General features: G+C 38.4%; 11 protein-coding genes and 1 long non-coding RNA gene across 32 annotated transcripts in view; 7 read left to right on the top strand and 5 right to left on the bottom strand.

Moving 5' to 3' along the window:
• The window catches only part of KLF3 (Kruppel like factor 3), a 28,533-nt gene extending 13,345 nt beyond the window's left edge, over positions 1-15,188 (top strand). The window contains exons 4-7 of the mRNA XM_040556783.1: positions 4,181-4,676; positions 5,118-5,265; positions 9,848-10,008; positions 11,138-15,188. Of these exons, the coding sequence (XP_040412717.1) occupies positions 4,181-4,676; positions 5,118-5,265; positions 9,848-10,008; positions 11,138-11,319 (987 nt within the window). The 3' untranslated portion in view covers positions 11,320-15,188. The remainder of the gene's footprint in view (positions 1-4,180; positions 4,677-5,117; positions 5,266-9,847; positions 10,009-11,137) is intronic.
• A 6,522-nt stretch (positions 15,189-21,710) lies between these two features.
• On the bottom strand, positions 21,711-26,197 carry LOC121070122 (toll-like receptor 1). 2 transcript variants are annotated; one of them, XM_040556774.1, is made up of 3 exons: positions 26,048-26,170; positions 25,753-25,933; positions 21,711-24,339 (listed from the first exon to the last, which is right to left on the bottom strand). In XM_040556774.1, exon 3 carries the CDS (start codon positions 24,247-24,249, stop codon positions 21,793-21,795), a length of 2,457 nt encoding a protein of 818 aa, XP_040412708.1. In that variant the 5' UTR covers positions 24,250-24,339; positions 25,753-25,933; positions 26,048-26,170; the 3' UTR covers positions 21,711-21,792. The 2 variants fall into 2 exon arrangements, with proteins under 2 accessions (XP_040412708.1, XP_040412709.1); XM_040556775.1 differs by having other exon boundaries at positions 25,753-26,197.
• A 4,098-nt stretch (positions 26,198-30,295) lies between these two features.
• Positions 30,296-34,594, bottom strand: LOC121070123 (toll-like receptor 1). Its single transcript, XM_040556776.1, has 3 exons — positions 34,456-34,594; positions 33,844-33,944; positions 30,296-32,395 (listed from the first exon to the last, which is right to left on the bottom strand). Exon 3 carries the CDS (start codon positions 32,335-32,337, stop codon positions 30,376-30,378), a length of 1,962 nt encoding a protein of 653 aa, XP_040412710.1. The 5' UTR covers positions 32,338-32,395; positions 33,844-33,944; positions 34,456-34,594; the 3' UTR covers positions 30,296-30,375.
• Positions 34,595-35,159: 565 nt separating this feature from the next.
• Positions 35,160-72,190, top strand: FAM114A1 (family with sequence similarity 114 member A1). Of its 5 annotated transcripts, none has more exons than XM_040556780.1 (14): positions 35,160-35,267; positions 37,610-37,959; positions 39,919-40,006; positions 49,627-49,740; positions 49,891-49,997; positions 50,685-50,819; positions 53,352-53,504; positions 55,845-55,968; positions 60,593-60,675; positions 61,775-61,945; positions 63,191-63,330; positions 64,626-64,698; positions 67,498-67,551; positions 69,048-72,190. In XM_040556780.1, the coding sequence occupies exons 2-14, from the start codon at positions 37,618-37,620 to the stop codon at positions 69,147-69,149; spliced, it is 1,686 nt and encodes a 561-aa protein (XP_040412714.1). In that variant the 5' UTR covers positions 35,160-35,267; positions 37,610-37,617; the 3' UTR covers positions 69,150-72,190. The 5 variants fall into 5 exon arrangements, with proteins under 5 accessions (XP_040412714.1, XP_040412712.1, XP_040412713.1 ...); XM_040556778.1 differs by having other exon boundaries at positions 67,471-67,551; XM_040556779.1 differs by having other exon boundaries at positions 60,590-60,675.
• Positions 70,401-101,871, bottom strand: TMEM156 (transmembrane protein 156). 4 transcript variants are annotated; one of them, XR_005819910.1, is made up of 9 exons: positions 101,157-101,869; positions 96,896-97,177; positions 95,068-95,328; positions 93,874-93,981; positions 90,702-90,806; positions 84,449-84,553; positions 82,180-84,166; positions 78,638-78,693; positions 70,401-76,394 (listed from the first exon to the last, which is right to left on the bottom strand). XR_005819910.1 is itself a non-coding variant. In XM_040556782.1 (7 exons), the coding sequence occupies exons 1-7, from the start codon at positions 101,362-101,364 to the stop codon at positions 76,381-76,383; spliced, it is 1,083 nt and encodes a 360-aa protein (XP_040412716.1). In that variant the 5' UTR covers positions 101,365-101,868; the 3' UTR covers positions 70,401-76,380. The 4 variants fall into 4 exon arrangements, 1 of the variants encoding a protein (XP_040412716.1); XR_005819913.1 differs by lacking the exon at positions 96,896-97,177 and having other exon boundaries at positions 101,157-101,871; XR_005819911.1 differs by lacking the exon at positions 82,180-84,166 and having other exon boundaries at positions 101,157-101,867.
• LOC121070128 lies at positions 95,341-99,044 on the top strand. The gene is made up of 2 exons (XR_005819914.1): positions 95,341-96,152; positions 98,620-99,044. It is a non-coding gene; the product is annotated as an uncharacterized LOC121070128 (long non-coding RNA).
• Positions 101,872-103,805: 1,934 nt separating the features above from the next.
• On the top strand, positions 103,806-160,847 carry KLHL5 (kelch like family member 5). Of its 4 annotated transcripts, none has more exons than XM_040557037.1 (12): positions 103,806-103,966; positions 105,909-105,996; positions 129,835-130,017; positions 137,617-137,753; positions 138,196-138,392; positions 145,627-145,839; positions 149,554-149,740; positions 150,704-150,928; positions 151,208-151,370; positions 154,638-154,850; positions 157,015-157,186; positions 159,275-160,847. In XM_040557037.1, exons 3-12 carry the CDS (start codon positions 129,875-129,877, stop codon positions 159,329-159,331), a joined length of 1,707 nt encoding a protein of 568 aa, XP_040412971.1. In that variant the 5' UTR covers positions 103,806-103,966; positions 105,909-105,996; positions 129,835-129,874; the 3' UTR covers positions 159,332-160,847. The 4 variants fall into 4 exon arrangements, with proteins under 4 accessions (XP_040412971.1, XP_040412970.1, XP_040412972.1 ...); XM_040557036.1 differs by having other exon boundaries at positions 105,909-106,000; XM_040557038.1 differs by lacking the exons at positions 103,806-103,966; positions 105,909-105,996 and adding an exon at positions 108,839-108,856.
• A 253-nt stretch (positions 160,848-161,100) lies between these two features.
• Positions 161,101-202,345, top strand: WDR19 (WD repeat domain 19). 4 transcript variants are annotated; one of them, XM_040557025.1, is made up of 37 exons: positions 161,101-161,226; positions 162,244-162,335; positions 162,562-162,627; positions 163,557-163,682; positions 166,131-166,246; positions 166,807-166,922; positions 167,339-167,419; positions 169,848-169,960; positions 171,173-171,346; positions 171,700-171,770; positions 172,589-172,761; positions 172,852-172,966; positions 173,802-173,908; positions 174,258-174,380; positions 176,141-176,290; positions 176,890-177,037; positions 177,629-177,833; positions 178,370-178,529; positions 179,122-179,232; positions 179,537-179,646; positions 180,771-180,828; positions 181,752-181,898; positions 182,006-182,088; positions 183,052-183,135; positions 184,218-184,364; positions 185,184-185,308; positions 186,689-186,801; positions 187,452-187,520; positions 189,207-189,284; positions 194,268-194,364; positions 196,348-196,472; positions 196,592-196,673; positions 197,451-197,601; positions 198,698-198,821; positions 200,498-200,574; positions 201,117-201,237; positions 202,177-202,345. In XM_040557025.1, exons 1-36 carry the CDS (start codon positions 161,221-161,223, stop codon positions 201,229-201,231), a joined length of 4,038 nt encoding a protein of 1,345 aa, XP_040412959.1. In that variant the 5' UTR covers positions 161,101-161,220; the 3' UTR covers positions 201,232-201,237; positions 202,177-202,345. The 4 variants fall into 4 exon arrangements, with proteins under 4 accessions (XP_040412959.1, XP_040412958.1, XP_040412960.1 ...); XM_040557024.1 differs by having other exon boundaries at positions 202,172-202,345; XM_040557026.1 differs by lacking the exons at positions 161,101-161,226; positions 162,562-162,627; positions 202,177-202,345 and adding exons at positions 161,276-161,404; positions 162,678-162,830 and having other exon boundaries at positions 201,117-201,630.
• On the bottom strand, positions 199,597-242,781 carry RFC1 (replication factor C subunit 1). Of its 6 annotated transcripts, none has more exons than XM_040557034.1 (25): positions 242,550-242,781; positions 236,784-236,912; positions 234,956-235,031; positions 232,681-232,800; positions 220,650-220,882; positions 219,830-219,904; positions 218,078-218,155; positions 216,514-216,598; positions 216,143-216,423; positions 214,959-215,066; positions 214,230-214,409; positions 213,546-213,650; positions 211,960-212,356; positions 210,925-211,034; positions 209,186-209,300; positions 208,706-208,794; positions 207,697-207,834; positions 207,165-207,260; positions 206,886-206,984; positions 206,269-206,423; positions 206,039-206,156; positions 204,944-205,089; positions 204,190-204,403; positions 203,460-203,651; positions 199,597-203,272 (listed from the first exon to the last, which is right to left on the bottom strand). In XM_040557034.1, the coding sequence occupies exons 1-25, from the start codon at positions 242,550-242,552 to the stop codon at positions 203,177-203,179; spliced, it is 3,438 nt and encodes a 1,145-aa protein (XP_040412968.1). In that variant the 5' UTR covers positions 242,553-242,781; the 3' UTR covers positions 199,597-203,176. The 6 variants fall into 6 exon arrangements, with proteins under 6 accessions (XP_040412968.1, XP_040412965.1, XP_040412962.1 ...); XM_040557031.1 differs by having other exon boundaries at positions 232,726-232,800; positions 242,550-242,701; XM_040557028.1 differs by lacking the exon at positions 242,550-242,781 and adding an exon at positions 237,670-237,800.
• Positions 242,782-247,063: 4,282 nt separating this feature from the next.
• Positions 247,064-269,837, top strand: KLB (klotho beta). Its single transcript, XM_040556080.1, is given in 8 exon segments — positions 247,064-247,361; positions 248,312-248,691; positions 248,693-249,433; positions 257,424-257,636; positions 257,638-257,932; positions 261,754-262,022; positions 263,413-264,556; positions 266,236-269,837. Coding segments are annotated over 7 exon segments (3,123 nt in total). The 5' UTR covers positions 247,064-247,361; positions 248,312-248,592; the 3' UTR covers positions 266,598-269,837.
• Positions 269,838-269,981: 144 nt separating this feature from the next.
• Positions 269,982-275,263, bottom strand: RPL9 (ribosomal protein L9). Of its 2 annotated transcripts, XM_040556079.1 has the most exons (8): positions 275,176-275,263; positions 274,788-274,834; positions 274,597-274,712; positions 273,674-273,769; positions 273,223-273,355; positions 271,750-271,830; positions 271,219-271,336; positions 269,982-270,097 (listed from the first exon to the last, which is right to left on the bottom strand). In XM_040556079.1, exons 2-7 carry the CDS (start codon positions 274,831-274,833, stop codon positions 271,230-271,232), a joined length of 579 nt encoding a protein of 192 aa, XP_040412013.1. In that variant the 5' UTR covers position 274,834; positions 275,176-275,263; the 3' UTR covers positions 269,982-270,097; positions 271,219-271,229. The 2 variants fall into 2 exon arrangements, with proteins under 2 accessions (XP_040412013.1, XP_040412012.1); XM_040556078.1 differs by lacking the exon at positions 275,176-275,263 and having other exon boundaries at positions 274,788-274,933.
• Positions 275,264-275,272: 9 nt separating this feature from the next.
• On the top strand, positions 275,273-284,764 carry LIAS (lipoic acid synthetase). The gene is made up of 11 exons (XM_040556076.1): positions 275,273-275,441; positions 275,565-275,737; positions 276,425-276,518; positions 277,219-277,299; positions 277,542-277,698; positions 278,631-278,688; positions 279,361-279,489; positions 280,657-280,802; positions 281,994-282,064; positions 282,864-282,975; positions 283,881-284,764. Exons 1-11 carry the CDS (start codon positions 275,355-275,357, stop codon positions 283,931-283,933), a joined length of 1,161 nt encoding a protein of 386 aa, XP_040412010.1. The 5' UTR covers positions 275,273-275,354; the 3' UTR covers positions 283,934-284,764.
• Positions 284,765-288,358: the final 3,594 nt, after the last annotated feature.

Genomic DNA, 288,358 nt, shown 5'->3' with positions numbered 1-288,358 from the left:
CAGCACTTCTTGGTCATGTAGCTTCCCTGGTGCCCTCCTGCCAAGGCTGCCCAGCAGGAACAGCCTTTAAAGGCATGGCACGGAGAGAACATAGGAAAGGCTAGCAGCCATAGCCAAGTACGTTAGTGTTGTTGACCTTCTTTTGAGGAGGTAGAAGGAAAGACAAACTATTAGTGTCGTTTTTTGGAGGTGTTGAGCATAGGATTCAGTTTAACATGGGCCGACATAACTCAGTTTCAAAATCAGGATTTGGATTGTATCTGTCATTCCAATAGTATCATTAGAGGTCAGACTAAATGAAGCCCTTTCGGAATGATTGGTTATTTTACCCGAGCATACACTGTCTGTAGGTATAAAGTCTGTCTTTAAAAAAATCCCATTAGTTGGGGTGGGAGAGGGAAACAAATTATAGTCTTGACTCCACTGTATTTCAGGGCGTGTGGCTGAAAGGATTAACTATACTTCTCAGATGACTGCAGCTCGCACCCACGGCATTTCATCACTCTACCAATAACTCATGCTATTTATTGAATTGAATTATTGAATTATTAAACACATTTTACGATAATTCTTAGTGAACTAGTGTCAGAGTCATCTGAATCCTACCTAAATGTTTTCTGTGAGGACTTTTTAAACATTTGGACAAGCACCAGTGACCATTTAGTGAAAGAAGTTCCTTTTCTATGTGTAACCATCTTTCTTTGAATTGAAATAAACAGTTTTCTCTGCCCCTCCATCAGTAAAAAAGAAAAACAAAAAACTTGTTTCACCCCTTTTTAAGGCAAAGTGCAATGTGCTACATGAGGGATTGTGGTCTTAACTTGTCTACTAGCATGCTTTTTCATTTATTAGCTACTCTGGACTAAATCCTGTTCATTCTCTTCCGTGATACTGATTTGACAGCTTGTGTAAGTATGTAAGCAGGTTCTTCATCTGTTCCTAGTTTTGTAAAAGTCTGGCTAGACTACGGTTAAATTCATGGGGTCGTGTAGTTTGAAAAAGACTTGATGACTTTCTTCGAAATCTGTTATCCTGTACAACAAACAATATGTTTTACTGTGGCAGTTTGAGTTTAGCAACTTCTATCAGAGTAGTGCTTCGTAATGTCCCCTTGTGAAAGCAGCAGTCTTCTAGGGGCTGATAGGTGCTTTTGACATTCTTGGCTGGTCTTTTTTGATAGCTTGTCAAGAAGAAAGCATGGTGATTCTTCCTCATTTTGGAATTACCGATTTAATGTATCAACCATATGGTACTTTCAAATGATAACTCGAATATCAGAAGTTCCTTGCACTGCAAGAAAAGGGAAATGAGCTGCTTAGAAAGGTCCAAGAGGGATAGTATCATATCAAACAAAAAAGACCTGGATGGAGACTGTGAAGCAATATCAGTTGAAATACAGCCCTGCATCTTAGTAGTGAGCTACTGTGGGGTTACACTGTTCTGCACAGGGATGTTTCATCAAAGCAGAACTTAAAGGAAAGTGAGAATTTGTGGGTTCTTTCTGTGTGTTTTTTTTTTTTTCTTCTTTTAATCCAAGTCAGACTGAACTCCTGCAGGCACTCTTAATTCCCACAATGGAAATCCAAGTAAAGTGTATCAGCTTAAATATTTTGGGCAGACAGAGCAATAATATCCAGTTTTACGTTGTTCCAACAGCATACTTTGCATCAGTGCTGAGCATTTAGTATTTTCAACATAAGATACTTAGTACGGCTGCAGATTTGGTAGAGATCTGGTCAGGATGGAACAGGCCGCAGTCCCCAGGGGAAGGTCTAGGATTGGTGAGAAAAGACTGCTCTTGCGGGCTATGAAATACACTCCTGCTTACTGCAGTTGGTGGCATTCTGAAGGCCAAGCAGTGGCAGTCAGGCTTTTTTGTTTGCTATTCTGAATGCTCCCGATTTACAGAAGGGCACTGTGAAGTCTGTGAGGAATACATTTCAACAAAAATGTATTCCAAGTAGGCTTTGACTGATAGCAGATATCCTACTTTTGGTTGTTCAAGCATCCTTCTTGTCTTTTCCACCCTTCCTGTACCCAACACAGATTTGGAAAGCTTCACATACAGCGAAAAATTAGGTACACAAGTAAATTCAAGAAATTCACCCTTTTTTTTCTTCTATTTGTTGAAATGCGAGAGGCATAAGGAGGCATTTTTCTGCTGCTTTAGATGATGAAAATCTCTCTTGCCAAAAAGAAAATAATTTGTTGCACCACATTTTTCTTTCACAACTTTATCTGCTGTTCAGATAGAAACATGACAATTACAATCATGAAAGGAAGGGAAGTTTAGAAAAATGATCCAGCTTCCCCAAACTGCCGTAAGTAGCTGATGCCATCTGTGCCAGATTAATGACAACAATGAAAACCTTTTATGAAAAATAATGCAAGGCATGAGAGGTAATACCAAGTCCCTAAAATAAAGTCACTTTTTAAAAATAAAATTATTTGCTCCCCAATTCTTAGAAAGTATTTCTTGCTTGTGTAAATATATGTTACTTAACTTTTCCAGTTTACAAGTCTCAGTACAACATTTTAATAGTTTGGTAGTTTTTCAACACACACTTAGTGTTACTTGAAGAATTGGGTGCAGCTTGGAGATGCTTCATTCTTTGACTCAATGACCAAAACCATTCCCTAAGATTTAAACGGCACAGTCTTTTTGCTTTCTGGTATTCTTGCAGTCTTCCTAAGCTGTAGGGTTCAGACGAGTGCACTTGTGCAAGGTCCACAAGGCTCTGCTATGTGTGAATTCATGCGCGCTGTGGTACGCAGAGAACTAACTATACAGATCACAGGAGTTTGTTATTTTCATGTAACTGATACGAAGTATTAAACTCTATCAATATTCAGAGTCCTTCATCACTTGGAATTCAAATAAATTCATTATCAATTGGCTCAGCAATGGTGGCATACCCACAGAACTTGTTTTACCCCGCAATACATGCAATAATGGCATTTTTATAGAATTGTGGTGAACCAGTTATCACAAAAGATGAACATTTTTATAAACTGAATTTTAAAGTCATAAAAAGATTAATTAAATAAAGTTTCAGAGTTTTTAATGTGATATTTACTGTTTGAATATTAAACACAATTTTTATATGCAGCTATATTTGAAAATAACATTAGTTAAGAGTATTTTGTAGACTCAGATTTGTTGTTTCTCATCATGGTAGTATGAAGGCATCAGGAAAATACAATATTTTCTAAACTCACTGTTTCAAAAAAATGAGGAAAATTATGTTTGTGTCATTTTGCAGTAATACTTTTGGTTATCATCGACGTTTACAATCAAATGTCATTTACAGGGAAGACAAAGGTAAGAAACCAGGAAGACTCACTGCTAGAAGTTTTCCTCCAAGAAGAAACATTCTGAAATGTTACAGAAATGATTGTTAATACCTCATGGTTTACAAAAAATATTTGTACTGAAATGTGGACATCATCGTGTAGGTTAAGATTAACTTTGGGTTTTATACAATCCTGTAATGAGAACTGCTATCTACCACTGACAGGAATCTTCTTCCAACGCTCCAAATATTTATGCCTTGTACTAGTTCTCCAAAATCAGACTGGCTAGTTAGCTGCTTTTTTTTTTTTTTTACCCTGAAGAAAAAAAGAAAATAGAGGTTTAGAATTTACCTGTTGCACTCTTGAGTTTATCACCCATAACTTATATAGCTCAATTGTATATTTTTTTTATCACTCACAGGCTGCAAATACTTGATTCCTTGTTCTTGTGACAATTGTGAGGTATTGTTTTCCAGTTACTTAAGCAGTTGATTGGGATCCATCATATGACTTCGTGTTCCTCATTTTGTACTTAAGTAGTGGGCATAGCAGCACCATGTGTCTACTAGGTCAGTTAAGTAATGTGCAACTTAGTATATGCAAAGTAGTTTTTAAGGGAGAAAAAACATCGAATAAGCTTTGAGGATTTATTTTTCACCATCTGTCTTGCATTGCTTCTGAAACAGTTAATGAATCAGTACGTGAGTAACTTCCTCTGAGTGAAGTCTTAGGCTTTAATTCACTTTTGTTTAGAAAGTACATTAAAATGTTTTCTTGAATCTTTTTCATTTTGCCTCAGTTTTATTAGCTGTCATTCTTTTTCAGCTGTAGTTTTATGCACATCGATTCATGATTTGATCTTTATTTTTTCTGCTCTTTCTGACAGTCATACCCGTCCAATTACATGGACCAAATGAAGCCAAACAAGTACAGCGTCATTTATTCTACACCGAGCATGTTGCACAATAAATTCTACTCAAACGCTGACGGACTATCGAATGGAATCCAGATGGAGCCAGTAGACCTTACGGTGAACAAACGAAGCTCACCACCTTCCGCTGGAAGTTCTCCTTCCCCCTTGAAATTTCAGACTGTGCACAGGAGAACTTCACCTGGATTGACTCTGTCCTCACCCAGCTCACCTATCAGTAAATTCACGCCATCACCCCCAGGAGTACAGCCTTTATCTATGCCCATAACAATCCCACCTGTAATGGCTGCTGCTCTTTCACGCCATGGACTGAGAAGCCCTGGAATACTCCCAGTTATCCAGCCTGTTGTGGTCCAGCCCGTTCCTTTTATGTATGCTCCCCATCTCCAGCAACCCATCATGGTGTCCACAGTTCTTACAGATGAGATGGAAAGTCCAAGTAGCATGCAAGGTTTGTGTTGTCAGTTTGTTTTTTATATCCTCTCATCCTGGGAAAATATATCCAGGCACTTCTTCACGTGTTTTTCATGTTTGAGGAAATGGAGACATAATTTCTGTTCTTCTAAAATATGCAGGCAAAGAATTTACTATGTAAATATTTTACCAAACTTACCATTCTGTTCTATTTTATACCTGCATAAAGCTGTTTATCTTAGTAGGCCTACTGAGATTTGAATTGATGAAAATGTGAATTGAAAATTTTTTAATCATAGTTCATCATTAGATAGACTAAAACCAGAAGATTTTATATGTTTGTATAAATTGCTGCACTAAATATGAAGCTTGGGGAGGGGTTCTTTTGCTTTAACTGTAGATTTTTATGTATATCTATTTATGTAGCTGCCTATATTTTTGATATGTTGCCTTCCTCCTCTGACCCTTCCCCATACAGTGCCTGTCATTGAGTCTTTCGAGAAGCCTACACTGAAGAAAACAATTAAAGTAGAACCAGGAAGCGAGCCATCAAAGACTGACTTCTATCCTGAACGAATGTCACCTCCAATGACCTCATTGTCTCCCCAGCAAGTGATGCTGCAAGAGTAAGTAGCTAACTGTAGTCCCAAGATCAGCAGGGTAACAAAATGCAGTTCATTGCAGTAGTTACTGATTTGGAGGAGTGAGGGAGAGTCGCTGTGTTTGACATGTGGTAAAATACAGAAAAACATCCTTCCCCCCAGTTGCCACAGTGAGATGTGATTGCAACTTTTTTTTTCCTCTTTGACAACATAGGAGTGGATAACATATTTCTACATAGCAACCATGTAGATCTGTCATATTTATATAACACATTTCTGAAGTAATGCTGCTTCCAATCCTACAATTCGCTGACAGTAGGACTGCCAGTAAGTCAGTGATACATCTTTATGTAAAACCAGCATCAAGCTAGAAAAATACATTGAAGACATTCCATACTGATTTCTGTATTTATATGACCTAAAATACCTTTCTTTAAAAATGCTCTTTCGACTTTCTTTTCTTGGAGTACCTCTTTGTCTTTTAAAAAAATTTGGCTACCCAGTGGAAAGAAACCCCTCAGGCCTACAAGTTCTTTGTATACCCAGTGAAGTTCCATGTTTACCTGAGGCCATTGTTCCACAAATGTTTTTTTTGGCAGCTTAAGTAGTTCCAGAAGCTCTGTCTCCTCCCCTGCCACTTGTTTGCACCCAAGTACCAACTCATTTTGTGCTGTTACAGCTGTTACTGGGACCAGTCTGTGAACTGGATCACAGATCTGATCAGGTTTAAAGCAGTCCTATTTGCAGAAAGCAGAGCAAGGGCTAGAAAGAAGAAGCCGGTCTGGGGCAGAAATTTTTTGATTGGAAATGTTAAAAATTTCTCAGCTAGTACCTGAGCAACCATGGCCGCACTTCCTTTTACTATTTCCCTACAAAAAAAAAATTTTCCAACTTAACAAACCCATGGAATTGTCCAGAATTCAGCTTCAGCAGGCACTGCTCTGGGTGGACACACAGGCTGGTGGTGTGGCTCTGGCAGGACGTGAAGTTGGGAACTGAGCTAGTTTCATGGTACGTGACTTCGGAATCCATTTCTTCCCTTCCTTCCTCCTTGCCATCACCCTCTGAGCCATTGTACAAGGCCTCACCTCCTCGAGTGGGGAAGAAGGACTCCAAGCCAGACTCCCAAAAACAGTGTGTGAGTGCAGGAACACCGGGTGAATCAGGGAATGGTTTGGGTTGGAAGGGACCTTAAAGATCATATAATTCTAACCAGAGAAAGCATGGGACTGGCAGTCTTCTGCATGTCCTTCAGAGCAAAGGCATGCTGTTTTTCCAGAGCTGGCTGCACCCTACACAAGCTTCTTCCAGGCACCCCTCCTCATTTTCAGGTCTCTCAGCACCTTAGGTGTGGGTTTCAGGCTGCAGGTTCTTTGCAATTAACTCTGATTAGCATTTAATTTGGTACTTGCACCATTTCTGCCTTTTTGGGCGCAATGACAGTTAACTGGTTGCCAGATAGCTTTCCTAAGCAGGATGCTGTTTATTTAAAAGTAAGCTTGTGTGTTCTGTTACAATGGAATAGAAAACTTCCGTGGTTAGTAGGTGGTGACTTGTCTTCCACAGTGGACCCAACACACGTGGTAGTCAGGTCTGTATGTACTTGGAACTAACTTCTGCGGGGTCAGGGGTATCAAACGCTACACTTCTGTTCTGTCTTTGGTATCTTTAAGAAGAGCAGACCAGTAAGTGCTGTTCCTGGCTGATACCACACCCTTCCTTCAGGGCTGAGACTTCTGTAGGCTTGTCACCTGCATTAGTGATTTGCATTAACTATTTCCCAGTGAGTCCAGTTTCCACAGGAAACCCATCTGCCAAGCAAGGAACGTAAAATTTGCTGCAAGATACAAGCAGCATTGTTACATGGGAGCGGTCTGTTCCCAAAGCATCTCCTCCATTTGCCCATGCAGAGGCATTGTGTTTGTGGAGACCCAGTCCTCATATTCCTTCCTTAAATTGCTTCCTAGCTGACCTGTAGAGCTGTGGTTCATGCTCGTTCCTAAAGCCAGCCCTTCTGAGTTCAAATTCTGCTGTATCCGCAGCAAGCAGTTTGTATGTGGTAGTTTCTACCTTTCATCATTTTAAAAAATAGACAAATCACAAAAGTTACAAGACAAGAGAATTAAACCTTTACAAAATTCCCTGTTGTCTCACAGCTTCATCATCCTCTCTCTCAGCAATATGAGCTGTAGTTACACGTTAGGTTTTTTTCGTCATTTTTCATAGGTTCCAACTGCCCAAAGTTTTGACACACATTCAGACACACGGGGAAGTTCCATTAAAGGGGTGTAGGCTCAGTCTCACTTTTAAGTGACTGATTTTGAATTAGCATTAGTTTTTGGCAGATAATTATGTATATAATGTTGGTGGCATTTCTGTAGGGATTGTTGGACTTCCTAGAATGTCTGATAGTTGATGTAACTATGCAGTGATTTCTAAAATCAAACTTCAGGTAAAAATCTCTGACGAGTATAAGAAGCCTCGTTACTGTTATATTCTCTTGCGAGCAGAAGTGTCCAAGTCTAACTCAAGCTAGCAATATAGTGTGGTCTATTGGTAAAGAAGTAGAAAAAGATGCTGAAATTACAACATGCTTTTTGGAAGATACTCTTAACTATTACAGAACCATGCCTACATGGTTAGCCTTACATGAATTTGTATCTTGTGTAAGAAGGGACGGAAGAAGGCTGTGTGTTTATTATTGACAATTAATTCTTACCTCTGATTTTTGACACCATCTTAACCATTTTTTTTAGAACTGCCATCCCCTATCTGAATATTAATAACATTCTGTAGTCTTAACCAGCCTGCTTTCCTCCAAATGGAATATGAGACAAATATGCAGCATTTTACGTATGCACTCTTACATCATGAACAATCACAAATGGCATACAGTCAGTATCCTCTTTCTCCCTTTTTCCAGCTGTGACAGTATCCAAGAGCACCCTTCACACATAGATACTTAAACCAAGTTTGCTTGCTGGGCTAAGCCAGAGCTTCTCCAGAAAGAGTAGTATGCTACAGCAGTAAAACTGAACATTACCTTAAAGCATTTCTCCAGAAGCTAAAAGCCTGTCTCATATTTAAGAGTATGTACGTCTGTGTCTAAAATCATTGCCTTGGGTTTTCTGCCATTACGGTACTTTTAGCTGGATTTAATGTGTGCTTGAAGAGTGCATCACTCAACAGTCACAGAAACACCCAAGTTTCAAGCTGGTAACTGTGTAATAACAGAATGAATACTAGAATGAAACTTTTCTCACTTCAGTAATTTCCATCGTGCTGCTGTGGAGACTAATAGAAACTATTTTTCTTGTTAAACCATGCACAAACTTTTCTTTGCTGTGCCTGATGAGTGTTTTTTTCTTCTTCCCTTTTTTTTTTCACCAATGGACCTTTAGCACATGTCCATGATTTTGCTGTGAGTAGTCATTCAGCATTTCTGAATATTAGGCCCTAAAGGAACTTTGTTTAAGTAACTCTCCATATAAACCTAGTGATATTAAATGTAAATCAGCTTATAAAGAAACGTGAAATACAGTCACTGAGAAAGGGCTGGAGTTGTAGAAAGCTTATATCTCTCAGATGCAGGGGCTGGTCTTAGAACAAGGAATACTAGTATCTGCACATTATATACTAAGTTTCAGTTACAAGCTAAAAAATAAATTAAAAAGAACCAATACGGACCTGCTGATCGGCTGAAAAATACAGCTTTGTGAGGCTGCAAGATTCATAATGCCACTTACATTTCTGACAAACGTACTTCCTCTTTTAACACTGACATGGAAGAAAGAACCAAGGTTCTGCCCAGTGGTGCAGTCAGGTTGTTGTTCAAACATAAATACCTGTAGTGAATGACATCTTTTGAGAAGCTCGATATATTTCCAGAGATGCGAATGTTTATGTTTTTATTTGTTATGGAAGGCTGTATGCAGTTAGTACATGTCCTACCTGCACTGTACCTGTGGGCTTCAAAGCAAAAAAATGTTTATGAAGGTGGAGAGCCAGCTTTAGACATCCTGTGGGTGTGTTGCACAGGCTAAACTCTACTTTTAGGAATTGACGTCAGTGGTATAGGGAGGCCGCACCCTCCTGCCAGCACCAAACAGGAAATTCTTAATTACTCTCTAAAGGAGTGGCTGGAACAATAAAGATTGAGTTCTGCTTTGAAAGCCTAAAGATACAATTTCTTTAATAGTATGGAATAGCCATTTCTAATTACAAGCAAATTAGCAGCATTTTAAGGCAGAAGAAAAGCTGCAAATAAATACAACAAAAGTTCACTATGAAGTGATAGTTTGAAAAATCTGAGTTTGACTGAAAAGCAGGAATTTGAAGGGGTTCTTTTCTTTGTAAGTTTTAAAAAAGCTAGTTAGTAGTAAAAATGGCTACATCATGCTGCAAAGTGAGTAAACATTCAAAAACATTACTGCTAGAATACATGAAATTTGCTAAACCCTCTTGAATTTTTCGACATGCATGTAATGTTGTTCTTTCTGCCAAGAGACAGCGTGGTAGTGAATAAAGGACTCTGTTATGAATCATATTAACTGACGTTTGCTGTGCTAAATGTTCTTCATTTTTAACATTGAACTTAACTTCACAGGAATCACCCTTCGGTTATAGTTCAGCCTGGAAAGAGACCTTTACCTGTGGAATCACCAGACACGCAAAGAAAACGCAGAATACATCGGTGTGATTATGAAGGCTGCAACAAGGTCTACACTAAAAGCTCCCACCTGAAAGCTCACAGAAGAACCCATACAGGTTTGAGCATTGCTATGCTTTTCTTTCATCAAGCCTCTGGTAAAACAGTAGATTAAGCTTTTAGTTTGTACTAATTGCCAGATTACCACAGGTGTAAACAACAAAATAACATAGATTAGATCTGGCAGTGTTCTGAATATAATTACGGGCTGAGCGAAAGAGAGGATGTAGCAGGAAAAACCCGCGAGACTGTAAGCCAGAGCAGGATCATGCTGTATGCTTTACATTCACTGGCTCTTTGCTCATTTTCTGTCCAGTTGCTTGCAGATTACTCACTCTGCACACCCTGTAAACACCAAATCAGTTCAAATTGCCCTACCATACCTCTTACATCACTGCTAAATTTGACTGAGACTTCCATGGGAGTAGCCGGTTTACAAAAGTCTGGACTGTGTGCCAAAGACAAACAGGTCTGGTTCATGGGGACATGCTAACCACTGGTCCAATAGTGCTCTTTTTGAGCGTTCCAATATCCCCATCACTGTTCTCCACAGAAAGGTTCATCTTGACATGCTGAATGTACATCCAAGATCTTTGCAAACAAGACACTTTTAAGTGAAATGGAGCCCAGTTTGTGTCTGTCTTCTCTACACAAGTCAGCCCTTCCTTCACCTGTTTGGCTGCACAGTGGTGTGAAAGAGAGTGAGGATCACGTATTAGAAATAGTTATTGAGAAAGATTTTAAGTTGAGCTGCTCGTGACAGAGGTGCCTGTCATGCATACTATAGAAACTGTAAGAGGTCACAGCGAGATTTCTACCAGCTGTGTTGAAAGATAGCACCAATCCTTTCCCCAACTAATCTACCCTATGAGGTCCTGTTTTTGAAAATACTTGAACAAATGCTTAAACTTTCACACTTCTGGGCTTGATGAGACAAAACAAGTGCTGATATGGCAGAGGGAGGAACAGAGAGACAATAACAAAAATAAGTTGTGGCAGGAAACAATTTTTGATCTGTTAACTTTGCACGATTTCCAGTGCAGAATACTCTGCAGCCCAGTGCTGGTGGGAGGCTTTTTGAATAAGCTTGAAAGTTCTTGCTGAAATTTGACAAGGCGAGAGGATAAGTCTGTCAAATAACCGACGTGTTTGTATCTTAAATCCCCACTTCTGTGTTTCTTTTTCCAGGTGAAAAACCATACAAATGCACTTGGGAGGGATGCACGTGGAAGTTTGCTCGTTCTGATGAACTAACGCGGCATTTCCGCAAGCATACAGGAATCAAACCTTTTCAGTGCCCAGACTGTGACCGTAGCTTTTCACGTTCGGACCATCTTGCTCTTCACAGAAAACGTCACATGCTAGTCTGAGTGTCTTCTGTCCCTTGACTCCTGTCAACACTTTTTTTTTTTACACATGCATTTTAATTTGGGTTCAGCTGGTCTGAATCTCTGAGTTTATACCATTAAAGGCTTACATATGGTCAGTAATAGATGTTATCTAACCCTTCTATGTCCTTGCCACGGGTCAGACCTAAAGAATGTGAACACTTTTTTTTTTCTTTCTCCTGGGGATGCTAAGCAAACCCTTTCTGCAGAGAGTATGTTTAATGTATTCCATTGTGAATAAGGGAATTTGTAAGCAAACGGCTTTTGTTGGTTTCTTCGTATAATCAACCCAGCATATACTGATAAAGTAGTAAATGTTACTGAATATCCAAAATGCTAGTCCTTGCCAGAGACTTTATTTATGTGCCCTCTAAGGGATACACTCTCATTTTATGCTCAACAATGCAATGAATGGATTTCCCAACCTTATTGATTTTTGCAATGTGGTTAATACAGCAGTTTTAGAAAGACACCTGATTTAGAAATCCCCTCTGCCCAAACAGTGAATAACACCGTAGGAATAAATCTAAGCAATATACTTGACAGGAAGATTGAGTCATAGTACCACTCACCCCAGTTAAGAAGAAAAATTAGCAGGAATTGGGCTTCACATAATATTCTGTATCTAAACCAATGTCATCTGTCCTCTGTATTATAGTGTAGTATACAGTCCTGTTCTTACTGCATAAAGCCCTGGTGGATTTGTTAAATGAAGACCTTGCGTGACACTGTATGTCTGTTTTCTGTGCACCTGTATGGATGGAACACATACGGTACTCTCCTGTAACATGGCATTAAAAGATACTCATAGAAACCTACCACACCTCATTTCAGGGATGTAGACTATCCCTCTGTAATCACTCCCCTACATTTCCTTTACTTTAGATATTTTTTTTTTCTGCTGTACCTCAGAAAATAGAAATTGTCATGTCAAAAATGCTCTGAACTGTATTGTTGCGAGTTCCACTTTAATACGCTACAGTATTTTAAAATATTAATTCACAATATTTTTATGACAAGATGGCATCAAATACGAAGCACTTCTGATGATAAATTGAGTCATGTATCTGTTTTGGATAAAAATGTATACCAAACCATCCACTTGACAATTCTGGTCTGTGACTCCAGTAGTCTCTCAATGCTAGGTAGACAAAGCTTTCCTGTGGATATGTCTATTGCATTAAAATGTCATATCAGCAACTCCTCACTCCCAGGTCAGTTAGCAAACACACCTCCGTAGTAGAATACAAATAGAACAAGCTGAATTCAAACAACATATAGCTGACCCTAGAAACATTCTGGTATGTGGAATACCACTGAAAGGAAGGTTTACGTCTTTATTAGCTGGCAGATTGTGGCACTACAAGGAAACAGGATGTATTTGTCTAGACTCTAGCACACCATGGAGTTTTTGTTCTTTCCCCTATGTAAGGTAAACACCATTCCCTGCAATGTAAACATGATGAAGTCAGATTTTCCTTTCTCTTGGAAAGACCCAGTGGGAAATGGAGGGTTGTGGGGAGGAGGAAGTTGATAAAATCCTCCAGGAGGAGGCAGGTGGAGTGCCCATCTGCACTAAAGGTGGGTACTTTAGGACCAATGGAGAGGAACGCTGTGCTTCTACATCCTGTGGAGTCCAACACCAGGCTGAAATACTGCAGACACGTGAGACTTGAGTGTGAGGAGCCGTCCCTTGCTGACAGGGTTTACCAGGTGTTCAGCTGACACATGCCCATTACAGTAGAGAAAAAGGGGAGAAACATGCTCATGGTGATTGCTGTAAAATGCAAAGTATTGTTCAAATTGTGTAACAAATCTTACGTATGGGAATATGAAACCAGCAATTTTATTTAAGGAATAGAGTCCTTCATCTGTGCTCTGGAAAGGGCAGAATGGGAGTTTGCAGTGCTGGGCTGAGGCTGGTTCTGCACAGCTTTTATGAAGAAGATCCGTACGCTCTGTTACCTCACCCCAAATCCTCAGGACTTCACTAGGACTCACCCTGATCGGTTTATCTCCAGAACTGGAAAACCTGGAAAATCAATTGGTCCCTGTTTGCTTGACTGATTTGTTACTAACGCTGATAAGCTTGCTGCTGTTGAGCAGCTGTTTTAGAATGGTGGTTATCGTTGGATTTTCATTTCTTATTTTCAGTGGTAGCAACATTGTGAGGAGTCAGAAATTGCCTCCTTCGTTTGGCTCAAGATTTTGATGGTAATTGATAATTGTAGACCTGTTGCTGACTGAGGGGGCTGCCTGGAACTTTTGTAGCATCAAGCACAGGTCTACAGCCACTTGGTAGCTTTTATCCTGGGATAAAAACAATTCTCAATGATTTTAGGGGAAAAAAGTAGGTGAGATCCTATTAATCTGTAAGTGGGTTAATGGCAACTGATCCCATTTTTAGCTTAACAAATGCAAATGCCTAAGATTTGGGGTGCTTAAGCAACATTTCTTTCCAATGCTTGATCTCTCTTCTAAGGCTTTCAGAAGATTTTTAAGGCTTTTCGCAAGATGTTTTCTTTAATGTGTTGTGGGTTTATTTTATTATTTTAAACTAGAAATATAAAATCAGATACCTTAAAGGCTGAACTTCTTTTTACCTGAGAGTCACTTTGCAGAACTTAATCTATTTTATTTACTATGTTCATTCATTAGCCTATGTACCTTTTTTTCCAGAAAATATTTATGATAATGGTGGGGACAAATACAGTGGAGATGCAATAGAACTTTTAAATGTCTTTAGCTATGTGCCTTGTGATTTAGGACAACAAAAAATTAAATATTAAATAGAAATATTTGAGATTTTTTCATGTAAATGCATTGTTTGTATGATTTATCACTTGGGTCTGTGGTGTCTGTGTAATGTCAAAAAAGTCACATGTAAATAGGATTTCATCTTTTTGCTGAAAAACATGCGTTTACATCTTGAGTGGCTCGTTGACTCATTTTAGCAAATTTTGATTTGAGGGGTACCATGAAATTTTTTAATATATACAACTAAATACTTTTTAACAGCCAGTCTTTCCATCTATGACCTAAAGAGAAGCCAGTTTAGATAAAAAGATTAAAAAAAAAAAAAAAACTAATCCTGCAGACGATGTATATTTCAAAAAACATCTTTCACTAGCAGTGTTGCACTGTGCAGTAGGTAACAAATAATACTGTTCTACTAAAGTGTTCCTGTTGAAACCATTTGATTATAATGGGTTACTAGTTTCTATGACAATCTTATAAAGCTAAGCAGGTGTTACAGTGTGGTTTTATTTAAATATACACTGCCGTGCTGCAGTGGTATTTCTAATGCCACATCTTGTCCAAATATGTTGTTGTCTCTGTCAAGGTTAGCAAAATATAGGTGAATACAAATCCATTTTACGTATCTTCAGAGGGCTACACCAGTTTTCATTGTATTTTACAGATATTAGTACTTTTCTGCTATTTATGTACTTTAAATGTTAGAGGGTCAAAATAATCTTTCCGCTTAGCATCTCTTACCTGCAAATATAGCAGGGGTGTTATATTTACTTTAATATGTGTATAAACTATGCAGAATTTTTTTAATAAAATGTAATATATTTTATAAGCTAATAAGACTGAATGGGTAATTAAAGGTTTCTAGTGTACATTACTATAACTTGCAGATATGGAGACATTTTGGTAATCTTTCTTACTAAAGATGTGAATGTTTAATGTACTTTCACTGTTTCTACTCTGGTAGTCCGATGGGAATTCAGTAATGACATTTTGTCATGTCAAACTGTGAACATAAATTTGTACTGTACAGTCCTCATACTATATTTAGTATAAAATACATATGTATTATACTTGTTAATAAAGCCATCAGAATATTATTTCTGGTCATGTCATCATCTACTATACAACAACAGATAGTTACACATGCCCGACGTTCATAAAAGTGTCTAAGGAAGTGTGTAAAATCAGTACTGAATAAAAATAACAAGAACCTACCCTTCCCCCCAAGAAAATCCCACCCTATGAGAGTCTGTAAAATGCATTTAAACACATTAATTTCTAATCCAAAGAGCCTGCCATCAAGAAGTTAAGAGTTCAGGACGAGGCGATCACTGCACTGAGGTGGGTTGGACCCGCTCAATGTCGGTGCCTTGCAAGGGCCACCTGCAGCCCCTCTTCCCTGCAGACCCCTTTACGGGCCAAGGTGCTGGAGCTGGGCACACAGGGGATAGGTGTGTGCAAATAATGTGCAGACCGGACCAAAGCATGATGGTTTTCTTCTTCAGCACACATGAAAGGCCCCCACATTGTGAACCTAGGTATTAAATGTTAAAGCAGCCGTTTGGAGGGAGAGGGAGAAATTTTGGAAACTCTAGATGCAGATTTTATTTTTTTTTTCTCCATGGGCAGCACTGAGCAGTGCTCATTCCTTATGCACATGCCTTTAGGAAGAAGGACACAGCTCTTACTGTAGCAGACTGTCTTAGAGCATATTCCCAAGGGCCTCTCAGTGAGGTTATCTGCAGAGCGCGTTTGGTTTCAACACCACTGTCTACCTTGCGAGGTACATCCAGCATGACACCATGCTGAGGCACCATGAGAGGCTGCAGGAACAGCTTCAGGGCATGCATGCTCGGCCCATGAGTAGGAAGGTTTGTCATCAGCTGCTCTCTGTGGGGCTGCCCAGGCCCCCAGGGAACCCTCTGGCTCTCTGACATGTGTAGGGATCGGAGGGCAGCTGGGATCTGCAGCTCTGGACCAGCGCCACATCACAATCTCCAGCCTCAGGGGAGATTTAAGAATGCTTCTTAAGCTTGCTTTGAGGTTTACGCATCGCTGAAACACTGCAAAGGTGACAGGGAAGCCAGGAACTTGTCCAAGATATTAATGTGCGCCAAGCAATCTAAAAGCAGAAACAGATGCTTTCTTGTTCTAGTCGAAACTAACACAGCAGCTAATGATTTTACCAAGCATGCAAGTTACTTTCTTGGTTAAAATCTTTCAGGAACTACTTCCAGCCATCAGGTAGTCTTGGAGGGGGTAGAAAGGGAAATCAAGGCACACATACCCCAAGTTGGAGCCCTGCACTGGAAAAGAGGCTTCTAAATAAATATGTAAAAGAAGTATGGGTTTTCGTCAGACAAATTTACGATGAGCAGAATTGAACTTTCATCACTACGAAAGAGCCTGGCTCTGGAACGGCTTCCCAGGGCAGGAGGGGAGTGATGATTTGCATGCGCGTGCTCCAGAAGAGCGGGCTCCTATTTTCTGTGAAGAGAACCGGCTTCCTACCTCAGGAGTATGAGTGTATGATGGGCAACTGAGAAGTGGACCACTAAAACAGGCTTACGGGCCACCACAGCAGCTCCTAGATGAGAGAGGACAGCAAAATTAGGTATGTCTTTTTGTTTGTTTGTTGGCATTGGTTTGGTTTGGTTTTGGTTGCGGTATTTGTTTGTTTGTTTTTCCCAGTTAAATGGTGCACTTTATTTTCACATGACAAAAGGGAGTACTCAGAAAATGAAATATTCTCAGTGTTTCCTCAAGTAATAAAAGGAATTGACATTTTTGGTTTTGTGACAAACTTAAAAAATCATAATATAATGCTAATCAGCTTGAAAAACTTTTTTTTTCTTTAGGAAGAGTCAGTTTCTTTACAACAATCCCTCAGATCTCTGATATTTTCTTTGCATCACAAATTTTGTTGGTGTTGCTAAAACAGGACAAAACCAGAGGGCAGTAGGGTATGTTATTTTATATGGAGACCATGTGTCATTTGTTTTACTGGCTGGAGATAAAGAATTTCTGTCATACTACTGGAGAGCCTTTGACCCACCAATGCAATGGAAGTATATACAGTGGTATAGACCAGAACAACGACTGTGACTCTCAAGCAAGCTAATCAAGCCTTTACTCTGCACAGATGTGACTTTGTCTGACAAGTTTCTGTTACTTCTGTGACAGACGCTTTGGATTTTGTGCCATTTAGCTGACAGAATCACAAACACTAAATATAAAACATCCCAGAGCTTAAAGTCTCTGAAGATGTTCAAAAAGGAAAAACTGACTAAACTTAGGGGTTTCTGCTTCTGGTCCCATGTGTTTCACCTCAGCAAAAGCAGGCCCGGCCTAGGCCACCAGGCTTTTGTTTCCCAGGGGCGCTATGGGAGTACAGGCCGGAGGATGCCAGGAGTGGATTGTAACCTTCTTGTGAGCTGTGAGATCACTTCTGGCACAGAACTGAGGGCAGACTGTGTCTTTTTAGAAACTCCGTTGGATGTCAAACACCAGCTAGAAGTTTTGACTCATCCTCATAAAGATTCGGTAGGCCTTGAGACGCCAAGCTCACACCTTCTGGTGTACTTTGCTGTAGGAGCCTATCCCAGCTCCAGGTCTCTGGATGCTAAACAAATATATAGCTGAATCTGTCTCTGTAGGGATGTATTTTCCTAGCAACTAGAGATTTTTAAGATAACTGTTCCATTTTCTCTGAAGTTATTTAGATTTCCATCAAAACAGGTATTTGTCCTTCTCTAACTGTCATTGTGTCCCTTAACTTTCTCACCTCTGTTCTTTCGATAATTTATATTTTGCCACCAGAAAAAGAAATATTGAGACAATTAATGATGTTTGATTAGAGCAAATGGTTATCCAAAAGTACAGAAAGGATGGTATTTATTGCTCCCAAAAACTGCTTCAATTAGATCATGCAAAATAAGTCCTGGGCAAATAGGATCAGATATTCAAGGAGTGTGTTATCACAAAGAAGTATGAGGTAATCATGATTTGGGAGCTTTGACACCTCACCTGCATTTTGATCAGAGGGCTGGGCAGAGTTTGTGATCTGCTCTGAATAAACTCCATGAATATATGCTCTCTACACCCTACTTAGTAGGAGCGAGCTATGGAACAGGGGACTGAATCACCACCACTGACTCGTCAGGAGAGCTGCAACCAGGAAGGTCATCTCCTGACCTGGGGAAAATCCCTCTTGTCTGATGTATACCACACACACCTCAAGGGGCTCCTGACTTTGCTGAACCAATGTGATTATCTGTCTCAGTTTTGCTAGCGAAAAATGTTGTGTGTATTTTTAGCACGAAGTGGAAAAATGTGTTGTACGTATTCTAGTGTGAGCTTTCTTTTTCAGGAAATGGTGGATGATAATTTAACTGGCCACTGGGTGTCGCCCATTATCTGAGAAAAATAGCAAAATTTAAAATGAAGAGATTGTACTTTAAGAAAATATTTCTTCATGCACATTTAAGAAATGAAGCTGCTACATCTGTCTCACCTTCCATCACAGAGTCTGATCCTATCACACACAGAAACCTATTCAAAGATTCAAGATTGATTTTGTGTCTTTACAGTGATTTTTAGCCATGAAAACATATTTAACATATTCTCTGCAGTTAAAATTCTGGTCTGGCAAAACATGAACAAAGTCAATACATGATGTTGCTTTCATGTATGCTTTCAGGCTTGTGACTGCAGTGAGAGCAGTTCTTGAATTCATTTTTATGAATACAGACAGTGTGACAATATTTCAAGGGTTTAACCAACTATTCATATCCTGTAAGTTTTGAAAACTCTCCAAGAAACAACTCTATGAACACGTCTTGCTTAATGAAACCTATGAAGGTTTATGTAGAACCTAATTTTCTACATTTGGTCAAAACAAAAAAAAAATAAACACTTTATGAATTCACTGAACAGAAACAAGAGCTTTAGGGAAGGGGAAAAAAGTTCCAACAGAGAAGTGATGAGAAACTCCATCAAATGCTAAATTAAAGAAGAAAGGAACCCCAAAGTGTATTTTAAGTGGATACAGGATACGCTACAGTGTGCAAATAACTAAAAGTCTTGGTAAGGGCATGAAAGATCTCTGAGGTAGGAAGGACAGAGGATAAAGGGAACACACAGGGTTAATAACCTGAAACAATAAACTTAGCAAACCTGAGAAAAAATATTTCTTTCACTTCTACTTACAACTTCAGTTTCAGAACAGTCTTAAATATGAGGCAATCTTCAAAGGCCCAGAATACCACACACATTATTTAGCACATTAAAAAAACCCAGCTTGCTGATTGCATTACATTTATGGAGACCGGAAAGTCTGATTTGAGAAATCTTCCTTCCTCTTTTCTCATTGTGTGGACAGGGCAATGTGTGCTTGTTGCAAGATTTCCACTAAATACGAATGCTAATCATGTCCTTAGACTTTAAAGGTTTGGTAGGGGGGAGCAAGAAGCCTGATATTAGGGAGGAGAAGAGGTTTTCTTGTAGCGTTCTTGGCTGCAAAGCTCAGAGGAGCCCTGGAGAGGTAGAGGCTACAAAGCCCCTAACCATCGTAATGCATCAGCCTATATTCCTGAATGATTCCTAAAGTATCTGAGAGCTGTAGAGCATTTCAAACCTTAAATTATAGGCATACTCTGGCCATAGCTTTCATAAAGCAGACACTAAAGTTTAGCTAGGCAACTGCTTAATAGCAGACAGCAGTGTTATTGAGGAAGCGAATACTCTGCACCAAGAGTGATGTTGTACAGTCGGGGGAAACTTGCTAAGAAGGAAATGCAGCAACTCCAGCTGTGCCTTCTGGCTGCAGCCCCAGGTTGAACATCACGGCTTTTGTGGAAAATGCCCTGCAGCCTGCTGTCATAGGCTGACTGGCACATGAGCTCTGCCATCCATTTCCAGTGCCTGTTCCCCTGGCTGCTGAGTGAGGTTTCCATGAAGCACAAGTGACTCAGAGGGCAGGGCGCAGCCTTGCTGACATGACCTCCTGCAGAGCCCTAAGCTCCCATTTGAACATCTCCCCTGCTTGCAGATAACCTGCTTGTCAAGCACGCCACATCCACCAGCTCCCACCGAAGTTCTGGGTGGTTAGCAGCCCGTGTTAGGGATCACATCCTCCTACTGACTTACTCACTTCACATGCCACTCACGGTTGCGGTCAGAAGGCTTCTCATTTCCATCAGGTGGTAAGTATAATTACACAGCTCCTCGCCACCAGTGACATGACACCAGGAAGTTTAATAACAGATTAAAAAAAAAAAAGAGAGACATCTATTAGGTTATCAAATTAAATCCAAGTACAGCAAATAATTAGATGCCTCCTATCAACAAGTATCATTAGTTTAATTAGATTGATTTTAGCAGAGAGGTTATTTCCCAGTGAAGCACATGCTTTTTGTCCCGCAAGGTGACTCTCAGTGCCTGGTGATGAAAGGGCAGGATCACAGAGTTCAGTGAAATTCTAGAGATAAAAGAGGATTTACCTCAAAACATCAGCCTCCTGAGTTTAAATATTTAATAGATGACCTAATTAAGTGACTACTCTGCTAATGCAACTCTTGCACAATGGTCATGCAAGTTCTGCTTCCTATTTTCAGTAAGAGGGGCTTTCCTGCGATATTATCACGTGGCACACACTCTAGATACCTACAAAACCACACTATGAAGTAGGTTGGTTACTAGCTGATCCAGAGAGATAGTAATAAAATAAATTTTATAATTTAACAGAAGAATTACAGTGGTGCAACTGAGAGATTTTTTTTAATGAAATTGTAGTAGATTGAGACATCTTTTTTTTTTTACCCTTACAGTTGAAAGAGTTCATAATAAGAGAATATATTACTGAAGTACTTATATATAACTGTACTTCTGAAAACAAGCAGCTCAATACAGCTTGATATGAGCACAGCAGAAACAGTAATAATATAATACAATAAAAATCATAAATTCAGATATTAGCTATTATTTTGAAGATAACCAATAGCAAATTCTATGAAACGATTGCTTGATGGGTAAATCTATGCAAGCGGCAATGTATGGTACAGCAAAGTAAGAATGATATTAAACACGGATAAATGGCTCCAACTTCCAGCTTTTACCCAGGACAGTCTCTGTCTGTGATCAAGGGAAAGATTTCCCAGAAGTGAAAACAGGCTTGGAATAAGTTGCAGTGAGGTCTGAAGGTGTAGGGATACTGTACCCGCTGTTATACTAGTGTACAGAAAGTGATTTAAACAAGAGTTTTTTTCTTGTTTGTATTATATAATTAAACCTTAGGAAGCAGACCCCTACCATCTCAAATGCAAAACATTCTTGTCAGAACAAAGATACGTGTACGTGATACACGATACGTGTACGTGTACAGATACAAGTACGTGACTTTACAATCCCAATGGTATTGAACTAATCACTACCTTTGTTACTTTCAAATATATCTAGATTCAATGGGAAACATCCAAAAAAATGCAACTCAAGCCTACAAAAAGTGTAATAAGTAGGAAAATTCCTTTCTCATTCTCTAGTCAATGATGGGGAAATAACAGAAAATTTCTGACTACTTTCACAACTAAAATAAGCAGTAGCAATTTCCATATGCTTCACAACTACATTTTGCTACAAACTCAAAATATTTTTAAAAGATATTAAACATTCATTAACGCAACTTAATGCAGGACAGTCAAGTCACTTAATCAGAGGCTGAGTTATACTACCAGTAGAAATAACATCATTCTCCTCCTCATTTGCTTCAAATGACTTTGGCAGGTTAATATTAATAGCTGCCCTCAGGTTAGCCCAGAAAAGGGCACGCTTGCTCCTCTCCTTCGGCCACTCCAGGTACGTTCTCTTTGCCATGAGAGCCTTCAGCTTGTGGTACCTCGCGGGGATAATATACGGAGGAATTGGCTCCAGCAAAATCAGGATTAAGCTGTTGCAGTTCTCACTAAACAACTTGTGATGGGCAAAGTACAGCTCGTAGTGACACCACTCGCTCTGCACAAAGTTGGGAGACAACACGAAGATTGACTTGTAGCTCTTGTCTATGCAGTTTATGATATTCTCCACAATGCTCTTGCCGGGAACAAAGTTTCTCTCGTGCTGGCACAGCTGCACGCTGCCCTCCCCCTTCTCCAGGTTCGGGATCAGCTCGTTCTTCACCCACACGGAATCGCGCTCGCTGTAGGAAATGAAGGCGTGGAACTGCAGGACGGTTTCCCGCTCCTCGGGGCACTCGTGCCAAGCTCTGCGCTTCGTCTGCGTCCACTGCCACAGCATGCGCACGTACCACGGCACGTCCAGGTAGATGCACAGAAAGGCCACCACCCCCACCAGCACCAGCGTCAGCAGCAGAGCTGTCACCAGCAACAGGGCCGTGTTGCAAGCGAGCTCAGTCAAGTGGAAGTCCTTCAGCTGCGTTCCCCTCAGGTCCTCTGGGTACTCGCACACGTACGCCTCCGGCCAGCCGCACAGCTTCCCTCCAGACTGCCTCTCAAGACGCATGAAGGCCTGCAGTTCACAGGAGCACTTGAACGGATTGTGCCCGGCTTCCAGCTCCCGCACCCTCTGGCAGCTCTCAAAGAAGTCGGCAGAAGGGGTGAGGATCGAGTTCATCTCCATATTCAGGAACTCCAGGGCCGAAAAGCCACCGCACCCCGGCAGGTCAGCCAGCCTGTTCGACGCCAGGTTCAGCTCTTTCAAGGACTTCAGCTCAGCAATCCCCTGGGGGACGCTGGCGATCTGGTTGTTTTGTAGGTCCAGTTTGTTGACATTGACTGGCAAGCACCCAAACACCGACTCTGTCAACTGATTTGAGGACAGGTCCAGCTCCATCAGAGACTCGGTCCATTGGCAGTGCTCCTCGGCTCCATCGTTACGCAGCAAGTTGCTGCTCATGTCCAGATACCTCAGTGATTTCATATGCCTGGTCATGGAGCTCACCTTGGAAAGGCTCTCAAATTTATTCCTCTTCAAAATAAGTAACTTCAAATCTGCCAGAGTACTACAATTCTGGAACAATTCATCTGTCAGGGCATTGCGAGAAAAATTTAAATATTGAAATGAGCTTGCTCTCTCTGGACAAAGCATGTGTGGCATGTATGCATCATATATTGTCAAATTGGCAATATTCATCTCTGAAAAATCTCTGTATAGAATCTCCTGGTTGAAATAATAAACCTTATTACGAACTTGCTCCAAAGTTAGCGCTTTCATGGAGACATCCAAAGAGATTACTTGTTCCAGAGAGCTTAAGAAGGGTACAAATTTGTATGCAGTCAACACTCCTATTGGTCCCCGAAAAGTCAAATTTCTCACAGTCAGATTCTCCACGGGTGAATACCAAATAAGCAGGAAAATTTGCAAAATGATAGGCCATTCTAAGTCCACAGTGTCAAGCATCAGAGCTGTTGTCTTGATTTTCTTCAGAAGTTTTAAAGAAGGAGAGGGGAAATCTTTGTAGCTCAAGGTATATTTTATGTTAACAATTTTTAGGTTTTCTGAAGTGCTCATCCCATCATACAAGAGGGAAAAATTGAAGTTTTGGTTTGCTGAAAAAACAATGTGAAGGCTCTTTGTATTTAAGGCTGTCAGACTCTGAGGCTCATACAGAGAAAACTTTTCTAAGGTAAGGAAGAGAGTGTTCAGCTGTAAATGTGTGATGTGTCTGAAGTCTGACCTTCGTATCATCATGGCACTTAATCCTAGGTATTCTAAATGAAACATGGTCCCAAATTCCTGACAGATGGGCAAGACAGTAAAATTATTGAAAGAAAGATCTAAATGTCTAAGACATGCAAGCATTTGACAACAAACTTTCCAAATGTTATTATGAGATAAATCTAAGTATTCTAAATCTTGATTAAAAATGAAGACATTAAAGTCAAGCTCTGTAATTAGATTATGAGACAGATTTAATACTTGAAGGTCAGAAAGAGAAATAAATTCAGAGATACTAAGCTCAGAGATCCTATTATGTGATAAATCTAATACATGAGTATGGAGTGGAATGTTTTTTGGAACATCAGTTAGCAAAAGGCTTGAATAGTTTGCAATGAATTCATTTTCCACAGTTGGATGGATATTATTCCAAAGTGTGAGTGTAAAGACACAAGCAAAGACATAGATACTTGTAAGGGATCCCATTATGCCTTCTAGAATTATCTTGGTTCTTTAGAGAAACGCAGAAGCATATCTCTGTTTTCTGTTCAATATGTCTCAGTGAGAAGTCCAACCCTGTGAAAAGAAAACACATGGAATTTTCTGAATTTGATGAATAGGTTCTCCAGCATAACTGGAGAACCTATATGAAGTAGCAGTACCCAAATCTGAAAGAAAACACTTAACACTTTAAAAGACTCTAAGATATTCTAGGTGTCATAAGAAATTTCCTACATTTTCCAAATTATCCCGTAGTTGCCAACTTGACAAAGAACCTCCCTAGAAATGGTGAGGGATGATGAATCTGGTTCCAGAGATCAAAAAGCAGAATGACTAAATGGTTGAGCCTATCGACAGCCTACATAGATTCAGAACGGCACCGGCTCTACCATGAAAAAGCATGCTCTAGGCAGTACTATTGCATTATCAAGACAAGACAACATAGACACAACAGACTGGCAACCAGATGTATGAATGACTCACCAATTCTTTTAGAAGACAAAGAGCCCCATTTTTTTTCCTCTGCTGATTGTGGGGGTGGGGGAATTGGGCAGTGGGGGATATTCCTCTGTGTAATCCTTTGTTAATAAAAATAAAAGCCTATTTTTTGTCAGTTCTGGGTGATAACACGTGTTAGTCCCTAGTAATTTGATTGCCTGATATCAAAACTCTTTCCTTTCCCTTCTAAATCTTCTACCAAGCTTAATCAAGTTTTCTTCCAAATAAGTAAAGCAAAAATACGTGTAATTAACATCACTAAGAGCAATAAAGGAATGAACCATTAAAGTATAAACCTACTTCTGGAGAATCAAACTGAGAAGTCAAATTCTGTCTTTCAGAAAGTTGTACTAGGCAATCCGAGCACAAAACAGATCCTTAATGAAGCTGAGATGGTTGGTCAAAGTACAGTATCACTTGCAAGAAGAACCAAGATTACTTTAAAGAGTAGCTGACCCTGTTCTTCAGAGCTCAGGCTGACAAAAAAACTCTTGAATCAAATAAACTCTGGGGAGATGGGAAGTCAGGAACAAAGCAAGACTTTTTTTCCTGAAGGGCCAAAAAAAAAGAAAAAAAAAAAAAGGAGACAACACTCTCTGGTCCATGCTCTATTGCCAGATGAATTTTAGTTTACTATACACACTACACTGTACAGTGCAAGGGACAATCCACCCTGTAGAGCACTGAAGTGTGCCAAACTCAAAGAATAGAGCAGATCTGTATAGCGAAGCAATATTAAGGATCAGCAGTAACCCATCCAACACCATTGTACAATAGTATTAAATTCGAGTTGGTTGAGAATGAAAATTTCCATTTTTTTTCCTTTCTTCTGTGTTGAAATTCAACATACAAATAAGCATTTCCACTAAAATTTAAAAATGCCAGAATATCTTCCCCTGGTGAAGAAAGACAACACCTGAGATCTGATGGACTCCAAAACACCCATAACAAAAATTCTGAAATGTAAATAAAGCAGCAAATATTACCCACCTTTTGTGCATTGAATTCATCTCCAAGTGAAGGACCAGCATAAGACTTCTGCATACTCCGTTAACAACCTCAAGATGGATTTTCAAGCACATGTAATCTTCAAGCTGGAGAATCTCATACAAGATGTTAATTCCTTAACTACTGTGTCAGGAAGTAGGAAGAACAGTTTTTTACCTGTAGACTACAGAATTCCAATAAAGAATTACATTTCCCTGCAATGCAGATATTAACAACACAATGAAAGGAAATTTTTAACAGTCCAAACTCAAAGTACATTTACTTCTGCAATATTTACCTAACTGTATGGTTTAGGAAGAAATAAACCTATCTGCGGTACAAAATGTTCCCCAAAAGCAAGAACATTTAAATAACTCTGCATTTCTAATTTCATGTCTGTTTCTGATGGCTACACAGATGTTCTGGAAGTTCATCAACTGCATCTCCTCTTTTGCACGCACAGAAAACAGGAAGCAGAACTTTCACAGCCAACTTCTCTTCGTATCAAAACCTCTTGCAGAGATCTATCCTCCTGAGCTAGTTTCCCCAACAAGCAGATTAATTAATGTAGCACATTAACAGACTCGAAATCTAGTAGTGGGGCAAACTGATGCAATTCAAAACATTTACAGGTTGGTCATCTTTACACTAGATATGTCTTGGATGGTTAAATCAGGGAAATCCCACATTGTAATTTAATTTAAAAAAATGGAAAAAAAATAAATCTAGAGATAGTATTTTCTATGATATGAAAGCTGCAGAGCAGCCGTGAAGAATAAAGCCATAGAGGGCAATCTGGGAATGAAGGCATCCAATAAAGCAGTCATTCAATTAAAGTTTTTAACAGGAGCATAAGCCTAGTGAACAAATCAACAGAGCAGAGAGTCGGTGCACTTCAGAGGCAGATGTAAATAACCAAAACCAACATCTCACTCCCATGAGCCTCCAAACTAACACAACATGCTTCAGTAAGGTTAATCAGCAAGGAAGAAAGAAGCCGAGATAAATAAATGAACAAAGGTTCATTTTATCCTAATGAACTTTAAGATTAAATTCATGACATATATAATGAATCCTTCACGTATAAGCAGACTGGGGCATCTTGGATGACTCTGGACTCCATTTAAAGCTTACTCCCCACCGTGAAACAGCACCTTGGAGGAGACTTGAAGGCAAGAATGTATTCAGCTACAAAAAGCTGAGAAGTATGGCAATTTATTCTAACTAGTTGTGCCAGATACATTTGAAGCTTGCATGAGCTTCTTCTAAATCTTTTCTTTTGCCTTTCCAATTTTGCAAAGAATGTAAACTTTTTGCTTTTCTGGAAGAAAATTTCTGGGTTTCAATGTGAGACTGATGAGTGAGTTAGTGTTGCTGAAACCTGACAGCAAACCATTCTGCTTTCCTCAATGCAGTGGATCTCAGTAACTCATTACAGGTTGAGACACCTGTGACCCTAGACAAGTCTGGGGATCATGAATGCTTCTGTCTGATTGTCAGCTGATATTGTTTTTTCTTCATGTTAAAGGAGAAGTTCCCATTGGGGAGCATTAATCCATGAAAATGAATAGACTCAGGCACTTGTTGACAGAACAACGGCAGTTTTCCTTCCACTATAACTACTGAAAAATCTTTGCTGTCTTGACAAAATCAAATATACCATCGGCTTTCTTCAGAACTGACTCCAGTGCACACAGGGTTGTCAAAAGGAAAAGTACCCACACCTTTATTTATAATATGTTTAATTTCCCTACCACCCTTCTTTAGGAGACATTAAAGTACATTCAGAATACAGTTTTGTACTGCATAAAATACAGTTTTGTACAGTTGTACCATAAAGAAAATTTGGAACTAGTGAAAATGAAACTGACACTCCTAAATACCTCTGTTAATTCATTAGGGACGTTGCACAATGTTATTTTTACTAACCCATTCAGCAAAAGTTTGTTTGAGGGTGGTTTCAGTTTACTGATTAAGCCATTTTGCATGATAGCAAAAACTAAAAAGCAGTGTGTACGTGTTCAAGCATCCTGAATGTAGCAGGTAAATACCATCCCTTCTGTCCTGAACATATCTGTACTCATGCAAATACCTTGTTCCATTTTTTAAGCTTATACTGCTGTATTTTGGGGGGGTTCGGTTTTGGTTTTGGTTTTGGTTAAGTGGTTTTTTTGGGTTTTTTTTTTGGTTGGTTGTTTTTTGTAGCTTATTCTACCAATGAGCACTTACTTTCACAAACAGCCCTTCCTCCACGTATATCTCACACGTCTGCCTATATATTCTGTTTACTTACCTAGGGAGGAACTGCAGCTACACTCAGCTGAGTATCAGAAGTTATTTAGGACCAGCACTGTCCTGAAGGATCAAAGGATGTCCCCAGTAGGAACTGCTAAAGGGAACTTACATGTGCAAAACATTGAGTTAAAACAGCCACAGCAGTTAGACTCATCCAAGCACTTACAAGAAGTTAACAGTTATCAGAAGTTGCAAGTTGCTAGGTCAGTGTTTGGTCATATAGAGGACCTTAACTTCAATGGCAGCTCTTTCATTGTCACAACTTACTCCCATGGGTCAAGTAGGCAAAATGAATGCTAAATGCCACCACAAGTTAAACTGAGCAAAGATTTACCACATTTAATGCCTAAACCTATTTTGCTTGGGCAAAGACAGACACCAGGATCAAAGCATGGAAATCAAACTGTTCCCCGTGACACAGAGCCACCTTGCAGAGCACACAACTTTCTCAGTTACTGGCTTATCAATACCTCTTGACTGAGCAGTGAGTGCAAATGAGTGTTATAGTGTTATATAAATGAGCTTCAATGATGATGCTTTGTAGCATTTCTAAAGCTAAAAAAGAGCTGAGCTCTCAGCAAGGCAACCCCTGTGTGTGTTGTGACTTCCATTCTGTCATAGTTTGGTTTCCTTTATGCTACACACTACATAAATATATATATATATGTGTGTGTGTGCTTTCACTTCATCCTGCACATTTTCTAGGTTTTGGAGGGTGGTTAACTCCCACATTATCAGTTTTGTATGTTGATACTGTTCTGCATGTGAAATAGCATTCCTGCTAGTCACTGAGATGACTAGTCAAATGCCAGGAATATGCTGATATGGTATCTGACATCAGAATATATTTACATACACCCTTTTTTGATGCTTGGGAGCTACCTTCCAGAATGTGCCGATAAAAGTGCCAGAAAAGAGGCTGACACGGGATGTGAGGCTAACACATGGCCCCATGTCTGGGAAAAAATCCTTCTTGGACTAAAACTGGTTTAATATAAAGTGTTCAAAGTATGGCAGAGGCTAAAATAATTGTTTGGAATATCCTGATATATCTCTTGAGAAATCTCTGCTGGGGAATCTGAGAAACTGGATGCAGTAATTCACAGCATGTGTAGCTGTTTTGTCAATTATCTGGCACATAACGTAAATGTAGCTTGTCCTTCTGACTTCGTGAACAGAGGTCTTACCAGTTGTCCCAAGACTTGGCAAATCTTTTCAGCCTCTGACTGGTTATTGCCTTTCTGATCAGAAGCTCATAGCTGTGCTGCAAAATATACTATTTCAGCTGAAATTGACAGCTGCTTAGAATCATGAAATCGTAGAATCATCTAGGTTGGAAAAGACCTTCAAGATCACCAAGTCCAACCATCAACCTCACCACGGAGTTCCATCACTAAACCACGTCCCTAAATGCCATGTCCACATACCTCTTAAGTACCTCCAGGGATGGGGACTCAAGCAACTCCATGTTCTTCTTGTAGTGATGGGCCCAAAACCAAACACCCTGCTTGAGATGCAGTCTCACCGGTGCTACATACAAGAGGACAATCCTTTCCGCAGTCATGCAACTGGACGTGGCCCATGGGCCCAGCCTGTCCAGATCCCTTGTAGAACCCTCCTACCCTCAGGCAGATCAACGCTGCCGCCCAGCTTGGTGTTGTCTGGGAGCTCAGTGAGGGTGCGCTCGATCCACTCATCCAGAGCAGTGCCAAGCTACAAACACCAAAAGGCAAAGTAGCTCATCCTTTTTTTCTCTTTAAGAATAAAATCCCCCTTCCTTCCCCACTCAGTCCGGTTCTGTCACAGCCATGCCTGTTCCCTTGCACAAGATATTCACAGAGTTCTGTATCTGGGTCCTGTGCTTTATGTTCTTCAATCTGAAACTTAACCCACTAATACTCTCAAATTCTGGACTTCTAGACATCTCAGGATACATAATTTTCTTCCTTGCAACCTAATTTTAACAGAGGTCCTATGACCAAGATGTAATGTAGATCTCTGAAGGCACCAGCAATTCAGTCCCTCTTCCACAGGACTATACCAAGTGCGCCAGATTTTATTTCACTGAGAAATATTTACTACAATATTTCAAGCACAGTTTAAAAAAAATAAACATTCAGGTTATATCTTTGTGTCAATCTCAAGTGATTTCCAGTAAACTAGGCTAAATTTTTCCTCTAGTAAAGCAGCATAGACAATTCTGTAGAAATAGCGTTCTATAACAAAAAGTGAAATATATTGACAACAAATAGAAATCATAAAGTATTTATTGGTTCATCAAAAAAAAAAAGAAAAAGAAAAGAAAAGAAAAAAACTGCATTAGAAAGGTTCTTAATCTCTTTCTCCACAACTCTGCCCCTCAGCCACTGGCAGGTTAATATTAATAGCTGCCCTCAGGTTAGCCCAGAAAAGGGCACGCTTGCTCCTCTCCTTCGGCCACTCCAGGTACGTTCTCTTTGCCATGAGAGCCTTCAGCTTGTGGTACCTCGCGGGGATAATATACGGAGGAATTGGCTCCAGCAAAATCAGGATTAAGCTGTTGCAGTTCTCACTAAACAACTTGTGATGGGCAAAGTACAGCTCGTAGTGACACCACTCGCTCTGCACAAAGTTGGGAGACAACACGAAGATTGACTTGTAGCTCTTGTCTATGCAGTTTATGATATTCTCCACAATGCTCTTGCCGGGAACAAAGTTTCTCTCGTGCTGGCACAGCTGCACGCTGCCCTCCCCCTTCTCCAGGTTCGGGATCAGCTCGTTCTTCACCCACACGGAATCGCGCTCGCTGTAGGAAATGAAGGCGTGGAACTGCAGGACGGTTTCCCGCTCCTCGGGGCACTCGTGCCAAGCTCTGCGCTTCGTCTGCGTCCACTGCCACAGCATGCGCACGTACCACGGCACGTCCAGGTAGATGCACAGAAAGGCCACCACCCCCACCAGCACCAGCGTCAGCAGCAGAGCTGTCACCAGCAACAGGGTCGTGTTGCAAGCGAGCTCAGTCAAGTGGAAGTCCTTCAGCTGCGTTCCCCTCAGGTCCTCTGGGTACTCGCACACGTACGCCTCCGGCCAGCCGGACAGCTTCCCTCCAGACTGCCTCTCAAGACGCATGAAGGCCTGCAGTTCACAGGAGCACTTGAACGGATTGTGCCCAGCTTCCAGCTCCCGCACCCTCTGGCAGCTCTCAAAGAAGTCGGCAGAAGGGGTGAGGATCGAGTTCATCTCCATATTCAGGAACTCCAGGGCCGAAAAGCCACCGCACCCCGGCAGGTCAGCCAGCCTGTTCGACGCCAGGTTCAGCTCTTTCAAGGACTTCAGCTCAGCAATCCCCTGGGGGACGCTGGCGATCTGGTTGTTTTGTAGGTCCAGTTTGTTGACATTGACTGGCAAGCACCCAAACACCGACTCTGTCAACTGATTTGAGGACAGGTCCAGCTCCATCAGAGACTCGGTCCATTGGCAGTGCTCCTCGGCTCCATCGTTACGCAGCAAGTTGCTGCTCATGTCCAGATACCTCAGTGATTTCATATACCTTGTCATGGAGCTCACCTTGGAAAGGCTCTCAAATTTATTCTTCTGCAAGATAAATGTCTCCAGTTGAATTAATTTATCACAGTTTTGAAAAAGCAGATCTGTTAAATCATTGTTTATAAAATTTATGTATCTAAAGGGACTGTCAAGCGAAGGACATAGCATATGTATCATCTCTGATTCTGCTACTGTCAAGGCTTCAATGTTCATGTTTGCAAGTATCTGGTACAGGTCATCCTGTGAAAAGTATAGATCTGTGACTAGGATGTTCTTCAATGCCAGTGCTTTCATGGAAGTACCCGAATACCTGAAGTTATAATATTCAATGTCTGACAACTGCGTAAAGTTGTTGATATTGAAATATTCAATGGATGAGTGCCATACAGTCTGAAGAAGTTCAAGAAAAATATTCCAGTCCACTGACACATTTGTCAGTGTCAGATTTTGTAGCCTGGAGCCTTTTCTGAAATCAGACAATAAAGTTATTAATTTTTTTACATTGCCATTTGTGATTTGTGACAATGACAGGCTTTCGGTAGTATTTTCTATTATAACCCAATTGTAATCAACTTTGGACCGCTGACGATTTTTATACAACAGTGGAAGGCTCGTGATGCTTTTGTCAGAACCACCTTCTGGAAAATTATTAGAAACAGATGTAAAGAGTTCATTTTCCACAGACAGGCTGATATTGCTCCAAAAAGTTAATACAAACAGACACTCATAAACAAAAAAGTTTCCGAGATATCTCATATTCTTTGTCATATTGGTTTATGGCTCCTTGCAGATGTTCAATATTTATACACCCATCTTTATTCTAATCCTGTAACAACAAAAAAAAAAAACAACAAAAAACAGATCATATCATTAAGTGTATATCCAACAGCCATCATAGAACAACTTTTTTAAGGTTCAAATTTTCTGCTTCTCCCTTTGACTCAGAAAGCAATTATTATAAACCTATTATCATTCAGGAGAGGCATTCCTGAATTATTTATTTAATTTTATTATTTAAATAAGTGTATTTAATTTTATTAAATAATTTTATTATTTAATTAAGACATTCCTTCATTATTTAATTATTATTTGATGGTGCATTTTCATGCTTTATGATAGGATAATCAGGGGAAAAAAAACAGGAACCATATCTCTCTCCTGTTCCACAGCAGCGTTTTGATTAGGTTAAATAGTGGACATGATGAAAACACTGGGTAAGGTGTTTTATTTTATTTTATTTTTGAATTAAAACAGAGCAGCACCTTCAGTATTGAATGCCAAACACTTGGGTTATTGTCTTGGCAAAGACATAAACCAGTCTCTCTTTACTTCTGTACAACGCTGGTCAGAAATTCCATCTTAGCTGAGGTCTAAATATGGAACTAACTCCAGTGGAACTAATCTATCTTTCTGGTTTAGCATACTATCATGTATTAACATTTCAGTGATTCAGGAATCAGAGGAAATAATCTTAAAAATTACTTTTTCACTTTAAAGCTTATTCTGTACATCATACTTCATTTCTCAGCTGCATATGAAAACAAATTATCCAAAAAAGAAAGGGAAAGATAGGAGAGAGAGCACAAAACAGAACATGGGCAATTCATATTCTCCACTGTCATGCTGATAAGCCTTATGGTGGTGCTCTATGATTCTTTGTTTCTGTCACTATAGACAAGAGAATTCACATCTAGTTTGCAAGTGACACTTTGTACCGTTGTTGCGTACAAGCCATACTACTGTCTGTTCCTGACTGAAGAGGTAAAATCTTAAAGTAAGCCCTTGCTTCTATCAAATGTTCACTCTTGTTTTAGATTATAGCAGTTTAACCACCTGAATATAACACAGGCATAACTCTACTGAATACAGAATCAGATGCACATTTAATTAACGTGTAAAAACTGCCATAAATTAGAGCCTGTTATTGGTATCTCTTTAATTAAATGACAGTACACTGGCCACTGGCATAGTCTGAGTTCTCCTGTTCTGCCTACATACTATAAAGATTAGGCATATGTTAAAAAGCAAAAGAAGCATTTTACCATAGACTGCACGCCATTAGTCCTCACTTACCACTCTAGTGCAATCACTTACTTGAAGATGAATATATTCCCCAAATGTCTTGACAAAAGTAGCCAAATTAAGTCATATATTGAAGTTGTTTCCTTCCTTTTTTTTTTTTTTAATATATTTATCTATTTACTAAAAGGCGATCATTATTTTTTTCTGAAACCTATCAAGAACCCTTTAGGAAGATGATGGCACTCAACTTACAGTGGTAACAGACTTCAGTGAAATCCAAGGTGAGTAGAAGTGTTCATTTATTGCTCATCTTCTGTACTAATTTTTCTGTTCCAAAACCATTTGTAACATTTCTGCAGTGAGAAAATACAAGCAAAATTAATTACTGAAAAGTGAAAGTGAAAGAAAATAGTAAATACAAGTGCTAAATTCAGTGAAGCCATTTAGGAACTCAGGAAACTCATACAACCTCCTATCTCACAGACAGACATACACACACATTTACAATGTTCTTTCATCCTTGAGTAGCAACTTCCTATTACAATACTGATTAATTACTGTAAGATCTATTTTATAGTCAAAATTACCAGTCACAACAAGGAAAAATGAACCCCCAACTATTGAGCTCCATCTATTATGATTCCTACAAAGACAATGCCTTTACTCTTCCACAAGCTCTATTAAAAAGAACAGGTGAATCCTTAGGACTTCTTGAGAGTTCTCAATAAATACATCTACACATTAATAAATTAACTTAAAAGACACCAGAACTACCAGCATGCCCTGATACTTAAATTCTCATTGAAACGCCTAAAAATAAGCTTATTATTTAGCAATACAAACATTTGTTCTGCTATCACCTACCTTAATGGGAAACTTCAGAGCATTTTGCTCAGTAAGTGCTAAGTCACGTAGCTTTATCCTCGTTTGTGAGGCATGCTTCTGAGAACTGAGGTTTTACTTCATGACCTCCTATAAGCAGCTCTCCTCAGTGATTCGTAAGTTTTGTTATGCTTCCCGTGCCAACAGTAAATTTTTTTCTTCAGCAAAGGAAGTCTGGTGACAGAAATGATGCTGCAACAAATCTCGGAACTGCAAAAGGGTATGCTTTGCCTGAAAACGAAGCAGCAAAAAGAGGAAAAGGCGTGAGGGATCCGACTGTGACCAGAACCGCAAACTGTTTGCCAAGAGCCAAACCACGGCTCCTCACAGGGCTGCGGGCAGCACTGCAGGCACTTACTGGAAGTTTGCGTACGCACCTCCCAGTTACTCTCGGCTGCATTTCCTGGAAATGCAGCCAAGGTGCGAGGTGTCACCTGAGAGGCTAACTCCCTGCTGTGTAATCCTACAGCCGCATATTTCAGCCCCTTTCTGCCTCTTGAGGCGAGTGGGGCCGTGAGGGGCGGTAATGGCAGCCGGGGCGACTCTCCCCGCGGCGGGGCAGTGCTGCCGGCGCGGCCGGTTGCCCGCAGTCCCGGGCGCAACACGCAGCTGCCTCGATGGCACATGAGGGAGAAAGACTGAGGGAAGAGCCCTCCCTCCTCCCAGCGGCCCGGCCCGGCACAGCACGGCCGGCCCGCGGCCGCCCGGCCATCGCTTCCTCCTCCCCCCGCTGCTGTCGACGTGGCGGGGCGGGGAAGGAGCAGGGGGCGCGCCGGTAAGGGGACTGCTGAGCGGTAAGGAGCACGGCGATTTCTTGGCTTGTTTTGTTTTTCCCTGACACTTTTCTGCGGGCTCCTCACTAACAACTCAAGCCCGGAGGGGATTAGACCAGGAGAAGAAGAAAAAAAAAAAGAGGAAGAAGAAGGGGGAAGCTGCGGGTTTGAGGGAGCGGCTGCTCCTGCCTCGCCCTGCCCGCGGGGGCAGGTGGCAGCTGGGAGAAAAGCGACCCCGGGAGGGAGGGCGGTGTCGCCGGGGATTTTGCCCGGGGGACAAAAACAAACAAAAAAAAGTTATCAAGTTATCCCTGAGTGAGGCGGCGCCAGGCGCTTTCGGGGCGGGATGAAACTCCGTGGGCGGCCACCGCACCTCAGAGGTGCCGCGGAGCCTGAGGGGCTGGTGGTCGCCTCTGGCCTCGACGCCTTCTTCTGGATCCGTCAGGGGAGAGGGGCTCCCTCACGACAGAGCTGTCGCGGTCATGTCACGTCGATACAGCCCGCAGCGACGCCTTGCCCCAGGGTTAAGCACGAGTGGACGGCTTCTTGGTTTCTGACTGATTTGGGGAGTTTGCTGTTAGATGTTCGGGTCCCCAAAAGCAGGCTTAGCAAAGGACTTGCAGGGACCACAGCGGTCCCCAGAGATGAGCCAGCCCTGCCACTATCCGTGTGCACATGTGAGCCTTTAAAATTTGTACTGGTGTTGGGTATTTGATCGTTCAGATCCAATCCCAGTGCAAAACTGTGATACATGTATCTACAGGTTTTACTGGGTTTAGCAGAGGATCATTGTAACTGACATGAGTAGAAGCATTTTCTTTAGGTGATGCTACCCATCACACAGAGTACTGTAAAATTATAGCAATATTTGTCTACATTATTTTATGGTTTTTGCTGTATTCGTAATAGAAAACTTCAAATGTTTGTAGCAAATGTAAACATTCTGACTTGTAAATGCATATTTGCTAAAGATAATTAAGTTACAGCGTAAGCTAAAGTAATGTAAGTGGCATCAAGTGTTTATTTATTTATGCCTCTTGTTCACTGATCATAAATGCTATTCTCGGTACTGTTAAAACAGCTGCTCTAATTCAAATTAGATGAACAGGCTGCTAAGGCCACAGCTGTACATGATTCTACAGATTTTAATAAAAGGTACTAGTATAAGTACATGCTTGACAGGCAGGTGTCTTACTAATCCCAGTTATATTCTGCTTTTCATCCTCTTTTCTTGTTTGCCAGTCTCTTTTAGAACCTTAGTCATTCTAACAGGTACGAAGTTCTGGGCTGTTTTTAGTTCAAATGGGAGTCAGTGAAAAGACAGCATCAGCAGACATGGTTGCTTGAGTTTATTTTCTGCCACTCAGCTCTGCATGTAGACAAGACCTTGCAATGGCAGCTCTCTGTCAAGGTTTGTCTTTCAAGTACAGTGCCAGGCATACTGTTGTTGTCAACAAGTAAATAGTAGTAATCGCTACTAAAGTCCAGTGCTCTTGGCCTCTGCCAGTGCCGCTTCTTAATCAGCTGCAGAGCTTGCTCTGTGGCCATTTCTTTCTCTGTGTGGGTCCTTAGTGCAATGACTACAATGTTGTGGAGAATGCTTGGAAATATATCAATAACTGTACCTCATGCAAGCTTACCTTGGCTTCAGAATTGAAGTTTAATCACACAGCTTAATTCCAGAACTGATCCCTGACATTTTGGGAACAGGTGAGAAGTGTTACCCAAACAGTAAGCCTTTGAGATAAGCAGTACAGACTCTATGTGAGCAGCAAATGTTTCCTATCTATGAATTGGCTGCAGGGACCATGGCCTGTTGTGTTTTCAAATTACAACCCATCTCCAATACGTTAATATTACTGTAGCTTTTACTGGTGCTTTTTTCAGCTCCTTGGCATCTTTCTCTCTATCAGTCAGAAGATTATAGGAACATGTGTAAGTGGAGGTGATGAAAATAGGAGCAAGAACTGCTTGGCCATTATGTTCTAGAGCCATTGCAGCTCAGATTATCACATTTTCCAGTATCCCATCTATACACCTAATAAGGAACATAGGAATTAACCATGTGGAAGCTCTTATAGTTGACTTCTCCAGGCAAATGAATATCCTTTCTCACTCAACAAGCAATATTTTGGAAAACAGAAGAATAATGCCGCTCTTTGTACTTGAGTGCAGTCCTGCAAGGTGAATAGAGTATTCAAAGTATAATCGTGTCAGGGCCAGCATGCTGTATATACCACAGGGCTCCGTGCTTCAGGAGACCTTACATCAAGGCTATGGTTTTTTTCAGCAATAGCTTTTGGGAAACACTCCATATTATATGATTATTCATCTAAAAAGACTAATTTATTTTCCGTATTCAGAATTGAAAATGTCTGAAGACTTAGGTGATGGCATCCCACCCGAAGAAAAACCTGAAGTAGTGGAAATGCCCAGCAATGATGTATTGCCTCACGAGTCAGTACCAGACCTTGTGGAGGCTGAGATCTTGCCTGCATCTTCACATGAGGAACATGTACAGGCTGCTCAGAGTGCCAGTAATGGACAGAAAGGAGATGTATTTATTAATGAAAATCCTTTGACTGAAAACATAGCTGAAAATCTGCCTTCCAATGGAGAGCTGGCTGAAGACATGCCCACTGAGTGCAATGAGACTGTAAGCCTTGATGCAGAACCTGAGTCTGAAGAAACACCACCTGAACAAAGCAGTCCGGTGAGTAATATTTTCATTTCCATAAATGTTCTCCCCTCCCTGCTCTGTAAGAACAGAGTTTTGTAAAATTTGTATACTGCTTTTTACAAAAACCCAAGGAGTTACATACAGAGAACCTGCATGGGAATAAAGTCAGTCAGACTGCAGCACCAAGCCTTTGGAAACTAGGAACAGTTGAATTTCTCTTCACAGGGTGATATTAATTTGGTCTCTCTAGCTTGGTTGCAATTAAACTATGCCAGAGCTTGTCTTACTAAGAATCTAGTCCATTTTGAATACTCTTATAATTTATCTGGTTTTCTGTACAAGTGTGCTTCATTCAGTTCACAGAACAAACCTGGAAGAGGACCGAACTTAAGCTGCATATGCAGCACTGAGACTTGTGTTTTCCAATTTTCAAGACATTAGCCTCACAAAAATAATCCATCTTTCACAAGATTTACTGAAACTGGCAGTCTTCATTCTAGGCCAGTATTGTTTGATGTGTGATCCTCCAACCTCTGGGAGTCCTGAGCAATTGTAAGAAGTTAATTAAAAAAGAAAAGTGCTTTTTTTTACAGTCTACATGACATTCAATGCATATGATGACATAGCTAAAGATATTTATATCTCCGCTGGAACATTTTCAGGTATCCACAAATTGGAAAAGGTTCAAATGCATTTGTTTAGTCCCTCTACCAGTAACAGGGCCCTGCCTCCAAGACGTTACAGGGGATGTATACAGTGCACAGTGCAGAGCTGCTTGGGATACTTCAGCTTTTGTTCATGAGTTAATTGTGCAGAGGCAATAAGTTACATGCAATTGAGACAACAGTTCCTTAATATGATTTAAATATGGAGTAGTGATAGTTGCTCAATTCCACATGTTAATGGAAAAAGGTGGGCAGCGCCTCTTCTGGCTGTGTTTTGATTGAACATAGTTGTTAGGAATTCCCTGTGCACATCTACTGGGTTACACCTATGAGGAGACTCAGGCAGAGAAGCCTCTATCTCTGGTTCCCCATGGAACAAAGAAAGGAGATGGATGCCTGCCTATCCCAAAGAATAACCACAATACATTTGCATGGCTTTGTAAGATTAGGTGCCTGAAGAAATATTAGGACATCCATAAAGACGTCCCTAGAGTTTTATGCGCTTTCAGGAATAGGTGCTTTGAATTAAGCTTCCTGTTTTGCTTTCTTGTGCACAGAGATTTGAATTTCACATAATACCCAATCTAACACTGTCTGTAAGTGATTAGGATCCCATTAAGAATCTGTTGCTCTTTTAGGAATGAAAATAACTTTAAAAATCTGGCTTCTAGCGACCAAACTCTGAACATGGAGGCAATATAAATCAGTCATTGTAATAAAACTACAGAAGTGCATGTCTGCCCAGGGACGGTATATGTGAAATAAGCTAGAATGACACTTCACTGTGACACCTAGTTCTTAACTAATCCTCAGTACAGACACTCTTGTTTCTCATTGCAGTTGTAGACACATTCACTGAACAGTCAGTCCTTCCCAGTCAAATGTTGCAATTCCTTAGCTAGAAGTTACCATACAACAGCAGATCCTGCAGAACCCATTACGTGGCCTTTCAGCTCAAAGCCTGCGGGGTTGGTTTAACCCGCTACAGAAGACTGAATTAGCCTACCTGACTTTGTATTGAAATAGCCAAATGATTGGTGTCGCAGATTTTAGAGTGAGCTTGATGACCATAGTCTGTTCCTGGAGGGAAGAAAAGGTGAGGTGGGAATAGAAACAGTCTTGCACTGTAATAAAAATGATACCTTTATGCATGGACTACTTTGCACAAAAGCTTAAGCATCTCTTAGAGGAGCTAGCAGCAAAGTTTTTGTCAGTAGTCATTCAGGGCTATTTCTCTGTATGTTTTGACTCTAAAGAATCATTCTTCAGAAGGCATCACTGTGATACATGACTTCTAGACAGTAAAGTAATATATTTGTTCTTGTAGGCCACAGACTCCTCATCTAAAGCAAGTAGATGGGGAGCTTGGGGTACCTGGGGCAAGTCTCTCCTGTCATCAGCTTCTGCCACAGTGGGTAAGTGTTTAGTCAGTAAGCTATATGGAAATAAATAATAATTTTAATACGCTATTAGACATGTTAATATTGTATCTTAAAAATAACATCTAAAGGCAAACCTGCTTGTCTTGATTAATAAGATTTGTAGACAGTTTTCTCCTGATGGGCTTGGCAAGCTGATAGTGTGCCATGATTTTTTTTAAAAGGATGAAGGACATTCCTAAACTGTTAGGGCGTGTAAATACTTTTCCAGGTCAAATTATGGACAATGTAATAGGTTTGTTTGTAAAGTGGGTGACTTATCATTGTGTCTGCTTCACAGAAAGGATGCATAATATGATGCAATGACTATCAGTTGTGGGTTTTGAAGTCAAAGCCTTCCATCCCCAAATCACGCACATGTGTTTGTGGTTTATGCATTATGACTTCTAACTGTACAATGTGAATTCACTTCTCATAAATTATTCTGGCTTTCACTGACACACAAGGAAGCTGGTAATCTTATCACACCAGAGTTCAGGGAGTAGAGCAGCATATCAAAACACGGACCCTGTACTCCTTCTCCCTATATGCTCATTTCCAACAGTATGTCAGCCCAAAATATACTCACGAAGACTTCAGGTAAAACTTAATCATTATACCCATTAAAAACTCACACAGACAAGAAGTGAAGCATGCAATAGATAGTTAGCAGCAGGAAATTGTTTCTCACAAAACAGCTACTAAGCTGTTAGCTAATGAGTTCTCATCAAGGATCCACAAAATACCTTCAAAGGATGAACCTTGGAATTAAAATTAATCTCTAGTTACTAAAAATAATGGATTTAATGGAGTTATGGGGTTTGTGATCCCATAGAAGGTTAAATAATTCTCCTCCTAATCCTTTTTTGTTCAGTGGGCAATAAATTATTTCTGTCTATTCCTCAGAGAAGGAGGGAACTTCCCTATCATCTCTTCTTTCAGTAACACCCACACTCAGGAGTTCATAATTATCTTTTCTGTCAGACAGTCTGCCAGTTAACATGTCTAATAAACTTAGAATGGGTTTCTAAGATGTCTTCAAACTGATTTAAATAAAGGCTCCTGCTGAAAGGGGCAGGCCTGCCCTGCACTACCAATGTATTTCTCCTCATATGCTAACGATAGCTTTCGTGTAGCAATGTGGGGAGCTGGATTCCGGGACTGATTTTGCAAAGTACCAATGAAGTGCGAGCTGGTTCTTCGCCTGGATTGATTTGCAAATTCCTTAATCTGGTTCACCTTTTAATCACCTAAATGCTACTGCTAGTGTGAGTGAAATGACGAGAACAGACATACAGATTGGGATGAGGACAGCATAACTAGCTGTGGAACTGCACAAGAGTTTGTATTAAACAATAAAATTCGGTGCTTCTCTTTCAGACTTGTAGATGGGCCTTTGTGTTGAAAATTTTGCTTATTTTGTTCCCAGCACCATTGGTAGGTGTAATAAAAGGTGCTGCTTTCACAGATTTCTATGAGCCTTGCCTCTCGTACATTCTCAACATAACATTGCTACAACAGCATTCTGAAAATAATTTGTCTTAGTGTAAATGACAAAAGAGGGAAAGTTATCTGCGTGAAAGTAATTCTGCAGTTGATCAGTTGAAATTGTAATGGTGATGGATTAGTTCAGTTCATTTTTATAGCTGCAGCAATGGGTTTCTTGGAACACAGCTATTCCAGGTGATTCAGTTTCACCTATGAGATAGCCCCAGTTATAGTCTGTTCAGGTTTTGCAGTAAGTAGTATTATATCAGATGGAGATTCTAATGTTCCTCGTGAGTTCTAATATGATTTGTTACCAACAGACATTGTTTTTTGCAGGCTTGCAGTGGCAATCCCACTTAGAGTCTTCTATTTCTTAAAAGTCTTGGCTTCACAGAGCAATCAGTTTAATATCACAAAGCATATACTTTTTCTGTGGGGCAGCATAGCCTTGGATATTTTCGTGCAAAACTGACACAAGCTTGCCTGAAAGTGATGAATACTGTTGGAAAAGGTTTGGGAGACAAACAATAATGTGCATTGTATCCCCTCCATCCCTTCTTTTTGCCTAATAAGTAAACAAGACATACTATTTACAGCTGTTTGCTGCTTTTGTCTATGAAAGCTGCTGCCAGCACTGTATATCTGTGAATTTCCATGGGCTATTTTATGATATGACCTTTTACACCAAATAAAGTATTGGTTAAGATACATTAAAAAGTCATGCTTAATTGATATTAAATACCACCTGACTGTATCAGCATTGTTACTAATTTTCACTGAGTATAAATATGCAAACAAATTTGTTGTCTAGGCAGTCTGACTTGATAAGACTGTGTGATGTCTATTTAAAGTAGGTGTATGATCACCATATATATATTTGCAGCATTTATGTTATTTTAAAATGAGCATGGTTGGAACAGTTACAAGTTGCAAAGGAGCGTCCACAAGCAGAAAAGAAAACAAGAAAAAAATAAAATTATTTTTACCCGTCAATTACTGCAACTGGGAAGGAGTCTAAAAATCGATGGGTAGATACACACCAGCACTTCTGCTGTTTTCTCTTCCTATTTTCTGGAATTTACAACTTAGACTTCCTGACCCTGGGGTCAGGGTAGGATTGAGTTCCCATATTCCTATCTAATAACTGTGGATCTAACTTTTCTGTATGAATTTATTTAATAAAATAGGCATTGAATGAAGCAGAAAACAAATTGACATTCAACTATCCTATAGTCAGATATACTAGGTCTCTCTGGTTTTCCTTATAATAAATTCTGAGGCTGATATGGATACTAAGTCTTAATTAACAGCATTTGAATTTATTACTTGGGTTGCTAAATCGAACATTTTAATACAGTTCGCAGAACTCAAGATAACTTAAAATGCTACATACATAATCTTAGATTTGCTCTAGGAAATCAATACAGCAAGTAATAGTGTATATCCCTGATATGGAGGGCTTGTTTCCTAGTAGTATGTTATGGAAATTCATGCTTGATCCTGGTACGTATTTACTGCCTGCCACTATAATAGACAGGATGTTGGGCTGGGTATGCCACATATCTGATTCAGTGAGAAACAGAAGAAAAAAGCTACTGGGAATTTCTGTGAGCTTTCTTCTTTTTATTAAATATTTATTATTCCCCTCAAAGTTACTCTATTTAATATCTGAGCAATTCAACCAATATCAGAGCAGCTTCATCTCCTGTTCTACATCAGAAAATGGATTTGCCATGATCCAGTCCGTTTAATGTTGCTTATTGCTTTAGTGCATGGTATAATGGTATAAGTAAAGCTGCTCTTCTGGAATTAGACTTATCAGCAACACCTTCAGTATGTGATTTTTCTGTCTGTCATTGTTTCTGTATAGCACAGCTGTATGCCTTCTGAAACATGACAAATATTTACCGTTCATTTTTTTTCAGAATTGTACAATGTAAAAATAGCAGAAACAATTTGCGATGGACTAGATAACATATTAAAGGCCTAACCAAATACATTCAGCCTTTACCAAATACTTTTTTTCTCTTTAAGACTGAGCTGAAACAGTTGTTCAAGGATCCCAGTTGCATTATTCATCAAACCCTGATTTAGAGCCCCCAAACAGATTAGCATTTTTACCGCATGTATATATGTTTAGCATTGCTGATTTTAGTTTCCAGCAATAGTTTCCATATAATCTTATCTTATCTCTCTGTAACTACCTGCATGCGTAGCTATTGATTGTTTTGGTGATGGTTTTGTCTTCTGGACAAAATGTCTGTTGTCTTTAAAGTGACTGACGTTTTTTGGATCAAAACCCCTTCCCCTGGCATTTCTGCCTGTGAAAGGCTGATGTGATCCTCCTCCACACAACTGATAACACAATGCCTTTGGGAGTAGCAGCAGTCACTGCCTGAACCATGCTCAGTGTCTGACACTAGGTGTCACACTAAGAAAGTTATTGAATCTGCCTTGTTACTGAGGTGAACGGGGTTTGTTTTGTTTTTAAAGATGTAAGAAGTTTGGCTGTCCCCTCTGTGAAACCACAGTGGAGCGGATCCACTGAAATAGTTGCTGGGATGATAGAATGCAAGAAGTAAGCTCGCTGTGATCTGGAGACAGAACTTGTGGTTATTGTCATCTTTAAATTGTATTGCTTACTAAATCAGCAATTATACAGCCCAGTGTTTTAGTAACAGTGCTGATAAAACTCTACCACGGGGTAGAGTTACCCTGCTGCAAGCTAAGCCCATCTGATGGCTGGCAGCCACTGAATTGTGCAGTCCTGCACCTCTCTTCTCCTTGCATGTTTCTTCCTCGTCCGTGTGCCAGCACTCCTGCTTTTCTGAGCACCTGGTAGTCCAGTTCAGGAAGCTAAATCGGCATACAAATAACCCCAGAGGAAAGAAAAATCAATTTTCTGCCTCTTTAGTTCCTTGAACCAATTTGCTGTGGAATGAGGTAAGTGCCAGGGCAAGCAGAAGGGACAAACAGGAGCAGGAGCTCCCTCACCAGCACCAGGAAGCCGTTAGGTCAGCCTAGCAGTGACACCAAACCTTAAGCCCCAAGGCTTAACTGGGGCAAAATGTATTTTCAGCCTGTATTTGAAGCTTGTGACTTTTGTTTTTAAAAAACGGCTTGTATTCTTGAAAACTCGCCTGTTTTTTCTTTCCAACTAAGTGAATCTGCTGGTTTAATGAAAGCTGCTACCTTCCCACAAGCCTTGCCTTTCATATACTATATTCTTTTATATGGATGAATTATGCCTTTTGTATGTTTGCAGAAGTTACAGCACTCAACAGGCTGCCTTCCCAAGGAAAGCCTGTTGTATATCAGCCTGTTCTATGATTCTGTATCATGTTGTATGCATGTGCTTCACTCCACACAAGTTTGCGTGTTTTGTTTTTTGAAACTCCAGTGCCCTTGATTAGGCTGTCATGTGTCATTACCTCTAATACAACAGAAATAATAAAAATGGAACCCAGCTAGTTAATTCACACGGTCTGAAATTTGTACTATAAAGCTGCATAATGCATCTCTTTCATGCATTGCTTTAATTATATTCTGGTTTCTTGATAATTTTGTGTTTATGTACATTTCTCATCTAGCTCATCACCAAGTAGAACCACACACAGAAATACCCAACACCCATAGTTTTCCCCATATGCTGAAAACTTTGTTTTCCTGTCTCTCAGTATGAGGGAAGGAAATGTCACTTGTGATGTCACTTTTTTCATGAACTTGGGTATTATTACACATGGATATGTGTAATAATCAGCATTGCATAGCTTAAATTAAGTCTGTGCTGACCAGAAATGCAAATGCTTCAGATAATGTCAAACTGAAGCATTGGAATGATGTGAATATCATTTCCATTCTCTACAGATTCTATTCCCCTGTTATAAAATAAAGAGTTACATAAAAAATAGAGGCTGAATGTTATGCCTTTATTTTCTGTGGTCATAAAAAAGGACAGTTAATCTCTTCAGAAGATGTATTTTTTTCACTGCATAATTCAGTTTTTCAGTCGATTAAAGGAAGACTCTTTTTGTGCCTGAAATCACATGGTGGTCACTCAGCTATTTTGTAAATAGCACATTACAGCTGCAGTAGCAGCAAACCCCTTTTACAGATCTTCCTCTTTAAGAATCCTGAGCCCAAGTAACGGATGGGAGAGACTGTGGACATGCTTTTGGGGACTGCAGTCCCGTTTGCTTTCTTTATGTCTTTTAACGTGGGCTTATGATGTGCCAGAGGTTGAGAACCAATAAACTGCTGTAACAGCCTTTATGCCTATTGCTATTTTATTAAAGCCTTTTATCAGTTCTGGTAAGGAGATCTGAAACTAGTCTCATTTATGGGCTTAATTGGAATTATTTCTGATTTACAGACTGGATGGCATAAGTATCGTAAGACTCTAGCCAGTGTATTTGTTTTAACTGCAAGGAAGATAATCTTGCTAAAGCCCTGAAGTGACTGGAGTGCCAGTCGCGTAGTCTGAAAGTGAGCACAGTGTGGTCCCACTTCTTTAATGCATATGAGAGTTCAGCTGCCTTTTCCACACACCTATATGCATATAGTGGAGTGATTCCTTCCACCAGTGTTCAGGTTCCTCAGGTTCTCTGTCAGTTTCAGATGCTAACTGAAGGCCTTAATCTTCAGCTTGAACTGGGAGAAGCTTCGTTCATTTTAATAGGTTAAATTTCAATCAGTTATTCATTAGGGACACCCCCAGTGGTACAACACAGGTTACAGACTGGGGTAGCCAGAGACAAAATTGCAAACTCATCCTCCCTACCTGTACCACTGAAGCACGGAGTCCAGTTGCTTGGGAGTGTGAGATTGACAAGGCACGGAGTTTCTTGCAGGAGTGGCTGAGGTTTCAGATGTGCTGAACCACCCTCCAGAGGGGTTTGTCTGCCTCTTGTCTGCAGGGAAGCCAAAGCTGCTCAGCTGGGAGGTGGAAGATGAGAGTGCCTGAAGTGAAGTGGGATGTGTCTGACTAAAGCATTTGTGATCGCTGCGATTTGGCCTTGGGCAGATCAGGCAAGCTCAAAGGTAGGCCATGATTTTAGGCAGTGCTTGCAAAAGCTGCCTTCTCAAATGAAAGATTCCACCCAGCAAGCTAAACAACAATATTCTGCTGAAATTACCAGCCAATACAAAAAAAAAAAAAAAGTCATCATGTAGGCAAGAAAAACAAACCAACAGCACAGAAAAACAAACTTAAGAAAGCTTGTGGTTTTCTTCTTAAGCAAGCACCCGTAGCTCTTTCACCTCTGCTATTCAGATGAGTAAGTGGGGGCATCTGAGGTGCTCCTAAGTTGATGATACCAGTTCAGTTGTTACCACACCCAGTGTAAGAAAAAGTGCGACATTATCTCTAAAATGTGGGCTTATCTCCCATAACCCCTTTTATTTCTGTGCTTTCTGAAATCAAAAATTATTATTTTCATTTCCAACGCAGCATGTTGTTCTGCAGCATTTGTGCAAGTATGTGTCTCTAACAGTGCTGCGTTGTTTCACTTGCGGTATTCTGATCTTTTGTTGTTGCAGTCAAAGATACATGCCATGCAGCTTTGTTCAGCAAAAATGCTCCTAGCTGACCTGAAATACTTCCTTGTCGTTCTCGTGCATGTAACCACAGCCTTGAAAATGCTGCCTAAGTCTGTAAATTGTAGTACAGCAACTGTATGAATGCAAATCTTCTTGGAGGTATAAGCTCATCTGCAAATCCATGAGAGCCAAATCACAGAACGTTAAAAAAATAAAAATAAAACCAATGCATTTTTATAGAGAGAAAAAAACTAAGAATTAATCTGAAAATCATTAACTTTTTCACAAACACTTGAAATTTTAGCCTAATATATCTTATTTTTTATAGCATTAAGGGACAATAATATGTTATCAAGTCAAAATCTTTAAGCAGTTTATGTCAATGGAAAGAACGGAATGCTTTTGCTCATTTAAAAAAATGTGAGCAGGGGAAATGGAAAAGAATGTGGCACCAGGTATCTTTCACATCAGCTTTAAAGCACAATTAATAATTATTTAAGTGAGTCTCAGGAAACTGATGAGTAAAGAAGTGACTTAAGAATCTATTCATGCAAATATCTTCACTGAGCCAATTAAAATGTGCAGGAGGTTGGGATTAGACAAAGTAGTACTCCACTCTCCAGTGTCTGCATTGGAGCAGATTTTACAAGAGGCAAATTATCCAACAATGATTTATATTGCTGTGGCAGATAGCCTAGCATGTCCTATGCGGTTGTAAGACACAAGATGAAATAGGCAAAGGCTGTATTTTCTTTAGACAGGTCAGAGGATTTATGTGCCTTGTTTCTTTGTTTCAGTGTAAAACATCAGGGCTCCATGTAATTTATACTCTCATATGGAAAATCACTTGTTTCTGCTGGTCTGTTCCTTAGGGAACATCTGTTCTTTACTTTTTGTTTTCCTGCAGATACTCCAATTTTCTTGTATGTCATCTTTCAGTAGAGCTGCTTCACATATGGTTTCTGGAGTATATTTATTATTGAATCCATAGAGCACCTGATATGCAACCCATCTGGAAATCACAGAATCATAAATTTAGGCTTTCCTTCTTCCTACTCCATTCCAAATAGTTTTGACGTATCTTTTAAAATCAGATTTTCAAGAAGCATATTTGTATGACTGTATATATGCATACATCTATACGTATGTATGTACATATAGAATATTAAATAGTTCAGTTGGAAGGGACGTACAAAGATCCAGTCCAGCTGCCTGACCACTGGCAAATGATAGGCTGTTTTGCAGTAATTAACTCAAAAAGATGTTTTGAACTTTTCTAATAGGAATTACATGCAATTGTGAGAAAGTTTGGACAACATGTGATGAACTGTTATACTTGACTTCCTGCCTTAGATGTCTAATTGTCTGCCTAAGCATCTGTATTAATGGCTTTACTGAAATTATTAATGTAGTTGCAGTTCAGTTTAAGGTACAGAGACAAAGAAGTACTGGATCATCATTAATATTGCTAAGTAGTTAGGACAGGTAACTAAAGTACTCTGTGTTGCCCTACTGCTGGAAATGATCAATTTTACAAGCACTGCAGTGACAGTGTACTATGCGAGACCCAGGAAAATAGGGTCACTGAAGCCATTTCATTGTGTTATGGAATAAACAGGAGGGCTTGCCTGGCTCGTTGGTTACTGACTGCAGTCAGCTGATGTGCAGAAGCTTCCAGCTAAGGCATGTGTGCTAGCTGGATCATTTGTGGTGAGATAAGCACATCATGAGCATGACTGCTTAGGGTTATATCCAGAAGCAGAATAGGCAGACAATTTCAGGGTATTCTTTTATTAAGGGCAGCATTTTTCAACTACAGCTGATGCAGATGAAGAAGCTACTGCCTCCTTTTGCTGACCACCAGCCACTCACTCTATCCTGTAGTGGAATATTAGCAGTCCATGTAATCTGCTCCTGGAAATTATGTGTAAAAAAGCATGCCAAAATGGTTCAGATAAAAACACTAATGACGTATGTACATTATTTACATAAAATTGGACCATTTTAGTATACCAGAGTTAAAGAGTCACTACATGTGCATCTGCACAGAGGGCACAATCTCTATAGGAGATTGTCCACAAGTGGAAGAATAATTGGGTCAATGTTCCTAAAGTACTTAGTGAAGAATACTGAACAACAGATTTCTCACCTCAACCCTGCAGTCACTCACAGTTCATCAAAAGGCAGATAAGGGTAATTGTTTTGGACCTCTGAAAATGAAACAATGCTAAACCCTATGGCATTATGAGAATTATCAAGTTCTCTTTAAACTTTCTAATAGAATATTCAGCATTTTGAAAAGTAGGGAACTAAATTAAACTTATTTGTGTCATTGAAACAAGTTTTACAACATCTTTGATCCAGTGTCATTTGTATTATATTTTAACTTTATTGTTTCTAGTCAGTTAATGTACTGGACATAGTAGAACAAGTGAACTATTAACCTAGAAAATAAGTGAAACAAGTGAGGTAGGTTTAATACTTACTCTGATTATCAGGTTTTTTTTGGTGATCATTCATGGAACATAAGGATGCTACACACTGTTTGGAATAAGTGTTCAATCATAATCTAAAGTATGTTTTTAATGCAGGTCATGGGATAACAGCAGTAAAGGAAAAAGCAGGAACTACCCTGGGAATTCATAATGCAAGTTCAGCATCTTCAGAAGCAGCAGAGCATCCTGCAGCTGAAACATCAATTATACGTAAGTTCAAGTTCACTGAAATCTTTGACACTGCCAGATTAATACAATTCACAAATTTTAATATTTTGATCACAGGATCCAGTTTACTGTAATTTTTGACCCGTAGGGGTGAAAGAAAACTGTAGCTTGCTCTTTTTTTGTTGTTGTTAGAAGCAGAGGATTCTCTGGACCAAAGCTCTTCTGAGAATATTCCTTCTTCTCCTTCATCTGGATCCCGTGGGATGTTGTCAGCTATTACTAATGCTGTACAGAACACAGTGAGTCATTTTAGCAGGCCTCTCTCCTCTAGGTATTTTTGATCATTTTTAGGTGTAACTTCACTGCAGGTGACATTTAACAAGTGGAGTTTGTTGGGTTGTAGGTCTTTGTAAAAACAGTTCTGTTCTAAGTCTGTTTCTTCCACTGAAATTGAAATCGTTAGCCAATGAAAATCCTTCTTCAGTGTAGCCAAAAAATTTTGAATGAGGAATAATTCTAGTAAGAAGACACAGAAAAAACAACTGCATTTCTATAGACACTTCCAGAGTTATCACATGTCAAAATTTTAGAAATCAGTTAGATAAGGGCAGTCTCATCCTGTTCACGATAGACTTTGTCTCCATATTTTTCTTACCTAAAACATGTTTCCACAGACTAGCTGCCACTTAAGATAAAATAAAAGTGGTATTGCTCTTAAAATTTTCATTGGCAACAGGTGTTACATTTCTTCTCATGTGAGTCTTTCAATTAACTGCAAATATTTGTATGGTTGATTTTTTTCATTTTGAAAATGCATTCAGAACAAAGTAGCATAATTTTATGAGCATATAAATCCTAATGTTAGCTTTAGCAGAGAAAATCTAGGGAGCTGAATGTTCAAAGATGGTATCAGCAAAAGTAATACTTTACAGTTCATATTGGCATAAGCTAGAAAGGAAATAACCACATTTCATTATTTTATACAGGGGAAAAGTGTATTATCTGGAGGCTTAGATGCTTTGGAATTTATTGGAAAGACAACCATGAATGTCCTTGCAGAAAGTGATCCTGGATTTAAGAGAACAAAAACACTGATGTCAAGAACAGTTTCTCTCTCTCAGGTTGGATTTATTTTAATACAGCTCTGTCAGTGCGGTTTCAGATTCTTTTTGCAGAATTTCACGTGCCTCAGGGAGAGGCTTTATTTATTGCAGTAGATATTGGCTAGGCTTACAAAAATAAATAGTGCTTTGTGTTTGCTACAGTTTCTTTTTATTCACAGAACCACAAAAGATGATGTAAAATCATCCTTTCTGCTTAATTATGTGAGGAATAGCTGATTTTGATGAGGTAATATATGTGGTAAAAAATTATTATACTCTGGAGAAACAATCAAATTGTTAGTGGTTTTGTAACAGCCGTAGATAGATGTCCTCCGGCACAAACATCCCTATACTAATTTCCCTGGAAATGAGTAATACTGGAATATGACGTATGTTTCATTAGGAGTTAAAGCTGGGAAAAGTTATATCTTATGTCCTTTTAAACTAAATGTACCCTTAGAGAGGAGTCAAGTCATGACTTGTATCTTTAAACGTTCAGAGATATGGTGATAATAGAACAGACATGTAAGTGCTGCCAGTACAAAATTATTTTAGTTCTCCAGGCACTGACAGGAGGGAGGCTGTGGAAATCAATATACATGGGGGAAGAAAAAAAAAAAAAACAAACAACCTTTAATTTTACTGCACTTACCACCCAGTAGAAAGTAGTAAGGGATCTCTCCTTCGATGAGATGTTTCATCTTTAGTATCAGTCCTTGTAAATTGATACAGACTATTGCTGTTGTGGTAGGCCAAAAGCAAATAACTCTTTTACAGAATGTTATCGTAATTACACATATTACATGTGTCTGTTGCAGCAGCACTCTATTTTAAACAGTCACCATTAATAAAGTGGAAATGCACACAGGCATAGCACACTCCAATCTCAGTATCACAGCTGAAGTCTGCACCGCAGTGTGGTTCTGAGTGTGTGTGTCCAATTCGGTAACGTTAGCCGTTGTACTAAGGCTTAAGCTTGTAGAGCATGTTTCATGGAGGGCATCCCAAAGCACTTCACAGGGTAATAGCATTAGATCTGCAGTAATGAAAATGGCTCCTGCTTTTTATAGAGACTGAAAAATTTGATCTATCTGGGAAAATTAATCCAGACTGTAGGATTCATGAATTTAAACACAGGGCTGTTTATACAGGCATATTTGATACCATATATGAAATGCTGTCTGTACGTAAAACAATGAGATTTTGTTGTTGACTTAACCAGGGCATGTATTTGTCTTCTTTTTATAGTTTCAATGTTTAAAATGATTTTAAACACATCAAAATTAAAGAGACAAATGGGATTGTCAAATTACTCAAAATCAAATTTAAAGAATGCTTAAAATAAGCCTGATCCAATGTAGGATAGATCTTTCAGAAGCAATAAAAATTTAACATTATAAATGATCAAGTTCCAGTGCCCTAGCCATGCCCAATGCCTTGTAATATGTTGCTTTGCTGTACCTGTAGTGACTAAATTGGGTTTGGGCTTTGAAATGGCCTGTAAGCAGTCTGAGCCATTCTGCTGACTATACGCATAGTCAGGCACATAGGGTTAAAATGAGCCTCCGACAATACCTACCTAACAATATGTGTGAATCCACCCATAAAATTGGATGCAGAAAGTTGTATAAATCAGTTCTCATGGATGTCATAACATAGTGCTTCCTTTTAGGTGATTTGTACATAAAACTTTATGTGTGATTTTGAAGGTGGAGACTTTGAAAAATATCATCGTAAGAGTTATGTAACAAATGAATAACTGAAGACAATATCATAGAAATTTTGAATGATGGAACAGTGTAAGTGGTGTGAGATTACCTGTATTCAGAGGCTTATACGTGATTTAAAATGCGATTGAGGTGAATTTACCACCTTTACAGTGGCATATTCATACAAGTGGCCAGGCTTTCCTGGAAATTCTGCTGTATAAGAAAATCACTCCAAAATTTCCCAAGTCTATGAAGTATAGTTCTGCCTCACTCTTGGAAAAGACATACCTAATTAGTCAGATCTCTTTTGTCAGTCCTGCTGTCACATAAAACTGATTTCAGTATCTACTAAAAATATTTTATGTACGTAGGAAATATTTATATAGGTGCATTACTTATGCAGGTAGGTAGGTAGGTCCTGAAAATAATATTCTTCCCATTTTGTGGTCTGTGAAATGGATAGCATGAGTCTTTAGTGCTGTGTATGAAATAGTCCTTTTTATTTTTCTTCCACTGCAATTGGTGGCTAGATTTATGAGATGGTATTCATAGCTGATATTACTTCTGAAAACATAAGCAAGATTGTTTGTTTATTGTTTAAAAAAAAAAAGTTAGTGATCACCATTGGGAAAAACATGCTCAGAATACTACTTAAATATTTTATTAGAGAAGTTTATCAAAAAAAAAGTTAGGTATTTCAGCTCTAGAATTTCAGCTCTGTAGGTGTGATATAGTCCCAAATTTTATTACTATTTTCTAAACAAGCAGAAGCGGAAGGTAATAAAATGTCATACCTGCAGCACCACCAATAAAACAACAGGAATGATGTATATTTTTGCAGCTGTTACGAGAAGCTAAAGAAAAAGAGAAACAGAGACGGGCCCAGCAGGTTACAGTTGAAAGGACAGCACATTATGGACTGCTTTTTGATGAGTTCCAGGGTTTGTCTCATCTTGAAGCTCTGGAAATCTTGTCAAATGAAAGTGAAACCCAGGTACAGTATGCAGACTGGATAAGTCACAATGGCTGGTAAAAAAAAATAAATTGTTCTTTACATTAATTTTGCTATGAAGTTGCATGTGCAAATGAACAGTAAGTTTTCCATCAGATTCAGAGAAAGCTGGATTGGTCCCAGGGGCAAGTCTGTGGCTTCAGGAAATTCATCTCAATACACCTAGAATTTAACTCAAAGATTAGCTCAAAAGAAACAGCTTCACAACTGAAAGTTATTTTTGTTAAGATCATGCATAGTGTGTATCTTTCAGCTTGTAACACTGTGCAGATGACTTTTCAGAGTTTGTAAGGAGGTTCAAGTCTTTTCGTTTTGTATCAGGCACTGATAGTAATTATACTCAGGAATTTCACACCTACTACGCTTGGAAACTAGTGAATTAAAATTAATTCCAGATTAATTATTCAAATCCTGTCTTCTTTTTTGTTGGTTTCTAAACTTACAGAAGACTACCCCAGGAATAATTCCATTACTGGAAGTATACAAATGCTTTATGTCTCTCCAAAGAACATGCTAAAGCTACTGACACCTATATGATACATATATTTTTTATTTTCAGCTGTTGAATTACTGACACTGCTTCTAGATCAGTAGAACACTGACAGTGTATTACTAGAACTTTTGTAAATTTGCATCAGTGGTTTTTTACTGAAACATGTTTCTGAATAAATTTCTTAAAATACATTTTATTTCAGTTTATTTTAGTAATTAGCACTTCTTACCCTCTGGGTTATTTTTAATAAAAAATAACCAACTTATTTTTTAAGGTTTTATTTGCTCACACAAATAATAGGGGCTCGCTTTAATAGCAGATAGGTAGATACTCTCCATGTTGTTTCGTTTTCTGCAATTATGTCTAAAAGCAAAATTATAAATTCTAAGCCTACAGACAAGGTTCAATGGTTGCTTTTGCAAGAAAAATAGAAAAGTTTACAACACAGGAAAGAAATATAGAGAGAACAAGTTCAGGCTGTGTCTGTCAACACTATTTTTCTTTTACTGTGAAGTACTGCACGGTAAGACTTGTGCAAGTCGTAACCTTGAGGTTTCTGATGTGCTGCATGTTATGTCCTAGATAACCCCTAGATTACTTGTTGACAGTCCTACTTTCTCAGCTATCTAGAAGATAAAAACACATAGGACTGAATGCAACTGTCTGGGTCAATAAGTCCAATTACCTGATATATATTCCAAAAGGCTCAAAGAATATATTCAAATTACACAGTACACACCACACCATGCACACTCATACCACACACTCTCAGTACTTATAAGCTTGGGACTCTAATAACAGCCTAAAAGCTACGCTCTGATGGGCCCACAGGAATGCAACAGAAACTGAAGGCATTGCTGATGTCCTTGGTCCTTCTAATAGCAGGGGTTTAAAAAATATATATATTTTTAAACTTTTATTTTAAAAAATCACAGTTATCATATGAAATGGGCAAATCATATGAATGGGAAATCATATGAATGGGCAGTTATCATATGAAATGGACACAAAAACCCTAGGTAGTCCGTCATATCTTGAGTTGGGTCTCCCAGCTTTATTTTGTATTTACCCTGAGCATATGAACTGGACATGCCAAGGAGGAACACAAGAGAAGCATTTTGTGTCTCGCCAGTCTCTCACTGAGTCAGTCTGCACTTCTGTGAAGCAAGCTAAAAAAATAAACACCTTGAAACAAGCCTAAAGTAAAATTTTATAACAAGGAGAGAGAAGACATTTCTTTTGGCTTCCATAGGTAGAGAGTGGGATCGTGAGACTAACACAACATAACTGTAGTGCAAACAGTGATTCAAATAAGCTGTTTCCATCCGTCTTGGGCATGCCACCCTATTACATATGCAGGGACTTGCAGATAATCTGCAACTCGCAGTTAGCTGAAAAGATGTCTTGATACATTCTTCAGAACATGTAGATCAGTACTCCATCAATAAATTTTGGTGGGATTCTGAAGGAGGAATATCAGGCTCTCATGAATGTTAAGCTAAGCGTGAGTTGTGTCTGTGCTCTTCTTGCATGCTGTCTTCATCCAAACAACCCCAACTGTTTATTACAGTTTGCAGTTAAACCACTGGTATGTAATTCAAAATAAACATTCTTGGAGAAGGTAGAGACCCGATGATCTTACAAGGCTGGTGTAATTTTTGCGATACTTAATCAAATGCTGATGAGAACTAAAGACAAGTCTATGTAATTTGGAAATGGAATTAGTGGAAGTTTCCATTTCTTAGCCTGTTTTGGTATCAGGCTCAAAATTAGCAATTTAACAAAGTCTCTGCTTCATTTTTGACTGCTTTATGTCCCTTCTTTTACAGATTCAGTCATATTTGGAAACGCTTGATGGAGAGCAGTTGGAGACTGTGAAAAATGATTTAATTGCTATAAAAGAGATTTTCCTTCCAAAGGAATCAGATGATGAAGTCGTGCAGGCACAGAAAGGTAATCAGAAATACAGAGACTTGACTGTATGGACAATTGTTACTTCTGTATATAGTAATTTAAAAAATTAAAATCCAAACTGTAATTTCTGTTATCTTAATATTCTTTATAAGAAAATCACTCAAATGATTACACTGGAAGTTCTGTAACTTGAAAGAATGCTTAACTTTGGATTTATATTGTAATTGAAGTATGAGATAAAGAAAATACAAGGTAAAGACGTTATACTATTTTGCTATATCATCAGTGAAAACAAAACAAAAATGAAAAGGGAAAATTCTGGATGATTGAGGTTTTGCTACAGAGTCTGTTTCTAAAGTTGTGTAATTGGAAAGTTTAGGAGTATTTAACAATGCTTTTCTATTTAGCAATTTCATCCTAACTTTGCACCTTCCCTTGGTAGATAGGGAAAGGATTAGAGTGTAATTAAGGGACTTGAAAAATCTGAACTCTTTGAACAAAAGGCACTTTGAAACGTAGTGGCAGTGCTGCCTTCTAGGTGTTGCTTGGCAAGATGTTGCATATGGAGTGTTAGAAAGAATAGCAGAACATGCCTTAACTATCACAGTGCTCAACATTAAAGAGGGTGGGACCAGTGTGGTAGTCCATAAAATAGCTCACAAAATACATGGATCCTCTAGTTAGCAGGAAAATGGGTGTCTTAAACCGATTAGGACTTTTGGCATTCCCCTGAATGGGCTCGGGTCAGGAAAAGTTACCATAATTTATACCTCCAGGCATGTGAGATCCATGCCAAACCTCTTCTAGCAAATAAAAAGAATCCCCTTGACTGAACACTGTCTCAAACCATTAAACATTGTAGTCAGAACCTTACTTTGAAAGATCTTTCTTCGCATCCTTTTGATCTTCTCAGGAGTGCTATGCCTATAATCTGCAAGATGCTGAGGTATGATTTCTCTAACCTTCAGAAAAGTTAGAGAAATTGCGTTGACATCTACATATTCCAACTGGAAAGTATTTCCTCATCAGACTCTGTTCTTTCAAGCAGTGCTTGCTCAGTATGCCTGATGTCTCTCACAGGTAGCTTATTGCTTCTCAGGGGAACGAATAGCAAGTGTTCAGTGTAAAGTCTTAGTATGGTAGAGTTTTATGCTGTGTTTTCCCTTGTTACTCTTTAAAACTCCACTTCCTTCAGCGGGATTGTGAGAAATAAGTGGAGAAAGTGTTTTACCTGCTAAAGATTGAGGATTCATGAGATGTGTGTTGTACCTTAGTTTATATGGGAAATAGTTTCTTTCTTTGAAACCAGCCTCCAGAAAAAGCTCCGCTTCTTGCACAAACTGATGTTTCCTCTGGTAGTTAGAAGTTCTGTTTTTTTCAGTGAAGCACACCTGCTGAACACTTTCTTGAAACATTAACTGGCCTTCTAAATGTGCTGGAACCAAGACAATGAGCACCTTAAAAAAAAGGGACAAAGTCAGAGTTTGCTGCAGGTTTTCCCCTGCAAAAGTAAGTCAGTCAACAGTGAAACATATCCTCCTCTCTGTGACAACAGAAATAATAACCACACACAAGATCTCTCCATATTACAGTTAAATGGGTGTTACTTTAAATTGGGCTGCAATTCAAAATGACTCACATCCTTTAGTGCAGTCAAACTCAAGATTTATTAGTACTTGAGCTACAGATAAATTTCACATATTAATACTAAGTTGGATAAGTTTTAGTTCCACTAGAGGACACAAAAATAATAGAAAAGTGAATCGCCTTTCAAGTAGCTTTCTGTTAGGATGGAGTTGACAGAATGTGGTCAGACTACTAAGTGGGGACTTGTGGCCTTTCTTCAGCCACTCCCATAACCCGTAGTACATGCAACACTGCATGTACTGTAGAGAGAGTGCTCTTAACACCGTATAGTGCTTTGACACGTCTCTGCTAGGCAGTGTCCTAGTCCAAAAATATGTTGTCTTCATTAAGATCTGTCAGAGTGAATGAAGGCTTCTTAGGAGCTTCATAAAACCTCCTGAGTCATGAAAAACAGACCTTTTCCTAAATTGTTAATGCACAGGATCTTAAGTGTTTTTAGTAAGAGGAGCAGATGAATAAAACCTCGTAAAACTTAAAGACTTCCAGTAATAGGCCCTTACGTGACAGCAGTCTGCCACTTTCAGATAAAAGCAATACCCAGCACCTTTACATATAATGCTGCATGGGATTTGCATGTCTGTTTCCTCTGATGGAGCACAGTTTTATTAAACTGTTTCATATTTCATTCGGACTTTGGTTTGCCAGCCTTTACATAATTTGGGCGAGTGTATGAGCAACACTCTACTGACTGCACTCAGTGTTCTGGTCGTATTTTACAATTAAGTTTAGCTTTTTGGAGTGCGTCAATGTGTATCCTTCTGGGAGCACACTTGATCTTTTAATTTACACTAAGAAAATGAGTTTGATGTTAGGAGAAATTTTAAATATCACTTGGCATCCAGCACTGATGAAAGACAGTACAGTTTAACAACAGGTTGGCTGATCAGGGTTAAGTGCAGCTCATGTCTTGTTCTAAAGAGAAGGCTTCATTCTGGTTTATGTTCTTAGCCCAGGCTAACTAAGGTCCTGTTAAGCACATTCATAAGTTTTATACTTACAAAGTCAAGCCAGCAAGCCATATGTTCTTTTAATGGCTTATTTTTATTATAGGAGTGTATAATTTCACTTCAGCTGGCTCATCTTGCAAGAGGTAGCAGGCTATGTTAAAACCTATGGAAGAATTTTGCGTTTTAATCCTGCTTGCTAACTAGTTTGTAGCTATAATGAACCTTCCTTCCATAGGATTTTAATTTTTGCTTCTTAGGTTGATAAAACGTGCATGGTTTTTTCCCTTTGTATGATGAAGCCAACCCCTTACAGAAGCCAGAGATTATCTAATGGTGTTTGAAGATGTTAAATCCTATCTATCCACTGAACAATATTTACAAACAAGTTAATCACCACCTATTGTCTAATTTGGTGCCAATTTCTTTTGATCAAGGTCATGTTATTTGTGCGGTGACATGTGTCAATGCTGTGTATATTCAGCAGAACAAGAGACTAGCTGAGAGGAAAACCAATACTTTACATTCAAATATTTGAAAAGGGTGGCTGCTTGTTTTATGTAAACTTTCAGGTTCCATTCTTACCTTAGACTCCCAGGATGTCATTCAGAGGTGTTAGTGCTGCTTTCCGTTTCTATAGTAAACACTTTCAGTTCTACACAAGGAAAAATTACTGCAGTGGTCTTTGGAGGACTGCTTTGGGAAAGGTTTGGGGCTAGGCTTTGTTTTTGACAACTTTGAAACTGGGGTTGGAGGTTTTTGTGTCTCTTTTCTAGGCTCAGTCATATAGGTGGAAAATCCGTATGAACAGAACGGGAAAGTGTTTTCTGACGCAAGTAGGAGAAAGCCAAATGCATAGCCTTCTCTCTGGTGTTTTTCTCTCGCTTTGATTGTGCAATGCTTTCATGTAATTTTCACTGCAGCTTCTTTTCCTTCCAGTTGATTATGAAATATTGAGAGGCGGATACCAGAAAAAAAGTAGCTTTGCCTACATTTTAAAATCCATTAATATCAAAGATTTTGTGTGCAAGCATGTGAGGTTAAGGGAGAAAGTAACCAAACTGAGCATTGAATTGAATATGCCATTTATCAACAATTTTGCTAACACTGCAGTGATCCAATGAACTGCCTAACAGTTTTCAGTGTGCTGCAGTTTAAAAAACAATTTGGCATTGTCTTAAGAACAAGCAAATTCAGTGTGTCCAAGACACAAAGTGAGAACAAAGCAAGACATGAAATTCATTTTTGAAGACTTTTATTGGGCTCAGTGTGGGGACTTTAACCTTTTAGCATCAGCAAGCTAAAAAACAAACAAACAGATTTTGCATATTCCATCAGGAAATGTTAATGAAGATTCCAAACTCATTCAGTGCAGATGAACAGAACAACCAAATTAGCAACTTTTAGGAGCTTAGAGCATGTTAGAATATGGCATCTGCAGGTAGTCAAAGGGATGTGTACAATGATGATGAAGTTCAAATACTAGTGGTATTTACCTTGACCTGGTGTAATAAAAGTGCAGATTTAAGGCCCATTACTCCAAACAGAACAGAAAACATTCTTTGTTTAAGTAAAGTTCAATCTTCAAATCAAAAGAATATACACTTCTTAGATGTGGTTTGTAGACAGAACAATAGAGGACGTGTTTTCCAGTGTGTTTCCTCTGAAACTGTGTTAGGATCTGGCCCTTCTGCAGTTTTTATTCTTTGTCATGAAAGAAGAGGTTAGTATCTCTTCCTTGGTTATTTAGTAGGTCATGTATTTTTGTCAGATAACTAGGGATCATGCAACTTCTCTTCTTACCTTCTTGTCTCAGTGAAACTTAGTGGAGTTTAGAATGAAGTGGAAAGAATGGTCAAAGTGTCAAGCTAGGACATCTAGTTGTATAGTTATCTATATTGCTTTTACTCTTCTTTTCTTTGAGCATATATGTCCCCCTCTTTTACATCACCATCACTGGTTTTCAAGTGTTGGAGTGCTTAGGGAGGCTATTTGACTAGATGTGTTTGATTGTGTAGAATATTATAGCGCTAACACCCTAACAAAAAATGTTGTGTTTTCTCTTGCAGCAGACATGGGAGAAGAGTTTGTGAGCATGCTTACTGAGCTGCTATTTGAATTACACGTGGCTGCTACTCCTGACAAACTCAACAAGGTTAGTGCCTGTTCTGGTCTGACACAGAGCTGTAGCTAGCTCAGATCAGACAGTTCAGAAAACAAAGTACAGGAGGGTGGGACTAAAAGGATAAATATAGAAAAGTTTTCATAGAAGAGCTGAAATTAGGAAGGCAATGCGGTTGCAGTGCCTAGCTCCCACACTTGGCCATATTAGAAAGTCTTGGACCAGGGGTGTCTCAGCAGAACAGAGCTCAGCAGATCTGGTCTTACGTGTTAAGAACAGTGACAACATTCACGTTCAGAATTATTTTTTCTTGTGCATCATGTTTCTGAGGGACTTCTCCAGATCTTTTCAGCCAGAAGGGAGGTGTTGAATTTACCTCATCTAGCTTTAATCATCTAAAAGTTAGATGGCAAAAACTAATTACATTGCTAGTCACATTTTTACTATCAGGCACCCTTAAAGGTGATTAACCTGCTGGTCTTTGGCTCAGATGAATATTAATCTCCCTAGCATAGATAGACTACAGATAACCAGATCAGGCTTAGGTTTTAACGTGTTTTAATTCAACTTTACATTAAAAAAGAGAAATAATAAATTTCTTACTAACCATAAGCATTGTCTCTGAAGTTGTACACAACGTAAAGGTTTTTCCACTTTAATCTATTTTCATGCCTGGGAAGGCAGGTGAAAATACAGTAATTCTTCTAATTAGTTTTCCTTTAAGTGTTTAGGACAACTCTCTTACCTCTCTGATATTTTTAGCTTTTCTGTATATCACCCTTTTAATTTTTAATTTGGGAAATTTATTTCTGTGTAAATTACTTTGAGTGCTACCTCATAAAGCTGAAATCTTTGTAACTTTGGTATTAACACCAACTTGGTATATTAGTTGAGGAACGCCATACCTGGACAGGATTTATCCCTGGCTGATCCATCTTTATGCAGTCAGAAATACTTCTCCCTACAGTTTCTTTAATATACTTAACTAAATGCCACCCAAAGGCATGATATATTTAAAACTTCTGAATGAAAAAAAGCAAGTAATTAAATGTACTATTAATTAACATTTCGGAATATCATTTTATATTCCCCATTTGAACTGTACTTTGGGGTTGGGTTCTTTGTTTGGCAGGCTAGGAAGAAAGCTCATGAGTGGCTGGAAGAAGCCAGTTTTTCCACATCAGTAGAAATAGAAGAGAAGCTAAACGAAAAACCTGGAGAACCTAATGAAGAAAAGACTGAAAAAGGAGAAGATAAAATTGACAATGATAAAACAGAAGTAAATAAGAACAAAACTGTGGAGGTAAAATACCTTTTGGAGGATAAGTTTAATTAAGCGAATACATTGTTAGATAATATTACTTCTTTGTCTTCGTGTGTTGGTATTATGTGTTGTGCTTATTTGTTAAACTCATGGAAGTATTGAGAAAAATTAATATAAAACTACTCAATGTAGACCCAATAGGAAATTAACTTACATAAATATTTTTACTGTTAGTCTTTTCCCATGAGTAAATATCAAAATATCAGGACCTCTGCTTATCCCTTTTTTCCCCTGTCTATGTTTTCCTATGTACACATGTTTATACACAACATACAGTGAACTGAGGGATTCTGTGGTGTAATACCTATAGGACTTCGAAGGTCATATGTCAATATTCCTTAGCATCTCTTTCTCCCAGTGACAATACATGGAAAAATTTCTGCAACTTTATTTAAACTCTTGAATAGTTCAACTCACAAACAGACAAAACAAATATTTTTTAGGCAATTAACAAGTACTAATTCTCCTTATGAAAGATAGCACTGAAGGCTAAATGTATTTTGTCCATTTAGACAACCCCTCCTGTTGATATGGTTAGTTGTTATTGAATATTTTATGTGAAGTTATAGCAATATTACATGTGGTTTGGATCTTTGTCAAGTTTTTCTGAATTAATTTTAATTACCCGCCATGTTTCCTTACATGAAAAAAAGTCCAAATAAGGAAATGGAGTTACATTGTATATATTAAAGATTTTTATGTGATTGCAAATTTCCAACTGGCACCAGCTTGTGAAAGTTGTGTTGCCAGAGTGCTAGGTAGAATTTTTTATCATAGCTGATAAAAAACACTTTTTTTATTGGGAGACTTATCCACTTCTAATCTGGAAATTCATCTGAGGAATGACTCAATGCTTTTGGCTCCATATGGAAGCAATTATGACTTACTCTACAGTTAAGGGATCTTTGTATTTGTTAGGAATAGACTTAAAAGCTCTATTTTCAAAAATCTGAGGGTCCGACAAAGCTCCTATCCAAATAAATAGTAGATTTTTTCTTATTAATTTTCCAGGATTAGGATAACATCTGTGTTTTATTATCAGTGGGTATTTCATTTTCCAGTATCGTTTGTGAGGATGACTTTATGGTGCATGTAGTCCATATTTCCATTTGGGGGCGGTACGGGGAGTATTCTGTTTTACAAATTAGTTTATATATATATATGTATATTTATGCGTGTTGTTAATATTGATGATATTGTTCCCTGTTATTAACTTAATTTAAGGAAATCTACATGCTGTCCATTGAAAGTCTGGCCGAGGTAACCGCTCGTTGTATTGAACAGCTTCATAAACTAGCAGAATTAATTCTACATGGGCAGGAAGTAGAGAAAACAGCTCAAGATCAAGCAAAAGTACTGACAAAGTGAGTGTTATATATTTCATATATGAACATTTGACATTTGCTTGAAACTCGTGAAGTTCTGTTGAGCTTTTGGCACTTGAAGTCACGGTAATTTCATGAATTAACAAACAACATTGGCTTTAGGGGTCCTGGTGCTATATTTTCTCATGTAATCAAGTCAGGTAGGCTACCTATAATTTTTCGACGTGGCTAGCATGTTTACAAAAACCTGTTTTGACCTGTTCAAATGCTGAAAGTTGTTGCTGTCCCAGGAAGTGAATGTATATGCTCATGTGGGATGTGTTGCCTGTCACCTCTGGAAAATATATTGTATTAGCATATACAGAATTTGCCTTTAGAGTGCATAATGCAGCCTTATTATCTGCCAGTAGAGTTTCATTATCTGGTGCTTATCTGCCAAAAATAAACAAAAATCAGTCTGTGGTTCTAAACAGTAAGACCACTCTTGTCAGTAAGTTTGTAGTAATACACAACATAACATACATAAATTTAAGAAGCCAGCTTACCCAGTGAGACTCAGAATTCAGATCTAAAGCTCTCTGTAGTAATCAATTTTACTGGTTTCAGTGGGTTTTGCTTACCTCATAAAGATTTCACCATAAGATGTTGTAATAAGTTGAGTCCAAAGTAAGTAAAGCATGTAAGCAAATGATTATCTTTAAGAATGGCCATAACCCTAGCAAAGTCCATGGAAACACTTCAGTCTGAAACAAAGTACTCAAAAAAGTGTTTCACAGAATTAGAGCAAAAGTATGATGCACTTTGCAGGATGAGGTTCAATATGATGCACTTGTGAATATTTAGCAAAACAGTGAAAGATCTAGAAATAGGACTAGATCGCCTTGTTCTCTTGTGCTGTAACCACAAGGATACTTCCTCTTTTGGTACAGAATAGATGTTTTCTGTGCTCAGATAAGAAACTTCTCACTATTCGCATTTAAGTTTGATTTTTTTTTTCCAACAGCATTTCTAGGAACTGTGTTGCTGCAATCAGAAAATCAGTAATTAAACTAAAGGTTTAGAATTAAAAAAAATAATGTCATATCAAAAAAAAATACTAGTGTTTGAGCCAACATGACATTGTTTTGTCGCTGTAGTCAGGACTGGATTTTTCCATGGGGGAATATAAAACTTATACCATGAGTAAAATTTACCCTGAGATATTTTTAATATTACTAGAAGCAAAATTGCCTTAAGAATATTGTTGGCTTCCAAGATGAAGTTGGTGCCTGGCTTTTTATCCGCTACCAGGACAAGGATGTAATTTTATATTTGTCTCTCTTTTTTTAAACCAGTGTTACAAGTGCCATGTGCAATGAAGTTTCATCTTTATCAAAGAAGTTTTCTGATTCTTTAACAGCAGCTGGGGTAAGATAACAACATTTTCTGTACCATTTGGGCTTTTATTAACATAGTTCACTTCTTAAAACAGAAATTATTATCTAAATCGTGTGGCTTTACATGAGGTACCAGCGAAGAGGGCACTACTTTCTTCAGATCAAGAACACAAGAGCATTCTCACAGCAGATTCCCTGTTGTAGAGAAAGCCTATGAGCCTTGATAGACTGCAGTATGTCCCCAGCCTTCTAAAATCTGCCTTTCTAGACACTATTCTCCCGTTTTTCCTCATCACCTCTCAGCATTCGTTTACTCTCACTTAAAGGGCCCCACGTTTGAAGTCCCACTACTTGATGACATTTTATTCTACTTAGCCTATACCTTTTGAATGAATCTGTGAAAAAGTCATTAATGGATAATACTTCCAGCACCTTAAGATGGTTTCATGAGCTGTCTTCTTAGCCTTTGCTAAATCTCCTGTCCCAGGGCCGTTGTGTTTGAAAACGTTTAAGAGATTAGAAAATCTCTTTGGTCTTCCATTTTAAAAAACACTGTTTTATATCCCAAGATAGGCCATTTGGGAACATCCACTTATCTGTGAACATCTTTGCCAGAAATGTAATTTATTTCCCATTCCTGTTCCCTTTCCTTTTACTAGCCTGAGGACATTAATCTGAAGACAAATGGGGAGACACTGTGTAGGTGAGCAGTGAAGGCCTTTTCAGGGCCTGTAGTGCAGAAAGAGTTTCAAAAATGACTGACATCTGAACATTCTGGCAGGATCCAGAGGCAAAAAAATGTGCTGTTGCTGAAATTATTCATAAATGTCAGAAAAGAGTTCTGGCTCTCCTGATTACTCCAGTAGAGGGTGAATGTACATCAAAGGAAATTTCTTCAGTTCTCCCATGAGCTCTTCTAGCACATCTCTGAAGAATTTTTTAAGAGTTATTTGTAGAGAAGATGGCTTATTGGATTGCTTTTATTCTGAATAATTTACATTTCTTCACATTACTCTGGAAGAATCTGCTTATTTTGCAACTTGGGACTGTGTTTTAGCATATTTTTGTGTGACACTTGCAATAAATACATGCACAGACACAAAAGTAAATTGCACATGAAATATTAAGCTGGCACAACTCAGGAAAATGAAAACTAAAGCTTTCATAAGCATTGCACTAGGTTTTGGTCTTATAAACTCTGTACTCAGATTTTAGGACCAGACTGCTCTTGTGAACATTTGTGTGGGCACAGTAGAAATTGAGCATAAATACACTTCTCACTGCCAACATCCTCTCTAGAAGAAAGTTTGAGTTGGGCTGTCTGGTGGTCTTTTATGTGCTGTCCTATCCGTGTTAGCTTCTGGAAGAAGATGTGGGACTTCTGCTCGTCATGATCAGGCAGGTTAGCAAGGAGCACTAATCACGCACGAGTCTTCACAAATCTGCTTCTTCCTGCATGTCCCAGTGGTTCAGTTTTCTCCTTAAGCTGCCAGCAGCATTTGGTTTCACAAACATATTCCAGTATCTTGCAAAGTGTATTACTCGTGCGAAACAGAAATAGTGTAGAACAGAAAAGAGCGTTTTTTTAAACACATTGCTGCCCCTATTAGCTATATCTGTATAATTCAGATGTTAGTTACAGTGCTGGCTCTGCCCATAGTCTATAACGTTGGCAGTATTTCTAAGAGGAGTAATGCAGAAGTAAGAAATAACAGCTTTGCTCGCTATGCAAGATTTCTTTCAAACTTAAACTTACTGATGTATACAGTCCGTAGTATTTGATACTGCTCTCTGTCTGTTTCTGGACTTTATTGACAATGAACAGAACATTCTGTAATGGATTTTCTAGTAAGTGTCAGGAAAATTGCACTTCTTTTTTTCTAACCTTCTTCCCTTTGTTCTGCCATCTCTGAGCTAAGATTTGGATGTATCGTGTTTCTTTAAATCTGTAATGTGAAAGCCGCAAGGTTCTAAGGGGACATCCTTCAGTTACATTAATGGGTATCGTATTCCCTTTGTTCTAAAGAAGTCCACCATTCAGTATTAGAAGAAAGCAACTCTTGCTGGAGGTTAATATCGTTCTAAAAATCACAATACAAAGAATAGTGAGAAGAAAAAAAAGAACTGCCATTTTAAAAAGCAGAAGAGTTGATGAATCTGTTTTCTAGGGCTTTGATTTCTGTAGCCTCTAGTAACATCAGTACTCATTGTACCCATCTTTATTCCTGTCTGGTGGTTGAGAAAAATGCTGTGCTTGCTGAGCTAGTCTTACACAGATTCACTGGTCAGCCTGTGTTGTCTAGCTCAACATATGCTGCCTCCAGTTGAAGATCTGTTTCATGTGTTTTTCCTTCTGAAGGGGAACTAACTGGGGCCTTTTACATCTGCCTTTTCCTGAAACTTCTAAGAACATCGTTATCTTTCCAATGTGTATTTCTCCTTACTTCCTTGGAAATCAGCCAGGGGTTAAAAACTTTGAGGGGGATGAAAAGGGCACTGGCAGACAGATGAGCAGACAATGTAATCACATCAATTTCATATCCATAAGAAACCAAGCCGTTTGAAACTCCGTGGTACATGAATTAATGAAAAAGTAAAACCCTGGGTCTGCCTTAGTTCATTGTACTCAGTGATAGAAATACATGGGGTCTACTGAAGTGTGCATGAAATGTAGACGCAGTTGTAAGGAATACTGTGATAAACAGTCTGAATAAGAATCAAGGTGAAACAAGGCCTGTCTAGAATTCATAAAACCACTGCTCAGATGCCAATATATTTCTGTTAAATGTCTCTCTTGTCCTAGCATTTCATTCAATTTTCCGGTTTACAGAGCAGTATGAAGGCAGAAGTTCTCAACCCCCTCATCAACAGCGTGCTGTTAGAGGTAAGCCTTCACCTTTTCCACATTAGGAAATACCATAGGAAGATGATTTTGAAATGAAATGGCCACATTTATGTCTGAAGAAAGAACTGTATAAAAAGTAATGGCAATATCATTCTGGCTGTTCAGTGCCAGCTCATAAACGTCTTGGTTTTTTGTGTTCAGCCTCTCCCACAAATACTGTAGCAGTGATACAGCATTTACAGAGGATTCTTACCAACTGTGACTGAAGTGAGACTGGCCAGTTCTTAAGTGCTGCAGCGGCATTGGTCAGAGCACAACAGGCAATTAGTGATGTGCTGCTTAGCCCTTTTTTAACCTATGCACAAGTTGCCCGGGCTAAGTCTGTTCTTACTGTTCTGTTACCTATTTCAAATCCTACAAGTATTTCTTACTCACAGATAGTTTCAGCCTATGTTTTCCTTTAAAGTTTGGGTTGCAGGAATGCTACGATGTTTCCTGTCCACAGGCATTTAGATTTCAACAAAGATTCACAGTCTTGGTCAGCACATGGACAACCATGCATCAACATCAAAATGTTCATGAGGGATTTCTTCTATTAAACATCACGATCTATTTTTCATCAGAAAAGCACAGTAAGCAAAACGTGCCTCAGTTTTACTGAGGAGAGAAGAGGTCAAGAGGAAGTAATATATTCATAAAGTACTACATGTACTAAATGTGTACTATCTGCAGCATTAATTCATTTAACTCAGCTGATGAGATCACATCTTTAAACAGACATATACATACAGCAGTGACTACAAATTGTCATTCTGTATCTAGCAGCCATGATCCCTTAAAAATGAAGAAAAGGTTATTTTAAAATAAGCATTTTTTGCACTAGATTAACAGTAGCTTTAAGGAAAATAATGGAAAGTTGAATAGAGCTGTAGTAAAGATTGCTATACAGTTCCTTTTGTTATGGGGTAAATTTGCTATTGCAGCTGACACATCTTTGTATGGAATTGCAATATCTGGGAATGTCCAGAATTGTGGAATAAGCTGTTTTGTAATTCTTAAACCTCATGATTTGTAAACAAATATGTACAGCCGAGGTTCACGGAGCATTAGAAATTCCGTAAATAGTACAATGTTTTTAAACTCTTATAATAACTCAAACTGTTAATTTCAGTGACACTTCCTCCTACACCAGATTCAAAATTAGTTCTGTTGATGGGAAGACTAGCCGATTTGTATTACAAGAGTCAAACCTACTTCTGAACACAGTGGCATTTTATTCTACTCACATTACAAACAAAACTCTCCAAGAGTCCAAACTGAGGGGAAATCAGATTTTTATATAGGCCATGCTTATTCTCTGTAAACTCTTTGAATGCATTTTGTTATCTACAGATTGTAAAATCTTGTGCGAATACATATGCTAATATAGCATGGTGCAGATCTAAAAAAGGCAATGTTTGTTGAAAAAGTACAATGCAATTCCTGAAACGCATGACAGCTATACTGATAAACCATGTGTTTTCTCTCCCCATTAGGGTTGCAACAGTACTACTTATATTCAGGATGCTTTCCAGCTACTGCTTCCAGTTCTGCAAATTTCACATATCAAGACCAGTTGTCTGAAAGCACAAGAGTGACAGTTTCGCAGCAGTTGTGACCACTGGGCTTAACAGAAACCACAGACCTAATCCCTTTAATGTATGCAGATAGAAGAGATGGTATGAAAGACGTCTGGCCACTCAGAGTCCTTTGAAGACACTAAACGCGGTTTTGCACATACAATATTGAGCAACTTTTTAATACTCTTTCAGACTTTTTGACTTTAGAAGTATTTAGAAAAGTAATTTCTTTTCCGTTAGAGTATATCCTTTGCATTAATTTAAACTGAATCAATAGTTTATTGATGTTAGTATTGACATAAATACAGTTTCTAAATGTTTACCCTTTCAGTTGTAGACAGGGTGAAGCAAATTAGAATGTAAGGCTTTTTTTAAACATTTCAGCCCAAATGACCATTTTTATTCTTCGCTTCCTAACTGCCAGTTAAAAATGTAAATTTCAAAAGTTGGTTTCAGTATTTAATTTTAGCCAACAAGAACAAATTATCATGGTGTTGTGGTCGTTAAATATTATTTACAGCAGTAAATAATAACCTTGTAAAAATCGGTACCACTTACATAACACTTTGTGTTCAAGGAGTTGTACGGTAACAGGCATTAACTTTGCTGAATTAAAATTCTGGAGGCAATGCATACAGAGTTATCCTGAAAACAAATTGTCTGAGCCAGTTAGAGTACGGGTAAAGCTCTATATTTGCTGACCCATAATTTCATATTCATTTATGTCTATCTCTTAATTCCAACTGGCTGAACAACATTGCAGGCAAAGCAATTTGTCAAATATGCAAGGAATAGAAAACTTCTCTCCTTTTGTTTGTTCATGAAACACCCTCAAAATAATCTCATCTCAGATGTGTAACCAGAGTACCCCTTTAGGTTTTAACTTGGTATTGAAACATTTTGAACCCTTTTATCAAATTGAGTTAATGACACCATCAAGTCAGAAATACAGTTTTGGGCATAAAAAATGAAGTCGTGAAGAGACAATTGCTTTGGGTGGGGAGGTCATATGTCAGAACAATCACCTTTTCTCTGAAGTAGTGGCTAGACAAAATATAACTGAGCAGCAGGAACGACATTTCAGAATAACACTAACAACCGTGATAATTTGTCCATACCCTTAGCTTAAAATCCTGAGCTGTGAATCTCAGAGTCTGTTTAGCCTAGTTTATCCTGAAGACAGGAAGAACCTCCCAATATTTTATGTAGCCTGTTCTCCTCGATTTTCATTGTTTATTACATTTCTCACAGCTATTTTGTATTTTTTTCCTCTTGATACACTCACAAATCGCATTTAAATGTTTTTAATTGTAGCTAACATCTGAATATGTTTAATCATAGAAGCATAGTTCATACATTGTAAAAATAAGGGAATAGAACATGAGGAAATACTTTCCTGTCTGCTAGAAATGAAAAACCATGTATCTGCTTTGCATATGGTAACTTCTGTGGGTCCATAAGCAGTGACAGAAAGGTCTGTCTATATCACATGCTGTTATGATCCCTGTTGTGCAGTCACATGCACTGTTACTTTTCCATCTTTTGATATTAGAAGGTGAAATTTTCACTATTCCTGCAATACAGTTTGTTATTCAAAATGTATTTTCTGCCACCCTGTAATTTTAGGAATCAGAGATTTCTTTCTGGGCAAATAGAAAGGGTACAGTCCTCAAATCCACTTGCACAGAATGTTTAATAAAAGTACTGGGAACCAAAATAAGCAAGCCCCTTGGCAGCTGAAAAGGCAAAGAAAGCTTGGCATTCACTAGTATTTACGTCATACTGAACAGCTAACAGTACTACAACATGGTAAAAAAAAGAACACTAGGAATTGTAACTGGCAAGCAGACTCGCTAGCTGAAAGATAGGATACAGCCCCCACTAGGCATTATATCTGTGCCACTTCCATCTGAAATGGCTTTATTTCTGAAAGCACATTTTCAAATGAAAGATTTTTTCTTACCCAGTGCTTCTACACTTTGGGAATAAATGTACTCTTCTATAGTAGTCCTTTCTGGCTACTGGAAGAGATGTGCACATGCACGAGTCCTCCTTGACCAGGGGTTATTCCTCTATATACACTTGGCCCAGAAGAACAACTCCTTAGTGTGGATTTCTGAAGACCATGTGCTTTTTCCATGTGCTTGGCCATGAGCAGTTTTCAGTTGTGGATCTGGACCCCAGTTTAAACATTGAATGGCTTGTAAAAAGTCCTGTTTGTTTAAAGCTTTCTTTCTGTTGTTCTACACTGGCAAGCAGAATAATATATGTGGTTAAAACCTTGTTTATTTTTCGAACAAGGACTGATAAGAAAGTCTAGTGCTTACGACTATCAATCATTACATGTTGGAGTTTTTGCTTTAATTTGATCATAACTTTTTGTCAAGAAGCCTTTCTGCCCACGTTGGAATAGAGCTCTACATCAGGTACCTGTATGTGTGGTATTACTGCCCAGGGAATCATCCAAAGAACATAGCAATAGCTCTTTTATATTGCTCCTATGCCAAGTTCATGTTTTCTGACATAAATGATTTTAGTAACTTTTTCTTATGTTTTTTTTTTTTCTCTGAAATGCGGTGCAGACTATATAGTGTTAAACCTGTCAGAAAAATGTGATAACTAATAGTGGTGCTTTTTAGTAGAGGCTGAACAATACAGTATTAGAAGCCTCAGGGGATCGTGTTTGAAATCATTGAGGGACGTTCTTAAGACAAGGATTGCTTGTCTGACATATTCCTTAGGAGAGGTCTGTCTTCCTTAAATTATGTATGTATTGATTAAAGTACCTTCCTTAAAGTAAAAGAAGTTATAAAAAATAACACGTAGAATTGAGTATTCACATCCGTACAATGTAGGAAGAGAAACAGGGGCAAACAGGAGCATAGGGATACTCCATCTGATCAAAGATTTATCCCAGGAAAACTGAATGCACAATCTTTAAATCAATTTTAGGTAAGTAATATTTCAGTAGAAGAGTACTGTGTAGATGTAACCAGAATATTTTGTTTACACTGGTTTGTATTTTTCCATCAGTCAAATAAATCATTTGAGATGTTGAACTGGGGCAGTGTGCTAAAAAATAATGTTATGAATAATGTGATGGGTAGATGTACTCAGTGAAGTTTCTGATTTTGTGATTTACGTTTGGAATGAGTGATTTTATTGAGAGTCTGGCAAAGACAGATGCAAGCCTTAAACTTTTAAGGGAGACTGACTGTTCCTTCTTTCATCACCACCTTTTTCCAGGTCAGTACACTGAGTGTGCTCTGGCATTTGTCAAACTACTAGGTTTTAGGTACTTATTTAAAAAAAATAACTTCAATTGTGAAATTACCTGTTATCTTGAGCAGATGTGTTTTTCATAACAATTTTCTCACTTTTGAGTACCCTTTTGTATGCAGAGAAGAGAGCTTTGGCTGAGGCAGGCTTTTGAGCACGCAAAGTTGAGAAATGTGTCAAGGTGAAACTTAAAGCAGTGTCTGCACACCTACAGACTCACAAATAATCCACTGTCATACGTCATCAGTGAAGTAAACTATGAGACAGGTCACTTATTGTATTCATATATTAAAGGTATTTGCATTTTTTTTGGCAAACAAAGCAAGCTGTAATTTCTTTGCTGCTTTTCAGGGTGTAGTCTATTCATGTGTAAACATCTCTTCCCTATGATTTGCTCCAACACTCCTGCATCCACTGCCTCAGACAGCTAAACAAAAGAACTGTCTCTCCCGTTTCTTTCATGTTGCTTAGATCATCCATTGAAGCCATGAAGATCTTTCTCTACAATGTGCCCTAAGCAGACAATACAAAATTACAGCCATCACAAGATGAGGTGTTTTTTAATGATGTTTCCAGTGTCACCACCGGTCAGGATGCATAACAACATCAATGAGTCTGAAACCCCACAGCATTTTGAGTGACAAATACAGATTTTCACCTTTTTTTCTGAATCACAGGAGTGTTTTTTAGCATACAAGCAGTCACTCTGCTCATAGGATTATCTTTGAGACGTTCCACTTCTATCTCAAATGACAGCCCTGTCCTTTCAGTTTGACTCAAAAGAGTGTAAAGAGTGGAAAATGGCTTTCCCAAGTTCTTTTAAAAGCCATCTCAGAGCAAGGCTTAAAGTGACACCATCGGCCAGCCTGACCTACTTTTGAGATTCCTACAGTCTGACTGGAAAGCCCTCTGGACTTTAAACATTTTTTTTTTTCTGGCTCAGGTCAACCTTTGTTGCTGAGACTATGAGGACACAAACAGCTGCTTTTATTGTGCAACCTGTACGTTCTCCATGCTTGGACACCTACCCCAGCATTCACAACAGTCAGTATTTCTAGAAGTCTATTGATGATGGTGTGCAGCTTTGGAATTAAGAAAACAGAAAATAAAATGTCAAAAGTTGAGCTGTCTTAAACAGATAGGAGAGGGAAGATGATTTTTCAAAGGCACAAAAAAAACCAGCAATGACATACTCTCTGGAAATAGGAACAATTTTCAAGGTTGGATTAAAGAAAAGACTTTTTCAAAGAATTTTTCAGCATTGTTCAAAATAAACAAGAAATGACATCTGATTAGTTCCAGCAGAACTGGAATAACAGCACTTCTGAAGTAAAAGAAAAATCTGCATGAAGTTGAAGGAAGTGAGGCAAAGATAAGAACATTCAAAGAGGTAAAACTGAGAGGAAAGAAGACAGCAAAATTGATCACACTAGATCTGCAGAGCTCATTCTCCCTTTATTACCTGTACCCCAAAAGTCTCTGAGCACAGATCTGCTAAGAACTTACTACTCTCCCCACTTTGATCTCCTTTTCACGGCTTCTCTTACAGACTCTCGAGCAGCTGCTCTAGCAGACTCAGGAACAAGCACTAGCCATTTGCTCTGCCTTTCAAATATTTTACCCAGGGAGTGAAAGAGTATTTCTTCCGTGACAGTGCAATAATGCAGAAGTTAAAAAAAAAAAAAGTAAGACAGACCCTTGTAAAAAGGAGACTTAACAGCAGGACCTTGCCAACAGGGAGGGGAAATGAAGGGAACTTGTATACATACATCCCAGAATCACACTTCTTCATGAATGGTGTGAAAGAACGGTGTCACTGCTCTGACAGGCTGACCAGGGAGAGCTCTGCTACAAAGGACCTCGGGGCCATGGTGAGGAGTGAGTCGGGCGTGAGCCAGCAGCGTGCCCAGGCAGAAAGCAGGCCGACAGCCTCCTCAGCTGCAGTAAAAGGAGCACTGCCAGTCGGTCAAGAGAGTCAGTTATCCACCTGGGCATGCATGAGACCACGACTCCAGCACTGCATCTGGTTTGGGACTCCCCAGTACAAGAAATGCGTCAGTGAACTGGGGTGAGCTCAGCAGAGGGGCACCAGGCAGGGCAGCTGGTGCTGGAGGAGCTGCCCCCATTAGAGGCTGAGAGGCCGTGCTTTCCTGTGGCTTGGATCATGCTTGCAGGACACGGTAAGCTCTACTCAACAGATTAAAGGCTTGTAAGAGCCTCTTGGTTTTACTTGGTGGTGGTGTTTTGCAGAGGTAACTCGGGAGATGCAAACTTCCAAGGTAGTGAGACCAAACACCTGGGAAGCTGTGGGATAAGTGGGGGTAATAAAGGGACAGTTCAGCCATCCAAGGAAAAGAAAAGGGGGAGTTACAGGCAACAAGAAAAATAGAATTAAATTACAGGAGGAAGGAAATTAAATCGGGGTCACAAGGAGCAGGGCTGTCCCTACTATCAAGATCCCTGGATTACTGAAGGGGAAGACTGATAGATAGTGCCATCATTTGAAGGAAGCATTTACACACTGGCTGAAATGGCCTTAGCAATTCTGCAGTGGTTTGAGATAGATATTTCGCTTCCGTAATCTGTAAGGTGTCGTTCTACAGTAAGGTAAGGAAAAATAATAATAATAAAAAATGTGAGAAGTTTATAGGATGCATTAGAAAATGAATTTCTGAAAAGCCTTAAGTTATTACCATAGACAAGCAATAAAGCCTCAAAAGCCCCCCAATCAAGAAAGACAGTATTTTTCTTGTCTGTTTGTTTTTTTTATAAAAGATGGTAACGAACAATAGAAACAAATGCTTCCAATTTATCCAACTAAATTTTAAAAATTCCATATGGTCTCAAATCACTCAGAAGCTAATGTTCACAACTATTCCTATTAAATCTGAACTGCTTGGTGCAGTGTAATGACTGGATAAGCAATTTCAGAAAGCTTCAGGAGGGAAAAGCTATATAAATGTAAGGGATGGAGGTTATGAAGTATTAACATGATGCTAAATTGCTGCATATCATATTTGCAATGGGCAGTTTACAATCTGTTCATCCTGATGGATTTAGCACAAGGGAGTCTGAAGTCCTAGCTCTGCAATTTCTGTCTCTGCCTAGTAATTTATGGTCAGATTGTACCCACAAATAATGGGTTAGCACCGAATGAGTTTGGGACCCTGCTCAGCCCAAACAGCTCCACTACACTCAGAGGAGCAGCAATAAATGGAAAGTAAGGAAAAGTTCCAGGAGACAATAAGTCTGAATACTAATGACCTAAGCTAATACAAAAGATGGAAATGCAATTTATCAAAGAGTATAAAACCCATTTGGTGTCTTAATGAGTTATAAAAAAAATAATAACAATAACAATTTAGTGGATTGAAGCCAAATGTATATTTTTTTTCCACATTTTTCTTCTTTATCCACCAAGATGTTGCAGAATTTATGAATGTCTTCATGGTTTACTGCAGAAATTAAAATGTACTGCAGAACTCCCTCCTTCTCTGTTCCTTTGGCCACTCTCCTCATCAGCCAGAAATTCTCTCTTAAGCATCTTAGTCACCTAGAGCATTAAAAAGGTGAAAACTATGTTCATTTCATGAAAATATAGGTTCATTTCTACCTTCAATCAGGATTTTATCCTGTGGAGAAGATAAATTTCTTCCCAGCTGGAAAAATAAATTATTGCAAGGATTATCTCACAGCCTTATGATTAAGCATCAAATCCTGAATGAACAGAAAATAGATGGGAAATCTATAATTTCCTACTGAAGTTGATTCTACAGCAAAATGTGTTTGTCCATTATTCATATTTTCTTAATACCAGGTAGTCCTGATAGATAAAATGAAGCTTCTCAACTAAACTGCGCAGTTGGCATTCTCATGAGAAGACGGATAACAGAGCTCCCCAGACTGGAAATGGACATGCTTTCTTCTGTGGTGTATTATGTTTCTCCTTTCATGCAGTTGGAACTGTACTTCATGTGGCGCCACCTGAAACAAAAGAAAACATTGGTATCAGAAATAAGAGAAGGTTAGAAAGCCGTATTTTCTAATTTACTTTAAATGTCGTTGCAATGTAATTCACAAGTCTACGCTTCTTTTAACTTTTACAGTAACTAATTTTCCTCTCCCACAGAAGGAAAAAAAATAAAAAATGATTAAGTAGTAGAAAAAATAGAGGATATACCCCAGATTGGAGCTAAAGGCCTACAAATGATACCTGCCAATAGGACATTGCTATAGGTACCTGCCCCACAAGACTGTGGTACAGGAACCTGAGTGAGAAACACTGCACCTTGCTTTCAGGGAAGCTTGGCAGCACGTGCCCCTCTAAGCACTGGCCACGTACACCCAGCTGAAGTGAGCCAGGAAGGATGTCCCTGAAGTGTCCCAGACTGGTTTCTGCAGAGTGTCTCCATCTCCGCAGAGCTATCTGGAACTCTCCTTTAAAGGTACGTGGTGACTGATCTCTTTCTTTGAAATAACTGAGCAGGCTTCAGTCTCTTTTCTTCCCTCCCAGCAGCTGGATGAGGGGAGAGGAGTTTTGTGTGACACCTGCCTCCTTTCCACACTCTCTTACTCTGTTTCAGCTCCTGGATGTCTCTTTGTGAACTGATCCATCTGCAGCAGAGTGTTCAGAAGTAAATTTGGGGTATTAAAAGGTCTTATTGCAGCTCGACCAAAATAAGCTAAATTATCCTAATGAAAGTTTAAAAAAAAAAAAAAGAAAAGAAAAGAACAATCCAAACCACCAGCTGTGAGGAAGAATTTGCAAACCTGTGCCCAATTTCATTTCATGTAGTACACCCATTTACAGCAGGATAAATTTGGAAATAATGAACTATACAATGCTGGGGGGAAAAAAGTACAGCATTTCTTTAGTCCTTATTCTCCCACTGAGTGAAAAAGCAAATGCAGCTTGTCACCCATTCTGGTAGTTCGTGTAGCTGAGGGCCGAATAACAACATCTGTTTCCCTTTTCCTTTACATCGTAAGAACTGGGATAAGAAGTGTTTCTCTGGCTGTGAAATCATACTGGAGGCAGCAGCTGCTAAAGCAAGCTAGAAAATGACAAGTGTAGGCAGGATACAATGCATCAAATATTGATGCCAGCTAATGGAACAGAGGTTTTAAACAGCCTGTGCAGCACCCATTGCAGTCCAGTTCTGCAAGCAAGCGGGTGTGCTTCCCTTCAAAACCCTATGAATGTCTGGTTTGGAATGAAACGCATCCTGGTATGCATTTTAAGCAGAGACCAGTAATCGTGCCAAGTATCCTGGAATGTACTCAGCCATCTGATTCTGTGAGCTGTTTCCTAACTAAGGGGAGTTTTAGATTCAATGTGTGATTAAGACTTGAATCTATTATGGAAGCAGGAACAGTGGAGGAATTATCTTTTGTGATATTTTAAAAATAAATATATAATTGAGAGACTGCATGCAGTCCTCAAAAGAATTTAAAGCTGCATGCAAAAACCCTTTTTTCATAGTTATCTACAGTAATTCATGAAAGCATAAAAAATGACACCTTATAAAAATGGCCAACTGGCAAATCCAGATGTGGCTGGTTGGAACTTCTGCCTTCAGCATCATCACACCCAATTTTATTATGACGTTAGCCACAGCACATCTATCTATCACTTCTGAGAACTGAAATGATGTTTTCCAGAAAAAGCATCAAAAGGATAACTGGAAGGATCCCGCAAATCTGAAATCACAGCTACTGTTCTGTACAAATAGACATACTATTTACAAAATCAGCCTAACTAATCTTGCTCTCGCTCCCGAGCACACTTGCTATGTGCCTTTGCTAGAATGCTTTGAACTATCAGTGCCACTGTTTCCCCTGCATAATTACTATCTTCTGTTGTTTGTGTGGGTGTCTTGCTTGAAGACACACCACAGAGGCGTTCTTTGAAATAGGAAAACATTTTTGTAATGCCATGATCACGTAAGGAAAAGCAAAAATATTTTTAGTTGCCCTTTCTGTTGATGCTACTAAATTCTGTACTGATAGTATTTGGAGGCCTCTTCAGGACGGCAGGAGGGGTCTGAGCCCAAACCCAGGTAATTCCCTAGGTGGACCAGCACTGAATCGGGTATTAGCATGGTGTTAGACCAGACTCTACTACTACCTTTCTGCACTGCAAGGGGAGGGCATCCTTAGAAAATGACAGCAGTAATGAAACTCTGAACATATCTGGATGGGAGTCAGGCTCATACACGGTTACTTACTGAGCTCTTGTGCCGACCAGCCCACACGTGAGGTGGTGTGTCCGCCTGCTTTTAGACTGCAAGAGAGGAAAGGGATGCATCAATTCTTCTATTTTCTGCAAAAGAGGTTCTCATCTTTTCAGCCATACACGTTCTTCCCCAGTGCATCGTCCCTGTCAGTTGCCTGTCATCTACCTTATGCTCCAATTTTATAATCCATTTCACCTGAAGATAAGATTGTGCCTTAAATTATGCATTCACTGAGAGGCCAACTTGTCTTGTTTAACTGTACAGCTACACTGCCACTCAGGAAGAAATACAGAGACGTGAAGCACCTTACGTATTCAAGGATCTGAAAGCTCTTCACAAAGAGAGATGGAGGTGCTGATGGCAAAGGGAAGTGCACTAGAAATTGTTGGCAATTGCTGATGTGGAACTTTCATTAGCTTTTATGCAGCCTTTGACACCTCAACCACTTTTATTAAGAGAATTAATGGGAGGGAGGACGTTAAGGTTATTTCATCTTGTCCTTGGGGAACTGACTGTCAAAAAGACTGATGGAGTAAATAAAGTGTTTGAGGTAACAGTGACCAATTTGTGGGAATTTGATCTAACAGCAGCTCAGAGCATGACACTGGACAGTTTTTACTACCACAACAACAACAACAACAACAACAACAACAAGTCCACCACTGTTGGCTGTAAGACATGGAGTTTTCTCTCTCCCTTCTTTCTTTCCCTTTCTTCCTTTTTCTTTTTTTCTTTTTCTTTCCCTTTTTCTTTCTTTTTTCTTCTCCTTTTTTTCTTTCCTTCCTTCCTTCTTTCTATCTCTGTTCTTTCATTTTTCTTTCTCTTCCTTCCCTTTCTCTCTCTTCTTTCTTCTTTCCATTCTTTCTTCTTTCCTTATAACATGGCAGCACTTCATCCCAAAGCTGTCAGTGCTGTGTCTGTCTCTTAGGTCCCCCAGTAAGGCAGAACTCTGTTCTGCCCTTAGTCACCCATGAAATCCCTTAATGCTCCTTTTGATTTGGAGAACACAATGCTGCCTGAAAGGGCAGAGGACAGAAATACTGTAGGGGAGGGCTCACAGTTACTCTTCATACCATAACACATGCAATTATTACTCTGCCCTGATCACTGTAAGGCTGAAGTGTGTCTGTGGTACAGAAGAGTCCAGCAAGTCCTGCACCAGTCTGCCTGGAGTCCACATGGCCCCACCACTGGGGAAGGACAGACCACCACCAAGGGCAGGACTGGAGAGAAGTTGCTCCCTGGGACGTGCTTACTTCAGCCTCAAAGGACAAGTTTAACCAAAGGCTTCCCTACATAACAATGATTTCAGGGCTAACCATCAGCAAAATCGTCTTGCTGAATGCTCTTCGGATAGGCTGTTCACCATACATAGGGTTGTTTTAATGGCAACAGTGATTTGACACTTGCCCGCTTTTATTCCTTACTGCAATAATTCTTTGCCTCCACTGTTTTAGGGAAGTGCCATTGGACCCAGTGCATTCAGAAATGTTAGTCTTCCTGTGGTTTGCCATGCTAATTTCTTTAGGGAAAAGGAGCTAGTCGCCTAGGTTTCATACATAAATTCAGTATTTATTCTTCTGATCTGCTCTTCCAGATTTCTTGCTAGCAGTGCAGCTTCGAGTTTCTGTCTTTCCATTTATCAAAAGGAGGATATTCACTGCTGACGCTTCCGAAAAATAAATAAATAAATAAAGCAGCAGACCCAGATAAACATCTCACAGCATTTTAGAGCTGCTAAAAATAATAGTTGATGTAAGTAGTGCTCTTTAAGTTAAAAGCACCGGTTGATGCAAGTAGTGCTTCATAAGTTAAAAGCACAACACAATCTCTTTGTTTTAGCTGGGATAAACTGTGATTACCACGGTGCAATTAGTAATGAGGAGTCACGGGCAGAGACTGAAAAATAAGTTGGGTCTCCAGAGCTTTATTCTAGCAGACTGTCCCCTGAATAGCACTACCTCCTCACGCAAATATTTGCCCTGAATAAAATGTTCATGCTTTCTAACCAAATAAAAGCAGCCCTGAAATCTGCAATAATTCTTATGTCACCGTTTGACAGCACTAAGGAAAAACATCTACAGCTGTCATGCATAAACAGAGAACTGTCTTAAAGCAGCTGAGAGATTTGGCTCATTCATTTTTTCCAGGACAGTTGCTAATGTGGCTGTTTAATGAAAGATGGCAGAAACAGAGAGGGATTCTGAAGTTCAGCACTCACATGTAATAATAATATTTTCCCTGAAAATACACAGATATTCAAGTGACCTCTACTGAAAAGATTCTCCTTTGTCAAAGGTGTATGGGTACAGAAGATGGTGCATTTTTTATTAGCTGAATTTTTATTTGTGTGCCTTTTGGTATATGTGTGCACAGAAATGCACGCACCATTACTTACTATCACACTGCCAGTCTTCATTTTGTTTGTTAGCCATCCAGAAGGAGATCACCCTTATTTTTACTTACTTTATTTAATATATTTTTGTCATAAACAAAATTTGATGATGCTAACAGAGAGACCCACTCCTGCCTTCACTACATTTTGGATCAGGTCTTTTCCTACTAGGTTTAAAAGCAGCAAAGTCTAGTTTATGGCTAACTATAGGCTACTTCCAATTGAAAAATCAATCATATCAAACCTTCATTTGAGAACTCTCAGAGATGCTGAGATATAGGTAACTACACAAAGTCCTCTCATATTCTCACCTTAAAAACTTACAGAATGCAATGTTGTTTGTTAAAAATAAGTATTATTTATTTCTGAATCCTGAACAAACACAATGAAGACTATTTCCTGACATCAAAAGAAAAATTCAGCAGAAAGCAGCAATGTGTCATCAACTCTTTATCTGCCTCCATCTATTTGCAAGACAAATGCTTCTCTATAGCAGAAGGGCCAATGAGAGAGTAATGTGCCTTATACTTTGCTCTCCTGTCTAGTCTGGATTTTAACTTGCTAATTTTCTGTGGCTACAAACAGTGCTGTGGAGTCCTTCAGGCAATGTGTTGCCTATGAGCCCCAGGCTAAGGGACGTTGCTGAGGCCACCAGCAGGTTCTCCAGCTCACGGGGAGAAGAGCGAGCCTTCCTCTTCCTCCCTCTTGTAGCTGCTGTTACACCTACTGCATCTCTGCGTAGCTAACCTCAGAAGAATCAGATAAACATTTTGTGCTGGGCTGTGGTTAATGTTTTCTACGAGCACATATTCGGCTACCTGGAAATCAGGAAAAGCACGACTCAAAGACAAGCGGATTGCCTGAAGCCCACCTCAACAGCCGAAGCATTTTCAAATGTGCTCCTCTACAAAGAAGAGGAAGAAGATGCCTTGGTCAAGCAAAGAGAACTCAGCTGACAGCCTGGGCTGACTTAATAAAGATGACCCTAGCACTCATGGCAAAAGTAGATCGCAGCCTCCTTCCACAGACGAAGTAACCCAAAGTTTTCCAGCCAGCAAGCTGTCCTGTAGGCTGTCCCTGCAGCATTGTTATCTACTGAGCCTCCCGCAAACACAGGTAGCAAGGAGTTGAATCTGACCTTTTTGGAGGAAGGGGGAAGTGTTTCTTTGCAGGAAATGAAGCAAGACTAAACAGGAAGTGCGTTTGTTGGTTCTGCAGAGTATTTAGCTTCGAGACAGTATTCCTGTGAGAAATATTATTCAAAACCCAGTTGCAACAAAAGGCAAGATCTAGATCTAAGTTCTTGTCTCCCCAGGCACAAGTTAGTCCTTCTCCAGCCACACCCTTTAATAATCTTTCCACACAATGTCACGTAACATTAAAATACTATCAAGCATTAATCCCAAGCATCACATCCATTTCACCTCACTGCCAGCAGTGGTTCTTACAGGAAGATTGTGTTATGCCCAGGAAAACAAGCCTGCTTCAGTACAGCACAGCACTGGAACAAGATATTTGGGGTTTCTCAGGACAGCCAATCTTTCAGTGACAGGCCCAGAGTTAAGCAAATGGATTACTTCATCCCAGAATGTCCTGAATTTCATATATTACCTCACAGAGCAATCAAAAAATCTGCAAAGCTGCTCCATCTCTCCTTTTTACCCTTTAATACATAACATGCAATACAATAACAGCTTAAGGAGTACTAGCAGGTCAGTCTGAATGGTTACTCTTACTTCCAGGAACACAGAAGTTAAATTTGCATGGAAATGGAGCACACAAGCAAATGCACAGCATTTTGCTTCCTGCTTCTAAAAGATTTTTGGTGAAGCCAATATCCTGGACAGACATAGTTTGCTACTGCTCAACCACTATACAGGATAAATGAAGGCACTGAACACTACTGAGCACCCACCCCTTCAGTAATACATGCTATTGCAACCTCAGAAATATCTATTTCTAACCCAAGAGTAAATGCTGCCTCTCTTCACAGGGAACAATTAAGGTGGGCAGGTACATGGCAGACAGGGGCCCAGGAAGATATTACCCGCAAGATAGTTGACACCTATCAGAAAAAGAAGAGGGCTTGTACTGAAGTGGGTGGGAGAAGTCCCTGAAGAAAGGAAAGTGTCCTACGGAAAGGTTGATGGGGCTCTTAGAAAGCTCATGACATCCAAACGGCAAACAGATGAAGACAGGTGATCTGAGAACTGCTGTTGCCTATGTCACTGACTTCCCAAGTCAAGTTATCTTTCTCTGCCTCCTGATAGCCTCATTTTAGGATGGTAACAATGCCAACTTTCCATCTTTACAAGTCATCGTAAGATCTGTGGATGGGTGCCATTAAAAAGTTGTCAGCATTTTTAATTATGACATTATGCTGTCCCGTAACACAGCTAGTCTCTCTCAGAAGCCAAACAATAGCCTAGCTCAATTATTAATTTACTGTGAAAGTACCTCACCTTTTGCCAACAATGCTGTTCCAAATTGCTTCTTTAGGTCTGCTGTCAACATACAACCTCACTGTTTATGGGTCCATGTGAGGCACAAAACCACACCATACATCAACTTTTTTAACACATTAAAAAGATAGTATGATACAATACTGCATTTTCAATATAACTCCATCCAATTTAAATATATGTAGAGAATGACTTCTTATGCTTTTAACCTAAAAAACTCACCATGTGCAGTAATATAAATCTATGCAAATAGCCATAACCCCAAGTATGCAACTGATAAATTAGTCTGTATCACTCATTTGAGTAATTTGAGCTTCTAGGCATTGCAAGTATTGCCAGAAAAAGGAATCTCTTACTGTACATTTCTCTTCCAACTTGTTTAATTACATCTGGACTTCCTGAAACAATTATTGGAGTACAACGGCTGAAGAAAGTTAGAAGTGGCGTACTAGTTTTAGTTCCAAGCTAAAACCAACTTCTTATCACTTATGCTGGCTGGTGTAATAACAGAGCAATTATTTTCTTTTATTTTGTGAATTTTACCAGCTCACTATTTATTTCAAACACATGATTCTCTTCAGAGATCATCTGAAAAATGCTTCTTTCTTCTGCTCTTGTCAGAAACAAATGTCAGCACAACGCTGAAGTCTAGGACTTGATGTTCTGCACCAGAAAAATAGTGTCAGAATTAGCAGGGCTGCCTTCAGGGGCACACAGGGTTTAAAAGGCTGACAGATAAGTTTATAGATCACTCTCGGTACCAGAAGGAAAATTGATTTTGTTTTCTTGCCAGCTAGCTCTCGCAAAACACATTTTCCAGTTTGTCATCTCATATATTTGGCTAGAAGAAGTCGTAATTTATTTTGAGCAGATATTGCTTACCCCTAATTCTGAAAATATGAGGCTAAACAAAAAAAAACTGACAGTTGCAAGGTATTTACTTACCTTCTACAGCTGATGCACTCAGATGACAATGTTCTTGTTCAGGAATTATGGGCAGTACCTTCCTGGCCTGTGCAGTAAGTGGAACCTGTTGTTCGTTGGTCTTCACTAGGAAAAGGTAAAATATTTTTATCCATACTGCTAAACAACAAATACATCTGCAGAGTGTTACGCTTTGAATATTCAGGTTTGAAGATCACTGAGAGCTATCTGAATGCAAGACAGAGGTGCACAGCCAGTTTTTCAATGGGATTTCAGTGCCTATAAATGCAGATACACGTCTGGGAGTCCTGCAAGTACAAACCACATTCTGGTATTTTGCTTCTTCTTGGCACTACCCAGACTACAAGTTGATTCTAAGTCTTCATGGAAAACAGCTTGAGGGTAGGCCACTAAATTGTTCTTGAAAATTTACTAGTAGTGAAAATGCAAAAGCATGCAAATACGGGGTTAAATAAGGGTCTCCCAGAACACGAAAAGCTACAGGTGGCCAGTTAAGCAGAACCAAGTGAAATTTAGAGTGTGAACTTTCCGATTCATTCTCACAGAAGGACAGCCCAGACTGTGTGCCTCAGAGAACTTGCCATACACATAGGGAGAGTAACCAGGCGTCGTACAGTGCTTAACAGAGATGACAGCATGCACTTCAGAAACAGGCAGAGACATGGTGATGCCGCTATCACGCTGTAATGCAGACATGGTGTCTTGCTGGGATACATGTAAGGACGCACAGAAGCAGAGTTGCCAGGCTAATGATGCTTTGATGCAATGCATTTTTCGAAGAACTACAGTAGAAGACACAGCATTTTGACTCCAGGTCCACCCTGTCCCTGACCATCCATAACTTCTGTTAACCTACAAATAGATTTCTCCTGAGTTCATAACAAGAGGAAGAACCGTGCCATTTATATTTAGCCATATCCTTTCTCTACTTTCGATATCACCTGGGCTTCTCTCCTTTACAAATGCAATTAAAAAGTGGGGTTTGGATCTCGGTAATTAAGCAGCTGAGTATGAAACACAAAGTTAAAACAAAACTGGGGTAGGTTTAAAAATAGCAGTGGATCGTATTCCACCCTCAGGCTGAACCTGAAGAGAATGGGAACGTAGGCTGATATTCCCTTCGGAGCCCATGTGTAAGGCTGCTCTGCACGCATGCAAACGGAGCAGGGAAATGGCCCCTCACGTATCGGTGCTCTACTGAAAGAATACAGGGGCTATAAAAAGCTCCCTAAAATTACCTGTCTCCTATAGATTTTATTCTCCCTTCTGAAACAGCAAAAGACCCAAAGTGGTAATTAGGCTTCACATTTTTCTCTGGAAACATTGCAACTTAGAAACATGTACATCTGTGTTGAGTATTGAACACCATGACAAGCTTTGCTTTTCTTAGCATTATTCATCTACGTTGCAGAGGCAGACAACTACACAGCTATGTCAAGAACTAACTAGGAAGGATCGGAATAAAATATGTGATGGTTCACTCAGCCAAGATTAAACAAATTTCTCCTTTCTTGGCTTTGCACATATTTGGTGCTGTAGAGGATGCATCCTGCCTGTCCTCTTTGCTAAAAAGAGAAGGTGCCACAGAACACAAGGAGAACTGAGTCCAAATTCATTGAGATGCCAGCCCTGACACTGCTGAGCCAGGGATTGGGTCTATTTCCAGCCTGTCAACTAACCTGAAACTGTAGCAATACATCAAGATATGGCAGAATTTGGCCTACTTCTTCTAATCTTGTAGGCAAGGAACTATTATTTTAATAGGGTAGCACAGAAAACAATATAGGAACTCAAATGACCGAGGGGAAATTTGTCTTATTGTTTCTTATGTGCAAATTATAGTTGTCAAGCCCACTTATATCAGATGCTATGGATGTCACAAAGTCTGAACAGTCCAGAAAACAATGGCAGGCCAGAAACCCTGAGGTTTTATTCTCTGAGTCCTGGTTGTCACCATGATCGTATAATGTTCTTCTTTCAGGATGAGTTATGAAGTTACCACCCAATTGCTTAGTGGCTGCAGGTCTTTCAGCAATTTAAAGCATGTGTTTTAACCAAGCTACCCCACTTTTCATGTAACTGGAAAGTCCAAAATTTCTATATCTAAGAACTGTAGCTATTTCCCTTTGCTTCCAGCATCTAGGCTATTTTTCTACTTCTGCATTTCTCTTAGCCTGAACCAATTGAGTCAAACCAGACACTCAAATTCAACCTTTCCCATAGGAGAAACACAAAACACCTCTGCAGTAGCAAAAGCTGTTCCAACTGCTGACCATCTGCCCCAGCCCGACCCACAGGGGTGGGTGGCTGCTGCTGTATCGGGAACGGCTGCTGGTCTTTGGGAGGAATTTCCATTGCTGCTGGGGGTTGAGGCCAAAACCCCAACTTGGGTCTTTGCTAATATAGAGCTCAGCAGGCCACAGAGTAGCCAGGTGCTCTGCACATTTGCTGACACTGTACTACTTTCATTTTCATTAGAGAAAAGGTATAAGTAAGTCTAAGATGCCAGATAAGTAGCATGGATATGAATATACAAATACATCTTGTAATTCACAGTCTATTGAAATCTCAATTAAATATGTTACTGCTTCAACAAATACAGTCTTCGGAATACCCAATACCATGACTAGGATACGTTCAAAATCTGTTCCAGCAAATTCAATATGAATATTAATTTGATATGGTTGAAAGCCAAGAGCATCATAATATAATCAGAAGAAAACATACTCAAATACATCAGAATTAACTTTGCATTACTGTGAGCCAGACGAGTCAGGGAATCTTGTATCTGTATCCCAAAATGTAATGAACCAAATTATTACTTTGAGCCAATGGAGTATTGCTGAAAACGAGAGAAGTAATACACAATTTCAGCAATATAGAAGGCATTATGTCAGAACTAAGGTTGCTCACATAGACTGCAGGGTAATAACATGATGATATTAACAATACGATTGCGTGTTTGCACAGTCCCATTCTAGAATGGGAGTGGGAGCAGGTTTTTTTTCCAACAGACCTTACGCTGCTTTCAAAACAGGACAAAAATAAATAAGGAATGTCATTTTTCTGCTACAGAAATACGGTCTAGATGGGAATTTATAGTGGTAAACTTGTACCGATATAAATTCACACTGCATCTTATAACCCACATACTTTCGTTAATGAAACTTCCAGTATGAAAAGACCCTGCTAGGCAGATTCACTCATAGGTACCAAAAGCACTCATTTATGCAATTTGTCTTTCTTGTGCAACGTCTTTTTTTTTTTTTTGAACAGTGTAGTGTATAGTTCATAGACACTGGCCTGCTCCCAACATGTGCCATGTCCCCAGGAGTTAATTTTTTAGGATACAGTCATATGAGAATAGCTATACTTAATCAGTTCCTAGTAGTGGAAAGGGTATTTAAGTGTTTCAGGGAAAGTGGGTTAAGGAAAAGTGTAAGAGCAGTGTAAGTATAGCTACCTTCCATTTCACTGGAACCAAGGCGATTTAAGCAGTGAGCTGTACGTGACAGTTTAGCAATTTCTATCTGAGTTCTTTTAAAACACTTCGGGGAATACTATCTAGTCCTTATAATTGCTATTATTAATTTATTAAGTTGTTCCAAAACCTCTTCAACTGCCTCTTCAGTTTGAGAAAAGAAAGTCTTGCAATAAAAGCCTCTGATGTGGGAATCTCCCTGACATTCTCTGTGATGAACACAAAGCAAGGAATAGATTTTTCACCTTTGGTTTATTTTCCACGAACTACTACTTTCCACTACTAGCGAGTCCTATTTGATATGAAAATGCTCTGTGTCTGGAAATACAGGTCAGCTGCTTAAAGAACACATATTTCTTGCACTGATGAAAAAGCATCCTGTTCTCTTTCCTTTCTCTTGTGGCTGCACTAAAGGGCAACTGTGTTTTGTCAATTCAAGCCACTCAAAGGACTATTTTACATAAATGTAATGGCAGAAACAGATCTAAAGTCTAGAAAACATGCACTGTACAGCTCTGTACACGCTCTCATTCTTTTTTTTTAATTTAGCTTAACAGCACAGACATGATACAGCCAACGTTTATGACCAGAACGTTTTAAAGCTTCCCTATTTCCACTGTATGTGCCTAATCATTCACAGTATCATGAATTTCTAAAGTTGGAAGGTTGTAATTTTAATCCTGCCCTAGAGAATTTACTGAAGATTTTTCCTCCTTGGAAAAAAGGGACACTGGACTGGATGATGATAATTTGTGGACGTAGAGGCACTAACAGTTTCACAAGACTAGCATACATGCTGTAAATTATCTATTTGTAGGACCCCAGTGATATTAAGCCACTAATTTACTGAGCCTATGTAGGAAAACATTCTAATTTTCAAAGTGCAGGTTTCCTTCTTTTTCTTTCCTCATATTTTCTGAACTTTGACTAACCTTTGGGAAGCACCTGTACATCTTTTCATCTACATGAGATACTGTCATATTCGCTTATATATACAGTTATTTATCCTCATTGCAGTGTTTCCAGGATGGTTGTATTGTCTTCGGTGCACCTCAATGTTGTGTTCAGAGATTCCAAGCTGTACACTAATGATAATTACAATATTATCAAGGGCTGTTGAATAAGTAATCAAACACTATTTATAATCCACTATCACAATAGCAAATCTTAAACTAAGGAACTGGAAAAAATGTAAACATTTTTCATATGGTCTTGATTCTACTTTTAATTATATTAGTATAAATCAGGAAATTGACTGGATTGATCGGAACTATGGTGCGTGAAATCAATGAGTATCAGATTAGAATAAGGCCCATTATTGCAGTTACAACTAAGCATCTTTCTGGGTTAAACTGATAGGTTGAAGCGGGAAGAACACAGAGGTAAGAACAACAGACCAATATGTGATTCCTGTTCTCTTCAGCACAGTAAAACTAGATTTGAATTTCCATAAAACTTCATCATCAAAAATGCCTTTGGATATACAACATTAAAGATGCCATTGTGAACATGCTGATAAAACAGTTATGGTATTAGTGAAGCTACTAAAGACAAAAGGTGGCAGAGATAATTCCTTTCCTGGGGGATGAAAATAATGAGCTCATAAATATCTTAAATCTTAAATAAAATCTTAGAGGTAGCCAGCACTCTAAAACTGAGGAGCATAAATTGTACTCCCAGGAGAGTTCAGACAGACGGGGAGCTAGCTATTCACTATTTTCTAGGTAAAATTGAAATTCAGTGAGTTATTGAGTTGTAGAGGGAAATTATCAAGCCTCCTCTATTTCTCAAGGAATTGACAAGACAAAAAGCAAGGTAGCCAAACCTAGACAAATTTAAAACCATTTATTTCCTTTGCTGGCTTTGTAGTTGTTCTTGTTTTGGTGGGAGATTTTTGTTGGTGGTATTTTGTGGTTGTTTTTTTTGTTGTTGGTGGTGGTTTTGTTGTGTTTTTTTTTTTTGCTTTGTTTTGTTTTTCCCATTCAAAGCTATTATTCTTCATGTTCATATTAATATTTAAAAAGCCAGAGCTCCCTTTGTGAAACCAGAATCTATGGCATTTATTGAAGCATACGACTTTTCCGGCAGTATCAGTAACATTCAGAGCTGTATCTGCTCATTTCCCCTCACCCAGAGATTTATGATCAAATTCTAATTTCTGCAACCAAAACGTGGAGTTTAGCCATGCCTCTTAATTTATCTGGGCTAGCCACATTATACTCTCAGAAGATCGCATTTTAATACCTATCTGAAACTATTAAATTGTACTTTGTTGGGATTTTTTTCTAGGAATAGTCTCTAAATGCCAGCAGAGCCATTTCCTGAGTCCTGCTACAAGCATCCATTCCATTCTTTACTAGCAGATTTTGTCAAGCCAAAAACACACAGAGCATACATGTGTGTATATTTGTGTACACTTTTCATACACACTCAAAGCACTCAGCTGCCAGGCTTCAAATATGGCACACAAGATCACCAAAAATTAAAAGGAGGTAAAAGAAAACAACAGCAAAGTCCTTAATGCAAAACATTTGGAAAACTGAGAGAAGCATTCCCACATACATAAGTCTTTGTAGAGTTTCACTGTGAGAAATATTTATTTCCGATAGAAATATGTATCCGTAACATAAGCCAGATCAAATTTGTGTAGGATCAAGGTAACTCTGAAACAAAACTGAAACATCCCTTGACAGGAAAGTCTTAAAAGGCCTGTCTTGAACTCCCCAGGCTTCACAAATTGTTAGGTTTTTATTTTACTTTTGTATTACTTACCAGGAAAAAGATGAATTTTAGTAGCAGAAACGGTTGTTATTGCATGTCTGGAATCTTTTTTGCTTTGAATAGTATAAACTGCTGCTGCTCCTCTGTGTTTACAATCTGTTTTAAACAAAATGAGATGTCCTCAGCTATAGAAATACAGACAGCACTTATTAGAAGGAAAGCTGGTACAGCCCTTATGCCTAAATTGTTTAACACTTTCCATGAAGAAACAGGAAGGTTTTGAAGTAAGGTCAGGAGGAAAACCTAGGGTCAGATGTTTTATATTTTCCCAAGTGAATTTTTATGACTCCATGTTTGCCCTTTTCAAATTCTTCTTTCCTTCTCTATAGCATGTAACTTGAGCAGACTTTGTAAGATTATAAAAAAAAGTAACCACGCATGCTCTGGTAATAGCAAGGATGAAGTGTACTGGCTCCCTAGGAAGCTGACAGCTTCTTTGTAAGTGTGTGGTGTTCATTTTTGGGAGCACAGTACAGGAACAAGCCCTACACCACTGAGAGAAGATAGAGCTGGGTTGAACACCTCTGACTGCCCTCAGCACCCAGTGCTTTCCATCATCCTGCCGCTCTCTCAATGGCAGTCTTCTACAGTGACAGCAGCTCAAGACTCAGCTTCTGACAGCAGACTTGCCCCACTTCTACACAACAGAACTGATTTTTTTTTTTCTTTTGAGAATGCCAGGAAAAAAAATCATCTTTAAAAATTCATTAAATTAGCGTTATTTAGGTCATGACGTTTTTATGAATACCCAGGTGAGAGCTAATATGCTGAAGCCTTAAATATGTGCTCTAACAGTTAATGTCAAAAGAAGCTCTAGAACTGGCTGTAAGACAAGAGTGGAAGAGTAAAGGCAAAAGGACTAATTTCAAATTTAGCTCCTTTGTCATAGATCAGTTGTAATCTCCTCAAAGTTTATTTGGATATTTTATTTTATGCACTCTTGGAAATAACTTCATTAATGTTTCAAAGAGTCTCAGAGTCTGCCTAGAAGAAAGTCTTGGAAGGTCTCGAGAGGAAATGAATAATTCCATATTTCTTACCAGCTTTCACTAGTGCTCAGAAATTGAGAGAAAAACTAGTAACTGAATTATGACTGTAAAAATTCTAAGCAGCTGTTTTAGGCACATAGTAATATTCTGATAGATTCTTTAGGCACCATAGAAAAAAAAGCAGCATGTAGACTTTTAATTAAAGGTGGCATAATATATACATACAAGAAATAAAACCCTTAAAACTAATTTTATGTGCTTATCTTTTTGCCAGTAAGATACTGCTGTTGTATATGATATACATTGTAAATTTAACTCATGAAAATACTATTCCTCTATTAACAGAAAACATATTCTAGAAGTAAATCAGAAATCAGAAGCCCAAAAAGGGCATCTTTTCCTCCCTGCTTGTGTACACAACAATTCTGAAAAACTTGCATTTAATAGAAAAACGGTGTTTAAGGATAAAGGCAGTAAAATCATTACTCATCGCTACTAATGGTTCTGCATTAAAAATGAGATGTTATGACTCAAAGCATAGAGAATCTAACTCATGACATTTATGGTAGCTTTCAAATTGCAAGTAAAAGTCCTTCAAACTAGAATAGTTAATGGCCCACTTATAAAGACCTATTTTACAGTTTGTGTGATTCTTATGTACGTAAAATAGGGTTCAGACTTTTGTTCCAGCAATAAGTAAAAGATCATGCTATTCAATCAAGATAATCTGATAAGGAGTTTCTTTTGTTATTTGGAGGGGGATGCAACAGATGTCATTTTAAGCTACTGTTTCACTTAATTGATTAAAAATAAATGCATAAAATATTTACATTTTAAAAATCACAGAAACATCTTGAGTGTAGGCCTCCTTCTGCCTTCTGTTCAGTTATGACTAAATCTAAACTTTTATTGCTCTTTCATTACAAAACTGCTTGTGGATACAATTAGGATGATCACGGGAATGGATGTAGCTTATCATTTTTTCATTACCCCTGTGATGAAGGTCTCTGTTCTGCAGCTCTGGACTACAAGAGAAATGGACAGCTGTCTGGTAATAGCAACTAAATGCTGGTTCTCCAGAGGCTTTCTACCCACTCAGGGCTGAAACAGGCAGAAGGTCTCAGGAAATTGCTGTGAAAAGCATCTGAAAGCTATTATCCCAGGTAGCAGGTTAAGTAACACTCATTTCACATTGACGAAAGGGAGTTTGCTCCCTTTACCACCTACCTCTGACTTCTGATGAAAAATGAAGACCAGCAGCTGAAAAGGTCAATTTTCTGCACTCTTTTTGCACAGAGGACTTTATCTTGGTTGCTCAACAGTCTCATGCTTAAGGTGCTCCTACCATTTATTGTTGCTTTCTCCATTGTATATTGCTAGAAGAAATACTGTAAACCCTGATTTCAGCCTCTATTCCAAGCGAATTGCATAGGAAGAGCTTTTTTAGGGTGGTGAGTGCATTATGCACAAACAATTGTTTCAGTCTCTGAAGTAAGGACAAGTTCTTCCATAGCAAAGTTACTTTTTTAATCACTTGGAGTAGTCAAATAGTGTTGTTTCAGAAATCACAGCATTATTTTCTTTGCTGAAATAACAGCACAGAGAAGAAATGTTATCTGAGCTTAATTCAGCTCTGGGACAAAGAAGACACCACTTGGTTGACCTTTGTGGCATTGCACCCCCACTGTGAATTCAGATGACCAGTTTTTAGGACAGACGGCTGAGTGTGTGTCTCCTCATATCTAACCCATAATTTTTCTTGACCATGACCTAGATGAATCGTCTTCAGGAAGGAAAGGGTATTTCTATCTATTTCTATTGGTCATTGGCATTTCTGCTTAAGACCTTTGTTAAGGCTCAACTTTAATCTTTATATCTACTAAAATGACTCTGAAACCAGAAGTTCATTGGACTAAAGATCATAGGCCACCAAGCATCTGTCAAAAAAACATACTTCATTCACCACCACCAAGCTGGATTTGCATCCACAATTCCAAGGTGAAAGGGGATAGCATCAATCATCTGAGTATTCCAGTTCCTCTCTAAGAAACTCCTATCATATTACAATTAAAATACTGTTGTCTGAACCACATTAATAATCAACAACTTCCTTATAGCAGATTTTTCATTGTGTAGAAATTTAAATTCACATAGACTAACTTTTTGTTACTTACAGTTTTGTCCATTTTCATGAACTATTTTGTAGATGACGATTGAAATAGTAAACACAATGATGACTAGAATCATACTGAGCCAAATGATCTTCGCCATACACATTGGATCTGTTCAGAAAAAGTAGGAGGGATTAAATAAAGCAGGAAAACGCTGACAGAAAAAAGCAGAATAATTTGTCTTGATAGTTGTATATGTTGACTATGCCTATCCCCACAGATGAAAATTTAAACAAAACAGAAGTTTGTGCCTTTCTCTTTCAGCCTTCTTTGTTGTTTGCAATTGAGTTTTCTACCCAGAATTTAGTTTCATTTTCATCTGTATCTGTCTCTCCATGTCTGAAAAAGTTAAAAACTATACTAGTATCATAGCTAGGCCTACTTATTAAAAACAAACAAATAAACAAACAAACAAAAAACAAGACATAATCTGCCCTCTCTTCAAGAGGATTTTCCCTGGAATTATTTTACACTGCTTTAGCCAACTCAAAAACACTTACTGTTTTCCATCAAAGTTACAGCATAAAATGTATTTGCCATATAAAACTAAATGAATGTAATATTATTCAACAATTCCCTGATGGGAAGTGTTGCATACATGTACTGGAAGCCCTGATTGTGGTCAGGCAATCTCCTGCAGCACAAAGTGAAACTTAAAAAGCTGATGGTTTGTCCTCTGGGAAAACTAAGCCTAGCTCAGTTGAATATTTCTCTTTTAAGTCAGGCTGAACATAGGATATTGCAGCAGGACATTAGGAAAAGTCAAACGTGTCTTCTGGTTCTTCTAGCTCTTTCTAGCTAACTGAAATTGTTTAATTTACCACAGCAGAGTTATGCCATTATGAGGGAGGGAATAGGAAAAAGTAATTCCAGATTTTTTCAAACATGTATTTTGTAAGTCTGTCATTATTAAGTGGAGAAGAAGAAAAAAAAAAAGGCAAACTGAATGTACAGACACTTGTTTTGCTGTATAGCTTCTAGGGAAAATAAAAGCAAAGCTAAACAGTTGACTATAGACAACTGTCAGGTGACTATTAAAGATGGTCTTTTTCTGTGGTATGATCAAAATTGCATTGTTTTGTTGTGAAATACTTTCAAGTGGTTTCTGAAAGCAGAGAACTACCTATTGGAGATTTTCTCGAACATTCAAATTGTTTCCGAGTTTGATTTCCCTTCTGACTCTCCTTTGTAACTTACATTCCACGTAAGACTCCAGTTGCAGTGAAATATTTATGCAGTCATTTTGGTCGTCGATCATTGCTGCTAGACAGGAGTGATTTAGGTATTCTTCAGCTGCATTTCTTCCTCTGACTGTAGAGTTGTCGATGCGGATTTCCAGCATATAGAAGATATTATCCTCTACTTCTTCATTTGCATGAAGCATAGTGAAATTAAAATATTTGTAAAAATAAATAACATCTTCTGTTTGCTCTTCCAATGAGCCTTTTTCTTTTGGATCTACAAATTAAAACAAAAACTGTTATATAATGATAGACAAAGGAAGACAACTCTTAGAAGGAGTGATAAATATTTTTTCTGTCTCATTTGTGAAAACAAATAGTAATTTTTTACATTACTGACTATGATAAAAATGGACAAAAGGATAAAATGTAAAACCATTCTGAACAGATCTGAGGAGTATTGATTATCTACACAAAATACATTTCCTTAGCAAATTATAGCCTTTTTTTTTCTTTTTTTGCTTTACTACCAGCTTCGAAGCTTTTAAGATTTTTGTTGCTTTGTCAGCTGTTGTCAAAGCTAATAAAGACAAAAATTGGGCTACGAAGAAAAACAACAGGAAAAGCTGTATGATGCTAGACATCTGAAGTGTACATCTAGCCTCTGTGCTATCAGTTGCAGAAGGGTTTTGTTCCATTTCCAACCACAAGTTGTGAGACTCGCAGAATGTTAACAAATACATGTAGGTGAGACTGTGTCAGTTGTGTTAGAGTTGTACAGGTATAAATGAGAACAGAGATTGTCCACATATTTTCTGCATTGGTGTTTTCCACACTCGGAAAGACAGCTACTTTTTACTAAAGTGATGCAGTTTGAAAAGAACTGCATTTCTTATACCCAGGACTTGGCCTCTTGCCCCTGTTGCTGACAATGTTAGGAAAGCAAAATTCAGAAGCATCCTCTCCCCCAGATTTCCAGATACAAGTGCATAAGGCACAGAAGGAATATGCTGCTACTGCTCTGAAAAGCTGTGGTTGTTGTTGAGCTCTTCTTCATATTGCTGGGCCAGTCCTTACTCAGTGCTGCCTTCCATCAAACAGGTAAGGCCATTTTTAATGCTAAACAGTTGTGGATACCACAGGCTATAAGCAGGAACATTGTTATTTTAGTTCTTTTATTTCTTGTGTAGCTGCCACCTAGACTGTTACCATCTTTGATTTAGTTCTTCAGATACTTGCTTTCATCATATCAGCCATCAACAAGCAGAGTTCCACAATGACTTTTAAAAGCAAATTCTTCAAGAAAACTCATCAAAAACTACAACTCTTTATAAATAAATATTTTGGAAAACCCAGCAAGAATTATAGAATAAAGATAGAGATATAAGAGTGCTCGTAAAAAACAGATGGCAGAGGTCAGATTTGCAACAGAAACATTCCAGGTGGCTGCTGGATAAGGCACTCTTTTCTCACAGCACCCTGCTTGCAGACTAATACAAATCCCCCTGAAGATAATGAACCCTCCCTCATACACATGGTTTTACATAAGATCCTCAAAGAGAAGAAATCGGCATTTTGCGGCTCATGTTTTTCTGCTGAGAATCTGTCATAAAACCTACATTTTGCAGCAATGCAAAGAAAAGCTATTAAGGACAAAAACAAACAAACAAACAAAAACAAACAAAAACAAACAACCAAACAAAAAAAACAATGTTCATAGAACTTTCAAAGCCCATAGAGAACCAGCACCATGTTATCATTTTCTTTCAAATAGCAAACAAAGCCATGCATTTTTTGTTGTAATTAACTGCTTCCGAATGAAGTGTTATGCTTTTCCTACTTACTTTTTTTAGTTATAACTCCTGATCCTTGATGATCAACATCCACATCTCTGTTGGATTCACATTCTGAGTATTTAGTATGTGATTGTTGTTCCCTACTAGAGGACTGGCAAATACATGGAATATTTTGGAAACTGGAATGATTTACAATGGTCTTCAGTAAGATAGTCTGGTTTTCTCTTCTTTGTTGCAGTGATCTTTTGCAAGAATTATTAAAAGTGCAAAGTGGAAAAGTGGTGTTACTTAATGAACAGGTATCCACGCACGAAACAATGATAGTGTTAGCTGAAAAACAAAGAGTATCGTATTAGCAAAACCGTCTCAAAGGGTATAGACAAGTACGTGTGTTTACGTATCACGTAACATATCCTTTAACCATCATACAATGAAATGCACTTTCTTTCTCGAGAATTACAGCAGCATAGTGAATGCATTGCTGAATTCCATGGAATATCTTGCTGTACTAACTTGCATTTGCGGTCATCTCTAGTCTCATTCCTGTTTCAAAGTTGTTCAGATTTCATTGTACTTGAAGAGAAGATGAAACCGCTCATGTTTGAAAAGGGTAACACAGCCCTGGAACTGTGCAGTTGCCATACACCAGGGTGATCATGCTGTAAAAGAGCTATAGTGAGGATGAAAACTTTCTCTTCAGTGACATTGAAACCTTACAGTGAAACTACAGAGAAATGCTGCTGATTTGTCCAACCACACCCTTCCTGCTCTCTGATATTCAATCACGAAACTTAATTATAACCAATTTTGTTAGCTGAGTTTCAGTATCAAATTACTGCAGCTGGAGCGCACTAATGCAATTCTAGCAAATAACAAAAAACACATAGTATCATTATTAACGAGTGCTATTTTAGCTGTCCTCCTTATTAAAGTAAGGCTTTATTGTATGAATCATGTATTTTTACTTGAGTTAACCTTGAAGTATTTTTTCAATATGAAAGAACTGTAAGAGTAAAAAACTTCTGGGACCCCAACATGAAATCTGTATTTATGAACACAAATAATCAGGCTCATGTGTTGACGTGGCACTAGCCCATAGTTTTATAGCTGAGCTTCCAATTCTGGTATTACCTTTGCATCTCTGAAGAGGAAATTTTGCATCTACCACTCATTATGAGTAATTGGGATAATATGTTCATAAATCCTTATGTATAGGCAGGAAAGCGGCCTTTGATTGCTCCAGTACTGAGCTGCAATCTGACAGTTTCAACAGCCATCTGTGCTCACACCGTAGCGGGCTTGCCTCAGAAACAGTTCAGTGAGGGATTTCAGGCAGAGTACAGAAATAAAATCTGAAATCCAGCACCAAAGTCAGTTACCTTTGCTTACTCTACCCTCCTGGCAAGGCGTGGTGCATCTGGGCAACTAGTCTAAAACCACTGCTGCAGCTTTCAGGGTCAACTAACGGCAATTCCCTGCTGTGTCCCTTTCACCAAGGAGTTTGTACCAGGACTTGTGAATCCACTGACTGTGCTGAGGCAGGGGTCTATGTACAGCACCATGCACTCCGTTTTGCATTACATGCACCGCATGAGCAAACAGGCTCAAGAGCTGCCCAGCGTTGGTCGTGTTGTAGGTATGTAAAAGGCATGTTAAACTAATGGAAAACCTTGAATGCTGTCCTGTTAGGGAGGGTATTACTCTCCTCTCGAAAGATCTTTGCTGAGAAAGCCATTCAGTATCACTAAACCTCACTTTCTCCCATCTCACAGGACCGTGGACTTTCCAGGGAAGAATATGCATTGCTGAACAGTAAGCATGGCAGCAAAAAGGTGGGATTTTCCCAGTGGATTACGTGGCAGACAGACAGCTGTACCAGAGTTTTGCTGCTCAGTACAGGATTGGGAAACATCCCTTCCCAAATGTGAGCACCACTGGAAACGTGGAAAGGGTTTCGAGAAATATGAGTGCAGACAACCTTAAGAATTATGAGGATTACTGAGACGAAACCATGCAAAGCATCTCTAGGAAACTGCTTTATATTCAAAAATCTGTAACTCATGCTTAATGTTAAGTTCTGTGACTATGAAATTCCTTTACTAAGCTTCTATTTACAGGTTGGGTTTGTTCGTTTGTTTGTTTGCTTCCTATAGAAAATCCAATTCCATTAAAATGAAATTATTCGCAGGAAAAAAAAAAAAAAAAAAAACTTGTTTCCATCCAGAAAATCATAAATATTTCACTTTTGGATTAGATTAACTTTTTTTTTTTTAATTTGATCTGTGATGCCCTGTTTGAGTTAATTCAGCAGTGTGTAAAACTGCATTTTTGTCACTTCCTTACAAAAATGGTAGCAATCCCATAATATGGCAGATACAAAGCCTTCTATACAACTTGGGGAACGCATAACTGAGAGATTATAGGAGATGCAGTCCACCAAACTGTACAGGACTGGGACTGAGTGCCTCAGGCTCCAAAACAAGTTCCTGTTCTAAAGCAACATAGTTTAAAGTTTCAGAGACCAAAACTGGTGGGTTGCTTTACAAATTTAAAAGAAACTTTTCACTTTTGGCAATGCTGAACTGAATTCATTTTGATAAATTTTTAAAGGCTTGTTTTTTCTGCAAATTCATTTTCCTCAAAATTTCTGTAAAAAAAAAAAATATCTAAGTTTCACTTATGTTATACAAAAAACCTGAAGCACCCACAGCTTTAATGTGATTTTAGAAAAGCCTATGGGATTAGGTCTCAACCACTCATTTAGGAATCACCTGTAGAGGAAGGTACAGTGCCTATGTTTCACATCTCAAAGAAGATTTCTGACAACAAATTTGTGTGGGGAAGTAATGTCCACAGCCTCATGTGGTAGACAGAAATCTGAAACAGCTACAGCAATGGAACTTTGTACATTTTAGGCTTGCTACAAACATGAATTAAAACCAGTTTCCAACAGAAGATTTTCAGTGAACCAGAAACTCCAATTCCTTGGAATTTTCAAATTAAATTGTTCAGCATATTTACTTCCTCACATAATTAAGACATTGTAATACAGTCCTATAGTTTTTAGAACATCCAAAATATGACTATGATCATAATTTTCTAAATATAATTCTGTGCTCCACTCTGCCCATATACATCTTACTTTAGACATAATGTGATTAAGACCATACATCAATAGCAGAACTGCAATGATCATGCTATTGCAGCATAAAGCAACTCCAAGGATAATCTGGGGGGCAAATATCATGGAAAAGTGCAATTGCTCTTTAATGTTTGACAGTAATATCAATGTTTTCTTCTGGTAATATTCACGCCATTGTTTATTTGTGTGGTCTGTGATAGCAAGTACTTTGGTTACTTCTGAGTGGAGGTAAAACATTAGTTGTTCCAACATCTTAAACCGTATGATTGTTTTTATAACATTTGAAATTTATGACATCGTGTGTTGGTTTATAATCTATAAATATCTATAAATTATATTCTAGTTAGTATCACAATTACATTTTTTGGTGAATGAAAATAAAAATGTAGATGTAAGTAACCTAATCTGGGCATGCTTTGATACTAATTTGTTTGCAGAAAATTATGCTTCATAAATAATTTAATGATGTCTAGGAACACACACCATTTGGCAAGGGGATTATTTTTATTATTAGATTTATCTCATACAAAAGCTTACTTAGGAACAGCTGTAACAAAACTATTTTAATATTAATTTATTTATGAATTTTTAAGAAAGCACTGAATGCATTACTTATACACGTACATTTTGCATTCATCCTAAATACAGTACTGACCTTTAGGGTCACCAACATGTATTTGGGATTTGGGTTAAAAGATTTGCTTCAATAAATTCACCTATTCTGCTCTATTATTTTTTTTTAATCATGCTACCACTGCATATCACTTGCATAAACACTATCTCACACCAGATAGTAACTGTACAAAGATTTATAGGCATTTAAGTACAGGAATTTCAAAAAAGTTATTTTTTAAGACATGAGTAGCTGCTATGGAAGAACATAAGCATTTTAAATACTACCTTCATGCTGAAGATAGTAAAAGTACAGTTGCATGGAAATAGTTACAACATTTTTGCTATGTACATAAATGAATGGCAAACTCCTTCCAAATTAACACATATAATTAACTCTTTGGTTAAAAAATCTAAAGAAAACAATCTATATGTTTTACAAAGTCCATGTAAGCCCATATAATAACCACCACTTTCAGGAAAGCACATGTGAACTTTTCAACTGCAATCAGAGTTTAGAATAAATAAAGGCTCTTTTAAAAGCTGATCACTCACCTTCATGGATTTTGAAAAATTCAGGTAAGCATAAAATAAACATGGTAAGTACTCCTAGTACTAATCTGAAGAGTTCTGATTTTCTCAAAATCAAGCACATGCCACTGAAGCGCTTCCATCTAGCATAGTGGTGGTAACTTCCTGGTTTAGCTTTTAACTTAGTGCAGGCTTTATGCAAAATAACATCTATCCATTTCCTTTTTCTCATATGACTTTTCTTTTTACTTCATGCTACGTTAAGTTGAAGAGAGGTAACTTCTGTTCTTACACTGGTATGGCTGCGCATGATTCAAATGAATAAAATGAAGATAAAACTAATGTACTGGGATGAAAATATGAGAAAAATGCACAGAAACCATTTTACTCATTTGGGGCAATTTTGTTCTAGGAACATCACCCCCTAATGGCCACTTTCATATACCTTCTGAACAACAACGTAATCATCTTTGTGAAGGAATTTTATTCTCACTTGGCCAAGAAGATTCTTTAAAAAGTGAGTCAGAACCACATTATAAAAATCAGTCAGAGCCAGATGAGTCAGATATGGAGATTTTATTGTTTTATTTATATACCTATGCCCTGGGGCTGGCATGTGTGCGTGTTATAATTTGACATAATACAGTATCTTTAAGACTTGAATAAACTATTAATTTGATCATTAAAATTCTAATCTAGTAAATAAACAATGTTTTAAGTACAAGGAACTGAGTGTGAGATGTTCATAGCATCACTGCTGCTATATTCTCAAAAGACAATGGATGTGTTGCCAATCTGTAGGGTGTCTTCAGTGCGTACGTTACTAATCTTTACATCACAGGAAGACTGGGAAGAGCCATTGCTATTTCTATACATAGTAGTCATAATTTTACAGCTAAACTTTCCAATTAGAAAAGTGAAGTCCACCATGATATTCTATAAATTCTTTCTACAGATGAGACTGCAAAGAGCATTTCTGAAATGTTCCATATAAAAGTACTCTGAATAATGCGTAAGTAAAAGCAAACAATTTTACGCAAATATAGATTACCTATAGTATGAAGGATTTAATTAATTCAGAAATCTCTCTTCTGACACAGAATTTTTCCCACAACCCATTTAGTACTGAGTACTACCAAACTGAAACAATGCCACTGAAGCTAAAATAAGAAATGTCCTACAAACCTGAAATGCCCTTCTTGGCATCTGGCTGGCTCAGAAGATGAGTAAGCCAGGTGGAAGTAAATACAGTAATCATCCTATAGGAAGACTCATAATGGAGCTTTAATGAATATAAATTTAATGCACTATTTTAAATGTGGCATTTTTATGCAATGAAAACAATAAAATGAAAGCAAAATGATATATTTTTTTGACAGAATGGTACAACCTAAGTAGTAAGGATACAGAAATTCGTAGGTATGAATTTAAAATGTAAAATACACCTACTGCACAATTTATATTTGTTGTGTTAACAAATTGGCTCTACTTTGTGAGAGACTGTGCTGCCTCTTAAATATCTGCCATATCAGCTGCTTGTACTTTCCTGTTTTCAAGGGTTTATGGTGTTTGCCCATCTTTTCTGCCCAGAAGGAGTGAAGTCTCTTAGGGACTGCAGGAGGATTTTGGCAAGCAATATGTATCTATCCCTTTCTAATATGTTCAGACTTTTTTTCAGGCATGTTTCAGCTCAGTCTCTGAGTTCAGGAGAACCACATAACAACCTGGCCCCACAACTCATAGGGACACCCTAAGCCTTACACACCATTAGCCTGAGATGGCCATGTGTGTGTAAACCAGCACCTGCCTGGACTGACTGGCCAACTGAAGTGAAACGTGTGGGTTTTCCTTCTCGGGGACACACTTTTCTCCATGTAGCTAATAATTTGTCCACAGCATGAAACAATTAGTGCCTTACAAAACTGTACTCCTCAGTCAAATTTAGTTAAAAGCGGATAAATCTTTTAAAGTCAGCCAGGAAGAGCACAGGCAGGCAAACCACACAACGAGGTAGGTTTCCTATGCTTACTAATTAGGCAAAGAAAGCCCTACGTAGATCATTGCAGCGTCAAACTTCTGCCACCATGCCTCAGCTATGATCTCGCACACCCTTCGATCAGTTTTATCAGTAGGAAGAAAAGCTGACTTGTCACGCGGGCTGATAATTTGGCAAAGTATTCTAGCTTTGGGTGGCAGAGGTAAGGCAAATATGAGACATCTGGCAAAAGCCAAGGTATGCGTGTCCATTAAAGGGTGAGAATGGGCTGCCTCAACACCACACAGCACCAAGACCCCGAGAGGAGGTTAACTGCCGCGTCACTAATTATTTATTTCACCTAAATGGAGGGAGCGGAGTGACAGCAGTGCTTAGCGTTGCGGTTTCGAGACAGACAAGGCTACCCATGGCGCAGGACGGGGCCTTCAATGGGTTTAACCAAGAGAAACCCCACAGAAGGCCACGCACACCCCCGCCGCAAGGGCCTTCGCGCTGAAGGCGGCAGGAGGCGGAGCCGGCGGCGGGGCCGCCCCTGCCCTCCCCCGGTGTGCGCGGCCGGCCCGGGGGCCGGGGCCGGGGCCGGGCCGGGGCGGATGGGGACCCGTTAGCGGCGGGAGGGCTCGCCCCGGGCCCGCCGCCGCCTTCCCTGGCAGAGCGGGGGCGCTGCCCGCCGCCGGGACGGGGCGGGGCGGGGAGAAGGCGGGGGTGGGTGCCGGGGCCTCCCTCGGGATTTTTTTTTTCATCATTATTTTTAATTTTAAATTTATTTTATTTTATTTTTTTTTCCCGGCCACTCCCAAGCTACCCCATACACACACCCTTCCCCGGACCGAGAGAGGTGAGAGGGCGGCGGGGGCTTGGCGGTGGGGGGGAGAGGGAGGAGGAGGAGGAGGAGGAGGAGGAGGAGGAGGAGGAGGAAGGCTGCTGCCCACGGGCGGGCTCCCGGCGGCGGAGGGGGAGCGGCCGGGGGGCACCGGGGGGGTCCCGGGGGGCAACCACAGCCGGCCTGTGGTAGCGGGAAGGGGGCAGTTTGGGGTCTGTTGCTCGTGCTTAACAACTTGTTGTGGCGTTGCACAGGCTGGAGGCCGATCTCGGTCTCGGGGAAAGCTGTCGCTGGGGTTTTCTTGCTAGCGTGAATGGGAATAAAAGAACTGAACTCGTCGTTGTGTCAGTGTAGGTTTAACAGAGAAACCCCATTTATATATATAGCGTGTGGGGGAGGCTGTCCTGTTTAAAAAACAACTCACAAGATGTGTTCTCGTGACCGGTTCATTAATTTTGCCAGAAACAGTCGCTGTTCATGTCTTGTGAACATATTTTTGCGCCAGAACTTCAGCAGATGCGTGGAGATGGAGGTTTAAAAACCAAAACAAAAACCACCACAAAACCTGAACTTCACGGCTGCGTTCCTGATCGTGGAGATCATGTTCCCATCGTGCGCTTTTCCTGTTTTCCACTTGCTGAACAATGCTAAGGAGCATACTGGGGCTAAGCTACCAGTAACAACCCCAGTTTGTGTCAGACAGTGTTTTCCTCTGCCGCGCTTCAGCTTCATTGAGCCATGCCTCGAGTGTGTCCCCTGGATGGGCAACGCTGCTCCTGAAGCCAGAGTGTGTATGTACCCCGTGGCAGTGGATTTTAAAGCACTGTGTTTCACAGAAATGCAGTGAGTATGAATATAAAACGAGAAAAACTTGCCACAAAGACGTAAAGATCTTGCATTAAGCCATTATGGTCAAGCTAATTGCAAATTGTTGTCAACTGGTGATTCATATTCACGAACCTGTTTCAGTTATCTGGACTTCTGTATCACCAGTGCTTTTAACAAAGATCAGCCTCCAGTTATTTTGATGTTCTGTGTTTTTTCTAGATGTATTTCAGTGTTTCAGGGTATGGTAAGGAAGACTACCTAAACATAATGTGACCCAATAATGAAAGTTATTGCAGCGTTTAGGACACCGCAGTGTGATTTTACATTTCCTTTACAAAACAGAAGGTGATAGTTTGACTCCTTTCTACCTTTGGTGGAATGTTCCTGCAGCTAATAGAAAAGATCAGAACATGAACGGACAGATATTAGATATTCCCTTTATGCATGCATGCAAGTGTCTTCCAGGGCTATGTTTTCTTTCTTACAGTGACTGTTGTCAACTTGTTTGGTTCCAAAAGTAGACACATAATGTCTCAGCAGGGTAGATTCTTTGAGTAGGAGTCTTTCTTTGACCAAAAAAATTTTGGTGGCCTGCAAATAGAAGAAGGCCGAGAGCCACTCCAATGGTAAGGGTTTGAGACTTTGTATAAAGCTGCTCCATTTGTTGAAGGATATTTAGTGGTGATCCAAGGCTTTATTCACTGATGTAGTTGATGTTACTCTTTGGCAATACTTCTTAGCTTAGGTGGTTCATCAGGCAGAGCAGTTCTTCAGTTCTCTGTCCTTTGTGCAATTATGGCTAACCAAAGATAATGAAAATGCACTATTTAAAAGAAAAAAAATACTGTCTTGTAATGCAGTATTTCTGGAGAGTTTATGTATTCAGGTTTCATACACGTTTCCCCTCTTTCTTTGCATTATTTGTTGTCGTGTATGTAACTTGCGGTTGTGGAAGGAACTGAGGTGACAGTTGTGCAGGGGCACGCTTCCATCTCCTTCCTTCTTTCAGCTTAGGAATCGCAGGACAAACGGAAGGGAGTTGTATCGGAATAGACTAAACGATCTGCTTTCAAGAGTTTTTTCAGTGCCTGGTTCTGATATTTTTGCTCTGTTATTTTTCTCCCTCTAGATTTTTTCTGCCTACCTCATCTTTTTGGAAAGAGGAAGACAAATGGAACTACATGATTCTGTGAACACCTAGAGATCATTCTGGTGTTGTCGGTAATTATTGTACTTATTCAATTCCAACAGTGTGATGCTACAATGAATGTGATTTGAGCCCACAAGTGTATTGTAACTTCCAGGTTACACCTTCACTGATTTTTGTGTTACACGGCTTGTGAGGGCTTCCTGCTGATGTGTGTATGACTGCAGATCCTAGCGTTTGGGAGATTTTTATGTAATTTCATCACTTACCACTTCTCAAAGTTACCATCTTTATCAAAGCATGCTTCATGGAAGACTGTTATATTTACTATAAAATTCAGTTTTAATCTTTAGAGAAAGGTTAGAGAAACCTCTAACCTTTAATCTTTTAACCATTGTAAGAAAACCAGGAAAATTTGATACTGACTTTGTAAGAGAAAATATTTCTTTAGAGAAATGCTTATGATAGAAGCCTACCAACTGCTTAGTCAAACCTCATTATGCCATTAGTGCTAACTGGCTTTTGCTTTCCTTCATTTTTTTAGAAGGAAAGTAGTAAGACTTTTCTAAGCCAAAGTCATTTTCAAAGGGAATAGCTGTGACATTTACACAAAGCAAAGGGGTAAAAGAATGTTGAATGCATGAATACATGAAAGAACCTGGCGTTATATGAACTCTTTGTAAAGTAAAATACTGCTGGAAAAATAGTGATGAGGGTAAGAAAAGCAGTGCCATTAATTTAGAGATACTAGGCTGTACCAAAATGAAAGAAAATATGCTTTCTTGGCAGTGAGATATTCCTGCTTTGGGAATGTTGGTAATGCAACTTTTTTGAAATAACTGTGTACCTCTCTGTTGTCTAGAATTCATTCATGTCATGATACAAATGCAGAAGAGAGGTGATTTTTCTCACTGTTTATTTCATCATTTCTCAAGTCACTAGCAATTTACAATATACATACCATTTTTGGCAGTAGATGCTTTAATTTGTTCTGTTGTGTATATTTCTACTTACCTGGTTCTTGACAAACTCTTTGGCACGGCATAGTGTATTTTGGGGAACTGCAAACTTTGCGTAGCTTTCCAGAAGCAGGCAGTCCAGGGGAATGTTGCAGTTCTACACGCTGTAATAACAGAAAGTCTGCTTTAAGTTAATTGAGCTCAGAGTGATTGCTGAGCACCAGATGCGGTGTCCTTTGTGGCTGCTTGCTGAGACGATTCTAGTCAAGAAGTACACAACTCTCAAGGCAACCTTTATTAAGGGTGGTGACAAAATACTTGAGAATTCTGGGAGTAGTTATTACAGGTCTTATTTTTCTCTGAGCATTTCCTATGTTTGGCCATCACACTTCTGAGTTAAGACATCATGAGTTTTGGATGTTCTGAGTCCATTGCCATCCTCTGTCCCTTCAAAGAACACGGTGAGCAATTTGGTCACTCGTTTTTGTGTATTGTTTCTTATTAGGCAGTTAGGAGAACTTCAGTATTTTTACTCTAGATTGCTATTTTCTTACATATAAATTAATTAGTCTTATTTCACATTTCAAGTACTGACTTCTCAACCATCAGTGCATCCAAAAAGCCACCATGGTTTTAGTTAGTATAGTGAGTATTCAGGCTAAATGGAATTCGTCCTTTTAAGCCTGTAGTACTTTGAAACATGGATCAAAACAGCACTTCGGTATTCCTATTTCTTTAGGTCCTGAAGAAGAAAATGCTTGTTAAACATTTAAGTAGCATATTCCAAATTTAGCATCGCCAAAGTAATACAGTGGCAAGTAATGGGCAGTCAAACTGCTTGCACGACCTGTGGCAATCATCAATACCAACAGCAGGAGAGAATTTGGTGTTATATTAATCTGCTGTGCATTTTTTGTCAATGCAGGCTCAGATAATACCAAAACAAGAACCTGTTTCTCACTCCCCGTTGCTGTCATCCATATCAAATGTTTCAGTATTGCAGAGCAAAAGGATGCTTTTGGTACCTGTTGCTGCAGACTTGGTGCCCAAGTGGAAGTTGAGAGGCACCTGCTTAAGCTCTGTCTTCCTCTGCCTTTATTCGGGTCTGATAAGTTAAAAGCACGGGGTTATGAAGATCAGAATGAAACTGTCTTGAATAAGTGTCAATCTGTCTTCCTTCAGGCTGGCTGCCATATTTTCTGGGAAATAGTAGGCTTTATTTAATTTCTGGTCTTACCAGAAATGCTCTACCTTTCTGGTCTACCCTGGTATTACTGAGTGTCTCAGCACCCCCTCCTTAAGCATTCCCCTGTGCCTGAATATTAATCTGGGTCTGGGCTGTTACTGCTTCAGCCTTGTTAGTGATCCACTCGTTAGCAGCGCAATATCACAAACAAAAGACAGAAAATACTGAGAGGATTGAATTCCAGTCAAGCTTTTTATCCCATTTCATTTTTTTTTTCCTTTTCTTCTGTTCCCTTCCCCCAGTCAATTTATATTCTTGTTGGTATCTTCTACTGTAGATGACTTAGAAAATTTTCACAGCTTTAAAAATGATTGAAACTGCTAAGGTTCCCCTAAAATTACTTTGAGAACAGACTTTTTGTTTTCACTATTTTGCAATAGTTCAAAATATGGTAGCTTCACTTATCAAAAATAGCCAGCCTCATCCAGATTTTCAGAATTTTTAGACTTGACCTGCACCTTTTTCTTTAGTGATCGTGGAAGTTGAAAAGAATTCAAAGGAAATGCCAAAATGTACTCAGAAAATAAAGGAAAGAAAAAGGAAGAAATACGCCTTTGTATCTTACTGCAAGGTAGAATAACTATCAAGCAGGGATGCTGAAGAATAATTGTTTTATGGTCTATGCTGGCATTTTCCCAGAGGACTAATTTCTGTAAAGTTGATAAAGGAATTGATTTCAGTCTGTTCAGAGATTGATACTTTGCCAATTAATTACCTCTTCAGCTGTAAGTACAATCGATGTTGAAATTCTGATGTCCTACTTGACAGCAGGATTTATTTTGAAGAATTTTTGAATAGCAACTTGGATTCTTCCAAGAACATCCATAAGACTTTCAGAATTAGTGGAAAGCTGTTTATAAAATTGTACAGGAATTATTTGTAAAACAGAAATTTAAGGCACACGAATGTCTAGATCTCTTCTAAAATACATCTGAATAGACTTGTCCTACTGCCTTAGTTAGTACTCTGTCAAAATAATCAGTGGACTTTGTATTGACTTTTTATTGAAAACTTTAATAAGAAATTAACAAACTCGCTTGAAATTTGCGATGGTTTACAATTCAAGAAATTGTCACTTAAATCACCATTCTACTTTTATTTTGTGAAACATTCTGTGCTCCTGTATTATGTGTACAGTGGTGGATTAGTTTTTTTCTTCAGAGTGTATTGATTTTTCTGGACATCCTTTTAGCTATATTCTAAGTGTTTTCCTATCTAAGGGGTGCATACGTTTTTAACTTGGAGAAGTGTCACCCCTTACAGTTTCAAAAAGCTGCAATTTGTCCAAGTGTTTTGTGTGATTACAGCCTGTTGAGCCTGTGAGAAATACTTTGAAAATGTGTAAGGCGTTTCTCATTCTTACACATACTTGGTTTTACTGGGGGGAAGGAGAGAATGTCTTATCTAAAAAGAATGAAAACCTAAGTAACGTAGTGCTGTGGACAATTTTGTGTTTTCAGCCCTGTTTCTGATGATCTTTACTTGAATATTTCCTTTGGGTTGTAATTGAAGACTCTTTGTTCAGTTAGGCTTTTTGTCTACATCAATAAAGCAGTTCTCACCTTAGCAAAACACCACACAAGTAGCATTGGAAAGGGCAACATTAAATGAAAAATTAATTTTGTGAAACGTTGGGCATTATGAGGCCAGAACCCTGACTATTTGTTTCATCATTTTTGTTTTGAGATTATAGTGTTCTGGAAAGTGTTTGATTATAAAATTAAAAAACAAACAAACAAAAAAATCCTTTCCAACCTCAGTTCCAATTAGAACTAAAACCTTTAAGATAGGGACTCTACAGGACACACTTTATTTAATACCTGAGGTACATATTTCTTCTTCTGAAATATCGTATTAATAGCAGTTAGTAAAAAATAATAGAAAAAGGGCCACGACAATCTAAAAAAAAGCTAAGCATGAAATATAAAAAATAGTTCAAATTTACAGCTGTACGTTTTCAGTTGAGTGAAATGTTTTGATTCGTAAACTATTTCTGCTCTATTTGCTTCCTGCTAGTTTCCCTGAAGTTACCTCTTTTCATTTTTCTCTTTTCATCAGCTTAATCAATAGGTGATATATTTTAAAAGCTGGACTTAGATGGAGCAAAATGGATTTCCTATTCTTGCTTCCATATGTTTCACACAGTGTTTTCAGAAGAAATGAAAGGGCATTGTACTGTAATCTGCTTATGGTTTGGTAACCCTTTTATGCTCAATGTTGCTTATTGGCAGCTGTATTCTCAGCTACAGGAACTGCTTTTCTATAATGGCTTGGAATATGGAGATCTTGCAGCCCATCAAACTGTTAGCTGTTTCAGTTTCTAAGGGCTCCTGTTTTCTCCTGGCATTCTTGAACCCACTTGCTGTATATACATTGTTTATAAAAGGGAAAGAGGAATGAAGAAACAGAAGGGGAGAAAAGAAAAATCTGTGGTCAGAACACCTCCTTCATTCTTTGTATCATCCTGCTATCTAAAATTTATTTCAAAGTGTGCTAAGCTGTCACGCAATCATAGTTATTCAGAATAAAATTTTTAAAAGGGAGCTACCTTATCTCTTCTAGATTATTTTCTGGTGTATTTTTTCTGGTGTGTCTTCTGTCTCGTATCTTCTGCCTCCCCTCCTTTCTCCCCTATCTTAAGAAGTTCTAAGAGAAAATGCTGATAACATTTTGGTATGGGTTATATAGGCATGATGAAGATGGTAACATAATCTGTTTAGTATAGATTTGAGTTGATTTGAGGGGAAACAGTATAATTCACTATTTAAAAAATGCACACCATTGTAGACTCGATTTCAGATCCAACAGAACTTGTCAAAATCGAGCTAAAGAATACCAATAGAACAGATAAAATATTCATAGTCTGTGGGCTGGGTACAATGTACAGTAAGAAAAAAGTCGAGTTCGGAGAGGTTTACTAACCTGAGCTGTAAAGAATACAGGTAGAAATGAAATATGGCTGAATTACCATATTAACAAGTAGCATGTATGCAGTGAGGAGAAATGAGAGAAGCTCATGTGAAAGTCAGCTTTTTTCAGTGGTTTTGGCAATTGGATTGTTTGCATGCAAGTTCTTATTTGTTGTCAGAGTAGACAATTTACATTGTCATTTGTGCAAATAAGCTATTAGCCTGATGTTTGCCATTCCAGGTAAATATTCTGCAGTGAGTATTCATTGCATACAGTATAAGTAAAATGCATTTGGTGGGTAGATATTCTAAAATGTATTCTGATAGTCTAAAAACAACTGCTTTTGAATATTAAATGATCGCTCAGTCATTGCCAAAGATAAAACCAAATTTTAAAGCTTGCTTTTCTACGTGCAGTGAGAGAAATGCTATTTTGGATGTAAATATAATCACGAGCTTATGTATTCAGACTATAATTAAAACATTATGAAAGTAGAGCAGTTAATGATGTTATCATAACTTGATAAGGCTTGGCATGCTCTTCGCCGAGAACTAGCATTTTAGGCTTGGAAGTATTTTCCAAACAAATAAAAGTAATTAACTAAAATTAATCTATGCATTCATAAAAATGTAGGCAGATCAAGTGATAAGTAACAACTTCACTGCTCTCACTTCCTGATAGATTTTTTTCATTAACAAATACAAATTTAAGTTGCACCTTTGCATAATAAATTGGCTTTTAGACTGAAGAACAAGTGCACTTAAAACAGATTGTGATAATTTCTGTAAATATTCAAACATTTTTTTCTGGAAGTGTATAAACTCAGTAAGTGAGAACACTTTATATATAAATACTGTAAGCTAGATAAGGAATTTTTAGAACTTTGAGCTAATGGGGAAGATAGATGAAGTGATTGCAAACTATCTAAAGCTAATGATAGCTACATGCAGTAGTACAATATGTTAGTTTTGTATTTTCCTTAAGATTTAGATGGAGTTGATAAAGAAAAAAATACCGAGTAAGCAAATAATGAAAGCTTTCTGTCAATTATGCCTTTTCCCTCTGACAGCTTAGCCAACTGAGTTCAAGAGTTGTCTCTTTTTTGAGCATGCCACCTAGATAGTGGATTAATGTCCCTAGGAATACCAAAGGTTCTTGTACTCCTGCGGTTTGGATTAGTATCCTGTGTTCCTCCTCGCAGTTAATTTATGTTGCTCTTGCCTTGTTCTCATTTTCTGTGCAGAATAGGAAATATATTAGGAATTCTGTAAAAGCAGGGGTGAGGCAGCTAAGATGATGGGTCAGTGTGTCTCTTGGGATAGCTAAACAGTTGACTCGGCAAGTGCTTTAATGATTAAGAGGTTTAATGGATGGCCTAGACTTCTACCATCGTTGCTTTCTTTCTCAAGGTCATTTTAGTTTTATGCAGCTGTGGAAAGGTAGGAGCTCATTGTTGTGTTTCAACAATGTCAGACACAGTGATTTCTGTTCCACTCTGTTTCTAAATCTTAGGCTTAGGTGATATGCAGCCATTCCAAGGTAAGGAGGAAGCTTGTGAGCCTGCAAGTTCCCGAGACAAGCTGGATTTATGTCTTTTGGTTTATCAATTCCTCCCTAATATCTTGTGTGTCTATTTGCCAGTTTCAGGCAAACTCTGACGGAAACGAGCTTTTCACATGTTTAAATTTCTGAAAGGTATTGAAAATATTGGGTAAGTAGGGAAGTCTAAATAAGTAATACTACCTGACTTGCCAGCTGATAGGCCTGTCTGCATCTGGGTCTGAATATGGCAAAGGATTTGCTCGTCCTGCCTGTCGGGTGTCAGGTTGGGAGGGATCTGTGTGCCTGTGGGTGAGGGGACCAAGTGAGAAGAAGCATCCAGGAGAACAGGAGTTAACGTTAGAAGAGCCTGTAAAATAAATAAAAGTGGGGAACCTAACTGTAAATAAAACTGTAAAACTGTAAAATAAATAAAAGTGGGCATTACTTTTGCTCTCCCTTCTCTTTCTGCAGTTTTGTGCAAAAGAAATCAGTCTGGGCTAGTTTTACAATTCTCAGATCAATTTATTTACTGCCATTGATTCAAGTAAATGTATATTTGATAAACACTATTCAGCAATTAACATTTTCTCTTTACTTACTGTATCTATTTATAGTTTAAGATTTGCTTTCTGGCCACAAAATTTAAAACATAGGGTTTCTTTCAGGTCAGAATAAAAGAATTACTTCTATTGGTGTTAAATTCCACTGCTGTTCTTCAAATATATCTTCATGCAATTTTATGTAGGATCAGTGATTATGTTTAGGAATATGTGGTGATTTGATACATGATTTAATCTGAAATTAAATAGCGTCCAAATAGAGAATTAAAGGGTATTTTCCCTTACGTGCCTCAGATACGTATTATTTTAAGCAACTTTGACTCAAGGCGGAAGACTAGTTTTGTTTTAGAGTGAAGGGGATAATTGAATGTACCATGATTTGTTCTGCATTTTTTTCCTAATAGTACTTCCTTGAGCCAAATCACTGGTAAAATCAATGGAAACCTTTAATTAGCATCTCTAATTTAATCATGTTGATTTCATGACTTTGTGAAGCTTATTGTAATGTGAAAACCCTATTGTCAAGATATGATGTTTGTAATTAAAGCAAGTAATACAAGGCATTTTATTGTGTATTTATAAACAAATACATATATGATCCAGTTTAAATGTCTAGGGCTATTTGATTAAGAATACTGCACTCTGGTATTGATTTCACATTTCAGTGCTTTATTTCAAATGTACAGTTACTGATGTAAATGTTACTCATTATGGCAAAACAAGATTAAAGGGTTGGGTTTTCTATTCTCCAAAATAATCCTTTCTAGTAACATACATCTGCCAGCTGCTAGTGTGTCTACTGCAGCTAAACAGGATTTTTAGTAGTGATTGGTGTTGATGCACCTCACTAGCCCTTAACTGGAATAACATTTAAATGCTCTTTTAAAAGTCTTCACTGTAATACATACGTTTCATAAGGAATTGAGAATTTCTTTCTGCGGCATTTCTTGTGTAGTCATTTCTTCATCTGTGTTCAGTGAATTGTATAAAGAGCAATCATCATCGACAAGCTGAATTGGAAAACTGCTGCTTTGCACTGTGCTGCTGTATTGAGTTAAATCTCACATATTTGGAGTTAGCCTAGAAAATCTCATATCATACTGGAAGGGGGAAAAGAAAGTGTGCACAAACGGTATCCTTGTGGTAACGTTCTAGGAAAGAATACTCCTAAAGTATTTGTTTAAAAAGTAAGGCGTTTATTACGTTTGTTTATATTGTATAAGAGATGAATGAATTCTTCATTTAGCAGCAGAGATGAGAACATCCTGTTCTGGAACAACACTTCCATTCCATGAGTTTTGTGGAATTCATGGGTTGAACTCCTCTCTTCCTGTACTCCTAGTTACTATGCTTGGCAGTCATCTTCAGTACTTGTAAGGATCATAACCATAAAGTGGCAGTAGATCAAAATGTTTTCTATCTACCCAACCTTGAGCTTACCAAAATGATTTATTTCTATCCAGCTGTTGCTTTTAAGGCTCTTATGCCATAAAGGCACTTTTTTATGGGAGTACACAAATGGAATTAGGATGCTCATTTGATAGATTATGTCGCTTTCATGTTATTTGTGTGATCACGTTCAAGGTGTTGTTATTAGACACAAGTCTTTCATTGTCACAGCAGCCAGTCCTGTAAAGTCAGTATGAGGAGGCCCTCTTACCTCCAGGGCCTTTATCCCGTGGGACTTTTTCCAGCAGATCCCTGAGTAGGCTAAATCTGCTGTCCTGAAGTCCAGATTCATGGTCTTGGGTTTTGCCCTACTCTGTCCTCTCAGGAACCGATACCACCCTGAACTCTACCATTGCATGGTCACTGCAGCTAAGGCTGCCTTTGACCTTCATATCCCCAACAAATGCTTGGCTACCATTCGACTTTGACTGCATTGGAAAAGTAAATTCAGAGTGCTTAAGAGAATACTAGAATTAGATAGTGGTGGAATTTTAAAGGCTTCCTTTTTCTTATGAGAGGTTGATCCCATTTTTAAATGCAGTTCAACTTTTATAATGTAGAGAAACTGCAGATTAATTGGCTTTTGAGTGCTACAGCTTTTAATACAGTGGCAAGACTTTTATTGCAAGGTTCTGTTTGACACCTGTGATGTTATACATAGCTGGGTTTCTAAAATGTCACGTGTCTTGTGTAACACTACATAACAAATGTAGCACTAATTCTTAAAATTAAATAAGAGTTCTGGTTTTCATGTTAATGAGACATTAATATGATTCTGATAGCCACTGATAAGATTCTCATAAGCATTGTGTCTTTTAGTGTGATGTTTCTTTTATACTTTAATCATTTGTGCTGGCATTCTGTGAACCTCGTCTTCTACCATACTATTTTTGAGTTACAGTTGTACACAAAAAATTCCAAATGAGGTCACACTGTTTATTTTATAAGTATATAATAAACTATGATATCCTCATATCCCTTTTGCAGCCTGTTGTCTCATGGGGGAGTAGGGGCTTGTTAACTGAAGCTACTAATTAAGCAGAAGTCCTCAATGAGAAAGATACACTGAGTCTCTTGAGGTGTCTTTTGGTGTTAAATCATTTGTTTAGGATGCTTACATCTCTGTCTTGAAATGCCTTGCTTCAGCAACTGTGGCATTGTGTACCTTGACGTTTAAATAAACTTTTTGCCCACAGACATCTATGTAGTACTTCTTGAAGTTTATATAGTCTGTCATGGAGTGTTATCTTCTATTACCTGATGACACGCACACATACTTTTTTCTTACTGTGTTAAAATCTGGTAGTTCACTACATGGGGCCTAACGCCAAACTGGGAGCACCTGTAATATTTTGCTGAACAAGCATCCACTCCTTTATTGACAACACTGGTAGTGGTGTTCTTTACTGATTTTTCTGTGTTTCTGAGGGAAACTCAAGATTTTGTGGTGAAAAAAAGCTATCTTGGAAAAATGTAAAAATACCTTCCTCAGTTTGCCTGCAAATTAGTTTGCCTACCTTCAGTTGGCCTGCAGATTTATCGTCACAGGTGACCTTGGCCATGTTTGTATTATCTTGATAACAGGAAACTATCACCATGTGATTTTGTGTGGGTTTCCCTCGTTCTTTTTATGTGTGGTATATGGCCTTGTGTAGCTTTATTAGGCAATACCTTCCTAAAGTGGTGCTAAAGAAAGGCTTTCCTTTTGGCAGGACTTGTTAACAAGTTCATGAGTGGAAAATCCTGCTTAACTAACACGATTTCCTTTATGACAAGGTTGCCCGCCCAGTTGACCAAGGGAAGCTAGTAGTTGCAGTCTTTTGGGATTCCAGCAAAGCTTTTGATGCTGTCTACCACAGTATCCTTCTGTGGATAAAATGAGGTTACATCAAGCTGGTGGCCAGTCACTGGCGGGGTTCTGCAGGGCTCCATTCGAGGACTTATCTTCAATGTTTTTATAATTGGTCTGGATACAGGACTCAAATTCATACGAAGTTTGGGGATGACACTAAATTAGGAGGAGCTGCTGACTCCCTTCAGGACAGAGAGCTTTTGCAGAAAAACATTGACAAATTAGAGGGCTGGGCAATCACCAACCACATGAAGTTTAACAAGACAAGGTAGTGAAGGGTCCAGAGGGCAAGACATATGAGGAGCAGCTGAGGTCCCTTGGTTTGTCCAGCCCAGAGCAGAGCAGGCTGAGGGGAGGCCTCATGGCCTGCAGCTCCCTCACGAGGGGAGCGGAGGGGCAGGCGCTGAGCTCTGCTCTCTGGGGACAGCGACAGGTCCCGAGGGAACGGCATGGAGCTGGGACAGGGGAGAGCCAGGCTGGGTGTCAGGGAAAGGTTCTGCACCCAGAGGGTGGTCAGGCATGGGGACAGGCTCCCCAGGGTCACAGCACCGAGCCTGCTGGAGTTCAAGAAGTGTTTGGACAGTGCTATCAGAAATATGGTTTGTTTTTTAGGTTGTCCTCTGTGGAGCCAGGAGTAGGACTCGATGATCCTTGTGGGTCCCTTCCAGCTCGGGATATTCTATGGTTGTATGAAATAGCTGGAGAACAGCGTTTTGCAGAACTTGTCCATAGCTGTGAAGTTTCTAGAGGAGATGATTTGTGCTGGAGTGTTACTGTTTCCAGACTGATTTTACCTTGTTTTCATTAAAATCAGCTGTGTGAGTATTCCTGGAGTGTAACAACTGGGAATCTTTTGCTTCTCTTAATCTTTGTGTGACTTTGAATCTTTTGGTTGAGAAAACTTTTATGAGTTCGGGGATTGACACATCATAGTGTTGTCCATCTTGTGTTATAGCTGAATTTTAACTGAAAAAACACACCTGATGTACTTGCAGTGCAAACTTGAGAGTGAATAGGCTTCAGGGTGCTTACTGTGGTGTTACTCAGAAATAGCTCTGCATTACTTTTACTTGCAAATGGTGCAGTTCTTGATAGTGCTTGGGTATCACTTAGACAGAAACCGATGTTTAATGTTTGAAGGTTAAAGAAATGTAAATGTGTTGGGTCACAACTGTTGTTCTGCGTGAACCACTATGATGCTTGAGCCAAAAAAATCTAGGATCTGACAAGTGTAGTCTTCTATAACGTATGGAAAACTTTGTCCATTTTTTTTCCTTTCTATTTCAGTAAAACTGCAAAACAAGCTGTTGCTCTGTACAGGTCTTTTCATGCTAATGTAAAGCTGTGTGCTGTGAAGGCAGTGTTTCTAAACATATGGCTTGTACCTCTCGAGGGGAATGTGTCGTGCTAAGTGGCAGAAAGTTGCCATGCAGTGCCCAGAATTTGGCAGCAGCTCATTTCTGCAAGTCAGAACAATGACTTTAAACACATACAGTCAGTACAGTCAGTAGCTGTAGTAGTTTTCTCTTTTTCTCCTGTATGAATTACACTGTTGCTGCTGTAAGGGACTTTTCACGTAAACATGAATCAGAAGTGTTTGCAGTTACAAAAACTTTGGTATAAGAAGTACTTATTGCTTTATAGGATCAGAGAGCACGAGTGTAACTATCTTTCTGAAGTCTTTGTTCATCAATTTCTATAATTTTTGGACTGGAACACAGAAAAAGGAAACATTTAACACTTCTTTTAATATAATCATACTTAAAAATGGAATTGCAAAACCAGGATTTGTCTATAGCAGTTTTCTTCAGACAGTTATTTTAATGCCTCCAGATATTTTAAATTTTAAAATCCCTTTTTAAAAGGTGTTAAATTTTGAATGTCTTTTAATGCTGTAAGTATGCATTTGATTAATTGATGAACATCTTACGGTCAATGAGCCATTCTTATGCTTCAGAATAAGTATCTAGGATCTTAAACATTGGCAATAATATAGTACCTCATTACCTCTTAATGAGTCAAGTTATGTCTCAAATTTATCTTTTTCTATGTAATGCTTTTGTTGAGAAGTAAAGTAATTTTTTTTCAGGAGAGAAACAGCTCTCCTGCAGTCAAAACAAGGACTTAATTATTTTGACATGTTTGTTCTTAATTGGCACTTAAAAGGATCATTAATAGCTAGACCTTGAGTATAAGGACTAGCTGAGCCTTTATTTCCCTAGATCTCCAATTTAAAATTTGGTAGTTTTAAAGTAACTTGACAGAATATATATACCTTGAAAAATATTGTATCTGAGTTGCCTTGAAGTTGGATGGCAATAGGTTTTTGAAGCCAAAATGTAGCTGTAACGGTAAAAATGTTGCCATGAAAAGTGATGTTGAACTTCAAATCTCAAAAATGCCTCAAAAATATATTCAATAGATGTATTTGCTTATTTGAGAATTTATCTGACTTCCTAGTGAAAAAGGAAAAGTTGTAATGAATAAAAGCGCTTAGATCTAATAAGTTAAATAATGATTTTTATACATAGCCCATCGATGCACTTAGGTATGTCTGAATATTTGGAAATAATACAGTAAAAATGTTGCCTAAATTTTAACTATTTGCTGAATTGCAATTTTCCTTTAACATTTGTGTGAATAAATAGATCATATGCAAATCAAAGAATGTCAGTAAAGCTAATTTTGCTGATTTTTTTTTCTGCTTTCTCTATCTCTGTGTAGATAAACTGTTCTGAAAATATTGAAATGAGCAATTCATAAAGCTGCCATGCCATGTTCTTGGTGTTACTTATTGGCACTATTGCGAGTTTAACATATTTTAACATATTTTGCCTTAATAAATGAAAAAAAATATTTTAGAATCCTTGCAAAGTCTGTATATACTGTGTTGGATTAAGATGCTATCATACAACCTTTTTTTTAGCAGTTTTCTACGGAAAGTTTTAGTGCATTAGAAAGATTTATGATGGGAGCAGACATAGGCTGGGTGTGAGTGTTTGGATCTGTGAGCACCCACAACTAGAAAAGATGTCAGAGGTAAGGTGGTCCAAGGAAGCAGCAGTCCTACCAACTCATTTGAGATCTCCTCAGAAGTCTGTTAACTGCCAGCAGGGGGACCTTATGAAATCTATCATAGTCACAATAAGAAAAATTGTTGGAGTACAAGAAGAGGACCTCAATTATTCCTGAGCAATCTTACCAATTCACACTGAAGAATTAAGTGCCACTTGCCTCATTTTGTCCTTCTTTGTATACAAGCTTGTATCTAATCTATATGAAACAGAAAAATATTTTTATATATATAAAAATGTACTTTAAAACTTTAAGTTGAGAGAGTGTATAGAGGAACAGGAGTTTGTATAATCTAGAAAAATTAAAGAAAATAGAAAAGTTGTTTTTCATCTTTTAAAACTACCACGCATTTTGTTTTTTCTATTCTCTGTTTGAGCCCATAGCTGCACAGCTGGAAAAAAGCAATAATTAGGCTGTGTTTCCCAGTGAGTCATAAGAAAGCACTGAAAAAGCACCAGAATTGGCAAATCTGCCATTGTTGCAGTAGACTTTTACTGGGACAGTTTGAATTTCAAATGAGTCTGTTATGCAAGAAAGAAAATTCAGGTCAGTCCTTATGTATAATACCAGCGGAAGTAAAGGTATTTAAAATTTACTTTTTATAGTTAAACAGATGATTAAAAACCTACTACTGTGGTGAACATTAACAAATACACCAGTCGCTTATCCTCCTTGTCCATGCTTTGTCCACCTTTGGGGAACACCAAACACCAACACAAAACGTAAGGCGAGGATAAATAAAGATGCCATTTTGTTAATTCTTCTTGAAAGGTACTGTAGTTTCACCCAACTTGCAGTTGCACAAAGGATGGTGTTGGAACACTGCACTTAAGCTTTTGAAAATTGCATAGCTGTACAAGATGGATAGGGACTGCATTTCATATCTTTTCAGTTCAACATGTGTGCAGATTTATGCTTATATGTTAAATTATTATCCTTCTAAAATATTTCCACGTTTGACTGTGCTTAAATGAAATCCCCAGTAAAGATGACTACAATATCATATATTTATGTACTTGATCATCTCATCTCCTGGGTTACCCTTAACTGTTCTCTGGGTATGCTGCAAAGGCCATGGTACGTATCTTCTGGTAGACCAAGATGTTAGCAAGGTAGAAACTTGGAAATTCAGCATCTCTTGTAGAGAACAGCTGGAACACTGTTTCTATAGAAATGAGCTTTGATAGCTTTTGTGAGAAGCAGTTTCATAAATAACTGTGTTCTGAGTAATGGTGGGTGAGCTTTTGAGGTTAAAACTAGCCCTTTCAGCATTGCTGTTCCCAAGAAAATAGCATGTTTTTCTCCTGACATGAAGCAGAGCATTTGCTTTTTGGGTGGTAAAATTGGGCACTATTTACGTTTTCACATGGGCTCTGCATATAGGCTGTTCTAAAGAACCCTACACAAATCCTAATCACAAAATCAGAGAAGCATATATTGTAGCTGGTAATGCTCATCTGAGAGGTAGTAACTTCCACTTCTGATGGTAAGGGTAAAGGATGGAAAAGAAGCTGTTCCTATAAACTTGTTGAATTTGTATCCTGGAGAGCTGAACAGACTAGCTGAACTGTGAAGATCGAAAATGTAGTTCTGTCCATTAAGGGCTGATGAAATCCAGTGTCTTTGGCATTCTGAAATTGTTGTTAGCGTGTGATTGCAACAAGTCCCAGCATTTTAGACCTAACTAGCTCCATATGTCATAGGGGAAACAGGCTAGTTTTTCAGAGGAAATATAAATTGGTTGTTGTGTATTTTGTCCTTTTGACTTGATTTTTCCTCGTTCAAGTGAAAACATATTTGCATAGTTTCAAACATTACATACCCAGACCGTCGAGTGGGAATTCTGTCCCAGAAGTACACATACGTCTTTTTCCCTCCTCTGTCACAGTGTCTTTATCCTGATCTGAAACAGCTGACTCCATGCAATAAGAAGCAAAGGTCTTCTGCTGGCTATTTTGCAGGGGGTGTTTCTGGTGTCTTGGACAGTGACCAGTTGGCTTTGGTTGCTTCTTCTTTCAGTGATGTGCAAGTGAATGGCAACCATTCGCTCGCTTCAGATACAGAATGTGAGAAATTTTGGGTTACTGCAGACCTAGATTTGAATCAAAGCACAGCAAGATGAAAGGCTCCATAACCCAGTACCAGTCCCTTGAGCCTTCCAGGCTGTTCTTTTATTGTTTTCTTTTACTTTTTTTTTTTTTTTAAGTTAGTGCATGTCCCGTAACAGGAGAAAATCATTCAGCTTCTTCCCATTCAATACCCAGTTCAGTTTCTCCTCAGTACAGTCAGTTATTTTGGGCTGGTTTTAGTCTTTTCTGTGCGTTTATTCTTCAGCAGTGCAGGAAGAATTTTGATTGCTTTGTGCAGTTCCCCCCCCCCCAGTAGTAGCAAGAGTTAACAGCGTGAGAAGCAGAGATTGTAAGATGCAGTACAGGAATTACGTGCATTTGTGGTTTAGGAAGAGGGGGTGGTATTCAGCTCTTGAAAGGGCTTTAATGAACACTGTTTGGTGTGTTTGAAAGCTAATGGTCAGAGGAGAGCAACAGAAACAGCCTCGGAGCTTTTAGGGTAAACCGATTAGCATTTTTCCCAATTGAGATGATTGTTTCACCTTCCCTTTTTACCACAAGATTTTTCATCCTCCGTTGCCTTTTGTTGGTACTGAAATGACATACGGTTAAGGAAGCCGCTTCGGTGTGAATGCAGTCCTTTCCCCCTCCTTCTCCTGTAGAATCTCTGCCTGCCACAGACGGGCAGAGCATGTGTTTCTCTTGTCTTGGTTGGGTGCACAAATCTTCTTTTATGTGTGCTGCTTCTTACCCTGTTGCCTAGACGATCACTGGCTCTCACTAAGGATGTCTGGTTCTCGTAAAGAGTTTGACGTGAAGCAGATTTTAAAAATCAGATGGAGGTGGTTTGGTCATCAGGCATCAGCCCCTAATTCCGCAATCGAAAGCCACCAGGGAGACTTCTGGAATAGAGGACAAAATGTAACAACTGGTGGCACAAAGTTTCTAGATTCGGGTAACCTACCTTTAACAGCAGTCGGTTACAGAAGGTCTAGCCAACAGGATTTCCAGAATTCACCTCCTTGGCCAATGGCATCCACCTCAGAAATCCCTGCATTTGAATTCTCTGCAGAAGATTGTGGAGGTGCACGTTGGCTTGACAGACAAGAAACAGATGATAGAGCAAGTGAAGAAGAAAATGAATCGGACAGCAGTTCGTGCAGGTTAATTATTACTTTCCTATTGTGAGCAATGTGTTTTCATTTCATGTTTACAGATGGCATGCATGTGTAGGCTAGCCTTTATCCTAGATTGAAATGCTTCAGAAACCTAGCAGTTGCTGTGCATCCAAAACAGAAAATGATTTATAAACAGGTTTTGGTGTGTTTACTCTGACCTTTTTAAAAGGTAACTTTATTTAGTCAATGTGGATAAGTAAAGTGCGAAGATGTACATGCACTCACTGCTGGTTTAAATGTTATACCTAAAACTTGCTGCTATGAATAAGGTGATGTCCATTACACGGTGATGTTACAGGATGCTTTTTAAATTATTTTGAAGTGATAACTGACTGTCTAGCTATGCTGAAAATCTGTCCCAGTTCGGAGAAAACCGTGAAAATTAAAGCTACTTGTCACTCTTATCTGATGTTTCCACGTATTTCTATAGATGAGGGAATTGAAACAGTAAAGAATATTTAGGCTGTAAGACAAAAAATATAATTTTTGCTTGTGCATGTACAACTTGAAGAAAGAAATAATCTATTGAAAGTCAACCAGGTTGTGCTGTAAACTAATACCAGAAGGTTGCTTTAAAATGATTGCAGTTGTCTGCTCAGGTGCCTTGAACTGTACCTAGTTTAAAAGAAAGAATGGTTTTGTTGTGTCTATAAAGATATTTTGGTGTTCTTCTCTTGCCTATTGTTACTAAAGATGAAACCTTACAATTTGTTATTAAATGTGAAAGGTGTTTAACAGTTGGTGGAAAATTAGGCAAGGCAATGTCTTTCTTGTTAAGTATTAGTTTCTTTCTTTTACCTCCTTTTAGTGCTTAAGTCAGCCATTCTTCACTGGAAGTATTTTTCCTCTTTTATACTGCATATAGTGCAGAGTAGTTAGCTTACCATTTCGAGTAAATTTTATGGTATTTGCGTTCTTGATTGTAAGATAACTTTGCAATGATAAAGCATTTTGGAAAGCATGCCTATTTAAAGGGTACGGTGCTTAATAAAGCATGTTAGGGACAGATCAATCTAGTTAAAGCAGTTTTACTGTTTTCCATTCCCCAGGAGAAGAATTCATTTAGTGCAAGGGCAAAGCAGTTCAGAATATAAAGACTATTTGTGGTTTATGCAACCTTTAAAGACCGGAGGAAAGGAGGAAGGGTAAAAATGCTTAGGAGTCAACACAGTGTATTAGTTTTTGTCACTTACTGCAAAAGTACTAAAATTACAGGGAAAGGAAGTAATGCCTACTGATTCTTTGTAACAGCAGCCTTATCATGTTGCAACAACTACAGAGCTATAAATAACGTGCCTCTGAAGAGTTCTTATTTTAGGTGGTATTCACGTATGAATTTTTAAATAGCGGTGTCACTAGATAACATATACGATATAGATGTAACATCACCGTATCACACTTATTTGTGGTGTGAAATTTTTATGTACCACGTTACCCCAAATAGGATATTCTCACTGTAGCAAAGCAATCACTGCAGAAAAAAACATGTAATTCAGAGAGATAAACGTTGGTTATAATTGTAGGAGAATTTACATATGACAAAAGTAACTTGTCACTTTGTAGAATTGAACTGCAGATACATATTGAGGGGGTGGGAGAAGTCTTTATAGTACTACTATTTTATTTATGGGTTTCAGTACGTTTGCTTTGCAGACGGAGTAGCAGACTTCAATGCATTTAGTATTTGAAATAAGTCAATGTTAAGTGTCTTTTAACTATGTATCTAGTCACATACAGCATTTGGACTTGTTTTGTAATTTCTTTGTCTTGTAATTCTTGCTAGGGTTTTATTTACGTGCTTTAAAATAAGTATTGTAGGTAATTTTTGAGTTCGGTGTTGGTACAATTTAATATGTAACTAATGGTAATGTAAGGACTCGCTTGGTATTGTTGTCTGTGTTTTTGTTCTCCAGGGTAGATTGTACATAGATTGTAGCATATCTTGTTCATTCCCTTCATTAAGAATGTATAACCCACATAAGTCTGCCCAACAACTGTTGTTTTCCTTTGTTAAGAACATGATAAGGTGGTCCTTTTTCATTATTATCAGATACAGCTGCTTACCTATTGACTTGAGTAAAGAAAACAGAACTTGCTTGTGCATGTAGTTTTCAGAGGGCTTTTTTCCCTTGTGAAAACCGCGTGTTTCCTCCGTTAGAAACAAATTATGTGTATGAAAAAATCCTTTTAAAAAGAGACAAAAAACTTTTTGTGGCCGCTACGGAGTTATCTTGCTTCTTCACTTCTCTGAAATTCTTGCCTGGTTATGAGCCTTGAAAGCCTGCAGTGACAGGAGCAGCTTCGCTGCTCTGTGCGTACCCTTCTTCTTTGCTGTGTCATATGGCACAGGTAGAAGAGCATTTTGGTCAGGTCTGTGGCGTTCTGCAAGCTTTGGATCACTATGGGATTCATTCTGAGGAGAAAGGATGTAGAATTCGGTTGTCATTAGTACAGAGCTTGGTGGCATAAGGGTAAGTGAATTCCAGGTTTGGTTCCCAATTTCTGACAAAGGCTGAAATCATAATCATCTCAGATGCAAACAGATCATTCACATTCAGGGATCAGAGCTAGCTGGCCGTAAAGCTGCTCATATCATGCTCTTATGTGCTGTGACCAGTATGATCTTGAACGATAGTTTGCTGCATTTCATCTCTCCGATTTCCTCTCTTGCTGCTGTTTGTTAACTCTCCTGCATTCCTGAGGCGATGGTCATCATTCTGGATTTGTAGACATTGCAAAATTCTCCCATGGGGTACAGATCGCTGTGTTAGCAATAGATTTCTTTTCCTCTGCTTTTAGTGGGTGCCTTAGAAGCAGTCCTCAGACCTTGAAGCACCATGGATAACAAGCTGAAAAGACCTAGAGCATACCTAGTATGCATTGTATAGTTATGTTTGGTTCATTTCACCCAGGCATACATTAAAGCATTGGAATTGGTTTGCTGTAGATATAAGCACAGAAATGTCATCAGCTGAGATTCTTGTCCTTCTAACTTTGAAGAAGGAAATATTTGACTCTGTAAAGCATCATATTAAATAATGGAAGCTGGCAGATTATTATTTTATGTCTCCCCATGCAATAAAATGTCAGCTAGCTTGGAGGAAGCAGTGTAAGTAACAGAACTGATTAAAAAATATATATTTTGACAATATTTTGAAAATTTTATGTAAAAACTCCAGTGCAGGAAACCATCTTAATGCAACAGTTAAGATTACTTATCTCTACACCTCTTTTATTATTTGAACAATTTTGAGGTGTGTAAACAAAATTATTATTGTTAGTCTTCTTTGAAATGTCATTAAGCTTACTTTTCTCAATCTGTCTGCACTTTGAGGTATCCATATTGGCTTGTTGATTTTCTGTTTGTTTAAATGTCATAATTTAAAAGGTTATATTCTTCATGTATTAAGATTTAAGATGTTGAGGGCTGTTGCCTTATTCTCTGAAAAACAAACAGGTGTTCACTGGAAGCATCTTAGATGATGAGAAAAATAAATTTGCATATAATTTTCAGACAGTGTTTTTCAGAAAATTTTACACATTTTTCAGAAAAAGATTTAAAAATTAATTTCAAATTCATAGTTCACTCCTCCCTCTGTGTTCCAAAATTAATAGTTTGAAATGTATATTTATTTTTTCCTGGTCATATTGAAGTCTTTCTTGCTTGGTTTTTATTTAAAAAACAAACGTGGAGATAGCTAACCTAAAAGATACCGTCAGAAAAATAATTTAGAATGTAGACCACGAAGTAACATGCTTGAAAAAAAAGTTTTGGAAACTTTGTTGTAACCAAGGTTAACACTTACAGGAATTCTTAAGTTTTAATGAACATGTGATTGGTATACAATAACTACTGTAATTCCTCCTTTAAAATAATAATACTTTAAAAGAAAGACACAAATCCTCTTCATAGGAGCAGATTGTGCTTCTCCCCCATAAACTGAGATACACGAGTCTTATGTAGAAGAGAGATTTAGTAAAAGTGGGAGGAAAGAAGAAAGCTGGTATGTGTTTTGTTTTGTTTTTTACATTGCAAACTGTGCTGTGGCTTCGTGTAAGCTACAACGATGAAACCTCAAAAAACAGCAGAAGGAGAGGTGTGAATTCAGCTCTCCAGCCACCATCATCTATGCTGTTACTTTTGAAACTCATTTATGCCTGTTTTGCTACCAGCTCGGTTAATTGCTTCGTTGCTTTGCGATGAGCTGTTTGACTGGGCAGAGCTCCTTGTTCCAAACATCCTACTTCAAGAAATAAAATCCTTTGAAAGTGAATGGTTTTATAGCATGGTTTGTACGTAGCTTTAATTTTAAAAGGGCATGCTCATATATAAATCCTTTGTCAGACAGAGAAGTCAAAGAAACCCAGCATCTTTAGTATATTTTTTTTTTTTCATTTGTCACCAGGATAGTAAAATGTGTAGCTAGCATGGGAAAGAGCTTGTCCTTAGAGTAACTGAAGTTTTTATGATCATCCTAATAAATTATTATATTTAAATACTTAATAAAGTTATTGGTTGGTTAGTGTTAGATAGGATTGTTTGGCATAGACAGGGAATGAAAAGAAGCACTGAAGTGAGACTAAAGTTGAAGACTACCAAAAAAACACTACTAACATTAAGTTATCAATAATAAAAATAAGGAAATAATGATAATTTCACTTAACGTGGTAAAAATATTTTAAATCTTAAAGGACCGTGTAGAAAGGGTTCTTCGGTACATGTAACCATCTTACATGCTGACAGCATCAGTCTAATGTGTTTGGTGTGCAGATGAGCCTCTAGCCTGTGGGAGGGAAAGTTTGTGCTGTACTTAAAGATGAATCTGAGTCGAGAGCCAAATCCAAAAGGAGCAGGACTGCCGTGATGCTCCGAGGTGCAGGTCCTCTCGGCTGGATGTTTGCTCAGAGCATGCAGACCACAGGTCAGCGCTAGGTACCCAGCTTTCCTCTCTAGGAGCGAAGAATGTCAGGCAAGAATTTGGAGAGGCATTTCGGTGCTGCTGCTGGGTGGGAGAAAAGCAGGGCTTGCCCTGCCGCTCTTCTTGCAGCTGTCCTGGCTGAGGCTGTGGTGAACTGAACTGGGAAGCAGATTTGTAAGAGAGTTTGGGGAAAGGGTGGGAGGATTTGAAATTTTCGTAGGCAGTCATTGGGCAATAGGCATAAATAGCCCATATCTCCCCTTTTGTGCAAGCACCTCAACTATTCAGGTGTCTCTTTCGTGTTCTCTTTATTGACTATTAAACTTAATCCTTCTTTCCCTTTCCTTTTCATTTCTCTGTGGAAAATGTTTTATAAGTTATTTGCTAGAAGAGAGGACAGGTGTGGTGCTGAACTCCTTCAGGTAAGGGAACAAACTGAGCCTGGCTCTGCTGTGTCCTAAGTGCTTTATCTTGGGCTCGTGGAAAACAGACATCACTGTGGTTCCTTTTCCTTATTGACCAAAATCAGGACTGTCAGTGAGCCCTGCACAGAGGGTGCACGTGTGCACCCTGGGGACTGGCAGTAGCTCTGCTGAGGGTGTGGGCCAGGAAAGTGCTGGCTGAGAACGTTTTTTCCTTCTCCATACCAGTTTCTTCAGTCTTATCTGCACAGCTCTTTTATGAGGCTGTACTATAAGTCAGATCCCTGATAGATTTTCTTTTTTTTTCCTTTGAGATAATTTTTAATGAGTTGAGGAATCAGATTTAAAATATGGTGCAACAAGAGTTGCTTTCCCTGAGTACTGGCTCCTTCACTGTGAAACGCCACCCAGTTTGACAACATCATGTTTTGCATGGTTACAGAGTGAGTCAGGTCAAGGAGTTGATATGGGAGAAAGGTAGTTTTTTTCCTACCCTCATTTATTTTTCAGGTATATGAGTTCCTTGATTCAGTTTCACACATGGCCACAAAGAAGACTTGTTCCAGCATGTCAGAGGGGCCAGTGGTGGAGCAGAACAAGTGACTCATGGGGGGTGAGAAGAACTTGACACAGCTTAAATAAATGCCTAACCACAACTTCAGAGCACGTTTAAGATAAAGTTCTTCAAGGGAAGTAGGTAGGCAGGTATCTCGTTTCTGATCCATTACTAGATCTGAGTTTCGGTGTCAGATTACTTGGCCTATTTAGCTATCTGGGCACATGTGCACACCCCAGAAACTTTACAGAACATCTTTCTGCTGAAAATTTAGACTTTGATATTTGAGGATTCCTCTTCAAATGAGTATCCCAAGCTGAGGACTGAGCTTTGTGAGAACAGGGCTTAGGATGTAGGTCTCATGAATCCATGTCTTTCCAAATACTATAGAAGGTCTAGAGTATTTTTTTAAGTTGCCTGCACAGTGCAAAGTGAGCAGTAGTCAGTGAAAAAATTGTGATCAAGAAAAGGTGTGCTTCCCCCAGTCTACATAGTTAGGATCCGGCTCCTGTATGTCCTAGACCCATGCATTCCATTTATATTTTTCTTCCTCTTTCTTGTTAACTGCTCTGTGTATGGACAGGAATAATTTTTCTCCCCATCCACCCTTGCTTTCCCCCCCCCTACTGACTTCTTCTGTGCTGGATCTCATTTCAAATACTTAAGGCTTCATGCAGCAGGAGTGGTAGTATATTGATGTGTTTCTTCATGGTTTTTTTTTTTTTTTTTTCCCCTTGCATCCACACTCCTTTTCTGGCTCCATATATGCCAAGTTTTGCTCTAGGCATCCCAAGCTAAGTGTGAAGTAAGATTTTAACATATGTGCATGATGGGGTGGCAGGGAGAGGTGTGATTCCTTATTGCATCCTTCCATCTTTTTTTCACTTTGCAGAGTCTTGGTAGATGCCTGTTCTTTCTCCTGTCTGACAGTGATAGATAGATGTGATTACTGGACTGATCGCTGCGTGTCCGTTAGTTGAAAAGTACAGCACCGAATTATTGTATCTGTTTTCATAAGGGCTTAGATTGGGTTTGGAGAAAGAAAGTATGAATATGAACAGAAATAAAATTGGAAGGGAGTATGGATGTGGTTTTCATTTTATCATCTGCATGGAGAATTGTTGCACCTTAATATTGTGCGAACTAAGATTTCTGTTATTGTCTTCGGCAGAACCTCCAACAGCAGTCATACCTTATCATCTTGTCAAACTATGGAGCCCTGTACATCAGATGAATTTTTTCAGGCTCTCAATCACGCTGAACAAACTTTTAAAAAGATGGAGAATTATCTAAGACACAAACAGCTATGTGATGTGGTGTTAGTTGCTGGTGATCGGAGAATTCCTGCTCACAGGTAAGTTTGTTATAATTTGGAGTAACCTTTCATCAGTTTACAAATGTGGTGTCAAAGTGTGCTTTCTGTGTTTTATTTATAAAACTTCAGAACAGTTTGGAATACTTTAAACATGCTTATGATTTTTTAACATTTATTTGGAAACTAAAAGTTAATTTCTGTCTGTTGTATGTGACATAGCATCAAAAATGTTTGGGATGTTTTCACATTACACTTTTTGTCTCCAAGCATATAATAAGGTATTTGCATAACAAAGTAAGACCCCCAAAAAGCCCCGAATGCAGCCTAAGACCATTAACAGCAGCAGTAGTTTTTGTACCATTGAATGGAGTGAGTAAATTTTCATAGACTAAGTTTTTCATTCAACTTATAATTAAGTTTTTGGAGTCATAATTAGCAACAAGGACAGTCCCTTGTCCACATGAAGTTTTTTGTCTCCCATAGTAACAAGTCCTTTGATAGCAGATTACTGAGCACTGACAGTAAGTGTTAATAGGCTGAATTTGATCAAACATTACCGTGTCTGTCGTCTGCATAATTAACAGGTAATACAGAATGCCATTTAAATGCTAGGAAAATACCAAAGATTATGAAACAGAAGTATGAATAACTGAAGCATGTTATGATATTTAATGCACAGGATTAATAGTTTGAATAGGAACCTAGGTGTAATTAAGCTGTGTTTTCGTAAGATTAGTTCTACAGCAGGAATAATAGCCTAAAGCATTCCTGTTTTCCATTGCTGATTTCTACCGTCACAGTAAAACCACAGCTTAATGCTGTTATAGTTAATAAAGTCTGGGATAGGTTTCTGGTTTGGGTTTGGTATTTTTCTTTAAAAAGCCAGATTTCTGCTTTTATTCAGAAATCAGCCACACTGTTGTACTAACGCAACTGAAGGAAGGACAGCATGGGGATGGGAACCAACTTGGGGAGCAGGGAGGTAGTTACAATATAACTTGCTGTTGCTCTCGGAGTGAGCCTTCATTTTATGAAACCTCATTTTTAAACAGTCAAGACTGTAATCAACGTGGAAAAATCAGGGATAAAGCAAATCTTTCTGCAATTACTGCTAAATGGGTGGCCCTGCTCTCCCCCCAACCCCTGACCTCGATTCCTTTGTAAACACTTTTGCGGATGATGAATTTTTTTGGAGAGACAAAGGAAGTGTGGTTGAGCAAGCTGATTTGACTTTCCCTATGGCTACAGAGTTGCGTAAGATCAGTGCTCAGCTTGTTCAAATTAATCACAAAACTTCATGGTTCCTATGCAAAGAGTAAATCAGATGAAAACAGGGAATGCACGTACCCCTACTGGACTTGCACCCACTGAAGTAATTTAGAAGTCAAAGAGCTTTTTTATTGCTTGCTGTAAACAGAAAAAAATAGTGGTGATAATAGTACGGAAATAATTTAACTTCCGTATGGCACCTTTGTAGTATATAGTTCTGGGTTGGGTTTATTTAATGAGTGACAAGTGTGGAAAGGGTGCAGAGGACAGCTGCAACTATCTTCTAAGGACTGGAAGATTTTGATTCAACAAGATAAACACAACATTCTGTATGCTAAAAAGTTCTTTAATGTTTTTTTTTTACCTGTTCCTCATTTATTTATAGAACTGACTTTGCTCCCTCAGTTTCTGCTACTGCATCTATTTCTGTAGTGCATTAGGCTCATGCTGCCACCTGTTACTTGCTCTGTTCTCCTCTTCAGGAGGAGAAGCATCTTGCTGTAGTTGGAATATTGTTTTAAATATGCACAAAAGTTAAGGCCAAAGAAGCACACTGTGTGCTTGTAGCAGGAGGTGGGAGGCTTATGTTTGTCCTTAGTTCACTTTTTTAATGTTAGAGCAGCCTACAAAGAAGCTTTGCCTTTTGCAACAGTAAGTTCTTTCTCTTACTGTTTTAAGTTATTTTCCGAGAGAAACATAGAAATAACTACGGTCTTCATCTCGGTGCATTCAAAGCACCTCACTGAAAATTGAGCTTTTCCGTAGCACAAAATATGAAGATGGAAATGTCACATTTGGTTCAGAAACTTACAAAAAACAAATCAGTGAGAAGATTGGCTTGATGCATTTGTTGTAGCCTGTGTTGTAAGAAAAAATTCTGTAGGATTTGTACTGCCTGCATCAACCTGTCCAAGTTCTGACTTCTTTAGCATTGTCTGCAGGCTGGAACTCTCCGTATATTTCAGAAGAGTCGTGAATATTTTACCTTAAGATTTAATAACTAACAATATTTGTTAAATAAATACTAGATTAAAGGCTTAGCACACTAAGGCATGTAAGAAAACAAAGTTTGTTTACACTGGACAGCTTTTTTAATTCAAAAAAGTTTTTCTCAGTATGTGGTCACATAGAATTAGTAAGAATATTTTTCATTATTATTAATCACTCTCAAGTATAGAGCAATTTGCAGATTTTCTGGTTTGAACCTGCAATTTTGAATAGTTCTTGTATCTTTTTTTCTTAATTCCCAGTTTCTGCTTTTCATGATACTTGAATGTTCTGAAGTATATGAAGTAAGTATATATTGGAGAAAAGAGCAGTGAGTTTGGTGTCTGCAATAGTAAAAAGCACAGGTAGTACGTTACTGTAAAATTCTGAGAGGTTTTCGTTTGAGTCTTTTCAAAGAATTAGGGCTCTGAGCCTACTACAGGTAAGAGTATCACACATAGCCATAATCTTTCTGAATATGGCATTTTCTGTTCTTTTAAGGCTGTTTATCTTTTTGTTCTGTGCTGAAATTATAGCTTAGAACTTATTTAAGAGATCAAAAAGTAAGTAGAAAAGGGGACAGTTCTCCACAAGGAAAAAAATGCATTATACTTCTACTCCCTTACCCTCCACTTCTGTAAAGAAATGTTGCTGGACTCTATTAAATGTGAGAAATGGAGTCTAGTTTTTTGTATCAGGTGGTGTTCATGCGTCCACAGCAATTTCAGACATCTAGGTCATTTACTACATTTCTGTTTATTACCTTCATCTAACTGCTATATCCACAGTAAAAGTTTAGTAATAACTTGATGGTCAGAACTCACTTAAGGAATGGGAGATCTCTGGCCAGAGAGGATTTAAAGCCTGCACCGCATCACATTCTTTAACCAGCAATCTGAAAATCTGCGCAGAGCCTTTTTATTTTTTTTCCTTCCTGTTGACACTGACAGATGAAAATATTAAAAGGCATGGGACTGAAGGAAAGAAGGGAAATGGAAGCTTATGTACTCTAGTGGCTGGTAAACTTGTTTGGAAGAGTACAAATCCTGGTCTGCAGACATTTTTTTTTTATCTTGAGGTTTATTTATCTTTGTACTTCTTTTCCATATGGCTTAATAATACTTCCTTACTTTCACATACTGTATTATCTTACTTTGTAAATTCTGCACTGCAGTTTTTTTATTGTTGTAATTACATGTTTATAAAAGTTGAACACACGGTATGTTTCTGAAAAATCAAAATATATCTAAAAGCAGTTCTTCTGTGCAAGGTTTATGCCAAAAAGTTATCTATTGCTGCTAACTGTGATTGTTCTGAAAGATTTTACTAAAGGATTTATTGTAACCATCGTTTTGTGTCAGAAGTGGCAAAGGAATTTTGAAAGGTTTGATTTCCCTGGAAGAAAGATGTAATTGGATGTCATTTCAACATCAAATTCTGCACGCTACATGTATTTTTGGGTATTTTAAACAAATTTAATTTAAATATACACAATGGTTGTATGGGATGGTATCACTTTCATATACACCTTTTATTACTGACATGTTTTGTTATCGAGAGTAGAAACTAGCTAAAGCAACCACTGTACGTGGTGCTTCGTAGCAGGAGGTCGAGCTGTCGAATTCCCCAGGACTACTCTCAGCCGCTAGGCAGCCAGAAACCAGGAGGTACCTAGGAACTGGCCCTTTTATCTTGAAGATGTTAGGAAGCTTAATTTCATTCCGACAGGTGAATCAGGTTAGGAGATACTGAATCTATAAAGTGCCAGGTTTGGCAGCTGTCAGCATTTTACCCAATAATTGCTTTGAAAGCCTAGAAAACTGTCTAGATGATGCACCATCAAGATGATGCATTCCATCAAGAAGTACACATTTTACTGGTTCTTAGTAAATAACAATGAAGTTAGCCTAGCTCTTCAGAGTGAGTTAAGCTGTCGTGGTGCCTCTTTCTGGTTTGGATCAGTACAAACCAAAGAAATTGAAGAAATCAGTAACCCTAGAACCTCCCGTAAGAACAGGAGAACTTACTGAAACATGCAGATTTTGCCAGTATTTAGTGCGTAACCATTGAATGTTTTTCCAGAGAGACTAACTGTTCACACATTTTACGATTTTCCAGATGAAAAATTCTGGCGTTTGCATACTTTTTTTTGTCTGCGTGAGAGACTGATCAGTGGGGCTCAGGGATCCTTGTGGGTGTCATGCTTTTACCCAGCTGGGCAGCTGAATACCACCACAACTGCTCTCTCAGGCATTTTGGTTGGGCCACTTAGGAAAGAAATGTTACTGATAGAAAAAAGACTACAAACTAAGAATACAAAAAACCATAACTTCAGTTTCTAAATGAGGAAAGGCAGCATTTTGTAGCATCAGTAGTTCCCAGTGAACTCTTGATTTGGTCAAATATTTTAAATTTAATGATTTATAAATAATAGAGAATCTTTTGGTGTTAAATACTTACAAAGCCCATATTTGCAGATGATGGCTCAAGCTGTCAGGGAGATCGTGGATATTATTTATAAGTGTAGTTTCTATAGTCATTGCACAGATTTTCTTCTGAAAAATTGTACTTGTCACGTAGCTATTTCAGAGCTTTTTTAGCAAAAACATCAAATAAGGGTGGGGAAATCCTTCTGTGGACAGTTCAGTTACATGAAGGTATAACTGCTTCACATTGTACAATCTGTATGTAGGAATGCAGTTTATCTTCAGACAATCTAAAAAAAAAATCGAAAGAAAAATCAGTTACTAGTAATGAGATTAAGAAATCAATAAACAAGTGGGTGTCAAATGACATGAGTAAAGTAGTAATTGATTTTTATTGACTACTGAGAAAAGCATGGGACAAAATAAGGCCAGATGACTGGGAGTCTGGCTGTGTTTTCTTTTATGCTAGCTCAGTGTCACCTTGATGTGTTGTCACTGTATCTTTCAATCCTCTTTCTTTCTTTGAAAATGTTATATTTAGAGAAATGTGTGGATACCTGTTCGAAGACTTTTTATTGTGAACATGCTTGTTGGCTAAAATTAAAATTGTTATCCATGTAATATATGCTTTGGTACGTTACTTGTTTTAATCTACTCCTGGGCTGGACACGCTGTTTTGGCATATGGAAGTCACTCTCTGGAAAGCACATAACATTGTGAAGCGTATATACCTTCTCATCAATCTGAACAAGGTTAGCAAAAACACGAAGTGGATTGCATTTTGAATTTCAAATAATTTCTTCTGGAGGACTTCAAGACTGGAAATGACAGGGAGAATTTTGCTGATACCACCGCAGCTGGTAGGAGATGTTTGTCCAGAGCTTTGGGTTATTATTTGGCGTTTCTTCAACAGTTGTTGCTAAGATAAGTACAGTCCAACCATTTTGTATATAATGGTGCAGCTAACTAAAACAGTTGCGCTGTTAGTTTTAAAAAAAAAAGTCAATATTCGGTGTTAAGTTCTGTTTCCCATGGCACGGACCTTTCTTCTTCACACTCTATTCTACATAGAAGTTCAAGACGTTATTGCCAGAGTTTGAGTATTTTGTTTGCTTTTTTCTTTTTTCTTTTTTTAATTAGAATTGCAGGGATACTTGGATTATTTAAATCTGTCCATGTACACACTTTGCTTTGTGGTAAGAACTTCTATTTTGCACACACAGATCTAATCTTGTTAAATAAAAAAGCAGTTGTAGAAACTCTACCATGTTGTTTATATGAATTTACTCTAATTTCACTGAACTTCTGCAGATCTTTAGGAGGCAATATTTCCGTTCAATTGCAGGTATCATTAAACGTGAGATTAAAACGCTTAGTGATGCGTTTAGAGGTTCTATTCTAATTTTTCTCCATAAATGAGATACAGAATAAATCTTGTATTTCAAGAACCGTATATTCTTTAAAATAACAGAACCTTATTTCTCATTACAAAACTTCTTCAAATATACAAGATTTTAAAAAGATTTTTTTTCCATGCACACTGTTACAGAACACTATTGACTTAGCAAGTAGCAAAAAATGATTACCTGACTGTAGACCTGTCCAAATGATTATTGTTCAGAAGATGTGCAGGGAAAAAAAAGTAGTTGAGAGCAGTCAATATTTATTACTATGCAGTTAATTAACTAAGAGACAGTTCTTTGCAGTTAATTTTGCAGTTAATTAAGAGGCAGTTGGTTTTTTTTTTAAATTCATGACTTCATATATGTACCTGCAAATCCTTGCAATTAATACATTTGAGGTTTATTCTTCTGGTGCTTGAATTTTAAGTGAATTTTATTCTCTTTGAGGTCCCACATCTCTATCATCTTAACAAGCCAATGTAATGACTCAACACAGGATAAACTGATGTTTCCTGAAGTATCAGATTTATTGAATATATGCAGATGGACTGTGTAGCATATTTGCTGTAGGCTTGATTCTTGAGTTTGATGTTTCTGTGGCTCAGTAACTATGCAGGTGTATTTAGATTTGAATTCTATGTGAGAGAGACAATAGCGTGCTGCTGCAGCACAAACATTGATCCAACCTACAAGGCTGTTCCTGGAGGTATTTTGGGAACAAGAACAGCAGGCTTCCTTAATAGTTCTGGTAGGTTTCATACAGCAGAACTATGGATTGAATATTCCGTCTTCAATGGATCTCCTTCTTTAACTCTAGCCCTGTGAACGCATACTGAGACATCTTCATTCTTACACGTGTGGAGTGGCACTGAGAATAAAACATGGAATATATATAAAAATAATGCAAAAAAAACCACTGTTGAGCATATTACCACATTTACTTACTCCGTATCTTCAAATAATCAGAATTAGTAAAATGCTCAGTACATATCCACAAAAGAGATTACTTTGTTAATTAGTTTGTCCTGTGCAGCATATTTTCCTCCTGATGGGGTTTTGTTGTGTGTACCATCTCCATGTTGACTGTGTGTAGTCCTGTCACCAGCATTAGTAGATGAATGTGTGTGCATCAAGAGTAAAAGTGTTTTAAAGCACTTTGAAAAAGGACTAGCAAGTCATTCTTTCACATTTGAAAACGTAACCGATACAATACAAATGGATCTCAACTTTTTTTTCCAATTTCCATTATGTTTCTTTATATTCAATTTCCAATTTATGTGGTTTTGTGGGTTGTTGCCACGTAGACTATCAAAAGTCACTGAACTTTGAAAGAGTAATTTGTTTACTTCAGCAGCAAATGTAGATTCAGTCACAGTACATCGTTATGCATAGAGGGGAACTGGAGTGTGGAGCAGTTTGTCAATTTAAAAATGTTTTTCTCAGTACAACATTTTTTCAAATTGTAAAATAATGACTCATAAATTAACAAACATCAGGTTGACTAAGCTTTTTTCTTTTCCTCTCTTTGTCTTTCTCCTGCATGATGTGCTCAGATTGGTCCTCTCATCTGTTTCGGACTACTTTGCAGCAATGTTTACCAATGATGTAAGGGAAGCAAGACAGGAGGAAATCAAGATGGAAGGTGTGGAGCCAAATGCATTGTGGGCTCTGGTTCAATATGCATATACAGGTAATTAGAATGAAAATGGCAATTTGATCTAATGAATTGTCCTCCTGTGAGCATTATATTCTATTACTAGATTTCAAATGCTCTTAGGAATTGTCATTCACATAATTTAATTCTGCGTTTACGTTAAAAAACCCATTGCTGTTACCTGAGGCAACCTGGTTAGATGTAGTTTCTCTGATAATACTATATGCTGAGTTAACAAATTAACTCAATATTTTGAATGTATAATGACTGATGAAAAAGGAATTTTATTAGGATTCCCTTTCCTTGCATCATTATAGGTGCTGATTTTTAAAAGCTGGTTATCTAAAGTTGAAGGTGATATTTGCCAAGCCTTATGTTCTGTCACACAACCTGTAAATAATTCTGTTGCATCTGAGCTTTGGGGAATTTAACTAATTTTAAATGCAAAAATGTATCATCTGCTTTTTAATGTTGATAGGTCGCCTTGAGTTGAAAGAAGATAATATTGAGTGCCTGTTGTCTACAGCTTGCCTTCTTCAGCTCTCTCAGGTTGTAGAAGCATGCTGTAAATTCCTCATGAAGCAGCTTCACCCGTCCAATTGCCTTGGAATCCGATCTTTTGCTGATGCGCAGGGTTGCACTGACTTGCACAAAGTGGCTCACAATTACACTATGGTATGTTGTTCTTGTAAGCATCATCCAGTTATTTTAATAAGGAAAATACAGAATGTTTGTCTGAGTAAAATAGCAGTGTTTTTCCTACAGAAAGCCTTGACCATTTTCCAAACAAGAATGCACATATGTTACCATGATAAGAAATGACAGAATAACTGTAAAGTTGCTGGTTTAGAGTTGGAAGAAAGGAGGCATACGTAATGCTTCCTTGTAATGGCAGTGGAATTGTGTGATACGTGTTCAATAAAATCATTCAAAGGCTAGTTCGTATTTCTGTCAGACAAAAACTACACACTTAACAGCGGGCTAGCTGCCATCATCTAGTCCAAAATAACAGATCAATAAATCAAAAAATTTCATAATGAGCTGGAGTAATCAGGTTCTAGGTTACACCTGGGGTATAAATGTAAGTATTCACCAAGATAGATTCTGTATTATACTTGATTTCTTAGTAATAGAATATCAGCATGGCGTCAAACGATTTGATCTTAGGCTATATGTGGCCAAATGCAAATTTGCCAATGATATTTGCAGAGTTCATTTAGAGAGAGACTGACCTGCCAACTTAATTAAATTTCATCTTTTCAATAGTCATGTTTTTATTTTAATGTAAATGTTCTTTTCCTTCTCACCAGCATGTTTTAGTAATGTTATCAACAGAAGAAGGCAGGATACTTATCTCTGAGTTAAGTCAGTTCATCTGTTATTTGCGGAGTTTTGTGAGGTATTTTTCTCTCTTCTTGATGAAATTTTGCCTGTGTAAGCTCCTGGGACCTGAATGAGGTCATGAAGATACTGCATTAGGGATGTGAGAATGGAGATAGTACTTAATTTGCCTGTATAGTTTGGTGTTGCATTGTCACTATGTTTAGATGGATCCAAGAGGTTTAATTTTTTGTTGTGCAATTGCTATTAGAAGCCCATGGCTTTCCTTCTGCTTTCTGAATTTGTGCAGTTTTAGAAAGTGCTGTTGTCTTTTTTGTTTCTTCTTGGCTTAAAGTAAATTTAGTTTAGTATTTATTACAGTTTAAAGTAGCCATCTCTTTTCCAATGATATCATTGTTCTTCCTCAGTGAGTGGATCTCTAATCTTTTAAAATTACGTACACGTAGAAATTTACCAAAAGAGGTCAATAAATAGTGTGTAGATTGTAACTTACATGGTTCCATTCTTGACCTTCATTATTGCTCAAATGAAAACAAGAAGACTTCAATTACATAGATGAAAGATAAAGGTGGTTTATGCCTTTGAGGACTATTAGAATTAACGTAGAGAGAAACAGTGATACGAAAAGCACAGAGAGCCTTCCTCCTTTGACCTGTTTGTTCTTTTTCAGAATAAGCCTGTGTGTTATTTCCATGTCCCTCACAACCTTTATCAGTCAACTGCCAAGATCAGAAAGTTAATAAATGTTAGACTCATATATCCTTAAGATCACTATTAGGGATTGTAGTCATACTATTTTGATTGGCAATTCATGGCTTTTTATGGGGGAAAGAGGCTACGAACTTCTCTCTTACAGCATCTTTCTTTTGCTCAGACCCCAGGAAAATAGTTCTATGCCTTTTGGCCATTGTTTACTTCAGTGGCGAAATTGTTGCTTTTAAGGCTTTGATGTGGATGAAATTTAAATTAGGTGGATTTTTAAAAGCCATTTTCAAAACTAATTAGTTGTGCTAGATGGATTCTTCCCGAGGCCTCTTTTAATGTTGTTTAGTTCCAATGGAGACATGAAATTGAATTTTTGTAATAATGAGTAATAGAGAAGCAGCTTCTTTAGCTTGAAATGAATGTTGCTATGGAAACTGCATAGAAATATATAGTCCAATTGAATTGTCAATTAAAATAAATTCCCAAGTAATTTCATTTGTTTAAAAGCTGTTTGAAAGAAGAAAATGTTCAGCAGTACTAAGTGCTGGCCACTCGGTGCTCTTTCCATTAAGAAGTGTTAGAGCATGAGGGTTAAGCACACTGGTAGTACCTGTAAATTCTGCTTGTTAAAACAGTGAACTAATTATATGCTGCAATAATGAGGGATTATACTGAGTAGTTATATACTTCTGGCTTTTCCATGTAATTGTGCTTCTTTTTGAAGTAGGAGGTAATGAATAATACAAAATGGTTGTATTTTAATTTATATATGTTACATTCTGTGAGATTTTCTTTTCCTTTCATAAAATGAAATTGTCATATACCTGTTTTTCTTCAATTAAAGCAACTTCTCTGTTTTAACAGTTTTTATGACACATGCATTATTTTGATTAGCGTCTCACCAGCTTAATTAAAATATTTCTTTACATGAAGACCAGATATTCAGATGAGATGAGCATTTGGTTAAACTGAAGGACCAATCAGTGAGTTATCCCAGTAGGCTTACCTCTGTTAATAGACCTGCTCTGTCTAAATAATATTCATTAGTGTCACTGGAAAACATTAGCATGATTTTGTGGCATGGTTTTAATTGCACCATACAATGTGATTAAAAATATAAATGAGTTAGATGGATTTGAATGCTGCATCTCTTCATATCAGAGGTTATAGATGTATGTTACGCTAAAAGGGCTTCAGTGTTGCATTATTTTATTGGTTACTCTGTAGACAGTTAAGCTGTTTATTCAGAAGAGAGAAATTTTCGAAGTTATCACCAAAACAGGTCAATTTTTTGACACTGCAAGCTAAGCGAAGCTTGAAAAATCCTCAGGGTGCATTAAGTGAAATATGAAATAAACTGAAGTGATCAGTTGTGGGTGTAATGCACTTTAAAGAGCAACTCTGTATTTGATTTTTATGCATCAGGGGTTTATAATACAATTGCCAGGATCATCAGATGTGTTTAGATCAAGGTATCATTTTTACAGAGATTATCCTGTTTTGTTGTAGTTTTTACGTAGTATTGGGGTCATACAATTATAAATCTAGAAATTTTATTAGGCTAGACAGTAGTATATCTGTTCACATTAATTCATAATGCCTTTTCAAACAGAGTGCCTTCTGTGCATTTTTCATGCCCTCTAGCATAATGCCTGCTGATGAATTTAGCTGTCTTCAGGTCAGAGAAACAGCTGTTTTGTCTTCTTGCTTGTTTGAAATAGTTGATAGTGTACCTTGAATGAAAACCATTCACTCCTCTTTCACACGAAAGGGAAGTTAATATTTTCAGATGAGAAAAAGGTAGCCAATGTTATTTTCAGAACATGAAATATCTGTGGTGAGTAGAGAGGGAGCTGTTCTTAGGTAAGTGTCAGTAGCTTCATCAGTAGCCAAATTTATACTTTCTTAATTACAATTTTAAAAAAAAGAAAAGATACTTTAAACATTAAATGTGATAGTGCTTAAGACAATCCATGTGTAGATAGTTTTGTAATGTTTGTTCTTCACCTCTCCACACATTAAAGTATAGTGAAAAGTCATGTTACGTTTCATCAGAAGTCTTCCGGACATGAAAAGGGGAGAAATTTCAACACTTTTTTGTCTATGGAAGGCCAGACCCAAAATTTGTGTCAATGCCTAAAACAATGATTTTATATTCTTGCACCTGAAATTGCAGTACCCTGTTCAGTGATTTTGAAAATAGTTGTACACTTGTTTTCAGCTGTGAAAACTCAGGATATTTCTGTCTTTTAAGTTCCCTGAGTACAGTTCTGACTAGCACAAAAGATCAGTATTGTCTTGGTGAGACTAGATAGTTTTCTGCATGCTGCCCAGCCTGTCTCAGAATCCCAAAACTACGTAGGGAGGTGCAAAGCTGCAGTAGTTGTACTCTAAACAAACCCAGGGCATGCGAAGAACACTTAGGTTGGTTTATTGCTAAACACAGCAGTGAAAGCTGTCTAAAAGGAAAGTAGCTGCCATCCTATATATATCTGCCTATAACAGTTTACCAGGAGGTCAGATAGCTCAGTTCTTCTTGGTTAATGCATACCTCAGTTGACCAGCTGACCAAAGCAGCCATTAGATGACAAAATTACATTCCCCTTCAGATCCTATGAGTCAAACACCTCTTGCTTTTCAGTTTTGCCCAAGTTTGGAGTTCAAACAGATCCCTGTGGTTAGAGCATCCTGTGGGACTCCTGTGTACAGTTCTTCTCAGCCTGTGGGTATTTTGATGCACTCTGAGATTTTAATCCTTCTGACATAGTACAGAGGGAGCCTAACTATCTAACTGGATTCAACTGTGGGGATGAAGTATCACTTAAAAATAAATATCATGACCTCCTTCATGTGCTCCTAATATTTTTTGCTCTGTACCAAGACAGACCTCTGGTTAAGAATATCAGTATTATTCATTCTGCAGCTGCCGAAGGGTGAATTTAAGGCTATGATCTGGATGAACAATGCCACTGTGTCCCTGTTTTAGCCAGTACATAAAACTCAGGCTACTCATTTGATAAAGTTTCCAACCGAAACTGCAGACCATTTGTTCTCTGAAATATCCTGTTCTTCCACAGAGTTCCCATAAGAAGAAGGAAAGCAAAGGCTAATGAGGAGGTTAAGAATGCTAGGAGATGACACACTGGCTCCTCCTTTTTGTCTTCAGAATCTCTGTCTGTAGAGGAAGAGGAACTGTCAGATTTTGATCATTAAAAAAAAAAAAAAAAAAAAGGAAAAATAAAACAGACATAGGCCAAAGATTGTGGCTGTATTCCCAGTGGAATGCTTTGATACTGTGCTCACAAGGAGTCTACTTTAAAAATAGAATGGGAGCAAGAGGAAGTTGAATTTGTTCCCATCAGAAAGCAATTGTCTACAAGCAACAAGAAGGAAAATCAGGCTTTTTACACGCAACAGCTGTTGAAGTGATTAAATCCAGTTGGAAAAAAAGCTTTCTAAAGAAGATTGCTAACTGTCTTATCAGCTTGTCACTGCCTTCAGAGACAAAGGAAAGTTTCCCTGCAGGTGCTTTCCCCTTCCTCTTCCTGTGACCCGGATAGACAATATGGGAAGTTTAAGGTAGTAAGTGTTGGCTTTTCTCTTTGTCACAGCTGTATATTCAGCATGTATACTGCTGTAGATTTTCCTGTATATTCAGCAAAACTAAAAGGACAGCTCCAGCTTGCATATGCTCTAGTACAGAATCAACCAAAAAGCAGCCATGAAAGAAATGACTTCAGTGGAATCTGAATTTCTGTGAATGGCGTGTTTAAACCTGGAAATAATTTTGATGGTTTTTCAGCTTCAATTTACTCCCAGAGTAAAATAAATAAAAGTGGGTGTGGGTAATGCTGCAGAATATTTATATGGTCCTTTCACCATTTTTATTATCTGTATTTGCTCATTTTCTTAACTTTAATTTTGTAATACACGGAATTAATTAAAGAGGAAAAGAGAGTTCTGTCCCCCTTGTAACCTATTACAATTTTCATGCAGAAGTGCTATGTTTGCGTAGCCAGTTGGTTCTCTCTACTAGGAAAGCTTTTCAGATACTAAATCTCAAAATTTCCTTTCCAAATTCTGTCCAGGAATACACAGTTCATATGTGCACAGATTAACACTTCCAGTTATTTTCCTAATGTTTCCTATTCTTAAATCAACTCCAGAGTTACCCGTGTAGTGGAGTCACTTTGATCTTTCCTCTTAGACATCTTGTAGCATAATTATGTGTGCGTAGCTTTCAGATAAGATGGATTGTTTTAATCCTTACTATTCTTTTTCTCTTTGCTCAATATTGTTCAGTTCATTAGTGTTTTTGGAGTACTGAGGTACTCCACTTTGAATTTAATGACTTTGTTGTCATGGTGTCTTTTGGCATATGCAGTGCCAAACTGTGCTGTATGTTTTGTTTGCCATTTTGTTGCTAAATTTATACCTGTTTTGCAGTGCCGGTCCTGCTTCTGTTCACAACTTGATCCCTATTTTTCACGCTTAAAATGCTATTATTTTTTTTCCCAGTGTGTAGATGCTTCTAATGCAGAGGTTTTTCATTAGTGTGCATTTCTTTCTAAGTCAATAAACAAGATACTAAAGAAGAGTGATTTTGTTATTTGGTCCAGTTAGACTTCCCCATGTGTGGATCCTAATACATTTTATCCTCCATGTATTTTATAAGCATAGGTAGCAAAACCAGAATGCAGTTGTTTAGCTATCTAGCAATTAACAGTACGTTTACTAAATTGATTGTAATACTATTTTACTGTCATGAATCTGGAGTCTGAATTTGGAGTATGAGTTAATTGGTTTTTGAGCTATCAGAGTATAAGAACATGTTGTGTTTTATAGACTGCTTCTACTTTTCTTTCCTGTTCTGCCTAAAGGTATATGGGAAAGGAATATATATCATCTCACCCTTTTCTCTTGCATTCCAAAAAAAATTCAGGTTTCTCACTGTAAGCTCATAATGTTGATTGTATTTCTATATGTTTTTCTGCTTTTTCTGTCTGAGCCCGTGAGAATCCATATAGAATATTCTGCAAGTCCTATTGTTCTGAGGTAATGGGATATCAGTGTGAGAAGTGCTATATATTGCGAATTTTATTCCTTTGAAGTAAGAATCTGTTGCTGGAAATGACAGAACAAGTTAGAAAATTGAATGCTCCTATTGAAGTAAACATTGTTAATAAATCAGAGTGTACAATATTGTGGATTCTTTGTATGTTTTTCTCCCCCTCAGTCTATCAGATCAGCTTTATAAAACCTGAAAAAGAGTAAAATAAACTTCAAATGTCCAATTGAAAATGAACAATGAAATGGTCAGTGTTGTTTATTTCCTCTGAAAACTTGAATCACCATAGCTTAATGTAGCAGTAATGAAAACAGTTAAAAGTATACCCAGTAGGTGTTGCAGCATGTTATGCTCTTTGCTTCACAGAGCATCTCACATTGCGTTCTACATAGACAACAGAAACAAACTACACCTTTTATTTTTTTTTAACGTATACTTCAGAAAGTATTTCTTTAATTTGCAGCGTCATGATGATTACCCCCACAACCCAGTGCTCATTTCTGTCCGTGCACTTCGCTGTCGGTTGTTTCAGCACATTTGTTTGTGGAACCAGGTGGTAGAGTCTGGGAAATGATAATTAGTCAAAATAACTCATATTTTTTTCTCCCTGGTCATTCCTCCAGTGGTATTTCCTGGCACAACTGAGAGGTAGCATGAAAGACGGACAAGTGGGGAAGATGTAGTAGGAGTTAAATAAACTCCTTAATAAATAATAAAAACACCAAAAAAAAAAACACACTGTCCTCAAAGGAAGCTGTCAGCTGTATTCAAAATACTTTTCTTTTTCTTTTTCAGGAAAATTTCATGGAAGTAATTAGAAACCAGGAATTTCTGCTATTGCCAGCCACTGAAATTGCAAAGCTTTTAGCAAGTGATGACATGAATATTCCTAATGAAGAAACTATATTGAATGCACTACTTACATGGGTTCGACATGATTTGGAACAGAGAAGGAAGGATCTCAGTAAACTCCTGGCTTACATTAGACTGCCTCTGCTTGCTCCACAAGTAAATTGCTCAATTTCTGCCTAGTCTCTCTCCTTCCTAGCGTATACCGTGGTTATAGTGGGCATGCCTACAGCATCTGTATAGTGATAGTGACAACACACAAAAACTTATAAATTCGTTAGTGATTTGGTTTCTTAGAGCTGCATATAAGGACTTAACATGTTGTATAGGCATGATAGTTATAATTGTCCGTGAGATATAGGAGATACAATTTGAATAAATCATTTGGAGTTATTTTTTTCTTCCATTTACTCTTGGTAATACATCTTTGGGTATGTTTTTTTTTTTCCCAGACGGTACTTTTTATTTTTCTTGAACATTTACACGCATTGTTGAGGAAGTCTTGAGTTTGGTTTGTTTGAACAGTTGTGAATGACAGTTTTCCCAGTCTTGTGGGAATGACTCCTCTTGTTAGTGTCACGTGTAGGACTGTAGTTGTTATCTGTTAGCAGGCATATAAACTGTCTTTTTTCCCTTTTGTTATCCCTCCTTGCTGTCCTTTCTTTAGTAATATTTAACGCTTATTATAAAGTCAAAGGACTTTGCCATGCATTTTTCCTGGGAATTATCTCTTAAATAAGAAGAGATTTTTTTATGAAATATGTATAATAAGTAGAAGTCATTAATACAACAAAAAGTGAGATTACTTGATTCGCAGTGATACGTACAAAACATTCCGTGTGTTGTCTCTCATTCAGTATCTTGCTGGCTGGTAAGATTCACAAGGAAGCATTTTAGTATTAGTGTTTCCGTACTGATGATTACATACGCATTGGCAGGATTTTCTCAAGTGCAGCCTTGACCTTGCAATTCACTTCTAGAAACATAATACAGTGCAAGCCAGTTGACCTGGAGGAAATCATTCTATTTTTGAACATTTAATTAATTGATGATCATGTATAAAGTCTGTAACCACTTCTGTGTTCCTTTTATTTAATTAAATTTAACTTTATTTAATTGAAACATCTTTATAAATTGAAAGTAAAGAATTTACCCAGAAGTATATACTGAAATCAAATTATGTCCAGTCAATAACTGATTAGAAAAACAGCAGAATGAAACACAAATGCCAGTATCATATTTCATTATTTTATCCTTATTTTTCATGTGTTCTCCAAATACATACTTATATTTTTAATATCATATTTCACTGTTGCGTTTTTATTTATTACTTTAACAAGGTAAAGTGCTACGGCTGTGATTTTAATAAGGCAACAATTAGTGCATTGAATAAATTGGGTTGAAGTGCACAAAAGAGTCTTAATGAGTTTTCAGGAGCATGTTTTGCTTCATGATCCCATGATGTTAGGCAATCTGACAGCAAACCTAACATAATGAAAAGGTTTCCAGTGTTACGGTTGAAGAGTTAAAGCTGTTTGAAAGAAATTAAATTAGAAAATTGAACAACTTGCTGAAATCAATAATGTTGCAAGGAGAGATGTGAAGAATACTAGATTCGTATACTTAAGGAAAAAAAAAAAGCTTCAGGAAATATTTTGAAACTGCAGCAATGTAAGCCAAAAAAAAAAAATTCTTTTTTCATTCATCTTTTTATGCATCTCTTTGTATATAACAGTGTTATCTCTTTGGTTAATGCAGTGTCCTAAATACTTGTAAGAGGCTAAAGATGAATATGTGTCATTTTCGTAAGTTGTAAGGTAGCAAGTGTTTCATCGCTGATAAATACGTGAAAAAAGTGATTTACCAATTCCTGAGCTACAAGATGAGTTCAGCTTCCTTTCATTCAGGAACTTGTAGTACTCAAGTAGCTGCACTACACTTCTCGTCATCAGGTTTCCAGTTACTAGAGTTTCATGCTAACATGTGCTCAGTTATAAATGCTTTTAGTACAAGGAGCTACATAAATAATAAAACTTGAAAATAATAGGAAGATTTCTCTTAAGTAAGAGAAAATTCTAGTACAATAAGTTCGGTCTAAAGAGCGTGCAGATTTTTAGGGTACCAAAACAATCTTAGATGGCTTTTTTTTTTTTAACTGAGATGAAGCAGCTTTCAGAGAGCGAGACTTTGTGCTATGAGAAAACTTGTCTGTAGGTAGGAGGAGGTGAGAAAACTGGGGGAAAGGTGGGTTGTACATAAAACTCATGCATACAGACATAGTGTTGCTTTAAATATTAAATGCTGGTTGTCTGTCAGACATGTATCGGGGATCTGAATTGGCAATGTTGAGTACAAGCTGCAGTTTTCAGTGCATGCAGCTATGACAGTGTTCAATTTAGGATAGTATTAATTCACTGTTATTATTTTTTTAACTACATAAAATAACATGGCATTACAGACTGACAGGTAAAAATGGATTTTAGTGTATTATTTTATAATCACGAAGTGGCTCTATGAAGTGATAAAAGAGGTAAGCAGTGCTTTGTGTCAAGAGAAGAACCAAGGGAGGGAAGGACTGAAATTAAGGAATGAAAATTAAGTTCCTTTAGATAATTTACATGAGAACATTTTAATTTGCTATTACAAATAGAGCATTAGCCAATTACAGAAATAATGAAAAAGTTGGGCTTAGTTTCCTTAAAAGTCTCTAGTGACTTTAAAAGTTTAGTTTAGTTTAGTTTTTTATTCTGTGTATGTTAATTCTGCTTTCTGTCATAGTTTCTGTTGATTTGCCTTGATAGAGAAATGTCAAGTTTAGCAGCCTGTAACTATCTGTATCTCTTCTGGAGCCATGGATGTCATTTGCTACCTGACAGTCCTAAGGCAGTTTTAAGCCAGGGATATGCACACCATTGTATGCACAACTATTTCATCATGAGTTCCTTTAGTGCTCATGATTCCTGCTTTCACAGCATTTTTATACCTGTCATCAGCTGGCTGTCAACAGCTCAACAACAACATCTCATCGTGGTTTGTGGACTTTGTATTTCTCATATTTACAGCGTTTGGATTTTGTGATGGGGAGTGAGAGGGATTTGTCTTGCTGTTCCGACAACTGCCAGAGTCCCAGTGGGGTGCTTCCCTTGTTTTTTTTCTTCTGTTACTCAGGTCATGTCTTGCAGCTCAGAAGAACACCAGTTGTCTAGACTTCTAGTAATTACAGCTGGGACTTATAACCTACTAATACATTTTTCCTGAAGTCTGACAAATGTGGAATACCGAAGGCTCCAGAATCTTCAAAGTTCAGAACTTCTATTAGTTTTTATTTAGGTTAGAGATAAAATGTAACACTTCTCAAATTTGCTAGCATCCTTGATTTGAAAATATTTAACAAAGCTTTGTAATAATTGATATCATACCGTAGGTCACTTACAAAGCTACGAATAGAATGTATATTAAAATATTCAGCCTGCTCCTGAAACAGCTTTTATCGGCATCTCGAGTGGGTGGGTCTGGGAATCAGAGAGTGAGGTTAAACTGACACACATACTTGGAGTCTGATCTATTTCTTTGAACACACTTTCAGCAGCACTGAAACATGAGGAGATTTTGTTTTCTTCTTTGGACCATTAAGCTTAAGTCATCCATTAAGATCAGATGGTCTTCCTGTTTTTTATACTCAGTGATTTAGCATCAATGTGAAAGTTTTGTTTATCTTTACCCTAGTCTTATTTATATGACCTTTTTAAATATACATTTATTCTAAATCCAGCAATGGAAATTTTTGGATAAAATGTTTTCTTCTAATCTTGTTTTTATTCTCCATGTAGTTTATAACAATTCAGCTTGTTTAATTTTCTTTCATGTTTGCAGTTTCTGGCAGATATGGAAAATAATGCACTCTTTAGGGATGACATTGAGTGTCAAAAACTCATTATGGAAGCAATGAAGTACCATCTGTTGCCAGAGAGACGACCTATGTTGCAAAGTCCTCGCACCAAACCTAGAAAATCTACAGTGGGAGTGTTGTTTGCAGTTGGAGGAATGGATGCAACAAAAGGTGTTGGCTTATATAATGAGTAGTTGATGAGCTGGGGGTTTTGTTTGTTTTGTTTTTAAGAAATGTTTGATAGATGTTTTTATAACGTGTTAATTCTAAAATTCAAAGATTTCGCAATATAGAACATAAACATCATAAAAACCACTATTGGTTTAAAAAAAATAGGTAGCATTGAAGATACTGTAAACATTCTGGAAGCTAGAGTTATGATTGATTTGAAATTGTCAGGGGAATATTGGATTTCTGAGTAGTTAAATGTTGAATTGAGTATAAATTATATCCTTATTTACTTGTGTGGGAAGTAGTTTGGAAAAGGGAGAAAATGACAGAAAATGCACAAAGATGACGTGCACTTGTATAAAACCAAAAATATGGTTTTTTGACTAATTGTTAGATAGCTCCGCCAAAGCTACTTGATTTTTTAATTTTATATAACCTCCAGTACTGTCTAATTGTAGTTAGAAGGAATCTGGCAAGTTAGAAAATTTATGGTACAGAAGGTTCAGTCTTTGTTTTAAAGTTAATATTTCTAGTACAGATTACATGGATATTGGTAGTTGTTTGTTGTTTCATAGTCTTGGTGTTGTGCTTGAAAGCTTCATGTCATATAACACCGGATTTTTTCTAGTATTCTAGTATTTTTGAGTATTATGAAAAAGCTGATTTCAATATACGGTTGCATTTCATAATGTTGTTTTGTATTCCTAACATGCATTTTTCTAAAGGACTCATTCTGTATGTTAGAAAAGACGTTAGAAATTCTGCTTTTTGTCTTGAAAAGCACTGAAAAATCCTTATTTATAATGGTGCAGTTGATTCTTGAGGAAGTCAAAAAAGACTATTCATATACATAGGATTAAAAGCATGCAGTAGGATTTCTTGCTGTCTTGTAGGATCAGCTGGAATAAAAGCTACCTTAATTCAGATTAAACTTTTTCATAACTTGTGGATGTTGTCACTTAGGAGCTACAAGCATTGAAAAGTATGAACTTCGTACCAACATGTGGACTCCCGTTGCAAACATGAATGGACGAAGACTACAGTTTGGAGTTGCAGTCTTAGATGATAAATTGTATGTTGTTGGTGGCAGAGACGGACTGAAAACATTGAATACTGTGGAGTGCTACAACCCTAGAACGAAAACTTGGAGTGTAATGCCACCGATGTCCACACATCGTCATGGTCTTGGTATGTAGCTTTCTGTGAAGACTGAATGCTTTTTTTAAAAAGGTTATCTGTTTCTTTAGGATTGGTTGAAAATTATTCAGAAATTAAAGTTGGAGGGGGGAGAGGTGTCTGTTTCATGTCAACTTGTTATTGAACTTCTTTTCTCCTTCAGATTATATCCAGCATTGGCTGCCAAAAGGAAATTTGTTTTTTGTTTTAAAATATTTTTTGGTGCATGCTGGATTGTCGCTAGGAAAATTAGATCTTTTTTTCTCCAGCTTTTCATATTTGTGTTTTTAGGAGTAGCCGTATTGGAAGGTCCCATGTACGCTGTAGGAGGACATGATGGCTGGAGCTACCTGAACACGGTAGAAAGATGGGATCCACAGGCTCGTCAGTGGAACTTTGTAGCTAGTATGTCAACTCCAAGGAGCACTGTTGGTGTAGCAATATTAAATGGAAAGTACGTGAAGGCAACTTCCAATTTCTATCTCATTATTTTAATGTAATTATAGGACATCCTAAATGACTATAACTTCTCTTGATAGATACATGTCAGTAGCACTAAGAACCAGTGAGACACCAGTGATTTCCTCTTACCGTGATAGCTTAAACAATCAACTTCCAAAATTATTGTAAAGGTGGGGAGTACTTGTGTTATATTACATTAACTCAGTGCGAACAAAACTCTGTCAGAATGAAATCTGATCTGGAGTGGTACCTGAAATTTCTACAGCTGTTTTTTCAGTGAAAATATGCTTAGTTCCTTAAACAAAGGAAGAGACCCTCCGGAGTCATCTGATCTAACACCATTTCAAAGCAGAACCACCCTTAAAGTCCTTGGACCTAGTTTCAGAGTTAACTGAGGTAGCTCAGGTCATATCTAATTGAATTTTAAATGTCTCCTAAGGATGGAGATTTAATGCACCCTCTGGGCAGCCTGTTCCAATACTTGACCACCGTTGTACTGAACATCTTTCTTCTATGATATAATTGGAATTTCCTGTGTTTCAACTTTTCTCTTCTTTCACTGCGTATCTCTGATAACTGTTTTCTATATAACCTCCCATTAGGTGTTTGAAGACGCTTCCTTAGCTGTCTCTTTTTAAGACTGCACAGTTCTCGTATATCATGTGTTCCAGCTCCCTTATCATCTTAGTGACCATCAGCTGGACTTGCTCCAGTATGGCAAGATCTTTCTCTTACCAGGAGCCCAAAGATGGACACAGTATCCAGGAGCAGTCTTATATGTACTGAGTAAGGGAGATCAATTGTAATTACTTCAAGGGCATACCGTTGATTTCAGTTCAATTTGTTGTCTGCCAAGACCTCCAAGTCTATTTTTGCTAAGTTGGTTTCTCTCCAGTCAGCTCCCAGCCCATACTATTGCATGGAAATAGGCCATTCCAGATACAGGACTTTGCACTCTTACAAAGTTCAACAAAGGCAAATTCAGTCAGCCCACTTTTCAAGCCTGTATAAGTCTCTCTGAATAATAGCCAGGCCCTCCAGCGTATCAGCTACTCCCCTTAATTTGATACTATCAGCAAACCTCCCAAGACTGATTTCCGTTACATCTTACAGATAATTAATGAAGACATTAAGCAGTATCAAGCCACAATATCAGCCTGGGAGGAACAATACTGGTAACCAGCTGCCAGCTGGTTACTTCATGCTGCTGATCACAGTCCCTTGTGCTGAGCAGTCCATCCAATTTTCCACCAGCCTTTTAGGCAGTTTATCTAAATCATGTATCTGCCAGTGTGGCTACAGAATACCAAGTCAACCTAACTTACTTACTGTGATTATATCAGAATATTTACACTCTTGACAAGAAATTTTAACTTCCTGCTTATATCCTATCTGACACGTCTCCCTTGAGCTGTTTGAGTATTGTGAGCTAGCAAAAAGCTTTTCACAATTTCTTCTTTTTTTTTTTTTTGGAAGGTTAGTCACCTGCTAAATTAGTACAGCTGAAATGCACCTGCAAAGGGTCCTGTGAGATCTGGAACAAGTCCAGGAATGAGTGGAAATGCTCACCTGGGTGCAGGAAGGAGGGAAGAACTTGAACAACCAGCAAGCAGAGTGCCTTGGGCTGCCTTGGAACTGCAGTCTCAGATGCCTAAGTTAGGTCTGAAGCTTCCTATATATTCAGCAGAGAGTCCCAGGTGTGGTAAAAAAACACCAGAATTAGAGTCTCACATTTCTCTATTATTTTAGAACATAGCCTAGACTCTTACAATAGGCAGCAACACTAGATGCCTATAGCTAAAAGGCTTGAAAGCACATGCAAATTTATTGCCTTTGAGCTGAGGGAGGAGTAACTTCTGCACGTTCTAGTAATATGTGTCTGTAACTTGATATATTTCAGATGACTTGCTCAAAACCTTCATGAAGAGAAATTAATTTATTCTCCATATTCTGCATGTGAAATCACTGCAGAAGTGATCAAAATTCTGACATGTTTTTGGGGGAGAGAGAGCAGGGGGCTTCATTTAAATGCTGTGTTGCATAGCGGATTGATTTTTAGTCACAAGTTTTTTGGAACTGCAATATGATTTTTTAAATATACTTCAGTACGTTCCTTATGTTAAACAATTTGTGTTATTAAACATGAGCACTCCCATGGAAATGCATTATTTAAAGAGTATTAAAATTTTTATGGAGAACTACTAGGTCAACCGTATTTACAAGAGGTTTATATTTAAGTTTGTTGGTCAATCTACTCAAAACAAACAAACAAACACAAAGTGTTTCCCAAACTGAGGACATCTTAAGTAGTGCTTTATAGTAACTGTTGTGAAGTGTTCACACTATCATCATGTGAAGCCATAGAATCGTTTAGGTTGGAAAAGACCTTTATGATCATCAAGCCCAGCCGTCACCTAACACCACCAAGTCCGCCACTAAACACAGTACTTAATGTTTATATGATTATTGAACTGTACTAATCTGCCTTAGACCATGAAGGGATTTCATTAATGATGCTTCAGCTGATCTCTCAAACCAGAATTCACTTCTGATGTGTTGCTTCCTTTTTAGAATGCTTTCTGCATTCTTACCTTTCAAAATAACATTGCTTGGCATTTCTGCTTTTAAGCCTATGTTGCTCATAAATGTTGCATAAACTCTTTAAATGCATTTGATTAGTTTTAAAGATTCATTAGTGATGCATTGCTCCTAAAACCCATCTTTTCCTTCCATCCTTATTTTCAAAAAGAAAATAATCCTTTGTTTTATATCAAATGCTAGAAATCCTTATGTAAGAACTGAGCAAAATAGGCCACCTAGTGGGTGTGAGGGACTTAACAAAGCGCTGCCATTCATAAACTAAAGTTCAGATCGAGAAAAATACTTCAAGAGGCAGTTCTTACATGCACACATCTATTACTGGATTTTCACTATGACCCTGCTAGAAATGCAACTTTGTCAAGTCACACATTTTGAAAATCTTAGCTATGGGCACAGGTTGGAAAACAAATGCTGTGTTATAGATATAATCCATTTTCTGTAAATGATCGTTATTGTATACTAATCACAATACAAAAAGATTGGAGCAAAAATGTACAATCTCAGTGTTAGAAACAGAACGTTCTAATGAAAGTTCAAAGTCTCCTAAACATTTTAATAAACTTGGAAGGCCTTCACACATCACTGGAAACTTATGTAACTTGTGTCTTGTTCAGACAATACTTATTAATACCTTTTTTTTTTTCTTTTTACTTTACAGGCTTTATGCAGTTGGTGGTCGAGATGGAAGTTCTTGTCTTAAGTCGGTAGAATGTTTTGATCCTCATACAAACAAATGGACTCTCTGTGCTCAAATGTCAAAAAGAAGAGGTGGTGTAGGTGTAACCACTTGGAATGGGTTCTTGTATGCAATAGGCGGTCATGATGCCCCAGCATCAAACTTAACATCCAGGCTGTCAGACTGCGTAGAAAGGTAATATCCTGATGAAGGTGTATCTTGCTAGTAGTCCTAAAATGCCAGTCTATAGAGTGATTTAGAGAAAGAGCTGTAAGTAGAAACCCAATAAAATAGACATATTTTTAAGGTGAACAGAGGAAACCTATATATAAAAACATACTGTGTAGTCGTAAGCTGATTCAGAACGTTGCCAGGACAGATTATTTAAAATAAATGCATGATGATTGATTATTGAGAACAATTTGGAGTCTAAAATGTTTAAACATGGAGTAGTTGCTCTTTCACAAAAGAAACCTGTACCACTTCATATTATAACTTGAAAATGAATAATTAGTCCAAGTTTGTGGACCCTTAAGTATATTCTTTCTTGTACCCCCTGGTGACACTGGAACGCTTGTAATTCAGTTATTCCAAAGTTGGTATGTCCTTACGTAAAGTTATTGTGGAATTGCTGTATTAGAAATGGCAGAATCACATCTGATCCATTAAAAAAAAAAGTAAAAATGACAGTAAATTCTTCATAATGCAATGCATTAAGTCTTCACTGTCATTTCAAGTATTTCTGAAATATGCTTTAATTCTCCTTTTTTCCTCAAATTTTATTTCTTTTTCCTTGTTATCTCCCAGCACTTAACAAAAGTGATTCTTTGTTACTCATCTCCATTTACTAGATTTCCTTATCTGATTTGCCCTCTTAGAGAAAAAAAAAATACAGTAGTTTTCAAACTTTGTGTTCTAATAGACCCCAAAATACATAATATGGTCCATACCACTTAAAATGTGAAAGTTGTTGAAAAAGGCCCCAGAAAGATTTACAGATTGGAAGCTACCTCTTAGCTAATACCAAATTTTTAGAGAAGTATAAATAATTAATTAGCCCAAGAAAAAGCAATAGGTTCATTATTCTTCTGCATCAGTATTCTCTGAAACAGTTACATAACATATTACTTTAATAATTACGAATAATCTTGTAATGCATGTTGTCCTTGTTTTTTAAATGAGGTGAAGATGGAGGAAAATGAACCTCATGGGAACAGCTCCTCTAAAAAATTCTTGTTTCAAAAAATGGCATTAAGCTTCCAGATAGTTGTTTACCACTACATTCTGCAATAAAAGTCGCTTTTCCTAGAGAAATACATTGATTTATAAATGAATTATAAACTAGCTTAAATTAAAAAATAAATGATATATGTAGCTCATGAATCACCTTCTTTCGCTACATTATACTTCTTTTGCAGCAGGTGGTATTTTCGTGTTACAACTATGCTCGCATAAAACATACATTTCTGCAATACTTTGAGTATGGAACAAAAGATGAAAATGTTACTGCTCATTACATCCATGTTCTTCATGCAACCAAATCGAGACCACATACTTCTAATAAGTATGGTGTTAAGGTGGTGTCCTGGCCAAATAAGTATTTTCCTTGTATAGTTCCTTAGAGCCCTTCAGAGCCTGGGATTCCATCAGTTGTGCTGTAAGCATCTGTAATCTTACATCAGCTTCTTCAGTCAGGTTACAATGTGTTTCTTGATATAAGAATAGAATGGACCCTCCTGTCTAATTATTGACTTTTAAAGAATGCAGGTATTATTCTAGAATGACATTTTTTTCATTAAACTGTTTTTACTGATGATTCTGATGATGCGGAGTTATGATTCAAGCAGTGCTGTAGATTGACTTAAGAATTTTGCATTTTTATCCAGCTTTGCTCTTTGGAATGGTAATCTTCCTTGACAAGTTAACGCTCTTTTAGAACCACGTTCAATCCAAACAGCCTGTACTTTGACATTTATTAGTTACCACATAATGCAAGCACTTGCTCTACTGTCGTATAGCAGCAGAACTGTTTCCAGAGTGGTATGTTTATCAGTGCAATAAAAAATACATTAAGAGCATCTGTATGTGTACGTACATATCACTGTATGGAAAGCAGCACTAGATAGATAAGAATCTAGATAGTACTAGTAGGTAACTAGTACTGACAGTGTTACCAGAAAACTAAGGAAACACTTTAAAAGAGAGTGTCTGGGGAAAAAAGTCCTTTGAAATATTAACAACCAAGTCTGTGATCTCCTAGTAATACCTGTTATCTACTATGTTGTGTGTCAATTCCAGTACTTTTTTTTTCATTAAATTTTGGCAACAGTTTTAGAGCATAACACAAATTATCTTTTAGGTATGATCCAAAAACAGATATGTGGACTGCTGTGGCCTCTATGAGCATTAGCAGAGATGCAGTGGGAGTATGTCTTCTTGGTGACAAGTTGTATGCTGTTGGAGGATATGATGGTCAAACGTACCTTAATACTGTGGAGTCTTATGATCCCCAGACAAATGAATGGACACAGGTATAGTTTCTGGCCAGGTCACACACTACTAATTATTTTGTTGTTGTTTCAAGCATGCTTTGTTTTGCAAGGAGAAAACAATTACAATTAATCCTTTTCTAAGAAGCACTTTCTTGTTAGCCTGTTGTAAATCAGTCAGTCAGTCATTCTCTCTCTCCCTCTCTCATCTGCCAGTTCAAGGTGGTTTTCTTTGAACAGACAGTTGTTAAGTCTAATAAACTGCCCTTGTTTCTTTGGCAATAATATAGCTATTTTCTTTGACAATTTCAGCTACTGTAAGAAAATGTATTGACATGTTCCCAAAATTGTCATAAAAGATTCTGTTTATGCTGGGGATAAATGATAAATGTAGATTAGCTTTAGCTCTAACATCTCTCAGCAAGCTTATCAATTTCTTCAAGGTTTTGGTCATCTTTTCCTAAATAATCCCTTCCTGATATGAATGCTATGTATAGTGTGTGCAACTTTCAGAAAGCCTTTTCCCATATCTTTTTACCCATCTCAAAAAAATAATCTTCAATTCATGATCAGAAACCATTACTGTCAATTCAAAGCTTGGTTACTTTTACTTTTTTACAGCTCCAGGAATGTGCCTTTCTGTGAGAGGAGCCTAGGTAGGCAAGCTGTCATTAGGTATTTTCTGGCGTTTAAGATACAAGGAGTGTCTGAGACATCCACAGAAGGCTGGAGGATACGACAGGGAATCTGTAGGAGACAGAGGCCCTTCTGGAGTCCAGTTACAGGATGAATGTTCTAGGTCATTAAAACAGCATTAGACACCAGTATTGAGGCAGCTGGATTCTGACTTAATTAGGCAATTGAATTCTGACCTTATGAGTATGCTATTCCAATAGCGGCCCCAAATTGCTCGTTCAAAAAGAGAATAAGGAGTTTATTGTTTCCTGAACTGTTCTCTATCAAAATCTTTGTGATGCAGAAAACTGAACTCTCCATTTCCCCTCACTTCATACTGGTTCTACAAGATTTTTTAAAAGGATAGGTCATCAGACCTGGGGTCCTCCAGTGCCAGAACTGATAGTGGTAACCCATGACAGCACTCGTTGTGCTAAAGGAAAAGCAAAAATGTGTACCAGAGGAGAGGAGCTGTGCATCTGGCCGTTGCTTTTAAATGAATCATGTATGACAGCTAGGTGGTGACTGTCTCTATCCTTATCCTCTGTCTCTTTGTATTTGTAGCCTTGACACCATGCATCTCTCTGATTCCCAATCCCAGTACATAGGCTAGTTTTGAAACCTTACTAGAGGTACTTGGAAGCATCTCTGTCCTTTCCTTTTCTTGTTATCTCAGCAGTCTGCCACCACTTCATCCACACACAACTGAAGTACAAGTAGTGCAATTTTCTCAAATTTGTTAGAGCCACAGACAGCTCAGGGGTAAGTCTGTTCCTGGAAAAAAAGTTACAGGAGAATTGGCATAAAAACCAAAAACCTTTTTTGTCTTAAGGACAGTCTCTGTAGCACTTAGTATTGGAGCATAAAAATAGCATGTTGTGAAATTTAAAAGGGGAAGCTAAGGTGAGTGTTAGACACCTACCTTCATCTTTGCAAGTCCAACAGAATCTCATCGGAAAAGGGTCTTGTGAGAAGTAATTTATGGTTACAAAAAAAAAAAGCTTTTCAAATCAGAATCATTTCCCAGTTTCCATTCAACAGGATTTTATCAAATACTCAAGTAAAAAAGACAGGTTGCCCCTGACGTTTGGCATTCTCTGGCTGAGAAAATAATCTATAGTTTTGCCAACAATTACTCAGACTGTCTAGCTCAGGTATCCAGTTTGTGCCATAAGAAAGGATTATTTTCCTGTAATACTGAGCAATAGAAATTAAGAATTGTTTCATATTCTTGTCTTTTTCTATGCTTTTGAAGTGTCTTACCCTTTAATATGTAATAGCTTCTCTTTTTCTGCATGTTTTTATCCAAGTTTTGAGCCAATTTGCTAGTTTTTTAAGTTAAGGTAAAAGTGTGCAGATGATACTGCTTCTACTGCAGCTGTACAGCTGTTATTAAAAGCATTAAATACTGTCAGTTTAAGAAAAAATGGATTTTTATTTTTTTTTTACTTACAGGTTGCACCATTGTGCTTAGGAAGAGCTGGAGCGTGTGTTGTGACTGTAAAACTATAAATTATTTTCTCTGTGAAGGTGACAGTCTCTTCTGTAGGAGAATTTCTTATTTCCTCTAGCCAACTAAAAGTGCACCAGTAAACACCAGGTGCAGGGTATCTACAACAGCAAAGTGTTTGGTCTCCAGCTGACGTACACCTACCTGTTGTTCTTACGGACCAATATTAAGCACTTTTTAAAGAATCATCTTTGTTACCTGTACATTAGAAGAACTGCAAGCAAATCAGCTGCAACCAAGATGTTGCCAGAGGAGGACTTCCGTTGAGGAAATACTAAGAAAAGAGCAAACTCATTGTGAACTCCCTGGGATAATGAAATGTTATTTAGGGCCTTGATCCCTCTAAAATGCAGAGGAGTGATGCTATTAATGGATATAGCTCCACTGATGTCATTGAGTCTATCTCTGGGTGAAACAAGTTCCAGGATTGGGCCCCATATATTTAATTTGCCTATAATAAACATGTTTTGCTATAGGTATCTGAACTATTACAATGCAGTCTGACAAACCAATGCAAACCATTGTAAATGGCAGGTGTAATGCTTGCCTTAAAAATGAAGTTGTGTATTTGGTGAATCTTTTGCACTTTTATCATCATTCCTAGTTTAGAAAACTTTTTATTTAACCAAAGCCTTATTTTAAATATTGTCTTATTATGCTAACAGAAATCTGCTATTTAATAATATCTGCAGATTTTTGATATCCAGTGTACTTTTTTTTAAAGGTTTTCCGTAAGATGGAGAACATCATACCTTTTTCTCTACTTTGGTTCTTATATTTACATTGTTATTATTTTTAAGGAAAAAGCTGTAAGCATGAGTTATTAGTTGAAAAAATTCTAAAGTGTAATTAGTTAACCAGTTTAATAAGAGCACTTTGGAATTTTCAAAGCATTCCATTGCATCTAGACTAAGAGTCTACTTTGATTCTCTTTAGTTGTATTTTACATGAGGCTTTGCACTAATTTGAGAAGTATGATTTTATAAGATGAAATGAAACTGTTGTCTGTCTTTTTTTTCCCAATAAGATGATTTCAAAATGTAAACAGCCCCGTCCTACAAGATGCTCAACTAGCACCACTTAAGCATGTTCAGCATCTTATAGGAGAGCTGTGTGCTCCTGGCGGGATTATATCAAATCAGCTACCTAATTTAACAGTTGCTTAATTTTTTTCAGAGGCTTTATGATTTGCCTTTTTTGGCTCCTCTGCTATGTCACACAGTTGCTTTGGAGGGTCTGAATGTTTCTGACAGTCTTTCTGTATTTGCTTTTCTGTGCCTTGCTCCTCCCCTTTTGGCAACAGTAGGCGGTCGCTTGTAATGGAGGATGTGGAGATGTGAGCTCATTGAATGTTTCCCAAATTGAAGCGTCCGACACCCAAAGTCTTTGTACGTTTGTAATTTTAAATTGACATGTGTCAGTGCTCTTGACGAACTATTTATTGGTTTAAAGGAAATTGCCAAACTTTGTGACGAAACCTGCACTGTTTGAAACTGAATACAGCTAAACTTAAACGCAGTTCGGGCGGGCAGTGCCTTTTTTCTGTAGCTTTTGGGGGGTGACTATTATGTTAATTATTAATGTTCTTTTACAAACGGCCGTCGTGGCCTGTCAGCACTTGCGCAGTCTGCGCCCCCTACGGCGCCCCGTAACGCACTGTGCGTAACGTACGACTCTATGGGAGCCTCCTCCGCAGGCCTCGCTTTCCCATTGGCTCCGGGGCGGGACGTGGCCCCGCCCGCCACCCTTGATTGGCTCCGGCCTTCTCCCGCCTTCCCGATCTCCACAGCAACGCGGACGCCGGGCGGGGTGAGGGGGGTCCGGCTCCCTGCTCGGCTTTGGGGGGGAGGCGCATGCGCACGGGGGCGCTGCGCAGCGAGCGGTGGGCGCGATGAAGGTGAGGCCGTACGGGGGGGGGGGGGGGGGGAGCCCGCTCCGGTGGGGGCCTGAGGCGGGGGGGGGGAGCGGGCGCCGCGCCCCTCATGGCCGACCCCGGCGGCTCCCGAGCCGTTACCGGCGGCCCTGGGGCCTCCTGCTGCCGAGCGTGAAGTGCTGGAGCCCGTCTGTGCTCCCCTGTTAGTCGTCGTTGGTTAAATGCTCGTTAAAAATTGCGTCTTTCATTAAACTCGCTTCAAAGCTGAACGCTGTTGTCGGGTGGTTTTTGTGCCTCTGGCGCGCAGCGCTTGTCGTGTTGCTCGTTTTGTTCACTAAAACGTAAATTAAACGTAAAGAATGCCTCAGAAGAACGGATAGAGACCTTTTGGGGGGGAAAAAATAATACAAAAACAAGCCTTCCTGACCTTTGTGGGACGCCAGACAGTGGTGTTCAGCTGATGATGTGGGAGGGGGAAAAAATCCTAAAAGTTGTTGGGTTTATCCTACACCCTAGTTATGGAAAAATTATGAGGGTAGTGTGAAAGTTAAGGGAAAGTTGATGAACTTAGTGAGAAATAGAAATTTTTACAGTTGAGTTGCTTTGTGGCCCTAACTTTTAAGACCCAGTGATTTAGGGAGAACAAGATACTTACACATGTTTTAAAAGAGTAGATATTGAGCTCTGTTTTATGCACTGAAGATGCTATTTGGTCCCGCACTTATGCATGAAATTTGAAGAATTAGATGTGTTGGTCTTTGGATGTGAAGGGGGGAGTCTTGTGCAATCTTGATTCTAGGAACACTAAGTGGAAAAAACGGTAGTTGTGGGTAGAGTCCCAGAAGTTCTCAATGCAAACACCCAGCACCAGAAACTTCAACTTTTCCAGCACAAACCAAAATATTTTTATTTGGCATTTTGGTACTTAAGTACATTAGAATCATCCAGAAGTTGTTGTTGGTTATCTTCATGTAGAAAGTTCTGACATTGTTTTATGCTTACGATGTTAAGATGTGCAATTTCCCTCTTTTTGTGCCCCAGCAAGTCTTCAGTCTAATAGAAAAATCGTGGTCTGGTTCCTCTGTGCAGTTTGCTTGGCAGAAAACTTTGGGAAATTTCCTTGCTGTAACAGGGTAAGATTACAAATATTTATTGCATAGAAATCATTGAGAGTAGAGGAAAAAACATTGTTAAATAGAGCTAAACCAAAGCAAGCTATATGTCAACTCCTTACAAATGTAAATACGTGATACTCCTGAGCAATGTTACTGCAATTATAAAACCTCAATGTGGAAAAAGTTTTAACCCGTTATTTGCAGATAAAGAAAGGGAATTATTCCATATGTTAATATTTTTTAGAGGTGATCGCACTGTGAGCATTTTTGATCGTCATGGTCAGAGGAGAAATGAAATTACCTTACCAGGGTAGGTACTGAGATGGATTTAAATTGTTTTCTTCAAATTGTTTTCTTTAGAAGTGCTATTCTTCTGGTGAGGTGCTTATACAGTAAGAGAACTTCATAGGCATAGATACTAACTCTGGTGTTTGTGCCTGGAAAAGAAGACAAACTGATGAGCACGTATGAAATATGAGATTGTAAAAGCTGAATTCATAGTAAGCTGTCAAGGTTAGTCAGAAAAATACATCTTCAAACCCAAAACACTTCTTATTAATAGTAAACTCAATCTAATTCATTACAAATGTTAGAAAATATGTATCATGACAGTTAGAAAGAATATAGTAAGGTCATAAACAGAATATCCATGTTATGCTAATTCTGACTGTATTCTTGGTACTGTGCATTTTGTGGTACTTTGTATCATAGCCTTACTGAGGAAAGATATTGTATGTTTTAGAGTACTTTTGCTTGTACTCATTCTGCACAGCATTGCCCAGCAATTATGATAAATGCTCGCTCTGTCGAGCAAAATGCCAAAAGAGAGGAAAGTTACCAGGTATGCTTCTGCATAGTTTTCTTGTCCAAGATCATCATACTTGTTGATCTAGGAGAAAAATAATTCCAACACTAAATAGTCTCTAGAAAAATCAAACTGTACAGGAGGTTTTTATTGTCACTTGAAAAATGAGGTGTCAGTATTTCAAGTATTAGAATGTAGATAGCAGTTCTTTTAGTTATTGACCTTCCTTTCAACCTGTGTCATTTTGATGAGATTTGGGTAAGAGCATGGTTGCTATAAAAAATAAACTTTCCAGATAAATACAGTTTGTCATGGGTTTGCCAGGGAGGGAAAAGGAAGGATGGGGACTTCAACTGGTTAATTCTGTCTGTTTCTTTATGTTTTCAAACATATTTTAATGTTATTAGTGAAACTCTACTTTTTTTTTTCTTCAGTAACTGTGTTACTCTGGACTGGGATAAAGATGGAGATACTTTAGCAATAATCACAGACAAATCTAGTGCCATTTATCTCTGGGATGCCAACACAAACAAAACAAGCCAATTAGACAGTGGCATGAGGTAAGGAAGTCTTGTATTGTTTTGTTTTTAAAGTGTATTTGAAGACAGACCACTGTGCACTGCTGCTCTCTATGCTCTCTTTTATGTCAGCTAAGAAGCTGATGCAAAGGTAGAATAAAGGAGTTTGGTTTTTAACTTGGTTGAATTGCCATCAAAACATCATACTCATGCTTTGTAATTTTTTTTTTTTGCTTGAGTGTTGAGTATGTGTTGCATGTAACTTGTAAAATAGTATAGTTATGCAGCTATTTGAGAAGCCTGTTAATTCATGTGTGTTTTTCCAGAAACTGGAATGCATACTGACATGTGAACCACCACGGGCCCATTCATCTGGTGTGAAAGCACTTGTATTCTCTAACGTTGAAGTCCAACTTCAGGCTTCCAGTAGAGAGAAAAAAGATAACCTTGCAAATTGGGTACCCAAGTGCTCGAGTTACCCTCTGAAGGGAACCTTACTGTTTGTTTACTAAGAGTACAGAAAGACTAGGAGATAACTAAGTTAGATATGTACAGTTAGAAAATAGGAGTTGCCATCCCGTTCCATTTCTCAGCTTTGGAATTTCTTTCTTCTATTATTTTAAAAGAGCTTCTTTAAAAGGCTTGTTGATGTGGAGGATATATTGCAATGATCATGTTTTTACTGGAGTCCTCATAGCACATTTACTCTTAAGCTAATATGCTACAGTTTGTTGCTGGTTTCTTTCTGGTATGATTTGCTGGTTTTGAAGTGGTTTTCGGTTGGTGGCGTTCGTTTCTTTTTTTAATTGTCAACAAGGCCAAAGTCCCAAAAGAGTTTCTCTTCAGTATTTCCACTCTGGTAGCAGCAAGGATGGGTGACTTTTTTTAGGTATCTGCACAAGCCATGCATTCTCCAAAGTATTTCACCCAAGTAAACAGGAACTTAAAAGTAAGAGAGGTGATTTGTAGTGCTGTTAGTATTTGTTTCCCGTAGAGTTATGAGGGGACAGAAATGGCATTCACAAAAGAGACTGTGTCAGGATGAGAGGGGATATTGAAGGCCCAGGTTCAGATCCCTGTCTTTCTGAATTGGGTCACAGACCCTCTTCTGAGGTTTACATAACAATCAAGCATTAGGTTAACAAATAAGCTTGGTTTAACAATTAAACTCATAGATTTTTGAATCTATTCCACTAAACTATTCTACTCTACATTAACATTCACTGTGTGTAGGAATGAGAGTGGAACTGAATCTGTCATCTGGTTATTAGGGCACTCACCTGAGCAGAGAAACAGCTGATTGGGTACTGCCTCTGTTTTATTAACCTAAATGGAGACAAAGTCTGCTGATTTAACCCTTCTTTTTGTATGTTCTTTTACAGTAAAAAATAGTCAAAGATATTAAAATTCGAGCGTTTCATCCACTAAATAAAACAAAATAAAATAGGTCAGCTGGAAAAATGGAGGTGGGGAGAGATGCTGGGTTTTTGGAGGATTTTTTTTTTTCTGGATTTAGGTTGAAAACTCTGAGTCTAGAATATGGAAATATTCCATCTTTCCACTGCTGTTTACACTTGTAGTTCATAAATTTCAATAGGAATATTGGATTATGAGATGTTTCTGCATTTTAAAATCTAGTACCATATATGAGTATATTAAAACTGGACATAAGCAGAACAAGCAGAACTGGATGTAAGCAGAACAAGCACTAAGTCATATAAACCATGTGGTAATTGGGCTTTTTTGGTATCTTCTTCCTGAAATTAAAAAATCACAGGCAAAACCCCTCACATGCAAAATAAGTATGTATTCAAATGTTATTAATTAATGAATGAAATTTGTTTGAAATTGATATAGTGTTCTTGCAGTAAAAGTTAAGATGATGTGAGAGGCATTGATGGAAATAGCTGCACTAATTAGAAAATTCTGATTAAAATTGTTTTGCTTTTTTAAAATGTCCTATGTAGTACTTTTCTGCGGGCCCTTAAATATACACTAAAACTATCCCTGCTTTATCTAAAAATTCAAGTTAAAACAGCTCTTTCAAAGTTTTTTGTATTACATTGACTAATATCAAAGAAGTAGATCTACTCATTTGGAATTGACTGAATGCACAGCAATTGAATTAAGTACAAAAAACAATGCAGAAAGCAACTGGAAAATAGCACTTACCTACATGATAACTTAGAGTGCTTCTTAAAGCTGCGTATTTGGTCAAATTACCTATGAATCCATCAAAGCCACTGGGTTTGCAGATACATTTCCGCTTGTACAGGTCTTATTCCATTACTTAATAGCACTTTTTATTACTTTCACAATTTTTGGACACTTAACTCTGATACTTGTTGTAGAGAACATTTGCTTCATTTAGAAGTTCTGCTTTGGTCTGTATGGTTTCATAAAACTTCAAACCAAGTATGCCAAATGCTTTTGTATGTAAGCACATGAAAGGAAGCTACTACACAAAGTAAATATTTTGGTTTTTTTTAGGGATGCAATGTCTTTCTTGTTATGGTCTCGAGTTGGAACTTTACTTGCCGTTGGAACCACTAAGGGAAACTTGCTTATATATAACCGCCAGACTTCTCGCAAGATTCCTGTTCTTGGTATGCATTGTTTTGAAATTAGGCTTGCACGTTTGAAATGGTGGAATTTTGTTAATGCGCATGCTTTTCTTTTTTGTTCTGTATGTGAGTATGCAAATCAAAAATGTGCTTATACTCAACTTGCACCTTCCATTTTTTATATTAGTGGTTTTATAGTTCAGTACGTTAAAAATATATATACGCATACGTCATACTGCCTCATGAGAAACTTGTGCTATCTTTCTTCCTTTACAACTTGCAAGGGATTTATGTGGTTATCGGTGCTGCTAAGTTACTTTTCTTATCTGCTTAGGACACCTGTGGACAGAAAAATTAACAATAGAAATTTGATGCAAAGAAATGGAAGAGCAGGGGCTCTGCAAGTTCTATAAGGTCGAAAAACTTCAATCTGGGATTAGAAAGTTAAAAAATAAAATAAAATTTGACTATCGAGCTTGTAATTTCTTTGATAAATTGCTTCACATTCTGATAATGTGAGGGGCCAAATAGAATATATTTCCATTCCAGATTTTTTCTGTGGTTGTGTTAATTGGTGTTGTATATGTTTCTTTCTTTTTCAGGTAAGCACACCAAGCGGATTACTTGTGGTTGTTGGAGCACTGAAAACCTTCTGGCTCTAGGCGGTGAAGATAAAATGATTACTATAAGCAATCAGGAAGGGGATACTATAAGACAGGTAGTATTTATAACCCACGTTTGATTTTAAGACATACATTGATACTCCTGGTTCTTGAGAGAGCTACAGCGTAAAGGAACTAGGACCTATGGGAGTCTATGCCTTTTAAGTCCCTCTGCTTGCAAGGATAAAGAGGCTTTGGGAAGACTCATATAGGATGAGGGCTTATCTAAACATTTGAGCCTCTGTGTTACGCAGCATGATTTATGATATTAGAATCTCTGCAGAGATTCTAACGTCATTATAATCCAAACTGACTTCGTGTTTGTTCCAACTTTTTTTTTGTTACTAAATGCAATAACTCTGTCTATCTATCCTTAACACAAAAATGTACAGGGCAGGAATAATGCAATTGTTTATCATTGGTATTTGCTGCATTAAGTACTAATTTTTCAATCTGAACTTCTTTCTTGCAGACCTCAGTGAACTCAGAACCCAGTGATATGCAGTTCTCAGTTATGAAGACTGACGAAAGAGTATCAACCAGGGAAAGCACAGTAAGAAGTTAATACAAAATCCTGCAAAAAGTGTTAACCTGCTGGCAATAAGTGTGGGCCAGGATTTTTTTTTTCCTTGACTTAAAATTTGATGTTAAAGCTTTCATTTTGTTTTTTACTTTTTAGGTTTTTTTCTTCCCCCAGAAAACTTCCATTAAAGCAGAGCTATACCCCTTTGTTCACTAAGGGTGTGTTCATAAAAAGGGCAGCGGTTAGCAATAAGACAGATGACAGCAGTTTTGCAGTAGTAGTAAACATAATAGATGGAGATGTGTGCAGGGACTTAAAGAAAGACACAATATAAATACACAACAATATATGCAATATGTAGATGGAAACAGTACAGGAATGTCAAACCTGCAGAGATGCCTCCTTTCAGAGGCCAGTTTTTCAGCAGACAGCAGATCTGTTTTGGGAACAGGTCAATGGTCTTTGGGTTTTTGTCTTGTGCAAACCTCAGCATTGGTGAGACTAGAAGCCCGGTATCAATCTTCCTTGTGAGCATGATGCTGCTTCTGTCTAGATGGCTGCATTTTCTTTGTCTTCATTGTCTTCCTTGAGTGAATCAAGGTCCGTTAGATCAGTCAATGGAGAAGTACAGAAAAATGGGGCGATGATAAGGGTTAGCAGAGCATGTTAGTAAATGATCAGCAGTTACGTACTAAAACTAAAATCTGTGGATAGCAAAGTGGTACTGTGTTACAATTAGTCCAGATCCATACACTTAACTATAGACAGATAATTCAATTTTCAAAATCAGATATAGTCTATATGCAGTATAAGGGTCAGGAAAGAATTTCCACTGTATTACATTGAATAGGACCTGTAGGGGTTTTTTTGCTCTCTGCATGAAGTGCAGTGTTCTCTGCCTCCTAGGGTAATTTTAATTAACAGATGTTTTGAAAATGCAGAAACCGAGGGCTTTGACACCATTGACTTCCTCTGCTGCTCCTCAGGATGTGCAATAGGCTAGGTTTCTCCCTTTTTAGTTTGTTTGTTTTAGCTCTCAAGTTTGCTGTAAAACATCAGAGAACGTTCTGTAATTCTGTAGTTCTTGGTTTGTGCTTGAACGGTGTGTCAGCAGCTTAAACCACATACCATTTATTGTCTAGGTGTCAGTTCTTGTAGGGAGCATGGCTTGATAACGATCAATTCCAGTCTGGTACTTAATGACCCTGGAAAAAAAAATTACAAGTTGGATCAAAATAAGTAGTGCGTTAACATCCATTGAAATATTAATTAGTGATGTGGTTTAGTGGAGGACTTGTTAGTACTAGGTCAGAGATTGGACTAGGTGATCTTGGAGGTCTCTTCCAACCTAGATGATTCTGTGATTCTGTAATTAAATAATTCCTATAATTTCTTAGAAGAGTTTAAGAAATAGTACTTCTTAAATAGTTCATCATTAAGCTGCAATGGAATTATAAGCAAATTGTCTTAAGAGACAGAAAACATACTTAAAAATAGGGAGTAAATTTAGGAATTACAGGTCTGAATTTGAGTTCGTATTTCTGAATTAATGGATTTCTAGGTCAGCACATGCTCAGCTTGAAAGTACCTGCTATGTCAAAGTACAGCTTTGTATTTCAGTCTTTCAGCACTTATTTTACAAATAAACCATCCTCTTCTTTTTAGACAAGGAGGGCTGGAACAGAAAGAAATATAAAATGAACTTGTAAACAGCCCTTCAAAGTATCTTTGTTAAAGAGTAAGGTGAAACAATCTCCTCCTCCTTTCTTTTTCTAAAATGAGTGCTTTACTCTTGCCTGACAATCACACACACTCTGCTAACAAAAATAATATTAAAAGAAAAAAAGTTCCATCACCCTGCCTTCGACTGTGAAGTCCAACAACTCTGTGGATTTCGTCAAAATAAATGTGCTTACCTAGACTGATATCAAACTGTAAATATGCATGGTTAATACAGTCTGAACAGGCTGTTTCTTGTGTTTTTGTTTTGGTTTGGTTTGTTTGTTTGTGTGTGTGTTTGAATTGGTGTTTTTCTGTTTGAAATCTCAGCAAGTTACTTGAAATAAGTGTTGTGATAGCCATCACTACAACCTTCCAGATAGAAATTCTGTAGATTGAAGAACACTGTTGATCAAGTGAGAGTAGTCCAACAGGATCCATGTGGCCTGCTGCCTTTTCCTCTGAGGAAATAGGTTCGCATACTGCTTCTGCAGGGACAAGTGTTGAATCTGAGATGTGTGCTCTCCTGGGCTTGCATTTAGATCTGTGAACCACTGGCTCATAAGGGGAATATCCTGAAAATCTCTTCCATTATTAATTAAGACTCAGGATTCAAATCCATGGGGCTCTTAAGGATTACCTTAAGTGCTGAATCTCATCTTTTAGGGAGAATGTAGGGCTTTATTTTAAAGTGATGCCGTTCTTACTGAGTTAATTTTTTCTTTTCATTCGTTGGCAGGTAAGTGTAGTGGTCGGCAAGAAGACTCTCTTTCTTTTTAATTTGAATGATCCTGATAACCCGATTGATCTGAAATTTCAGCAGTCTTATGGCAGTATTGTAACCTACAGATGGTGAGCAGAACTTCCTTAATGCAGCATTCTCATATTAACAAGTTGAAGATTTTCCCAGTAGTTCTGATAAATGCTGGAAATGAAAGCATATATCCCTTGCTCACACTGGACTTCTCTTGGATGTATGAATCTACATTTTGTAATTCTTTCATTTAACAATCCACTGGCTACGAAAGCAGTGTTGTCAAAATGTATTCGCCATTGGTATGCTCTGTTTTAGAACAATAATACTGTTGCTGTCCTGACAGTAGATAAAATTGAAGGCTTTATCAGTTGCTCTCTATTTGGATGAGTAACTGATGAAAGAGCTGGGGGTGGAGTTGAATCTTTTGGCTTTTTTTCTGGGTTTACAAACTTAAGTAAAGTTCTCGTAGCCTCCCTGCTAGGTAATCTAATTAGTAATATTCACTTGAAGAAACCCCTAACCAGAAGTTTCCATTCTGTACCCAAAAGTAGCCATCCTGTTTCTATATCTTTGACACAGTCTTTGTTCAGTCAATGTGTTATTGACATTTATTGCTGACACACAAACTCTGTAAGAAAATTTGTAGCTGTATGTTTCTTAATTTGTGGCCACGTATCTGACAAGGTGAACCCAGACAGTTTCCTTTGTGATTTTTTTTTTTTTTTTTTCAATTAAGCAGATCAGATACAGCATGTCAGGGTTAATTCAAACAAGTAACTATTTCTGCTTTAACCTGGTTATTTGTACTTGACACTGTGAAAAGTAAACAAGCTATCTAATCACAAATACACACTGTAGCTTTGGTACTTTCACTGTGTTTGTAGCAGCATGCCTTAAGGGCAAAATGACTGCCATTATTGTTTTTAGCATAGCTTTGAAGTGACAGAGTCAGCCGTGACCTTGAAATGGAATTTTCCATCTTCTGGAATGCTTATTCTAATGATAATACTCAAGTTCTTTCTCCTAGCATCACCGTCATGTATTCTGCTTGCTGAAAGTAGAAGGGCATTAAAGAATTTAGAAGAGAGAATAAAGAAGATTTAAGATTAAACGCTGAGCACACTTGCATGAAAATTTTGTTTTTCTGCTTTAAGATATTTGTGTTTTTTTCACCTTAATCTGTACTATACTGTATTGTACAACACTATATATATAAATTCCCATACTTTGATTATTTTTCCTATTAAAGAGAGGCATTGACAGATTTTCATACGACAAATATATCTCTTCTCTTAATTTTTTAACAGGTATGGTGATGGCTACATTATGATTGGTTTCTCACGAGGGTGTTTTGTAGTCATTTCTACGCACATTCGTGAAATAGGTCAAGAAATCTTTCAAGCTCATAATCATAAGGATAATCTAACCAGCATTGCTATATCACAGTCATTGAACAAAGCTGCATCATGTGGAGACAATTGGTAAGGGATAGTTTTATACATAACAAATAGGATTCATCTCTTGTAACTTCGTCTGTTTCTTTCCCACCCTGGAGGCCTTCCAAACTGGATGAGTTGTGCCTTTTCCTCAGATTTTAGTTCTGTGAACAAATCGTTTTGTACAGTTGCAGTGATAATCTATTCAGAGTGGTGGATAACAACGAGAGAGAAAGAAAGAGTGTGTGTGTATTGCTCGTTAGGAAATAGAAGGCATTTTACATTCATGCTCTAATTTTGCTCATTTAGGCTGTCTTGGTAGGGCTGGATTGGGTTTATTCCAGTTTATGATGACTGAAAATTATAGCAGTGAGAATGACTGTTTATTTTTGTTTTAGCATTAAAATCCATGATCTGTCAGACCTGAGAGAGATGTATGCTATAATAAACTTGGACGATGAAAACAAAGGTATGTTAATAGTCTTCTGCTTGAGGACTGAAATTTTTACAATTGGGTAAAACAGAATTTTGATGGTGACTCTGTTTACATTCATGCATTAACAAAAAGCATTGTTGCTGAAAAACTGTCTAAATATAGAAATTACCATGAAGTCCTTCTTTCTCAATTAGTATACATTCGGTGACTCATAGCAAAATGGGAAAATACAGTTATTTCTAACAAGTTTTACTTTATCTGTTTGAACTATAGAGAAGTACAACTCTAAGAATATTTGATTAATTAGAGGTCGTCAGTTTTTCGGGTTTGGTTGTGGTGGTTTTCTTGGTGGTTTTTTGTTTGGTTGTTTTTTTTTTGAATCTGTAATATGTTCTATTCAGATTACTAAGATAATATACTTAACCGTTTTCTGCTTATTTCCACATTTTTTGTGTGATTGAGTCTTTTGGAGCTTTTCTGCATCTCTTGGACTACGGGATGATGCCTAATCTGTTCTCATCCTGATTTGTGCAAGTAGCTTCCAGAACATTGTTATAAGTTCTTGAGTAACGAGTTACTGCTATCATCTCCTGTTGCGATATCTGTAGATATTTCAGTTATTATTATACTCACTCTTAGGAAGATGCTAAATGAGTAAATTATGGTTTTGGTTTGAGTGATTCTAGTTAATCTTGGAATTATATTAATTGGTTAGGTTGTAATACATTAGTACACATATTCCTAGGTAGGAATTCCTGTCATTGTCACATTCTAAAGTGGAGTAATTGCTTCTTGGTTTCATTTCAGTAGTCCTGTAAATGATTTTTTGCAAAAACTTGTAAATGTTTTAGGTGTAGAACATCTGGCTTGGACAGATGATGGACAGTTGTTGGCAGTATCTACACGAAGAGCATCCCTTCATGTTTTCTTGACAAAGCTTCCAATCCTTGGAGATGCTTGCAGTACACGGATCGCATACCTCACTTCTCTTCTTGAAGTTACTATAGCCAATCACGTGGAGAGAGTATGATAGCCTCTTCCTTTTAAACTTTGTTTAGATAAAAGTAAAGTAAGAATTAATAGTGGATGGAAATTGATACTCTTTTTCTTGCAGGAGCTACCAGTCACTGTCTCTGTTGAAGTAGAGCCCAGTTTTGTTGCTATTGGCGCCTATCATTTGGCTGTAGGAATGAACAATCGGGCTTGGTTTTATGCACTTGGAGAGAATAGTAAGCAGAGATTTCATTCTCTTATTTTAAACTACTGCATCATTGCATGTCTTTTTTTTTTTTTTTTTTTTTTTTTTTTTTTTTTTTTTTTTTTGTAAATGCAGTATTGTGTTTAGCAGTGCTGGACATTCTGCATTGTACAATAACAACTGGAATTGCCATACGGTCCTATTAGGACCAGATAATGATTTTCACAAACTGAAGTAGTCATGACAAGACATTGTAAGTAGAATCATGGAAAGGTTTGGGTTGGAAGGGACCTTAAAGATCATCTAGTTCCAAACCCCTGTCATGGGCAGGGACATTAGATAAAACAAAGTATTGGTTTAGGTTCAAGGTATAGGTAATGAAATGTAGAATTTTATTTATTTATTAGATCATGTTGTTAATTACTGAAAGCCTTCTAAGTTTTTGAGAAATTGTTTGACCATGTCTTTAAATACTAAGGATCTGTATGATCTGTATTACATGCTGAGTTTGGTAAATGTTTATGTTGTTTGTATGGTGTAAGGTGAAATTTGTTATGCTATAATCAGATTTTGGACAGTGGTGTCTATAGCTTTCATGCCTCTCTAACCAGAACCTTTTTTTGAATAACAATAGATTAATCAAGACTCTTAAGAATAATAGTCACAGTTGCATAGGAAGAGATGTACTTTCTAACTAGTTTTCTGACTGCTAAGAAGAAAGTCTCTGTATGTATGACTTGTCTCCTCTGCTTATTTGTGAGTTCTTCACATCTGGTTCCTCAGCTGCAAATTTAGATTATGATAAATGAAGACCTATACAAAATCAAAATGCTTATATCTGTTTCTTTTCCGTTTGAATTCTGTAGATGTAAAAAAGCTTAAAGATGTGGAGTACCTGGGTACGGTAGCAAACATGCATCTTAATTCTGATTATGCTGCTGCTCTCTTTGAGGGTAAAGTCCAATTGCATATGGTAAGAGCTCTGGCAATTCGGAGTGCTGAACTAATGAGTAGATTTAAGTTAAACAAGTTAAGTTTTAAACTTGAGAGAAAATGGTGTAATCTTCTGTTAAAGAAGATAAAAATAAAAACTCTTCAGATATTTTTTTTCTGGCTAATTAAAATATAAAACTGAGTTTCTAGAGACTTTAGAAATATAAACTACTCTAGAACAGGTGAGAGAAAATGTTTTCTTTTGAATTATTTCCTGTGGACAGGAAAAGTTGTTTTCATCTCATTTGCATATAGTTTGATACAGGTAAACTTTGATACATTGTTGTTAACGGTGGAGTTTTTAAGTTCATTTTATTCTTTACATTTAGATAGAAAGTGAAGGTTTGGATGCTCAGGAAGAACGGGAAACTCGACTCTTCCCAGCGGGTGATGATAAATGCCGAATTTTGTGCCACGCTTTAACTGGTGACTTCCTCATATATGGCACGGATGTGAGTATTATTTCTGTTTTTAAGTGTCCTTTTAAACAGAATACGTTTCTACCAAATGATTTGGATTATTACTCATTATATTTTTAGCAGAAATTATGCTTCTGAGAAATTTAATGTGGATTATCTTCTATGCAAAAGCAGTCAAAACTGCATCCAACTTCCTTTACTATTGAATTTATGAGAGATGCTTTGGCAGGAGGGTTAAGTTTTGCTTTTACTAGTGTTTAGTGCAAAGGGCTGCTTTTTAATAGCAGAATTTAATGCTATTGCAGTAGTGAGAGGTTTGGGAATCAATGTGTCTTCCAGATATAAGCAAAAAGATAGCCCTTGAAGAAAATATGTTGAATTAGGTGGTGATGTGATAGATGTGGACACAGAGGTAATGAGGTAAGCAGGTATGATACGTAAATGGAGGTCTTGACTTACTATTGAAGCTTTTGTCAGAAGATAATTTTTTAGGGGTGTTTCAACCAGGATAGAAATTAAGAGGGCACTGAAAAACGATGTGAACATGTGCACATTGTTATGGTTTTGGGGGGAGGTTTGGGGAGGGGTAGTTTCTTCGGGTTTAGTATTTTCTGCCACTGGGATTACAAGGTACATTTGACATTGTAGTTCTGTGCTCTTTATAAGACAAGGTGGTGACCTTCCAGAGGAAAGACAGAATTGCTGTCTTTGGTGTTATCACTGGTTTAATAACTTGAATGGTTTTGTAGTAGTCGAGTGCTTTCCTGTCTCCTCAGTTGCCTTTTTATCTAGGTAAAACTGGTATTGATGAATTTAAAATGCCAAATTCAAAGCTGATCAATTTGGTGTGTGCAAGTTTTACAATTGACTTCAAAAGCCTTCTTTTACTTCTATTGTTCTTTGTGCAGTACTAGGTGATTAACACAATTTTTCAACAGTAAGTTTGATTACTTTTTTCCCCCTGGATTAGGTACACCTGTACTTAAGAATTTGTAGTTCTTCCTGGGAGGCAAATTTTTCAGCATGGGTTGAAGGTTAAGCTTCTTTCGGGAAAGAGGCAGAAATTTCCCCTGGTTTGAGAACTGTGCAGTAAAGACAGTTGTTCTCCATAAAGCAGAGTGAGAACAAGAGCACACCTTTTCTATCCCCTTCTCTAAAAGTCTCTCATGGTTACGTTTTGCTTGAAGAGAAGTCAAGTAATAGGAACCAAAACAGAACCAAATAAATAGGTTAGCTTCCATTTTCTCCTGTATATGTGCAGAGAAAGAAGCACTTTCAGTGGGTAATTCAGATCTTGGCTGAAGATCTTATTGTTATGTTGATTAATTATGCTCTTACATTAGGATGTCTAAAGTTTACTTGGATGAATTCAGGTCTCTGGATTCTTAGTTTATTTCTGTTTTTTGCAGTCACATGTTAGTGGAATTCACAACTAGTACTAATCAGAGAAGAAAGAGAAAGCTCTGTCCTTCTGCTACAGTAATGGATACTTGTATCTTTTTATTAGGGAAAGCAGGAAATGGGGTTTTCATTAAAATAATAATAATAAATAAACAAAAATCTTCAAACCTCCTTTTTTTTTTTTGCCCCACTCCCTAAAAAGCCTCAAGTTTTCCTATCCTGCCCAATAACATCTGTGAAGGAGGAAAGAAGCCAAAAAAAAAGCTGGAAACACTTTTCTTTAAACACTCTTCATGCTCAGAATTCTAGGAAGGGAAAAACTATGATCCTGTTAATTATCTACTTGCCATTTATTAGTGCCGTTATTAGATTTTTCTGATATTTCTTGTTAGACTGGAGTTATTCATTATTTCTACATTGAAGACTGGCAATATGTGAATGAATATCGTCATCCTGTCAGCGTGAGAAAAATTTTTCCCGATCCCAATGGAACCAGGCTGGCTTTCATAGATGAAAAAAGTGATGGCTTTGTCTACTGTCCGGTAAGTTAGTGTGGGATACCCATGCCATTGTATTTACAAGTAAGCTCTTACAGCGCGTGTAGTAGAGAATGAAAAAACTTATGTCACTCCAGCATGTATGCTGGAAGAAGAAATTGCCAGAAAGGCTTGAAGATAACCTAATGGTAATGTAAGGAAATACAAATGTCACGGTAGATCAGGACAATTTAATTATACTAATTTCCTTGTCAGTAGTTGTCAGAAATGAATGCATTTGTGTATTCAAATACAGATAATTTAGCCAGGTAACAGGTATTACCTTTCAGTTTCACTGCCTGTCTCAATACCCTTCTTCTAAGGAAAGTAAATATCATGCTTATAACACTTACTTACTTCCTTTATGAGTTAAACAATTATTGTTTAATTAAACAAATATTGTTTAATTAATTAAATAATTAAACAAATATTGTTTAATTATCAGAGACAATTATCAGAGTCGCTGCTCATAAGAAAACTTCTTTGTAATATGAATTTCATATTTCTGCACTACTTTTATTTATTTTTAATCATTATCGTGATGAAAATTTACCTTGTGTCATTAGTCTTGCTTCCTAGTAATTTTACTTTTGCATTATTTGTAGGTAAATGATAGATTATATGAGATTCCAAATTTCTCACCAACTATTAAAGGAATCCTGTGGGAAAACTGGCCAATGGATAAAGGTGTTTTTGTTGCTTATGATGATGATAAAGCATATACTTATGTCTTTCATAAAGACGCCATTCAAGGTACTGTAAATTCTTTTAAAATCTTATTAACTATTTCAGTTAATAAAGCAAAGCATGTTCTATTTTTTCTTTTCTGTTAAATATTTTCGTAACTGCATATGAAAATGAACAGTAGTACACAAGTTTTGAAGTGTAACTGATTAACAGAAAACTAGATGCTGCGTAGGTTTCTCTGTAAAGTTGGTCTTAACCCTTCAGGCTTTTTGCTACTATAATCTTTTGTCTGAAATTTACATGTTGTGCTTTAACTGAATTTTGAAATATTCATGAGAAACTCTTCAGATCGAGATGACAAAACTCGTGTTCACTTACTGTTTGCCAAAACTGTAATCATAGCAATTTCTGTATTTTTGACAAGCACCGATAAATTTATCTACAAACATTTGGAAAATTACTGTAATAATTTAGAAGATTTAAATTACGTATTTCTACTATGCTAAATAGCATACACTTGTACTTGATCGTGACTATGAGAATTAGAAACCTTGAGTTTAATACCCAACAGATCTACACTGACTGCTTACTATGTTTTTTACCAAGTAGGGATTTTTTTAAATGATGTCTTCTCTTCTTCCTGATCATGAAATCTAGGGTCCAAGGTTATATTGGCAGGTGGCACCGATGTCCCCTTTTCCCATAAACCTTTGCTGTTGTATAATGGAGAACTAACTTGTCAGACTCAGAGTGGGAAAACAAACAATATCTATCTCAGTACTCACAGTTTCCTTGGAAATTTGAAAGACTTTGGACCTAATGAGCTGGCAGAAATGCTTACTCAAACGTTAATGTTGAAAAGGTACATTTGTGTTTTAATTATATTGTGTAAAATGTTTTCTTCTGTGCTTATAGCTCTATGCAGTGTATCCTAGTGATCTAAAAATGTCATACTGAGTATTGATACATGATATTGATCCCTCAGGCCATGTAGCTGTCTATGCAGACCAAAGTAAGTGACACACTGCTGCTTTATTTGTTTTTCCACTGTCAAGTAAAAGTAATTTTTTTCAAAACTGATCTGTGGTTCTTTGACAGTGGCTCTTCTAAAAGTGATTCTTGCCCACTCACCTCACAATGTAATGAAACAAAGAAAAATCAGTATAATGGAAAGAATGCCAGAATAGGAAAAGCAGGTGATTTCCTGAAAAAGTGTGGTAGAAAGAGGAGAAAGCAGTGCTGTAGTGTTTGTATTTCTCCCTTCTTTCTGGTAATTGTCTCTCCATGGCTTAGAAGTAGAAACTTCTTGGGTTTTCCCTGCCATAGTATTAGGAACAAAATGTGTTGAGAAGGAATTCTAGATACAAGTAATATTAAAGTTACTTTTGTCTTCTATAGGTTTTCTGAAGCCTGGGAGATATGCAGGCTTCTGAATGACCAGTGTGGTTGGAATGAACTGGCCAAAGCCTGCTTATATCATATGGAGGTGGATTTTGCAATACGTGTTTATCGGACATTTGGTAATGCTGGGATGGTGATGTCACTGGAACAAATAAAGGTAAAATGTGAAGTCCCTTTTAATGGGAAACATTATGCATTAATTCTTCTTAAGAATTGCTGAATTCTTATTCCTTTTGTGAAAATTTTGTTTCTTTTTAAATAAAAGGCGAATTATTTTCAATGGAGTTAGTAATCAGAGAGGAAAAAAAAACATTCAAACTGCAGAACTCTTGACAGTTTGCTCTTCAAGTGGGTGCAGCATTCTACTGGGATGCACAACATTGTTTCCCACATTTGCTTGAGAGCAGCAGGATATGTTCATGTGTCAGACGGGCTCTTTGCCTTTGTTATTTGTGAGAAAATGTTTAAGGCAACTAATATTTTTTAGGCAGATTGAAGTTAGACTTCTAAAAGTGTACGTGAAATTGTACCTTAAGAATATGCTTCTGCAAAATGCTGACTTTAGACAGTGATTGCAATACTGGCTTTGAGCTACAAAAAGAAAATGAGGGCTTTTTCTGGTTTGTAGAATCTGATATGTATAACTGTCAAATGTCCAGATGTATTGTTTTGCTATAATAGATTATGTTATGACCTTTTTTTTTCCTTGTCTTTTGGCATACTGTTGCACCTATTGTGTCTTTTTGCAGGGAATAGAAGACCACAACCTTTTAGCAGGACACCTTGCCATGTTTACTGGTGATTTTAATCTGGCTCAGGATTTATATCTGGCATCCTCCCGTCCTACTGCTGCACTTGAGGTATTCAAGATGTGTGAATTTTTTTTCTGCAGTCTTCACCTTAATGTTGGAATATTTTACCTTCTGATAATTTTGCCCTTTTATAGTTTTGTTCTTGCTATTGTGTGACCACCCAACATTCTTTTAGGATGTATGTAGCTCTCTCAAATTGTCTGCTTCCTTCTAGAATGCTAGCTCTATAACTGTATTTATATAATATTATAAGTATTATAAATATTATAGTATTATAATTGTACAAGTATAAATTTTGTATTACAATTCAGAATTTGATATCTGCATCAGAAAATGTTACTCTTTTTAATAGATGCGAAAAGACTTGCAACACTGGGACAGTGCACTTCAGCTGGCTAAGCGGTTGGCCCCAGACCAAATCCCCTTCATATCAAAGGAGTATGCAATGCAGCTTGAATTCACGTAAGTTCTCCTAAACTGCTGCTGTATAAAAATATTAAACCAGTGCTCATGCTAATTAGAAAAACAATGGAATTGAGATACATTAGCTTACGTTATCGCTGAAAAGGGAGCCTGTCAGTTCTTGCAGCTATAGTGCCAGGAAAACTAGTTTTGTGTGAATACTTCACGCTAGAGACATAGGTTAGAAAATAATAGTTACTTTTGATTAATTACAGTATATCTGTGTTCTTTTCAACTGGTAGGTCAACTATATAATATAATCTACTAAATAGTACTTTGTTGCAGATCAGTGTTTGGAAAATAGAGGAAATTCACAGCATTTAACACTTCTTATATCAGATGAAAGCCTTGCATTTAAAACTTTAGCTTGTCTTTCCTTCAACACCCAAGAAGCTTCATATTCTCACACATTTTAGAAAGAGGAGTGTCAAATTTCAAGCCTGACAGTCTCTGAAAGAGAGAATGTATCATCCATTTGCCAGATTTTAAAGTCTGTTCTATAGCTAATTCTTTGTAGATTAAACACAGTCTGTTTAACATCAAAACCAAGGTGAAAATTTCTATATATTAGTAAAGTTCCTGGAAAAACTCTTTCTCATCTCCATAATGCCCCTAGAACTGTGGGAGGACACTTGCTGGTCACAGAAAGGAGGGAATGGGCAGCTGAAGCTATGTGACCATCTGTAACTTGTGTTGTACTTAAGAAAACTGAATGTACTTAAGAAAAAAAAGCTTTAATTTTTATGATAAAAAAATACTAAGTAATTTTAGAAGATTGGTTTATTTTCCAGCAAAACGTGTGGAAGTAGAGATTGAATTATTGAGGCATATTGCACACTTGGGTACTCTTTGCCTGTCTCTCAGGGAATTTTATTGGTCTCAGTGTAAAAGAATTGAGAAACGGATGGCCCTTTTGACTAGTTGCTTAATAAAGTGTGAGGGAAACACAATCACATACTGTGTGACTTCCATCTTTTGTATACCTTGCATCCTTGTATGCAGTCTTTATGTCTGAAGCAAGACAAATAGATGCATAACCTGTCTCAAAGATTTGTTATAGTGGGAAGGTAATTATCACTTCCTGTTAAAACTGTTGTTCCATATAACTTCCAATTTTCTTTTAGGGGTGATTATATTAATGCTCTGGCACATTATGAGAAGGGAATCACTGGAGACAATAAGGTAATTCCTTTTTAGTAACGATAGCATGTGTACTATCATACTGCACATTTAGTTGTCGTGTTTCAGATTTACTAGGTTTTTATATTCAGCTCTAAATCTGTACAACTACGGCTTTTGGGATAGTAGTCTTTGCACTTCTGTTATTTTTAATACACAGAACAATGCTTTCTCTACTTTTAAGGCAGTACTGCCATTGTATTAACACGGCACAACTAGACTTAGTTTTTTTTATCATTTGAGCAGCTTCATAATAGACATGCAAATACCATGGGTAATATTGCCAGGATTTTCATTGTTAAAACAAAAGTCCTAATTATTCCTTCTGTTCTTTTTTACTGAGTTGTTATCTGCATAAAGATAGACAAGGATTGCATTAGAAAATAAACATCATGTTCAATAGATCCTCCCTTATTTTGGCATTATTTTCCCTGATATTTGCAAAATGTCTATTATGAAACAGATCAAATGATAATAGGGAAACGTAATAGGGAAAATAGCAATTGTTTTCTGAATTGAGGCCATTTGGCTTTATAAAATATCAGTGGGATCACCATCTTTTTAAAAAAAATGAAGGGAGACTGCAAGTGTAATATTTCCTTCTTTTTCTGTTTTTACTGTTGGTTTTGAAGGAAAAAGAGGAATAGTACTGAGCCAACTGTAAAAACATTCTCTGTAGGCTTGGCCTGGACAGATTTTGTAAGTAAAATGTAAAAATTTAACACCAAAGGTTAAGAAGAAAACTAAGTGGAATTCTTAATAAGTAAATAATAGTTGAAGTTAAGCAAGAATTGCTAGACAAAAATTGATTTAACTGAGACCATGTAATATTTTGTTAATTTGATTCGGTGCTTTGTTGCTACGGTTTTGTGAGCTGAGGTTTCTGATGTATAACGTATAGTTACTGCTTTTTATTTGCTTGCTAGTACCAGGAACATGATGAAGCTTGCCTCGCTGGAATAGCTCAAATGTCCATTCGAACGGGAGATATCCGTCGAGGGGTAAACCAGGCCATTAAACATCCCAGTAGGTTACTAAAAAGAGACTGTGGAACTATTCTGGAGAGTATGAAGGTATGCAGATGAGTTAATAAAGCTAAGGTTGAATTTGTGAATACATTAAGATATTTACTTGTAATCAGAATTTACAAATGATGTTATAATGATTTTCAATATTACAGCAATTTTCAGAAGCTGCTCAGCTGTATGAAAAGGGACAATATTATGACAAGGCAGCATCAGTATACATCCGGTGTAAAAACTGGTACGTACAGGTTCCAGGGAAGTGTTACATTTCTTGAGACAGAGGAAGTGCTGTGTGCTCTTTAGGAAAGAACAAATCTGTTAATACTGCAAAATGTCTTATGTTTCATTGATTTTTATGGTTCCCTGCACCAAGCTTGAAGAAGAACAGTGTTCACCAGATATTCTCAAAAGCTAACGTTGGCTTAAATATAGTCTTCCTGGAAATGGAGGATAGTCTCCCTGTTTCCTCTGGTTGTGTGATATGTTTAAATTAGTTACATGCAGTTTTGAGTCCTTTGTGTGTGTGTGTGCGTGCACTGGATTTAATCATTTTATTCTTGTAGTTACTGTTTAGTTCATTAAATTTCTTTGGTTGTAAAATACATAGCTGAGACTGAATATTCAGATGGTTGGAAACAGTTCTAAGTTTGTGGTTCAAACGGAGTCAGTATCATGAGCTGTCAAAGCAACTAACAATGTTCAATAATATTAATGTCTAAAGTGAGTTTGGTTATTGTCAAACTTACAGGGGATAAGTACAATTTGTGGAGAGACTGAAAGCCTTAGTTTTTACCTAATTATGTTTTATGCATTTTTAATATCAAGAGCAGATTATAGTAGAGATCAGAAATACCCCTCCTGTAGGTACAGTTTTAATACTGTGCTGCTTCTGTAAATGAGTTGGAGAATAATAGAGACAGAAATGGTCGGTCTGGTACTTCTTACACTCATACATCTCAAACAAAGAAGGTACTGTGCTACTTAAGGCTTGTATGCCCATGAAGCAGTCTATAATTTCCAGTTCCATTTCCATCAAGTGCAGCCTTTTGAAAATATAAAAATACCTTCAAAGCTTATACGTTATGTTCAGTTACTGCTTTTTCTTAACTCTTTTTCAGTATCAATATAAATATGCCTGTTTTACTGGAGAAAATTTGAAATCAGAAATATTTCTTAAATGACTACTATCTTGTCTGTCTAGGGCAAAGGTTGGTGAGCTTCTTTCTCATGTGTCATCTCCAAAGATTCATCTACAATATGCAAAGGCCAAAGAAGCAGATGGCAGGTGTGTTTGCGTGCTTATCTGCATTTATAAAATATTATTATCTACGAAATACATTGTTCTTTCTATAAAAGACTTCAAATTTTACATAGAACATCATTGTGAAAAGGGATTCTGAAATCTGTAAGTTTAGGTGTTACATAAAGATTTTAACATAGTCTAAGGATCAAAGATGTTTTAATTGTTGTTTTTTTGTGGTTTTTTTTTTCCATCCAAGCATTACTGTCTTTTTAACAAAAATTATTAAAGGTTTTAAGGTACTGCACCCAATGCAGCATTTCAGTTAGTAGAGCATTGAAGTCTAGTTTGTTTCTAACAGCTCCTTTCATAAAGCTGTGATTTTTAAGGTCATTCAAAGTGTGAATAATCATGAAAAAAAATTCATTCTATAAACACATTACTGTTACATTTTAACCGCCCTTGCAAAATACTGAATAAAGTGAAACTATTGGCTGAATGAAAAAGCCCCAAATAAGTTATATTTAATCACAAAAAGTAGTTTTCTGCTTGTCGTTGCTTCTAAGTAAATGTGCTCCAGAATAACAACAGCTTATAATGGGAGACCACCAAAGCTAAATGATTGGGTTGATAAGAAAAAAAATACTATTTGTGACAATTCCGTAGTGTGAGAATGAGACATTTCTTGAACTTGTTTACAGAGCAGAAAATAAAGTATAATTTTTGAAATTCTACAACTAGCTATCATCTGTTTGGATTTTATTATTCTCTCAGTCCCAAGCGATTTAATATAGAACCGATGGAACAGATGATGTTCACTGATGGAACAGATTAACTACTTCTAAGATATACCCAAAGGGATACTGGCAGAGTAGGTCAAAAATACTGGTGTGGCAGAAATTTTTCTGTTGTCTCAACCTTCCATCTCCCAAGAGAAAATAAAGAGTGAAAGAAGAAAATAAAGAGAGAAAAAAATCTTGGTAAATACAGAACAAGGTTATTAAATGCAAACTGAAAAGAAGGTGACATAGAGTAACCTCTTAGAAGTAAAATACTGTTCGTTTCTTTCATACCATACTGTAAAGAGTTATTTAAAAGTTAGAAAACTGAAACCATTGCTTTTACAGTTACAAGGAAGCTGTGATGGCTTATGAAAATGCAAAACAGTGGGACAGCGTAATCCGACTGTATTTGGATCACCTTAATAATCCTGAAAAGGCCGTTAATATTGTGAGAGAAACACAGTCTCTTGATGGAGCAAAGATGGTGGCCAGGTAATAATACATGACATAGATTAAAAAATTAGTCACCTTTGAGAGCTATTAACTATGTTTCTTTCTTCCATGTTGTTGTCTGAGACTAAAATTGTGCTCAGTATAGTAAACTGAATTTAAATAAATCTTGTAAGCTTGTAGAATATATAATATTTCCACAACAGCAGTCTTTATGCATCCCATGACATCTCTCATTCTTACATTTATTTGCTTTCTTTTCTGTTTAAATCATGTATCACTCTTAAACCACAATTGTATTTATGAAGTTAGTGATTTTCTAGATGCAACTATGGAGAACATAGTAACATCAATTGTTATACACAGTATTCATATTAACTTCTCTCAGGAGTTATATTCTTAGTGTTCCTGTTTCATTGAACTTTCCCTTTATGGGATGGGCAGTCAGAGTTTAAAAAGAGTAAGAGAGGCCATACCTATTGGAAGTCGGTGAGGCATGCTAATGTGTCTGACTCTGGTTATTAGTGCTTGGTCAATGACTATATATTTCAGTTTGGTGATTTGAGTTCTCTAAAATTTGGGCAACTAAGCAATTAAGCAGGTACTGTTTTATTAATTTATCTTTAACTTTTTAACGATTACATAAGCCTGAAGTAGTGAGTTTAGACAATAATAAAAGTTGCCATGTTGTATTATTTATACTAAGTTAGTTTTAGCAACCTACTTAAAATATTTGAGATATAAAATAAACTAGAAATGTATTATACTTGCAGGCCACAAATACAGTATGTTTCTTAAAACATTTGGAGTATTATTCATTATGTTACTTAACTAAAGTATTAATTTGTTCATTTTGACTAGATTCTTCCTGAAGCTTGGTGACTATGGCTCTGCCATCCAATTCCTGGTCATGTCCAAGTGTAATAATGAGGCTTTCACTTTAGCTCAACAACACAACAAGATGGAGATTTATGCTGATATCATCAGTGAGTATTCCAGTTCAGCAGTTTGTAATGTGTTGTGCTATTCTTTTACTTGCTTTAGACCAATTTGAAATGATAAGACAAGGGCTGTGAAATTTGGTTTCCTTTTCTGGTCTATTTTCAGTCACCATGGTCAGATTTGTCACCCTGTATCTAATTCAGGCCTATAAGCTAGGGTTCACTTTCAGCTCAGGTGTCTCCCGTGATCCTCAGCATAGGTTGTTCTTAAATTCTTGACTGTGTTGGAGCTTTTTCTGTTTATCTGCAGAGGTAAAGCATTTGTCTAGACTGTTTTCCTGTGTCAGTTGTGGAATCCTTTTCTTTGACCTTAATATAGTTAGTACTACTTTTCTGAAACTTAGATTTTTACTAGTAATATTGATTTTTATCCCCTTTTCTTTTTGTCATGGTTCCAGCTCTTTTTTTTAACGTTTATCTTACTTGTCCTTTTTTTTTTTTTCTTCTCGTAAGGCCCTTCATGGCCTCCTGTTGTCTCAGTGGAAGGCAAAAGGAGGACTTGCTGAGAAGCTCACTTTTACCTCAGGTTATCAAGTCAGTTAGTGGCCAGCTTGTTGATTTGCAACACATTTTCTGTTTTTCTCCACTGTCAGGCAGCCTTCTTTGTGGACACAGTTTCACATAAGTACATAAGTTTCTACCAAATTGTCTCGTGTTATTGATTAATCTCTTCCTTTAAAAATCTATTCTTGCTATGGTAACTATAAAAGATTGACAACAGTTAGCTTAGTGATGTACTATTACAGCTGCTTTTCAAGGTGGGCAGTATTGTCCTATTATTCCTTATGCTTTCTTCCTTCTCTCCTATCCAGAATAGGGTGTCTCAAATTGTAATTTAAGTGGGTGGAAAAACTCTTTAAAACTTACTCTGAAGAAGTGGCTGTCTTTATTTTATATGTGTACGGAAAAATGGAAACTTGGTTAGAAGACTTGGTAGTATTCCCTGCTGCTACATGGTTAGATTGCTCCTGATAGTCTTTTACTGTGCAATACAGATATATTCTCATAATCTTAAATAAAATAATCCCAGTGATAATCTCATAATTACTTGTTCTGTTTTATTGTTGCCAAGACATAATGAAAAAAATCATTACTGGGTCATAGTTATGCCATTTTATTATGTCCGTTAAATAAAAAACAGAAATCCCATTACAGTGCAAAAACCTATGGAAACAATTATTACACTGCATTATTAGCTCCTGATATCTGACATTTAGCCTTTGATTAAGTAGAAAAACAAATGTGTAAGACAATTTGAGTCTAGCTGGCTTTGTTTTCCTTTGTAAAATAGGAATTTAATTCTTTGGTAGGCTTTGTCTTACTTAATAAGAATACTCTGCTATCCTTCCGTTCTTTGTGTTGCAGGTTCTGAGAATACTAGCAATGAAGATTATCAGAGCATTGCACTATATTTTGAAGGAGAAAAGAAACATTTTCAAGCAGGAAAATTTTTCTTGCTGTGTGGCCAATATGCACGGGTCAGTACTTAAAAGATAAACCAATGAGAGTTGAAGAGTCATAGAAACTGTCCAAAGTACAGGACTTCCAGATTAGAGACGTTCATGGTAGACTTTTTATCTGCCTTAACTGATATACATACTTAGCTTTTTTTACACCTTTTTATATTAGAGTGAGCTCTCTCTATTATTGGATTCTATGAATTATACAGTGCCACGCACATAAATTTTTCGAACAGTAGAGGCTCCAGGTGAATCAACAACACACTATTCTCTGTGAATCTCTAAATGACGTGAACGGATAAGTAGAATTTACTTAGAGTTTATTTGCTTAACCAGTGAAGATTTGGTCGCTGAAGAAATAGGTTATTAAATAGCGTTGCATATCCAAACTTAAACCATTATTTTAAAAGAAGGAAGTGTTTCAATTGACACTTCTGACACACAGGTCTGTCAGATGATGCCTACTAAGTGTAAATACTCTTTCTTGCAAGAGTAAGAGCTGCTGCTACCTTTATAGCATGTGGTTATCCTGATGGCTATAAGCATCAAGATAAGCGTCTAGTGTGCCACTTTTCTGTCAAAAGACAGAAAGAAACAACTTGATAAAAGTGAGGCAAATGTTAAGTTCGTGTATCTCAGTTTTAACTCTTTTTTTTCTTTCATTTTAGGCTTTAAAGCACTTTATAAAAAGTCCATGCACAGAAGATAACTTGTCTATAGAAATGGCAATTGAAACAGTAAGCAACTTTGTTACAACAACAAAAAATCTCATCTTTTCAAGGGGTTTACTTTCAGTATTATTGCATTTTCTTAGTGCCAATGAGTGTGTTTGGACAGATTGCAAATAGAAGGAAAACTCTATCAATAAAGGTGATATTTACATTGAGTAAATTAGTTCTGACACAAGTGGAAAAAGTGTTTTCAGTGTTCCTAGGAGAGTTTATTAATACATTCGTACCTTTATGGCTTTGAGTCAGAGATACCTGAGTGTGGAACTTTCTTTTTGTAACAATATCCGTATATGACTTCTCAGTCTTGCTGATTTTTCCAGTCTGTGCACTGTGGTAAGAGAGGTCAACATGCCTCCATTCTCTCTTTCTCTCTCACAGAATCACAGAATTGGTGGGGTTGGAAGGGACCTCTGAAGGTCATGTGGTCCAAGCCTTCTGCTCAAACAGGGGCACCTAGAGCAGGTTGCCCAGGACCACTTCTGGTCAAGTTTTGAATATTTCCATGGGTGGAGACACCACAACTTCTCTGGGCAATCTGTTCTAGTGCTCAGTCACCCTTGCAGTAAAATAGTGTTTCCCTGAGTTCAGGTGGAATTCTCTGTGTTTCACATTGTGCCCATTGCCTCTTGTCCCATCACTGGGCACCACTGAAAAGAGCCTGGATCTGTCCTCTTTGCACCCTCCCTTCAGGTATTTACATACATTGAGGAGATTCCCTCTAAGCCTTCTCTTCTCTAGGAAAAACAGTCCCAGCTCTCTGAGCATTTCCTCGTATGAGAGATGCTTCTGACTCGTAGTCATCTGCGTGGCCCTTTGCTGGACTCTCTCCAGTACATCCATTATCCCCCTTGTACTGGGGAGCCCAGAACTGGACACAGTACTCCAGATGTGGCCTCACCAGGGCTGAGCAGGGGGGAAATACTTTACACTAGTGTTTAGTGCTATCTTCTTTCCACTGTGCAAACTATTCTCTGACTGCATCTGTCCCCTTGAAGGACTCCCAGCTTTGAAAATCTTGTTGGGAATCACTAGAGTTTTTTCAGATCCTTAAAACGGTAGAGCTGACTCTGCATGGAGCTAGCACAGCTACTCTGAAGGCCTTCCAGCTCACAGAGCTATGGGGCAAGACTTGTAAGACTGATGTTTGAGGTGTTGAATGATTCATTCTGAATCCAGATGTTTCAGCCCAGATGAGTAAGCCAAAGGCTATGAAACAGCACAAAGGCTATTGCTGCAGTTGTATGATATGGATCACAGTGGAATCCAACATTTCAGCCATGTTTTGAGACTCTCTCTTCAACTTTGGTCAGATAGTGCTGGCTTTATTCTATTGATCAGCACTGAATATTCCTCCGAGATAAAAATTGTGCTGGGTTGATAGACATAGCTTTGTGACAGTGCGCTTCAGTTCGAGGTGCCTAGATTCGTAACCCTGAAGCAGAGGAACGGTTCGTGCTGATAGAGACCTGTTGGTTATAATCCCCTGACATAGCGCATTAGAAAATAAATATGAACCTACCGCATGTCAGAGCTGGTGAACCAAGTAACCATCTGGTTTAAGCACACAGAACTAAAAAAAAATGTATTTTAAATGTATCTAGTTTCAGTTTTTAATGAAAAGTCTCCTTGTGTATAAGTATTTTTTCCTTCCTCTTTCATGTAATGATAATTTCTTCTGTCTTTATTTAATAGGTGGGACAGGCAAAAGATGAAGCCCTAACAAATCAGCTGATAGATTACCTTATGGGAGAGAGCGATGGCATGCCTAAGGTATTGGATTTCTATCACTGCTGTTGCATCCTGTTGCTGTACTGCAAGGTCTTTTGAGTTTATTTTGTCCTAAATTTTTTGGTAGCTACAGATTGCTTTTTAGCTTGCTCTTATTGGGGAGTAACGCATATATGATCACTCTTTGAGCCATTTCACCCAGTAACTCCAGTTTCAGAAAGATAAGAAAGCAAGTAACTATCTTAGGTACAATCATCTTTCTCTAAGCTTAGCAGAGTAGATCCAAATTAATGCTCACGCTGAGGAAAAGAGACAAAACTTTGCTGTTTGGTCATAGCAGCAAGCCAACTGGCAGTTGCCTTTCCCAGATGGTCAGTCAGCAAGACAAGCTGCAGCACTGACGTCTTCTAGCAGAATGGGGAATTGGTCTTACTGTTGTTGCAGTGGAAGAAAGTAAGGTGGTAGTAGTGAATGAAGGACAAAAACCATTTACACATCAACTTAGGACAAAAGTTGTGGACAGATTTTCAGAATTATTCAGCTCTCTGTTGTTTCTTAAGTGATCAGTGACTCAAAAAGAGCTTAACCCAAAGCAGTTCAGTTTTAAAATGTGAATTGAAGGGAAGATTTGCCACTGAGATCACCTGAAAATGTACCGGCTTCGTGTGAATGCCCATACGACAACGAAAATTTTTTTTTTGAAAAAAAAAAATCTTTGTTTTTTTTAGTATGTTTACTCTAAATTTCAGATTGGTTATTCATCAAGTTAGTTTTATCTGCAAATAGAGGCTGCAGTTCTGTAAACTAAAACAGAGTTTCTGCTCTGTGTTGGAGAATACATATTTATGATAAAAAAGAAAATGAAATAACAGGAAGTACATTTGAAGGTTTTTGGTGTCAGACCTTACTAGCATGGAAGTTTGATTAACAATAGGAAATACTGTGGACGTTGATTTTTATGTTGTCATTCATAGGAAATCTTCCTTGGATCCTTAAAACCATATTTTTTTTTTTGTATATGATTTAGGAGGTGCTCTGTGTGCTAAGAGGCAGCTATGAGGCTTCTTTTAAAGTCACGTGATAAAATTTAGAAATGACCACTGCCCTTCCTTCCAGGTTTCCTGCTCCTTTGTTAATTGCAAAGCATTCACTGGGTGTAATAAAAGGCTTTTGGTAGACTATTTCATCTCTTATGTATATAGGTAGGCATGTGGGAGTTGAAAGATACTTGCTGACAGATTTTTGTGTATTAGTAGCCAATACCATAGGTTTGGTAATAATAGAAAAGGATAATTCACAGTGTAAGCAGAACGTGTGTTGGATTTATGCTTGAAATATAAGAAGTAAATTTTGATCATACTCGGTTTGTGATTTTTTTTTTTCTGGGAAGATTAAAAACGTCCGCTGTAAATACAGTGCTAGACATCACAACATCAGCATTGAGGTTACGATGACAAACAGCTCTTTTGCAGGGTGACTGCTGGTGTGTGATCAGTGAGCCAAATGGCAATGCACCCAAGGTTTTCTGCTATGAAAGCCAGACCTCAGGTGCAGGCACTGCAGTCTGCAATTTATTCCTCAGTCAAGGAACTTAAGCTCTTGAGCTCAAACTCACAGTAAATATAGTCAGATACAAAATTATATTTATAGAAGAGAGTAAATTCTGCCTTACTGAGGGGAGAAAGGTTTGGTAACAATGGAGTTGACGTGATCTTGGCAGTAAGGCTATTTCACCCCTAATGTTACAGATGTGGTTTTTGATTCTTTAGTGAGATTAAAAATTCTGTCTCTCTGTTCTCCATATAGTGTCAAGAGATTTGATATGTCAGATTTTTAGACGCAACTAGACAGTTGATGGCCGAGTCAACCTTGCTTTTATAAAATTAAAATTAAGAAAAAAATCCTCTATGTCTATAGGATCTCTTTTTATTTACCTCTTATTATTCATCTGTGATTTGAATGTTGAACAATAATAAAATTATGAGAGAAGCAAAACGTAATGAAGCAAACAGAATCCAACTGCAGGAGACCAGAAGAGAATGAAGCTGTTAGAGGCACAGTGTGAAAAATCTGAGCAGCATCTGCGTAAGCAGAAGTAATTTCATATTTATGCTGGAAGTAGGGTGGATAGTAGCTGTAGCATCCTGTCTTTCTTCTGTGAGCAGCAGCCTAGCCATCTGGTTGAAAAAAGTGCCTAGGATTGGATAAGGGGAGCGAGTTACAGCATAATCTCCATAGTGAAGAGGTTTTAAAGATTTTAGAAGACATCCAGCAATTGTGTGAATGCCGTAATTGCCATATTTAACATTGTTTTGAAATTCAATGTAGAGCTTTCTTTTCTGTGTTTAAACGCTCTTTCTTGTTCTTCTGAATGCTATAATCCAATCTGCCATAGTCTCTCTCAGTGAGTAACATAATTTTACTTAATCAAATCATACCTATTTGTTTAAAAAATCGACTTAGAAAGCAATTCACCCTTGTCCTTATTATGCTACAGAGCCGTACCAAGCACATGGGGTTGGTTTTAGAGAATAGCAGCTTTTATGTGGTAGTATTTTTGTAAAGCTGAAAGTGAGAGTGAATTTAAAATAGCCGTGCAGCAGAAACTTGCTAATCCTTTCGGCATTCATCTTCAAACCAGGTAATTGCTCAGAGGAGCCTGGTTGCTTTTCTCACCCAACAACCTTATGGGATTTTAATGAAGTACCATATTAAGAAAATTATTATACCTAGCATAATTTTGCTGCACTATTGTCTAATAATAAACCCTTTCTTTTAATGTGTTATTATGTTGCCTATTGTATTTATTAACTTGCAAAGATTCTTAATTTTTCACGTGTGTCCTGTTGTATTTTTCAGGAAACGTTAACTAGCAAGGTTCTGCTGTTTTACGTGTGCATATTTTCTAAGTACAAGTGGTTTAAAAAGCAAAACTAAATTAAAATTCTGGCTATCTAAAATTAAGATCAGTTAGATTGCAATAATTCTTTTTTTCTGAAGATTTTAGGAAATGTGGTGACAACTGATTATTCCTTTCTCTATTTATTGCTTTTAAACAGCTAATTTTGAAAGTTATGATATGAAAGTAGAACATAAGACTCACTTAATGCCTTCTTAAATGTCTTCTACTTTTATATTTTCTTCTACATACAGCTGCTGTGTGAATTATTTAAATATTTTATTTAATGAAAACACAACTAAGGGCATGGCAAATACCATATTGTGTGGCTGGTCTTCTCTGGGACAGGATCCTTCTTCCTGGGCAGGAGAACAGGGAGAGGTGCAGCCTGGAGGGGGAAGTGCAGCCTTCCGCTACCCGCGGTGTAGCAGCTGTCTGCGTCTATGCTAGGAGGCGTCAGGAGCTGGGAAAAATTACATCCTGACCTACCACTCATAATATTTTTCTTTTGGCTCAACTCAGGGAACTCAGGATAAATAATATTCACTAATAGACGCAGTTGTGTTTACTTTATTGTACAAATAACTGTTTCAAAATTGTTAAATTAAGGTACTTATCATGTTCTAACTTTGGATTGAGTGTTACTTAAAATTCCATTCCATCATTAGTTTACTTTCAGTCACTTAACATTTTGCCTCATATTGAGAGTTAAAAAGAAGAAGTTGACCTGCCCTTCTTCTTTCTGTATACCAGTCTTTCTCTCTTGCTTTTATTTCAGTGATTTTTCTTCTGTTTTTTCTTTTTTTTTTTCCCTGCCTCTCAAGTAAGAAGTTAACCTTTGCAGTTGTCTTCTTTATCAGGAAACGTATTTATACCTTTCATATTTCTCTTCCTTTGAATTTGTTTTATTTCGTGTGTTTGAGATTTGCATACAAAAGCTACACAGTATTCCAGAGAACAGCACGTTGATTAATACAATTATTTTTAAGGATTTTTTTTATTATTTTATCATAAATATATACTTTGTAAGTGTTTGGTTTTACTAATAATATCACAGAATTAGTTGTGTTTGGCTTTTTTTTTTTTGTTTGGTTTTGCTAAGCTGTCCATAAAGCTACTAGTGTCTTTTTTTTTTTTTTTTTTTTTTTTTCTGATTTGCCTGTATTTAAGTAGGGAACATACCATTATGTACAGTATTGCAGATTAAATTAATCTTGACTATTTCAAAGATTGTTATGCACTTCTTTTTTTTTTATTATTCCATTTTTGAAATCACTGTTAAAGATATAAAATAGTGGCCCTAGGCCAGATTATTATTTTTTTAATAACTGTTCCTTTTCCTCATAAGCAAGGCCATATTATCTTGCAGTTTGTATTTTGGCTGTGTTTTTAGGAATAACAAAAGGGTTTTGAGGGTTTTCTCAAAACACCCATGGAAGTGCCGTTCTCTTGATGAGTGTGCTAGCTATTTGGGTACCAATACTGCCATCTTGCTTTTTAAAGTTTTGGTTTAAAAATATTTCACTAATTTTTTTGATGTTGGATTGCCAGTTCTTGGGTGAACCCTTTGCTGCATTTGCCATTCTTGAGTCCTGTAACATATCAACAGTACATAGTATAGCAAATTAGAAATTTTATGCACTTTGTTAGCTGATTGTCCCCATAATTTTCAACTCTTTTATCTGTCTTGAGTGTCTACCCTATTGTCCTGGTGCAACACACGCTTTAATGACGACCTGTAGTCATCCTTATTCACGCTAAGCACTATCTGCATCTAGAGCCACAATAACAACTTCAAGCACCTCTAGCAAGATTCTGGAGTCCTTTGGTTCTCTCCTGTTGCCATAGATGACTTCAGGCCGGAAGTTGTTAGCTTTCCACCCATACAGGGCAGCTAACCCCAGGGCCCTCAGAGGGCGTTCGTCTGGCCCTGGCCGAGCAGCCAGAGCTCCCGGGGGAACAAACGTAGCGTGGCTAAAGCATGGTGGTGTGGACAGTGCTTCACAAACCAAGGCAGCTTGTCCACGTCCGTTGGAAAGCGTGGTGGTGGGACGGGTAGGTCAAGGAGGGGAGCACAACAGTATGTGTTTAGTCAGCATTAATTGCTTTTGTATCGTTTAATTAAGGATGCCAAGTACCTATTCCGCTTGTACATGGCACTGAAGCAATACCGAGAAGCTGCCAGGACTGCTATAATAATTGCCAGGGAGGAGCAGTGCTCAGGTAAGCCTTTCTCTTCCTGATATCACAACGTATCTGATGCTACAGCCTTGCAATACTGCAGGTACCGTTATTCATATAGGATTATACTATATAATATATCCTATATAGCCTTAGAACAAATCTGTTCTGTAAATACAAAGTTTTTAATTATATTCAAGTTTAGTTTTGAATTTGAAGTAGCCTTTGTGAAAAGATTGGGACTTGTAACTGCATATTGCATGTTTGGAAAACAGAAAATTATGGAAAATAGCTGCATTCCTTATATTCAAGTAAATTTATTAATGGGGTCTAGCTGCAACTCTGCTTATCTTTATAGCACAGATGTTAGAACTGCAGTTAAACTACATGCAGTTCCCATGCAATCAGTTTACTGATCCTTTAGTCTTCGCACATTTAAGCTCTTGATTTTTTTCAGTAGATGTGCACAGGAGATGTTTTCTGCTGAAGGACCAGATACCTGTTTACTTAAGTCTTGTTTTCCCCTGAAGTTAGAAACAGAAAAAAAGAAATTAGCTAATTTTGTTTCTAGCCCTTATTTCTGTCTCCTCCATTAGCTGCATTTTTCTGTAGCCATGGCGACAGCCCTACCGTAACACTGCTCACTTTTTATTTCATGTAAGTTAAGAAAGATAATCTCTGAAGGAAAAGTAGCAGCCTCAGGAACAGGAGGACAGTTATGCCCGTGCAAATTAACATTTATGGACTGCTCCTCAGCAGTGGGCTAAGCTTGGGGGGGAAAATCTCTTATGCCTTTGAAAAGCATGATTTCCCAATTCATCATAGCAGTAAATAATTCATTTGTGCTAATTATGTAAGCCAGAAATGTAAAGGCTCAGGGGGTTAATTATTCAATTCACTAGATGCTTTGAATCTGAAAACATACACTTAAAATGCCATACCCCGTGTTGTATGTCATATTCCCTACCAGTATCGATGTGTTCTGCAGCACTGTGTAAATAAGTAGCACATTTTTCTCAGTAAAGTCACCTGTCTTGCAGTAACTGTTCCCTCTGCAGAGGAACAGGTTTAGATTTTCCCCTCTTCCTTCAGGAGATTTCAGTGAGTTTGATTTTGAAGTTTGATTTTCACCAATGCAGCTTATTCTTTTCCTTAAAAATCCATTAAAACTTAAACATAAGCCTGTACTGTCGGGTGTTTCCCTTTGGGTATGCCATTTTATGTTCACCTGATTTTAAGACTGACCATGCTATACTGAGAGTCAGTAACACAGCATGAAAAATTAATACCGTTTTCCAGCAACTAATCCTGGAGTGATACTCAGCTGTCACACCAATACAGCAGCTTGATTCAATTATAGTCTGTAACAAAACAAAACAAATGGCTTTGTAGAGATGTAGAGAAAAACTATTGCTGAAACAACTAATTCAGCTGTGTTGGTAAGTCAAGGGAATCCTGTGGTTTCTGGAAAATCCTGGGCAGTAACCTTGAAGCAGTATAATCTAGTGAAGTAACACTCAATGTAAATCATTTCTGAAAGCTTTGGGGCTTGTTCAGTTGCAGAGGCAAGGAGATGTCAGAGCAAATGATAAAGTAGAAGTTCTTTACATTAAAATTTAAGCATTAACTTTTAAATACCTGACACTGAAGAACAGAAAAAGGTAACAGGTCTAAGTGCTCTGATACTCTCATAGAACCTTTTCTCTACATTACTGTGGGAGCAATGTATTGGATACAGCATCTTCCGTTTTTTAAGTTCTGTTATGCAAAATTGTCATCCACATGTGTATTTTGCTGCTGTTTAGATGTCTTCTGCAAGTGTAATTTTTTTCTTATTTAACTCCCTGGCTGATACTGTTTAGGATACAACAACAAGCAGCTGCTTCTGACTTTCCAAAGAAATTGTCATGCAAAGGTTTTGCTCTAAGAGTTAATATAGCTTCCTGTCTAGCTTCCTTTTATGTTATTAGTAAAGAAATCGTTAAGAAAAGTTAAATTTACTGTTCAGTTTTGTTTGTTTTTAAGGGAACTACCGAAACGCACACGATGTTCTTTTCAGTATGTATTCAGAATTAAAGACCCAGAAGATTAAAATTCCTTCTGAGATGGCTACAAACCTTATGATTCTACACAGCTATATTTTAGTAAAGGTATTGAACTTAAAAACTGAGTTTGCACATATGTTGCACAGTCTCTGATTTATTGAAGTGTACATATGGATGCATACTCTCTGAAGGCTGCAGTTAATTTGCGGTTTGTTGTGTTCCAGGCTCACGTGAAACGTGGAGATCACATGAAGGGAGCGCGTATGCTCATACGTGTAGCCAACAACATCAGCAAGTTCCCGTCACGTAAGTACTGGCAGCGCAGAAGAGTTCGTTAAGCCATTGTGTTAGAGGTGCATTGTCCTCCTGCGATCTTACTGCACACGCAACAAAGACTATTCAGAGTGCCCTGCCCTCCTCCACAGGACAGCTCTTCAATACACGAGTTCCTTAACCACTGTGACTGCAACACTAAGTTGCCTGAGCCACGCACAAATCTCAGGATGGTATGTAACGAACTGATCAATTCTGTGACTTTATCACAAGGTTTTAATCAGGCTTCTTTTGAAAAATACCATTTTTTGTTATATTGAGCTTTATTAAAGACAAATTTTCTTTGAGACCGCTATGTGCAGACTCCTGTCACATATGACCACGGTACTGACAGTGAGTGCATCCGTCTTTGCATGTGCACACAGGCCCTTCTCTGTGTCACAGGTCAGCCTGTCCCTTCTGTTAATTCCTGGTCAGTTGTAATCCCAGTTTATCTTTTTACAGACAGTGTTCCCAAATACTTCATTACAAATTATGTCTTTAAACTGCGTAGACCAGCTTTGTGAGAAATTATTGTAATCAAAACAGTCCTGCTGCCAGGCTGAGCTTCAGAAGTGCAAGGCAGTGAGAGGTGAAAACATAATTTTTTGGTTATGGTTATGGGAATTGCAGATTTGTGCAACTGTGTACTGTGAGGCAGAAGACAAATACTGTCATTTTTCATCAATACTTGTTAAGCCCTAGTAGCTCAAAGGCTTTCAACATTAATATTGGTAAATAAATATTTGGTATTATTTCATTCTGTTGCAGACATCGTACCAATTTTGACTTCAACAGTAATTGAGTGTCACAGAGCAGGACTGAAGAACTCCGCCTTCAATTTCGCTGCCATGTTGATGAGACCCGAGTATCGAAATAAAATAGATCCGAAATACAAAAAGAAAATTGAAGCAATGGTCAGGTGAGCGGTGTTAATCTGTGCTTTCAGGTGTACCCACTATCAAGGTTTTATTTGCAATGTTATTTTTGCTCCTAAAGCCTACAGTCTAAAGACTTGCCCTGGCTCCCCCCACCCCTTATATTTTCTTGTCATTTGGTCTCAAAGTTCTTCTGGAATTCTTTGATGCTGGCCCATATTAAGTCTCAATATTATTTATGAGCTGGCATCAACATCATATTTTATGAGCATGCTGAACAGAGAAGTGTCCTGTGAGAACCATTTATCCTATCCTGCTTAGCATCTTTTAACCATTTTGTTTTAAATTCACTCAAGGTCCATCCCTACTGCTTGTTGATATTTCTAGAAAATTCCAGGAAGCTTCTAAAATAGGACATCAATTTTAAAAGTTGTGTTGACTTGTCCTTAATGTATATTGCTTATCCATGCCTCGGGTTTCTTAAGTGGAGACAAAAGAATAGGCCATTGCAAGGGACATAGATACATGCTCAGGTTAATCAAACGTGAAATCAGTCTTCCTACAGACTAGCACAGGAAGCCACCTACCTGTCTCAAAACTTGCTAGGTTAAACATTAGAAAAAAATGTATCTCATTCATTGTTAAAATGAAAACATGCTAAAAGTGAATCTGAAGTATTTTTCTACAAATACTCCCTAGAACATTAAGGCCACATAAAAGACCTGAAAAAAGAAAAAAAGAGTCCTTCTCTTCCCCCTCCCCTTAACCAAGTCCGGGATGTCTGGATCAGGCCCGGCCTTCTGGCAAACAGTTGACAAAAACAAACTTGTGATGTGGTATTGGCCCAGTCAGATGGCAGTCTTAATTCTTGTTACTTTGTGGCCAGTTTTGAAAGAAAGATATCAAACTACAGTTATGTTGTTTACAATTAGACTAAAAAATGACCCATTTCTGACTTTACATACTGGTGATGAAGCTCAGGTGATAATTGCAGGAAATTACCTGGTAGAACAAAATAGCAACTGGAAGCCATGCAGCTAGCTAAAAGGAAAAACACTTGCTAAGTATCAAAAGCATTGTAAACACCTTTGTTCGAGTTCAGAGCTTGAATTTTTAGTCACACTGGTGCCTTACTTCTAGACGTCCCGACACAAGCGAGGCAGAAGAGCCAACGACAGCCTGTCCGCACTGTGCGTTCCAGCTCCCTGAGTGCGAACTCCTGTGTCCCGGGTGCAAAAACAGCCTGCCTTACTGCATTGCAACCGTGAGTGTTGCTGGTGATGATGAGCACAAAGCTTTTTTTTTTTTTTAATCCTTCTAGGTGTTAAAAATAGAACCTTCACTTCACTAGTAGTTTCAAGCTGAGGTTTGTTTGCTTTTTCCAAGCTGTTACCACATGAGTGAAACTCATCTTCAGCTATCACTGAAGGAACACCCAGCAGTGTCCTCAGCTGCCACCCACACAGTGCCAGCCCGTAAGGCTGACCGTAAAAAATCAGAGTGGTTCTGGAAGGCTTCACCTCCCTGAGGCTCACGTGCCAGGACTGCCCTGAACACCCGTCACATGTAGGGCTGGGTGCAGCTGGTGCGCGGCAGAGCATTACTGGTGGATGTAGAAGTCCCCCTTCGGTCTTTGGGCAGGTGCTTGTGAAGGGCACAGCTCTCCTCCCCTAAACTTCAAGATGCCAGGACTGCTTTTAAAAAAGGGAAAGTCTCCTCAAAACTCCATTTTTAGGAACAGCCAGAACATAACAGAAGTTTGGGGCACTTCCAAGGTTAAGTAATGGTTGGGTATTTCGGTACTACTGATCCTAACAGAAATGAGAAGCCCTGATATTTTTGTTTCAGGATTCTTTACAGTATATTGAAGAGGCATGGAGCACATCTCCTAGCAGAAGAGCTATGCCTCTAACTGTTACTAATATCATTACAAATTCTTTATACTGAGGTTAGCTACTGTGTAACACTTTTTACAAGGTTGAAGTGATTTGTCACACTAGAATTACAGAATAATCACAGATTAACTCCAACATTCGATGCCTGCTTAAGTAAACATTCTTTATTAAAACTAAAGAATCGGTCTTACAAAAGATATATACCTTTTTTTAAAACTATTGGATTAGCAGAATATTATGATCAGTATATTTCAGAAGTAGTATCTTAAGGGGAAAAAAAGTTTTTAAATACATAACTTTGCAAGCCAGAAACCAAAGTACGTATTCATGTACATTTCATGTAATTAAACTGCCTCTTAGTTATAGCTCAATTACATCACAGGTATTTGTAACATCATGAGGACAGCAGAATTTTCTAATATCTTTTGAAAGCGTCAAAAGAGTTTACTGTTGTATATTGTATTAGAGCATAAATTGCTGAATACAGTTTAAGGCACTGTTGCATGTTATAATGTTGACCAACCTATGTAACAATTCTCTGCATCAAGAGCAAATTGGAAACCATACAAAAAAAAGGAAATAATCTCTGCTTCAAGCGGCAAGTCTCAGGACTGCCGCTATGCTCACGGACTGACAGTCAAATGCAACCCCCTGGGCTCAAGTGACGTGGCTTAGGGACATTTTTTGAATGTCACATAGCATCAAAAAAAATTCTCTGTAAATTTACAAACAGCCCTCCCTATGCAGATTTACAAATAGCATTATAAAATTGCCAAAATAAAATAAAGCGGTAATTTAATACTTTTTGTTTTAAAAGGAAATACAAGTCATAATGAAAATGCTGTCTCATTCAGAGCTCTTTTTCTAGTCACAGAATTTACACAATAAGTAACACTATTATAGTGGGGTTGTTTTTGTTTTTAAATTCATCGAGACCTTTAGAACGCTGTTGCTGAGACTTTCTCACAGTAACAGAGCAACACCTCAGCGCCCAGTCTGCTAGGACAGCACATACCCTTTAATAACTTGTTGCCTTTGCATGCAGGGCCGGCACATGGTACAAGATGACTGGACAGTCTGCCCCCACTGTGACTTCCCTGCCCTCTATTCAGAATTCAAGAAGTAAGTTGGGATTTTTACTTCATTTTTTCTGTTGATGGATTCCAATGTTAGTTTGTTCACAGTTCAGCAGCAAACAGTTTTCTTTGGTACTTAAAAACAAGTAAGCCTCTGAGGGTGGGGAAAAACCTCTTACTTGAGCATTTCATCAAACATACTCCCAGAACATTACTTTCAAGTGAACCAGGCACAGCAGCAGCCACCAAAACAAGAATATGCACCCACTAACACAACTACCACCACTTGTCCCTACTACCCATCTGTACGGGAATGGGCTTGGGTAGCTTGTTCTGCAGTCAGGAACTGCTTCTCCAGAAACTACCTTCTAGCCCCAATGCTTTGTTTGTGCTCTACCTGCCACAGCAGCAACGTTCCTGTTGCAATCTTAGTTCTCATATGTTAAAAAAAAAAAAAAAAAAAACTTTTCTCCACCTAGACAGAAGCACAATGTATTGCTCTAGCCTTTATTTTTTACACAGTATAGGTTGTACAGGTTTGCTAGTGTTAGAACTACGCTTTGATCTGTCAACCTTCTTTTAAAACAGCATGTTACAGAGTGAAAATACATGTCCAATGTGTTCTGAAAGAATTAACATTGTTCATCTTAAGAAAATAAGTGACTGCACGCAATACCTCAAACAAGAAGACATGGACCAGTAAGTTCAGGTATGTACAAGAAACGGTGTTCGTGTTGTATTGTGTTTGGGTTCTTTTGTTGCTTGTTTTTATTTAACAGGGCTCATTCTAGAAGACATTTGAAGCCTTTCCTAGCAAGGAATGCTCAGTGTTTCAATAATTTAACAAAGCCTAGGCCTCTATCCCTCAGATCACTGAGGTGCAGATTTATCACATGTTTGCACTCAAGTGCACACAGCCCAGTAGTTTTTGGAACTGGAAGGAACCTAGCTGTTACATCATTCCCCCTGTGAGACTTTGGAACCGGTTTACCTTTATGACCAGGTTATCATCTGCAGCAGTCTGGGTTGGTGTGTTCCTGAACACCAGCTGTGCTTTAGTGGCACAGGGAGCCGTTTGAAGATCTCAGCAAATCCTCCTACTGATCAGCCATCGGATTTTAGGAGTATGGGAGGAGGGAAGAGCTCCTAACTAGAAGGAACAGAGCTGAAATGCAGGTTACATGATCTTATGCTGTAGGGTTTCCATGATAGAGAAATGATCTGTACAGTAAGTTCCAAACATATTTAACACAGAAGCTATCACAGGATAACAGCAACATAGTATTGGCTTGACATGCTTACTTCAAAGACTGAGACCAAGGCTTTGTCTGTACCACACACCTGGATCCAGCGGTTTGGTTTTGTTGAACTGGTAACTGAAAATGCATGAACAAAGTTCCTCATTTATTTAACTGTAACAGTTGAAGGCTGATGTATTGGTGCAGATACCTTATATGAAAACTTAGCTATAAAGACAAAGTAACAGGAACTGCTATTGTGAATTTATATATATACAAACACACCATACTGACCTTATTTTTGCATTTTTAATCACTTTTTTCTATTTGCTCACAGAAGATCATGTACTTTGCTACTAGAATCTTCATTTTGGGGTCTGACTAACTGTTTTTGTTTGTTTTCAGAACAGCCTGTCTTGTTCAGCAAGCTGCAAGGAACTCTATCACTGCATTACACGTTTTCTCCACTGGGATTTAACAACAACCATATCACTTCTATTTTGTGATAATCTGTAAATATTTAGCTTTTGATAAATTTTGTACTTTGATTTATTATAGTAATAAACCCCATTGATTAAATTAAAATCTTATCAAGCAAAACTTACATTTCGTCTGCACCAAAGGCAAGGGGCACTGTGTGATGTGGGTGGCAGAAGACTTAAGTGTTCTCTTATCCAACATCAAGTGAGTTTTAATCATGCTAATTTCTATTTAACAGTGTCTGTTAAACAGTTTTAGGTATTAAACAGTATTTAGGTATTCTTAGGTATTCTGTTCTAGCTTTGATTAAAGAGATAACATTTTAGTTCCAAACTTTGAAGAGACAGTGCTTAAATCCCTCACTGCTTTTCTGCGTCTCTAAAACACAAAAGCAAAGCTGGGGGAAAAAAATATAACCACATCCTGACAAATGCAGAAAAGCCAGAACCTCAAAAGGAAAGGAGAAAGACAAACATTCCAGGAACTTAAGCAAAATTTAAAAAAAAAACTTGTGCGAAACACCTTTTATTGTAATCTTATATACTGCTTAATTCCTATAATGTACAAATATGCAAATCAGCTTTCTTGCATCATGTACTATTTACAAGATTTCACCACATAATAACAGAGGATTTATAAAAAAAATGGAAGTCCTGCGAAGACTTAGCAAAAACACCAGGTAACTAAGCATCACATTTGTATCATGTTCATGCACCCTGGCGCTTGTTTTACAAGAATATTTATAGCTTGTAACGTAGCACGTTAAGAGTAAGTACAGCACTGCATAGTGTGAGAATACAGTAGCTACATCACCTCTATAAGAGGAGCATTTTCAACGCGCTGGTTCTACTTTCCCAGCTACATCAGTGGAGCGTTCATGTTCCTGACAGAAGTTAGATAAGCAAAGCCACATCCAGAGCAAGATTGTGTTTAATGTCTTGTTTTCTCCTTCCTTTTCCCTTCTTTTTTTGTTGGTTCTTCGTTTTTCTCTCTTTTTGGCAGCTTGGAAGACTTCGCCTTTTTTTGCTACAAACAGAATAAGCGGACAATTTAAAATTCAACTGTAACCTGACAAAAAGCACGTGTCAAAAATGCTTTCAATGGGGGAAAATAGGGGAGAGATTTGCTCGTCTCTCCCCTCCCCTTCCAGGAATCACATTTTAGACATTTTAGTTAACTAAAAAAAAGTTTAGTACTGAGGAAACTAAGTCACCTTAATCATTGCATCGCTTTCAACACTGTCTTGCTCATCCTCATCAGACTGGATCTCATCCACATTCAGGTCTTCACTCAGTTCAGAGGTTGCCACGGATCCTGACTGCCTTTTAGATGTCTTCACAGAATTAAGGGAATACGGAGTCAGATGCGCCTCTTTGTTGTAGGCACGTGTAAAAGCGGCTTTGACCTAGAAGGAGACACTGAGCATCAGCTTAGCTAACCAACTCTAGCCAAGAGTCTACATCACCTTTCCTTTGGGGTGATGTGACCAAAAAGGTTTTGTTTTTGTTTTTTTTTTGTTTGTTTGTTTGTTTTTTACAAAAGGATACAGGAAAGCATTCAAGAGCAGTGCAAGAAGCTGATACAGCTTGCACGTAGGAAGCACCTGCAAGATCCTGCTTTCCCTTTCGCTTCTCTGTTCCACTTCTCACTGTGCCCCCAACACAGCTGACTCCCAGTGATCCTCTACCTCAGGGGCAACATGAAAGACTGCTGAATGAAACGCAACCTTTATTTTTTAGGACATGTCCCTGAACCCTTAGTAGCATGCCTGACAGCTGAGCTGCAAAGGCCTTTCATGGTCTCAAATTATAGTTAATAAGATAATTTATTTGCATCTTCCCCAGCTTTAGCCTTTCAACAGCATATCCATACCATGACTACCATTGTACAATTTTCTTTTAAAATATGTAAGATAAAGAAAAAAATTACTTGTAAATTTTTACCTTGGGATCCAGCTTTGAAAAAGGACTGGGTTTGCCTCCCCACATGCTTATTTCCATGATATTTTCAACATCTTCTTTCATCAGGCAGTAAGAGTCCATGAAAGTTATAGCTTGTTGTACACCATCTGCTCCAAAGTCTTTCAAAGGCTGGACAAGTGCATCCCGCAGATAAGACAGATACTCCATGTTTACTGTCCTCTTGCACATCTGGGTTCTTTGTCAAATTGAAAGAGAGGAGTAAATCTCTACAGCAACTCACAGCTCGCTCCTAAACACAACCAACCTGTAGGTGGGCTCTCACCAAATGGATTATCAGCTGCCTTAAGAGTTAACTGCAAGCTGAATTGTGTCATTTCTTTTGCAATACCTGGACTAGGGATAACCTGGTGCAAGGAATTCAGCACCCAAGAACTGAGCAGTCTGGGGAATTAAAGAATCACAAAATAGCTTAAGTTGGAAAAGACCTTAAAGATCATCTAGTTCCAACCCCCCCCGCCATGGGCAGGGATAACACAACCCAACTTAAAACAAAAGAAGAAAAAAAACAGCCTCCAAAAAAAGTCAGTCAACTGTACTGAAAGTGCCCCAAGTCCAGATTAATGCTAAGAAAATGTCACCAACAACACCCAAGGGTATTCCTAGAATACACATGTAAACTTGTACCAAGCACAACAAGGAATTACTGGTAGGCAACGAGCTACAGGAGAACCAGATATCCCTACTGATATAAACCAAAGAGAAGAGTCAGTACTACCTGAGACTCATGTGCATTGCCAGTTCTTGAACAATCCGTTCGTGTTTGCCTGTGGATGAAAATTTCCCCAGCCAGCTGGGAAAGACAGGAAACTGGGACATGTAACCTCTCATCAGCTCCCCGGGGAGAACACTCGAATAAATAGCCTGAAAAAAAAGTAACACACATGCCAAACTTAAATCACAATGAATTTAGTCTCGCTGACACCAAGACATACTACTCCACTTGTTTCAATGAAAGTAGGTAGGTGAATACAGATAGCTCCTCACTCTAAACAGCGAGTTTTAAGAGAACTTTGCTTGTTTCTCTTCTACATCCTACCACTTCCAGGTTGCAGCTTCATCTCTTGTACCACCCTATTTATCATGTTCTAAAATAGCTATGAAGTGGTCTGGGTTTTCAAAAGCCTTTATTTAAAATGGCTTGTTTTGCCTGTCCAGTTCCGAGTACAGTCACACAGACAGCTGACTTCACACAAACAAGTGCTATCATCTCCAGCAGACGGACACAGTGAGGGAGACATTTCAAAAGAACACAGCTACTTAGAGATCTCTAGAACAACGCTACATAAGCAACTTGTCTACTCAGACCTGCATTAAGCAGGGCGGGCATGCGCTCAGTGACCTCCCGAGGTCCCTTCCAGCTTTATCTATGATACATTCTCTGGTGCCAGACATGATCCTTTAAGCATAAATCTTGTCAAAGTTTCTGCGATCACTGAAAGAGGTACAGTGAAGAAGCTTCAGTCCTCTGTGCTTTAGGAGAAATACTGGCCTGGTAAAAGGCTGGAATAGGAAACAAAACCCAGTAGGCTTGTAACCACGTCAGAATTTGTACATGCCACATGTTGCCGCACTTTATAAAGAAGGTTCAAGCTTTTCAGTGTTTCAGAGACTTCATTTCAAGAGACAGCATGGGTTCAACCTCATGTTTATGTGGAAACTGCTCTACTCCCCAGCAGAACAGAAGAATACTACATGAAGCATGAGCTATGATAGGTCATTAAATTACACAGAAGCCTCAGTTGTGAGGGATCAGCCTTGTATACTGCACACCCATACCATGAAGCACACAAAATGAGCGTTGAACACTCACCTGTGTTGGTAGAAGGTTCCAGTTTTGCTTGGTGCGAATCTGTTTGTCCACTAGATCACCATCACATATACTATCAGCTGCTCTACTCAAGAGCATCAAGTGCTTTTTCAGATCTCCCCTGAGGGGAAAAAAGAGTTGATTTTATTACATAGCAGAAACATCCATATAGGTTTTAGTCTAATTTCACACCCCGGCACAAAGCTGTCAATTTAAGGTATAGACTAACTCACCCGGCAGCAGACGGTTTCACATGTACGTAGTTCTCTTGAACAAAAAGAGGTGCTAGGGAATAGTCGTGGAAGAAAAGGTCGGATTTGTCTATAAGAGACATACGAGAAGCCTCCTCTCCAGCAGCAAAAACCTTCCGGACAACGTCAAAAGGGCCCTAAGTAAATATTTCAAGAAGTCAATGGGTTGCAAGTCAAACAAACAATAAGACAGCACAGAATTACTACACTGATTGCACCCAACAATATCTGGACTCAGCAGCACAAGCTCAACATTCTTTATTCTACTTTTAAATGTACTTTATGAATAGCGCTTTGCCAGTTTTGAGAAATGAGTTTTACTTTTGACATTAAGAGAATTTTCTCCTAAAGGAAAGAATCAAAGTGCAAAGTATGAGCTTCGTAACTGCATCTTACTTAGAAGACCAGTATATCAAAAAACGTACTCAGTCCTGGATTTACTGCTCTTCAACTATTTGTGGCAAGTTTGACATGTACTCAAAATACTAGTCAGCTCTTTGTATCCAGGCTATTAGTACTTTATTTCAGAAGATGCTTATAAAGCCCGGTATTTGTACCAAAATATCACAATAAAAGCTAGTCCAGTATTTTACACTCACCAGTTTGATATCCTTTTTAGCTCTGCTGGCATCTGTTTTGGCCTCATCATAAGTCAATGATTTATCTTTTGCACACCACATATTAAGATTATGCAAAACCTAGAGAACAAGAGTGACAATTTGGTAGCATAAAAGCACTTAAATGAAAGACTAAGACTTGAGCAGAAAAAAAGCGGGATCCCTATACCTAAAAATAATAGTATCATTCAAATACCACACTGAAGTCAAGGACGACTTCATACTTCTCTGAATTGATGCTAATACTGAACTGGCACTGACCTGTCTGATGTCTTGATTTGCTGCCAGGATTATCTCATGCATAGCAGGTGGTGGAATTTTTAAGCCTTCTTTAAATGCAATAGACATCATAGCACCCTGTAACACAGACAGTTCTCTGAGAAATTGTCACCAGAGAATTCCCATTAATTCTTTTCCCCTACAGAACACATTGACACAGAGAGTTGCATTTTTTCCCGTTTTTGAATCAAGTATAATTTAAATAGTTTTCTTTCAAAATACAAGTCAGCCCTTCTCATTGGCATTAAAAAACATAAAATGTAAAAAAACATAAATGATCATCTAAAACAAGCCTTTGGATATAGTTAAGATAGGCTTCTAAATCTGAAAGGCTTTGGAATCCTTAAGTCTTTCTTCCCAAAGCACTAGACAACACAGGTGGTAAAGCAGAGATACTCAGTGAGGTAATCCATTAAGTTTCAAGCAATGTTTCCAATTCTGTATGACTTCTGCCACACGGAGACAGAAGTTGCTGATGGTAATTCAGCGTAGCCCATAGAGCCATCCTTCTTACCTTAATCTGCTCTAGACGAGGTCTCTGAAAACGAAGATCAAAACAGTAGTGGACCAAGGAACGGATTTTAGGATGGTTTCGATCATTACACATGCAGATGATGGGTATTTTTGTGTGTTTAATCAAACCGATCAACTCCTGCAATATAAACACATTACGATCGCATCAGATACTTCAGAAGAATGATTAAGATGTCATACCAAGCAGCATCAGTCCCTGCCTTAAATCAGATCCTTGTCAGATTCAAGCCTATAAAATACTTGCTACTGTGATTTCCACACTGAAAACTTTGCCCCCCCTTTTCCTGCTTCATCTGCTTGTGATTCTATTCAGCTGCAGTAGTACTGGTGCATCTATCCGCTTCCACTACCAGCAATCATGTTTTGACCATTTTTCAAGAAGCAACAAAGATAAATAGTCCAGAGTACAGCTGTCCACCAGAAGGACTAGATCAGTTCATCCAAAGATCAGTTTGACCCAGCCTGTGCATGCCCAGAGGGAGCACCCTGCTTTTCAAACACACCTTGCCTTAAACAAGGAGGAAGCCCAAAGAGCTCAGCCCTGAGGCTTCGGCATTAGTGGACTTAGCAGAGCAAACTTTGTCTGTTCAAATGCAGGTGAAAATCAGTTTCAGATTCTTGCAACGTAAATACCTGTATTTGAGCTAAAGATCTGTATGCCCTTTATTGTCAAAGTACTGCATGCGACCACAGGAAATCTTCAGAATCTAAAACCTGAGTTGCTGAAGAGAACAAGTACCAGTTGCAGAGACGTTGGGACAAATTGGGTGGTTTTGGTTGTGCTTTTCTTTTTGTTTTTAAAAACAGAAATGTCTTTTCTCCATCTCTACCACTGCATAGTTCTTTCAGACTTCCGAAGTCCAAAGGATAAACTACTAAAACAGGTACTCTGGAGACTCTACAGACCACAGACTGAGGACAGTAGACTGGCATGAAATATGGTGTGCACTCTTAGCAATGGCATTAGCTAGTAACTGTAGCAGTTTCACCTGAATCCCTCCTCTGTCTTCATTGCCTGCCATACCATCCACTTCATCCATGATCAATACATGTTTCCCGCTAACTGATGAGGATGTGCCTGAAAATGAATATGGACAAGAGAATGAGATTGCAATAGAGTATTTTATTCCCACAGGAATAAAATAGGGGCTTGCTCAGAGTTTTACCCCACACTATATACTGATGTGAGCCCAACCCACACAACTGAAGTGCTGATGAACCTTCTGTTCTCATTCTACCACTTGCTGATGCAGAATTTATGTTCACAGAATAGAGCTGGCATTGCGTTATCTTCCAAGAATTAAACCCCATGCATCACAAGAGCAACTGCAGAGCTCCTTAGTAGTTTCTGCTGATTAATAACATTCTCTGATTCTCTTCCTAACATTGCTGTGCAATAAGGAAGCTCTGTCCCTCCTGTAACCAGACACTTAGCACAAGAAGAATCCTCCTTCAAACAACAGACATACCAGAACAGAAGTCTTTGATGCTGGTGTTGTTAAGCGATTCAGCAACTACTTCCTTTAGACTGTTCTTACTTCGAGTGTCGCTGGCATTCAGCTCCACGTAGCTATACCCCAGTTCCTAGTTCAAACACACAAAAATGAGAACGCAGATCAGTGAGAAGAGCATAAGCATACTCAATTAAAAACAGCATTTTCAGAGTTCAAGAAGAAAGCTCTTCTAACAGCACTTCTAGATCTAATTTGTGGCTTTGATTTCTTTCTCCCTTTATACTACTACTCTCTCGTACTCCAAAAATACTTACAACCAGACATGGAACAGACGTGCCCAAAAGAGCACAAAATTTTTGCATGAAGAAGTCAGAGGCACAGATTTAGCTGTGAAAGATTAACAGAACTGCCACAAGGGACAGAAACAGAACTATGAGCTGAGGCTGACTAAGCTCCGTACTATCTCCAGATGCATGTTAAAATCTTGTGTTCAGAGTCAGGAGAAGAAGCATGCCGCATCCCTCAGAAAGCTGATGGAAAGAAGAGCTTTTAACTATTTAACAGCTAGAAAATACATGGCTCTCCCAGCAGCCCGACCTCTTCACAGCAGGGCTGGGCTGCCTGTTACTCCCTTCAGGACCTCAACCCAGCTGCTCCTTTATCAGCAAACTCTCCCACCAGGGCATGCCACACCGCAGCAGCGTGCTGCGCACAGCTTTGTTCTTGGGGTCTGGATAACCCAGTTTTGTTAATTGTGTCTGGGGAGCACAGTGAAACACTCTACAGACAGACCCAAGGCAGCTGTGAGCAAGCTAAGTTGCAAACTAAAGGCAAAAAATACCACGCTAGCATAGAAATCAGCCCAAGTCAGCACACCCAGCTCTAGGTGCAGCATTAGCCAGAGAAACGAGCTCTGGATCATCTACCTTTCTGTGAGCACAAAGCTCTAAGGCCTCTGGAGAAGGAGAAGCACAGTTGGAATAAAAAAAGAAGCAAAATATTTTAGCATTCGAGCTGTAGACAATACGTAATCTCTCTTTCCCAGCACAAAGACCAGACAGCTGCTAATTCTTAATATCATATTTTAAGAGAGTTCTTGCGAGTCACTTAAGAACAAAATGATCTGCAAAGTCAGTACTAACGCTTAGCTTTAAGGACGTTTTTACAGTATGGAATCCCCAGCTGACTCTCATGAACCCTAAGCTCACAAAAACAAATTCCTGAATTCAGATTTAGTAACAGATACCCTGCTGTTAACTTCGTCCTACAGAGACATTTGAATTTGAATAAGTCTGGGAAAGGGATCTTTGTTAGATATATTAAAAAAAAAAATCAATCAAAGAAACTTGTCAAAGTAAAGAATTTCGTTCTTATATCTACTCTAAGCCTACCCTTTTTTAGTTTAAGGCCATTACTCCTTGTCCTATCCCTACACTCCCTGACGAAGAGTCCTTCCAGAGCTTTCCTGTAGGCCCCCTTTTGGTACTGGAAGGCAGCTGTAAGGGCTCCCCGGAGCCTTGTCTTCTCCAGGCTGAACAATCCCAACTCCCTCAGCCTGTCCTCATAGGAGAGGTGCTCCAGCCCTCTGCTCACCCTCATGGCCCTCCCCAGGCCACCTGTAAACCTCTTCTGACCAGGTGGAGCTAGGCTGGGAGCAGAACCCGGTAATTTAGGGGACAGCCACCTGCACACATCCAGCTACAGAATCAACACAAAACAAATACTCTTGGGAACAACTATTAATGTGGACTTACCTTACAAACTAAAGCAGCTGTAGTAGTTTTACCAACTCCAGGTGGACCAGAAAGTAATGCTGCTTTAGAACTAATACCATCATCTTTGCCTCCAAGTTTGCTGGCCTTTGCTATAAAAGAAGATTCCAGGTTTTATCTACATATATATTACCAAATAATCTGCACACATCGTGTAAATCGTTAGGGACATCAACTATTACTGAGTTCCACATTTAAGGATTGATACGAGTATCAAAAAAATACATGCACATCTGCATCCTAAGCATATGGGGAAAAGCAGTTTAAGTCACATTAGGTAACACTTGCAGAGATTCTAAACTGAAAAATATTACTGGAACACAACTATTTCAGCAATTTTCTCACACTCACATCATAACAAAGAACAAAAAAATACACCACAAAAAAAAACATACTACCTATTATGGTTGCAGTGAAGCTTGTATGCTATTTTGTCACAAAAAACTGTCCACAGGATTATGCAGCATGCATGACAGTGGCTACATGACAAAGAACAAGGGCCTTAACAATTCATCTCTTCCCCACGTGTGATGACAGCCCTCTAGACGTACTGCTATCCCGCTTTTTCCCCACGTGTACACAGGTTAGCACTGGCTAGCACTTCTCATGGTGAAAAATAATTCAAGAGACTGAATGTGAGGGCATTTTATGTGTGTGTGTATTTTATATTTATACACACACATATATAGTGCATGTATGTATATACATGTACACACACTGCCAGCTTGTTTTAGTCTATTCTGGAAATAGTCACATTTAAGAAAATATCACACAATTCTAAAAAACATATCTTCAGACAGTTGGCTGTTCTGTTTTTGGGGGGAAGCGGAGGGGATAAGTGAGCAACTGCTTCAACAAAACCCTCGGGCTCAACTGCTGCTAAAAAATGCATTTGACTTCAGACTCATTCCTGATTTCTGGAGTTATTCCCCTCTCCCAAAGGACCTATGTCAACACACAGAACCAAGCAACGTGACTGGCATGGAAGAGCACAGAGAAGTTAACCGCGCTGGTCACCTTGTCCATCTTCCGAGGTATTCTTGTGCCAGTTTCGGAGCCATCGCAGAAGTTTATTGGCACAGCTTTGCTCACCCTGCTGTCCAATGATTGCCTTGAGAGACGTAGGCTTGTATTTATCCACCCATAGCAATCTCTCTGTTCCATTTTCATTAATCTCAGAGACCAAGGTCCCCTTAGGTTCTGGGACCTCTTTCTTCTCCACTGTTTGCTGTTTAAAGTCTGTAAGCTTTCGAGCGGCAGCAGTTTCTTTCTTAACAGATTTGAAGGTACCTCCCTTCTCAGGAGTATAATTTCTTTTTTTAATATCAGCTTCCCTTTTGAGGGGGCTAAAATTCTTTTTGCCAGCTTCAGTTTTCTGTGGTGTCTTTTTATGTCTCGACTCTGTTTTCTTTGCCTTAGGAAAACAAAAGATAAGAAAATTAAAGAAAAATTTCCAGAAAAAAATACGTCAAAACAAACATGCTATGTTTGCACATATGCACAAGAGTGCTTAAAAAAGTAACAAGTCTTCTGTATTGATTTAAAAAACTTCCAAGAGGAGATCAAAGAGTGTTCTTTGAAAAATAAACCACTGTTAAACACGATGTCACCTGGTTCCGTAGCACAGCCCACAGAAGAGGCAGGAAACATTCTGGGCATTCCAAGAATAGTAAAAGTTCCAGCAGTCTCCTTACTCACTAAGCCTGACAGGTCATTAAACAAAATAATCCAAAACTGATGACTGACAAGGTGTAAAGAACAGGCCATCAGACACGCATGAAGTGGAAGTGCAGCTCTCAAAGCAACACTTCCAAGCTTGAACACACACTCACACAAAAAAAAAAAAACACGCCAGGAGCAGGATGAAGGGAGCAGGAATGGGGAACAACCTGCATTCCATAAATGAAGTGCTCTTCAAGCACACATTGGCTAAAGAGAAACACAGTTGTCTTTTAAAAATAAGCTGAAAGTATTCAACTCAAAGCAATTCGAAAGGGAACTAAAGTAATTAGCTAGTACAGGCTTAGAGTTGCTTTTCCTGAAGGTACTAACAGTATCTACACACAATTCACAGCCGCATCAGAAACAACAAAGCAGTATCTATACTGAACATCAAGCATGCTAGAGCTAACTGAATTTTTAATAACATTTTATCAGCCACTACAGGCTAGATTTAATTGTCCATAAAAACCTTATTACTGTTTTTTACAGTAAGTACCACATAAAGATTAAATCCATTATCTATATACGTGGTTTACAAGTAGCTGTCCCATGTTTACAGTAGAAGTTTTTAATTGGCCTTTCCAGGTACGATATATCATCAAAGAATAAACAAAGGCTCAGGGTTTAAAACTGAAGTCATCTAAGAAGACATGATTACTCCCTCAGTCAGATACCTAAAAATACAAAATGTCTGATTAGAATAAACCTTACCTCTCTAAAGCAGAATCCTTAAAGCACAAGTAATTTTTTTTCATTTTCAATACTTTTAACTTAGTAGGTCAAATCATAGGATTGCTGTCCATGGAACAAGAGACCAAAGCTCCCTGCAATTTGGGGAACCACACGCGACACACAACTACGTTTGTAACAAATGAACAAACCTCCGATTCAGCTGCCAGCTCATATTTGGACTTTTTGCCTGGCATAGTTCGAACAAGGTCAAATAGGCCATCCTCATCAATAATTTTTGTCCCTAAAGCTGATGCCTGGGAAAATACGAATTAAGAGGTTAATGAGATCTACATAATTCAATTCAAAATCCTTTCCAGTAAAGGTTATGTTTAGGAACACAAAATAAGAGCAACAAAAAGCTGTTTTTGTTGTGTTGTTGTTAATGTGTGTATGTATATATAGAATCATAGAAAATCCCAACTTGGAAGGGACCCACAAGGATCCTTGAGTCCAACTCCTGGGTCCCCTCAGAATCACCCAAAAAATCAGATCCTGTGTCTGATAGCACTGCCCAAACACTTCTTTAACTCCAACAGGCTCAGTGCAGTGACCACTGCCCTGGGGAGCCTGTCCCAGTGCCCGACCACCCTCTCTGTGAAGAACCTTTTTCTGATTCCCAGCCTGAACCTCCCCTGTCACAGTTTCATATGTATATTTATATTTATGACATAAATAAAATAAAATGAAGCCCTAAACCATACTAGGTAATTTTTCCTTTTTAACATAAATTTTATTCATAGCACTCCATTTCAGAGGAGATACTGGAAATCAATACAGTAATATACAAAATTCACATTTTCACTTCTGCCTAGCTCAGGCACAACACTACTCACCTTTTCACATTTAGATTGGCCACAGTCTCGTCCCATAACCAGGTAGTTCGTCTTCTTGCTGACATTCCCAGTTACTTTTCCTCCATAACGTTCAATCAGAGATTTGGCCTCATCTCTTTCAATAGACTCCAGAACTCCTGTAATTACGAACGTCAGGCCTTCCAAGCAGTTTTCAGCCCCCTGAGAACCGTAACATTGTAGAAAATGCCATTAACTGATGCAATTCTACAAATACCCCTTTCACCACAAACCTTTTTAAACTTCTACCATGTCAAGTGCTCAATGAAACTTTAAAAATGAACCTAACCTGCCTGAATATAGATAGTGGCTGTAGAAGTTCAAAAACTATTAAAAGGAGTAGCTGCCAACAAAACTTCAGAGAGTTTACCTGTCCCTATCATACCTGTGACTAACATGCTGTGCTTGAAGCACAGCGTTAAAGGACTGACGGACTTCAAACTTTAAGACCAATAACTATTTTCCATCATAATGGCTTTATAAACCAGATAGTTAGTGTCATTTCTCAATACATTTCCTTTCATATAGTCACTGTTTTGCATTCTAGTTTAGCTTTTTTCCCCAATATATACTTTGTATTTGAGAAAAAAATATATATGCCAGTTTTTAAATAGTTTAGTTGATACTTGTTAGATCACTTTTAAGAACTGGAGGGAAGTCTATGATGCACACCACTGCTACACATAGAAATTCTACTGTAGCCAAACTTACTTGGGGTATCTCTTTGGAACCCAGAGCTTTCGGACCCTCACGATTAAGGAAGCTTCGGTAGGCTTGATAATTGTTTCGCTTCTTTTCAGAGTCCTCAGGACTTACAGACTTGGACAAAAGAAAAATAGATAAATACATGGTATATATAAAAATACATATATGGTACATTAAAAAAAGCAATGAAATAAACTCAAGCATCACTATTTAAGTCATTTTTACACAACAAAGAAAAAGGAAGTTTAAATGTTTTTTAACTTATTGCCAAGGAATACAAAGCTCAGGTTTTTGGCTTGGGGGCTTTGTTTGTTTGTTTTAATTTAAAAACATTGTACCCAACCTTTATTCTCAGTACATTCATCTGCATTCTGCATATACATAGCCATTTTATTAATAAATTGTTGTTTTAAATTCACATCCTATTTGATTCCAGAATGATGATCAGGTATTGGTAAGATCTACACTTCTATAAAATCTACTTTTAGTATTTCTACTTAAGACATCTAAGCTTTTTATTTGTAAAAATCTATTTAAAAATCACCAGAAACAGTTGCAGGCTCTCCCTCCCAATTACAACTGTTAATTAAATGTCAAATAAACGTGCTATTTTGTATTTAGGATTAAAAAGTACATTTTTAAGTGGCCGGGATGGAATATGTTCGCTAATTATAGTTACTGAATCAGACAGTTAAGAGAACACTAAGTTATTGTTAACGTATTATGTACAAATATAAGAAATATACTTCAGAAACATGAAATTGGAGATGGAAGAGGGGAAAAAAGAATGATAGTGGCATTGATTTTTAACAGCAGTATAGCATTCACAAGGTCACCTACGCTCACATAAGAAGTTTCACTCACTAGTCAAGTAGCAGAATTCCTGCATTCTGCAAATTTTCAGGAAAGTGTGAAAGGGCAGTGAATTGATTTTTCAGTGTACATGCACACCTTAGTGAGCATTAATGAACTCTCAGTTCCTTGATGTATTCAATTTATATTTTTCCAGCTAATTTCTTTCCTACATTTCTACAGGTGCTAGGAACTTGAGTTCTGGTAAGATTTGAAAGTCACCTAGAAGATTCAAACAAAGTACCAAGTGACAACAGTGATATATAAACAATAACAATTGAAAACCGTTTTCCTGTGAACTCTACCAAGCTAACTAAATACCTATGGATAGCTCCTACCTCAGCCTTCTTTGGAGAAATTTTGTCCTTCTTTGGTGTTTTCTTCTCTTCTTTTCCCTGAAGTTTTTCTTTTGATACTGAACTTTGAGTGCCTCTTTCCTTTTCAGCAATCTCTTCTTTTCGTTTAAGAGCCACAAGCTTAGAGGTAGGTTTCAAAGGCAAGGTCTTATCAGTCGACTCTTCTGCTAGTTTACCATCAGTTGATTGTGGGGGTAAATGGGACCCTTTTGAATTTTCAGATTTAGTTTGTTTTGCTTCACCTGCTGAGTTTGTTGCTTTCACTTTAAAGAGTAGGGAAGAGCACATACATAAGAACGTATCTAATTGAAAATTGAGAACATTTCAACAGATCTATAATATTAGCATCCTACCTCTTTGAGATTGCTTGTATCTGTCTGTCACATTAGGACTGCTCTTGAAGCTCAGTACTGCCTGCTCTTCCGAATCCCTCCGAGCCTAAGTGAACACACAATGCCAAAGTCAGAGGTGCCACGTCCCATGTTACCATCAAGTCCAGATCTGTTAGGTTCCCCTTCTGTTAAGTACATCAGGCTGAATGACACACCTACAAAAAAAGACACACACTGATCCCTACCACAAGTCAGAATACAAACTCTTTCAAAGGTGGGCAGGTGAGCAAATTCTACACTCAGCCATGCACATAATTATTCCTCGTTTCAAACACCAGACAAACTTCCAGGTTACAGTAAGTATTAATCCTAATCAGTTTACTGAATAATCTGGAAGTACTAATGTTTGCTATATTCAAATTAGCAATCCTAAATTATAAAAGCTTTGATGTACAACCCAACAAATACTTCACTGTGCCAGAATTAGTCTTTTGCCTTACAACACAAACTATGGAAACTGGGAGAATATACATCGCTGAGGTTAGAGTTAAAAACTTAAGATTCCTGCTTGTTCTGAGGAAGAAAAGTATTTTCCTCCTTCCTTTTTCTCCCATTATTTTTCATCAACTGGTGCCTTTGGCTCATTTCACTTGATCTAGTCCTCCTGAAACAGAGGAGCCATAACTGATCTAAGGCATCAGTCTTCAGCACCTCACTTCACTTATTACAGAGAGGCAGTCCACTCATTTGAGATGAGTAAAAATTAACCTACAGGATATGCTCCATTCTGCCACAGCCACACCATTCCAACTCCCGACTTCTCTGATGCTCTATTGTGCATACATTCCCTCAGATTTGCAATTGGTTCAACAGCAGATCTCAGCACGTTGTGGGTGATTGCCCACTGTAAGAAGAATCTTGTGAGCTCCTAAATACATAAAAATCAAATCTGGATCAAGTCAGTGAACTGGGAATGGTTGGAAAATGGGAAAACTCCTAGGAGAAGCATTCTATTACTCAAACCATTCTCATGCTTTTTTAGGTATATGCTTTCATTCACTGCAACTAAATAATGGTGGACATTTGACTCAGTATAGTGGATTCTGATTATATAAATGCCATCATCACAAAAGCTGCATTCTTAGAAACTATGATATTATGATATAGAGCCTTGTAAACTTTAAAAATCTTTTCATAACTGATTTACCTAAATATTTGCATTCAAGTACATATTTGATAAGATGATGAGCAACGGTGAAAACAACGAAAACAAAACATCTTGGATATAACTTCAACATAATTGTCAGTGGGTAATTAGAACTATAGCTTATATTTACATTTCAAGATAAATTGCACAAAAATACAGTAATGTCTGTAGTTTTATTGGAAATGAAACAATTTACTGAGCGAGGAAAATCCAAGAAGAAACTATAAAAAATTGAGCATGTTCTTTTCAAGAAAACACCTTCTTGCTGTTTTTAAGGCATCTGTATGGAAGCCTCATGACTTTAGACACAGATCAGGTGTCTACATAACACAATTACCAACGCAGTTTCTAGAAAATGAAGTTTAAAAAGAATTCAACCTTTTTCTTCTGTGGTGTTTCATCCAACATGGCCAAAGTCTTAGCAAATTCTTCATCTTCATGCAACTGTCTCTCCAGCTGTAATGAGGCAAAAAAAAGTTTTAGATTAACATCTGACAAGTTTTAATTCTACTATCTTTTAAAACTATTTGCTGTTCAAGACAAAACAGTTATCTAAAATAAGACAGCACATAACTAGAGACATACATATCCTACCAGATGCAAATAAACTTCTGAAGGTGATACTGCAGAATGACTTGTTTCTTCAAAAATGACAGACAGAACTCTAATGCAAAGAGCAGAGTTTGGGTTTGTCATACTAGAAATATTAATAGGCCCAAACAATCTGTTTTCAAAGACAATTTCTGTCCCTTCATAATTTTATTGCTGTGTATCCTTTCCATTTAATAAGTGATCGAAACTTGAAGTGGAAGACAGCATCTCACAACCACCAGCTTGCATTGAGATGCAACCTGTTGGCTTCAGACAAACTTTCAACAATGGTCCCAACAGAAAAGCAGGAACAAAGGCTAAGTATTATGATGTCTCAATAATGAGTTTTACTCTTTGTTTACTACTAACATTATAAAAAAATGATGTGGCAATTTTGGAGAAGTTAACTACTGCCCTTAGCTCTGCTTTTATTTTGTTTACTTCACGGAATTTAATTAAATTATATTGTAAGTTTTTAATACTGATATTTACTTAACTGATTTTCTTTGATAGAAAGAGCCATCAAGAACAAATACTCAAATATTGCACATGGAGTCTAAGAAAGTTACTTATTAAATCGTACTAAACAAAGTCAGGTTTGGTTTCGTTTCTGTTTCACCTAACATGATGCTGTGGCATACAGAGTGTCAAATGATCTTCAAGTTAACTCTTCTAACCTACACGGCCCTTTGGGGTAAAACCTTCTCTCTTCCTTAATACAACGTGCATTGTTGTCAATAAATACTGACCTCTGGGGAGGTCAAGGATAAGACCATATTTTGCATCTGTGATGTTTATTTTAAAGGATGCTCAATATTACCAATGGGAAATGAATCAATTTTCCCAGAGTGAAGGAAACGTATGACAAGTACACCTGTCTCTCTCACTTACCTATTTGAATAGGTGCTAATGTGATACACACATATCACAGAATCATAGAATGGCTCGGGTTGGAAGGGACCTTAAAGACCATCCATTTCCAACGCCCTCCCATGGGCAGGAACACCTCCCACCAGATCAGGTTGCCCAGGGCCTCATCCAGCCTGGCCTCAAACACCCCCAGGGATAGATGAGGCATCCACAGCTTCTCTGGGCAACCTGTGCCAGCACCTCACCACAGATGAGGTATGGGTCATTCACATTTTTCTCAACTACAAGAAAACTCAGACGACAACAGATGAAACAGTCACAGGTGAGAATGGTTTTTAGTTTTACATCTGAGGGAACAGGGAAAAAAACCATGAAGAAGCAAAAAGTGAAAAGCAAAACTATTCTAGATACCATCAACTGCATAGGTAGAGACAGTCTGCACAGATGGAAAATAAATTAGGTGAGAGAGACATGGTTCTATTTACCTCACTGAAATAACATCCGTGTGACTATGTTTGCACACATGCAGAAGAGTTCAAGTATACAGATTACATGAACATATTTATTTCTATATAGCGTACATGGAAAGTCCATCTTAATTTCTTAAAAACTATTTTAAGTTAAATAAATTGCTCCTGGCATGCAGCAACAAATGTATACAGCTGTTACCTCTGAATCTTCTTCAAGCTGCAGTTGCCTAGCAATGGCTTCATCGTCCACTGTGCTGTCCCTGCTTTGTGAGGGCTATATTTAAGAGGGGAAAGAAAAAAAAAGTATCAACAGTTCAGTTTCTCCAATATTGTGTAAACTGTAATAATTTAACCTGTACAACTCATTTTGTGTACTTCTAGAAAAGGACTGGTAATTAGACATGCAGCATTTTATTCCTAGCTCTCTAACCTATACACTATTAACCACGGTCGTTTTCAAGAGATTTTACTATTCAAAACAAAGCCATATCATCTACATGTCATTTTTTCAAAGAATGCTGAACACCTCTGATGCTACCACAGCTGGCCAGCTTGAAAGAGATAAAAGCTACATGGTGAATTTGAACTTCCTCCATACTTTATTTGGTGCTTTGTTATTCCATAAATATATATGCCATAAAGCTTTGGAAAACAACATGCTACCTCTACCCTCTGCACAACTCCTCCCCTCGAGCTATAAGCTACCCCATCCACTCACTCCTCTCAAAAGACTGTGTAAAAATTTTAAAGGAAAATCATATGGGAAATAGTAATAAAGAAAATACTACTTTCAACTTTGTACTTTTCTTCTCAAACATGGAAGTTTTACTCTGCAGTTGTCTTTGAGGATTTAATATGCTTGTTACATACCATCAAAATTGACCTTACACCTGACTGGTTATGAAAATGTAACATTCAATAGGACAAGCAGCTAAGAAGGTTCTTAAAGTTATTAAGTTGGCTATTTTGTTCTCCTATCAAACACACAAGTAACCTAAAGCAACATCATTAGTACTCACTTCCTTCCTTTTACTTGCTACCAGTTTCTTTTCTGATCGCTGGACACTACTTGTTCCAAAGAAATCGAGAGCTGAGGTGGGAGTCAGCTTCACTGGAGATAACGGTTTAGGTTTAGCTCGTGGTTTTACATCTTCCTTTTTCACCGTCGTCGTTCCTGGACAACTGATTGCTGATGCCCCATTCTCCTTTGGTTTCAGGGAAATTCTCTTATTGACAAAGTCATCATCTTCATCTAAACATGAATAATATTTTATTAATTCTGGTAGATGGTTCTTATAATTCTTAAGAGTTCTTATGTCAAGAGAAACATTTTGGGCAAATCTATTAACACAGACCTTAAGAAAATACTACAAGTGTTTAGAAGTTGATTTGGAAAAAGAAAGAATACGAAAAAAAAGTAAAGTTCCATAATATAATATTTAGCATCTAAATAGCTAATAGCTAAGTCTCAATAAACTGAGAGCTAAAATAGAGACACAGAAGTCTGCTACTTGTATAAATGCGCTTAGAAAGGTCTGCAAAGAATGCCTTCCCTTCTTATGTAAGGAAGCAGATCCTTATGCAAGGATGTAACAGAAATCTAGGTCACTGAAATTTGAACTCTCTCCTTCCCCAACACAACATCCAACTGCATAGCACAACCTTCATATAAAAAGTGTAGCTTTGTATTTCACATATGTTTTATTATTTTGTAGTATTCACTAATAGAACAGATAATGCATGCTTTGTAAACTTATATACTCTTAATCCCACAACATTGTACTATCAAGCAGGGAAAAAATATTACAACATTTACAAAGAGCCCGCATGGTAGCTTCTTGCATAAGATTATAGGACAACAGTTACTCAGTTATTTGTAAAGTACTGCTCATAGCTTATTAATGTTTTAGTAAAATAATGGTGTCAAAATGTTTCTGCTTTGCCCTTTTTAGTAAGATTCTGTGAGCTATTTTCTATCCTCTACGTCTCTGTACTAAAACACACCCTCCTTCCAGTACAGTCAGAAGCATCTTAAAGAAATGCAGCCATTTCACAGGAAACTGGAACCATACAAGAGTTCACCATACAGAACAGATTTTTCAATTAAGAAAAAAAAATTAAAAACACCAAATAACCACCATTAACACACTAGATGGGGGAAATGGCTTACACAATGTTTAGTATTAGCCCACAGATCACCGAACACGAAAAAAAATGAAACATTGCTGGACAAACTTTATGATCAGTGATAAAAGCACTTTCTTTGTGAAATCTTCAGATCTCAAAAGTGTGAAAGGGCTAAGAAGCAAACTGCAAGAGAAGTCCTAAAATTAACAGAAGATACAAAAGGAATAAAGCACAAAGACTTGGCAGGAACAGAAACAGAGGCAGTCTTATTTGCATGCTTCTTACTGAAGTCTGGTTTTACATTTCTCAAAATGTGGACGTTTAGACCACTCCCCTCAACATATCAGACACAAAGAATGTTCTGAACACATTTTATAACTGAACTTAAATTCACACTACTATTGTAAACATACGTTCATTTTCCAGTCACTAACTTAAGCCCCCATATTTCCTTTTTCATACATAAATTTTTCTTAATCGCTTCCCTAAGTTTAGCTTATGTTGTATGTCTATTGGATCTATAATTCGTTATATATTAGACACGCAACAGAGGGAATTTTTTCCTGTGTAACTTTTTCTCAGTAGATAGCGGCAACAAGGGCATTTTAGTCATCCGCTGGAACTGTCTGCTACTCATCACTTACTAAGCAGCAAATAATATAAATGGGGATCCTGACAACTCCTGTGAGAGAAAGTTCAGACAAGGAAAAATAAAGCAGAGATATGACCATAAGGGAAGAAATTGTCTCAGCATTTAAAAATCAAGACCCCCTCTCCCCCCCCCCAAAAAAAAAAAAGTTATCTACCAGAAAATGGCATTTTAGCCAATTTGATTCACAAAGACATGTGAAAGATAAAACTCAAGCCCAGGTCCCTCAAATGGGAACAGCAGCAGCAAATTTTACCAAGAAGCTAAAAGCTTTACGATTCTTAGCCAAATTATGTACTTTCCTTAGGCAGAGGTAAATCTCTTACTGCCATTTAGCTTAATTTAACCATTACATATCTGGGAGATTTAGACACTAGATGCTTTAGGCTCGTAATTTGTAATAGTTTGAGATCTGAATATAAGACTGCTTATCTCAAATCTAATTTCAGAATATTCTGCTTCTTTTGATTTTTCCAGTTTAAATGAGAAAATACATTTGCAGGAGTAAAATGTACCTATTGCTAAAAATCAACAGATAATGCAGAGATAATTATATTCGTCTGGGGAAAAAAAACAGATTCTGTTCTGTTGACCACTCACGCACTGTTCTTAACCTAAGGACTGCTACAATGCTAGAAAAGAATCTCTATTCATCATTGTTATCACATGGTCTGCATGCAATATTGATTTATTTTTTTCCTTATTCACTCATAACCATTTAAATAATAAAAAAAAAAACAGGATATTGCTTTCTCTCAAGTAGAGAGATGCAGAGTAAATATAATTAAGTTTTTAATTAAAAAGGATGTGGATTTGAGTCACTTATGATGCCAGTACTAAATATTATCAATGGTTAGAGCTTTGCTTTAATTACGTCCTTCCTAGAAACGACAGAATTAGAAGCATTAATGCTCTGCAAGTAGTAGCTCGAGAAGAACAAGAGCACTTTGGGACAGTCATCTACAAACATAAATAGTGAAAGACAGGATGAAAACACAGAAGTGGTCATTAGGAAACAAAATTATTCCCAATTCTGTTAAGTGGGTTTCAACAGATGTTTTAGCAGACGTGCTCAGGCTAGTTTCATCCCAGGTTCATGAAATCCACAAGGCACACCACAAGTTTGCATGATCTCCAGGCATTCCCCCTTACATCAAATACAAAAGAACTTCAACTCTTGCAGTAACCCTTCACCTTAACACTTCTTCCTTGAAGCAAACTGCTCACGCATGCCTACTGCCCCAGAAGTGAACACCACGCTTGATCAATCAGTTGTACGCTCTCAGTTCCACTACAAGGATGAAGATGACTTAATTTGCAGCTTTGAAAATACCAGGGGAGCCCCAGCACTGCTACTGGTCTGTTCGGATCTATGTTTTGCAACACAGCACCTGTAAATCACTTGCGGCCTACAAGAGGGGGAGAAAGACATTCCCCTCCCACACAATTTATGGGAAAACAAGCACAAAAATTTGGATTTCAGCTTATAAAAAAGTCAATTGTAGTTCAACTGCATTTTTATAGCCATGTTAAAGAGCAATTGCTAGGTGAAGAGTTGAGATATGGCGGTGGTGGGTTTGTTGTTGTTGTTAAGTCCCTGCCTCCACACAAGGCTAAGAAATGGGAATCAATTTTATCATCAACTAGACAACTTTTACTTTGCAAAATCTTTGTATAACGGAACACGACTATTCTCAGAATCCTATTTGCTGTTTACATCCACACATTTTGTGTGTGCGCTATACAAGGAACGAGTACCCAGAAAATACACATCCGTGGTGGTGTCATTCCCCCCACCCTCGCCCTCCCAGCTCTGAAGACTTGCAAATGCAAGCCAACAGCACGTCTTCTGGTCAAGGTTTCTGGAAATTAAGTAGATGTGACAAAAGAGCAATGGAAATTAAGTAGATGTGACAAAACAGATACTCATGTGATTAATGGAACAGACAGACGTGACAGCCAGGAGATTGCTTTCAATTAGTTTGGATGCAAGCCTTACACATGAAGCAGGGCCCCATTATGCCAGGTAATTTCCAAGAACAAGCTTCCCTAGCAACAAACAACTGTTAAATCCTGAGGGGTTTGGGAACTATTCTGTGACACTTGAGCACATCTGTTTTATAGGCTGCTCTAGCAGCAGCACAACTAGGTTAATAAACAAATGCCTGCAGCCCACCTGCAACTGTTTGTTATTGCTCTTCTGCTCTTCCTCTTTCCTATCCCTGTCCTTCCTCAACTGGCTCTCACCTGCTGATTACAGAGCAACACATGTGGTTGTTCCCTAACTACCCTAGCAAAAGTTATCTAGGATGTTTTACGCATTTCATTAAATTCAGCTCACTTAAAAAGACTTGGGTTCAGTAATGGCCTCAGCCTATCTGGAAAGGTAGCGACCTACTGCAGGGAGTGACAATGGTGACAAGCAGCACAGGATGGTACCCTATGGCCTTCTGAACCGCGTATTTATTCATCTCTATTTGATCCTGCTGTACTGTTGAGCTCCTCATCAGTATAGTGTATAATTCCCTGGTTCCTATCCTGTTTAGGATGCAAAATATTTCCAGGCAGAGACAACCTCCAGGATGTTCTAAAACCAACTCCAAACATAAGCAGTGCAACCAGATGTTAACAGTAACTAGTACTTATCAGGATAAACATATGCTAAACCAGCAAATGTTTGCAGACTACTATATAAACGACTTCTACATGGAGCTAGAGGACTGTATCCTATCCAAAAGTCATTAACCCTACACTACTTGTACAAGATGACAACATTTTGAACATTGATAATTTTTAGTGTCACACATTTGCAGAAGTACTTCAGGCAGCTCCTGCCCTAATTTGCAGTAGGTACTACTGTCCAAACTGAAGTTTAAGGTGGAGGAAATAGTGTTTGTATGAAGAGAAGTCATTGCATCAGGCTTTCATTATGTTAGTACGCATTTATCAGTACTTAACAGTCCCAATACTTGTTAGGTCTACATGTTTTGTATTCGTCTTTTGCTTAAATTAAGTCTTTAAAAACTGCAAGATAACCACCACTCCCCCCCAAAAAAAAAGCCAACAACTGTATTCGAGCTCATCAAGCATAACTCTTTCCAAAATGAATTAAACAGATGCTATGTACGACTGGTGAAGTGTTTTTTCCTATTGTCTTCCTGCTCTAAAAACACAGTAGTTGCAACCTACCTTTTAAAAACTGGCCTGTGTAGTCATTTAGGTTTTCAATGTCATTTCTCAACAAGCTCATTGATTTCAGATGTACTACAAACATGCACTTTAAACCACAATTGTTAGCACTCTGCCTATATCCACATGTCAAGGTCGCATCCTGTTATAAAAATACGAAGCCTACCAGAACCATACAAGTTTTACTCCTCTGAAATCAACTTACATCTCTTTGGCTTTTCCAATTATCAGAGATAATTTCAAGAATTTGTCTGTCACATTTTTCACTAAGGGAAAGTGGTTTGGGATCCCCAAACTTTAATGCAGTAACTGCCATGTCTAACTGTAACTGGACACTTCAGTCCCTTCAGTGCCAAACCACATAGCTATATGAAGTCTTTTGTCCAGCATGTGCCAAATGAAATTCATAGTCAAATATGTATATTTATATATATATATATATATTTATTTTTTTTTTAAGTCTTTAGAAAGGCACTTTGGTGGCACTACAATATATCAGAAGGCTGAATATATTTAAGCTGAAATAAACAATCATCATAAATGATCTGCAAAACCACCAATTATTGCAACTTTTCCAATTGAATAATCACACCTGCCATATAAAATTCCAGTTTATTACAAAGTTTATTCCAGTTCATTCACTTGAACTGGTTAGTTTTACCATAATAGCAGCTTTATTTCCCAAAAGTAGATATGAATCCCCACCATGCAATGAAACTCCCTCTTCTGCTTCATTGTCTAAAGTTATCTGCATGACAGGAATATTCAGCACTGTCAAAAAAAAAAAAAAAAACAAGGTAGGGGAGGAACCTTGAAAAAATCCTGGCAAGTATAAATGTTTGTTGAGTTGTTTTGTTTTTTTGTTGTTTTTTTTTTTTTCCCCCCAGCTGCAGCTCAGGCAGCTCAACTTACTGAGCCACTCAGGTCACACTGATCCACTTTAGACAAAATGAAACAGTCTACCAAAAAACACTTTTAAACTAATCCAGCAAAATAACTGAGTAAAGTCAAACTCACTACTTAAGTAGCTCAGTAAAAATACCTGAAAGGAGGAAAGGGACATCTCCACCAAGAAGAAAGGAATAGTCAGCGCAAAGCAGCAACGTCTTCAGCTAATAAAGCTACTAATAAAGCTGCTACTCTGAAGCCACTATTGACAAGCTCCTACTCTGAAGGATGAACTTGCTAAGTGACATCAAAACATTACATTCATATTTAAGTCAGTTTATTTAGAATGAGGCAGTCAATATGAACTATAACAAAAGCTTCAGGCAACTTATGAATAATAAGCAAAACAAGGCAGCTCATATGCTGGTACCAGTTTCAGCAGAGAACACAAAACAACAAATAAAGTATTTTTACTTTGGTTGAGGGTTACTCAGGTGGATAGAGTTTGGTGTGTGTTTTTTTGTTTGTTTGTTTTTTAAAGAGCAACTTACAAATGTAATGGGCAAATGATGCACTATTTCAGAGATTTAAGTCTTTACACTTGATCTGTTGAGCAGACTGCTAACTGGCTGCTTGATAAGTCTAAGTGCAGTCAAGACAGAGCATCATTCCTCTTTAAAAGAGCTTTCAGAAAAAAAACTCAAAGCCTTTACCTCAAAAATGAACAAGTCATCAGAAACCTTTACACTGAGATTTTTAAGATAACAATGCAAGAAAACTGAACTGCAATACTATATCTTAAATGCAAAACTAAGCTTTCACTAGAAAGCTTCTTCAAAAACCTGACAGCGTTATGAAAAATTTTATTTAAAAAACCTATGCCATGTGAGACCACAGCTTAAGAGAGGTAAAACATTACTGCGTAAGAAGTGTTCTTCTATTTTAAATTGCAACTCTAGACTGTTTTAACAATAACTACATCTTAATGACTAGGTGGATTTTTTTTTAAAGGATCTGCATTTGAGGTCAAGAAAGTTCCCTTTTATTATTAGTCTAAATAAAACAGGCTTGGTAGTTTTCTTAACACACTGATTTCACGATGAATATTGCTTTATTCCAATGGGAACAGGTAATGCAGAAAACCATACACCCATTCTAAGAGGTGCTACGAATTCTGAAAGGAATTTTCCTAGTTTGCTTTTTTTAAAGCAATAGGCCTTAAAAATAACTTTATCCACAGAAAAACTCTAACTTTAATGCCTAACAGCATAACTCCAGAAAACTTTATTAGTGTGCTGAGTGCTGATAATCACTGCAAAAGAAACAACAAATGCATATACACTACAAAGGAACTGAAAAAAAGCCCCTATTAAATTGCTCTATCAGAAGATTCAAAGGAGAAAATTTTCAACAAGTGCTATGCTTTCCTCAAGCCCATGAGAATTTAAAGAAAGTGTTACAGTTACAGGAAGTTCATACAGGAGAATGGGAACTAGGGAACTTAACCTGCCCAGTGTTACCGTTAAAATGCAATATACTGAATAATAAAAATGACCTGTTCTCAGAAATACCATGAGGTTATTTGTGTAAGCATTGAAGAAAATTAAAAGGAGAGGATCTACAGCAAACAACGTTAAATGTAAGAACTTCTGAAATTCTCATTTTTCTTCCAAAAACTTTTATCCGGTTAAATACAAAAATTTCCAGTCTCTTTTCACATGCTTTTGAAAATAATTAAAAACCTGCAATAAGGCTGTAAAAATACTCTCCTACATCTTAAATTTTTAACTAGTGAATAATTACAAAGAAAGTTTTAACACAATAGGTGTGCCATGTGATATCTATGCCAAAAAATATATAAACTCCATACCATAACCCTCGAAGTAAAAAATAAAAAGCAAAGGTACCTGCAAATAAATTACCTGTATCCATACCACTTAAGTACCTACAGTAACAGTGTACTAATCAGTGATGTAGTAAATAACAGTGTTTTTTTCAAATGGCAGTTACTTTGTAAACAGAAATAACCTGCAAGAGTCCATATTTGTGAAATTTTACTCCCAAACATGATCCTAGGTTCTAGCTTAAAAGTGTGCGTCCTGTACATGACACACAGCCTGAAGAAAAAGTGATTTGTTTTTACTTACAGGTCTAAAACCATTACAATCTGGTGAAGTATTCTATTAAGTGAAAAATAACCTCCCTAATCTGCAACTGGATTCATGAGTCATACCCTTACAACGTACTGCTGGTATTCCTAAATTTATGCAAGGAGGAGTGAGGCACAGAGACAAGTTATCAGGAGTAAAGAGCACACCTTGGCACCTAATGAAGTAAATTTCTGTAGGGCTTGCTCTTAAGTACCTTCTAACATTGCCCTCTGCAACACCAGTTCTTGCTTCTTCATCGCATTTCTGCCAGAACTCGTAACTCTCCTTCCACAAAGTGCATTTTAAGACAAACTCCTTTGAGGTTCAACTGCATACTCTCAACTGACCTTTCAAAAAGCATTTTAAAGGAAAGCTGCTACATGAAGAGCTGTTTTCCACGAGCATAGCTACTTCTGTAAGCATATACTATGCTAATATTGCCCAGAAAGTAAAAGTGACAATTTTTTACTCCCCTATTAGATAGTTCAATGTGAGACGTGCTTATTCACTGACAATCTGCTGCTAACTTGAACCAGTGTTTGGATTTGAGGGCTTCTTTGGTCACTAGCAGTTATCCAACTCTTCCTGATTTTTCCTTTTGATATTCTCTATATTAAAAAGCGGTGATATTCAGCCTGCACATTCACAAGCTATTCTCCTTGCCCTGTATTCTAAGCCCTCAAGAAATGTCTTTCCAGTAACCTACAATCCTACGCACTTTCTACCACCTTCACTTTTCCTAGCTTTATAAATAATTCAGCCTATCACCTAGAACAAGGCCAATTTCTTTTGAAGTTACATTTTGCAATATTCAGACTGTTAAGGCAATTCCTACATAGACATAATTACTACTAAACAACATATATGAAAGATCAAGTGTTCACTAAAAGCAATTCAAGTCCCTGTTCCTGCCAAATAGCCACTTATGATGAAACCAGACCAGGCTCAATGCATCACAACAGCAGGTCATCTTCCACAAACAAAACTCAAGGTTCCATACTTCATTAAAATAACACTTTGTTCAACTGTTTAACAAGTACAACAAACATTTGGATTTTTCCCAATCTGCCAGACTCTTCTATCACAAGGCAGGCTTTTCTTTTTCCCTTGTTACCTGCTAAAATAGCTTCTACTCTAGCCATCAGTAAGCTAGATAATTCTTTAAATTAAATATTTCAATAACAAAGTATTACTTACAGAACCACAGAGAGAAACTACTTTTGCTCTACTTCGTCTTTTTTTTTTGTATAAAAACTATATACTTTACAAGCTAATAAATCCACTCTTGGACAAACCAAAAAGTAATTCCCACAATAATCTTCAAGAAAACTGTATCCCACAAAGCCATAAAGGAGAGCTGAAATAAAGTTCAAGTAATCACAGGAGGTTTCAAATCAGATTCAAAAATGGGTTGAGACAATTGACTACCAAGCTCCTACCGACTACTTGATGTCAAAAGACTTTTTCAAACATTTCTGAGGATATAGTCCTGGAGAATGATATTGACTTCGGGGCAAGTCCAACAACACTATTCTTGATCTGAGTTTTCAACTGCGTAACACTAAAAACAAGAAAAGGACAAATTTCTACAGTGTCATTAGTATCTTTTCTATATTCCTATTCTTATAAAACATGTTTAGCCCAAGCTAATAGCAGTCTCACACTCACTTGAGACAACCTCTCCCCAGCTCCAATATGCTGAAGAAACAATTTATACGGATTAAATATAAACGAAAGTCAAGTGTTAAATCTCAAGATTATAAAAGCATTGTTTTAGTCACAGACTATAAGTCACCTGTGTGTACTTAAGACTCTTTAGATAACAGTAACCTTGAGCCGCGGTTTTCAGGGATTTCACTAATAACCTTGACCAGCATTCCCATGGTATCCCTATGAAGAAAAGCTCGATTACACCACCTAGAATTGTGTAATAAAGCTAAATAGCTACCATTTATTCCTCAGGAATCTAATCTTTTATCTACTCTGGCGTCAATGCTATTAAATATCATTTATAATTAATTAGGAAAGTGTCATTGGCAAAACTGTCAAAAGAAATTAAGTTTTAAGAAACAGATATGGACATATAAGACAGATAAAGTGTTCAGGATAGTTTAGTAAATTGGGCTCATCTCAGTATGTGACATGTTACAGCTAAATGCCAGGTCAAATACCTAGGACAAATAAAATAATTACAATCTATCTCAGAAACCATGATTGTGAAGAGAGGCCGGAGGAGCAAAAAGGCTGGGGAGGAAGCCAACTGAGTCATGCCTCTAATTGGACACAGCAGCAAACAGTACTTTTTGCGTTTTTAAAACACAAGGAAGGATTAGGGAGGCAATGTTTACATTCAGCAATTATCTTACCAAAAGAGATACCAAACCCAGGGACGGTGTCCGCTTTTCCAAGTTAAGTGTTCTAAAACTCAAAGAGTGATACCAGAAGAATTGGGAATCTAACACTTATAGAAACACGTTTTATACAAGGTTTAGCTTCAAGTCTGCATAGGCCTTAAATTTGATCACAGTTTCTAAGAATATATACCAGGGAAGTACTGCAGCTAGTAAAAAACTACACTATGAGACAAATGTGTAAGACCTGATATTTAAAGCCTCAGCTAAACTCAGACTGGATAAAGTAAGAAAGTAAAGTAAAGCAGTAAGAAGTGGACAGATGCATCACAAATGTAAGAAACATCTCTGTGACCAAAATGTGCCCACCCAGTGGGCAACTCTGAGGAGATTCTACAGCTGGTGTTACACTGGTGATCTGAGTACAGTAACTGGTGTTTGGTATCAAAATACCTAAGTTTATCTGTATTACAACAAATTAACATGAAGTTACCATAGACCCACTCCAGAAAAAATAAATAAATAAAATCACTTTTTAAAAGCAAATCTGTCTGAAAAGAACAAACCTAACAAGACAACATTTTACTTGGGTAGCTCTCAGCTCAAAACAGTGGATCAAAAAAGTAAAACACTATTTTCTATCTTATAAAGTGAACTTAAGTCAAATTTGATATGTTTCCAATCTATGCTATTCAGTAAGTCATGAATATAATTCATCCTACTGTCAGAATCTTAGAAAGTGAATTCTTTCTGCCTGCATATAATCTTAGCCTTTGCTTATATGCTATTAACAGCTCTCTTAGTTAAAACAGAATGGGAGAACTACTACTAGTAAAAGCACACCCTGAAGCTGCAAGGATACTTGCACATATTTCAAATGCTCTCAAAAAAAAAAAACTTCACATGACAACACACATGAACACATATTCAGCCAAGTGTCTGCAGATGGCAAAAGAAGTAAAGTTCATATTCAAGAAGTACTGAAATGTTACATGAATACTAGAAGACCTGTTAATTTTCTTCAACGATCAAGAGTGATTAATTATATCCACTCCTTTTCACAAAAAGCAAAAACCATCACTTAGAAAGCTGAAATGCAAGACTGAGAAGTATGGTATATACAAGTTCATTACCATTGTTTTTTCCAATTACTGTTCTTCCTAAAAGGCTAATAGACAAATGATGTTAAAAAAGGTCTTATGTTGTCAAGGAAATAAAACACCAAAAAAAAGTGTCTGTTTTTTTTTTCAGTCACCGATATATTGGTTAAAGGCAAAGGTTAAAGACAGGGAAAAATCATATACCAAGTTTAAAAAAATCCAGGTTTTCAGACCTATGTATGGTAACCATTTCACAAAATGTGCTAGTGAGTCGCTTAACTATATTAAAAAGACATCCTGTACTTAACTGCTTCCCCTAAATCTATGAAATACTCAAACAGAAAAAGTGTTATCTCATGAAGTTATATGCCTAATTAAATCAACTAAGCCACTACCCAACATCACCTCAGTTTTACCCTGCTCTTTACAACATTGGAGGCTAACTTCTAAAGTGCTTTAGCTTAGGGAGAATATAATTTTTTGCCCTCCACATTAGGTCTTATAGATGTATTTGAGAGTACATCAGTCAAACAATGCATCCCATCTGTAACACAATCCACCCCACTACAGCTGAACATACGACGCACTTCCATTACCTGTCTCTGAAACATAAACAACAGGATGCTGCTTTAGAACTTTACCAAGTTTTGGAGTGGCTGCTTTTTTCTCTGATGGCTTCTTGGACTTTTTCACTGACTGCACCTCCTCTTCTGAATCTGTATTTTGACCACAGCACAAATGTAGATTTCCTCCATATACAATACATACTTTAAGTAACAAATCTTATAACATCAGTTAACATGTTCACATACAATCAGCTGAGAAAAAAAATATTACGTAGAAGGTCAAAGCACAGCTTCATTTTTCTCCATCAGCTAATATTCGAGCCATCATTTATTCTAGCATGTACATGGCTAAATCAAAATTTGTAGAGAACTCAGTCTAGCCAGTAGTTTGGTTTTGTTTTTTTTTTTTGGTTTTAAGTAAAATGAAATACGGTTACAGGTTTAAGAACTGCTACATCTGTGTAAAAGCCTTTCCAAAAATTAGTATAATTGGCAGATTACCACATCAGATTATTTTTAAAAGAAAAAAAAAAAACACCCCCACAACAAAAAACTTTTAACATAGATTCATTAGCCTGATTAAACTTATGTGGAATACACCAATATAATATACTGCCATAACATCTATTGCAAAAGCTAACATCAGGCTAGAGTAGAATCATTGAATGGTTTGGGTTGGAAGGGACCTTAAAGATCGTCTAATTCCAACCTTGCTGCCATGGGGGGAGTGTATCACTGGGGTTCTACTCCCTGATTTTTCAGGAGAGCACTGGTAGACCACCACTCTCCTCAACATTCTCTACATCCCAAAAGCTGTCAAGAGGACAAACTTATCCCACTGAAGATTACATATGCCAATATCCAAATAAGTATGCAAGACTAGCTGAAGAAGCTGAGACAACTAACGTGTAACAGATAGCCACTCTTCAGAGCCTACCTTTTTCCATGCTAAAACCTAATATATATCGTAATTAAAATTACAATACATATATGTGTATAAATTTCGTATCATCAGTTGACTTCAGTCCCTAAAAACCTTCTCCATGATTATGTACTTAGAGCAGTATTTCTCTTTTTCTTTTCCAACTGCTAATGGGCTAGAAGTAACAAAACCTCCAGACGATAACAGCACTAAAGTGGAGGTGTACAAATATTTTAAAAGGTAGCAGTTGAATTATCTATTACTTTTGTACTCCAACTCTAAATGCAGAAATATTTCCACTGCAATTCCCCATAGCAAAACAAACTGTTTTAAAAACAGTTTATCTGAAGATTTGAACAATTTCTCCTGTTTATAATAGCATCAATCTGACAGATGTCTGTCATTCTTTTTCTTATACAAAAGAAGCAATCTTCTATTAAGTCACTAAAAATTCAAGCTAAAGGCATCAGTAGAAGTCAAGAATTGTACAAACTCCTGCTATCTTTTCAGTTTCACAGCTATTCAAAACTTAGAATCCAACAAAAGAGGAATTAAATCATCTAACAACTGACAATAATTTAAAAGCTTGAAATTCCTAGTTTAATTTAACTAACTTGACAGGTAAGTGGCTTTTTTGTGATTTTTTTTAAAATACAAGCACTATAAAAGGTGTTTTCCTTAGTATTATATTCCAAACTGTTTTAGAATATTTGATGAGTGCTTTAAACAGTATTCTGGGTGTTCCACATGGTAAATTTACAACTATGGGATTAACATTTACAAGATTTCTAATAGAGAAAGGCACATATCAATATATGTTACTCTTTTAAAATAGTCTCCTGTATTATGCTGCTCATGCATTGTCTGTAATTGTGACGTTACAGTACACAGTCAGCTTCCTGTACCCAAAGTTGCATGTTATTTATCCCTAACACAGCAGCAAGCCTAAAACTCCCCACATTTTATATACAACTTTGTAATCAAAAAGTTCTGGAATTTTGATAGAATTGGCTGTATGGACTAGTTTTTATTTTACTTTTTTAAACAGAAGTTTCATTAAAAATTACCGTGTATAGTATATATCGTGCACTATATATTACATGCATGGTACACACTGCACTATTAAGAATCACTTTAACTATCCAACAATCATTTTAAATATCCAACAATAATTAGTATGAAGTAATAAAAATTACCAGTGCATTCAAAGATCTCCCCCTCTCCTAGAAGAGTGGCATATAAAGTGTTTTTAATATTGCATTTACCAAAGACAACAACAAATAAACCAAGCACAGCTTTCTTTCAGATGTACATTTACCTAATCCACCTTGAACGTTTATGCAAAGACACAAAAGAGCATTCTGAAACCACTGCAAACATTACCTGAATCATAGATGATTCTTTTTTTCTTGTATGTCTGCTTTTGTTTGGGAACATCTTCACTGGGTGAATTCTTCACCTAAGAGTAACAGCCTATTAGTTCAACGAGTAAATGAGTCCTTCCAACTTTTACTCAGTTACATTTAGAAGTTTCAAACAAATCCTAATAGAAATTATTTATTTATTACAGTTGAGAACAGCTTTTTTCTAACTCATGAATGGGAGGAGAAGAGGGGCAGAGGAGAAGAAACAAGGAACAAAGCGCACTAGCAAAGCTCAATGTGATCCATGTAAACGGCAGATGATTATTTTGAGAATTAGTATTCAGGTTTAATGCCAATTAAAGTAAATCAAACAGATTTTCAAAGTTCCAAGTTTTAATACAAAAAAGAAACTGCACGGTCCCACCAGAAACAAAGGTGGTACAGGCCAATACATTACTTCTAAGGAATTCAGCCAGTACACTCTTGGTTCTATTCTGGATACGGCTCAGCCATAACCACCAGAATTTGACATAACTTCAGAGTAACAGCTGATTGAAAAAGAGAAGGAGGAAAAAAAAAGCACCATACACAACAGATGAAGCTAGACTGATTTCCTATTCAGCATCCTAGTTGCTTGCACCTTCTCCTCTCACTGGTTAGACGGTGCAACTACCTAACACACTGCACCAATTGTCACAGTGGACAAACATGTTTTATCTGGCAGTAGCTAGTATTAACTCACCTTAAGGATTTATTTTTATTATTATAAAAAAACAAACAAACAAAAAACCACTGAGATGTTTTAGGTATTTAGGAAAAATCACAAGCTGCACAGAAAGGAAAGTTTGTCCTTGGCAAAATAAAAAAAAATATTGGTTATGCTGTTTTGGTAGTCACACACAGCTGTAAATGCTTTGAAAAATGTAATCCTAGATAAACATAACTGTATATGCTTTATGATTTGCATCCAATTCTAACCTGAAGCTTGTTAAAATTCTTGATATAATCGGAGAAGTGCAAAGTAAAAATAATAGCTCACAACATAACTGTGATGTTTTTCCATTCCATTGAATGGCCCTTTATATTCACTTTGAAGCACTGAAATTATATGCACATGCACTACACCTCTTTTTATTTTTTAAAAGACCACCTTCCTTCTTGATTTTGATGCTTCAGATTAAGCAATCCCATTAGCAATCTTTCCTCCCTCTAAGTGATTTTAAAGCCCGCTAAAGCCACTCCTTTCTGTTTTATAACAGTTCAGATGAATAACATGAAGAGTACTGTGAATCTAGAGCCCACCCTCATTTAACTTGTCATTTTACAATATTTGGTCTTTGCAACAAGTTTGCTTAAGTGTCCCCTCCAAGAAAGGTAACGTTAATGCCTCCCTCACAGGTGTTTAAAAAAACAGTCAGAGAGCACCTTCCCACAGACATTTACCTGACTGGACAGTATGAAATCTTTACGATACATCTACTGTGCATAAGCATCAGCCTTAATCAAAAAATAAGAGAGCTGCTTAGAGAACTACGGGCCATACCTAAAATAACTTCAAATACATCAGATTGCTCCTACATTAGCACCTGACCATCTTAACCTCTACCTACCTTTCCTTTTTCCTACAATCCAAATATTTTGAAAATTAGTCATTCCCTTCATCACCTACAAAGTTTTGCTGCTAGAAGTAAGCATTAAGTGACAGTTTACAGCCATACCAATAAAAAAACTGACATACCACATTGTTTTTTAAGTATCTGAGAAGAATTACGACTTTAAAAAAAAGATACAAACAATTGCATATCAGAGAAACCAAGCACTTTACAAATAAGAAAAGCAAAACTAACCTTAGTCTCTTTTCCCCTCTTTTTCCCACTCGAGTCTCCTTCCCCATTTTTTATTTTGTCACTCTTTTTCACATTCTCGCATTCTTGTCGCTTCCCAGGGGGTACAACACCAAAGAATTTCCGGATATCCTATTAAAAGGAAAATTGCTTTCATAAGTTTTTAAATACAAATAACTCTTAGAAGTTTCAAGCTGCAAAACAGCAGTGCGTTTAAAAGAAAGATACTCTCTCAGCAACTCCTGTTACAATACTTGTTGATCTACAAGTTTTGTTTAAAATTAAGACAACAAAGACCAGCTGGTTAAAAACAGCTGCTCAGACACTGCACAACCTTTCTCTTGTGTCTGAATCATGAAAAAAGTTTATTTTCCCCTTCTACCAAATTCTTCAGCAATATACAATTGAAAACTTCCACTAGCAATGGCACACAGTAACTTCAAACAGATGTCTAACTAGATTTTTTTCCTCAATTAGTTATCACAAACCTAGCTCAGTGTTTTTATTGTTGAAATGACCAACTCAGGTAGGAAGTAGCATACGATGTAAACAGGCAAAAAGCACCAAGATCTACAAAGCAGTCAATTAGTGGGACTTACTGCATCCTCCACCTTTTTATAAATTTAGAATCTGATCTCACTAAGAGAATTAGCCAGCAAGAAATAAATTGAGAAAAAATACATTAAGAATATAATACAAAAAGCTCCAGAAAGGTCGGTTTTATAACCTTGTTTTATCTTACCAGAGTACAACTATAAAAAGCTTCCTAAATAAGTAAGATTAGTAGCTGAAGCTTCAATTACAACATGCGCTAGCCTACACACAAACACCAATCTGTTTAAAAACCTAATATTACAGCTCCATTAAAAAACAAACACAAAAATTGTACCTCTGTGGTACCACTACCTCCAGGGGTAGCTGCCATTGTAAAGAAAGGCAGAAAGTTTCTGGTATGGCCTAAATATATGGCAGGTAAGGGGTGTGGCTCAGGGCCATACTCTACCCAGCTGGCAGCTACTCCTCATCAGAGAGTGAGCTATCACACACCTAGGTCGTGCTTCCTTCTTATAGGATCTAGGGGTAAAGTAGTAAATTGTTAAGAAAATCGTATTTAAAATCTCCATAAAACCATGACCGACAATTATGTGTGTACCAGGCTCCTTTTCTCTTATCAGTCCTGTGATGGTTTGGATTTGGATTATCAAAGCTTACAGGGCTAAAACCAATGGAATACATGACTTGAAAGCATGAACAAAGTATAGGACACATATAGATTTATTTAGTATATTTAGCTTAAAACAATTTTCTAGACTCAGAAGTATTATTTCCTGAAAAAAAAAAAAAGGATTGTTTACATTTTACCTGCATAAAATTTTACTGATTCAGCAAATGAAGACCGGCAGACTGAGAAGCAGTGAGACTACACACGCTTCTGTCTATGGAATTCATACCTCGAGGCATAAATTTTCATCACTTAGCTATTTTACATGTACTCCTACAATATAAACGCAGTACTATACAACTCTGAAATTGTTAACTGCAGATTCCTGTATTCAAAATGTCTGAGGAAAGCACCTATGTAAAAAGTTACAAAGTAGATTCATGGACTAGATCACTCAATCATCATCGCTGACTTCTTAGTCATAAGGTAACACAGGCAACACTTCTCATTAGATCTTTTACATAGTAACATAATTTAAATACTTACTGCAACACTGCAAATTAAACTGATCTTAGAATAGTTTTATTTCTATTTTTACAGTGATAATGTTACTTTAAGCTTAAAATATTTGGAAAACAATTAATTTTAAATCAACAGTAACTCTCTATTTGTTTCAGTAATTTAACAAAAAACTTAACTAGTAAACGAGCTGCCCTGCTAGCATTATATGCAGTAATATTTGATATTTTTTATGTACTGATATAAGGAAATACCACTGTATCCTGGGTTATTAAATGCAGATTTAATAAAGAAAATACATGAAATTGCCCTGACAATGGCCAAAGACCCAGCTACTTCCACTATTTTAATCCCAGTTCCTCAACTGCTAAAGCCCAAATTATACCACGTAAATTATTCTTTTCTGCCTCATCAGATCTTTTTTTTTGTTGTTTTACTCAAAGCAGTATCTTCTAACCATCAAGAAATCACCAGTAAATTGCTACTTATTCCTTGAAAATACGGTTGTGACACAGCATCTAGAGTCCAAAATCGCCTCCCTGTGCTAACACTACAGAGTCTATTCTCTTGCTGCAAATTACACCTCAGTCCTCAAGAAATTGCAACTCTTTTTTTTATCATTACGTGTTTGTGTTTAGATGTTGTTGTTTTTTTCAAAAATACTGTAAATATAACAGCACAGAAGCCACCTAGACATTTTTGAGTAGAAGATTCTGTACGGGTAATAAATTTTCATTTCCCCTGGTCACAATCTACTTAGGAGTGACTAAACTACACAGCCCTAAGCTACAAAGGAAATTCAGCAACTATGTACAATCTTCTTCAATCTTCAGAGTTATATATTCTCCAATCTTCCTCAGCCAGCCTACTCTAGGTAACCTTGTTAGACACCACTGGACGGTAACAGATTGTGAATTCAGAATTGCTTGGGAGACAAGTACATCACAGTACAACAAGAAAGTTATCTTTCACAGATGCTTTTATCTGAGACTCAAAAGAGAAAGATTTTTTTTTTTTTTGCTATTTATTAAGAGAAGCCAGATGAATAATTAATTCACTGCACAACCAACTGCAGAAATGAAGCAATATATGTATCTCTGGAGACACATTCACCAGCATGGCTGTCCCAGGTGATCCCCACGGGACTGGAATTAAAGAGCTGGGGCTGTATTCCTCCGGCTCCTCACGGGAGCTTCAGCAACAGCAACACTAAGTGTAACTTTGAGCAGTTTCACCCAAGTAAGAGGGAGGGTTGAGAGTTTTTTACTCTGGTCTGTACCAGTCAGATCTGAAAATACATATGAAATTACTACCGAGCACTTCAGTTTAGAGGCATCCTTTAAACCAGTGCTACTAAACCAAGGATTCTGATCCACATCTTGACACCAAATGTCGCAGAGACCTAGCCACAGCCCCAGATAAGGCGCTATTTCTGATCACTCTCACTAAATTAGGGGAGTAGCTCATGCATAGCGTCTGGACAGCCTGAAAAGCTGTGTTCAGGTGCACTGCTTCCTGCCGAGCTGTCTGCGCAGCGGTATGACCTCAGTAACGGCTATGCAGGCTAGGTCTTGCCGGCTCTGACTATTGTTTCAAATCCTCAATCTTATGCAGCAGCAGTAGACAACAGAAATTAATCATGGTAGGCTGCAAGTTTTCCCTTGGAAGATTGTTATACTTCAGTTTTACTGAGGAGAAATAAGGCTAGTAGAATGAAACCTATTTGTTAGGTAGTAGAAAGGCTCAAAGAGTTTGTCAGGGTGACCTTTCAGGCTTTAGTAAGTACCCAATTCCAAAAAAAAGTCAGTTATAAAAGTCATAAGCATTCCGTATTGGCTTTCTGGCACATTTTTTTCCTGCATTTCAAAAGCATCCTAGACCAAAGACCAACACCTGGATGCTGGAACAATCTCAACACCATAAAACCCATTAACCATAACAGGCAGTGTTTTTAGAAGACTAGCGTCCAGTAAAGCAGAATATTTTCCAAAAAAAACATAACTAAGTTTGCATCTCAAAACTACATTATGAGGTAGAAAATTGAATTTTATTGACCTAGCTAGCTCAATAGGAAGTAGCACAACTTCAGGTACTCCAAAGAGTGTCTGTAAGAGCCTTCCATCTAAAGAGTCATTTGTATGTATTTACTGTCTGCCTATTTCAGTGCAAGTTTTGTGCAAATACCACCTCTGATATCTGGCACATCCAGAAAAATTGGACTGGCTGAAATCAAATTTGTAATATCACTTGAGTTAAACCAGTAATACCTGCTTGTTTAATCACATTAAATTAAAGATAATAGTGGTAACTGAATCAGAGAATGGTTTGGGTTGGAAGGGACCTTAAAGATCACCTAGTTCCATGGGCAGAGACACCTCTCACTAAACCAAGCTGCTGAAGCACAAGTACTATACGGTATTTTCAGAGCAGTATCACAGTTCTGAGTACATTCCAGCTGATGCTACAGCCATCCATATGACTGCTTTTCTCAGCTAAAGGCAGCTCAAGGAGCCCCTGCTCCCAGTCACTCATTCCCCTCAGTTGTACCAGTATAGTTCTCTGCATGGGAACTAGGTCAGGCAACTAATCTGGGTAAAAAATAAATCCCCTCAAACACAGATCGTTGTGTAACTCCACACACATCCGCTCAGCACAGCTGAGAAGATGCTGCAGAACCAACCCGACAAAGGCCACTTATGTTTGGCAGTACATGAAAAAGGCCTGTTTGAAAGAGTCCGATATTAAATCCCAGTAAGCCTGAGCTGTCACTGCACATCACCGAGCTGGGGACGAGGCAACTAGCATCTCCGTATTTTTGCCTCTACCTCCACGGCTGTAGCAGCGATGGTTGTTCTGCCTCTTTTCAGCACTGAAAAAAAAAAAAAAGGGGGAATGGACTGAGGCAAATCATACTTTTCCAAAATGATAGCTACCTTCCTCTCTTCCAGGAAAGTGCCAGACATTGATGTGTAACATTCAAAAAGATACTACACAGGGAGAGAGTGTCTTTATACCCGGGGGTAGGAAAGGAGGAAACAAGTCTTCCAGTAAGCTGTTTTTTAACAAGGTGTTGGCAGGGGAACAGGGGAGTCAGCAAAAGCCCCACCCTCCCAAAGAACATGGGCAGTTTGTGGCTGATGACTAAAATACCACCGTTTATTAGTTTCAGGATTCTTAGTGCTGGCAGGCTGATATGGTATTGCCCATCATGGCTGAATATTGAGTGTGAGATGTTTTAAAAAAGTTGAACTCTATGTGAACGGGCCAAAACCAAAGCTAAACTAGACTGGCTTTGAACTGCATTTTTAGGTAAGCCAGTACAACATCTGCACGGATACTCCACCTGAGCAGAGGCAAACGTGTCTGAGCAAGAGATGACGAGGGGATACCATCTTATAATGGCTGCATAAGTGAGCAGCAGTTTGTAAAGTATGCACGTTTTGGAAAGCAAACACACACACACACAGATAGAAGCTTATATTTTACAATCTCTTCACGCCGTGTTTAGGACTGCATCCTCCGTTGTTTATCATCGAGTTCCAATTTCCAAGTTATCTTTCCCCCTTTCTGTACAAACACTGCCCCGTTTTGACACAGGAACACCCCGACGTACGTTGACTAAAAGAGGTGCGGAGCTGCAGCTGGGGCAAGCTGCCTCCCACCCGGGCTGAGCACACGGCCTGTGCCTCGTTTCCCCACCATTTTTTTTTTTGGGGGGGGGGGGGGGGGAGGAAGCAGGGCAGTCACAGCCGCCCGGGGACGAGCACCCCAGGGCCGCTGCTCCCCTGGGCACGGCTCTATTTTCCCCTCAGGGCGGGATTCCCGCACCCTCAGGAGATGGGGGGGGGGGGGGGGGCGCAACGCGCGCCGCGTGCCAACGGCGCCAACGGCTCCAACGGCCCCAACGGTCGCGGGGCTGCAGCCGCGCGCATCCGGGCAGGCGCCCACCGGCCGCCGCGCGCCAACTGCGCAACACTCCTGTACCCACCCCCAGCCGGCGGAGGGCCGCGCCGCGCCATGCCGGGCCGGGCCGGGCCGGGCCTGGCCGTGCCCACGGCCTTGGCTGGGCAGCCCCCGCCCCGTCTCACCATGCTGCTGGCGGCGCGCTGCCTCCTCAGCGGGACGCCTCCGGCTCCATGGCCGCCGCCGCCCCCCCTAACCCCGGAACCCCGCAAAGCTTCGCGCCAACTCCCGCCACCGCGGCGCGCGCCGCTGTCGTCACAGGCGCGAGGGGCGGGGCGGCGGCAGGGCTCGGCTCCGGGAGCTAACGCTGGAGTCGTTAGGGTGGAGAAGAGCTCCGAGATCTTCTGGTCCAACCACCCCCCTACCACCAATGTCACTCACAAAACCACGTCCCCAAGCACCACGTCCAGCCTTTCCTTGAACACCCCCAGGGACGGTGACTCCACCACCTCCCTGGGCAGCCCGTCCCAGTGCCTGACTGCTCTTTCTGAGGAGAAATGTCTCCTCATTTCCAACCTCAAACCTCCCCTGGCACAACTTGAGGCCATTCCCTCCGGTCCTGTCACTAGTTACCTGTGATAAGAGGCCGACCCCCAGCTCCCCACACCTTCCTTTCAGGCAGTTGTAGAGAGCAATAAGGCCTCCCTTGAGCCTCCTCCAGACTAAACAACCCCAGCTCCCTAATGGAGGTGGCAGCTCACCTCAAAATTGTGGCGTTGTGGTAGGTGCAGGTCTAGAGGAACAGGTGTTTCCTCAGCCTTGCCATTTGCACTGGTGAGGTTTACCTCCGCTAGATAAATCATTTTTATTTTTTTTGTGCTGAAGCGCATGAGGCACGCAGGGGCAGTGTATCCCCACAGGGGATACAGCCAGCCCTAACATTGCCTGCCTGCCGTAACCATCTCCCTGCTTTTTTTTCCCCTTCCCTGGTCCTGCAGGAAGTGCCAGGAGTTTATTCCTCTGCCGGATTCTCCCACATCCCTAAAGCTCCAGGGAAGTCCCAGGCCTAACAGGGAGTCTTGTGAGAAGCACAAGTTACAGGCCCAGCACACCCAGTCACCTTTTGCATCCATTTCCAGTGAAATCGTGCATGTTTTCTTCCATTTTCTTCTCTACTTGCTAATTACTGTTCTAATTAGATCCCCTCTCAATAAATATTTGATGTTTAAATTCACCCAACCCACTGACTCTCAAATTATTGCCAGTCTTGCAGAAAAAAAAAAAAAAAAGAAAGAAAAAAAAAGTGGAGAGGACAAGCAGAATTTCTGACATTTAAAATACTGCCATTGGTATAGAAAACCACTCATAAAATCATAAAACAGCAAGAAGTCCAAGTTCAATTTGTACTTGTCTCATAGTCCTATTTCCCATGCTATCATTTATATACCTTCTGTATTTATATACTTTCTGTATTCACCTCTTTTTTTTTTTTTTACATAACAAGACCATTCGGTGACATGATCAAACTCCAGCAAAGACACTTACACAGATAAAAGACAGATCCATTGTCTAATCTGAGAAATCATGCACGTTAATGGTACGTATTACTGTTCAAGTTTACTTCTTTAAGTTGGACTTCAAGTAATTGGAAGATCCTGTTTGTATAGAAGTTGCTGGTGGATTCTTTCTTTTATATCTGTAACATTAGCACAGCTTGTGAATTTGGATTAATGCTTAAGAAGCACGTGAAAGAGCAAGCAAGTAAATATAGACCAGAACACAGGCTACATTTTTCAGTACTTTTTGCAAGCCATTCTATATCTACTCAACTATAATGGCTATGCAAACAAAACCAGTATCTCTCTAGAAAAACATCTCTACCTATATGTTTGTATTTACCTGTTTAATTCTTACGTCATTTTTAAAGCTGTGCATGTCCCTGATACAAGAATTGGAGTTAAAAAGGCTGACATTTGTAAGAGCCACACAAACTGTTTAAATAATGCTAAAAGAATTATTGCAGGTGGTTATCTCTGTTTGTATTTGATAAAGCTACCAAGAATAACATCCAGCAGAGCAGTATCTGCTTGTGGGCTTGTGACATGTTCATGTTTCTTGGAAGACATGAGTTTAACCCTTCATGAAAAGTAGATTAGACTGAATGTTTGGAATTCATTTCTGGGTACAGCAGGGGGATGATCTTCTGTTTCTGCATGCATAGCTGTGAAACCACTGCAAATAGGAAAAAACATGTACTTCCACAGGAAACAAACCTGAATAATCATTGTATTAAGATGTGCTTTGCAAGGTAAAATGAAGGCAGTATCCCTCCTGATCCTATAATTGATCATGGGTTATGTTTTAAAGGCATATTATCCCATTTAAAATGCTGATTTTTTAAAACATAGCAAAAAGTACACTCGATGTCATCACTGTATTTATGAAACACAAATAATAAAAAATCAGACTTGAAAATCAGTTTGAAAAATTTTTGAAAATCAGACTGACTTTTCAGTTGATGTTTTCTACATGAAAAAAAAAAAAACTGAAATGTTAATTTAGCTTTAGGCTTCTTCCCTATTGAACAAAACCAGTCTTACTGTTGTTATTAGGGAAGACCTTTTCAAGTTTGTAAGGCAAAAGTGTTTTCTTATACTGATAAATTAAAAATAATCTTTTTCTTTTTGTTTATTTTCACATTTTTGTATTTTACTATGTTGATACCATTTTGGAATTGAAATCAACTTTCATTGTAACTATCCTGAGGTAATGTTTTATTTACTGCTCTACAGATTTGAATTACATGAAACTTAACTGAAGTACAGAATAGATAACATTGTAACATAACACTGATATACTTCTGAAGTCCATAAGGCAGTGTTTCTGGACTGTTTTAGGGGACAATTCATGTCATGTTTAGGAAATCTTTATGATGTATCATGCAACAGAGATGTTCTGAGCTTCACAGATGTCCAAAGAGCCTCAGAGGTTAGGAATTGCCCTAAAGAAGTACAGGATCATAATTCTGTGGGAAAACACAGCAAGAATATGTTTCTTGAAATTAAAATTTCAGGTTGAATTCTACATATTTCATGGCATTGATAAACATTAAAGTACTCATTTACTAGATGGTAGGCTGTATTTTGGATAAATCCTTTAGGTAATAGTCTGTTTATTAGAGTCCCTGGTTAAAAAAAAATCTTTTAGAAACAGGAATTTGCATTTTGTTGCAGACCAAAAATTCCTTGTAAATCTGTGCTCTAGTTTTTATTGACGTTAAGCTTTCTATAGTAGCCATCACAATTGTGTGTCTTCAGAAAAGAGTTGATCCCATCTCAAACAGTTTCTGCTGTATAAGGCAAAGATAAGTTTTAGACTTGCATTGCAGCGTGAAGGACAGTTACACAAGTCATGCTTTTGGAGCACTTAACATTAGCAGATCTGAGCAGCTGATGCTATTGTAAACATCACACTTTTTCTAAGTGAACTTTGTCTTTAAGTCTTTTCTCTATCTTCATTTCAATATCTAGACAGAATGAGTGTCTTAACTCAGAAACTCATGCTGACATTGTATACATTCAAACTTTGCAAGTAACGTGTTCAGCATTTCTGCAGATCAAACCCCAGGTTTTCAAGCTGAAACCCTGAACCAAGAAACATAATCTGTGGTCGAGTGAAAAGCTGGTTTCAGAATTTGAATCACTTAATCTTGGCAGAGGCAAGAATAGAAAAGGAAATTTGATAGATGCGAATTGAACTGTGTAATTATTAGGCCTCCCGACTACTGTAACAGCAATGGCAGGTGCCCTGGAGACCACAGCCTCTCCCAGCCGTGATTCATTCTGAAACCAGGGCCATTAAATGCACGGCTGGGGGCAGGAAGTCCCACTGTGCAGCATCTTACTGACATCCACAAACAGCATCAGGGCTAGAGCCTGCTCTGACTTTACCACTTGAGCTAGTGGAATAATTAATTCCTGCCTCTTCTCTTCCCCTCCCTCCGCAATCTCGCTTCTCAACAGTCCCTGATCACATCTCACTAGCCTGTGTTAATTGTTTTCTAAATTAACAGTCACGTATTTCCTTTCCCCATCTCTGCTCAGCTAGCTAATCATAACCCCCTTCCAAATTCAAGTCACTAGATGATTCTCATCAGTTTAATTGCTTCCTCTTTAACTTTATGAAGTTACATTATAGACTGAACAGTTGAAGTGACAAAGCAGTAAGAAACTAGATTTGCAGTCTTGTAGTGAAAAACATTTCCAAACCTTGATTAGGGCATGCTCCGAGTCATATCAATAATAAGGAAAGAAATCCAGTTCGTGACTTTGTCCAGATTAAGCATCTGGGAGCACAAGTCTCTGCTGCACCTTTCACATCTCGTGTATATGCACCCCATTGTCTGCAATAAGATGCAGGTTGTGCTAACTCTGCTCTAGTTGCTGGGGAGAAGCCTGATGGTTTTACCTCACCAATAAAAAGCCACAGTGTTACAGAGCTGCTATGGGCGTTTTGAACTCAAACATCCAGTAATCGTGGTAACAAACTACCTTAGTGATATAGCAGCATCTACAAAGACTTGTGTTGCAGTTCTGTTTCACAACATACAATACAGTAGAGCCCAGCCAGTAGAGATCTGCAGTGCAGAAGATGTCGGTGGGAGCTTTCTTCAACATCTATGATGAAACTGTTTCTTGTACAGGCACTGCAGAGAAATGTTTACAAACACGCGTCAAGGTAGATGTTCTGTTGTTTATCTTAAAACAAATATAATATGTCTTCCATCTTCCATTGTCTTAATCAGCTTAATTGTTAAACTCAAGGTACGTCTGAATGGCATTATGCAATGCTGGCCAAAGACACCCAGGCTGCTTGCAAACATGCTCTCAGAGGTAGCTGGAACAATAAAGCAGTAGTAGCCCAGCAGTCCATCTGGACTTTCATCTCCTACATGTCAGCAGGACTAATTCATCCAAACACGGTGCTATATTTACGTGGTAAGTTGTTCCCATGCTCAGGTTTCAGTGTATAACTGTCTTGCATGTAAAGATGCCTCATATTGCTCTTGAGCAGCTGTGATCTAAGTGTGAATACATTTTATATTACTGTGCCTGAAGAAAAGCAAAAATAGCAGGCATCAGCCTTACTGTATTTAGTAAATTTACCATGTCTTGACACATGTAGTTTTGCTGTAATTTGAAATATGTTAAAAGATGAGATTATAAAATATTGTCTAGCTGCTCTGTAAGATATTCACTGTACTGATAACCCAGCTGCATATACCGAGATTGTTAAATTAATCAATACCAAAATAGCATCTCTCAAGCCTAATTATCTTTGCTAATTATTCTTATTTAAAGAAATTAAGGGAAATTGCTTAAGGACTAGAACAGACCTTGTTAATTTTGTACTGCTGCTGTGCATAGAGCTGCACAGAGGACTTTTATAAGGGTGCATGTATTTGGAAGAAATATTGACCTGCTTTGTGTTTATACATAGTCAGTGGGATGTGCATATGTCTAAGTGTTGTAATCTTCATTAAGTTGCCATGCTGTGGGGAGAGACAAATAGCACTCAGGGGTCTCCCCAGAAAAGGAGCAAGCTCGGTCTTTTCTCTGAGTGGATGATATGAGAAAATATTCACAAGATATTGGTAAATATGTGGAGATTTGTACCCAAAGAAAAAACTTCAGAGAGAAATTAATATGGTCCAGAGAGGGGAAAAATGGAGTTTGGTTTGTTTTTATTGAGTCTGTCTTGGTTCTAGTAATAAACTGTATCCTAATGTTGTATGTTAAATTTCACATAGGTAAAGTTAAACTCTGGGAAAAGACCCCAAACCCTTCTGGCATGCTCTTTTTATTTAACAAGTGATTCATTAAAAATTGATAAATTGCCTTTTAAATGGAGACTGTAGTCTGAATTCTATTTCTTCTCCTTGAAACAGCTGCACGAGGAACAAAGAATGGGATAGCTTCTGAGCACTCTCTGTCACCTATATGCTCTCATCGAGTGACCGAGCGTTTCGTATTGCTCAGGTAACATGTTTTCCTGCAGAAAGAACTCAGCCTAGGTGTCTCGGTGATCATACAGAGGCCACCTCCCTAAAAATTACGCTGTTCTCTGACCCACTCCAGGTCTCACAGTTCAGGCTAATCATTGACAGGGCTTTTACGATCGCAAGCTTTTAGTGAAGCTTTGATAAGACACTCCAGCAGTTAGTGGCAAATGAAGACAGTCTGCACAGCAGGGACTCCAGGGAATGAATGGATTTTTTTCAGCGGCAGTAAAGGAAATCTGACTTTTAACACTGGCGTTATAAAACGGCATAATGTGTGGCCGACGGCTGAAGAGACTTGTTGCTTTTTGGACATTAGTTTTCGTAAGGATAGTCGCTGGGCTTGCCGGAGAGGGAAGATCTGTGTGGAAAAAGGACCCTAACTCCAGTCCCGTGAGTGAAACACAGATGTTTTTGTATGACACTTTCCCCAAAGAGTTTCTCTGGGGCGTAGGGACAGGGGCGTTCCAGGTGGAAGGCAGCTGGAGGAAGGACGGGAAAGGATCCTCCATCTGGGACCGCTTCATCCACACGGAGTTCAGAGATGCTGACAGCACGGACGTTTCCAGTGACAGTTACAACTTGCTGGACAAAGATCTGTCAGCTCTGGATTTTTTGGGAGTTACCTTTTACCAGTTTTCAATTTCGTGGTCGAGGCTTTTTCCCACTGGGGTGGTAGCAGCTCCCAACGAAAAAGGACTCCAGTACTATAACACCCTTATTGACTCTCTAGTCTACAGAAATATTGACCCTGTGGTTACCCTGTACCACTGGGACCTGCCCTTGACACTGCAAGAACAATATGGGGGATGGAAAAATGAATCAGTAATTGATATATTCAACGACTATGCCACCTTTTGCTTCCAGACCTTTGGGGATCGTGTTAAGTATTGGATTACCATCCATAATCCTTACTTAGTTGCTTGGCATGGGTATGGCACAGGTATTCATGCTCCTGGAGAGAAAGGGAAAATAACCACCGTCTACACTGTAGGACACAATCTGATCAAGGTACAGTATAGTAAGGTTTTATTAACTGATCTTGCACTGTCATAGGAAATAATGGGAGGAATCAATCATGTAATCAATGTTAAAAAAATAATCAAAGAATGTGAAAACATCAAGAAATAACCCTTAGCTAAGGCAGTTGTTTTTTTTCAAAATCTCAAATTGATTTCATTGTTGTAGTCACAACAGCTGACGCAGTAATTATTTGTTTTAAGGTGCTTGTTTATTAATCTATTTAAATTTCTTTTTGCCTACATCTGTCTATTAAAGACCATGGTTTTCCTTCTTTTTTCTTTTTATTTAGTTACACTGAAATGACTGTTCAGTCATTCAGCTACACTAAAATGACCGTTCCATTAGTTTATACAGAGATTTAGTTCTATTTGCGTATTGGATCAGTTTTACTAGCAGTAGAAGATGTGTATATATAAGTATGATTACTTCTGGCTTAGTAAGATCATACTGCAAAATGTTTATCACTGAATTAGCAAGGTCATCAGTTCTTGGTTTGAGAAGAAAACAAATGTCCCCTTTAGTATTTAAGAGTTTCAAAATTACATTATTTCTGTAGCATTTTCAGCATTTTAATTTTTATGTTGGTGCTATTTTATGTATTGGCTATCTTCTACAGAATTACACATCTGAAAGGCTTGATCCCATGATCAATAGCTTCAGCAGCTGCAGTACTGGGTCCTAAGTTCATGGTATTTTTTCTTTGGAAAGGACAAAAAGAGAAGTCTGAAGTGGGTCGTATCTTTAAGGAAAGATGTGGAGACATTCATGCTGGTGCTTTACGGAGTTCGCAGCATCTCTGATAGATTATGAATTTCATTCTACAGTGTAGCTTGTCTGTATGCATAAGAATATATATTCTTATTTTCTCATGCTATTATTTAAAACAATTTCCAATAACAGCAGTTTAAGATAATTAACAATATAAATATAGCTTTTTTTATCTGTAGTGCTCAAAGTACTATAAAGAGCAAGTCATGGTCCTGTCTGTTTGATAGAGAAGCTAGTATAATGCCCCCTGCTCGAACAATTCCTAGCTGTCACAAAGAGACTTTTTGTACTACATACCCTGCATTATAAATATAATTAAGAAATACATCTGAATATATTTGTCATACAGAAAGAAATATTTATGTTGGGAAATATTAACTACCAGAGCAGTTAAAACATTCTGCAACTTCTATTTCATGTATTAGTTTCCAGGCCTCAACCTGGAGAACATTCTTTTCAGAAAACTCACTCTGCAGTCAGTAGAAGATTTATACAAAAAAAAAAAAAAAGTCATTCAGTATCTAGAGTTACTGATTTCAGACAGCACAAAAATAATCTAACTATAGAGATTTGTGATAGAGATTTTATAGAGATTCTCTATAGAGATTTTTCATTCTCAAGTGTTATATATGATACAATACACGTAAAAGACACAACACAAGTTTGTGGTATTGCTTGCCTGAGTTTCTGAGTGGCACAATCAAAATTGGGTTATCCACTAGGCAATTTCTAAATTTTCCCACTCTAAAATCCATGTAAGCAGCACACAGCACAGAGAGCAATACCTCTGCTGAAGAATCAACTAGGTGTGTCAGGAAGTCAAGCGCAGCTGGGTCTGATATTCAAATTAATTAATTTCCTTGTATAGTATTATTTAACTCAGTCTTTATCTAATAGTTCATTCTAGCCTTAAAATCTGTGCATCCAAGTATAAAACAAATTACTTAAATGAAAGGTTTAATGAGATTTTTCAGCAACACACAATCCATTAACAGTTATTGTTGTTGTTACTGGGCAGAAGTTATTTTCATGTGGTATCTTTCTCACAGCACCATGAAAATTGCCTGATGTACTAGCAATTTTCTCCTGTGACGCTGTAAAATTCCTGCAGATTTTAGGTCTTCATTACAAAGTATCTTAACTTTGTAGTAATGCATTTGAGAAACTGGAGCATGATGTTTTGGGGTTGGAGATGGAATTGAAGCTCTTGAGGAGCCTGTCTACATGAGTCAATTTTGTTGTAAAAATTCCCATTTATGTCAGTGGCTTTAGGAAGAGCCAAGTTCTTGTCCATATGAAAGGCTTCCTTTTTGGACAGCCTGTTGAAAGACAATATTCTTATCCCATCCTAGGTACATTACCAGGTCCGCCTATTAAATATACTGAGCAGGAAAACCAGATCTGTAATGCTCAAGAGAAACTAAACTAATCTGACCATCACTCTGTTACTTAGCAAACAGCTGAATAATCATTCTAAAGCCTTTTTATAGAAATATACGGAGTATCTTTAGATAAACCATAGATGGGTCTCTCTCGTTAGTCCTACTTTTAGTTTAATTTGCCAGTGCACTGTTGCAATTGCAGTGTTGTGAGAACAAACTACCAGTTGCATAAGGGAGTGCTTTTATATGGTATATCCATTATAAACTGAAGCTAGGTTTCAGAGAATCACAAAAACAATATAACAGATCATAAACTGCAGCTTTTCTGGACTTTGGATTGTTTTGTTGTAAGAACAGTTTGAAAGTCAATGAAGATTTTTGTGTCTCTAGAAGAGGGCTGAAGAATTTTTCTCTTAATTCTTAACTGACAATTTTAGTAGATTAAAGAAACCCAACAGCTCAAAACTCAAATAATTGGGTGGCAAAAGGAAGAAGTCCACACAATTTAAAACCAATAAAATAACAGTCTGCTTCCGTGAATGAATTCTGGTAGGCCATTAGGTTGATAATTATCTTATTAAGGATTTTCAACAGAAGGAGGGCTTACCTATCTTCATCAGACTCAAGAGACATATACTGTTATTAGCACGAAGTATTATGTATCAGCTAACACATGTGCTTTCCTTCTTTCCTGCTTGCATCCCTCTAAGGCAATACCCCAGATGCATCTACATCTAAAGGCAAGAGACAGTCTTGCCTTTTACATAAATAAAGAGGACTACTGAACGGAGAGGCAAAGGCTGCTAAGCAGGGTGCTTAGGAACGCCACACAGGGAAAACAATATATAGCAGAACAACATTTCAATTTAAAATACACATTGCATGTTGCTACGTATGATATACACAGAGGGTCATAATGGCTGCCAACCATTTTGAAGGACCTGATACTACTTGCCTGGAAATGAATAGGAAATCTGAAGTTTGAAGCTTATGAATTGCTAAGGTGTTAACGTAGGTGAAACTCTATTCGGTTGGATGATCATTATCACTAATATTTGGAACACATGAAATCTTATACCATATGGAGAGTGACAGTCAATCTGTACCTCCTTTATTCATTAAAGCAGACTGCACTTTACCAAAGCAACATTGCAAAGCAATTAATAAGATGTGACTTGCCATGTGACACTTGAAAGACACATCAAAGAAGACACAGAAACTGTGAGCTTGTTTCTGAGGCAGCTGTCATACTGAGATAGAGAAGAAAAAAATTGCACACAGAAAAATTACATGGATTTCTTTGATTTAATAGTAACTAAATTGGACAAGAAGCAGGAAAGTATAAAGCAGGTGAATCATTGTGACTGGAGCTAAATCAGATATTTACCTGATCTATCATCACCACTAACTCTGGATCTAGTTATGTTCTTTCTATATATTACTTAGACTGAGGTTTGTAAATATCACAAACTACAGACCAGGCTGCCTTTTCGTCCTCTGTACTGGTGCCCTCCAGGCACTTCTGCCTTTGCTAAGTAACAGGCAGATACAGGCTTGCTTTTTTGTTTGTTTGTTTGTTTGTTTTCTGTTAAAGACCATTCACACTCCCCATTTCCTTCCATCTTGCAGAAAACCCCAGGAGAAAACTATCAGAATACAGAAATCTCCCTACAATTTTTTATTTTATTTTCATGGGCTTGGTTTCATGACATATACTGGGAAAAGGCAACACATTCCCTTTCAAATATGATGTCTCCATATAGATCTGTTACAGATCAGGTTCATCTCTGAGCCCAGCTGTGTTACTCCCTGCTTTTTGGTAGCAGTCTCTATGCCAGGATCTCTTCATCGACACCATCATCTTTGGGATGTTTGGATGAGCTTTTCCCAAAGAAGTACCATATTCATTCTCTTAAAAAAAAAAATCTACCAAATGAATGGGGAATCATTTTTATCTCTAAGTCCACCCAGACACTTTCTTCCCTTTCTGCAAACGGTCCTCCTCTCCTCAGGATCTAGAAAGATGGAGCTACACCAGTGCCGTATTTCTTACTGGAGGAGGGAAATTGGTCTCCATCAAGTATAGCTCTAGGACAGACAGCGGATTTGTCTATGCTTGTAAATATCTTTGCCAGAGGATTTTTCAAACAGTGGCCATCATCAGTGATGACAGCATTTTGCAAGTTTTGAATCAGAACTGATTCACACCTTTTTATACAATTAGTTATTTTCAGTCTAGCTTTCTTACACTTCTTGGAAATCATCAGGAAAGATGCAAGCCAAATGCAAGATGGATAGCATACAACAAATTTGATAGTAAAACCTCAGTCCTTCAAACCACTCTTTCAGAAACTTAGTCGCCTGCATGTCAAGAGCCTTTTTTTCTTCACAAGGATTCAGCTTCAGAGTCAGTTTGCCAAAAAAAAAAGAAAAAAAAAGTTTTAGCTCTACTGACCACATGTCATCTTTACCACAGACCAGAAGTGCCTTGAACTGAAATAAACTCTCCAAATAAGCCCCACACACCTGTTCTTCTTCTAAAGTGATTTTTACACCATCATCATCAAATTCTCTATTCTAGCTCCTCGTGGTTTGAAAAAACAAACAACACAAAGTGAGAATCATTTTATTAGGATTTTTTAAATTCTAATTCTAAATGTTCTTGCTCTCTAGCACTCTGAAATAACTCCGTATACACCTGGCTTTGTTTTGTGTGCTCATTGCTGAGGCATTCAGGGAAAACCACTTTACTTTAATAAACCTTATGAGCTTGAAAGTGTCAGTCTTTCAAGAATAGGCTTTTTGTCTACATACAACATAATTTACAGGGTCAGAGTTTGAAGCACTATGAGAATATTTCAAGAAGAGGGGAGAACAACACAGTTGTCTTTATTTTATTAAATCAACTCATTCTGTTTAGCCTTTTTACAGGGTTAATGCTAACTGACATAGCACTCGCTGTGCCTTTCAAGTCTATGGAATAATTGCTATACTAATACCAGGACAATATGCTGAAATTAATGTCATGCATATCTAGAATAAATACGCAATATCGATCCTGCTTTCACTGTGTACTTAGCCTTGACATTTGTCCTTGATCTAACAAGGAAAGTGAAAGATTAGAGATTAAACTGTAACTGAAAGGGGGGGGGGAAAAAAGAAAAAGAAAAAAAAATAGTCAAGATTTTCTCAAAATAGCCATTATAACGGCTGTAATATATATATATAAGATAGAGCTTTTAAAATGATGTTTATTTCATGCTGTCTTACAGAACAAATGCTAACAATCGGTTGGTTCCATCAATAATAGTGTGTTTAGAGAACACCCTTCATCTGAGGGTGCTAAGCTGCCTTACAGACAATTAACTAAAAACAGAAATGTTCACAAGCAGATGCTATTGCCTCTGCTACATCTGTAAAGACCTTAATATAGACCAGCCACAATTGTTTTTGAATAGATATAACCTTTGGAACTAGGAAGCATGAATTTGTGCTGTGAAAATCCTATCTTGACTTACCCTAAATGTACGTATTTGTATTTGTACTAGACGTCTGCTCCTGTACAATTGTACCTGTGGCTGTTTTCATAGGCGTAGGCAATGCTTTAGTAGTAACTTTACTTTCTTCTAATCAACCTCCTGAAATTGTGTATGAATATAATGAGTTCTCCCCGGTTGTTTTGTCGGTCATGCATGCTAATTAGTTGGTTTTTTGGCAAAGACTTCTTTCTCCACCTCATTTAGAAATATGGAATTGCTACGATTTACCTGATGCCACTGTCATGCTACTTGGCCCTGTGAATAACACAGTTGATTTCAGCAGGGGTTTTCTTGTTAAGCCAATGCAAATATACACCTTTCATTGAACAGTGGTGTTAGTAGGCTGTGTCTGGGAAAAAAATATATATTAACCATGTGAGAAATCCCTTGGGGCAGATGCCTGTGCAGGCTAACACCAAAACAAGCCTGGCCACCTGGGGCTGAAGGGACCTTCTGGAGAGGACAGGGAGAGGATGGCACTGGCCACATACATTTTCTGACAAGACCAGTAAGAAATCCCTTTTATAATATCATAACTGTATCTTGCAGTTCGTCTCCTGAGTACAACTTTGCTGATTTCCCTTTAGCCTGAATCTCAAAGGTTAATGTTGCTTTATCAGTACTTTCAAAGACAGACCTTGAACGAATGTTACGAGCATGACCTTAGAAACCATAAACAACCGATACACAAAATTTCACAAACGGTACTTCTGCAGTAGTCCTGAGCTTAGCTAAATATCTACCTGACACCAGGCCATTTGTTGGTTCGGGGTTTTTTTAAGCTGTCAAGGCTGTGCATTTCTAGATAAATTAACTGAAATTTTTGTCAAATGTAAGCGACGCTGTTTGGTTTGGTAATGATGACAGTCTAACTCAGCACTCTAAGTGTTTCACAATGCTTCTTGATGTTTTTTCTGGGTGCAAACAGTTATTTTCTTTCCAGCTTAGCATATAGAGCCACACTTCAGGAGCAATGTAAACCTTGAGTTATTTAACAACTCATCAGCTGGAGAGAGGTCAGCTCCTCTCCTCTGTCACATCCTCCTCCTTCACCCTAATCCAGAGCCATCCTTCTCTGACACCCTAACAATCCTGTTTTCCTATAGGACTCAGGACAATGCTAGTGGTTCCTAAATCTCCCATATATTCCTTTTAATGCATAGGCCATAGAAAGCTTGACTGCAGTGATCTCTTATTTAAGCAATTAACAATGTGACATTTGAAGGTAATTCTGGTGTGTGACAATGTTAAGCCTTATAAAACGTGATGAAGATCAGAAAAATTTAATTAAGATGTGATACAAGGCATGCTTTCATTGCCACTAACACTCTTAGCAAAACTTCTGTCTATCCTAGAGAAGTCCGTATTTGGCCTATCATGAGTACTGAATCATGTCATAATCAATAAAATTTAGGAGATGAGGCTGACAGATTTTCTTTTCAAATGAAAGTGGTACTGCTCTCAGAATGAATACTTAAAATGAATATTTTGCTCTGTTTCATGTACTGTCAGGAAAATTATCACGTTATATCTTCAAAGAAATGAACTAAAAGCCTGGATCAAAATTCTCACACAGAACTATAAAACTTTACATTTTGTTTCAAACTTGCAGCTGCAGCTTGCACCTTTCTCTAGATTTCATACTTAGAGTCTGTGCAAATACTTAAAAGTTGAGCACTTGTATGATTAGTCCAAATTCAAACCACTGGAAGTAAATGGCAAGAACAACAATATGGGGTGGGTGTGGTTTCATCAGAGTAAATCCAGGTTGCCCCCATAGTACAGACCAATCAATAGCACAGAGCCAACGTTGACAAAGGAAACATAATTTGAGGTTTATCATTTATGTAAAAATTGGAAAAACAGTTTAAAATTTTAACCGTGTCAGCAATCACTGCTTTACAAAGAAAGAACTATCTGGGACTCTGTTCTCTGAGTTCAAATCCCACTGTCAACAGCAGTTTAGCCCCAAAGTGTCTGGAAGAGCACATACCTGCTGGGACATCTTGCAACCTTCAGATCCATGTTAAAAGGCAAAAAGCCACAAGCCTAATGTGTCACAGGAACAGCACACAGGAGATGTTGAGCATTACAATCATCTGAGGACCTTGCATTATAACAGTTATTGCCCACTGCAGCTGTGCAGTGTGGTTATTGTACCTTAACCATTCATCAATATTGCCATAGAATTTTGCAGCAAATCAGATCTAGCTACCTGGTTGTCTAGCTGCTTGCACGTGCAGGGATTTATTAAAGAGTAATAATTTAATGTTATTTTTCTCTTACCAGGCTCATGCAAAAGTTTGGCATAACTACAAAAAACACTTTGAACCATATCAGAAGGGGCTGATGTCCATAGTCTTGGGATCCCACTGGATCGAACCCAACAGATCAGATGATGCTTTGGACATCTCTAAATGCCAGCAGTCTGTGGAGAGAGTACTTGGATGGTTTGCTAAACCCATCCACGGGGATGGTGATTATCCAGAAGAACTGAAAAAATGAATTATCTTTTTTGCCACGCTTTACTGAGGATGAAAAAAAGTACATAAAAGGAACAGCTGACTTCTTTGCATTTTCCTTTGGTCCTAATAACTTCAAACCTCCAAACACTCTACCGAAAATGGGACAAAACTTGTCACTCAATTTGAGGGAAGTACTGAACTGGATTAAACTGGAATACGACAGTCCTCGGATCTTGATTGCGGAGAATGGCTGGTTCACTGACAGCCATGTGAAAACCGATGACACCACAGCCATCTACATGATGAAAAACTTCATAAATAAGGTTTTACAAGGTTTGTGTGCAAGTTAGTTGTTGGATTTTTGGAGAGTTTTTAAATATCATTTCTAAGATCATTTAGCTTTTTAATGATTTAATCTTTTTTAGAAGACATAATGGTGACTAAGTTAATTATTAATTTTTTTCTACTGCATGAGTACAAGTCATGGATCAGGATCCACTGGTGCTAGGTGTTGTACAAACAGAAAAAAAAATGTAGTCTCTGTCCCAGGAAGCTAAAGTCCAACATCTGGGTACAAAACTGAGTCAGAAATGAATGTAAACAAATACATTGCATATCACTTTTCACTGATGGCAGCCCAACTGTAAAATCTTCATGTGGGTACATACCTTGACAGCAGGAAAATGAGGCAGTGACAACAGGCTGTCATCGCCATGCTGAGGTTCTACTCTAGAGCCAAACATGCAAAGTAAATCAGCAGGAAAACAGTAATCATTCCTCAAGATTACGGAATGGCAAACAGAGATAATGTGTTTTAAATACACAGTTTTAATCTCGGTATTTTCCCTTCGTAAAGCCAGAGTGCAGGGTGTGCTGTCTGAAGGCAAAAGATTTAATATTATATGAAACATAAACACTGTTAATAACTGAAGCCTCTGCAAAACCAGTATTATTTTTCCCCATCCTATTTTTCAGCTTCGGTGCTGGGGGAGTGACACCTACTGAGCCTTAGAGCAGGGCGATGCCTTCTGCATCATACACCACATGCCATATTGTTGTCATGGGTTGGCTCAGATCCTTCCTGAAACACCTTTCTTATCCTCAGAAAAGGGAAAACGTGAGAAGTCAGGAAGTCAGGAAGTCCTGTATCACCAAAAAACATAATTAAGCTTCTAATGAAGATTGTCCATGTAAAGTTGATACAAATCGTAAACTTCACACAGGCTAATACATATGGTATGGCCTGACTTTACCAGATTTTGAGGAGGTTACATTCCAGCATTCAGTTTATGCTATTTTAAATACTGCATTGACACAGCAGGGAATCCTAGGTGCAGGCCTGGATTTGAAGATGCATAGCAGGTAGATTTCTGGACGCTTGTGGAAGAAATCCATAGCATGCGCCTTTTCAATCTTCTAGAGCAGACCTGCCTGTAAAAAACATCTGTGGATCCAAACTTCTGAAATACTTGGTTCAATGTTCAACCAATAACCACAGAACTGTGATCTACATTTATATGTATAATGATACTTCAACCTCTGCTTCAAAATACAGGATTACCTCTTAACTAACGCATTTTTTTGTGAAGCAAACTTTGTCTAATCAGGAGTACCATTTGGAATATATTCTCATATTTTTACTGACAGAGAAGTCAGGTATAACGTAAAGGTGCTCCTTGCAGTAAAACCAATGAGATCTTTTTAACTTCAAAATGTCATTTATATAGGCCAGATTGTAATGGGCTCATGGCTAATTTTTTGGGTGGTCCTGCGTGGAGCCAGGAGCTAGACTCAATGATACTTGTGGGTCCCTTCCAACTCAGGATATTCCGTGATTCTAATTGAAACTATAGCTTTTTAGTGGCATGCAAAAATCTGTCAATATTGAAACCAACACTTCTGCAGGAGGACCCCAAGACTCCAACTATAGTAGACACATAAATGCCTCAAGATCTGCTTCCATGGATGTTAACTCTAGTGACAAATTAACTCCTGACCTCTTCTACCTTCAGCCCCTTGTTCTTGCCCCTTGGCTATCCTCTTAGTTTTTAGGAGGACTTTTCTCCTTCACGCTCCAAATTTCAAGTGAAGATCCTGACTTCTGTTGTCTTCTCCTTCTACACTGTATTCTCTGCATAGGCAACAGACACCAGTTCAGATGCTTCTTTGCAGGCAATGCACAGATTTATGTGTCTATTCAACAGATATCTCTTCTTTGTCTAAATGCAAAACTTGGTCTTTTTCTCTCTGGTGTCACTATGTGGATGGTTAGGTATTAGTAAAGCTCAGCAAGGCAAGTAGCCCTCCTTAATTTCTTCACCACGTTTTTCCATCTCCTTTTGCTGCCACTGCGAACACTACAAATATACTCTCATTGTGATCCACAGGATCTCTACCTATCATCCATCTAAATATTAATTATTTTTACCACAAAATGTACATAAAATAGTGTGTGTGTGTGTGGGGGGGGTCCTAGCCATTTAAACAGCCAAATCTCTCATCTAGGCATGCATCATCACAATTATTGCAGTGCCTTTTGCTCAGAGAATTTAATTTAGATTCCATCTATTCAGAGTGCTTCTACAAAAAATAATTTTTCAAAAATGTCACTTAGGCTGTCCCTATGTGCCTGCTTCCAGTGACTCAACCTTCCCAATTGCAGACATGAAGTACTCATCTTTGCTTTCAAGGGCATTCTGGCCTATTTCTTTATTCTCTACATCATTCTCTGCCTCCAGGTTTTGCATTTGATATTCTCAAAGACTTTTGTGTCTTCTCCCATGGTTACCCTAATATTTAGAAGTTGCTTCTCTTCAAAATACATGCATTACTTCATTAAATTCCCTTATCTTTTTGCCAGTGCTCCATCCTTATCTGTTTCTTATATACTTACACTAAATTCTTGGGCTTTCTGATCTTTTTAACCAGCAGCCAGTAAAATACACTGCTGGACTATGACAGTACAGCTGGGTACCTTGTTCTCTGCTGTTTGAATACAAATACTGTGCAAAACCATCTTCTTTTGACGTTGCAGCATGTTGTGACTAAGGCAAAAAAGTTGACTGGAAATACAAAATTATGCAAGCTGAAATGCTGTCCTGGGAAAATAAGGCAAAATATTGTTGGGTGAGAGCTTTACATCGGAATACTTCATCTTTATTACTTGGTGGACAGGTAAAATATGGCTGTCCATTTGTCTGTGTCAACATCCACAGTAACCCTGTTTGCTCACTGCTTTGCCCTTGATATTCCAGCCCTTATGAGTTAGCGTGAGGAGTTATCCTGCATTAGTTCCTAACTAAAAGGTGGCAATTAGCCATTAACAGGACTGATTGTGGAATTTGGACTTTTTTCTTCCAGGTTGTCAGTTGGCATGTGGTGTAAGTGCGTGATGAATGTTGATGTTACTTGGTGTCCAGCAAGAAGCTGGTTTGGAAGTTTTACCATCCTTCCTAGTGATCAGGTTCCACATCAGAGAAAGCATTAATTTTGTTATCTTCCTCACACGCTAGACATAAGAGCATAATCCTTTACAAAGTATAGAGACAATAAGAAGAAATATGCATTTCATGTGAATAAACCAAGCACTTCCATCTCTGGGTTGATCCATCCAGCTTCTTCTGAAGTCATATGTCCATACCAACACATTTAATTTTTCAATTAGAAGCTGAAGAGACATTCACGAATGTTAGAACTCGCAGGCATACTTTAAGTAAAGGTTGGACAATAAAAGAAGGCTTTAGCCTCATGACAAGTACAAAGAAAGAAGCAATCTAAAACAAGTGATTTTTAGTCTTACTTTTTAGTCAGAATTCTCTAATTTCATTGGCAAAGATTCGTTACAGAAAAATCACCAAATGCAGCTAAAAAAAAAAAAACACAAAACATTCAACACTAATTTCTTAAAGAACCAGTGACAGGCGGTTGATTTTTGGTTGGTTGGTAGGTTTTGGTTTTGTATTTTTACTGAGTAAGGACTAGGCTATACAATTTCTATCACAGTTTTGCAATGAATTACAATGGGCCAATAACCCTCTTAGCACTGAGAAAACCCTCAAGATTTTCAAAGTGAATAGACCTTTCTCATAAATCATCCCTCATATATGTTAGAGTCCTAAATATATGGCTAATGAATGTTAATTTCTCTTATGCAGCTATTAAATATGACAACATAGATGTGTTCGGTTACACAGCCTGGTCGCTCCTTGACGGCTTTGAATGGCAACATGCTTACAACATCCGGCGCGGGTTGTTTTATGTAGATTTCAAAAGCGAAAAAAAGGAAAGGATTCCCAAGTCATCTGCACGGTATTATAAGCAAATCATACGAGAAAATGGCTTCTTCCCAAGAGAGTCTACCCCAAGTTTGCAAGCTCAGTTTTCCTGTGACTTCTCCTGGGGTATCACAGAATCTGTTCTTAAGGTAAGCGTAAAAATACTGAAAAGACCGGTGCGGGGAGGGCAATTCAGAGTTTTACTTTGTGAATAAAAGACTGAGTATAGCACCTTTGGTTCAGGAGTCTCAGTGCACATTACAATCAGACCTTTTAAGCCTAGTCATAACTGTATAGGTTCAATTTTATTGGTTTGACGGGTTCCTAGTGTGAGCTAGTCACAGGGTGCTGGGCACGTGTCCTTGGCAGCAGCAGACCCCAGTCCTTTGCTCTGCTCACCTGCTCCCAGCTGCAGATCAGATCAGGGAATTTTAGGCCAAGACATTGCTCCAGACTGATTGTTTCTGGGTCGTTTTTCAACCAGGGGAGTTTGCCAATGCAGTTCACAGCATGGATATGTGGTTACCCACAGCAGCACAGGGGAAAGGGTGGCACAGAGCAGGGACAACGTGGCCACCCTGGTGCAAGGAGAGTTAACTTCGCTATAGAGACCTCATCTAAAGCTACTGAACAAGACAGGAACAGATTCCTGGGTTGAGCCTGGCCAGAAGTGCCACTTACACAAGTGGGCAATAAGCCATTCTTTAAAAAGACTAGGCCACAGGTGAAGATAACCAACATCAGCACATGTAGCCTTTATCATTTTTGCTCCCATCTAAAAACGGATCATACCATCTTTTTTTTCTAAACTGTTTCCCAAAGTACCTAGTTCTGCTTCAAATTTGGTAGATAATATGACCAATATCTGTTGTCAGTGTTGAGATGCTCTTTGTCATCGTGTACAGAAAGGTAGTCCAATGAAAAATGTCAGCTTCAAAAAATACCAACAAAACTTCGTAATGTAACAGATTCACTGACAACTATAGAAGAAAAAAAAAAAAAAAGTAAAGCTTCTATACATTTTGTTAATCATTCCATGTAAACACACAGCACAGGAAAGTCCATTTCCTTAAAAAAAAAGGACAGATTTAATCTAGGTATTTTAAACTTCACTGTATGATTATAAATCCTACAAAAATGTTTAAAATTTGGAATAGTAAAAAAATATATTGTGTGACACAAAATCTTGTTAACTAGTAGAAGATAGCAAGGATATAACTTATACTAAACACTACAAATTGTTTCTGTCAGACATTTACACAGGCAGAAGGACTACCAGTAAGAACAGGGATCACTGCACCATGGTTTAACAAGATTGATCTCAGCAGCAGTGCCAAAACAGTCCATGTCCACCTTTTGCATCCTCTATCCCTTCTTCTTAACCACCTCGTGGTCCTGTCAGCACCATGAGAACCCCTCTTTGCACGCCCACAGAGTGAACCCCATGAGAAAGATTTATCTGTGTGAAAATGTATACAGTGTAGGCTGGTGGCAGGGTTGGTGTGACCCCACTTCAACACACTATTTTCGATTCCACAGGCGGAGTCCGTGGCTTCCTCGCCCCAGTTCTGCGATTCAAACCTCTACCTGTGGAACGTCACGGGAGACGGGCTCCTGCACAAAGTGGAAGGGGTGAAGCTAAAAACCCGGCCAGCACAGTGTACGGATTTCGTCACTATTAAAAAGCAACTTGACCTCCTGGAAAAAATGAAAGTCACCCACTACAGATTTGCACTTGACTGGTCACTAATCTTACCCAACGGAGATCTGTCAGTGGTCAACAGGCAAGTGCTGAGGTATTACAGGTGTGTGATCAGCGAGGTGCTAAAACTCAACGTCCAGTCTATGGTCACCCTGTACCACCCAACGCACGCCTACCTGGGCCTGCCGGCCCCTTTGCTGCAGACGGGAGGGTGGCTGAACCACTCTACAGCCTACGCTTTTCAAGACTACGCAGCTTTATGTTTTAGGGAGCTGGGTGATCTGGTGAAACTTTGGATTACAATAAACGAGCCTAACCGACTCAGCGATGTCTACAATAGGAGCAGCAGCGACACGTACCGGGCTGCGCACAACTTATTAATAGCTCACGCCATGGCCTGGAAAATATACGATGAGCAGTACCGGTCCTTCCAGTATGGCAAAGTGTCCCTGTCCCTGCACTCGGACTGGGCCGAGCCTGCCAACCCCTACTTCGAATCCCACGCCAAGGCTGCCAACAGATTCCTTCAGTTTGAAATCGGCTGGTTTGCCGACCCCATATTTAAGACTGGGGACTATCCAGCTACGATGAGGGAATACATTCTCTTTAAAAACAGAAAAGGCCTCTCGCGCTCTTCTCTGCCATCTTTCACGAGCGAGGAAAAGAAGCTCGTTAAAGGTGCAGCTGACTTCTATGCGCTGAATCATTTCACCACACGATTTGTGATTCACGAGCCCCAGAACGGGAGCCAGTACGAGTTTGACCGTGACATCCAGTTTCTGCAGGACATCACCTGCCTGAGCTCCCCTTCCCGCCTGGCAGTGGTGCCCTGGGGAGTGCGCAAGGTTCTGAAGTGGGTTAAAAGAACCTACGGTGACATAGATATTTACATCACGGCCAATGGAATAGACGACCAGTCCTTAGACAACGATGAACTTCGGAATTATTACTTAGGAAAATATGTACAAGAGGTTTTAAAAGGTAAGTATATGATACATTCAAGCCTCTCAGAGCTGTTTTCATGGCATAGACCTAAGCCTTGCCCCAAGCAGTGCAAGCAGCTTGGATAAGGGGAGGGGCCTGCATCAACAGAGTAGCTAGTCTAAGAACTTGATAGAAGATGTCATTTCAGACCAACAAATACCAAGAGACAACTCTAATTTCTGCTCTACAGAGAAAGGCAGGAGCCTCCTTGCTTACCTAGAGTCATTGGACAGTAAAGCAGAAACAGGCCCAATGAGACCTGGAGGGGGACACAGAGGGAAGATGGCAGGTCATCAGATTTTAAGGAGCTCCTATTGAAGGGAGTGTTCCAGTTCCTGCTCCACTACTTGCTCTTCGCTCTGCACCTACAGAAATCTAGTTCTTTACTTTTGAGAAAAAATAATAGTTATGGAGGTAGAGAACAAAACCCAAGACTCTTTCTTTGTCCAAGGCAATGATCTTCAGCAATAGCTTACTGTCTTGTAGCAATGCCGTGGAGGCCTCATCCCTCCCAACCCTTCTCCTCCAACCAGACATTAAAAAGGAGCAGTGAGCTCTGCACAGCTTTTCATGAGAAACAGCAGAGCTCAGCCATTAGGCTGGGACCCAGTCACCCACTAAAAGTTACCTGAAAGGCAGTAACTGAACCATACACCCAAAATAAGACTTTCAGTACAACACTGCACTACTTCCTACTGGCAGTCACTGAAGACTTCCCTGATCAGGACATGGGGTGTCCAAAAGCTCTGCTGAGGTGCCTGTCCCCAAACACAGCCTGCGTATACAGGATCTCTAGAAGCTAGCTATGTAAAAAATCAAATTACTCATGGCTAAACATGGCTTTAGATTACTTCTGGAAACTAACAGTAACCAGAGCATTCCCCCTCCAGCACTTAGCTCTTTCTCAGTCACTACAGGACTAATGAGTATTTGCTGATTTACTTTTCGTGCTGACTTCACATTACAAACAAGAGGACGATAAGTTATTCTGCTGTTACCCAAAGGAAAAGGTCATTTAAAGGGCACTCATCATAGTGTTCCCACTTTGGTTTTCAGATAGCATGATACTTCAGATACTTCATAGAAAGGTCTCCCCACTTTACAATGTTCTTGCTGAGTCCGGCTCACATCCCCAGTCATGCTCCCTGCTTACATATGGATTGGAGAGACCTTTACTCACCAAGGACTGCTACTTATGATTTTATTAAAGTATTTTCACTCAGTGCTTGCGTGCAGCAGAATAACAGCCATGTACACTGAGGGGCTGAGCAGCTGGGTCTGGAATAAGGCAGGAATTGTGCGAATGTTTCCCTCAGGACTCAGACAAGCGGCTGCTCCCTGTGGGTCACTGCAGGTGGGTTCAGGCATGGTCCCACTGCCCAACTCAATGCAGGGGGTGGGAAGGAGGCTGGCAAGCACTTACCTTCCAAAGTGCCATTAATAAATGCAGGAATTCAAAGATACGGGCTAAGTATCTTTGTCAATCCACCTTTCACAGAGTAGGTCCAGAAAACCCCAAATTCTTTTATTTATTTATTTATTTTGAAACAGTCTTATAATTAAGATAGCTGGAGCTGAGCATTATTGGAAGCACTAAGTGTAAGTAAATATTTTCTGATGGTTATGCTTTTTACGTTGATAATCATTCATTTCTCTTTTTTTTTTTTCCCTCCCAGCATACTACATTGATAAAGTCAAGATTAGAGGTTACTACGCATTTAAACTGACTGAAGAAAAATCCAAGCCCAGATTTGGATTCTTCACTTCTGACTCAAAAGGAAAACCTTCAATAAAATTTTACAACAAGCTGATAAGTAATAATGGCTTTCCTGCCGACTATTCAATCTGTGATCCTTCCAACAAAGAAAAGGAGTGTAGCTTCTGTTTATTTATTTCTCAGAAGAAGCCATTAATATTCTTTGCCTGCTGTCTTTTCTCTACTCTTATCTTGCTCTTAACCATCATTGTTTTTCACAAAAGAAAAAGAAGAAAACGTTTTAAGGTAAAGAACATCCAGCGCATCTGTGTGTCACTTTAAAAGGGGGCACGAGCCCACTTTCAACAAGATTCATTGCTGCGTGCATTCTACAGAGGGCCACACAGAATAGACAGTTGCAGAAAAGCACTACGAGTCACTCCAGTTATACACACCAAGCATTTCGTTTGGAAACAGAAGGTAATTGCATGCACAGGAAGAAGAGCTACGATGACATTTGTCTCTCGTGAAATTACTTTTCTCCACCTTCTGTACATAGAAGAAAAATTCATCTATTTAAAAAAGGAAAGAAGAAAATTTTATGACTCTCCTGTGCCTTGGAATAACCTTACAAATAGTCTGACTTGAAAAGAGATATTAAGCTGTGAGAACTGATGCGCACTTTTATATGAACCTCTTTGGACCAGAACTTTCTGTGATGTATATTCATGTCGTAAATGTTGTTGAGCATGAAACTGCAGTCGTTAGGATTTATAAATAAAAGTGTTATTAAAGCCCACAAGCTTTCGAGTAAGTGCAACACCAGGAATGAAATGTGCTGGGCCATCGTCTGACGATACCTCTACAAGAACAAATCCAGGTTAACTCCATTATCGACCAACATACTTGCATCTCATATATTAGACAAAGAGATCAGATTTTAACATTACCTACAGGAAACAAGTCATAATTATATATAATCACTATCTTTCCTCTCCAAAATGGGGCGGCCGTAAACTTTTCATGAGCAGAGAACATGAAAATAAGTAGTAAATATTAATATACTTGAGAGTGATTAATCTAAACTGCACTTTGATAGTTCATCAAATGTATTTTCAATAGAAAATCTGATATAAATTATCATCTTAGCTCTGCTAAAGTACCATTGCAAACCATGGCTGGTATAAATCCCATGGGATAAGTTTATTGTTTTGAAGTATTTATTCCATTAAGAATCGTGTGCAATCTTTTTAATGAAAATGACATTTTCACAGGTTTCTGCCAAGACACCTTTCTTTGCATGAGGTTTGCTGCAAAGACCTTATTTGACAAATTAAATAATATTCAGAGATGCTATTCTACCAAAAATGTTTTCTAACAGCAGCTCTATTTTGTTGTATTTGGACTGAAATGTATGCTTTTTCTTTGTTTTGTTCATTTTTGAGTAACTTGCGAGTCTGGATTATTTTGTGAGTACCTAGTAGTTAGCAATGACCAAGGGACTCCCTTGCATTTACAGAAGATACCTTGCCTAGTGCAAGCTCTGCAGCATGACAATGCTAAATTTTCATGTCTCCATATAGATTTGAGTTACATCAAGTCCATAGGAGAAGCCAGCCTAAAGCCAGCCCTTCAGCTGTAGAAGCGAAGGGGACAGTCAGAAGCTCCTCTTCCCAGCCCCACGAACCGTTCCAACCCGCTGCCAGAGCTGCTCATTGCAGTACGCCACGGCAAGAGTGTGCTTGGATTAGCAGTCAGTGCAATAGAAGACCTAGAGTGAAAGCGTGCTGAAGACAAAACTCCTCTACGTTTTGATGGGGTTTACTTTAGTGAAGCTCTAGACTGGCCCTGGGAATGCTGTGCTGGTGGATGGAGCTCATCACGGAAACTCCTACAGCACCCTGCCTGTTTAGCATCAACCTAGAGCAATTCGGTTCGTGTGCTGCAAAACTGGTCTCAGTACATAAGAAACTGGCCTCCAACAGCCTAGGGGCAGTGGAATACAGGATACAGTTGTCCTACGTAGCTTCCCTACGCTAGACTTTATTCCATCTCTTCAGTTCCTTTTGAATTCTCTCATAACCTAGCAAGGACTTTAAACTGTTGAGCAGAAAACAACACTGAAGTTGTGTTACGATTTTATTTCTGTCCTCTAGGCTGGGTTTCATGATAGCGCTGCATTAAATGAAAGCTACCAACCTGTGCACAATGGACTTCAAGGATAAATGAACCTTGTGTTAATTTTTCAGGTACCAGAGGTTTCCCTTAGTTTGCTTTCAGCAATCTCAAAACAAGCCCCATTTTTTTCCGCACGAGCCGTACCATCACTTAAATTCACAGCGGCCAGCCTTCTCAGTCATCCCATCAATGCATTCAAAATGCCTGCACAGATCACGCTTGGCTGTGCAGGTACAACACACCTGGAGAGAGGCAGGGAGGCAGCTCTAGGGATGTACTGACAAGATGTAACTTGTTTCCAGTTTGTTTTCACCCTCATTTTGCTATGCTAGAGAACTTCCAGAGCAATGTATCTCTAGCAACTTCTATAGCTGAACTACTTTTTTTGGTTTTCCTCTCCTCTCAACACCTGAATTCCAGCAAACTGTTGGCCATGTTTAGCCCTGTAACGGGTCTCTGACACAGAGCACTGCAGAAGCTAGAGCCACAGCTTGAGGGCAGAGCTGGGGGGGTGGAAGATGCAAGTAAAAGCAAGAGCAATCGAGTTCCTACCACCTTTCTCCACTTTACAACCTTCTCCTGTAGTAAATACATGTTCAGGATGCACTGAGAGCCCAGTGTTCCCACTAGAAGCTAGCTGCCTCAATCTTGTGACATCCCTACCCACCCAGAAACTCACTTGTGGCTGTGAGCTCCAACCAGTCAGTACGTCCAGGGAGAACTGCCTCAGGTACCAAATGTGCACTCTGACATCAAAGAATTGTGGCAGCTCCTTATGCAGAACCTACAGAAGCTTCTCATGCATCCTTGAACTAGCACATGCACAACCGACTGAACCCCAACTCCCACTACTTGCCCAAACCTTGTGTCAATTCATACATGCACACTATTCATTCCAATACTTTTCATGTATTGGCCATCACAGAAGGTTCATTTATCCAAAGGTAAGTACCAGACCAGAACCTCCCCGATCACTTTACTGTTTTACACAATTAAACATTCTACCTGTGCAGCAAATGGTACAGGTATTAGAGGTGCACACATCCTTCCATTACCCAGTCACAAATTATCACTCAAAAAATCCCAGGACAAAGCTCCTCTTGAATTCTGTGCTCGTCATACAGAATTCTGGGACTGATTGAGTGGGACAGCTTGAACAGTACAAGGCCACGTACAACTGCCATGCCTGCAAAGTTTAGGATCACTCCTTTGCTGGGCTCAGGTTTTGCAGTCGTTGGTTTGAGGTTTTGATATAACACTGAACACTAATTTCCTCTCTGTGAAAACAAGGCTTTTGCTGTTTCTTAACACTCTGGTTTAAAACTACCACTTCATGGCTTTATGTGGCACAAGGATTCCCATCCTCCAGCCTTCATTCAGTCTGAATGTCCCAAGACCCACACGCAGCACTGCACAAGCCGAGGCTGCAAGCATGTACGCAGCATTAATCTATTTTGCATCACCCCGTGATAATCTGCTTCTCCCGAAGACAGACCTTGAGCAGGTTCACATCATCACTGTTTAGTTCTTAAAGAAGAGGCCAAGATATGAAATAGGTTTTATTTTATTAAACCTCTCATCTCGTTCAGTTTTTGTATCAGATGCTTCAATCCAGCACTTGCTGATACGCTGTCTCATGGTGGTTTGTTTCAAGATCTAGACAACTGTAAATAAAAAGTGAAAGAGCTTTTAGAAAGGCTTTAACATAGCAAATGTGAAATTGAACGTTTATATACACATGACAAGTTAATTGATCTGGTAGGTTTAAGGCAAGACAAAAATTAATAGCTCAAAAATGTACTTAAGTTTATGCAGAAAAGACTACTTGACAATGAGAAATGGTTCAAAATTGCTTAACAAAGGTAACAAGTCACCCTGTCTCTCAATAAACTCTGAACAGCACTAAAAATATTTTTTTCAGTAGCCTGTAAGCGCCTGGTATCTGGCTGCCACTAAGATTTAGTTTATGAAAGTCACTTCATGAGGATCCTGTTTCCTGCTCAGGTTCAGAAGCCACACAACATTTATTTTAAATACAACTCAGCCTGACTCATCCTACACAAGTATTTTGTACCACGTATGGAATCATATGTAGCTGAGATGTCTCGAACCACTCCACCAGTTAAAATTCTTAAATTAACCCCAAATCCTTGAACTCAACTTCAGTAGCAAATGTACATAGACAATGTTAAATAGTTGTCTTTGTTACACCGACCTTTGTCTACAAGAATTTACACACACTACACAGAAGACCCCTATACACAAATTAAGTGCTATCCACTTTTTCAAAATAAAGTCAGTGTCCAACCAGAAAGTCCTCTCTGTAAATAGCTGGAAACTGGTCTTTCATCCCAGGTCAGTTGGTTTTCAGTTCCCAATAGCTACCACAACTGGCATTCACAGCACAGAAATACAGCGCCTCAGTTAGATGTTTATCCCTACAGCAGTGTAAAGCCAAGTTATTAAGAAAAATTAAGAAATCTGGTAGAAGTTTTACAAGAAGCCTTATACCACTGCATCTCTACAGGCGACGTGGTTCAGCACTGCCTCACTGAGGCAGATGAGCCCTGTCAAGTCCCCCGCTCAGGTAACCATCTCTAGGTGTTTGCTTCTCAAGCACACTGCCTCACATCCCTGTTGTCCCAAGCTCCCACATTCCGAAAGTCATAGACTTTAAGAAGCAAGCTAAGGTGCCAGCCTTGTCCTCAGAAAGAACTTAGCACACCTGACAAACACAGCATAGTAACGTACAAAGTAACACCGGTCTCCCTAAGATGACACCAACCTGTTAGAGTTTTACTCATCTGCCTGCTGTACTGTTCCCTTCTCAGAGACGTAGATACCGTCCAAGAATTTCCTGATATCCTTGTTCTTGACCGTAGTGGCTTGCTGGATCAAGGCAGCTACGAACAAAGCAAGACCATTAGCACAAAACAAGAGGCCCAACCAAATAGCCTCTCCAGTATTTCAACTAATAAATAACACTGTCACTTGGAGAAGGGAAACAATAGCTTGAAAAACCGTCAGTTCTGATGAAGAAAGAATACATTTCACTGAGCCTAGCTTGGCAACTTTGGGCAGAGATGGTCTATTACTGCATACTTGTACATCTGAAAAGCTGAGGTTTTCCCTAAGCTTTAAAAAAGCGTAACTACCAATGAAAAGCAAATTACACTGACCAGATTTAAAAGAACAAACACACTGAACTGCCATTTACCTCAGTATTAGAGAAAAAGGAAAAGAAGTTTGCTAAACTGACATCTTCAGGTAAAAGTGACGGTGTCATTAAATCTCCCCCTGCGTTGACTTCACAAACCTGAGTTGGAGACCAATTCAATGTCATTTCCTTCAAGGATCAGCTCATCCTTCTGGGCCTGAGATACTGCACAGGAAACACCTACAGAAAGCAAAACACACAAACCATCTGTCAATGGTGAAGACAGCAAAGATGTATTCAGGACACAGCGCTTGTGTCCTACCACAATTCACGGATCCGGACAGTATTACTCTAGGTAATAACGAGCTTCAATGACTTAGTTAAAAAAGTCTCCCCAAAAGCTCTTCCAGGGCTGCCCTCTCTCAACAGTTCCAGCACACAAAGATTAGCTGCCTTCAATCCAGAACATGACCTGCGCCGAGTAATGTTCCTACTGAAGTGTTCCTGCATTACAGCATTAATCACCCCCACAGCACATACACTAGACATTTTGCCAGCACGACATTGTCAGCTAGGTGGTGCCATTTTCCACATTCTTACGCTCAGATAAAACTGGATTCACCCCGAGTAAGAGTCATCAGGAAAAACCCCACCCTCTGACACGTTCAGCAACATGTCACCAGACACACCGGAGGCATTCATGGGGGTAAGCACTACCACACTCAAGAACTTAACAGGAAACTTTCACTTGCAAGGAAAGTAACACAAGTAAGACTTCATAGCTCGATCTATTTAATGAATAGATGTTAAGCTAGCATTTTAACTAACACCTATCTTTAAAATAAAAGCCAATTTTTAAAGAAAGCAAGTAGTCAAATCAATATTCCACTGTAAATTGAAGTTGCAGCTACTGTAAATCACTCTACACTGTATCACATCAGACCAGCCTGGTGCTTTCATCTAAACCCAACCTAAAACACCATCTGTAACACCAATACCTTCACCAGCAGTGGAACTACCAAAAAAAAAGTTTCATCTGGGAAGTATCCCCTACAATCTTAGGGTAATTGTGTTTAAGAAACGTTTTGTCTCTTCCTTGTGGAACTTTAATAAGATCCATCAAACGCCTGCCCCGTCAGACACCTAGCTGAAACTCCAATTATGCAAAACTGGATAAGATGCAAATTACAATGTGTGCTACTGGCTAATCAAGATACTCAGAACACAGTAACGCTTTAAAGACCAAAAATATGAGGTACTGTAAAAATTAGTTCACATACTATGTTTGAAACAGAAACACCAATTTAAAATTGAGCACCAGCAGTTTAATGTCAATGAACACTGCCAAGATTGAACGATGATGAAATTAAACTGAGATCCTTGTAATTCCTATTGCAGTAACTAGCTTTAAGCTTTCTCCCTACTCAAGATTTATTAAAAGCAAGTTACAATCATTGTCAATTATAAATCTGAACAGTAGTAAACATATTGTAAGGTTCCATATATTCGGACAGACTGGAAAATGCTGCTTTGACAGTCATTTGCCATCTCCTGCCGTCTGTGGCAGCCCAAAGACAGTTTAGAAAGCCCTGTTACAAAATAGTTAAGTGCAACACCTGCAGTTGCGCTCACCTGGCCTCATGCGCACCCTGCGGATGTACTTCTCTCCCAAGAAGTTTCGGATTTCCACAAGTGAGCCGTTATCCTGGATAACTACGTTGATGGGGAAGTGAGCGTACACCGACCTCATCTTGTAACGAAAGCCCTGGGATAAAGGACATCGTTAAGATACTGAAATGAAAGCACATCCAAAAAAACCACAGGTGCATAATGCTTACTGGATACATTTAAAAACGAAATATACTGACGATAGTTTCCTAGTAAGGACAAGTTGCTAAGCCCAAGAAATATTCAAAGCTTATTGTTCAGGTTTTTCTCCACCTGCAGAACTTGTTTGACAGCAAGGGGGGGATAAAAGAAGCATACATGCACACTAACTCGAATACTGAAAAAAGCTTGCACTGAAGTAAAAGGCTATTGCAACAAAAACGACGCGGTTCTCCTACTTCAAAATACAACTTACCAGTGTAACACCCTTAATCATGTTCTGTACATGGCTGCAAATTGTGCGAACTGTTGCCAGCTCCTTCCTGTTACCCCACCACTTGTCAACACGCAGCTGGGTTAAGAAAAAAATAACAACACTTTCAGCTACATTTCAAAACCAAAACCAAACAATTTTGCGACAAACTAAGAGGGAGAAATTCAGGTTAACTACTAAAAGTGTAAAAGTATTGTTTGATGACTGTTAAATGCCCAACCAGCTCAAGTCTTATGCCCTAACACCCAACGCACAAAGTTTTTCTTCTTTTTGCCCCATTACCAACAAAAGTTCAGAGAAACTAGGACAGGTAGTGGTTATAAAGAAATTCTGACACCTTAGCTTACGAATGCGACAATATCCTTCCGAATAGCACACCAGTTGTTCTGGGGTCAGTCACCCATACGTAATCTATCAACTTCTTAATGATGCACTGCGTAAGGAGCCAATGTTTCTATGATCCAGCAGGTGCTTGTCAATAAGTTACTGAAGTCACCCACTCTTCCCCTCTTTTCTTAAATCCTTAAGACGACACAAAAGTATTTTGCACCTATTTGGAAAACACCAGCTCTCCCAATATAACTTGCCAATTCTAAAAACTTAAACGCACAGAATTAATTTTATCTAGTTTAAACAAGCCAGCTCAAAAAACAGCATACAACAGGCAACCCCTTCCCCAGTAGTTATAACTGCAGCTACAAAGGGAATCAACCAACAACTTCATTCCAAAACACGACAGAACTTCAGGACTGTCACGGAGCCTGAGTGGGTCAGTGCTCCACAACTCCATTTTCTTTCAGAAAATACAGAAATAAACGCTCAGTAATTTACTTGCAGCATGAAAGACCTGTTACGCGCCCCCACCTCCTCCCTAGGAGCATAAACCCCAACCGTGCAGCACTCACTTTCTTGCGTTTCTTCCCCAGCAGAGACAGCTCCACGTTGATGTGGTTAAAATCCCTCCGCAGGGTTCCCCGGGGCCCCTTCACAATGACGGTGCGGCCCTTCAGCGACACGCTGACTGCGAACCAAAGACAGACGCGCGTTAGCCGGCCGCGGGGCCGCTACCCGGGGGGCTTTCCGCACACAGCCGTACCTTTGTCGGGGATGTCAACGGTCTGGTTGCTGAGAATGGTCTTCATCCTACGGGCGACAACCAGAACGAGTTGGGAGCCTCGAAGACGAGCCCCTCGCCGCCCCCCTCCCCCCCCTCACGCCCCCCAAGCCCCCCAGTTACGGGCGCCGCCCCCCAAGCCCGGGCTAGGCCCCGGTGAGGCCTCCGCCGGGGGGGGGGGGGGGGTGAGGAGGCGCCATCGGGGCGGCTCCCGGCCCGCAGAGCCCCATCAGAGCGCCGCGATGGCGGCCGGCACCGCCCCGGGAATCTGCCCGCACCCCCCGCGGAGCGCTGCGGGGGCCACCCGCGGCGGATGGCGGCGGATGCGGGGCGGCCGCGGGGCGGATGACGGCCGCGGGCTCCCCCTCACCTGGCGGCGCGCGGGGCGGAAAGGGGCGGTGCGTGACGTCATCACGTACTTATACCCGCTCGGCCCCCTGACGTCATCATGGGGAGGCAGGCAGGAGGGAGCGAGGCTCGACGCGCCAACGGGAGCGGGCAGCCGAGCGCCGAGCGCATCGATCGGGGGGGAAGGGGGGGGCGGCCGCCATGTCGCTGCTGCCGCGGGGCGGCCGCTGCGGGACCGGCACCGCCGTGCTCAGCGCCCGGCGGCTGCTGCTGCGGCCCAGCGGACGGGTGAGGGGGGGAGCCTACCGAGGAATATTTAGTGTTATGGGCTTGGGTGGTTGTGAACTGGCGGTATTTATAACCAATACATTTATAAATCAATAAACTATGCTATTTCTTGTTTATTTTTAGGTGTCGGGGAGCCACGCGTGTAACCAGTACGGGACATCAGGTTCCCTGCCAGAGGAGAAGAAGAAATTTCTCCAAAATGGACCGGACTTACAGGACTTTGTCTCTGGAGATTTGGGGGACAAGAGTGCCTGGGCTGAGTATACAGGGAATTTAAAACGCCAGAAAGGCGAAAGGTAATGGTCATTTCGAGCAACTGTAGTTGCGCCCATGCAGTACCTCGCATGTTTAGTATGAACTACAGAACATATACAATGCACTGTCTTTAAATTATCTTGTCAAATTGCTTGCCAATTTGATTTTTGAAGAAAAAACACAGTATTAACTTTAAATACATACCGAAACATTAAGGCGTTGTGGTATTTTTCTCACTTGAGTGCTTGTGCCATACCCTGCATCAAATTATAAGTAGAGATCAATAGGTGAGTATAGGGAAGCGGTGAAAAAATATTACTGATATTGAAAAACAAACTAATGCAGAGTAGATTAAAAAATACTTAAAAATGCTTAAAATATGTTTCTAGTTAGAAGTTTGATCAGACTTTGTAATAGGTGTGCAATTTACACTGCCGTTAATTGATGCGATCTCCACTGCTGCACTCGTAAATCCCACCGGTACTGCTAACAGTTTTAAACCTTCCAATGACAACAAACTCCTACTTTTGAATATTGGGATGGTAATAAGCATGGAAGACAGAAGTCTGTTATGACTATGAGTGGTGTTAATATTGGTCACTGAGCTGTGTCAATATCCAAGGAACCTTTCCTCATTGTGATATGTGACAAGTTGATGTAGATCTAAGAAATTAGTGGAAACTTACGTAAATATTTTATTAATCCTGTTTGCTTGATTTCTTTTTCAGGCTGCGGCTTCCACCATGGCTGAAAACAAAGATTCCCATGGGAAAGAATTACAACAAACTAAAGAATACCTTGAGAAGTTTAAATCTTCACACGGTAAGTCTAGTACCAAACAAATTTTCCTGTAGAAATAAGGGATTTTTCTAATGATGCAGAGTTATTTTTTTGTGGAAGACAGGTAGAAATTATGTCTTGCATGGTCTTGCAAGCCCAAAGCTGGTCCTTTTTGACTGTGGTGAGTTTTACCCTTAATGAAAAAAAAATCCTATAGAGAATTTCATGTTTTTCTGCTATGATTTTAAATATTAGAGTTTACTGCTTGCGTCACCAATGAGGTCAGAAGATGCTACATGTGACTGTTTTTAATTGAAACAATTTCAGAGCTATATAATTGTTTTGTAAGAAAAGAAATTTTAGAAATACCCATTTCATTAAATATATATTCAAGATGATAAAGAGGGGTTGGTATGCATTGAGGGTTTTTTTTTTTCAGAGCAAGATCATGCTTTGATGTATCATAGATCTTGTGAATATTGAATCTTGTGCAATTGGTAAATTTAAAATATTAATGACGCTGTGCTAATTAATAAGGTAGTTACTTGTCTGAGGAATTTTTGGAGTTGTGGTAGAGGAAAGGAATGGAAATGGATGTAATGCACCAATGACTTTCTTTCTACCAATTCTGCTGCTTCAATAACAATGTGTGACTCTGTTAAATCTCATTTATCACAGAAGGACTTAGGTTTAGTTTGTAGGCTACTGTTGAAATACACGTTACAGGACTGTCTAACCTCAGGTATGTGAGGAAGCACGTTGTCCCAACATCGGAGAATGCTGGGGAGGTGGTGAATATGCTACAGCTACAGCTACTATTATGGTAAGCTATTACCTTTTTCATAAGTATTCTGTTGCTGTTTGAGCTGATTGTTGTATCTCTGACAATACGCTACAATCTCTACTACAGTGTTTTGGGTCTGTTATATGAAATCTATGGTATGTCACTGTCCTTACTGTTTTCCTTATTATTAGGATTTGTCTGATTTGACAAATGCAGCTGTTTCTCAGCTGAACAGTAGTGATGTGTGACGTGTAAATGTAGGAATGCCTTTCTTATTTCAGCTGATGGGTGACACGTGCACTAGAGGTTGCAGATTTTGCTCAGTAAAGACAGCAAAACATCCACCTCCATTGGATCCTGAGGAGCCTTACAACACAGCTAAAGCTATTGCTGAGTGGGGCTTGGATTACGTCGTATTGACATCTGTGGACAGAGACGGTTAGTACATTGTCATAACGTCTTCCAGTGTAAGTTCTCATATACGTTACATGGGGTAAAGACAGACCTTACTGCTCAGCACAGTTGTTGAGGATTCCTATTGTAAAGGAGTCAACAATCTAAACCTCCCCTGGTGCTACTTGAAGATGTTGCCTTGTGTTCTACCACTTGCCATCTGAGAAAGGAGACTGACACCCTCGCTAAAAACCGTCCTTTTAGGTAGTTGTAGAGAGCAACAAGGTCTAGACATTAAAAATATTACAATATTTTATTAAATATTCTATAACTACTTTTTTTGCGAAGTACAAACACAATGCACTGTTTTCTGTTACTTGATAAGCAAAAAAAAAAATCCACATTCATACAGAATAATATTACAGAACTTCCTCCCAACAGCTAAACCTGAATAAATTATTCTTAACAATACTGAAAGTTGCTTTTTTTCTATGGTTGTAGTAGCTCCTTTGTGGTGACACCACATAGGTGGGCAAAACTGTTGTGAAGACTCTTCAGTATACTTCAGTTGAAAGTCCAGTAGCTTCAAAGTAGCTTACAATAAACGAGCAATAATACTTAGTTGGAAATATTTATTTTTTGTAAGTCTGTTTGTCAGATCAAAACCATAAATGGTTCAAGTCATTTTTTGCTTAGGCCGACAGTGCACCCACAAAACCAAGTAAATTTAGAGTAAACATTCGAAGTCTGCCCTAAATGATCATATTTAGTCTGCGTGCAGAATGGGGCTTGGTAGAATACCTGTTATAAGCTTCAGGCATAAGCAGTAAGATAAGACCGGTGTTTCAGCTTTTGACCAAGAACTGCTGCTTTATTTGTTTGTATTTAAATGTGACTCGGCATTTTTTGTGGCACTGCTAATAAGTGAATACATTTCTTGAACAGAAAGCTTAACTGAGTAATTGAAATGCTTCTAGATATGCCTGATGGTGGAGCAGAACACTTTGCCAAGACAGTCTCTCATCTGAAAGAAAGGTATATTAATAATGTATTACTATTACTATTAAACCTTTAGAGAGTGGTATGGCATGTAGGTCAAAATTACCTTCAGTTGAATTATTTCATGGACCATACATACACAAAAGTCTGCCTTCAGCCTGCTTGTATACCCTTTTTCCCTGTTTTTCATCTTTCTGGTATAATGGTCCCAAAGTATGGCCTCAATTTTAATACATTTCCAATTCAGGTTTATTTAAAGCTAAACTCTGGATTATTTCTTTAACCATGTGTCAGGTCAGGAATATATCTCCTCTGTATATCAAAGCTACAATATTAAAATAATATTGAAAACCTTGTTAAGTTAACCTGCAACTGACAAAAAATCACGTACAGACAGTAAGTGTGATTGTTTAAGAGACTGCAAGAATGGCTTTTATATAATTTGACTTTCATTCTGTGTTAGCTCACATTGGTAAAATTGGAAATTAAACACATTGTTCTGTTTGAACTATAATATTATTAAAGAGCAATAATCCTTAGTATTTGCAGAAGTCTCTTGTTTTAGCAATGTATCCTGAATTAACTTTGCTTTGCTTATCAGCGCATTGTTGATTCAGGTTTTTTTGTTCTGTTTTTGCTGTATTGAGCTTTTTAGCAACAGTGATACAAATCCCATAGATTTGTTCATTTTCTGTCTCTATTTTTCAGGAATTCAAAAATTCTTGTAGAATGCCTAACTCCTGATTTTCGAGGGGACCTTAAAGCTGTGGAGAAAGTGGCATTGTCAGGACTAGATGTGTATGCCCACAATGTGGAAACCGTTCCAGAATTACAAAGGTAAGCAAAAGTAGTATGTATAAAGGGAAGTAGAAGATGGTATAAAAACAAAAGGGATTTTGTAAAAGGGATTCTTTGTGACAGAGAGAGTCAGAGCTAATTATTTAAATTATCATTAAGGCTTTGGCTGTCAGTTCTCTACATTCCATTCACGAGTGGTAGTGACACCCCAACGTTTTCCTGTCTTATATAACCTGCCAATGGAAAAAATGTTATGTATCCGTCTACCCTGGGGTTTTATATAGGCTTTTCAAGGGAAAGGATTGTCCTAAAAGTAAAAAAATTGTATTTTGTGAGGTACTCTATTTGCAAAACTTTCTCAATAGTAAGTTAAGTGTTTTTACCCAACTTTAGCCTACGCACAGGATTGTGTTTTGGAAGGAAGCATGCTTGCTTTGTTGGGTATGTTCATGTCAGTCTTTAGCATGTTGTTTTTCTGCAGTTGTAAGGGCATGTAAGGGCATCATCATCACACCTCGACATGAGAAAAACTTAGCTAAGACAGGAAAACTCTCTAAAACTAGACCAACGTGGGGTGTCAGACCTCATCCCTGACACGGCACAGGGACTAACGCCCAACCCCAGGCTGGGGAGGCTGCCAGAAGCGGCCAGCTGAGGAAGGAGCCGCAGAAGCGAACGAAGAAGCTCCCAGCCCCGCCGGGGGGCTCCTCACGGCCCCCGGTGCCCGGCGGGGAGCGCTGAGGAGCGGGGCCGGGCCGGGCGGCGAAATGGCGGGGGCCGGGCGCAGCTCCCGGCGTGCCCCGGGCGCGGCGGTGCCTCCCTGCCCGCCGCCCGCCGCCAGAGGGCGCCGGCCCCGCGCCGCGCTCCGGAGGCACCCGGGAGGTCCTGACGGGATCCGCCGCGACCCGACCCGGCCCGGCCCCGCAGCGCCCCGAGGGGCTCCGGAGGCACCGAGAAGCTCCGGGGTCGGCGAGAGGCACCGCCGTGCCCCCCCTCGCTGCTCCCTGCCTGCCCGCGGAGCCTCGTCCACAGCAGGGGGAGCGTCAGCAGCCGCCTGCAGGTGTGAGACCCCTGAGTGAAACCTCTGAACTCTCTCTTTTTCTTTGTAGAATTTAGCAGGATTAAGCTATCTCGGCATCTCTGAGTTACCTGCCTTCTTCCTCTCTCTTTTTCTTTTTTTTTCCCTTGTGCTGAAAATGTTAAAAGGAAGGTCCGCGACCCCCGAGCCAACTTTGAGCAATCCGTGCGCGTGCTGAAGCATGCTAAAAAGGTCCAGCCTGGGGTTATCTCAAAAACCTCCATCATGCTGGGGCTGGGCGAGACAGATGAACAGGTGTACGCAACAATGAAACGTGAGTTGGGGCTGAAATACGCGTTTGCATGTATGAACGTTATTACATTTGAAAACAGCTGTGAGCATCCTCACAAATCAGTTTCCTGGAGGAAAGGCTTTCAAGGCTTTGTGGGGAAAAAAATGTTTGGTTAAAAATGACCAAACTTCTGAAATATTTAGCTTCCATATGGCTGTCAGATTTTCAGAAACAATTTGACATGTAGATCCATTCCCTGTTGATTTCAGTGGCAGTTTATAACTAACTTTCTGTGACTATTTTAACATCCCTAATCCTTGCAGTAATCAAGCAGTGGGCTTGCAACATAGTTGCCTTAGTGCACATTTCTTTTTAGAAATATACGACATTATTGTTTAGTTTACTTTGGCTTACTTAGTTGTTAGAAAAAAGGCTATCCTTGGAGTTTTAGCATTTTTTTATGTGTTGGTTTCTGTTGTTTTTTTTCAATTTATTTTTAATAGGAGAAAAGTTCACAGTGGTAAGTGAATACAATGTACTTTTAAGAAGAAATTATTTAATTATATAACATTTATCCTATATCCAGCTGAAAGAATGTCTACCTGGTACTTTCTTTTGTGTACAATAACCCATAGTTACAATGCAGTGATATAGTCTATTTTTTCTACACCTATCCTACAGTCTGGACCATAAGGTTACAGTTCCTGATTTTCCCATCCTTCCTGCCTCATATTAGCAGACCACTTGCAAGTTTCTGCAGGCATCAAAACTAACATATAGCCTTAAGTGTGTAAAACTGTTAAAAGATGTTGACAACTTCCCTTGGATTTATATCTCTTCGGACAAGTATGCATAATTTCAGCATGAAGACTTTGAAACAGTGTAGAAGTGCCCAGTGTATGTGTGTGCATCCATTTTTTGTCAAACAAGGGCTCTGACCTAAAGATACAGTGAAAAGCAGTAAAATAAAAAAGAGTGTGTCATCTCTGCAGTGAGACAAGTGACTGCAGTGCAGAGTGATGATGTTCTCCCTGGCTCTGAGCTACATCAGGTCTTGCACGAGTGAGGATTGCAGAATGCAGTGCGTGGTTACTGCTCATGGAGACTGCGGGATGTAACCCCCACGAGATGCTGCGGGGTGACCCTGGTTCAGCCTTGCAAGTAGGGTGTTTCCCAGCTGCTGACAATCCCTTGTGATACTTTTGCCACTAATGAGGAATTTTCTTTTCACAGTATTGCGTGAAGCAGATGTAGATTGTTTGACCCTGGGACAATACATGCAACCAACAAAACGTCACCTAAAGGTAAACATGCCTTCAATTTACGGGCAGTGTTTTGGTCTTTACCTTGCAGTAAAGTTTCTTCTTTCTACAGTGGGATTTGATATGCATCCTTGACCATGGATGTTGGGAAAAATTTCCTTCTTCGCTGAACTTGATTTTCATGTTACGGGCCCCTTGCTAGAAATGACTTCAACTGTCTAATCCTTTCCGTCTCCTGCAGACTTCACGTTGCTATTTGCTACTGTTAGCTGGGGAGACAGCTGGAGCTGAGGCATGATTCTGCAAAACAAGAGCCTCAGTGTATGCCTCGAACGTAATGGCTCAAGCCAGCTCTCGTTCGCTGCCTCATAGGCTGTCCCGTACTGGTGCCACTTCAGCTGTGAAAATTACCATTTTCTCCTTCTGTAATCTGTCCAGAGCCAGGGTCTTTGTTCTGTTCCTGTGTTCCACTGAAATAACTGTTAGTGAAGAGATTTGTAGGACTATTGTGGGGCAGCTTTTTTTCTTTTTCTTTTTTTTTTTAATAAATTTGGACAAAAAAAGGATTGTGCAAAAGGACCATTCAAAAACAGAGTAAAGGAAATGATGAAGCAACAACTAGAAATTATATTCTAAACTTATCAGCTATATCTGAAAAGCGAATAAAATACATCCTTTGGGTGAAAAGCAGAGAGGAAAATAGTTTTCATGACTTGACTGTTGAAAGTTTTGGAACGTAACGTTTTGAACTTGAGATGTAACTGTTTCATGTCACTACGTGCTGTCTATATTTATTTCTTTTATATTAAGACCTGATCAAAATTAATTCTTTTTTACCTAGGTTGAGGAGTATATAACTCCTGAAAAATTTAAATACTGGGAAAAAGTAGGAAACGAGCTTGGATTCCATTACACAGCCAGTGGGCCTTTAGTGCGTTCCTCCTATAAAGCAGGTAAATTACTACAGAGTGTTAGATTATTTAGGACATGACTTTTTATATAACAATTAAAACTGTGAAGTAATAGGCAGCAAAGCTCACCTTAGCTCAAGGGCAACTTATCTAGTCATCCTTTGTTTTTTTATTATTTACACTTCCTGTCTTCTGTAGTTCATCTCAGTGCATCAGTGTGGCACTACCCGGTATTTGTACGATAGCTTAATGCGGGAGGCAGGATCCATTTAGAGGGGGCACCAGCTTCAAGATTTCCATTACATTCTGCCTCTTAAACACTTCAGGGTTTAAGGGGGCCCTTCGTGATACAATTTTGTTGCTGTTGGCAGAATTTATTTGCAGTGCCCTAGAAATAATTAGCTGCACTTATGGCAGTGCATTTTCTGACAAAGCACTGGGTAGTAAGTAGCAACTGATCTTACTGAACTGTTGTGCAGGTCCAACATCCTGCCTTTTCCTAAGGAGAGAGCAGGGAATAATCATCGTCCAGGGGCACCCTGCTTCTCAGACGATTTTAATGCCAATTCAAACAAGATTTATAGCAGGTTTCACTACAGGTTGCTGATACTTTATAAAATAGGAATTAATTTTTAATTAAATCAATTCACCTTGGCCTGGGTGAAAGCACAAAGCAGCAGAGCTTGTCCATAAAATTGGGCATGAAGAAAATCAGGATTTTTAGGGGGTGAGAGCTGTTGCTTGTTGGATTATGGGTTTGGGTTTTCTTACGTCCGTGCTGTACGTATTGAAAGCAGTGTTGTGTAGAATATAATTGCTACAGAATAGTGGTAAGAGCAATTATATTGTAGAATACAATACTCATTAAGTAAGAATGTGTATTCTTTTGGTTTATTTCATGGAAACATAAAAATCACTTGGTGTTTTTTTTTTCCCCCTTTGACTAGGTGAATTCTTCTTGAAGAACTTAGTAGAAAAAAGAAAGACAAAAGTCATCTGAAAATGAGAGCAAACCTATTTAAAGCAGTCAGTTTTAAGGATCCTTTTTTCAGCTCATAATTACACTCAGTTCCAGAAATACAGAAGACCAGATGGTGGAGGCATGAATAAGCTTACTCTCCTTCTAGAACACTTTACTCTCGCCAAAACACTTAACATTATTTTACCTAATTCCTCCTGGCAGTGCTACAACTACGTAGTACTTCTAGTGTTCAGTAACAAGTCAGGAGACAGAACTGCTTCTGAAAGAGCGAAGGAATTGAGGTGGAGGAAGTGTAAGCTGAAATAATCAGGTTTAAATAAACAGGTGTGATAGTACCATCAATATTGTTGCAATTAGATCCTTGTTACGATGCTAATAACGGGTAATTCAAAAGGTACCGATCTCTTGTTGTAGCTTACCATTATCATGCAGTGCAAGCTTGCAGGGACTCTGGGAAATAGAGAGGTGTATATGTCAAAGGACCACAGTAGGGCTACGGTTAGCCACACCAGAGGAAGTACTGTTAATGATCTTTCAAGAAGTGGTGTCTCTTATCTGCATCTTACAAAAATTACCTGTGCCCTTCTGATAGCTAATGCCCTTCATCTGTACAGAACTGTGGATGTTCCGTGCTGTGTTTGTACGCCATCGGTATTGTCTGAGCACTGAAGGGGAGAGTTCAAAAATACCCAGCCTAAGACTGGGGTGGTTTTGTTTAATTGGTCTGGTTACCTGCCCCTTGGAGGCTTGATCTGGCTGTTAAATCTGAACGCAGAGATGTGGATGAAATGTGGAATCTGTTATATATTGTACTAAGCTCAAGTGAAATTAAAGCATGGCTTATGGTATACTAGCAGTTGTAAACTTTTCTCTTTTCAGTCATGATAGCCTCTCCGTTGTCTGCTCTGAACATCATACAGAGTTTTTGAGTTGGTTTAAGCTTTTTTCTTCATGAAATTGTTTGGGAAACACGCCAGAAATAGGTTGTCTAGTTCCAAACCAACCTCGTTGAAGTAATCCTGTAGCTGGCTGCAGTACTTCTGTACGCTGCTGTTGTCTAGAGGAAGGAGAGTGGACACTCCACACAGCAAGATGTTAGAAGGATGACAGCTACTTAGCAAGTTAATAGAATAACAGAAACTTGGTATTGTCACAAACAACAACAGTCAAATTATACCACAGAGGCCAGGGGCGCACAATTAACTTGTCACGAAATTAACTAGAGCAGTATTAAAGCATTATGAATACAAACAGTCTTAAAGCAGTATTAATTAAACAGCATAATAGTAGTGTAAATTAGGGGGAGACATACCTGGGTCATAAAGAACGTAGTAATAGCTACATGTTGTAATGGCAAAAAATGTAAATTATAATAAACTGTCTGCCCATTAGTCTTGGAAAGACCAGGCACACTTTGAGCCTGGCCAGCTGAAACACACCAAATACCAAAGCAGGGGAAGGTTATCAACTCACTGTGGTAAGGAAATGGAATGCTCCCTCCCCAACACCAGGATACCCACACGTTTAACAGCTGCCAGCGTTTATTAGAGGTCCTACTATGAATAATGTTGTTGACTTGCCTATAGAGCAGATTTGTTGACTTGCCTATAGAGCAGATTTAAGAGAATTTCTGTTGCTTTTGCCAACTTACTACTCTTTCAGCATATTGACAGCAGAAAAATAGAAAAAGGAATTCTGAGCCACACAGTTATTTTAAAGCCAATAAGAGGACATTGCACAATAATTATCCGTGACTTTTTTTCTAGCGAGAGAAATAATGCTTCTCTAAACCCAGTAATGTTATTTCATGGTAGAAGTATTTTGTGAACTGCCCATGGGTGGTTCAGATGATCTCATGCTTTTACACAACTGTCTGACAGGAGGCACCAAGATACACAAGCTATATAAACTATTTTCTAATCACATTTTGCTATGGTTTCTACAGAAAGCAGATCCATTTTGACTTTATAAATGAGTATAAAAAACAGAAAAAATATAATTAGTCTTTGAGGACCTCTGACAATTTGTGCAATAGAACTGACTAGTCTTAAAATTCTTTTCCTAGGTGAGAAACTGGTTTTACAACCATCTTTCTTCCCTATTACCCATTTTTTCCTATAACTACATTTTTAAAGGCACCAGATATTCCAAGAACCCATGACTTTTCCAGTTTTGTTTCTGATGAAGTTTCATGGTTAGTGACATTTTCTTTCTGTATGTCAATCTCTTCCTTCTGTCAGTGTTTCACAAAACGGCCATAAAGTACTATAAAAACAATAATTTTCCTCACGAGCAGGAAAACAAACATTTTTGGGAATATGATCTCAAATTGACACAGATTCTTTAAGAGAATAGCTTTTTTTTTTTAACATTATATCAATCTACTACAATGTCTGAAGCATAATTAAATCTTATGCAGCTGACTAGAGAATTGCTGCATCTGTGACTTAGAGAGTCTCTAGGTTAAATAAACAAAGCAAGTGTTCATTTAAGAATAGTTTTAATTTTTCCCCCCCTACTTCATCAGCAAATAATATTGGTGCCCCACTTACATAAAAATTAAAGGGGTATGCTTTTTTACAACTTCTTATCAAAGATGATGTTCAACTTACAGTAAAAATTTCAGCTTGGAACAGGGAGGGGAAAAAAAGTAATGAAACCTGACACTATGCAATCATCAGTAACCTGTTATTCCCTGCATTGTTTTACAATTCATTTCAAACTCGTTGAGCAAGATTATAGAATACTATAAATTCACGATCACCTCCAACAGAAGAGCTTTAAGGGACTAAGAGAGGTATAAAGTTGTTAGCTGCTTTGAAAGTTCTCCTCTAACTACTAGCTTGATCAAAAATGTGTTTGTTCTATTCACTTGCAGTATTCTTGACTACCTCATTCCAGGAACCAGACTAGTTTTAGCTGGACTAAGAGACATATAGAAGAAAAAGCAGTACATCTTGTCTGGCACATGGATTTGTCTAAGTACACGTTGAGTAAGACCATGCATACGTGCAGTCCATATGCTGTTCATAGGCTTGCATTAAGCCACATTTGCTTCAGCTGTTACAGTCACGCTTTTGCAGTGGAAAGCCATATTAATGTTGGATTGTATTTTATTAAAAAAAAAAAAATCAAAAAACAGCACAGAAGTCTATTATTCATAGTATACAATTCTCATCAAGAGTTACATGCTCTAATATCCCATAAACACAGACTCAATCACATTAAGAACCACCTCTTCCATGCATTACTTGTGAGCACAAACTCTTCAAAGGAGGAATGCAAGTCATCTCCAACTCTATTTCCCTGGCAACCGTACTCTGAAGAGGATAACTGGTTATTCACAGTGCTGCAAAAGCTTCTGAACATGTTTCGTTTGGCACGTGGCAAGGTTCTCTTGCATATATGCAAGGTATTTGGTATCCTGAAGGCATGCCCCACCAGCTGTTCAAATTGCTAAACCTGACTCATCCCACAATCCTAGTGTCCCACTGAAAGAATGCAGCAGATGAAAAAAGTTGACTCAAGAAAGCAAGAGAAACACCAGTACCAGTCACCACCTAGTGATCTTCAGAAAACCATCTGCCACTCCCCAGTTAGAGTGGTCCAAGTATAACAAAATTTCCCAGTCTTTGTCATCTTGATGATTAGGACAAGTCACACTCCAGGCTTTGGCCAAGTCCTCAGGAAAAACAGAACAGGAATAGGCCCACTCCAGGTTCCTCGGTCTCCTTGGGAGTCTGTGAAAAGGCACTGGAAGCCTCAGGAGCCCTAATCAGCCTTACAGCTCTTGCATGGCCAACAGGAGAAACACTTCACAGAGGAAGTTTAAGTGTTTCATGTTGCTACTTCAAACTGACGAAGACAGGTCCAATAGAGAGGCCACTATTAGAGCTACGTGCAAGTTTTTGAATAGCATTCTGATTCTCTGTAGTCGCTACTCACCCATCCTGTTGAGTCCTGAAACAGTGTGCTGCTACCCTGCATATAGCTCAGGACAAGAGAGCACGCATGCTAACTGAAGTTGTGCTAGAGGCTGTTGGCAGTACCCTCTTAATCCCCAAGAAGTTACCAGCTTGCCCTCTGGTACTGCTGGGGGAAGCCCGGAAGGTGTCTGCCTGCACAGAGGTGTGATCTCCCCTTTGGATTACAGCTACACAGACCACAAGGGTACCACAGGGTTGTCCTTGCCCTCTGGGTGTTGTATGAAAGCAGCACTAATGATTCAGGAAGAAAAGATATCGGGATGGAAGATGATGGTTTGAGTGAGTTCAAGCCCCCATAATCTCCGCTCTCTGTGGCTATCTTATAACATATTCAAAGAAGAGTCTTGTGATACAGCAAAAAGCTCGAGGCGTATTTGCCCAAAGCATTGAACAATTGCTACTTAGCAAGTCCTCATCTAGAAGCCATTGAGGTACAGGATCTGAGGGCATCTGGCAC

This window comes from Cygnus olor, chromosome 4, assembly GCF_009769625.2.
Source record: "Cygnus olor isolate bCygOlo1 chromosome 4, bCygOlo1.pri.v2, whole genome shotgun sequence".
Taxonomy (NCBI): Eukaryota; Metazoa; Chordata; class Aves; order Anseriformes; family Anatidae; genus Cygnus; species Cygnus olor.
The sequence above is the reverse complement of the archived record's forward strand: the minus strand, read 5'-3'. Positions and strand labels throughout refer to the sequence as shown.

Excerpts from the sequence above, each read along its gene's own strand:
- LOC121070122 (XM_040556775.1), bottom strand. The coding sequence starts at position 24,249 with ATGGGATCCCTTACAAGTATCTATGTCTTTGCTTGTGTCTTTACACTC.
- LOC121070123 (XM_040556776.1), bottom strand. The coding sequence starts at position 32,337 with ATGACAAAGAATATGAGATATCTCGGAAACTTTTTTGTTTATGAGTGT.
- FAM114A1 (XM_040556777.1), top strand. The coding sequence starts at position 37,618 with ATGTCTGAAGACTTAGGTGATGGCATCCCACCCGAAGAAAAACCTGAA. Across the intron at positions 49,741-49,890 it reads AGCTGAAACATCAATTATAC|AAGCAGAGGATTCTCTGGAC; the intron begins GTAAGTTCAAGT and ends TGTTGTTGTTAG. Across the intron at positions 60,676-61,774 it reads CTCCTGACAAACTCAACAAG|GCTAGGAAGAAAGCTCATGA; the intron begins GTTAGTGCCTGT and ends TTTGTTTGGCAG.
- TMEM156 (XM_040556782.1), bottom strand. The coding sequence starts at position 101,364 with ATGAGAAAAAGGAAATGGATAGATGTTATTTTGCATAAAGCCTGCACT. Across the intron at positions 97,178-101,156 it reads ATTTTTCAAAATCCATGAAG|CTAACACTATCATTGTTTCG; the intron begins GTGAGTGATCAG and ends TTTGTTTTTCAG. Across the intron at positions 90,807-93,873 it reads TCATGAAAATGGACAAAACT|ATTGTAAACACAGAGGAGCA; the intron begins GTAAGTAACAAA and ends TGTTTAAAACAG.
- KLHL5 (XM_040557035.1), top strand. The coding sequence starts at position 122,375 with ATGTCTGGTTCTCGTAAAGAGTTTGACGTGAAGCAGATTTTAAAAATC. Across the intron at positions 130,018-137,616 it reads CGGAGAATTCCTGCTCACAG|ATTGGTCCTCTCATCTGTTT; the intron begins GTAAGTTTGTTA and ends TGATGTGCTCAG. Across the intron at positions 151,371-154,637 it reads GTAGCAATATTAAATGGAAA|GCTTTATGCAGTTGGTGGTC; the intron begins GTACGTGAAGGC and ends TTTACTTTACAG.
- WDR19 (XM_040557025.1), top strand. Across the intron at positions 180,829-181,751 it reads GAATCACTGGAGACAATAAG|TACCAGGAACATGATGAAGC; the intron begins GTAATTCCTTTT and ends TTTGCTTGCTAG. Across the intron at positions 187,521-189,206 it reads TAGAAATGGCAATTGAAACA|GTGGGACAGGCAAAAGATGA; the intron begins GTAAGCAACTTT and ends TTTATTTAATAG.
- RFC1 (XM_040557028.1), bottom strand. The coding sequence starts at position 237,705 with ATGGCAGCTACCCCTGGAGGTAGTGGTACCACAGAG. Across the intron at positions 220,883-232,680 it reads TGTTTATGTTTCAGAGACAG|ATGAAGATGATGACTTTGTC; the intron begins GTAATGGAAGTG and ends ATTCATGTTTAG. Across the intron at positions 206,424-206,885 it reads CTAAAAAGGATATCAAACTG|GGCCCTTTTGACGTTGTCCG; the intron begins GTGAGTGTAAAA and ends ATATTTACTTAG.
- RPL9 (XM_040556079.1), bottom strand. The coding sequence starts at position 274,833 with ATGAAGACCATTCTCAGCAACCAGACCGTTGACATCCCCGACAAAG. Across the intron at positions 274,713-274,787 it reads CGTTGACATCCCCGACAAAG|TCAGCGTGTCGCTGAAGGGC; the intron begins GTACGGCTGTGT and ends TTTGGTTCGCAG. Across the intron at positions 271,831-273,222 it reads CAGGGTGCGCATGAGGCCAG|GTGTTTCCTGTGCAGTATCT; the intron begins GTGAGCGCAACT and ends TGCTTTCTGTAG.
- LIAS (XM_040556076.1), top strand. The coding sequence starts at position 275,355 with ATGTCGCTGCTGCCGCGGGGCGGCCGCTGCGGGACCGGCACCGCCGTG. Across the intron at positions 275,738-276,424 it reads AAACGCCAGAAAGGCGAAAG|GCTGCGGCTTCCACCATGGC; the intron begins GTAATGGTCATT and ends TTTCTTTTTCAG. Across the intron at positions 280,803-281,993 it reads GGTGTACGCAACAATGAAAC|TATTGCGTGAAGCAGATGTA; the intron begins GTGAGTTGGGGC and ends TTCTTTTCACAG.